The sequence below is a fragment of the Vidua macroura genome, chromosome 5, assembly GCF_024509145.1.
Source record: "Vidua macroura isolate BioBank_ID:100142 chromosome 5, ASM2450914v1, whole genome shotgun sequence".
NCBI lineage: Eukaryota > Metazoa > Chordata > Aves > Passeriformes > Viduidae > Vidua > Vidua macroura.
The window spans coordinates 30,176,561-30,424,406 of record NC_071575.1 but is presented as its reverse complement, the minus strand read 5'-3'; the positions used below and the strand labels follow the sequence as shown (position 1 = coordinate 30,424,406).

The 247,846-nt window shown below is 44.0% G+C and overlaps 4 protein-coding genes and 3 long non-coding RNA genes across 25 annotated transcripts; 4 read left to right on the top strand and 3 right to left on the bottom strand.

Annotated features, from left to right (window-relative positions):
• The first annotated feature begins 14,906 nt into the window (after positions 1–14,906).
• Positions 14,907–16,216, top strand: LOC128808163 (uncharacterized). The gene is made up of 2 exons (XR_008437381.1): positions 14,907–15,042; positions 15,117–16,216. It is a non-coding gene; the product is annotated as an uncharacterized LOC128808163 (long non-coding RNA).
• Positions 16,217–48,068: 31,852 nt separating this feature from the next.
• Positions 48,069–121,330, top strand: PPFIBP1 (PPFIA binding protein 1). 9 transcript variants are annotated; one of them, XM_053977462.1, is made up of 30 exons: positions 72,348–72,395; positions 73,729–73,889; positions 75,724–75,929; positions 86,652–86,738; positions 87,926–88,039; positions 88,584–88,715; positions 93,233–93,325; positions 93,749–93,841; positions 95,634–95,748; positions 96,952–96,984; positions 98,254–98,315; positions 98,981–99,065; positions 100,235–100,389; positions 101,358–101,488; positions 102,808–102,861; positions 103,482–103,542; positions 104,902–104,931; positions 106,731–106,902; positions 108,319–108,351; positions 110,576–110,717; positions 110,914–111,042; positions 111,624–111,774; positions 112,968–113,079; positions 113,216–113,304; positions 115,112–115,234; positions 116,016–116,141; positions 116,963–117,151; positions 117,674–117,853; positions 118,428–118,493; positions 118,963–121,330. In XM_053977462.1, exons 2-30 carry the CDS (start codon positions 73,826–73,828, stop codon positions 119,047–119,049), a joined length of 3,114 nt encoding a protein of 1,037 aa, XP_053833437.1. In that variant the 5' UTR covers positions 72,348–72,395; positions 73,729–73,825; the 3' UTR covers positions 119,050–121,330. The 9 variants fall into 9 exon arrangements, with proteins under 9 accessions (XP_053833443.1, XP_053833445.1, XP_053833444.1 ...); XM_053977468.1 differs by lacking the exons at positions 72,348–72,395; positions 93,749–93,841 and adding an exon at positions 48,069–48,143; XM_053977463.1 differs by lacking the exon at positions 93,749–93,841 and having other exon boundaries at positions 106,728–106,902.
• A 68-nt stretch (positions 121,331–121,398) lies between these two features.
• REP15 (RAB15 effector protein) lies at positions 121,399–124,496 on the top strand. The gene is given in 1 exon segment (XM_053977471.1): positions 121,399–124,496. A coding segment is annotated over 1 exon segment (741 nt). The 5' UTR covers positions 121,399–122,119; the 3' UTR covers positions 122,861–124,496.
• A 6,249-nt stretch (positions 124,497–130,745) lies between these two features.
• On the top strand, positions 130,746–134,099 carry LOC128808253 (uncharacterized). 2 transcript variants are annotated; one of them, XR_008437420.1, is made up of 3 exons: positions 130,746–130,929; positions 132,094–132,998; positions 133,865–134,099. It is a non-coding gene; the product is annotated as an uncharacterized LOC128808253 (long non-coding RNA). The 2 variants fall into 2 exon arrangements; XR_008437419.1 differs by having other exon boundaries at positions 130,906–131,042.
• Positions 132,921–134,532, bottom strand: LOC128808254 (uncharacterized). The gene is made up of 2 exons (XR_008437421.1): positions 134,266–134,532; positions 132,921–133,443 (listed from the first exon to the last, which is right to left on the bottom strand). It is a non-coding gene; the product is annotated as an uncharacterized LOC128808254 (long non-coding RNA).
• On the bottom strand, positions 134,533–179,263 carry BMAL2 (basic helix-loop-helix ARNT like 2). Its single transcript, XM_053979143.1, is given in 29 exon segments — positions 134,533–135,984; positions 137,210–137,338; positions 138,087–138,203; positions 139,351–139,437; positions 139,995–140,088; positions 143,617–143,881; positions 144,123–144,344; positions 144,419–144,490; positions 145,832–146,003; positions 146,769–146,869; positions 148,201–149,662; positions 150,669–150,777; positions 152,077–152,164; positions 152,622–152,730; positions 153,530–153,585; positions 154,799–154,949; positions 155,506–155,612; positions 156,546–156,786; positions 158,367–158,510; positions 159,364–159,481; positions 161,387–161,479; positions 162,409–162,488; positions 164,161–164,318; positions 166,705–166,743; positions 169,549–169,584; positions 170,824–170,971; positions 179,032–179,151; positions 179,154–179,229; positions 179,231–179,263. Coding segments are annotated over 19 exon segments (2,016 nt in total). The 5' UTR covers positions 179,237–179,263; the 3' UTR covers positions 134,533–135,984; positions 137,210–137,338; positions 138,087–138,203; positions 139,351–139,437; positions 139,995–140,088; positions 143,617–143,881; positions 144,123–144,344; positions 144,419–144,490; positions 145,832–146,003; positions 146,769–146,869; positions 148,201–149,525.
• An 8,329-nt stretch (positions 179,264–187,592) lies between these two features.
• STK38L (serine/threonine kinase 38 like) lies at positions 187,593–246,507 on the bottom strand. 10 transcript variants are annotated; one of them, XM_053978483.1, is made up of 17 exons: positions 234,198–234,424; positions 231,852–231,914; positions 206,124–206,268; positions 204,303–204,354; positions 202,921–203,043; positions 202,287–202,370; positions 200,535–200,658; positions 199,834–199,988; positions 198,861–198,963; positions 198,191–198,252; positions 196,593–196,710; positions 196,292–196,415; positions 193,970–194,065; positions 192,992–193,083; positions 191,653–191,826; positions 189,690–190,700; positions 187,593–189,546 (listed from the first exon to the last, which is right to left on the bottom strand). In XM_053978483.1, exons 3-15 carry the CDS (start codon positions 206,255–206,257, stop codon positions 191,699–191,701), a joined length of 1,395 nt encoding a protein of 464 aa, XP_053834458.1. In that variant the 5' UTR covers positions 206,258–206,268; positions 231,852–231,914; positions 234,198–234,424; the 3' UTR covers positions 187,593–189,546; positions 189,690–190,700; positions 191,653–191,698. The 10 variants fall into 10 exon arrangements, with proteins under 10 accessions (XP_053834458.1, XP_053834453.1, XP_053834450.1 ...); XM_053978478.1 differs by lacking the exon at positions 234,198–234,424 and adding exons at positions 232,182–232,259; positions 232,632–232,777 and having other exon boundaries at positions 189,690–191,826; XM_053978475.1 differs by having other exon boundaries at positions 189,690–191,826.
• Between the last annotated feature and the right edge of the window lie 1,339 nt (positions 246,508–247,846).

Sequence of the window (247,846 nt, the reverse complement as noted above, 5' to 3'; positions counted from 1 at the left end):
TTGGATAAAGGAAAAGAGGGAGGAAGCAGCTGGGGAATGAAGAGGTGGATTTTTGGTGGATTCAGGGGAACATGTGGCAAGGGGCTCTTAGGTAAAGTATACATGACGGGTATCACCAGGAAAAGCCCCAGCTGCCCTTCTTTCCAAGCTCTGACATTCCAGAGGGGTAACCAGTGGTTAGCACACCCATTTCTATATTCCTTAGATGCCCAGTGCTTTGTTGGGAAGAGAAAATATTTGGAAATTAACAAATCCAAATGAGGGATCTAATTCCTGCTAGTAAATCTCTGGAGGCCCAGGTTTTGATATTCTTCCAGCAACCAAACCAAACAGAGGGAATCCTGGAGGAGGTGGAAAACACTGTCATCCTGTTCCTGGAATTCATGGGAAATGGAAAGCAGCAGAAGCAGGAAGAACAGAGTTGCAACCAGACTCCAGCCGGGTAAGGCAGACACCAAGTCCTTTGGAATTAGAACTGGGCACGGGTGAGAAGAATTAACTGCTAAATTTGAACCCCATGGGATACTCCTTGAGATGATCCAGACTGGGGACTGTTCCCAGATGGGAGCAGTGAGTCTTGGAATTGTCTGAAGGGAAGAAAGAGGGATCCTTTCAGCACAAAGATCAGCTGTCAGACATGGAGATGTTACCAGAAAATTACTCATGAGTGTTTAGTTCCCAAGCCAGGTCAATCTCCTGCCTCACAAGGCTCGGAAATCTGGGAAGACCCCTACTAAAGCTGGCTAAAACTGGTCCCTGCTCTGACTAATTAAAACAACTGATTAAAAAGGAGGTAGGATTGATTCAATACTCACAAACCCATCTTGCCAAGATCAGAGTTCTCTGCCCACCGAGGACCCAGCAACCAGCAGGGACATTTCTCCCACTCTCCAGCAGAGACCTCCTCCCTCCACATCCAGGGAGCTGCAGCCACTCAGGGAACACTAGGGAACTCTAGTCCTGGGCTGGGAACAAGAAAGGGACAAGGAATTGTTTTAAGTCATTCCAACCTCAGCAGTGTCCAGACCTGGGAGAAAGCACTTCCCATACCACTCTTGGAATTTTCTTCCCTGTCCCTTCCAGATTTGGAAGGTTTCTGTGGGAGCCTGACTCTACTTGTGCAGTTCAGAAACTGCACCATCCCTAAAGCATTCCATTGGGAAAATGAAGCTTCCCTTGTGCACTTCATTTCTTTATCCCAACTATTTTCCCTAATTATCCACAATGTAGGAAATTTCCCCTTCTTTTCCACCACTGATTCCCTCATTTTTACTTCAAAGTATTTATTTAATGGAGCTTTTCTCGAGATTTACCCCCACAACTTTCCCTACATGCCCACTACTCATCACCTCATCTTCCCCTGGAAGTGTTCATTCTCTACTCTTGGAGTCAAGTTTTGCCTTCAAATTTTTCCCTACCTGTCCACTACAGAGTTCCTCGTTTTCCCCCTAAAATATTCATTCTGTCCCCTACAGACATATACACAACTCCATTCTCCTGGGTGTTGTCACTGGTCAGCAGAGAGGAAAGATCAGTGTCTGCCCCTCCTCTTCCTTTGTGCTTTATATACATTTGATTTGCCAGGTCTTCAAGAATTTTAATACTTTTTTTTTTTTAATATGCAAATACAGTTCCAGTATCAGATGCTGTTTTCAGTATCCTTGAAGAGATGATAAATCCCTTATCAAACACAAAGCCAGGTGAGCTTAGTGTTGTTTCGGCAAGCTACAGTCAGCTTCTAAAGCTTTGCTCTGGACAGCTCTGGGCTGCCCACACTTCATTCCCTGTGGTGGTGCGGAGAGAGAAAGCGACAATTCTCCATGGAATTGTCCATGTTCTCCAGTTCCAGCCCCTCTGGTGGTCAGGATGCCCATTCTGCTGGGGGCAGCAATGCACACGGGCTGTCTCCTAGGAAAATTGTTGCAGGAAGAGCTGCTTCCCCTCTTTTGGGCTCCTGCTAGTTTCATTTGCAGATTTCTGTTTGATTTCTGGATTGCTGCCTGTGGAGCTGGAGGAGCCAGCAAAGAGTTGTTTCTTATCTTCTGTCTCTCTGTTACTCATGACCACTTAGGTCTTTGTGACAGTGCTCCTTTATGAACCCCCAGCTTTAGAATTTTTTAAATCACAACAGTTTTCAGAGCTGCCTTGCTTGTGGTTTATTACAATAATTTACTGCCTGCTCCTAAATTGTCTTTTAAAAAACTCAAAACAATGTCTTTAGTCTCCTGTGGTAATTTTTATATATTTTGTATCCATGTTCTGTAAGGAATGTGAAATTTCCAATATAAAGACACGTGTTGCACATGTCAGAGATCAAAGGTCATTATTGCAGGATTCTTAGAGTTCCTTTGGTAAATAGCCATGGGAAACACTCCCATGTTGTGGGAGCTTGCAGATAAACAGAAAGATCAAATAGAATGAAACTCAAGATGCAGCTGGAAGAAACATAAATTTTTCACCAAAAAATAAGTGGTGGAGGGGGGTGGGTGGCAGAAAGTCAGGACAACTACTTATAGAAATAATCTAAAATACAATTCTGCCTCATGCTGCAAGCAAGATACTTGCATGAGTGTGTGGCGTGCTGCTGCCTCAGCTCCTTTGGGATAAAGCAAAAGGGGATGGATTGTTTGCTCTTCTCTCTCTCTCTCCATCTTTGCTGCATTTAAACTAAGTATTTACTCATTCTGGTAAACTTTCTCATCACATGCACTTTTCTGGTGTTCCAGATTTGGTGATAAGGATTGGTAACTTTTTAAATGGTGAAAAAAATACTGACAGCAGCTGGAGGGAAAGATATTTCCAAGGGGATTATTTTCCCACTTAGTCTATTACACAACTGCTGTGGCCATCCCATCCCGGGCAGTGTCCAAGGCTGGATGGGGCTCTGAGCAGCCTGGCGTAGTGGAAAGGGGGTGGCAGGGGGGTGGAACTGGATGGGCTTTAAGATCCCATCCAACTCAAGCCATTCCGTGATTCTCATAGGAGTGTCTTTAAAAATCTAGAGTTCAGACATTTCAGTCTCATGGCAGGATACTTTTCACAGGACAGAACTTCTAACCTGTTCCAGTAGTCTTAAACCAGTCCATCAGATGTCTCTGGATGTGGCACTTACATGCTGGACTTGGCAGAGTTAGGTTTACAGTTGGACTGAACAATCTTGAAGGTCTTTTCTAACCTAAATGATTCTATAATTCTAAGAATAGGTTACAGATGTGGGTGTGGGATGGACAGATTGTCTTTAATCCCCCAGGTGATCAGGCTTTCATAGGTAATTTCATTTGGTCACTGCTGGGCAAAGGATTTTATGGCATTTTCATCTGTAATTCTCTGAAATGCCCTGTAATCTTGTGTACAGCAATGAATGTTTACACACTTCCTTGTCATTAAAATACCTGGGAAATATCTCCCAACCCTTCAAATCCAAATGGAGGATGAGCTTTTGCCTCTTCTGAAAGTTGAGTTTCACTGAGAATGCAGACCAGAATTTACAAGATTTTTAGTATGTCCCAAGTGAACTTCCACATGGTAATTGATTTATACTAACAAAATCTGAGTGCAAACTTGACCCCACTGCAGTCAGAGAGAGTCTTTGCCTTCAGTGTGGCCAAGATCAATATTAAGAGTAATTGGAATGTAGCTGTTAAAACTGAAGTTCAAGGTAGAAAAATGGGCTAGGTATAAATCCTCTCTGCATACAGGCTGTGTTTTTTTCCCTTGTTCTTCCTCTGCAGTTATCATTGCACAGATTTATGGGCATTTAGACATATAAATCAATATATATTTAGGATTATATATTTAATTCACACAGGCTACAGATGAGATCATTGTAACAGAACTTGCTTTGTCATTTTGGCACAGTAATGTATGTCTTAATAATCCAAATTTTCTAAATGTTAAGCATCTTAGGAACTGAGAGGTTAAAGTCATGTATAGCTGTTAATAATGAAGGAGCAAAAAAAAAAAGCAGCAATGCTTATATGCTGCACTCAAGGTCACTGCCACAGGTAATGGCTCAGAGAACAAGTCAGATTCAAAACCAGCATTTGGACAAGAAGTTTGTGTCAAAACAATGAAATTAGTTCACATTTCACATGGTTTATTTCATAGAGCTGGAAATGAAATAACCAATATTTTTTATAAACAAGCGCTTTAACATTACCTACTGTGAATGGAAGGATGTTGTTTGTTTTTTAAATGATGGAGCATTTTCTTGCAGAGAGATCCCTGGTTTCCTGATGCCACTAATGATGTGATAATGCTATGCAGCACTGTCTTGAGAAAGGACAGAGCTGGTTCAAACCAGGCTTTTTGTGTCTGGCCCTGTACAGCACTATCAGCACACCAGTGAATCCCAGGAATTATCCAGTTACAGGAGCAAAGCCCACCAAACCAACCTAACTGGCTTCTCTCCCACCACCTACCTCCAGATCCAGCTTGGGATTCTCCACACAGCACTCTCAGGATAGTGTCAACATTGCCTAGAAGCTTAATCTGGCAAATATTTTAATGTAAGTAGCTTTTATTCTGGACTGGCTCTGTTTAGAGTTATCCCGATGTTAAAATAAATACTTACACTTGGAGTGTACATGGTAAAATTAAACTCCACAATTAAATTGCTGCATTATTTGGTGGTTAAGTGGAAACTCGTGACAACACAGTAATTCTGCACTGAAAGTAAGAATAGAGACAAAATAAGAAAAACAGGTGGAGCCACAGGCAAAAAAAAAATCACTTTTTAGCAAATGTTTGCAGCATCCTAACTATATTGAGATATTTGTAAAATTATAGAAAACTTAAATAGAAATGAGTTGCACCTCAATTTCAAACCTACTTCGATTTTTAATGCAACAATTTTAGCTGAAATATTTCTCCAAGAAATACACAGGATCGTTAACATTAGGAAACTATTAGTAACATTTTCTTAAGAATGTGTAAACACTAACGAATTGCTGAGTTCTTTCTGCATCAGAGACAGCACTTGGGAGTTCAAGAGCCTTTTGCTGAAAATCCAGGACAAATATTAATGGTGAGCTGAGCAGAGCTTCTCCTATGGAAATAGAAAACTTGGCTGCAGAGCAAAGCCAGGATAAACATGTGGATTCAGCCATCATTTAGCTTAAGCAAAGCCACACAAAAATAGCTGCAAACTTTACTGAGCAGATGTGCCTCCCCTTCTGTCAACTTGGGATACCGCTTCCAGATTTTTAACTTTGCCTGTTGGTTCTCATTGTTACAGCCATTCTTATCCTTGCTGGGCATTTTTAGTGATGAATTTACTTTCCCAAAGCCCACAAACTGAAACAAAAAAAAAAAATCTTCTAGTCTTGCCTGTTGGAAGTGTCACAGTGTGTAGGAATAAGGGAAAGATTCCTGGGGCTAGAAGGAGACTGAGGAAGGCAGCACACTCCTGTCATGAGGAGGAATGAGGCTCTCCACAGAATGGAAACTGATCACTGGCTGCTGAAGGTGGTGTCTTTTTCAAATTGGTGACATCTCTATGTACATGTGAATTGTGAGGAAAATTCAGACTAATGGTGGGTTGGGATTTGAGTTGCCCAGCTGGGATTGCTCCACACATTCCTCAAGTCTTCCTGTGGGAAAGGATTAGTTTAGTACTCTCCCTTGGCTTGTGTTTTCAGTGTTTAATGGAGGGAGTGCTGCCTCTGGCCACAATTCCATGAGAAGTGAGGGTCTGACCCTCTCACACTTGAGAAATATATCTGCTCTCCAACCACTTGCACATACCTGTGTTATTCCATATGCAGCAAGTCTTGGTGTAACGATGAGTCCAAATGAAAACAGACACAAACTCAACAAGACTGACACTTTAGTGTCTGAGTGTTGTCCTACCCCAGCCTCACTGCGTGGTGTAGCAGTGGTAACTCAGTGTCTCACCTCATCTGCCTTCTGAAATAAAGAGGATTCCAATGCATTTCTACTTAGTCTTTATAATGAGAAATCTGGACTTAATCTGCAAAATCTCATTATCTGGCTTTTTGTTTGGGGTGATTTGTCAGTGCTGGGGCAGAATGGCATCACTTAAATTAGTGTAATGCTGAGAATAGGAATTAGGCCATCAAATCTGAAATCCTGCTAAGATAGCATGGGTGTCACTGCTGTTTGGAGCTCACCAAATCCTGGTGATGTGGGGTTTGCCTAGAGTTTGGGAAAAGGAGGTCTTTACTTCTTAATCTGCTACTAATGCTGAAATAATATATGAAATAATAGATAATATATTAAATATATATTTATTCATATATATTATATATATTAATATATAATATATTAAATAATAATAATAATAATGCTGGTTTGGATCCTCACTTATGTAGCAGGTTGGTAGTCAATGGGTGCTGTGCAGAGGAGTAATTTGTAATTCTTGGTTCTGAGACTCTCCCGGTAAAGGGTGATCCCTTCCACTGGTGCTTCTGAGAGCAGGCAGGAAAGAAAAATGCTGAGCTGAGACAAAACAATGTAGGAAAACTCTTGGGACTGGGATTCCTCAGATTTTTTGTTTGAAACCAGGACCCTGGAGCTAACATCAAGAACCCATTTGCTATTTTCATTGGCATGATAAGGCTGAAACCACCAACCATGCCAAACTATATTTCTCATAAAGTCCCATGATTTTGGGTATGGGGTGTCCCATATTTTGGGTATGTTCTGACTACAGTAGCTTTGCTTCTTGGCAGTGGCTGGGGACATGGATGAACTCCAGTGCTTTAACATCAGTGTCTACAACATCATCTACCTTACCATGGCTACTGAGAGCTGTTCCTCAGCCTCACAAGGAGCTGGAGCAGGCTCCTTGGGAACACTTTGCATTATTATTACATGGTTATGCGTGTTGGTGCGGATGCTGTTGTAAACCCATGAAAGAAAAGGAAAATAGGAGGGAGCTCTTTCCACTGGTATTTTTATTCTGCCTTACATCCTATATACAAGGATACTGAGTTCAGGCATTGTGCATTTTGAACAACGAGCCTGGTGTTGGGATCTCTGTGTTTAGTCCTTCAGCTTTGCATCCTGGGTGACCTTTGGACTTCATACATTGTCTCTGTTTCCCACCTGTGAAAACACAGCCTAAAGCACTCCACACTTCAAAGGCCTTCCCTTGAGAAGAATCAATTCACTGTTACAGTAAGAACAATCATAAAGTGCTGAAAGCTGAGGGAAGGCTTCTTCTACCTGGAAAGCCTGCACAGATGGAGAGTTAATAATTGCCAGATGTAATTACTGTCAAGCTGAGGCTGCCTTTCTGAGCAATGTACAGGGCAGACAGTTAATGCCATAAGGAAATCAGTGTCACAGCTTGTGCTGTAGCTCAGGTATGGGATGTAAAGTTCTTGCCAATTTGTTAATGAATTGGTGTACCATTAGGATAAAACAATAATGAGAAGTATCAGAGAACAGTGGAGTGGCTGGACTTCAGGGCCTGGAGAAGTCACTTGTTTCCTGCTGCTGGCTCTCCTTGCCTGACAAGGAATGCTGCTGCAGCCTCACAGTGATGATTTTGTTGGTAGCTCTTCCTGAAAAGCGAAGTAAGCATGATGAACCAAACTTGAGTCTGAGAAGCTGCACTTGCAAGCAGCGACACCCTTTTTCAGCTTGATTAATTAAAATTTAATCAATAGCTGGGACACAGCTGCTGACTAGAAAACCAGCATATGGAACTGATCTATGATCATCTGAAGAAAATAAGAATTTGTGCACACATTGGCCCTGCACTGCTGTTACATCAATTGCTGTTTATATTTAAAACTCATCAGATTGACAGTGAGTCTGAGTTCTTACTGTGACTTGACTTTTGAAGGTTTTTGGAGAAAGTGGCATGTGGAGATGAGTTTTGTACTATCTGTAGGATTTCCTGTCTCACAATAGCCCACCCAGCTGTCTTCTCTATAGCTGAATATTCATCCCCAAGTAATGATGCACAGAAGATGTAATTCTGCAATGCAGCAGAGTGTCAATGGCAGCTGTAGATTTGCTGTCCCCCCCACATTAGTACAGAACACAGAGGCTTCAGTGTCCCACTACAAAGAACTGTGTGGCCAAAGCGCCCTTTTTTGCAGGTGTACCTGGGTTGTTGCTGGGCTTCTCCTTGTAATTGTTCCCTCAAGTGACTTTAACACGTTCCCTGTGGTGTGCAAAGTGTAAATTGATGTAGCAAACAATTCAAGCCTCTCTCTCAGGGTGAGAGAGGCTTGAAATCTCTTGGAGAAGGTTGTATATGGAAATACCTGATTCTGCACATTTCTCTCAGGAGGATGGAGCTAACCTCTGTTTTGCTCCTGGCCTTGATCACAGAACAGATGGAGCTAGAAGGGACCTCTGGAGATCACCCAGTCCAAGCCCCCTGCTCAAGCAGGTTCACTTGGAGCAGATTGCACAGGATCACATCCAGGTGAGTTTTGAATGTCTCTAGAGACAGATTCCATACCCTCTCTTGGTAGCCTTTTCCAGTGCTCTGTCACTCGCACGGTAAAATTTTTTTCCTCAAGTTCAAATGGAACTTTCTGTTCCAGGCTGTGCTCATAGCCCTTTGTCTTCTCACTGGGCACCACTGAAAAGAGCCTGTTCTCCTCTTCTTGACATACACACTTAAAATATTTGGGCATATTGGTAATAGCCCATCTCAGTTGTCTCTTCTCCATTCTTCCTCATCAGCTATTACTGTCCAGACAGCTACTGTGAGATATATCTTGGATTAATGGATTCTTTAAAAAATCCCAGCTTTTATTAAAGGCAATTCCTGAAGTCAGGACTTCCACTGTCCTGTTTACAGCCAGTCACTGAGCTGAGCAGTGCTGCCCTTGAAAGAGTCCTCCAAAACATTCCCACCAGGCAGAGCTCAGATTAGACCAGATGGTGGTCCTGATTACCAGAAAGAAAGTGGGAACAGAAGATTCACCATGGTGTGTGTAGCAGAAGCTGGGAATATGCAAGGAACCCAAATGTCTCAGAGGGAGATTCTCCCCGGTGCTGCACCTGCTCCCCAGCTCACAGAGCCAGAGAAATCACAGCAGTGGCATTGTCTTCCTCAGCATCTGGGCTGGTGTTGTCACCATGGGGAACCTCTGGTTTAACTGAGAGGCAGGGATGGCCACAGAGACAGGTAAACCCCCAGTGAGGGCACCGGTAGACACACAGGGAAATGTTATTCCAGAGTTTGTCCTAGCTTCAGTTCAGAAAGATCCCCTGCAGATCTGCCTGCTCTGCTGGGTAATGCTTCTCTTTAAATATCATTCTGTGCTAACTTGACATTTCCCCCTCCTGCCAGCTACAGAGCTGGTCTAGAAAGCTGGAGGGGCTTTTTTTTTTTTGTGAAGTGGGAGCATTCAAGCAGAGAGGCAGATCTGCTGCAGGGCACCAGCAAATAAATGATACCAGCCTTCACCAAACAGAGTGCAGATGGAAATTTCAGCTGTCAGAGAGATGTTCTCATTCCTCCTGCACCAGCAGAGTATTTACCTCACCAAGACAGAGGCACTCCGCTGTCCTGCAGCTGTAGGTTCTTGCCTTCAGAAGCTGCTTGTGTAGGTTTCAAAGACAAATACCTACAACAGTTACAACAAGGGATGGAGGAGAAAGACAAGCATAATATGACCGGAGGTTGCCATTTTGTCTCTTGGCATCTCCTCTTGCTATGATTTGTTTCTGGGTTTTATTCAAAGTTACATTATCTTTGTGTGCTCAATCCCTCTCCTTATCCTGCCCTGCTGGAGGAGCTGCTGACCCTGGCCCAGGCCTTGTGAGGGACATCAGGACACGTAAACCAACTTTTCCCACAGTGCTAGAGTCCCTGGAAAGGGTGTGTGTCCATCTGAGGCGCACGTGAATACAACCCCTCCCAGTCTGTAAGTGTGCTATGCTTGTCCCCCCTGCTGGCTTCCTGCCAGGTTCCTTCCTCTCATTCTCATCCTCCCCACAGCAATAGCCTGTGGAGTCTCATTCAGCCATTTCACAATAACACTGTATCGATGCTGGAAGTTCAGATCACTATTTACAAAGATTACTTCCCCCTGTGACACTCCAAGAGCTGGTGGCAGGCCTGCACGGCACTTGTGCTAGCTGCCTTCCCAAGGAAAGCAAATTCCAGGTTCATCAGTCTTGAGACCTGGGGCAGAGAAGGGGATGTTAGCTCTGAGCAGAGCGAGATCTCACTTCTGACACCCCCTTTTTGGGAATGCCATGGCTGCCTTTGGGTTGGATGAGACAATTGTTTGAGAAACTGCCTGAAAGCTGTGTTGGTTGAAGTCACTTGGGGCCTGTGTCAGTCTTCCAGCTCTCCTTTGATGTGTCTCCCAGCTTGCTAATGCAGGAGCAATCAGCTGCATAATTTTCATGGGAAGCAGGAGGGCAGCTTGCCTTAATGTCTTCCTATGTGCCAAATATGACGTGTTGAATTTAAAAATGCCCCCACACACTTAATGCAGCTTTGGTAGCTCATTGTGGGGGCCCACACTGCTGCAGCCCATGGGGATTCTGTGGGCTGAGTGACAATGAGGGACAGGAACGGCCTGTGATTAAGTCCTTTTTCCATCATACTTTATCATAAGAAAAGCAAAATAGTTTGTCCTGTGTTACTGGAGCATTCCCATGATCTCCTGTGTTTGCAGCAGATGGGGAGCTCAGTTTGTCCCCTGCAGGGACATGCCCATGTATCAATGTTTATTTATTAATTATATCTGACTAACCTGGCAGACCATTACAGGCGTGCTGTCCACAGAAGAACCCATGCAAAGCTCATCACCGTATCTTTTTCATAAAATTGAGCTGATTTAGACAGATCATTGACAGGTGTCAAATCAAAGTGCTTGCTGCTGGTCAGTATCCTTCAAAACGTAATCCTGAAGAGAGGTGGCACTTCCATTCCCTGCTTTTATTCACAGTTCAGCCAGGAACACAAGCTTTTGGTGGCTAGTCCCCAGTTAGTTTCTCATCTTTGAACTTACTGCTATTTCTGTTTCAGATTATTCAGCTTGTTCAGCTCCAATATTCTTTCTGCACATGTAGAAAAATCTCTTTTATCAACAGCTGGTTCATTTCAGCCAATTCTTGTTCCAGATGTTCAGATGGTAATTCTATCAGCTAGGCTGATTTTATATTCTTACAACTTTAGTAGCAAAGGTTTGTGATTTTCACCTTGAATTTTATTTAATTTTTAAAAATATATATTAAACTTGTTTTAATAATTAGTGTAAGAATTTCACACTTTATTTTGAATAGGCTTATATCTTAAGTATGCTGTTGAATTATTAATGAATCCAGCTTAAGTGTTTACTTCTGTATATAAAAGAAGACAAGATTTTTAAAAATAATCCAGTCTAAAGCCCTGATTCCCAAACATTAAGGGAGACTTTTGTATTTGAAAAACACTTGTCAGAAGATAATGATTACTTCTGACTTGTTTTATCTTAAATGGGAAAATATCATTCCTCGGATGCCTGAGATGGACTGAAATATCTTTTAATGTCCCCTGCAGGTGATTTGTGCATAAATAAAAGGCCTTATATCATAATTTTCCTGCCTTTTTTTTTTTTTTTTTTTTTTTTTTACTTTTCAGGTGGTTTGTGTACAAATATAGCAGTGCTGTATGAAAGTACACTAGAAGTAATTTGAGTAAGGGGAAGTGGAGCCCAAATTATTTGGAAATGCTGAAATAGTTCTTTCCAGACCCAGGATTAGAAAAAATACCCACTGCAATGACTTTGATCACTCACATTTGAAACTTCTTTAAAGAACATTTGTAAGAGAAAACGATTCTTTTAGGAACCAAGGCTGCTTTTCTAGAAGATGGACACAGCTGTTCCCTGAAATTGAAGCAGACCTTCTGCTCTTGGAGGCCTTGGTGCATGTCTGCTTATCTGCCCTTATGTTGTGCTCACCTGCTTTCTGTGCCTTCCTTTTTCTGCTGCACCTGTTTGATCTTTTATCACTCACAACATGTGTTGCATCCAGGCTGTTCTTGTCCCCATGCAGGAGCTGCAGTGGCAGCAGGACACATTAAATGGATGTAGAAGGTATAGCTGAACAAGACAGAGGGACCCTGCAGCCTGGCAGAACTCCTGTGCTCTTTGTTTCAGCCTTCACTTCCTCACTTGGTCTCCACCACCTTTTCCAGGCTAATCCATGGATGAGCACATGTACATTCCCATGAAATAGCTTGATGTTTACATTGTGATTTTCATATTATTTTGCTTAGCTGCTGTTCTTGGAATATGTGCTTTCATGAAAATCCTAAATATCCATCTCTTCATCCCAAATGCATTGCTCTGTTTATCTCAAAATGTTAAAATCAACACTTTGTCAGGGGTAGAAGTTAAAATGTTTGACCAGCTTTAAGAGGGACATTGTTGAATAAGTGCAATCTGAAAAAGCAGAAGAAAATCTTCCCTGTGAGGGTGGAGAGGCCCTGGCACAGGTTGCCCGGAGAAGTTGTGGATGCGGAGAAGTGTTCCAGACCAGGTTGGATGGGGCTCTTAGCAACCTAGGATAGTGGAAGGTGTCCCTGCCTGTGGCAGGGGGATGGAAACTGGATGGGCTTTAAGGTCCCTTCCAACCCAAACCATCCAGATTTCAATTGTGTAATGACTTCAGTGAGATATTCAGGCACTTTTGCAATGGAAAGAGGCAACTATTCCTCCAATTCATGGGCAGACAAATGAAATTCAGTCCATCCTGCATACCTTCTGGCAAGAATGCTGAAGGGTGATTTTAGTTTTTACCCCATTGTTTGTCTCATGGATGGTTCTCAAATCGTTTGTTTTAGGTATATAATGCAAATATTTTCATTTTATAGGCTTAGTGAAGTTCTAGTTATAAACTATTCCTATCAGCCATACTCACTCAGACATGACTTACTCCCCACTTAAACAAAATCTCTTTGTTTCTTCTTCTGCTTATCCTTAACACAAAAAGACAGGGCTCACAAGCGAAGTGGAGAATAAAGATAATTTTGATGTCTTTTCTAACCTAAAAAATAGGTATTTTCCATGAATGAAAGCTTTATTCTCCACATCTGTGGAGGAAGAGAGAGAGAGAGAGACAGGGAGATCAAAACCAATAATAGCTAAACTGATGATCACCATTCCTTTGTGCTCCCTTGGAGCTGTATTTTCCATGTGTGTCTCTCCTTTCAGGACAAAATAATCCCTGTCTTCTGGCTGTCACTTTGCTTGGAGCGTGGCAAGCACCGTGCTGACTGATACAGTGAGACAGCTCAGTGACTACTCCAGTCAGCCCCTAAGACTTCCCTTATCACTTCTTGTCTCTCCAGAGCAGAAGATTCCAGTAATCTCAAGTGATTAACTTGCTTGGGTCCTGCCACCTGATTGACTCAGCCAGGGAGCCTGGTTTGGCTTCCCACCTCAGTGAATCATCAGCAAAAGGCATTTCCAGAGAGGTCAGTCCAGGAACAAACGATGTGAATGCATCTCTTGGAGATGGGAAGCAAACGCAGTTCCTGCTCCCGTCTGGGCAGGATGCTGTCGCCTTCCTCTGCGACCTCTCAGCCCGAATACTTCAGGAATGTCTGAAGCGCGTTGTTTTCCGCTCCCCAAGGCCACTTAAAGCCTGAGTGCAGGGCCCGGCTGGCTGAGCCGGCTCTGACACTGCCTCTTTGTGCAAGCTGCACCGAGCAGCTGCGGTTGTTGCAGTGTGCTGGGCAGCGACATCCGCGCTCAACACGGCTGCTCCTGCAGGGAATGCTCAGGGGGAACAAACCCTTCGGCTGCTCTGCAGCATCACAGCCCCGCCGTGGTACTTAAACTGTTTGAGATTCTCCTCAGAAAGGAGCTTCATGGTTGTCCCAGTGCTGGAGGGATTTGAGAAGTGTGTGTCAGCTGGTTGTGTCAGGACTGTGGAAAGACCGCCTTGAGCAGCACTTCAGGTGGTTCTTCATTACCAGCTCGAAGTTGATGCCAAGAACAAACCAGGAGATGTGCTTGGGAATCTGAGAAACTTCAGGAAAATATTAACACAATTCCCTAGGCAATGGGGATGTGGAAAGACATTTTGAAAGGAATGAAAGCAATATGTGCTCAGAATTAGTGGGAAGTGAAAAGTGAGAGTTATGCTGGTGGCTGGAGAGCAAAGCTTAGGTGTAGGCTGTCATCAGCAGCCAGGCATGGATGAAGGGTGGCAGTGAGGTCAGCTGTGATTAACAGTGTGCGTTGTGCAAGGGATGAGTTTGGCTAGAAGAAGGTCTCCTCCAGATTAGGCAGATGCTACAAAGGGAGTTTCTGGTAGGGTTGTTATGTCCTGCTGCATCCAGCATGCCTGCTTTGCTCTGATAACACTTCGCTGTGCTTCACAGACTCGGGTATGTGCCTTGCTGTGCCAGCCACGTGTGCGCATTTCAGTGGAGAGGTGCTTATCTGGGACATTCCAGTGTGGGGGCTACCAAGAAAAGTTATTGCTGGCACCTCTGCTGACTCCTCTGCTGAACATTTTGTCCTGTGTTTGAAGTTAAATACTTTGAGTACCCAAAGGGCTTCTCTTCAGCTCCACAGAGCTCTGATTACACCAGAAATCCTCTCCTGAGTGTAAGCAACAATTATCTGCTGATACTGAAATTGAGAAAATGCTGTAACAGGTACATGTATGTGAACCTAATGAGAATTTCAGCCCAGTTAAAGTGCACTTGTACCTAAATTAGTGAGTGGGAGACTTCAGGGACAGGAAAAGAAAAGAGTTTGGTAGGCCTGCAGAAATTTAACAATGTAAAACTTTCTCAAAGTGTAACCTTTCCTGTCCTGCTTTTGATGACAGCAATGATTCAGAGTAATGGGAAGACAATGGTCTGGAACACCCAGTATTTTCAAGCAGCTGTGCTATTGCCATGGTATGGATTCCTCCAGCTGAGCCTGATGTGATTCCTGCTCATGTCAGGAGGTTTTCTCTTGCTCACATTTTACATAAAATATGCAGCATCTTCTGATTTGTAATACTGCTCTTTGTGATTTCCAGATCCACACTGACACATCTCTGAGGTTCATGCTGGAGAGGTTTCTGCAGCTAATTACATTTTCACCCTCACAGGTATGTGAAATTTTATGGAAAGCTTCCTTGTCCATTGGAAAAGGAACTGGAGTTTGCTTTTTCTTGATTTTCAGGGGCTAATTACACAACATTCCAGATCAAATACACAAGACTGATCATCTGAAACTGGGCACCCGAAACGGTCCCAAGCGCTGGGGCGGATTGGTCACTTCTTAAACGACCTTCTGCTTTTTGGGGAGTTGAAACCAGAAACTTCAGGACACAGAAACTTCAGACCAGAAACTTTGCAGCAGAGCCAAGACAGGACAGCATCTCTTCCATCAGTTCAGCAGCAGATTCAGTGTGCAGGGCTTTGCCTCGTGTTTTCAAAGACTGTGGGAAGAGCCAGGGATGGGACAGCCGAGGTCAGAAGTTTGACTGTTTCAGGGGTACAGGTTGGGAGCATTTTGTACTTCAGCCGCTCTGGATTATGAATCCTTTGGACACTGAATCTCTCCTGTCCTTTTTAGGAAGGGATTGGAGGGGAATTTAAACATGAGAAGAAAGGTTCAGGTATGGATTTGACAGCTAGAAATTGTTTGTGCAGCGCTTTGTCCCAGGACTGAACATGGTGTCCCACCAAAGCTCAAGGCCAAAACAATTTGCTCTGTTGGGTATTTAACAATCAGGATACTTCAGGCAGCTGAAAGCCAGGACAGCTTTGACAGCCCAGCTACAACAGTTGGTCAGAAGAGCAAACACTTCCAAGGTAATGGCTTTTAACAGTAAAACTGTGCTGCTGCTGCTGCTGAGACTGAATTCCAGCTCCCTCCTGTGAAAGAAGCTCCCAGGACAAAAGCACCATTTTCTCTGCTTATACCTCCATCTGCACAAGGTGCTTTTGCTGGCACAGCTCTGCCTTCAGAGGATCTTATCACAGCCGTGACTGACACAACTGTGCCCGGAGAGTCAGTGGTGGAGCCCTGACCTGAAAATACCCTGGCTCAGCTGCAGGGTTAACACCCAGCTGGGAATAAAAAGAGGGACTCACTGAGTCCACTTTCTCAGCTGTCCTGAAAGCCATGCACAGCCTGGGTAGGAAACCATTGTTCTTTGGGAAGGAGATCCCTCTGCTCTTTCAGCTGTTGTATTTTGGGGAATGGGTTTGGTCTAAAGGAGAACATTTGGGGCCCAACAAAGTGCTGCATTTATTTACAAAAAATTGTTAAAAATTGGCTGTGATGTACATGGTTTGTTATTGTGTTTCAATGCCTTCCTCATGAGCTAGCACTGCTAGAATAATAGAATTATAGCATGGGTTGGGTTGGAAGGGACCTCAAGAATCATCCAGTTCCTACCCCCTGCCATGGGCAGGGACACCTACTATCGCAGGTTGTTCCAAGCCCCAGCCAGCCTGGCCTCGGATGCTTCCAGGGATGGGGCAGCCACAGCTTCTCTGGGCACCCTGTGCCAGGGCCTCACCACCCTGAGTAGGGAAGAATTTTTTCTTAAAATCGCCTGCCTTGTGACAGGGATCTTGGAGTTCATCTGCTCACCCCACTGATCCAGCTGAAAATTAACTGCACTAGGACACTGCTCCTGGCTGTACCATGTCGTGAGTGTGTGGGAGATGGGATGCACTGGCCAAAGAAAATCCTGTTAGAAAGTGCACACTGCTCCTTCAAAATGCCTCTGACAGCTCTTAAAATACTGGGCTTAATGCCATTTATTGATTTGTAACCACGGTGATGGTGCATGTTCCCAGTGCAAAGTGAGGGAAAAGCTCTTTTCCTTCACCTCCTCATGGAGTGAACAATGCTGGAAAATGCTCTTACTCCTTGTAACCTCCCCGAGCCTTCACAGGAGGGACCAGCAAATTGTTTGCCTTCTCAGAGGCTGCTGCATTTTCACAAAGGTGGAGAAAATCAACCATTTCTTGCAAACCAGCCTGGAGCAAAAAGGGCTAAGCTATTTTGGGAGATGAGAGATCAACACACCAGAAAGCCTTATCAGAGATTTGTCTTAACTTGCAAAGGTATTTTCTTTGATGAAAGAATCCAAACACTTCTTTGAAATGTTCTGTCTGCTAAGATTTGTTTTCAGAGAGATCTCTCCCATGCCATCCTGACAAATGAAGCCCTTCTGCATTAGGTTTTTTAATGAAGATCTTCATTTTCTGAATTGAAAATTCAAAGTGCAAAAAACACAATCAACAGAATATTCAATTCAAAAAAAAACAAAGGCTGAAGAATAGTAGATCCATATTTGTTCTGAGTGCTTGTTATTGGGCAAATCCAAGCCCAGCCATTTCAGGGAGGATGGAATGCTGGAGTGGGATCCCTGAGATTCAGCCTGGTGTGACCTGGAGTGTGATCAGCACTCACCCATCAGTTGACAGCAAACTGGTAACATTTGCTGGAGAACTGATGAAAATTTGAGGAAAATGGGCAAAAAGACCAACTGCAGAGCATCAGAACCATAGGTAGGCACCAACGTTTTGAAACACAGGTACTAGAAATAGAAGATACTAAAGAAACCCAGGTATTTTTAAATTGCCTTTCTTTTCTCATAGTCTAAAACTCAGTCCTGCTGTTTAACCTGAGACACACTGGAGCTGTGTGGCCAACGTGACAGGCTGGTAACTTGCCAGAAAAAAGGTTGTTTGGATCGACTTGTCCTCTTTGCAAACTCTGCTTAAAAAGCAAATCATACCTTCCCATTTTTGCTGGGAATTCAAAGTTTGCTTTCAACACATCACCAATACTTTTTCCATTTTGAATGGAAACTTTCACTTTTTTGCATGTTATGGTCAGAAACAGAGCACAAGCAAATTGTCTTTTCCATGAACAAAACAGAAAAAGTTTTCTCTCACCCAGCTCTTGGAGAAGGGATGGGAGGAAGAGTTTTGAGGCAACTCCAAAAAAAAACTTAGTTGGTTGAACCCCTTGGTCTGGTTCTTATTGGTGTGGCTCCACTCCTGAGAGAGCAGCATCTCAGGCCTTTCTGCCATGGAGCTGGTAAAGCCAAGGCTGTTTTTTGGTGTGGCTGCGAGGCTGTTGATAGAGGGCACTGAGTCCCTTACACTGTATAAATGAGAGAGTAATGCTCGTGCGAGAGTAATGCTGCACTAAAGCCTGCACCATGTTTATGGAGGCAAAGCGCTGGCATGGGTGCACTGCAGATTTAACCAGGGTGTCAGTGCGGCGGTGCTGCCTCCTTCCCTTGCCGAGGAGCGATTCGCGGGATCTCGGGCCGCTTCAGCACAGCGCAGACCGCGGACATTCGTCGGGGCCCCGAGGTGGGCAGGGAAGGCCGGGTCCCGGACAGAGCACCCGGAGGTGGCGGAGTCACGGTTCCTGGGGGTGTTCTAAGCCTGGACGTGTCGCTTGGTACCGGGTGAGGTTCGCGCCGTGCTGTCCAGTCACGGGCTGCGCTCGCTGATCCCTGAGGTCTCTTCCAGCTTCAGTGATGCCGTGATTGCCCGTGACGGGCACTGGGAAGTCGGCCGTTCGCACCACCCCACGCTGGCTCCCTCTTGGCCGGCCCGGGAGCGGCGGCGGGCGGTGCCTCGGCCGGGCGGGGCAGAGCGGCGGCTCGGGGCCTGTCCCGGGGCCGCGGGCGGAGCGTAGCGGAGCGGGGCGGGTACCGAGCGGAGCGGGGCGGCGCGGGCGGGACGGCGGCGGGAGCTGCCCGGAGCCGGCGGAGGTTCGGCCGCAGGTAAGGGAAGTTCGCGGGACCCGCTCCGAGACCGCTCGGAGCCGACTGCGGCAACTTGGTGTACCGGCGGGATGAGCCCCGCCGTGCCCTGCCCCGGCGTCTCCTCCTCTGCCGCCGCCATGGCCCCCGGCAGCGGGGCCGGAGCCGGCCCGGGCCCGGGGACGGGAGCGCCGCGTGTGCCCGGAGCGGGGGGCGGCGGGGGGGCTGCACCGCCACATCCCGCCAGCCTCTGTCCCCCCTTCGTGTCCCTGTCCCCGTGCCATGTCCCAGAGCTTTCAGCACTCCCGACCTTCTGTGCCTTGTTTCTGTGCTGGACCTGACGTAACTTTTCGGGAAGTTTTGGGGAGAGGTTGGCATTCTCCGGTTTAACCTTTTCGGGTTCTGGTAGGATGCTTCAGGCACTGGTGCTGTGAAGCTGCAGTTATGAGTTTTATCTGGAGCTAACAAATGTGGTTTGATTTAAGGCCTGGGGTTCTTACATCCTGTAATTATTTTTCCAAGGTCTGCTTCTGTCGGAGCCGTGACTTCTAACAGCTGAAATAGCTGTGCTTGCTCACGCCGTGGCTGGGTGCAGCTGGAGCTGTAAAAAGGTGCTTTGCACCTCCGTGGCTGTTTATGGGGGGAAGGGACGCTTTGGTGTTCAAGGCTCGGCTGTGCTGTAACACGTGTGTGCTCCCTCATGTGAGTGAGGAGCACAAGGAAGAGTTTCAGGCTGGGCTTGGCTGTGCCCGAGCCTTCAGAGGCTCTGCAGGCTCTCCTCATTCTGGCCCGAGCACAGCCACTGCCAGCAGGGCCGTGTGTAGGCTCTGTGTGATTGCACTGGCAGCACATTGAGCAATACAAGTGTCGCTGCATTCCAAAAAGTAAACAGCAGAAATGGGGCATGGAGTGGGAATATTCTCCACGCTTACACCGTGGAGCTTTGGGGAGGAAGATGTCCCAGAGTGTCAGCTCGGGATTTATTGCCTCTGTTAAAAGGAGCAGCTGTATCTTGAGGATTTACATTTGTGAAGGATGTAAGTAGAGGTTTCAGTAAAACTGGTGTCTCAGTGAGGCAGCATGGCAGGTTGGTTTGAGAAGCATTCTGGAAAGTAGGATAGCAGAAATCTGCTTCAGCTCTCTGTTTCAAGTGCAGCAAAGATTTTGGCCTCTTATTTTCTTCACATCACTAAGAAATGAGGAGCCAGAGCAATCCCTACTTGAGCTTAGTACCCATCCCAGTGGAGTATTGGATTTAGCACAGCTTCTTGAAAAGCTGTATCAGAGATCAGCTGCTGGCAGTGACAGCGACTGTCAGTGGAGTGCTGTGGTGCTCACACATGAGGATTGATGTTCCCATGCCAGGAGGGTGAAGCTGGTGTTTCTCTCCTCCCTGAAGGCAGCAGGAGCCCCACCTGTTTGCCTGGCTGTGAGGGGGGGCCTGAGGAGCAGCTTCCCCCTTCGGCAGCCCATCTCCTGCCTTGAGCCCTGGGATTTCATCCATTTGCTGCATCTGGGTGTAAGAGTTATGCTGAGGAATGCTGAAGTTGGTTTGTCCTGTGCACTTGTGTCTGCAGCAGGTCCAGGCTCTGCTTGTCCCCGACATGCAGGGTGGAGCGCCTTGAAACCAGGGCTGTCCCATGGGGCAGGGAACCGTGGTGAAAATCATCTTTTTTCCTACTTAGCTGCGAGTCCTGTTTCCTTTCTGGGTTGTGCTGCCAGGGCAGCGTGACACACACTGCAGGAAGGAGAGGGCTGCTGCTGGAAATGTCTGTGGAGGTGCATGGGGAGGCTTTGCCTGTGACCCGTGGCAACAGGAGGGTAATTGTTGGCATTCCTGAAATGACAGCCATTCCCAGGAGACTGAGGTTCCCAGGTGGTGCTGATGGCCTGGCTGGTCCAGTTGGTCCCTGGTGATGAGCAGGACAAAGTCTGGTCACTGCTCAGTGGCCAGCTCAGGGTGGCCTGAGGACAGGCAGAGCTGTGTGTGATGAGGTGCTCGGTGCAGTGTCCTTTAGGAGGTTTAGTCTCTTTAATGCATTCAAGTGGGGCTTCTCCGATGTTTCTTTCCCCACCTGAAGGAACACTTTCAGTGAGGTGGAAATCCTTCCCCTGAAGAGCTTTGAAACCAGCAAAGGTTTAGTCACTTTCTGGTGCTACGATTGCATCAAACCAGGCCTTTGGCTTGCTGAGCACAAGGGAGTTGCTGTGAACTCCTTTGAGGAACTCACTGATTTTCTTTGTTGTGCTTTGTGTGTGTTTTTCTGGGAAGGCGGAGGGAGCACAGCGAGGAGATGACATCCCAGATCTGGGACAGATGTTCCAAAAACATATCCCTGACTTCTGAGGTGGTTCAAAAGGAGTGCAAAACCCCCCAAATGCCTCTGACTGGGGAGTCTGCTGTTTTGCAGTAGTTTTCAACAGAGAAAGTAGGAGCCAAATATTAGGCAGGATTTAGGTGGGTGATAAAACATCCTGTGGTGTTAGGGGTGGTCAGTAAAGCTCCTGTCCCACTGCTGAATTGACATGCCCTTCCTCAAGGAGGTGCTGGTAACTTTTGCCTCAGCTGGTAAATGGTGATGTGTAAGTTAGGTTGGTGTATCTGAGACAGCTTCTTCTCATACTTACCTTGGTGACTGTCAGGGCTTCAAAGCAAAACTGAAGTTATGTGGCTGCTTTGAAGTGTGCAATTATGATCTGACCCATTTCTGCCTGGCCAAACCACATCTCTAAACTTACAGAAGCAAGGAACAGGCTTATTGGAAGGTTCAGACAAGTTTTGTTTTGTTTACTCCTTTGTGTGGAACGTGTGCATGCAGCCATGCATTAAGGATACATAAAACCACTTAATACCTTCATAAGTAAAACTGCTTAATACCTTCCTGTACTTAGGCTGAATAGTGAACCCCTTCCCCCATTAGTAATTGTGAGATCCCATTAGTCATTCCATTAGTCATCCCATTAGTGACCTTGCTTTTGAATCCAGCCCAGGAGAGGTGAACTACCGTTTCCTTGCCTCATGCTTACTGCTGGTGTTTATGCCCACATGTTTATATAACATTTACTATAAATTCCTGCCCTGGCCGAATGAAGATGGGGTGATTATTTAATGACAGCTTCCAAAATCACAGGTAGCTCTTCGGCGATGTCTGGCTTGCAAGCATTAACCTTTGCATCACACAGAAAAGGCTCTGTGCTATGCCCCAGAGATTACATCTTTTTCTCTGTGTTTGGAAAAGACAGCATCTAATCCCGAATGAAAACTTGGCCTTCTTGGAGGTCAGTGTTTCTCTTGCCATGGGTTTGTTACCTGCACTTGTTGTGTGTTTCCATTTTGAAGTAACTTCAGAAGAGACAACGGTAAGTCCTGACATCTCTCAGTGGGTCTCTCTTGGGATCTTTGCTTTGGATCTCTCTCTCCCTAGGGAGGGTACTCAGCTGGGAACATACCTTGAGATGTAGGGAATGATGCATTTTCATATTCTCTCCTTTTTATTCTCCCTCCTCTCTCTCACAAATTGACCTGTGTATTGACTCAGCTTATACTGTAGACAGTGGCTGTTTGTTACTTCTCTAGTAGTGCTTGCTGCCAAAATAGTACTTTATTTGTGCTTAAAGAATGGAATTTTCAATTAATAATTCAGTCATCATACTGGATTCACAGTTGCTTGCTCAGGCTATGTATTGCTCTTGCTATGGGCACATAAAATTTCCTGGTGTCCTTTAGCTTCCAGAGCACATTGTTCCTCTCTGACTCTTGCAGTACATGAGGAAAGTATGCTGGGTTAAAGCTTTCTCCTGTTTCCATTGGCTGTCCTTCTGTTTCTGTTAAAAGGCTAAGATAAACCAATTGTGTAAAAAGCTGATTTCTTTCCTCAGTGGAACTATATTTAGATGCAAGTTTTGCAGCACATTGTAGGCAAAACCTTTCTGTTCCCTGCCCCTGCCTGGGTCATCTTTATCATTAATCACAGAATCACAGCATTTGTTAGGTTGGAAAAGACCTCCAAGGTCAATGAACCCAACCTTTGACTAATCCCCACCTTGTCATCCAGCCCAGAGTACTGAGTGCCACATCCAGTCCTTGCTTGGACACCTCCAGGGATGGGGACTCCAAACCTCCCTGGGCAGCCCCTTCCAATGCCTGACCACCCTTTCCATGAAGAAGTTCCTGCTGATGTCCAACCTGACCCTTCCCGGCACAGCTTGAGGCCGTTCCTCTTGTCCTGTCCCTGTTCCCTGGGAGCAGAGCCTGACTTCCCCTGGCTGCCCCCTCCTGTCAGGGAGTTGTAGAGAGCCAGAAGATCCCCCCAAGCTTCCTTTTCTCCAGGCTGAGCCCCTTTCCCATCTCCCTTGGCTTCCCTTCTTCAGACTTGTGCTCCAGCCCCTTGCCCAGCTCCGTTCCCTCCTCTGGACACGCTCCAGCCCTTCAATGTCTATCTTGCTGTGCCAGGCCCAGAAGTGGACACAGCACTTGGGTGCTGTGAGTGAAGTGAGGCCTCCCCAGTGCCCATGACAGGGGGACAGTCACTGCCCTGGTCCTGCTGGCCACGCCATTGCTAACCCAGCCCAGGAGCCATTTGCTTTCTTGCCCACCTGAGCAGGTGTTGGATCATGTTCAGCTGCAGTTGACCAGCACGTCCAGGTCCTTTTCTGCTGGGCACTTTGCAGCCACTCTGCCCCAGCCTAGAGCGATGCAGTGAGGGAGGCAGGTGGAGGAAAAGTTGGGAAATGTTGGGCTGTGTAGTCCAGCCTTGCCAAACCAATGTATCTGCTGGCTGTGAGTCCTGTGAGCTCTTGCTGTGGAGTGCTTGGTCCCTTTGTGCTGACAGAGCTGATACTTCTGGAGAGAGCTCCTCACCAGAGCTGCTGGCTGGGGGGAATTGTTTGTGGTAAAGTGAGGATGCTCCTGTTCCCTTCTCTGCCTCTGCCTCATTAAGCAGTGCAAGTTGTGTCAAGGAACAGCCCCAGAGGTCATTTCAGCAGTCTCCGGCTTGTGGTGTTTGAGGGGAGCTAAAAATAACAAACCTAGTGACTTTAAGCAGCACTTTGCTTACATTTTGATGGTAATCCCTGTTCCAGCAGGCACAGAGTTGTAACTCTTGCATGAATAAAATCCCCTTGCCGAATGGTACCTGTTCACAAAAGGCTCTGAGGTCAGGTGTGCTGATGCAGAAGTTAGTTTGCACTTGCATCTCTCTTTATAGGCTTTTTCCCTAAATATTAGTGGAGAACTGAAGGCTGAGACTGGAGCTGGCTGCTGCAGCATCTGAACTCCAAAGTGGAGAACTCTGTGCTGCCAGCCAGCTGTTGAATTGTGTCACAGATGGGAAAAATCTGATAACCACTAGTGTGAATCAGCACCTTTTAAATCCAGCAGTTCTCATGGCTCCAAGTGTGATGGATTTGGGAGAAGAACTTTGCTTTCTTGCTTTGTTACAGACACATCAAAACAAGAGGAAAGTATAATGGTCTGGTCTTCCCTGCCTCATCTCAGACTGATCAGTTCTGAAGCAAAAGCATAGGGAAAACCAGGGTATGCTTTATATGTCAGTGTAGAATTAACCCCAGATAGTTCATGGCCACTGCAGTGCTTGTGAAGGGAGATACAACAGACACAATTTATGGTTGGTAACAGAAAAATGACTGTAAAAATAACTGTGAAAGTATACAAACTGCCAAACAACCAATCCCTCAACCTCCTCATTTTCAAATCTTTCCCTTGTTGTGCTCTTTATGGAGGACAGAACCAAGAACAAACATGCATTTACCCAATCAGCACCAGAATCTGCTTTGGGGGATGAGGGAGGGCAGTTCCTTTCCTTGGTGCTGTGGTAACTGCACACAGCTGTACATCTGCTCTGTCAGCAGGTATGGCCATGGGGGTCTGGTTCTCTCCCAGCTTTGTGGTTCATGGGCTGAGTCTGTCCAAAGAGTCCAGAGTAATCCAGAAAGGCTGTTTTGCTGAAGCTTGACTTTTCTCTCTAGTGTGTGTGTACTCACTAGGTACAGCCAGGTAAGAAGTTTTGACAGAAATACAGCCTTTGTGAAACATGGGAAAGGTATGAACACTGTTGAAGGAAATTAGCTATTTAGACTAGCCCAGGTCATGCAGAGTGTAAGGGATGGGGAGAAGAACCTGCATCCTGTTTGGAGGCTGGTCTCCATGGTTTTGGGTGTCGTGAGGTTGGCATGTGAAGATGTCTGTAGGATCAAATTAAGGTTCTGCAGACTGCAGTGCTGCTAATTAATGTCTGTCTTGAAGAGCAGGTGAGAAGAGTATTTTTTTGTTAAAACACCTTGAGCTGTTGGTGTGTATCCGAAAGTAGTTATGATCTCACGTGGTTGTAGCCCTTGTGATCTTGGGTTCTGTACAGCTTTGCCATGTCCTTACACAGCTGCCATGGGCTGGTAAAAATTCCTCTGGCCATATGGAGACTGTCAGAGTCTGATCTCTGTTAGGCTTGGATTAGGTGGGCTGCTCCTATGGAAGTACTGTGGAGACAGGGAAGGGGAGCAAATGCCTTGGGATCTTCTCAATGTGAGGGTGAGCAGGTACTCATAGATGTCAGTTGTGTGGTCGTGTTTTGCATGATTTTGGAACGTTTGCTTGTGTTTTTGAAGCATCCATCTCCTCTGTTCTCCTGGTTTAGGTTTTAGACCTGTGCTAAAAGTAGGATGGATTAATCTTCGTCCATCCCCAGCCTCGGGGGGAGTGTGCTGTGTCTGAGAGCTGCTGTGTGCAGGATCCTGGGGCAGGCAAGGGCTTGGGTGTGGGTGAGGCTGTGGCTGTGTGGGAACAGGGAACACTCCTGGTGCTGGAACATGCATTCCAAGCTGGAAAACACGTAGGAGGTGGTGATTTGATGGCCTTGATGCTCAACCTTTTTGCTCTCCCTCATGCGCTGGAAGCATCTCTGGTAGGCTTTTGTTCAGTGGTGGGGGAGGGACGGTACACAGAGCTTCCTTTGGAAAAACCAGACAGAAACTTTATCCTCCCTAGGAAAAGCAAGGTGCTCCATCCTTTATGTGATCTACACCCTGGGACCTCTGTGCTGCGAGGGGGAACCTCCACATTGCAGCTGGAGGCTGGAGTAGCCATCCTTAGTGGCTTCCCTCAAGATCCAAGTTCAAATATCTGTTCTCATGGTCCTGGATATGTGCATCATAGGCAGTGTCATGGTGTTAGTGGCCTACAGAGAGGGAGGGAAGGGGGCGTTGGAGCAGCCAGTGAACACTTGAGTGTTCCCCATTGCTGCCCACAGCTGTTGGCACAGCATAGAAGGGGTCTTGCTGAAGAAAAGGTGGGGGTGTTGAGCAGCTGATCTCCAGGAAAGGCTTGTGGCAGCTGGGTGGCTCCTGGTGGGTTCAGGTGCTGGCTTTGTTGTAGTATCCTCTGTCCTGCTTCCAAACCAGGATTAAGCCAAGGAAAATATTTCTTTACTCTTAATTTAAATCCCTGTGAAGTTGGTTTTGCATCAGAGCAGACTTGAAAAGGCTTGTCAGTTGGATCTTAGAGCTATCAACATTTTTTTCCCTCCACTTATCCAAAGCTGGTTTAATTTATGACAGCACTTTTAATTTGTTATGTTTGTAAAGGAAACATCACAGTGGAAAGTTCAGATATGCATATTTATATTTCTTGCCTGAGCTTAAATTGTCTCTAAGAATTTGGGTTTTGTATTTTTATACAGAAAGGCTGGATTTTTTTTTTTTTTTAATATCACAAAATTTTTGTTTGGCTTATTGTTTGTTTTCTTCTTCAGAAGGAGCATATAGTGGCTTACCTCGGTGTCCATCTTCTCTTGGATGTGGAACGTGTAACTAACAGGTCATAACCAAAAACAATTTCTCAGAGGTTTCCACACTCATGGTGGAGATGGTGTTGGACCTCCTCTGCTGGGCAGGGCCACTGCAATCTCTGATGGTGCTGGACGGAACTGTATTTCCTGGAATATCTTTAGGATGTGCAGCAGGAATTTGGATGCTGCCAATTTGGATGCTGTTGCACCACTCCCTACCCCCCTCTTTGGGAGGACTGGAATCTGTGTTGGTGAAGGAGCCGAAGGAGGTGTGTGCCCTGTTCTGGGTGAGTGGGAGGATTGCAGCTGGGTTTGGGGTGCAGATGTGCCCCCCTCCCTCCCCAGTGCCCTGGGGGGGGCATGCAGCCATCCAGCAGCAGTGGCTGAGTCTGGGACTGTGCCCCATGGTGTGGGGACACTGCAATCTCATGGCTTGCTGCTGGCAGCTGGTGGGTGATGTGACCAGATTTGTGGTACTGCTCTAGTGCTGGGATGCTGCTGGCAGTGTTAGGGTAGTGGAAACATCTGGGAGCAGCTGGCTGCGATTTGGGATGAGTCCTGAGGTTTCCCCGTGGCATTGCCTGTCCTCAGCCAGCTTCTTGGGGAGCTTAAAGGATGATTAATTCTTCCCCCCTTTCAAGCCTTCACAAGAATTAAAAAAGCAGCATTGAAGATGTGGCTGCATTTCTGGATGGGCATTAGGTGGACAGAGAGTCATGGGTTCATTCTGCAGCAGCAGCATCTTGCTGTCTTTCCATGTGCAGTAGAGCTTGAGTGTCCTTTTGGTGAGCAGTCATGAGGCTGTAAATGCAGTGTGGAGATGTGAAGATTCAGATTTGTTTTCAGATGGTGCTGGTAAACTTCCTGCAGCTTGTGGTAGAGACAATTCTACAGGTTCTGGCTCCATTGTTGTGATTGGGTCTAAGGTGAATTTAAGAAAAATATTTTGGTTGAACAGGCTTTCCTTTGTGTTTTATCCAAAGGGAAGTATCTGTTCAGAGCCTGATCTGTTGTTCTCATTACTGAGGGAGTTTCTGAACGAGACCTAAATCCATAAATATTTGCACGTCCTTATCTGTGTGACACAGGATTTTCCAGGGTGGTATCTCATGTTTCAGACTTGTCTATGTCTCCTCTTGTCATGGTGTGCAGTCTTAAATCTGCATATGCAGGAATGATTTATCTTAAAGGGTCAATAAGGTGAAAGGCATTTCTCTTGGCATCATTTTGGACAGAATCAGCTGCTGAGGACCAGCAATGCTGAGCTCACAGTAAGCTCTTGGGCTGTTGTTGGAAGGAGAGTGAAATGCAGAACTGTCCATCCTGTTCATCACAAAGCTGTAATGTCTGCTGGGGATGGAGAGGAGGCACTGATTACCTGCAAGGCATGTCAGGGATGAGACTTCCATGTAACCTCCTCAGAGGGAGAGGGAAACATCTTGTTAGCCCAGCATGACTGTGAGGATGGAGGTCCACCATGCTTCCAGAGAGATTTGTGTTGGAGCAAAACCACAGCCTGACCTTGGGGAGGGCCTCCTCTTGTGCAGGGTGATGGCAGTGGTAGCTGAAAATGTTTTTCCTTTTGGAGCTTGTTGGAAGACAGTCCCTGTTACATGTGTGTATGTTTACCTCCTTTTTTGCAGAAGTACCAAAGCAGGACCAGGTTCAAGGCTATCTTTTGCAGGGGGCCTCCATGCTGATGTCCCCATCTGAAATCTGTTCCCATTTTCTTGTTGCTCTCAGACCTCATGGTGCTTGAAACTCCCCCTCCCTTCCCCACTCTTCCAAGGAATTTTGCAAAGAAATTAATAGCTGTCTAGTTATGACAGCAAAATGAAAAAGGCTGTAACGTCTCCATAGCTACCTAAAAAGTACTTGTAAAATGCTGCTGGAAGAGAGTGCCCTGGAATTATCCCATGCATTCCTTGCATGCAGACTGAAAATCGTTTGCATTAGTTAAGTAATCGCTGCACGCTTGTCCAGTGAGCAATGTTTGGTAACTGCAATAAATTTTTGTTCCTTAAACCTTGTGAAGCTGAAAAAAATGAATTTGTTTTACATAGAAAACAAACTGACCTGAACTCTCTGTAGATGAACTGATTGTAAATGGACCAGCTTAATCCAGCTTGGTTTTTCCCTCGTGTTTCATGTAGCATCTGAAAAGAGACAGCTTGTGGCAAATTAGCCAGGGTGAGGCTACAAAAAGATTGAATTATTCCTGTTTGAACAGTTCTCAGCATGCAAGCACTTGCTGCTTGGCTTGTACATCATCTGGCTTGCCAGGGCTGCTGTGATTGAGGTGAAATAAAGAACCTCCAACTGGAAATCTTGCTTTTGCTGTAAATGATGATTTATTTATTCACCAGTGAAAATACCACAGAGATATGATGAACAAAAACTGCAGTTGCTGTGTGTTTGGCTTTCTTGCAACAGATGTCTCTCCCTGTTGTGTTTCTGTGCAGAGAAGCTGTTTGACACTCTGTCCTGTGCTGTCCTAGGAAGTAATTTTGTTCCTGGTGGGACCTGGTGCTGGTGTGGAAGTGCAGTTGTCAGAACAGAGGTGTTGTGCTTGGCGTGTGTGCGTGCCTCACTCTGGGCCATGACAGCAGAAAAACAGGTGGCAGAGTTGGGCCTGCCCTGTTCAGGCAGGGCTGAGCTGACTGTGGAGCACCTGGACATGCAGAAGGAGGTGGAACAAGGGGATGTTTCTGTAGGGGCTTGCCTTGGCAGGCTGGTGTATCTCCACGCCTCTCAGAGGGAAAGGACTCTGCAGTTTTGAGAGCCACAATATAAGAAGGATGTGAAGCTCTCAGAGAATGTCCAAAGGAAAGATAGGGAGATGGAGAAGGGCCTGGAGGGGAAGCCACATGAGAAGCAGCTGAGGGCACTTGGTGTGTTCAGCTGGAGAAGAGCAGACTGAGGTCAGAGCTCACAGCAGTTCTGCAGCCTCCTCACGAGGAGAAGAGGAGGGGCAGGCCCTGATCTCTGCTCTGTATGACCAGGGACAGGACCCAAGGGAACAGCTGGAGCTGTTTTCCTGGATATCAGGAAAAGGTACTTCCCCCAGAGAGTGCTGGGGCACTGAACAGGCTCTCCAGGGAATGGTCACAGCCCCAAGGCTGCCAGAGCTCCAGGAGCTTTTGGACAACATCAGGTGCAGGGGGGCATTCTTGGGGCTGTCCTGTGCAGGCCAGGAATTGGACTTTCAAGATCCTTGTGGGTCCCTCCCTAGTCAGCTCATTCTGTAACTAAAAAGGGTAGGGAAGCTACAGCACATGTGGTAGTTTGGGATCAGCTACCGAGTTGTTTAGGACGGTGTATCCAGCTGGACTGCTGATGCTAAATTGGAATTTGGCTGTGATATTGCAGTTAATTTCTCTTCTTACTAAATATGTTCTATATAATTTTCCTATGGCTGTGGTAATTAGGCCTGGCTTTGCTGTTGCACATGGTGAGGAACAACATTTCCATTCCTCAGATCCAACTGTGTTCATGTAGCTCCTGCAGAGTGTGCATTTAGGAACAAAACAAGGGGTCTGTCTCTGTCTGTTGAAAGGGAGGACTGGGGTCCTACCACCTTCCCTCTGAGCCTTACTTTGTGGTCTCTTTGCCCTAGAATGTGGAGCCATTTGTGGATGAGTGTTATTTGCTGTAAAGCAGAGTGAGAAATAGGAGTGCTTCCCATTAAAAACCTCCTAGAGCTAATGAAAGTACCACTTCTGCTTCTAGTCAGAGTTCCACTTTGCATTGTTTGACTTGTCATGTGTTTTTGGAAGAGAGAAGTGGTTGGGGATGGAGACCTAGTGGTGGTCTAAATGGAGATGCTGTTGCTGGTGTCCCTTTTGTCTGGACAAGCTGTTAGGGGTATGGCTGTGGAAGGGAGGAGGACACACTGGTACCAAAGGGATGGTGGGGCTTCAGCTGCTGAAATCCTTGGGCATGGAAGTGAGGAGCAAGGAAACAGGGCCCCCAGCGCATGTAGGGGGACTGGAATGGCTTGTTGGGTGGTGAGAGCCCCACCTGAGCTGCTGCAGAGCAGGGGACCCTGCTGGCTTTTGGAGTTGACAGTGCCAGCTGCCATAGGATCCATCCTCTCAGTGCATGTCCCTGCCCTCTGACAGGCACACAGGGAAATTCAGAGTACTGTAATTTGTGGTGTCCTTCCTTCAGTCCTTCCTGTCTTGGCTGTGCTGCAAAGTTTTGAGGCAGATGTTCTCCTCTCATATCAGATCCTCACGCCTGGATTTTGTTGGTGTTTATACAGAAGCGTGAGGGCAGCCAGAGGTTCTGCTGGGTCTGATAGAAGCCATACATGAAATTAATCCAAATTAAACTGTTAGTCATTCCCTGATAAACAGGAGGTTACAGCACAGACTCAACATGTGGCATAGCTTTGAGACTATGAAAAATGAGGCGTGAATCCTCCTCTAAAAGTTGGCTGTCCCTGTTTGAGGCCTGATGAGATTTTGAGACAAGCCAGTACACCAAGCTTGCTGTGTAGGCGTTTGTGGGAAATTAGGCAGATTTCTAGGAGGGGACTGTGGGTACAGGGAGGCAGAGGAGTGCTGGAGATGAACTAAAGTAACTAAAAATCTATGGGACTGCTCAAGGTGAATCTGTGGACCTGCAAATTCCTCCATGGAGGATGTGGCAGGGATGTGGAAGGCTGGGGAGAGAACAGTCTGGTCGGGACAGCTTTCCAGTGAGTGAGTGACAGCCTTATTCTTGTTGCAGAGCCTCTGGTGGGGCTCAGGAAATGCTAGAGGTCGATTAATGGCCAGACTCTCAGTGGGAAGCTTGGCATTCCCCAGGACAGTGGGAAAATCGTGTTGCTGGGACTGGGTCTGGCCCTAGCCCCCTTTTCCAAGCACTGGGATGAGGGTGTTTTGGGCATTCCAGCAGTAGTGGCATTAAGGAGCCATCATAGGCTGGAATGATTTTCCCTGGATGGAGCCAGAGACAGCTCCCAGAGGCATGAGGCTCTGCTGGCTTGTGTCTTTGGAGTAGACAGATTTCTCCCAGTGAGGTTTTTTATGCCTCTCAAAGAACAAAAAGTATACAAAGATGTGCCTGCTCAGGAAAGTGTGCTGGGAGCAGTGGAGGCAAGAGGTGGACCAGTGTAATTTTGCAGATGAGTTTGTTCTGGCCTTGAACTCTGCTCCTCTGGAGGAGTACAGGATCAAGGAAATACTGCTGGTGGCAAGGGAAGGAACTTACTAACTCTTTGGGTCCCTCCTTCCCATAGGCTGTATGCTTGACACTTGGACCATATTAACTACTTGTGTTTGGAATCCTAAAGAAGAAGTCCTCTGGACTTCCTCTTACAATTCACATTTGTGAAGCTGAATGCAGATGCTGCCGGCCAGGCTGTGGGGATTCATGTCCAGCTGTGTATGTACAGAGGGGGAGAGATGTTATTTTGGCATCTGCAAAGGCAGCTTACTAAAAATAGGCTAAAGCCATGAACCTGGGAGTGAAAATAGTTATCCCATAAGTCTGACTTGATGCATCTTTGGTTTTTTTCTGCCCTGAGGAATATTTGTTTGTTGTATGTTCCCTGTCTCAGCGTTTGCAGAAAAGCCAGTTGTGCTCATGCTGGAGCTGCTGCTGTGTGGATGGGGCCAGGGTGAGCTCTGAACTCCACCACTCATTGCCTTTGAGGCTGAGATAAGTTGCCTTTGTTGTTTTCACTGCTTTCCAGCTATCAGGGTCTGGCTTCTTGAAGCCTTTGTGCTGTACAAGGGCAGACAGAAGTCCTGTCTGAGCAGAAGCAACACTTTTGAGGGGGGCACTGCCAGTCAAGTGGCATGTGAAAAGGTCAGTGTGTCACAGCAAGACCTTTCTTGTGCTTTGGGCTGCTGGCCCTGGCCATGTTTTATGGGTTTGGTAAGGGCATGTCCTCACACACACGTAGCAGCCTTTGCCCCTGAGCTACTTTGTGGTTTCGAGTCCTTTCCATACCTTGATGCTGTCTTTCCCTGCATCTCTTCCTCTTGTGTCTGTATCCTGTGAGCTGACCTGTGCTGAGGAGTCCCTGCCAAGACCTCATGCAGGTTTTGGGACTGGAAGTGCCAGGCTCCCTCCTACGCAAGGCTGGGGCCTCCAGCAGTGCAGACCTGGGTTGGTTTTCAGGAAAACAGAAGAAAGCAGGTCAGTATTAACTTGTCTTCACAGAGCTGATCCTGGCTGCAGGTTAGCTGGGTCATAGCTGGTAGAAAGAGAGACTTCCAGATTTTAATGTTGTGAAGAGAGAGCCTGTGCTTGGCTGTGTCTTCATAACTGTTTTCTGTCACTGACTGCACACCTGGAATAGTGTCGGAACCCAAGGTGTCCCTCAGACACTCTTGGATGTTCCAGGTCCAGGGCAGAAGCCTCTGAGACCCTGGCAGGCAGCCAGAAACCCCTGTGGTCTTGAGTTTGACCCATGGAACAATTTACCAACTTTGCAGGAAGAACAAGAAATCACAAAAGTTTAGATATTATAATAGAAGTAATCACAAAGTAAAAGGTAGGATTTTTGAGTGCTGTACAGGGGGGTTTTAGGCCTTGTACAGAGGGGTCTGAGTTTTGTACATGGGGGTCAGAGGCTCTAAGATGGAGGGATTTGGGCGTGCCCTGTCCTCCTTCTTTCTTCTTCCTATTCCCCATGTTCTTGGTGGTGTTGGCACTCACAGATTGGTTTAGAGTAGAAAGCCACTGTTCAACATAGGTAATAGGCATTGGGGAAAAACTATAAACATCTAATACGTAATGTGTGATATAAAAGATGGCACCAGCCCCTTGGGAGGGGAAGACGAAGGGAGACGAAGACGGAGGGAGACGGAGAGAGACGCAGAGGGAGAAGGAGTCAGGGACAATGTCAGGGAGTCTGTGTGCCTTGAGATAACATGCAATAAACTGCCTTGAGACCAGACGACTGAAGACTACTGAGTCTTTCTTTGAAGGCACGGGTTGGAGGAGAGACTTTACCACCACCCGGAGTCACCCCAATCTGGGGGAAGGCTCCGGCAGAATAGTAGGAGGTAGTGTTACATTTCTGGACAAGGCTTTGAACAAGATCTGCTGTCAAAACAGTTTGATAACTGCTTACTGTGATGCAGAATGCTGGTCTGTCATTTTGCAAATTGAATTGCTGGAAAGCTCTCGTGATTATTAAAAGATACTTTGTGTTAATTTAATTTCCTGTAAAAGACACAAGCTGGGTGATTTAAAGAAACAAAGCAAATGCTTAATCAAGGTAAAAGCAAAATCTTCATATCTGTGCATATGCAATACTTAAATATTGCATACTTCTAATGACATCTTGTGCAGGGACAAAGTAAAAAAAATATACATAAAATCCCTGTACATTAAAATTTGTCAGTTTTGAAGAAGCTGGAAAATGAGTAATGAAGCCCAAGCAAAGTGGGAATGAAGAAAACATTGGTTTAATATCTTCTCTGAGTGATGAGAAGCAGGAAATTTTCCCCTCATTGTATTTTAAACAAGTTTAAAACTGTGTTCCAGACAGCTTGTGAACAATCAAAATGCAGGGGTGGTTTTGTGAGCAGAAGGGCTATTATTTAGGCTTTCTGGCTGGGTTCCAGCTCAAGGGATCTCAGTTAAGGTGAAATGCCTCCTTTCCATAGGCAAGCATAACTGTTGCCTCCCCTTCCTGTTCCTCAGGGAGCAGCAGCCTCTCCTCCCACTTTTTTCATGCTGATGTCCTTCAGAACTGAGTTAAGCTCGAGTGACCTCACCCATATATATTGAACTTGACTCCTGCTGGCAGTGAAGGGCTTGTGTGCCCAAAATACTGAATGATTGTCTGGCCACTCTTCCTGTGGTGAGCAGCTGAGGAGAGGTGTCCTCAGCTGTGTGTCCCAGTGGAGCTGGCCCCCCTCAAATGAGTCAAACATGAGCGATCTTGGGCACTCTTAGAAGGAAGAATGCTGCCCTGGATAGCAGTAGCTGTGCTTTTAAGGATGTCAAAGGGTCTGAAAGCTCTGCTGTAATTATATACAGCACTGAACTTTAAAAACAAATATGTGAAAGTATGTATACAAATGTTGTGTTGCTTTCTTAGTTTGTCCACAGGGTATGATGGAGTTGTGTTGAAAATACTGGGGGAGTACCTGGAGAGCTTTGGGGTCCCTGAGTGTTGGTTGCCTGCAGTGGTGGTTAGGCACTGCTTAAATGTGCTTAATCAAACATTTGCCTGCCAATTGAAGTTAAGTATTGTGCTCAAATTCAAGATGTAGATGGGAAGGCAAGTCGGGGACAGTGCTGGAGTTAGTTCTTCAATGTAGACAAACTCTCTGGTAATCAGTCTGTTTATCTTAAGTCCTGCAGCAGTTTAGCATTTCAGTTCTGTCTGTTCCCTTTGCCTGTACTCTCCCGCCTGCTGCACTGCTGTTCAAAGTCCATCTCGCCTCAGAAGCGGCTTTGCCTATCAATAATACATCAAGTGATGTTCCTGGGGCTGTGTGTGCTTCATAAGTGTATTGTGTGGACAGCTGCTCGTATCATTTCCAAAGGCTTTTCCTTGCAAGAAGCCTGCTAATGCAGTGTGGTTCATCGTGAACTGAATTTATCACGTAATGATATTTCTCTTACAAATACCTGACCCTGGGAGCAAGGTTGGTGTGTGTGTGTATATCCAGGTGGTGTTTTATTTACTGGGTGTTGTTGAAGAGCTTTGCTGTCTCCTGCTACTGCCTACTCTGCTCTAAAGGAGTCATAGAATGGCCTAGGTTAGAGGGATCTTAAACAACACCCAGTAGCAGCCCTCCTGCCAAGTGGACACCTTCCACTATCCCAGGCAACTCCAAGCTCTGTCCAACCTGGCCTTGGACACTTCCAGGGATAGGGCAGCCACAGCTTCCATGGGCAGCCTGTGCCAGGGCCTCACCACCCTCACTGGGAAGGATTTCTTCCTAATTTCTAGTGTAACCCCATACTCTTTCAGTTTAAAGCCATTCTCTGTAGGAATTCCCCCTTGCCCTGTCACTACATGTCCTTGTCAAAATTCTCTCTCCTGTAGCCCCAGAAGGTGCTTTAAGGTCTCCTTGGAGCCACCTTCCTTTTCTAAGGGCTGAGCAGCCCCAGCTCGGAGTCTTGAGAGAATCCTGCTACCACATGTGACTTGAACAGGTCTCCTTTGCAGGACAGCTCCAAAGCTGCATGGTTCCCTGCCCCTGCAGCCTAGGATGTCCCAGCTGGTGTGAGGGGTTCCTGTGCTGAGCTCTCTGTGTGTGCAGCGTGGTTGTACTGAGCTGTCCCCAGGCTGTTACCCTCCTAGTGTTCCCAAACTGAGCGCTGCAGGTCACAGGAAGTACAGCTCTGTCACTTGGAGTCTCCTCAGTTCTTTAAAAGGATTTCCTGGGAACAAAGCCTCTTATTGCTCTTGTTCTTCAATTTGGTGTTTTTTTTTCTTTTTCTTCTTCTTCTGCCTGCTAATAATCTTGGCTTCTTGTTCACTGTTCTCTCCCTTTTTAAGGAGGCTGGGGAAATAATGTTTTCCTTGTTTTTTTTAATTCTGAACTAAGTTTGCCATGGTATCTCTAAGGCAAATCTCCTTTTCGCTTCTTCTTGGCGTAAGAATACCTTTAATTTAAGAGAAACTATAAATCTGAAATAACAAAAATTACAGTTTGACCTTTATTAGTCAGGAAAATAGTGATGTAATGAAATGGTTACTGAGAAGGATCAGTGGCAACAATCACATGGCCCATTACTTGTCGTTTTCCTGGCTCCGCTTTCCAGAAAGCCCCATGATTTGACAAAATTAGTTCTTAGCCAGTACAACTATAGTGCCACGTGGGGCTTTTAAGTTTGTTTTGATATCTGCCCTCACACAAATGATCAGTTCCATCAAATTTAGATTGAGCAAAGGCAGAGGGGACAACTGGTGAGGGATTGCAGCAGAGTTCCCGGCTGCCCCATCTGTCCCAGAGCAGTCTCACCCCACTGGAGCTGCCTGCCAAATGTGCTTGTCTGCAGTGCAGCCCTTCTTCCCCCTGGCCAGGCAGTCTGGAGCAGGAGGACAGTGGGCCATGGGATTAACCTCTCCTTGCAGCCCAGGTTAAGGGCAGCATCCTCAGGGAGGGCTCTCAGGTGTCCATACTACCACCTTCCTTCTTTTCCATCCTGCCCCTTCACATCATCTTGGGGATAACTGGGGGAGCAGAGAGCTCCAGCTGCTGAATCAGTGAGCACATGCATGTCTGGATCATTCTCCCTCAGGGTTTGGGACTAGACTGTATCTCCACAATGCTGACCATAAAGGATCTGTGACTGACATGAAAGGACTTGGAAAACATTAAAAATTGGTTTAGCCCTGCCCTGGCACCTTCTCCCTCTGCTTTCATGACATGCAAGTGTGATCATCACAACCTGGCTTTCTGGGACTAATCCAGCTGGCTCAAGGAAATGGGTATTTAGGTGGTGCTCCATTAAGTCAGTGCTATGACTTTGTAAAAAGTGCCCTTTGAATCAAACCTGGTTCCTTTATGCTGAGACAGAGAGAATGGTCAGTGTTGGCCTGGGTTAGCAGACTCCCCTGCTTATCTTTGTTCAATGCTCTTTTCCCTCCTTGACTTTACAGTGCTGTCAGGTCGTACCTCACTTGGGTCCTGTGGTTTGCATGGCTGCCATGTGGGAAATCAGCTGCAATTCTCAATCTGCTGCAAATCTGATGGAAAACTGTCGTTCAGCTTGAACAATGAGTTGAGAAGACTTGTAGTGGCTCACTGACCCTTTGAAAACACACTGTGAATGGATTGTGCAATGTTCAGTCTTCAAAACCATATCCCGTGCTCTGGTGCATTTGTTTGGTTTTATCTGTACTAACAAAGCTTATTTTGAATTCTGTATCAGCATCCTTGTGTGGAGGCTCCAGTATTACCTCTGGATTTATTACAGCCAACTTCACAGTGTTGGATTTGCATAAGCTTAACAAGGTTAAAAGATACAAGTTTAATTAAAAGTAGTAGAGCCTTTGGATAGGAAGTCAAAATCTCTATTGTTAATACAGTACAATTAAGTTTCTCAGTACCTAGCTAGTAATTACACAAAATTCATTGCAGTATGGAAAGACTGTTTAGAAACAGAAGCATAGAGGCATGTAGAAGGAGGCTTTTGCAAATACCAACTGCCTGAATTGTTCTACTCTTAAAAACCATTTTCTCCCTTTTGTCTGAAATAGTACTATTTTTGCTGTTTGGAGTTTGTAACTATAGCCTATTCCTTTGCTTGGCGTGGGTGGTTTTAAACAGCTAAAGCTTTGAGGTTTGTGTGTCATGAGGTGCTGCAATGCAGTCATTCATTTTCTCTTCCTTGGTGAGTGTTTACAGAAATTTTGAGGGCTCAGCGAGGACTTGGACTCGTCCCGAAGCAAAATCGTCTGTCTTAAACACTCTTGGATTACAGGGAAGGCTGGATACAAATCTGTATTCCCTGTTTTCAACTAACTTGTAAGGAGTGGTAGTCAGTGCAAGGCAACGATTATTAAACCAGTGACCTTTTCAGCATCCAGCGTATTTATTGTCCAAGAACTATTGGAAAAGCTATAGTGAGATGCGTCTTCAAAATCTGGGTTGCACACACTGGAGTCTAACACAGAGTAGCAGCTCTGGGTTTAGGCTGTCTTTTGTTGCTTTCCCTGAGGGAAGCCTGGAACAGTGAGATGAAGAGATGTGCTGAAGCCCCCGAACAGGTTGGCAGCAGAGCCCTGAACCTGAAGGCAGAAGTCAGAACATGCTGTAGTGTGATCACCAGGAGTAATTCTGGAGTCACAGCTCTGGGCAGACACACAAGTGCATCACTCTCCTGCTGTGTGTGGTGCTGGTGTCTGTGCTGCTCTCCTGTCCTGTGCTTATTCTGAGTATTAGGTAAACTCCATTTACCCTGCTCTGCCAGGAGAGTTGAATTCTTCAGTGCTGCTGTGGTGTTTTGTTTTTTTTTTTTTAAGAAGAAAATTCATGGATTTCTTTTGGCAAGCAACTCGAAGTAAACTCAGAGATGTAAAGCTTCCTAAATTACTCATCTTTTCCATATAAAACTGGGTAAAATGTAGGGCTTGTCTCAGACATTTTCTAATGATCAAATGTATCTGTCTTCAGACTGAACATCTGAAAGAAACTTCTGGGAAGGAGAGCCTTGGAATAAACAGCAAATGAAATCACTTTATAGCCCTCTTTTGTATTACCAAAGGAGGAGGAGAGTGATTACTTCTTAGCAAATTAGGCTACATAAAAGAACATAAGTGCCCTAATGAGTAATAATCAGTGATGAAAGCAGAAAGGGGAAATGTATTATCACCAGCTGCATAGCTGCCATGTCTCTGAGGATTACTAGGGTTTAATGAGGACCTGCAGGAAGCTCTTTCAGTAATTCCATCTTGCAGGGGGTGATCTCAGCCTGCAGGTCCCCAGCTTGCATGAAGAGCGGGGGAAAATCCTGAATTAAAAATCAATGTGGTGTTGCATGTTGGGAGCCCTGTGCTTGAGATGCCTTCTCTGTAGAAGAGAGGTAGCCGGCATTTCCATGTGGCAAGTTGTGCAGTGCTGCACACACAGCTCATACAGATCTTCACAATTTGTCCTTCTCTTCCCTGCACTTTATTTCTTGTGTTCTCCTGGTTCATCTAGACCACCCTCTGTAGAGCACTGTGTTGATGTAGTCCTCTCTTATGTTCCTCTTGACCTCCAGAGCCTCACATATAGAAGAGGTTGCCAGTTCAGTGTCTCCTAGACCTTGTCTTTGCTGGGCTAGAGAGATGCTAGGTACCTAAGGATAGTAAACAAGGAATGTGTGGGAAGTGAAGGTTGTGTTGCAGCTCAGCAGCTAAGGGGTTTCATAGAAATCCAAGTTCTTGCCGTGTTTTTGCAAGTGATGACTTCCCCTGTAGATAAAGCAGGAGCTGTGTTTTACTATTTAGTAAGATATGGAAGGCTATTTCCCCCCCTCATAGGTTTATAGGATTCTTAGAGAAAATTTCAGGATAAAAGGAACTGAGACAGAAGCCCAATCATTGAATCAGTCTCTCATGTTGTGTGTGGAGGGGTCTCTAATGAGACTAAATGACTGTGTACACCATGAGGTGGGTTTGGATTGCAGGAGGTGAGAGATACGGTGGTGACTTGCCCTGAAAAAACCTATTGGAAAGACCTTCTTCCAGCTCCATTGCTTCCACCATCCCCTCCATGGGGCAGCAGCACGTGCTCCTGGGTATGGCTCAAAGGGACAGACCCTGCAGCCTTCCAGTGAGAGGCTTAGGTTTCACCCAGCCCTTCTGCACAGGGAATGGATCTCCCTGTGCTCCACTACCTCTCCTGAAGATGGTCCCTTCCCCAGTTTCCCTGGTGGAAAATAATCAAATTTTCCCTGTGGGAACGATGGTAATTAAGTGATTTCTAAATGAAGATATAACACAACAAATACTTAATGGCGCACTTAATGGTACACTAAAGATGCACCTCAGCGTCTTCTAAGTAGTTCTTTCACATCTGACCTTTCATTTTGGAGTCTAAGCAAAGTTCACCTCATTCCTTAAAGAAACAAACGAACTGCTATTCCACAAAACAAACCAACCAGTTAAGTATGAAATATTTATTTATCCACATTTCATGTGAAATATGAAAGTGGCTCTCACTGAGCTGGTTTCTGCTTGGCTGCTATGGTGGCTAGGGCTTGTTCTTCCATGTGGGTGAAAACTGGGTAGATGAAGTAGGAGAATTTATTGGACTAAGCTGAGTGGAAAGCTCATAGGTGAAGATGCTGTTTTCTGGGGTCAGATATACAATCATAGGCTGGTTTGGGTTTGAAAAGGCCTCAAAGATCATCCAGTTCCAGCCCCCTGCTGTGGGCGGGGACACCTCTCACTATCCGAGGTTGCTCAGAGCCCCATCTAGCCTGGCCTTGATATCCCATATGACTCTGTTTCAGGATGTGGTACAATGAATTTTGTTGGCTGAAATTCATTGTGATTTAAGGCTCACTGTTTTTGTGGGGTAACTTTACTTTTATGCCCAGGCTCTATCTTGTTCCCAGGCCCAGTGTTTGGAAGCTCTTTTCCATAAACCTCCTTGATCCTGACACACTGCAGTGCTTGGCTCAGAGCCCGGGACTGTGGATGCCAGCACCTGCTATCAATAAGTGGAGCCAGACTATCCCAACTGGAGAGAGAGATCCTCTCATCACAGGACACATCTGTGCTCCTGGCAGGACCAGCATTTTCTCCATGCTGCCATCAGGACACATGTTGCTCTTGACCTGGGGTGTTTGCAGGAGCAGTGGAGCTGTTGTGGCTGTCTTCCTGTCTGAAGGCTAGCTAAAGTGCCCTCTGACAAGGGGGCTTTGCATGGGTTTGCATATTATGACCCTGGAGAGCTTGGGGGGAAGCTGCTGCTGGTGACTTTTTAACTTGCTGTGTAATTGGTATGCCCTTGGAGTGATGGTCTAGAAATGGAAAATTATTTTGCATCTTGTTTAGCCCCTGAGTCTTGTACTCTGCCTGCATCTTTTCTGTCTCATAAACTGCCTCCTTGCTATTTTCTCTGAGCGAAAAGCTGCTTTTTCTGTTGTTGCAAGACAGTGACCTCTTTAAAAAAGGGCAGACTGAAAGCTAATGAAGTTTTTCCTCTGAGAATAATGCTCTCTAATTGTTAGCGAAACAGTTTTTAATATTGGTGGCAACATCCTTGTTTGATCCTTAACTAAAGTGCTGTAATAGGTTAGTTATAAAGCAGATTCCTGAATAAAATTAGTAAGTGGGACTAACTATATTTGCCACTGGGTGGCCATGGCCAGCAGCTGCTGGGCCAGCCAAAGGAGGGAATTGCTGGGTTCCTGCAGCAGAATCTGCTCCTGTGAGAGGCTGATTTGGATGTGTCTTCTCTACCTGCATAATAATTTCCCCCAAAGGTGTAGGAATGTGACACCTGTTTGGATCTCTTCGCCTTCTGCCAAATGTGGTCAAAACTGACAAGCAAGTTGAAAATTTAATAAGGTGAGGACTGACGAGCAACAGTACCATGTAAGCTTATTTTCCTTAAGGATCCAGTCCAGAATTATGTGCTGAGGGTTTTATTCTGCAATCATCTGCTTAAAAAATGTGTGGAACAATGTGATTAGTAGAAATGGTACTTTCAGGATCATTTGCAGTGCATATGAATGCACGACAGCTGAATCCTGTTGTGTGCATGTGTATTAGCATGTAACCAACTTTAAAGGGCTGAAACAATCCAAGTGTCTGCATGGAGAGAAAGCAAAATACAGGCATAAAACTTATTTGTGAAGCTGGCAAAACATCTAGTTAAGTTGATCCTAATTTCTGGGATTTTCAGCTCCAGTCTTTTGGCTGCCTCCTCTTGACAGCAGCAAAAGGATGTTATTTTGTTCTTTTTCTTGCTAAGTGCTTTTGGGTTTTGCTTCTTGCAATGCTTCCTCCTCACTTCCCAGCTCTGGAAACACAGAGTTGGGCTGTGTGTGCTTCAATAACAGGATTCTGTAAGTTTGTGGTGATTGGCACTGTTTAAGTTCCTTTGAGGAATGTCAAAGTATTGCTGTGAATGTGAAGGATGCCCAGAACAATTAAGGGTAATTGAAGGGCAGGCATGTTCCTGGAAAGTGTTGTGGGGAACCTTATGTGAGAGCCTGATGCCTTTTTGTCAAGGAGTATCTTGTGCTTATTTTGAGCAGAGTTGGGAAGGAAGACAGAAAGCAGAGTGTGGCAACACCAGTGAGGTTTAGGAGATGGACCACTGATAGGGTAGTGCCTTTTGCATTTAATGGAGTGTGCCAGGGTTGAAGGGATCAGGGACATAGAGACTTTTCCACGGCTCTTTTGCATATGTAGTAGAATAAACTGGTGCCTGAGAGAGAAAACACTTTGATAATCTTTCTGTTTTCATGTAGTGATAGCAGTGCTTCACTGTGATATCTTTCCCTTAAGAAAAAGCAGTCTCCTCTAACAGAGCTCTCGCAGCCTCTGTGTGCTTTGGGTTGCTGTCTGATTAACAGGATCCATAGCTTTAGTCACCTCAGTGCCAGCAAATGTGACACAACTGTGAGGGGAGAACACTGACAGCACCAGCACCAGCTCTCAGATCTGTCATTCTCTCATATCTGATTCCACAGACTTATCATCACCCTGCTTCAATATCATGGGTTTTGGGGACGAGATCTTCAGTTAAATGAATGAAGTAGTCTTCCATGTTTTTTCAGACAGTTCTGCATCTTCCATCAACTAACATCTGCATTTTCACAGATGATGAACTGCATAATCTGTTGCTTTGGCTTTGGCTTGTAGAATTAAAACAAAGCACTAGCTGACAGAAGCTGCATGCAGTGGCACTCCAATTCCACTCCAAAGAGATGGACACAGTGATTAATATTAAATTAGTCATAGATTAGTCATATTTTTTCTTTGTGTAAATCATGTGTAGTTTCACTTAGTATCTGATAAGTTAGGGATTTGAAAGCTTTTATTTAAACCTTCTGCAGTTTGTTCTTGCTGCGGGTCTTACAAGGACTTCATTGAATGGTCTATCTTGTGTTATTCATCTCTGACTCATGAAATTATTCAGAATATTTTATTATGCTTCCAGAAAGTGTTTTTTTGCTGTGGTGATTGGCTGTGTTGTCTGTATCCTCCAGTGCTGCTGTGTTAATTCAGTGACTTTTGTGCATGTACATTGTTCAAATGTGCTGTTTTGTGGTAGGAAATGTGTGAGCTATCAGCTGGTTGGGTCACTGGAGTTAATGATGTGGTTAGTTTTGTTCAGTTATGCCAGACCCCCTGGGTTTGGATCAAAACTTGTTTTTTTATACTCAAGGCTGGCACTTGTAAATGCACAAGTTTTGGGTTTCAGCCATGGGGGCAGTAAGACCCAAAACCAGACTGCCTTGTTACCATGGATGCTGTGTGATTTTTTGTCGTGTCAAAATGTCTACGGCCTTCCAGAAACCAAAAATAAAGATAAGGGCTCAAGCATCTGTGTTTTCTGTTCCTGTCTAATTTGTCCGAGTGCAGCTAGCCTGTCCCAGCATAAATTAGAGATCTGCTACATGGTCTGCAGGGACTGAAAAATGCATCCTGGGACTGGGTGATTTAAAGGTGAAGGAGGCTGTGTTGGTGGGTGATACTTGGTGTGGATGGATGGTGTATACTGATGTGACGAAACCATTCAGGCTGCAGTCCTGATTGATTCCATTCAGACTCAAACCAGCCTTTGCCCAAAGGCCTTTCACAAAAAATAGTGTAAGACACGCGTCAATGGCTTTTTCCATGGAAAACCATTAGCTCTGCAGAGCATTCAAACTGTTAGTGTTTCTTCCTTGCTTTGCTTCTTGGCTTTAAATCCTCCTCCCACCTTTCCCAGGCAAGATAGCTGGACACAAATCAGTTTGCATCAGTGGCTTCCTTGGAATTGTGTATGTTAATAATTTTTCCTTAGTAGTTTTGAATCCTGTTGCCTGTGGAAATTTCTTTTTAAAACATAGGAAGAATGTCATAGTAGCTTTTTAACTGAAATACAGACAGACAGACATGAGGCAAGTGTGTGGGAAGGAGCAGTAATTTGAATTGTGCTGTGACTACCTGGGTCCCATGTTAGAGAGTAATTTTTAGTTTTTAATAGACAGGAGGGGCTCTTTCATATCTTGTATCTCAAAGCCCTGATTTTCTTGCTCAGAAATGATTAGGCAAAACAGATCTTTATTTTTATCTTGTAAAGAACACATGTGAATCAGACTATTTGCTTGCAGTGCTCTTGCATTCTTCTGGAAATATTCCTGAAACAAAGCTCCTAGGAGTCACAAAGTTAAGAAATAGTGCTGCACCTTTCTTGTTAAGCTGTGCCCCTAACCACAATGCAACATGTGGTTTTTTCAGGTCTTTGAGCACAGGGCTTTGTCCTGTTTAAACATGTAATCAATTGCATGCAGTTGTACATCTTGGATTTGAAAAATAAATGGGTAGCTATTGCAAAAAACATTTGATTGGCAAGGTATTTGATTTTGATTGGCAAAATATTACTGCTGAACATGCAAGATCGTGGGATTAGGATTTGCATTTTCTTCCTGGTTAAGAAATTAGAGTCTGGAAAAGACGAAGAAAACCATATCGAGCACCTTTCTTTCCTGGAGATACTGGAGAGGTTCCCCCAGGGTGTTTATACTTTGTGATGGCCTCTCTATGAAAGCAAAAACCCAATTAACTCTCACCTGATTTGCCTAGTCCTGCTCTTCTTTAATGATCATTCCTAATGGCTTGGTTATGAGTGTGATTTTCTGGAGGTTGTTTTCTTCATACTGAAAGTGAACTTGGATTGAACTCGGTGGAGGGCTTTGCTCTTGCTGTCCAGGCTGGAGAGCCCCTGGCCACAGGTGTGCTCTCAGGTCAGGGCTGTGTGTGACATGGGAGCAGCTCTTCCCTCAGCTCTTGTTCTTGGATGATAATTTACCCTTCCAGTTAAACCAGAAAAACCCCACCCTTTCCCAGAAGTCCCAACAAGTCCCAGTTTTCACTCATTGTCCTGAACTCCAGACTTTCCCTGGGGGCTGTCAGCCTTCCTGGCATCCCAATGCAGGGCACAGGGTGAAGCACCCTAGATCTCCGTGTCCTGTGCCCTGTTCCGGCTGGAGAAATGCTGGGATGAGCATCACAGGCAGTCCTATAGGAAATACTTCTGTAAACAGTCTTCAGAGGTGAGGGTGTGCAAGAGGGGTTTCTTTAGCTTAGGGTTAGAGGGTGTCTCCTAGGGGTAGTGTTGGGGTTTAACCCCAACCAGCAACTAAAACCCCAAAAAGTCACTTACGTCTTTCCTGGTGGAATCAGGGGGAGAATTGGAAGGGTAGAAGTGACAAAGCTTATGGGTTGGGATAAAGATGGTGTAATAAGGAGCGCAAAAGCTATGCACACAAGCAAAGCAAGGAATTCATTCTCCACTTTCCATGGGCAGGCAGGGGTTCAGCCATCCCCAGGAGACCAGGGCCCCATCACAGGTAGCAGTGACTTGAAAAGACAAACACCAGCACTCTGAACATCCTCCCCAAGCTTTATATATTGAACATGATGCCGCATAAGGTCTGGAGTGTCCCTTTGGCCAGTTAGGGCCAGCAGTCTCAGCTGCGTCCCCTCCCTGTGTCCAACTCCCTGTGCACCTCCAGCCCCTCACTGGGGTGGGGTGAGAGGCAGAACAAGCCTTGGGTCTGTGCAAGCCCTGCTCAGCGAGCACTAAACCATCCTGTGTTATCCCCACTGGTTGCAGCACAAGTCCAAAATTTATCTCATGCTACCCGCTGTGAAGAAAATTAACCCTATCCCAGCCAAAACCAGCACTGGAAGTTCATTAGTCAAAATTAAATTGAGTTTGAGGAAGGAAGGATGTGGGGGAATGGGAAATGAAGCCCACTTCCCTAGCAGCCTGGGGAGCAAACTGAATCCTTGTGTTGCCAGGGTCTGAGGCAGTTTGTTCCCTTTTGAGGAATGCAGGGACACGTTCCCTTCCTCATCAGCTAGCCCTGACGGTACAGCTTGCCCGAGGTGTGGGCCGAGTGTGTAACTCTGACTGTGTTGAGAAGGAAATGACTAAACTTGCTGTCAAACCACCATAACAAAGAACATCTTTGATTTACCAAAACAGTGGTGGTGGAGAGGCTTGGGAATAGCTCTGGTGCTGCCACTCGTGCTGGGAGTAGCAAGTCAGTCTGGAGAATAGCCCTCGTGGGGAGTGTGAGCCTCCTGCAGTGATGGAGGAAGATGGACCTGGCAGGGAGCGTGGTTCTGAACAGCTACTGGGACTTCCCTGTGCTGCAGAGGACGCTGAGGGAGTTGGGGCAGCACTGGTGGCTGCAGCAGGTGGGCCAGGCCAGCTGTGATGGGCAGAGTTGGCCAGTCCCACACAGCAAAGGTGCAGCTGCAGAATCCCACACCACCGAACTCCATGTCTTCTTCCCCCTGCCCAGCTGCTGCCTGCGTGTCCTGGCAGCCCGGGCAATAGCAATCCCAAAGGTCCTGTCAATCTGGGAGCCTCAACTCCAGTCAGATATTTGTAATGAAGGGGAGAAGCTCTATCTAATTATAGGTTTTCCATTTCGGCCCTTCATATTACTTTAGTCAGGCTTAAAATAACACTGTTAATTAACTTCTTTTCCCTGGCTTTGCAGTTTCATACATGACATTTTGCAGTGCCCTTTATAGAAACCTCAAATATTTTTTTTCCCCCGCCTACCACATTTTGTGTCTTTTTCCATCTGGCAGATGTTTTTGCCCTATGTTGCACAGGGCTCAGTACGTAATTATTCTGTTGCAATAGCCTGGAGCCCCAGTCCTGTGACAGTCTGCTTGCACAGGCTCCTATGTACTGCTCAGTTCTGTGTCATTTTTTTCCCCTGGTGGTTTTGTTCAATCTATTCTAAAAAACTGTTCTGAGAAGTAAGGAGCACCCAAACATTTGTGTGCCTTGAGATCATCTATTATACTTTTTTACTCTATAGCCCTGAAAATGGGGATTTTTCCCTCACAGTCATACAAGGGCTGAATTCTCTCTCTTCCAGTTTACAACCTCTGGATATTTGCAGTTTGTTGCCACAAGTCAACAACTAGTTAGTCAGTGTGCCTTTACTTTAATCCTACATTTTTGAGCTGATTCTTTGCTTTCTGATCATGTTACTCGCTTGTCTTAAACTCCTGCTCTTGCTCTTGTCATGATTTTTGTTTGGAGAGCAGTGTCCCAGTGTGCCAGTGAAGTGTTACAGGTGGGGGTACACTGGGGTGTTCCTGGTTGTTTCCATCCTTCTACCAACCATATTTCACTGAGCATTTTTATTTGATCACTTATTCTTAAGCCTCTTCTAATGGGAGCTCATGTAACTACATAGGTTTGGAAGTTTTTAGTTATTAGCCTGAAGTTTTATTCCCCAAATTTCCCTTTTGCATTTCAGATTCAAAGCCTACCCAGAACCTTCTCCTGTAACAATTTTGTCAGATATCCCATACCAAATAGCTCCTCTTTTGTCCACAGTCTGTAGATGGGAGTATCCAAGACTAAAACTTCCTGTCTAAACCACAGGAACAGAGAACATCTTTGATTTACCAAAATAGTCACAGTAAAGTTACTCAGGAATAGTTGTTGCGAGTGAGTTGTGGGGTTGGTTCAGTGCTATGGGCTGCTCTGACTTCCACTGGCTTTACTTCACACCCTGATTTTCAAATATTCAGCAACACTGGGTGCTTGTTCGGGTTTGTTTGGGTCACAGTAGTGAGAAGGAAGCCTTGCCAGGCATTATTGACCTTTGTTTTGTGCTATATGTGTGTGATCAGCTGGGGAGGTCAAGGGCAGGCATAGGCCAACTGTGTAATGTAGAGATACTGAGAAATAATGTTGCTGGGAATTATTTGGAATTAACAAGCTCATTTCCTTTTTGTACATCAGTTGTCATCCTTTAATCTCTTGGTATTAGCTTTTTTAAAATGCTGTTATGTACATCATCCACAGTGCTTCCTGTATCCTGTGTCACTTGATAATAAACTTATACAAGATATCACTGTTAAGTCATCTCAGGCTTTGAGTGATTAATCAAAATCTCTATTTCTCTTTTTCTCAGTGTTGGATGTTTATATGGATCAGTGGTACTTGCTCAAGAGTGACAGTGGAGATAAACACTAAGTCTGTTCCTGTGAGTGAGTAATCTAAACCCACTGCATTGCTGATATCTATTATCTACTATCTGCTTTTTTTTTTTTTTTTTACTTTTTTTTTTAACTTTTTAATATTTTACACAACAGCTCCTTTGGGCTTTCATTTCAAATATCATTAAAATGATGCTGTATATGACTTCCAGTAAGAGTTGTAGAAGAATGTCAGTCTGCTTCTGCAGATCTCCATTGGTTTTGCATCTTTTAAAGGGTGGTCCTTACTTAAAACAGTCTAAGCTGTTGTCTGTTGTCAGAGAAATGTGGAAAGTGTGTTTCCACATGTTAATGACAGTGGATTTAGTGTTAGGGTGTGGGTGGCAGAGTAATGAAGTATATGTGGATTATCCAAGAGGCAAAACTAAAATGAGCTGTTCTGTGGCCTGTGAAGGGTTCAAGCAGTGCCAGTGCACCCCAGTTTGGAGGGTTCAGCTCCAGCACGAGATCCCCCTGGACGTGCTGTGACTGAGTGATGCCGCTGTGCATGTGCAGTGAATCTGACTCAGTAGGTCTATGGCAATGTGCAGAGAAACTGCCAAGAGCTTTTGGATTTTTGGGGCAAGTTTATGAGAAAATGCATTCAGCAAAACAGAGTATGTGTTGTGAGATCCTTTGGAAATGTCCCAGTTCTGTGGCTTCAAGGAGCAGCATTTTGCATTTGGTCTAGACTGATTTGATCCAAGTAGCCTAGTGCATGTCAGAGCTGGCAGTCTTGTTTTGGGAATGGTTTGTCTTAATCTACTTTGGTTTGGATTTTATGGTATGATTTAGCTTCCTAAATTCCAGCTGAAGAGCTGGGTCAGATTGCTGAGCCTGCACTTGGTCCATTCACCCCGTGGATGTGCTAACCCCATAACTCCACAGCTGGCCTCCCAGTCCCACAGGATGTGAGGACTGGTGTCTCATTTAAAATCCCATTTCCCTTATTTTATTCCCTTACCCTCCCCATAGCCCTTGGAGTGCTTCTTCGTGTCTCTCCAACCCTTCCCCCAGTAAATCACTGTGCATGAGCTCTCTCTGGATTCACAGCGGCCCAAAGACCTTGCACCAGACCTGGAAAGAAGTGGGTGTTGTTGCTCCTTGTTTGTCAGAAGCCCTAAACTCCACTGCCAAAAGCTTTTATTCCCTGGGTTTTTAATCAGAGGTCTGCTGGCTCCAGGAGTGGTTGTCACCTATTGTCTCCCATCCTGATCACATTTGTTCAGTTTTATCACTGCTTATCAGGCTTGGTGAGACTGCACTCCAGCTGGATTTGCATCCACCATAGCTCTAAAAACATGCTTAAAAAGTCTGATGCTGGCTAGCAGCCACGTTCTGCAGGATGTGTGTTTGGAGACTTTCAATCTGCGGGCATCACTGTGCAAATGCCTTGCCTTTGCTGGAAGTCTCTCACTCTTTGCTCCTCAGATGCTGTGCTGATTCCCCCTGCCCAGGAGCAGCAGGAGGCCTGGGACATAAATCTGCCTGGTTTTCCTAGTCACTGGTGCTGCTGCTCCCTGGGAGGGGGTGTATGTGTCCATGTCCATCCAGGGCTGTAGTAGCAGGTGCTCAGTCCTCCCTTCTCCATTCCTGTGGCTCCAGGACTGGCAGGTTTCTGGCATTTGGAGGAGTCAGACCTGTTGCCCTCAGCAATCAGTCTGAAAAGCCTATTTCTCCAGCTGCTGCTTGCTTTCCCCATTAAACAGATAAATAAGAGCCTCTCCTAATGGGGTGGCAGGAAATTCCCATGCCTGACTCAGCACTGACAGGGGCAGGGGACTGTGTTTGGGGCTGCTGGCTGCTTCTCCCAGATGGAGAGGAACATGGGCTTCTTTGCTGGGTTACCACAAGCTCAGCACAGATGTCTGACCTCCCATCTCACCACACAGAATACACCAAAGTATTCAGAGTGGAGTTTCAGAGCCTCTGCCCACGGTCTCTGTTTATCCATAAAAGCATGGATTTCCATCCCACTGTTCCCTCCTTGGCTAGCTCCGCGTTAAATGTGCTGCTGCCAGTTCAGCCTTGCCCTGCAGTAAGACCACATGTATAAATAATCCAGAAAAGCTAAATAAGGCTTTTAAAATAAGCCTTAGCAGAGACAGCTGCTTCAGCATGGTGCCATGAAGACACAGAAACCTGGCTAAGTCCATGTAGCCAGAGTCAGGTGTACTCCCTGCAGCTCCTGCTCTTTCCTAGCAAAACCCTGCGGGTTTGCAGGTGTGTCTCCACCCTCCTCCACCAGCTCTGTGTTAGGTCTGTGTTCAGTGGCAGCAGATTTTTGGTGTGTCTAAAGCTGAAACAGAGCATCACATGCAGCACTGAAATAGTGTCCAATCCATCCTCTTAGAGTGCCTGTGTGCAAAAGGCAAAAATCATTATTTGTTGGGTTTTCCCCCCTCAATGTCACATTGAATACAGGAGGGAAAGAAGAACAAGGCTACTTCTATGTGTTCCATTTATTGGCACTTGATGGCTTGTCCTGCAGGGCCCAGCCCACACACAGCTTTTTCTTGGGCTTTTAATAGTTGTGCTAAACTAAATTGTGCCCAAAATAGTAATAATTTCAAGCATTTCCCAGAGCCTGTGGCTGTTCTGCATGTTTACAGGAGGTGCAGCACTGCCTGTGGTTGGGGCACGGGAGGGTCCCCAGGCAGGCTGTGATGGGATTTTTCTGGTATCTTTTCCCTCCCCTTCTTTTGAGAGGAAATACTGCTGCTTGCAGAAAAGAAGTATTTTATTGTGCTTTTGCTCCTCACACTTTATGTGATGTGGTTTGGGTAACCTTAATGTAACTTAAAGTTCTGCTCACCCACAATTCTGATGGTGGCTCTCTAATACACATAAATCTCTGCAGCGAGGAGGGGGGGATGCATTTATCTGTAAACACTGCGCAGCCTGCCCTGTTTGTCCATCATGTGACCCCTCTGCTGCGCACAGCATTTTCCTGCCTCCCTCCCATCCAGTTCTTCTTATTTTATTGACTTTCCCAGTCCTGGAAATCGCTTTATAGTCAGAAAACATAAATTCATCCCTCACAAAGGTTGCAAACCTGATTTCAGTTCTTCCCTTATTCTTTGAAAAACTCTTTTTGCTCTCTTTAAAACCAAAAATGTACATTTCCCCTGTTTATTTAGACAAGCTTATTTTGTCTGCAGAAACCTTGTCAAAAGCTAAGTTTCTTTGCTTGCATTTATAATCCTCTGAGGTTTATGTATTGGGAATAATCTTTGTGAGCTGGAAAATGATTGTCCAATCTGTTTTAAGATGCCCCACTTTTTGAGTATTGCATCTCATTAGGAATACAGTTGGTCGTTTGCATGGCTTTTTTCTTCCTCTATATAGCTTGGGGAAGAAAATATATAATTTTTTCATCTAGCAATAATGCTTGGCACTTTGCATCTTCAAAGAACTCTGTGGCTGTGGATTGAATAATTCCTATAACATTGTGTAGTAGCTTCTCATTACCATTTCCTGTGTTCTACAGATGGGCAAAGTGAACAATAAGTCAAGTGAGCTTAGGCCATGGAAAGAGAAACAAGGTCAATTTGAGTTCCCACCTTCCTGAATTCTACTAGAGCAAAAGAAAGTTTGATTCAAGTTTGACACAAAGGGAAATATAATGATCTTTCCTAACCTTCTTCACTACTTATTTAAGTGCATTTGCTGGTGATGTTTTTTGGTGGTTTGTTTTTCTTCCCCTAAATAAGTTTTCTCACTGACTGATGTGGTTGTCCCCTCTCAGTGAGTGGTTGGCGGTGTGTAAGGAATTGTCCAAACTTTTATAAAGGCGAAGCAGCATGTTAATGGGGTTAGGTTTGTGGGGTGTCACTGCTGTCTGGGGGATCTCTCTGCTCCTTCCCTCCTCTTTCCTCTCAAATCAGAGGCAGGGGAGACCTTTACTGTATTATTTGGGAATATTTTTCCCCCGTTTTGTTTTCCATCTCAGACTAAGATGGGAAAAGTGAGCCTCAAAATGGGAACTGTGTCAATACATAGAAGCTGATCTTTCTTGTTTCATCTACCACATGCCATGCTAAGACTTTTTTCCCTCCCATGGACTGTAGTGGAAGTTGTTGGCGCAGAGTAGTGTCTTGAATGATGTCATTTGCAGAAATAATTTCATACAACTGCACTAGGCTATAAGCCTTGATTTACAGCTGCTTAACGAACTGACAAGACCCCCAAATGCATTGCATGGCATATAGAAAAGGTGAGTGCTGTAGGCAGTAAACCGTGGAATTAGTCACTCTGTTACAGCAGAAGTCATGGTAACAGTTTTGATGCCTACTTGCTAGAAGTTAGTTAAAACTTCTTTTTTTTTTCAGGAATTCTGGCTTTCTTTACAAAGTTGCTTCTGAGCACTGAGGAGTGTTAGGACAGTTTAGTCCTCTTGGGGAGAACAGATAATGTGCTGGGTGCAGAGGTGCAGGGAAATCACACGAAGAATTCCTTCATCTTCCTTAGGAAAATCTTGTGGCTGCTTCTCTGCAGGCTCTCAGAAGTTCTCTGGCCACCTTCTGACTGGCTTCAGATGCCTTGTTTGATAAACTTTCAGGCAAAAAGCCGTGCTTGGCTTATTACAGCTTTATTCTGGGCATGCCATGCTAGTGAAGGTGGTGGAGAAAGCAGCTGTCTCCAGCCATGTGCTCTTTTTGGGGATGTAAAACTTTGCAGAGACTTTTTTAGGGGCTCAAGATTTAGTTCCAGGATTATATTTAGTGTTCTGTTTCTGATGGGTGGGACAATATTCTGATGCCTTAGATGAGACCTTCAGCGATGGACAGCAGCACTAAGGTATCACAGCCAGTATTTTTATTTTCATTTTTCTTTGACTTTCTTATATAGCTGATACCTCATTTGTGCATGCTCCTTCCCAGTGCTGGGTAGAGCTGTCCTGAACCACTCTATGCTCCCAGGGCTCTGGTTTCATTCCTTGCTTCTCATGGCACCCAAATTGCTGATTACTTGTCTACTGATTTTTTAAGGATCTGAATGTGGCTTTTCATGAATCTGGATGTTTTTCCCTCCCTGGGCTTAGGAAGCCCTCAGGGCTGAGTTGGGACATAGACTTTGCAGCAGTGAGTGCAGAGCAGCGGGTGAAGGCTTTCATGCCTTGCTTGCAGGGTGTGAGTACTTGTGGTGGGGTCTTGGTGTCTCTCCTTTGTCATCTGACAGCTTCTCTCACTAAATTTTGATTTCAGCTGCTTAGGAAAAATGTCAGCAGCTCAGCATGTGCGGAGCTGCATGTGCATCTGGGATTGTTCTGTTGTGTTTGTTTTAATTTTGTGTTCTGTAATTTTTTGAGGTATTGCATCCAAAAGCGGTGAGTGCCTCCAAGAATGTACCCAGAGCGAATTGCTTGGATCATGCTGATACCCAAGGAATTTTGTTGAGATCTTTTAGGATCTCTGGGAGTTCCTTAGGTATTTGAAATTAAGAGGAAGGGACCAACAGGCTGGAAGGGCTGGAGGGTGATTGCCCAGGGAGGGTTGGATGGGGCTTTTTTTTTTCCCCTGGGGCATCAAACCACTGTCAGAAAGCACTGAGGTCTTCAGTGGAAAACCAACTGTTGTCATTTTTTCAGCTCTCCTCACTGCAAATTGGCGAGCTCCCCATTTCTCCTGTGTTTGAAAGGCCGAGGTGACGCAGTCCAAGTGTGACAAGTGATAACTAGGGAGCCTGGCTGTGTTCTCTGGGGGGATTCCAGCTATAAGCTGGCCTTCTAAAATGAGCAAGGAAGTGGCTTCCAGGCTGAGGTATCTGGAAAATATCAAGAGGTAGGTGACAAGGTGTGAAAGACGAGGGCCACTCCGAGCAGTGAGAGCGCTCCAGAAACCTGGCAGTGACAGCAGTGGGAGAGCTACTGGATGCAGCTGGAGATGGGCTGGAGCAGGAACTCTGTGTCCAGTCTTTCCCGTCTTTCTAAACAAGGCTCAGACCCACTCTGCATTAAATTGGTGTTTGTCTCAGCCTGCTTATCTGCTGGCCAGCCCACACACTCGCTCCAGATGTTCTCTTATCTCAAAACCGGAGATGCACCTGAAATTGTCCTTCCAGGATTTGGAAGCTTTTTTTGTTAAAGCTGTCTGTCTGCCAGTGTTTCCAAGGACACGTCACACTTTGAAATCATGGTATTAAAATAATTGCTTTTGAAATGAAGGGAGGGTCATGTGCCCTACATCAGAAATTCCTCTTAGTGCTTATTAATCCGGTATATAAATGTCATGGCTTACATCCACAGGGTGTTTATATTGAATTTTTAGCTGCATCAGTATCTCTTGCTCCTCAGAATAAATGCCATATAATCTGGTAATGAGCAATATTCTTAATTTAGAAACCAAAAATAGGAGATAGACAAATCTGGAGTTACTAGAAGAAAGTAGGAAATATCCTTACCCTATGAGGGGAGAGCAAATTCAGTTGAATCATCTAGCGTTTAGTGTAATGGTAAGGCCAGAGAATTCTGTCTGTTTCCCTAGGATGGCACGACAATTGCCATATTCCAAAGGCCTGATCCTCCTGTGGTACACCTCTTTGGAGGTGTGTAATGGGGTAGTTGGGAAACATCCTTCTTTCCACACCCTGAGGAGGTCAGTGCCCACCAACTGGAGGTACATTAAGCAGTAGGGATTTAGGCTGATGCCCTCCAACACGGTGTTTAAGGGAGATGAAGTTCCTCAGATGTTCCTCTGAGACTTACAGTGAGCAGCACTGGTTGGGATGAGATGATAATTTGGGAGTGGAATCATCCTTGCTGTGTCAGGTGGGCATTATCCAAGATCTCTAATGTCTGGAGCACCTTCCAAGCCGACCCCTGAAGGAGGTGCTTTTTCTTATGCCCTTAGCAACTGTTCTTAAGTAACAGCAGTGGAACCAATAGTCATATAAGCATCAGTGGCTAATAAAGTCAGTCCCTGATATACTAAGGTTGGTAATACTGCAGGATGTCCCTACGGGGTGATGACTCAGTGGCCAGTGCTTGTTTTCTCCACACCATGAGGGGCACAGGATGTTAACTTTTAGCTCAGGTGCTGTGAGTGCTGGGCAGATGGGTGAACCTTGTTCAATGGAGGCTTTCTGTGGCTCATTGCCTTTCCCAGACACAGCTTGCTCTCCCACCCTGTGAACTCTCTCAGTGCAGCAGAGCAGCACTTGTTTGTCCTGATTCACTGAGTGATTTTCAATTTGTGTTCTGTATGCAGTAACAGTGGCTCTGTGTAACCCTAAGTAAATTTTGCCTTGAAATATCTTGGTAAAGAAGTAACCTTTCTATGTGATGGTGGTGTCACACTGAACCAGAATGATGTGGAGCAAGATCCATATTGGAAGTAAACATGTCTTTGTTGCAGACTTGGTGTGAGTTTTGGAGCTTCAGTGTTTCCCATGGTCCCAAACAAACACACACACACACACACACACACACACACACACACACACAGAGCCGTACTCTGGTGATGCCTCTGAGTGGAGAAGGAAGGCAGATTGTCACCATAATGTTCAGGATGTTCTGTGGAGATTTGCTCATGTGTTTCTGGCAGAGGCCATGTCTGGCAGATGGTCTGAAGTCCGTCAAGGTGAGGAGAGGGCTGCTGTTTATTACTGATAGCACCCACAGGTTGCACAAAGCTGCCAGGATCTGTATTTTGAGGTCCTGTTTTGGTCACTTGGTCAAACAGGAATCCAGTGTTAAGCACGTTCTCAGCAGCATTAACTTCAGTGGCACTAGAAACATGCTTGACGTCAAATGTGGGCTTGTGCAACTTGCTGATCTCAGGCTGGGTGGGTCTTGCTGAAAAGCTCCTGTGCTGACAGAGAGACTGTCACTATTTCAGGCTGTGGCTCTGCTCAGTTGTCAATCCAATTTAAGGGGACCAGATTAAAAACGCTGTGAAATGCTGAGCTGGTGCAAAGCTGCTTTGCTGATAAGGAGCCGTTCAAAATATTTGCAAAGTTCAACTCTGCTGCGGGACTGGGCAACCATTCCTGGCTCCACTCCCAAGGCTCGGTGCCAGGGATGTTTTGGCTGGTTTGCCTGCTTGGCTGGATGCCGAGTGGCCGAGGCTTAATGTGCCCTCGGTATCACTGTGCCTGAGGGACGCTGGGGGATGGCAGTAGTAAAGCAGCCATCCTGGTTCTGCCATCTGGGCAGTGAACGGCTGTCTGTTCCTGTGAGGACAGAAAATAATGTGGTGCATCCCATCGGGTGCTGCAGCATTGCCAGGAATACCAAAACTAAGCTTATGGCAGCTCAGTCTCCTTGTATCTGTTCCCAGCTCCCAACAAGAGATGAAGCTCTGATAGGTGGGAATGCTGCATCCCTGTCTGAGGAAGAGCTTTGTTGACTGTCAGTGTTTCAGCCCCAGAATAGTCTGGCAACAGAACAAATTGGCAGCTTGCAAGTGCTTGCAGGAGCCTCTTTGTGGATTTGGTTGCATTTTGCTCCAAGACCTCAGCAGAGATTTCCATGGTTCCTTCCTTGCCCTTGTCCTGGCTGTTGCCCTTTCCCACCCTGTCCTTCACAGTGCAACAATGTGGTAGTATTTTATTGCTTCCCTTTAAGATTTTGGGCACTAATGGAATTTATAGAATCATAGAATAGTTTGGGTTCTAAAGGACATCAAAGCCCATCCAGTTCCAACCCCCTGCCATGGGCAGGGACATCTTCCACTATCCTGGGTTGCTCAGAGCCCAAATCAACCTGGTTGTGGGTACTTCCAGGGATCTAGGGGCAGCCACAGCTTCTCTGGGCAACCTGTGCCAGGGCCTCACCATCCTCACAGGGAAGAATTTTTTCTTAATATCTAATCTAAACCTCCTCTCTCAGTGTGAAGCCATTCCCCCTTATCTGTCACTCCAGTTCCTAATGAAGACTCCCTCTCCAGCTTCCTAGTAGGCCCCCTTCAGATACTGGAAGGCTGCTATGAGATCTGTATGAAAGCTTCTCTTCTCATACTTTTTTGATCAAGGAGTGTGTCATGTATAAACTTAACACCTTTGCATCCTGTGAGAATCCAGAGTAGATACTCTTGCATGTTTCCACTCCTCTGTAGCCTCATAATTTCCCTTAGGGACCTTCTTTGCAGCTGTGCTGCCATTGACAGAATCTCTGCCAGCTGTGCTGCAGTGCTCTGGGCAGGGAATTGGGAGGAGTGATGTGCACAGTCCAGCACAAACGTGGTATTGTGTCTTATGGATAGTTCCTGCAAGCACTCACCTGGATCACATGCCTGGTGCCAGGGGGTTTCCTGGTGCCTGGGAGTGATGTTAAGGTGTGTTTCCCTGTTAGCAGGACAATGTCAGCCAGTGATTATCCCCCTGTCACTAAAGGTAGGGGCAGCACTGCTTTGAGCAGCTGAAATAGCTGCCTCTTAGGAGGATGGGAAAGGGAAGGCCAACAACATTGCTACATCAGGAGAAACTATGAGTGCAGTCACTTCTGACAGCGAGAAACCGTGTAGGTACACAACAAACAGCAGTAATGGGCTGCGTCTGTCTCCTCTAATGCTTCCCCTATCTGATCAGTTGTCAACATGTGTTAATCTCTGCTGCCACAGAACATGGGGACAGCTCTGAGATTTGTGCTGTTAAGGGTGTGTGCTGCGTGTAATTCACAGAGTGTTGTGACAGCCATAGCGAAGGCCGTGATCCACGCCAGGGAGCACTAGGATATGGTTGCGTTACCTCCTGTGTTGTCCAGGAGGAGTTTAGAGCCTTGCTGGTGTTACAGGAGGAGAGGAAACGTGTGTGGTCATGTTACCCTCAGTAGACATTTGCATGTGGCTCTTTGGAGCATCAGGTTGCTGGCCCACAGCCACACTGGCGTCTTGTCATCTTGTCAGATCTTGCAAGCAAAGGAGCACCAAGCTGGGTCACAGTTCTTGGACAAGAAGCTTCCAGGGAACAAGCTGCTGATGCAGAGATACCACAGACATCCTTGTGGTGTCCTGTGCATTCTGACATGCATGCTGGGTGTGTGTCTCTTTTTCTATTGGTATTTTCTGACTTCAAAAGAGCACTACTACAATTCTAGTGTCAGTGAGAAATAAGTTGACTCTTCTCTCCTTCGTACCGTGGCCAGTTGTAAAGGATTTGAAATTAGTGTTTTGAAATCTTCAGAGGAGTATAGTGTTGGTTGTTTATGAGATAAAAATTGCTCAGGCACAAGTTGAATATCCACTTGCACTGAGCTTGGCTTTCGCAGCAGTGTGGAGATGCGCTTCATATTCCTGGATGCTATTGCCACATGGAGTGCTGTCTTTTTTCCTCACTGGTGCAAAGTTCCCACAAGTGAGAAGTTCCCACTGGTGAGAATTTTGCACTAAGTTGAATGTGTGCTCTACCTGGGTAGGTTCACCCCTTAAAATAGCCATGAAGACCAGAGTAACAGGAGCCCAAACTCAGGTGAGCAACGTTTAAGCTAAGCCCTTCTGGGTGACTGATTTAGCTAAGCTGTTTCTTTAGATTTAATGCCCAGTATACTTCACCTTCATGTCTGTCTTCAGTCAGGTTAGCTCTCTTGAGTTTGGCAGCTGGAATTAGAAAATAATGGCTGTTTTACAGCATATTATTGGCACACTGCTGTGTACAAGTTAAAAATTGTTGACTAAGATGGAAGTTTCCTACCTTGATCCACATTGCTGCAGTACCAGGAGAGCCTCTTGGGCAGGGTTACCACAGGTTGAGGTGTTGTGTGAATACAGAACAGGTGGTCTCAGCTGACAGAACCACTGCTGAGTATAGCCTGAGGAGTGCCTGTGGCATGGGAACTCGCCAGCAACCATGTGGAATTATTTCCTCTGGCTGGAAGGAGGATTGCAGCTGTCTGGCCATGGTCTGGCTTCTCAGTGTTGGTTTCAGGCCTGAAGAAGTCCTCTGTCCCATAATCTGTTGGTTTTCCTCCTTCCCCCTGCAAGCTCCCTGGGCAGCCCAGGTAGCTGGAGTGCTACCCTCTGGGCATAAGTCACTGGTCACTCACTGTAAGGCTGGTGGTAACTGTATGAGGTTGACTTCCTTACCTGTGTACTCAAGCAGGCTGCCTTTGGAAACATCCTAGGTACCTTACTCACACCTCTTTCTTCCCTGCCAAGTGCACACTTGTGCTAAGTCCCTTCCTTCCACTCCTCACTAATGGTTACGAGCGTGACTGGACATTATCTCTTGTTTCATTGATACTGAGACTTAGTTTAGAAAAACAGGATGCCATGGAAGCAATTGTCTTGTTCATGTTACTTTCCTAAGTCTTGATTTTTTAAACACAATAATGCAACAGGGAATGAAACCCTTACTTTTTGGAAGGTTTTTCATTAGCTGAAAATATGGATTAAGATCTCACAATCTGTAAAATAGTGCACATCATGCTACTACATCTTGGGCAACGCTCCATTTTCTTTTTAAAGACAGTTTAAATAGAATATTAGGGGAGAGGAAAAAAAATCCACCCCAAACCAGAGCACAGAAATGGCAATTTAGAATTCTTGACATTTCTCAGAAAGCTGCTTAAGATTATCTCCTTAAAATGGCAGATTTCACCTGCAAGTCAAGTACAGGAGCAGGAACTGATATTTCATAAATACTAGGAGAGGCCTAAATGCATTTATGATCATTGAGACTTTTGCAGGAAACAGAAACTTAGACCTGCCAAAAATTTTAATAAAGGGCAAAAAACAAATCCCAAAATCCAACAGCATGACTTAGATACTTTCTCTGCCATAGATCTCTGCTTGTAACCACGCAGAGATACCTGTTCTGACATTTTTTCCCCTTCTTTTTCTGTGTGTGTTTGTAAAAGCCCCAGCTTAAACTTCCCGACACAGGTCTGTACTTCTCCCTGAGGTCCTGTCCCTGGTCACCAAAGGGAAGAGATCATTGTCTGAAACATACTAAATAACATTTCAGTACTTCCAAAGCTGTAGTACCAGGAGGAACACACTTGTGTTAAGGGATGCATCCTGGGCTGCACCCAGAGCCCCAAACCAGCAGGGCAGGGAGGATTCTGCCCCTCTGCCCCACTCTGCTGAGACCCCCCTGCAGGGCTGCATCCAGCCCTGGGCCCAGCACAGGAAGGACAGGGAGCTGCTGGAGCCAGGCCAGAGCAGGGACACCAAGGGGATCAGAAGGATGGAGCAGCTCTGCTGGGAGGAAAGGCTGAGGGAATTGGGATTGGTCAGCCTGGAGAGGAGAAGGCTTGGGGTGACCTCATTGTGGCCTTGCAGTGCCTGAAGGGAGCCCACAGGAAAGAGGGAGAGAGACTCTTGACAAGGGCCTGGAGTGACAGGACAAGGAGGAATGGCTTCACACTGACAGAGAACAGGTTTAGATTGGATATTGGGAAAAAATTCTTCCCTGTGAGGGTAGGGGAAGCTTTTGCACAGGGTGTCCAGAGCAGCTGTGGCTACCCCATCCCTGACAGTGTCCAAGGCCAGTTTGGATGTAGCTCTGAGCAACTTGGGATAGTGGAAGGTGTCCCTGCCCATGGCAGGGGGATGGAACAGGATGATCTTTAATGTGCCTTCCAACTCAAACCATTCTCTGATTATATGATAATAATTAATTTGCAAAAATAACAGAGTTTATCAAGAAGACCTGAACATCTCTGAGGTAAACCACCGTGGTAGCTGTGTCTTACCAGCAAAATCTTGAAGTGGATGAATCCATGTAGGTAGGTGGCAGTTTGGTACTGTAAGGAGGGTGGTGGCTGAAGGGGTTTTGTAGCGCTGCTGGAGGGGTGGGTGCAGCAATAGATTTTTCTGTGAGCAGTTCAATGTGCTTGTGATGTAGAGCTGTCCCCATTTCTGTCCAGTGACTGAAGTGGCAGCCATGCAGAGCTGCCAAAATACCCCTGCTGCAGCCTGTTTCCATGGAGTGGTAAATAAATGTTGAGCTGTCCCTGAGAGGGGCTGTACTGACACGAGCCCTGTGTGAAGATGTATGACAATTCCACCCTGAAATAAGTGATGTTTCTTTTCCTAAACAGGGATGAAACTGTAGTTCTGTTGTATATATAAAGCAAACATTTGTTCCAGTTTTGGATTTTCTTTTCCCATTATAAGCAGCAGGATCATCATGGCTGAGGCCTTGGCATCGCCAGTGTCTTCTGCAAGCCCAAACTAGACTTGTCTCAGTGCTTTTTGTGTTCAGCACAGTGAGTGTAAGATCCTCCTCTAAGGGAGGATCCCTTCCTAACTTTAGCCAGGGAAAAAACATCTTTAGTTCTTCAGAGCTAAATATAACCTCCCTGAAACCATCCCTCCAGTGATGGCTCAGTAAACACATGGAAAAACACTCAGCCCCAAAACGGGAAGCACAGGAGGCAATAGTTTTAAGTAGTTATTTGTATAGATCTGTTATATATGAAGCAAGAACAAACATTTTAAAATGCATTAAGTGCTTGAGAACATGCAAGACTATGTCCAGGTAATTCCAGTGTCTCCTTGTATACCACAAAGGATTTGGCCCCAGATGTTCGCGTGGTTGCTGAGGAAGCTGCCGGTCCATGATGAGAAAATGAAATGATTTGTGTACTTCTGTTCTTTGGGGTGGGGTTTTGCATTCTTCTGGTTGGTTTGTTTCCTGTGGGTTTTTTTTTGCATGGTAGTACAGGACAGTTCTAGGATCATTTTTTTTATTTCAATGATTCCAAAAAGGTCTTCAATTGAAGCACAAAACCTGGTGCATCTTGCCAGCCACCCCCTATCTGTTTCCATGGCAACTTTCGCAGTGTTTGGGAGTCGGGTTGAGTTTTTCCCTTTGCCTCTTAAGAAAACCATTGAAGATGATCAGCTCACTCCAATTAAACCACATAAGGGCTTTGCCAGTACTGGTTTACCTTGGTTTTGTCCCAGCCTCCTCCCTCCTGTTGCTTTCATGCACTGGGCACTTCTATTAATCACAAATTCCCACTTGCTGGCAGTGAGTCAGTTTGCATCCTACAGGTTAAACTTGTGTTGTTCTTTGGGACCAGGATCTTCAGCCACAGGTGGGGGACGGAAGTGTACCCTGGTTCTGTTAGACCTTTGATACATGAAGAACTCCTCCTTGGCCAGCTGGTATAGTGAAAATCAGCCTATGGTTAATATACACCTTTCTTTCTATGAGACTGAGTCTTGCCCCACCACCCCCAAAGGTTGGGAAAGTGTGAAACACTTTCAGTGTCTGCTTCTTTTAGCATCAGATGTCTAATTTGATTTGTATGTAAGTAGGAAAACTTTGAAATGTAGTCGAAATACAAAGGGAAAAGTACTTCAAAGAAGTGTAACATTATAAGTGTATCTGATCCCTCAAGGTTTTTGAAGCTTTATCTTGAGATTATGTATTCAGAGAAAGATTTGTATGGAAATGCTGAGGGTCATTAATGCATCCAAGCCTTCATAAATGTTGGCCTTGAACTATTCTGTGCTAGTTTTGCTTTCACATGGTGGCAGGCGAGTTGTCCTTTACCCATCTGTCTGCACTGCCAGTGTCCCTGACACAACAAAAGTTAACATGGCCTCTGAGGGGTAAACCAAAGCAAAAGCTGTTACTGAGTGAAACTTGTTCAGCACTGTTAGCCCATGATCAGCAGAGATCTCTGGTATGGCTGAACAAAACCACAGTGTGTAAACTCCCCAAATTTCTGATTTGTATTGGTCACTCTATTGGAGCCCAAGGTGGTCTATGGTGCTGGATTACAAGTTTCTAATAAATACCTTGAACTTTGGGAGAGTTCACATCTTGGAGCTGAGCTTTGTTTTAGGGTTGGGCATCCACTCCTGTACAAACATGCCCAGCTGTGCTGGAGGAGAGTGGTGGTTGTTTTTTCTTTTAGCAGACAAGGATTCTGGCATTGAAGTTTTTAATTGCAGGAATTATATTAGCAGTTCCCAGTGCTCAGGGTCTGTGTGTGTATGTGTGCAGGAGGAGCTAATTAGATATGTATAAATAATGGGCTTGGGAGTTTTTAATCCTAGATGTATTGTTCCATCCTTGCTATCATTTCTTACAGTGGAACTGTTGAAAGTTAGAAAAGTATGAAGTTACACAAGAGCCACTTTCTCCCAATATGACTTTGAAACAACACTGAGGTTGCTTTTGGTCTATGTCATAAAAACATATTTGAATTTATTCAGTGTTTTAATTAAAAATCTTAAAATATTATTAATATTTTAATATTTTTGAAGGTTTATTTTAATTAGATCTGTAGGTTGAGGGAATGGAAACTGTTAAACAGTCAGGATTTTTTTTCTCTACTACAGACTTTAAAAAAGTCAGGTGATCTTGCTTCCCCATGCCTTCCTTCCCTTCTATGCCTTACTATATTTCATGTCAAATAAAGGCCTTTCTATGTTCAAACTTCCAGAATATTCATAGATCACAAAACTTCCTTCAGCATCCATGTGCCTTAATAATGCTGTTCTTTCCTAATGAAAGCTAATATCCTGGTGGAATGACTCCTCTGGAAGACCTTGAATTTTGAGAGAGCTTGAGGGGTAAAACTGGCTTTCCAGAAGAGCCTTTCCAGAGTAAATCTGGCTTAAACATGGGGCAGATATTTAATAATGGAGAGGGGCAGTTCAGCTCTTGCATGTGATGGTATTTCTACATTATTGTTGTTGTCATGGGATTTAGCCACACCTAAGTTTGCTTCAGACTTGTTGACTTGGATTGTGGCCCCACCTGTGCTGTGTGCTAGCCCATTTACTGCTGATCCTGTGCCTACAAAGAAAGTTTTGTAGCCCCTTGTTTCAATTAGACTGCTCTGGATACCCAAACCAGGTGACTTATAGGTGTATTCACACTGAACTGCTGCAATTGGGCTGTAAACTTTCTTGTAAACTGCTCTTAAAAGTTATCTTCTTCTCCATTTTAATGTGTTACAGCCCTGTCTGCTAAAGGCAGCCCACTATTGGTAAGGTCAGTAATTAACCACAGTTTATTGCTGTATCGAAAGAAACAGACATTTTTCATTGTTTTATATAATAAAACAATAGTTTCATGCTTAGAATACCTGTAGTAAATAACTCCAGTCTCAGTGCCTTGTTATCCCAGAGAAATCCATGTTGGTTTGCAGCAGCTGCAGTTCTGCCCCAGCTGGGTATCAGACATCTCTTGATGTAAGCATATCTTTATTTTCTGAGTGCTAGGATTTATCTTCATCCCATGGACTGCATCTTCCTCAGTTGCAAAGCCAGCACTTTCTGCTCATCTTGCTGATGGGGTGAGGGATGGGATAGTCCCCCCTCCTACATATGCCCAGAGGCTTGGCCATGGGATGGAGAGTGGCTGCTCCCTTCCATCCCTAGACCTTTCTCTCTTACAGGGGAAGCAGCAGAAAGAAGACACTTCCTTCTCTTCCAGCCATTTTCTCCCCAGTTTCTCTTCTCTTCCTGCTGCAGGAGAAAGAGCAGAGTGTAGGGCTGGGCCCAGTTGTGTTTAAAGCTCTTTTCCTGCAGAGGCCACAGCTCTGGCTTGCTGCTGATCTGCTGCCTCCCTCTGCCTTGCTGGTGAAGCCCTCCTACCCTTCACTATCAACCATGAATGTATTATCCTTACCCATATAGCCCTCCAGCCCACCCCAGCATTGTTTCTGTTCTCCTAGCACTGATGTCTTTGTCTTGTGAACTCTGAGCCTCAAGCACAGCTCAGCCCCTGCTTCACCGAGTTTTTTAGGCTTGGGTGATGCTAGAAGTTGCAAGACTGAAACCATCTTTCTGCAAGGGATAGTGAGGAGGTGTCACTTGTGCAAGAGGAGGATGGAGAAGACAACATCTCTACCCCTAAGAGCCATCTGTAGGCTTTCAGGAGAAAGGAATGAGCAGCAGAAGAGCTGATTCCTGTGTCCTGGCTGCTAAATTGCTTCTGTGCTGAGGAGCAAAGCTGGCACAAGGGTAGGCAGGACACATGGCTCCCCAGGCAAGTAATGGTGTGGGCAGCATATGGTTCCTTAAAGCTGCTGTAGTAGTAGTAGTAGAGGGGGTTTTGGGATTTGTTTACTTGCTACTCACCAGTGCAGCATTCAGAAGAGAAAGGTCCTCTTTTGGAGCTGAGAGCACACAGCTTTTGTCCTTCATCTCTTGGCATTGGGACTTTGGTGTTGAAAAAGCAGGACAAAATCAACAGCACTCTGCTCCCTGGCTGAAAATAAAAAAGACTAAAAAACTTTGCTTTGAAATCCCTGGAGCTGTGCTTTCCCTAGGGATTGAAGGAAGGATGTGGGGAGGAGAAGTGTCTGAGAGAAAGTGTGGGAGGGGCAGCACTGGGAAAATTCCCTGTCTCTTCTTCACCCTAACATCAACGAGTGGCTCTGGAGCTGGGCAGTCAGCATAGGATGTGTCCCAGAGCAAGGAGAGGATGACCCTGAGGGGATGAGGGAGGACGTACATCCCCACAGGGCCATGCTGCCTGGGCAAGAGGTATCCCATTGTTGTGCAGCCTTGCTCTGCAGGGACTGTGGCAGCTCTGGCTGGCTGTGGGATAGCACACTCCAGTTATCAAATGTCAGAGATCACTGTTTGAGGAGAACAAACACACTTTTCAGACTGTTTTGCCCATGAACCACTTGTCCCTTTTCGAAGCTGAGAACTAATGCAAAATTTGAAGTCTGTGTTTTGAACCCACTTTCAGTATTTCAGGACTGTCAAAGGTAGAATGTCCATTTTTAAAAGTGATTAAAGTCCATGGCTGCCTAAAGCAGCTTGTCTTGATGTGGACTCTCTCAGACTCTCAATTGTGCTACCTAAACAAAGGCTGTTGGCAAAGCTCCAGTATGAGTTATTGGCAAAGGGCTTCAGTTTAGGAGAAGATGAAGAGGTCCACAAGTTTTTGAGGAGAAAAAATCAGAGGGAAAGTTAGCCTACAATTTATTGTTTTTCACTTTTCCCCTATTTTTTACTCATTAAAATTCAATCCCATTCTATTACATGGCAAAAAAAAAAAGATTCCTTAACCAAGTTGAATTTTACCCTGCTTCAATCTTAAAATGCCAGGAGAGTTGAAATGGTAAATCATGTTGTGGCAGTGGTGCAGTGGTAGTACTGGCAGGCTCAAGTTCTCAGAGATCAGGAGTCTTTGAAAAACAAAAGTATCCTCACACACAAACGTGTGCTTCACATATCACATTCTTGTTTTACATATCACTCTTGAAAGGTAAATCTTAACACAGCAAAATCAGAGGCAGATAGAAGGGGAAAGATGCAATATATACACAGATTTTCCATTTGTAACAGTTGATGCTGCAAAGTTATAAGGCATTGGATTTTTTGTTGTTTTCTGCAGACGCTTATTAAAACACTGTTCAGGCTAAATGTATTTTATTTATTTATGGACTTTTTATGGGTGGTTCCCTCTACCTCAGCTTTGTGGGATGTCAACTCTGAAAGCATGCATCTGGAAACCCTTAGACCTGAAGGTCCAAAATCTAGAGCCAAATCCTTTCAAATCTGGAGGCTTGTGAATTTGACCTTTGGATGCAGCTCATTGAAAGAAAGTGGCACAAGCAATGAAATGGGATCTAAATGTGGGTCAGTGCTCAGGACTAGGTGTGTTTTAAGGTAAGTTTTAAGAACTACCTTTTGGCCTGTCACCCAACAGTGCCCCTTTTGTTTAGTAGCCTGTGTGGCCACAGTGTGTCAGTAGCATGTTGCTAGGGAATGTGAGGCATTTCCTTGCTTGAATTAGCAGTCTTGGAGTCAGGGATTAGTATCTCATTTGTTTTTCTAATCAGTGGACCCAAGCAAAACAAGTGAGAAAATAATGTACTGGTTCTCAGGCTCTCTGAGGTGAGGAGTGGAAGACTATTAAACAGTTAACCAGTAAAACAGGAACAGCCTGAAGTGGTCTGTGGAGGGTGTTTTTTTGTTTTGTTTTGTTTTGTTTTGTTTTGTTTTTACAAGGTTTCATTTGACCTTGGATTGCTTGTATGAAAAGAGTGAAAGTGAGTCTGGAGAGGATGTGCAGACAGGTATTAATGTCACACAGCTGCTGTGCAGGTAAGTAGCTGTCTCCCTGTCACAGCACTCAAAGCCCACAAAACAACATCACCTGCCAGTGTAAAATCCGGGTTTCTAAACTTCCTTCCAATTGCAACAACAACAAAAGAGCTGCTGGAGAAGGGTAGCAGAGATAAGCAAACGGAGTAATTTCAGTGCTGGAGACCCAAATAAAGGGTTTGTTTTGTAAGTGGATATGAATCTAAACCATAAACCTTGACTCAGAGACTTTGGATGTTTACATAAGCTGTTTGCTGTGTATGCATCTCTGTCAAAGGATCTCAAGGATGTGAGCCTCTTGTGAGGCTGAGCTTTTGATTTACAACCAGAGTGTTTAACAAATGTTAAGGCAAACTGTGGAATGCAACTCAGCTGGTTTGTAGTAAAAGTTGTGTGATTTGAGGTAAGTTTTTCCCAGGTATAAACATTTATATTTTGGAAGGACTTCTGTGTTTTGTGCTCTTAAAATACTTTAAAGTAATTTCTACAGCTTGAAACCTTTTCTCTCAACACATTTCTTACATACTTATGGGATGGGCTTTTATCCTCAGTGTGTTTCCATTCATTTTTATCAGTTAAAGGAAATAAATAGCATTTGTTGTATAATAAAGAAATAATGAACTTCGGGGAACAAAGAAAGGATCTAGGCTTAGGGAACAAAGGGACATTTGTTGCTTTGTTTGCAGTCCTGCGTAATAGGAGAGCAGTATTGCTTTGATGTCATTGACTACAGCTCAGCAAATTCAAAAATAATTTTAGTTATAAAAATAAATAGACATTATCAGTTTAAAGTAAGCCTTTGCCAACATTTGGGTTGTTTTTTATCCATAATGATGTTATGGATACACCTGGCTCCACATGATGACCTTGGGTAAGGGGGACAATGTCTCAATTACTTGGCCAAAAGCATATCTGGGACCTTACTAGATTCCCATCCTTGCCTCAAACTAAGATATTTTTCTATATTATTCCCATTGAGGTATTTCCAGCATTTCCTAACTTGACTTTTTAAACTTAATTTGTTCTTTTCTTTCAAAACACCAGAGCAATATATTCAACTAGCATCCATTTTCTTTTTTTGTTTCTTCTTCCAGGCCTGGAAGGATTGAAATGGAGTCATCACTTCCATTAGAAGAAATGTTAATGACTCCAAGTGTAAATTACCCAAATATATTCATTAGTAAGTGTTAAACTGCTACTGACTGGTGGCACTGTAGTTGAGCATCTTCAAAACATCCCATGAGAAACTGTGCCAGGGATTTGGATTGAATTCATTTGAAACTGTTTGCAATCGTGATTGAAATGTATTTTGTAAATAAGTCTCAGTGTGTTTGTGTTTATCTTCTGGCCTGCCAGAAAAAGCAGAAATAGATGTCTGAAATGGTATTTGTCTTGATGAAATAGAGCTTTATTTTGTAAAAGTTAATTGCTAAGGATGTGTTGTTTTAGTGTAGTGTGGCAAGAGAGATGAATTCAGAAGTTGCTTTAGACCTCTCATGCAGTCATCTGGTACATGTAGGACTGAGAATGCAGGACATGGATTTTGACAGCATTTAGGGTCTTTTGCTGTGGAACAGGTCCTTTCCCTCCACTCTCCCCAGAAAAGATGACTGCAACTTCTTAGCTTTTTTATCTTACTTTTGTGGTAGGCTGCTCTGGAGTGACAGCCAGCTCTTGGGGGTCCTCTTTTACTCTCCACAGCCCTCAGAAACAAGCCTTAATCAAGGTTTTTAATTTCTGTGTATCAAAATTTCCTGGCTTAAGGAGTGTCATGTGTGAATGGGAGAGCTGGGAAACTTAAGTCATCCATCTTACCACATCATGTCATAAAAATAATCTGTAGCTGATGCTTTATTTCCCAACACTGAGCATTTGCAGCCCATGTGCACAAAGAGGAAGGCGAGTGGGGCAAAAGGCCAGCCCTCCCTCCCTCAGAGCGGTGACATCCAGGGCACGGTGTGTCCTCTGGGCCTTCAGACCTGCCAGCAGGCAGCTGATTCCTTTAACTCTGCGAACCTCTGGGCTTTAAAGCATGGTGTGTTTTGCAGGTGGAGATCCAGAATGAGACCACCCCCAAAATAACAAAAAAATGGGCTCAAGGATGTTGGCCCTCGATGCCTCTGTGTGTGCTGTTTGATCTGGGAAAGAGGCAGCCTCTGGGTGGGAAAACTACCATTTCCTACATATGTAAAATGCTTAAGCACTTTTTTTTCCCTTCTTTTTGAAGTCTGCCATCTTAATTAAAGATCAGATGTTGAAATACATTTCTAGGCAGCTTTCCTGTTTGTATCCAATAGACTGCAGTTCCATTCACAGAGCCCCTTGGTTTTTTTTTTTTCCAGCTTTCCTTGTGTTTGTTTGCAGGGCAGCATTTTGTTTTCTCTGTAAGCCGTTTGGAGTATGTCTTCACCAGCGCTGTAGCCAGAGGGTTTGTATGTCATTCAAAAATAAAAATAAAAAAATCTCCACCTACTGAAAAGTGAACAGCACAGCCCTAGCAACCGGCTGGTGCGTTTGAACCAGAGGAAGGGACATTAAACAAGTAAGACCACATTATGCCTTCTCTGTTACAGCCAGGGATGGGGTAGAAATGCCAGCTAGTGATAAGATTAATCATAAATTATAGTGGAGAGAGCTGCATTTGTATTGTATTTTTGGTTTTTTTATGGTGGGTTGTAAATACAGGCTTGATGAAGCGGTGCTTGTTCTTGTCAGCATGAACAGGGTATTCAGCTGGGAGCTCTAAAAGGGGGATCTGCCTATGTACAAACAGCCCCCCACACCCCACCTGGCACTGGCTGTGCACACAGGAAGGTAAGTGTTGTCATTTTCTTGGAAAGCAAGAGAAAACTCATTTTAAATTGTCTGTCAGGCAGGGCACTGTCAGTACTTTCCTCTCAGGTGTGTTGTCAGTGACGTTATGCCAGGGCTGGATTTCATACATCTGCCTCTCTGTCTCCTGTGTGCACCTCATTTATCTGCCATGCCACAGATCAATCTGTGTTAAAATTATGCTTTTCCCCCTTCCTGCTTTTGTGGATGAAAGAAATTTAAACTGCTTGTCATCATTAGCTATGCATTATTTTCCGAAGGAGCTCCATTGCACTCCTCCAGGATGGATTTTTGTTCACGTTACCTGTGTGGTTTTCCTTAATCACTGCCAAGGAAAAAACCCCAAAGCCTTGAGTTTTCTCTTAGGTTTTATTTGTATTAGACCAAAGCCATAAAGAGGAAAGAGTGGAACATACATATTGGAAAAGCTCTGCTGCGTCAGTGGCCAGCTGAGGCTTCTCTCAAAGTTTGTGAAGTCAGAGGGTGTCCTTCAGGAGGCACAGGGATTAATCTGCTGGTATTTTATTGTTGTCCCCTTTCCTGCAGCCCACAGAGGGCTGTTGATTGCTGATTTGTGTCTTTGGCTCCCTCTGCACCTCCCCTTTCCACCCCTTCCTCCTGGGGTTTGTTGTCTTTTCTGATTCCATGCAGTTTGGTCCTTTGCTCCCCTGGTGTATGAGGTCTTCTTTGCCCTCTGCCCACCCCCTCCCCGCATGCTGGTGATAGTTGTGCAAAGACCAAAAATAATTCTATGCTTTTGCTAGGGAAGAATACTTCCAATATTATTTTTCTGTCACAGCAATTTTACTTCCTGACTGCTGGATGTGCTGCACTGTGCTGGGAAGGTGGCCAGAACAGGATGTGCTGTTCCAGGCTAGTTTTCAATGGCCACTTTTAGGACCAAATAACCAGGGAAATGGGATTTTATTGCGTCATCCCCAGCTGTTCAGCTTGGGGGCTTTTTGTTCTTTTTGATTTCACCTCTCCAAGTTTCTCAGCTGTGGGCTTGCTCAGGCTGCTATCATATGCTCTGTGAATGGTGGAAGAGTTTGTGGAGGTCTGTGTGTTTGCAGGGTCTTGCTTCAGTAAGTTTTATCTTACAATTTCTCCCTGCTGCTCTCAGCAGTGCAGCTCCTTAGCGAGCAGCAGTGGAGGAAGCTCTGTACAAATCGACATGTCTTTCCCTGGAGGCAGAGGCAGGTAACCTGGAAGTCTCTTGGATGCTGTTGGTACCCCTCTCTGCTCCCATCAGTAGGGCTGCCTTAGGGATTTCTGACAACCATGGACAAACTCCCTATTTAGGAAAGCAAGGAGTGCTTTTGGCAAACATCAGGGGTGGTTGTACCTGGATGAAGTGCAAGGATAGTGATTTTTCTGTGCCTATGAGCCATGCCTATATTGTGCAAATACAAATTAGCAGTTCCTTGTCCCCAGTATATGCATTTCCTAGCCACAAGGTGGGAATCAAGGGCAAGGGGTGTGAACAAATAAGGTCAGGGAACACTCTATTCCTTTGTGTGTTTTTAGCCTACATAGCCTTTCCTACCAGCCTCCAGGACTGTGTTTAATGCTTGATCATGAGCTGCACTGAGCTCGCTAGTGCTGAGGTGGGAAGGCAGCGCTGGAGGTCTCCAGCCCAGCCCCTGCCCAGAGCAGGGATGCCCAGGACAGGCTGTGCCATGTAGGGTCCAGCTGGGCTGTGGGTAGCTCCAGGGTTGGAGACCCCAAAAGGGTGACCCTTTCTATTACTTGCCATCCTCATAGTAAAAAAGCTTTTAAAATGGTTTATTTTTATTTAGGTTTTTTTTTTCCCTCTCCCCTTTTTAATTCTAAGGTGAACTTCCCTGTGTTTTTCCATGTGCCCATTGCCTCCTGCCATGCCACTGGGCACCTCTGAGAAGAGCCAAGCTCTGTATTCTTCACTCGCCCCATGAGGTGTTTAGGCACTTTGAAAAGCTCATGTGTACTTCTGATTGCCAAACATCGATTGGCTTCTGTGGGTTTGTGGTTGCTTTGTGCTGTTGGTCTTTTCCCACTTAGAGCTGTGAGGAATCAGTGTTTTGCCTGGGGCTGTAGATTCCCCGGGCTTTCTCCTGTGTTCGTTGCCCTTGGAGGGAAATCCACAACAGATTGTTCACACTCTGCCTTCATAGACACCCATATTTGAGCAAGACCTGATATCAGAGCCAGGAAATCTTAAGCAGATAAAAAAAAGAGACTATCTTCATTGTTGTCCAAGTGAATGTGTGTGCAAAAGCTGTGTTTTCTGCTCATTTTTATCAGATGTGGAGGCACCGAACCAGTTGTCTTATAGGATCTGCATATTCTGTCAGGTCTTATACTGATTGAAGCTGAATGTTTACATTGTGCTTAAAACTGGGGGCTTCCTCCTTCAAGGCTGAAAGTCTTCAGTTATGATGCTACTGCATTTTTTAAGATTTGCAACATCTTCACTTACAGGTATTTTGACTGTTTAAAGTTCTCTTGGTTTTTCTGACTCTGACAGCCACGTAATAAAACCAGGCATTTGTCAAAAGCGCAGCAGTCTTTGTGCTGTCTTTCAAAGGTTACCTTAGGGTTTGGACCTACTTCATGTAATAAAAATGTTGTTGTGGAAGATGAAATGTTTGTTGGCATTTTAAGGATAACATTTCAGCAAAGCTGGCTGGCAGCCTCCAATAAGAGCCACCTCCCAGCTGGGTCAGACCAATAAGGTGACTTGTAGGAGGGAAAAATCAGTTTATAATGGGGATTTTTGGTCAGATTGTTTTTTTAGTAGACTCTTTTCCAGGACTTATGCCAGAGATACAGTGAACGACTTTCTTAATTGCTCATGATGGGGCAAATGTCAGCAGCGGTGTGGCCTAATACAAAAACCAAATGGCAGGGCATGCAAAGGTTAAAGCGAGTTTTCCTTCCTGGTGTTTGTTTAGCTTTGTTCCCTAGCTGTATTTATAGCAGAAGCAGTCTCATGTGTATCAGATGAAAGCCAAGGCAATCTGGGCCATGTTGGTGGTTTGTGTGTCTGCTGTGGTGGGCTGGAGGGATTGGGAATGCCTCTGACCACTGCAGCTCCACTTCAGCCAAGTTCCTAAGCACCTGCTTAAATTAACTTGTAGCCCATCAGGATTTTTGGTTTACTAGCTCACCTACAGGCAGCATGTTGGGCAGGCTTGCTTTTCCAGCCTGCTGGAAATACTTCTTTGGGGACCACTTCTGGCTTGTAGAAGTTTGAGAGTGAGATCAGTTTGCATTGTTACGATGTGAATTGGCTAAACTCAGAGCAGGGATAGTCCATGCACACACACTACATCCAGCGAGCCGTGGGCATCTGAGAGATCCTGCCTGTAAGCAAACAGTTCCATTTTAGGACCTTCTGGACTGTCAGACATCCAAAAATCTCAGACAAGTGGTCAGACTTCTCTTTTTCTATTTCTTGGGGAGAAAATTACAGCAGACACAGATGTGATTTGTTGCTGAGTTGCAGCTCCCTTTTAGTGATAGAAGGCCTGTGTCTTCTCTGTGAGATTCCTGGAAGTGCCCTAAGGGATTTCTGAGGTGTTCTGTGGGATGCCCTATCAGTGGCATGGACCTGTGGGCAGAGCAGGCCATGGGCCACTAGAAACTGGGTCATCAGGTTGGTGCTTTGATTCCTCGATCTCAGTCCATGTCCTGTGATGAATACCTCTGGGTTTTATTGTGGCCAGCAAATGGCCCCAGTCTTCTTTCTGATCTGACAGCAGTGATGCCTGAATTCAGAGAACATGCAGTGAAATTAAATTCTCTTTTGCAGATTAAATTACAGATTTGAGGCTCTGGACCAACTCACACCGTTGATGTTTTACTGCTCCTTATGGTGTAGCTGGTGATTGTTCCTGCGAAGAGAGAAGATGATGAGTGATGCAAGTGACATGCTCGCTGCGGCCCTGGAGCAGATGGATGGCATTATAGCAGGTAAACATCTGGGACAGGTGTTTTTTTTTGCTTTTTTGGGTCCTCCTTTCTCCCACCCGGAGGACAGAGTTCCAGACAGAGAAGGGAATATGCTGGGAATTGCTTTTGGTGCCTTCCATTCTAGCTTAGAGTTAACAAATAACCAGAGTGCAGGGATGGCACAGGCTCCATGACTTGAGTTTTCTCCTACCCTCTCTCAAAGGGCAGCTGGAAGTGGCTCCTGCATGGAGCACCAGGAGAGTCAAGGACAATAGTGGCTACTCTGAACTTCCCTCAAGCCAGAAGAGTTAAAACATTAATTTAATTTTCTTTCTCTTTTTTTTTTTCTTTTCAAAATTGGAATGCTTTGGGTCTAAACTTTGGAACTGCCTTGAACATCTGGATTTTTTATAAGTACCTCTAAATTGTAAGTTGCCCAGGGAGAGGCATTACAAAGAATACAACCTCTGTTTTTAAGCTGAATCTAGTGAGATAGAAAATAATATAAATACCCAACAATAGGAGGGAAAGATCAAGAAGTCAACAGTCAAAAATGCCCTTGCAAGTAATAGCAACACAGTTATAAATTTTTTTAGTAGTTCCACTTAAGTAATTTTCCTTAGGGAAAAAATAATCATACAGTGTGTGCTTTGTTTGAACAATAACTCTTCTCTGCCAAGATATTAAGGACACGTAGCAGGAACAAATGTAAAGGGGATTCAGTTTGATCATGATGATCTCTAAAAATACATGTAAGCTGTGACTTCAGTAATTTCCATAAGTAGAAACTGGTATTTGGATCCAATCATGTATTTGTGTTTCCAAGAGCCCAAGTTGGTTATGGCAGGATGAGGTTTAATATAAGAACAAAATGTGATGTTGGAAGATTTAAGTCACCACAGACTTAATTTATCCCTATCTGTGAATAGATCTATAAAGGAATATTATAACAAAGGGATATCAGCTCATGTGCTGGGGAGGTTATTTTTCTCCTTATTGTTTTCAGTGGGAATTTAGCAGAATATTTGGATTTTTATGGCTTGCCAGATGGGGTGAATGAAAGTTCATGGAAGTGCATATATGGCATATCCTTGTAGTTTCTAGAAGTTGACAGCACAAATGATGGTCTGTCATGAACACGTCTCATTGTGCCAAGGTATTACAGAATTAAGGTCACAAATCAGTGTACTAGAATTACAGTTGGAATTAGTTAGGTTGACTTACATCAACCTTAATCCTAAAATGACAGTTTCCTTTCCAACTTAATATATAGCAACTTCCAATGTAGGTCAAATATGCATCCTGTGACTTTATGCAAATGAGAGATTTTTCTCTTTATTAACATGCAAATGTCAGTGCTACTGTGTTGAATTGCTGGGTTTAAAACTTATTCCCGTTAAGAAGCGATTTGGTCTTTTAATTTATCTTCATCTTTTTTATTATTTGAAAAAAATTCCAGTGCCTTGGAGCAGCATGACATATTCCTGCATGGAAAATGCAGGGCATGGTTTCCTCTGGACACCATCACTGGAATATGACTTGGATCATACAGTGCCTGTAGGGTGACTCAGGGCATTGGCAGAGGATATTCCATCCCTGGCAGCACCTTCTGCCTTGGGAATTCATCCTGGGGAGCAGGAGCCCAGCCCACACCTCAACCCCATGGGCAGCTTGTGGCATTCCCATTCCCTGAGGACCAGCCCACCTTGTTCCTGCTGGAGCTTCCCTCCCCAAGCACCAGTGCTGAGTTTGGTTTGGATAAACCCTGCCGGGAGCAACCCCCGCCCCTTCCCAGCCTCAGGGTGCGTCCAGCCCTCGTCCTGTGCCTGACCCCATGTGATTTTGCTCGCTGCAGGTTCCAAGGCACTGGAGTACTCCAACGGCATCTTTGACTGCCAGTCCCCCACCTCCCCATTCATGGGGGGCCTGCGGGCGCTGCACCTCGTGGAGGACCTGCGGGGCTTGCTGGAGATGATGGAAGCGGACGAGAGGGAGGGGCTGCGCTGCCAGGTCCCAGACTCCACAGCAGAGGCTCTCATCGAATGGCTCCAAAGTCAAATGGTACAGTCTCACCTTATTTCACCTCTGCCAGGCTCATTTTGGGTGTTGGGTAAACTGGCTCTGTTTCACACAGCTATTTATAAAGCTTAGAGTGGGTATCAGGGAAGAGATTTTATTTTGGAGATACTGCTGTGGAGTCTTGGAAAAGCTGTTGCTCAAATGCCTCGTGCAGTGGGTTGGCCTTTGCTGTCTTTGATGTACCACTGTGCCTCAATCTAGGGAGCAAACAATACTTGGTAACTGCAGTTTATCTCAGAGGGATGGGGAAAGATTTTTTTTAAGAATCAGATGCTTAAGTGGGGGAAAAGAAGTTGTTTTGATTCTTTTCAGTAAAAAGCTTTTTTGGCAGTGTTTTTTCTATGGGGATTAGTATTATTACTGAGATTCCTCACCTGATTTATTACATAAGGGAGTGGTGTAAGCTCACCATCCCTTCAATCTGGATACCAAACCAAACTTATATTTTCTGCGTTTGTGAATTGGCCAGTTTTTGTCATCTTACTTTAAAAATATAAAGAAATATAACTGAGAAGGAAGTTCTTTCCCCAAGACCTGGTTTTCCCAAAAAATCAACTATTATCCTGGTGTAGGTTACCCAAAGACTGCACTGGGAAATAAAATGTTGTACTTACCATAAGGTGAATTAAAACAGCATCATTTTTGAAGAAGCTGCTGGGTTTGCCTCCAGATGTCCTGTGACTGGTGACTTCCAAGCAAGGCCAAGGAAGAGTCTTTGTGCTCATGGTGTGTGGCAGAGATTGTGTTGTGGAGGTTCGGGTGTGTGCAGGTTTTGGGGAAGCTCCAGCAATGGAAGTCAGGAGTTGCTCCCAGAGGCCACACTTTGGTTTTTAAGCCAGCCTCACCACAGCTGTCACAGTGACAGCAGTGGGTGGGCACTTCCACATATTCTGTCAAATCCATCCTGCAGCCGTGGCCAGGTCCTGCTGTGTCACACACTAGGTGTTGGCCAAGGTGACACTGTGCTGCTGAAATTGGGGTGCCAGCCCTGGTGAAGGCTGGGGCTGCTGCAGGACTGTGGTGGCTCTGTGTTCCTTGTGCCCTGTGTGCCACTGCTGTGGGGACAGATGGCCACCATCACCTGCTCCCTTGCCAGGATGGGCGCTGCACCCCCTGGGAAGGACTCAAATCTCCCTGGAGTCATGGCTAATCTTGCAGAAAGCATTTTTATCTCAAAAATGGGTTGATCTCAGTGCACAGTCACAGCCCAGAGGACTGCTGGGTGCAGGGCTGTGTTTGCTGTGGCTGGCGCTGGGCAGCCCTTTGTGCCATCTGCTGTCATGGGGGCTGAGCACAGCAATGCAGGGACAGATGGGAACCTGGGACTTGCTTCTGTAGCCCTTGCAGAAAGATCTGAAGGAAGAGCTTTCTTTTTCCTTTTTGTAAATCTTTGCTTTGAACTACTCATTTGGAAATGCTTGAACCTTAATGAAGCACGTGGGAGCTCTCCCACTGCCTCCAGTGGGATTTGGATCTCGCCCCCACTGTCAAAGTGTGGCAGCCAATGCTGAGATCAGGAGGAGGAGACAGGAGTGACATTGAAGTTGGATCTTTAAAACAGGCAGAGTTCCTGCTAACATCAGCATTCCCTGCCTGTGTAATGTACAGCCATGAACATCGCTGTAACTACTCGCTGCTCTCTGTGGACATAACAGGTTTCATGCAACTATGGCCTTGATAAATAAAAAATATGCCAAATAGACAGTTCTGGAAACTGCACTCTCCTGTGGTATTCACAGTCATCTGTAGGCCATGTTTAGTGGTGCTGATCCCCTGCAGGTTATTCTGGAGTAAAGGGGCCCAGCAGCATGGCTGAGGCTGCAGTGCCTGCTGAGATTAATGAGGTGGAGACCAGTCATTGCCCCTTGTGGTGGCAGATGTGTGATTCAGGGGTGCCTGGCTGGTGGGGTCTGGAATGGGGCCCTTCAGACACACAGGATGTGGATCACCTAATGGCAGTGAGACAGCAGTGGGTTTTTATTGCGCCCATGGGCTCAGTGGGAGAGGAAGGGCTCTGTTGTACCATTCAGTTTAGTGCCTCCCAACTACTGGAAAAGATGTGCAGGGGTTGTGAGTACCAAAGATTGCAGAAAATTGCTATTCCATCTTTGCTTCAATTACTCCTTATTCTGCCTCAAATTATTACCCTGTATTCTCTGTCACCCTTAAAGCCCCTTGTAAGAAAAACGTAACATTCCACTCAGTGTGCTACAGCTACAGGATTTGCAGGAGTCACCGGTGACACCAGTCCCTGTCTGAGCAGGGAGGTGTCACATGAAGTGCCTGGATGATTTGCAGGAAGGTTTTTTGCACCTATGCCCCTCCTTACAGAGCAAGGGCAGACATTTTCTTTGTTTGAAACTGGTTTAATCCTCCGTGCATGAAGTTGCATCCCCTAGGATGCTGGAACTGGTGTGTGACATCCCATGTGATGCTGTAAGCAAGCCTCAGTGTCTCAGAGGAAAACAAAAATAGTGTTTGCTGCTGCCAGACAGTGTGTCACAGGAGAAGAATCTTCTCCTGACTCCTGCAGCCAAACCACTGGTGCCCACATTAGGAAAAGGGGATGACAGCAGTCACCCAAAGTTTCTGTAAAATAGGGCAGAGCATTCAGTCGTGCCATGGGCTGCCATGTGTCCTTGATCCTCTTCTCTTCTGCTTCTCTCAGTGTGTGTGTGCAAGCACGCAAAAAGGGCCAGTGGGTTAAAACACCTCGTGCTGCTTTTTGTTTTTTAACGGGTGGGTGCCAGGTGGTCACGTGACACCAGAGCACACGTACAGTGCCTGGACATCTGGCACAGCTCTTCCAACAGAATTCATCATGTGGTCCCCAAGGGGAGCTGGGAGAAGTTGTACATGCAACTCTCTGCTGCACAAAGAAGTCAGTTTAACTGTAGCACGTCATTGCAGCTCAAACTGATGTGTGCTGCTGAAACCCTGCTCACATCTCCACGTGCAAATGGTGAATGTCGTGGGTGAAACTACAAACGAGGCCATTTGCTCCAAGTCTGGAAAGGACTGAGACCTTTCTGAGCTTAAACATGTTTGGACTCTATGCTTTCACCAGGAACCAGGCCTGAAATCCATAGCCATTCCAAAGTTCTGGAGTTTTTTCAGAATACTCTTGGTCAGCAGAAATGTTTGATGTATTTCAATGTGCACCTTAATAAGGCATGTGCTGTACTCTCTGAAAATGGAGCTTCTCGCTTCAGTACAGGCAGTGTGTGAGTAATCTCTAACATCAGCATCAGTAGCAAAACCATTTTAAACAAAACTCTACATTTTACAACACCAAGGCATCCTTGTTGTGTCCAGCTGAAAGCTGATAGATCCATTTCTTGAAGAGTAATTCTCACAAACCTTGCTCCCAGCCATGAGCATTGCTCCAGATTTTCTTCAGTTGAAACAAACAAGAGACAGTTTTCCTTCTGGTTATTACTTTTCTTGAAAGTGGTTGGGGGATTTTTTGCATTTTTTTTAAAAATACATCTTATGCAACTACTTTCCCAGAAACAGGAAACCAACTGTGTCTTGTTAAAAAGAAGAGTGAAGGGTAGGAGTGGGTGGACAGTGCCTTCCCACACCTCTGAGCCATTTTCCCCATGCTTCTGATCTGAACTTGTGTATGTGTGTGTCTTCCTGGTGTGTACCTTCTCTTCTTTAAAGAATGTGCCCCTGAAGTGAAAGAGCCAGGATAACATAATATTTTTTCTTTAAAACCCACAGCAAGTGCAGCTTTGGAAGTGACTTTCTGAATTTAAATATATATAAGTTATAAGGCATATTTTAATTATATTTTTACTCCATAAGTGAATTTCTGTAATTGATTATAGAGTCAAGCAAAACTTCACAGCCTCCAAAGGTTTCTTAAATAATATAAAATCATAGAATCATTAAGGTTGGAAAAGACCTTTAAGATCATCATCATCAAGTCCAGCCACAGAATATTTTCAGCTCATCTCAGGATGATGGTTCAGCTGAGGTATCCATTGTGGCTCATGCAATCAAATGTGTTGCTGCTGCCTCACAGACCAGCTTCAGATTTTGACATTTTTCCTTTAAGTTGGTTCTTCCAGACAGTAGCTGGGAGTAATAAGAGTTAATATGAGGGGATATTAGCTTTCAGAGAGGAATTTTCCTTGCTGGTAGACATAGCTTTGTAATCTTACAGAGATATGCTGACCTATTTGGACAAGAAGGTGATTGCCAAGTGGAGGAAGCGGTTTGGTTAGCCAGAAGTCATCTCTAATTCATGGGGAAAAAATAAATCTTGTCTTCAAACTCAAGTTTGTTGTTTGATTATCCTGGTGTGGGTGTGCAGTGCAGTCATTTGATTCAACTTCTGCTTATGTTGAGTTTGTGTATCAAAAGGTCCTATGCTAATGTGTGGCACCAGGGTGTTACCACCAAACAGTTTGAGATCTCTCCTTGAGTTGCAGTATGAAAGGAGTCTTGTGATACCCTGTCATCATCCACTCCCTGCTGGCAATGCGTTCTGTCCCTGAGAGATCCACCTCCCAAAGTTCTAGAAACACAGGACCCTGCTTCTTGCTAAAGGTGACCATCCAGACTGGTGTATTTTTAACACTGGAAGATAGTATGGGCTCATTTGTGGTATGCCTTGCTGTCACATCTTCATGTATCGGGGATGAGTTCTTTGGCAGTAAGAACACCCCATCAAAAACCACCATTCCCAATCCAGAATGAATCAGTTTGGCTTAAAAAGCACAGCTTCTGCTCATCCTTTGCTCTCCTGATATCTCCAGAGTTATTCAGCATTCATGGGTTTGACATTTTTCTCTATCAATGGTAGTTGTAGGCATTTCATTATAATAATAAAAGTGGTTTTGAGATAATCACAGGACTCTCAGAGCTGGGCTCTGTGGTCAAAAATACTAAGAATTTGTCATGCTGCTGCTGGTAGTGGGTCAATTGAAACCTGAACCCGAGGACAGAGGTTCGTTGTTATTGTTGCTTCTTACATTATTCTGAAGTGTGACATAAACTTGGGACAAGCCACTTGTGAGACCTGGGACAGCTGAGTCAATTTCTTCCATTTTTTCTTGGCGTCTAAACGTGAATTAATTGCATGTGTTCCTGCAGCTTTTACAATTACTAGGAAAGCCCCTCCTCTTTACTTTGTGCTCAGGTGAAGGGGTGGGAATTGCTCGTTTCTCCTGTGCTGTTGGGTCGGATGCTTTCCGGGAGGGTCCGAGGAGGGAGCTGCGCTGGTAACAAGAGCGAGGGTGGAGGTGGCCGGGTGCCACCTGCGTGAGGCTGTCCTTGCTCCCGGTCAGGTTTTGGCTGCTCTGCACCTCCCTGCCTGCATCCCCCTCCTGTGTGTGCCGGGTTGGAAGAGTTTTGTGCCGGGCTTTGATGTGTTAATTCCCCCGAGCTGCTTGCTCCGCCTGAGGAGCGCTGCTGCTTCCCACGTCTCCCACTCCGCTCGCCTCCATCCTCGGCTGAGCAAGGGGACTTGCTATCACTTAACCTCGGCTCCGAGGAGCCCGGAGCCCTCAGCCTCGGCTTCTGGCGTCCGTGAATGCATGAAAACAGTCATGACCAGCATGGAGTATAGCTGGGACATTCACGGGCACTGCATCTGGCTAAATAAGGTAAGGAGATCTCTGCCTGTGCTGGCTCCTGCATTTCTCTCAGTGACAAGCCATAGCTGGGCAACGCTGGGAATGAGCCTCTCATCCTTTTCCTGCACCAGGCACCAGCTGGGCTGCTGTTGAGGAAGCAGAATTTTGTGGAAAGGTTGCATCTTCCCTGCTCAGCAGCGTGTTATTTATGCTTACAAAATGTTTCAGGTAAATGCCTCAGAGTGAAGTGCTGTGTTCAGCTGCTTTTCTTTCAGAATTCACTTTTATTTTTTAAAATATAATCTGGGGGGCTTTGAGTGGGTGTGTGGTTGTTTTTATTTTTCTCCTTCTATTCTCTGGGGAGGAAGTAACCTGCAAACTTCAAGAAAAGCTTAGCAGCAGCAGGTCTGCTGCTGGAGTATATGGAACAGGCTGCAAATATTCCAAGCAGGGAAGTGGGAAATGTAGGAGAGGCTGGTTTGGGAGGGCAGAGGTGAGCTCCCACATAAACTGGTTACACCCCAGCTTAGACAGTATGACCACTGTGAATTTGGGATGGGATTGATGCTGACAGAGAGTAAAGCTGTCATGGGTCTGTATCACAGGTAGTGGGTACTTGGTTTGGGAAACCCGGAGGCTCTGCCCAAGGCACACCAATTGATGCTGAGGTAGCTGAGGCTGGAGGAACCCTCTTGCAAGGGGCTCTAAAGCTGAGGGAACAAGCAGAACAGCAGCAGCTTTGTTTAACTGAGCATAGGTAATGTGTATTGTAATGATCTGAACCACATAAGCATGTTGATGAGCTCTAATTTAACTCCAGATGGTCCAGGAAAGAGGTGTTGGGAAAGGCTCACTTGCCCAACTGTTGACTTGACTGGTGGTGGTCAAAACAGTCAGTGCAATCTGCTGTACAGGGAAATGATGCTGTGGAGTTGCAGCTCCTTCTATACAGACCAAACTGCACATACAGCAAGAGCAGTGTGATTTGTGCTGCTTATTTCATCTCCAAAGAAGAAGAGAAAATGAAGGAAAATGAGGGTATCAGCTGTGGTAAGCTAAAAATGAGGTTTTATTTTTAAAGGAGAATTTAGCAACTGGAAGGAAACTGATTTTTTAAATTATTTTTTTTTATTATTAGGTTTAAACCAGCAGCCACTAGAAACGTTCCTGTGGTTTGGAATTCTAACTCACTTCCAGGGAAAAGGGATTAAAGACTGAAGGCAGGCAAGCTGTGAAAGTTTGGTGATGCTTCTACTTACTACAGGAATAATTCCCTCCAGAGCAGCGTGGATTTTTACGCTTAGATGACTACAGACAAAGCTTTACACACATGTTAAACAGATTAGCTGTGGATTGATCTTACAGAGTTTATAAGTGCACTGGGTCTGATCTTACAAGGCATTTTAAGTAAATGCTTGACCTCAAACTTCTGTGAAGCCTCTGTGGCATTGTGACAACTGTTCTTTTGTTTTTAGGATTAAAATCAGTATTGGTAAATCTGCATTCTCTTCTCATATAGTGTTTTGCAATTAATAACTAACATTTGAAAACACAAGCAAAATCTAGCTGCTTAACTGAAGATAATTTTAAGTTACTGATGAAAAGAGCCTTCTTCAGGAAGTGGAAAGCCTTTTTTAACACAGCTTGTAAAGTATGCTAATCCTTTATAGACTTAAATGATACAAATTTGATCCAGAACTACCAAGTGCCCTAAATATGCTTGCAGTTGCTGTTCAATCAAATATTTGCTTTTCTTTTTTGCTTCTCTTACTGTTTTATTTCTTTCCTTCCCCCTCCTGAAAGCGGAGCTGTTGCTCTGCAGGGTGAGAAGTTGCCGGGCTCAGTCTCAGGGGAGGATGCAGATTCCCTGGTGGAGAGATGCTCCCGAGGGACACACTGAGTGTTGCTCACCCAGATTTTGCACATACCAGGTCTTCTGGCATTTTTCAGACCTCCCTGCAGCCCATTCCTTCTCACTGGGGCTCCCTCCACCCCATTTCCTGATGCACTACTTCCCTAAATCCAGTGTTTGAACATATTCCTGCTCCATTTCTCTTCAGTCCTGCTCACTATCATTATTGCTCTGTTCTTCTCATATTTTTCATCTCCCCTCTTCCTTCCTCATCTCTCTGGGAAGAATATCATGCCAGGAATCAACTTTTTGCCTTTGAAGACAGTCCAGAGCAAAGATCTGGCGAGGTGTCATGTGTCCAGTGCCTGCAGGTCCTGGGTCTGTGCCCCTCTGTAAGCAGTGCTTGGGCTGCTGCTCTTGGAAATAGCTGCCATGGTCTTTCTCTATCATCCATTCTCCAACTGTCATCATTTTCTTCACTGAAAGCTAAGTCAGGGGCTTTCTTGCCTTTTCATACCTCAAATTAAGAGTCAGTCACAGGTATTATACAGAAGTTACAATACTTCAGAAAAAAAGCAAACAATTCTTGTATTTTACACAGAATTTTCTGGGTTTGTTGTGCTACAGGAGGTCTGGTTTTATGCAGATTTTAGAAAATATTTCTGGCAATACCCAGAAAAGAGATCTTTGCACCCAGTACATTCAGCTTGCAAAACCAAGACATCTCTGCAAGGTTTCTCCCAAAGAATAGATGAACTGCCCTAAGTGTTTGACAGGATAAGAGGAAATGGCCTCAAGTTGTGCCAGAGGTGGAATTAGGTCAGATATTATGAAAAGTTTCTTTCCTGAAGGAGTTATTAAACATTGGAACAGGCTGTCTGGGGATGTGGTGGAGTCACCCTCCCTGGAGGGATTTAAAAAATGTGTGGATATGGCATTTGAGAACATGGTTTAGTGGTGAACATGGTGGTGGTGCTAGGTTGATGGTTGGGTTTGATGATTTTAGAGGTATTTTCCAGCCTTAAGGAGTCTCTGATTCTATTAGCACTAATTTTTGTTTTGTGGGAGAACAGCCTTTTCACTTGTCCTGTTTGGGGTTCCCATCACCTCTTTCTAATGGCAGGATGCAGCTGCAGCCTGAACTCTCCCTCTCCCAACACTCCTACTTTAAAGCCAAGGCTGATCTGCTGAGCCAAGCGGATTTTTCCTGAGAAATGTGAGCAGAGTTTAACAACAAAGGTGTCTTGGCAAGATGCTGTGCACAATGACTAACGTTCTGCTTTCACACCTCGTTGGTTTTCACAAACATTTTAATGGTGCTGTGAAACCAAGACTTCCCTCCCCACATTTTCTTCCTGCAGTCTTTGGTTTTGGTTAATTTGTGTCTGGTTATGCTGACTGGAGCTATCAGGACGGTCAGTGGTTCAGGCGTTGATCTGGTGGTTGGGAGGCAGGGAGTCAAGGCTGTGCTTTGGCAGGGAATTCCATGTTAGCCCCAGCAGCATGGAGACATGTCTTTGCAGCTCTGCTGCCTGTAGTGAGGGATGGATATCACTTTCCCACATCAGACACATGCACCAGACTGATAAATGTATTGTGTATTACAAAATACAGATGCTGTTCTTATGCAGGCTAAGTGCTTGAGGTGTACTGGAGCTCTTAAAGGTCAAGGGACCTGCAGAGCAGCAAAAGTAGACAAAACCCTCAGTTGTGTTTTCACAAACAACTCAGGTCACAAAATCCGAAGCATAATCTACTGGTTGAACAGCTATAAGGTTTATTTCATTTTGAATTCTTTCACCTAAATTGAAATGTTACAAAATGGAACATCTCACTGATCTTGAATGGCGTGAGCTAAATTCTAGTTCTAGGTCAGGGGGGAAGATATGGCAAACTCAGAAGTTTAGAGGAATTTTGCCCTGGGGTTTAGTGTCTGGGTGGTCAGGTGTCTTAGTATTGTGCTGCTAAATAATTCAGATACAGGGTCATACTTCAGATAATTGTGATGAGGTACTGGTACAAATTACTGGAGAGAATCCTTTCTATGTCTGCTGGAGCAAATTTCGGGGGAGATATTATGGTCACCAAGTGAAATTTCATGCTTGGGAGACACTTTTGGTACTGCTCAGTGGTTTAAGGCTTGCTAGGATGCAGCCTGATTTCTTGAGAGCACTGGAGTGAGGTAAAACACTTTCACCTTCTCCTGTTTGCTTTATGTCAGATCTTTAAGTGATGCTGGAGGGAGTTTTATTGTTTCCGGCTCAAACAAGGCAGTTTCTCCCACCACCCAAGGTCAGACATGTAAATTAGAAAAGGAGTTTTAGCCAGCAGGTTTCCTGAGGTATCCTCTGTAATCAGGGGAGATCCAAAGCAGGAGCTGGAGGCTTGGAGCTCCTGAGTGGTGGTGGCCTCTCAAGGCAGGGTGTACTGCAGGCTCACGGGAGCACAAGGATCAGTCACACAATTTCTTTTCATCACATATTCAGGAAGAAATCAGGGCCCCTCAGCGTTGTTGGGTGTCTCTGCTGAGCACCCTGGCTTCAAGAGCAGCTTCTCAGACTCCTCTAAGCGATTTATGCCATGATGGGAGCAAGACTTCCTTTTCTGTGGCCTGGATCACGAAGTGCTTTGAGACAGCTTTGAATATGGTTAGAACAAAATCCTTCCCACTGCTCAAGAGCATTGAAGTTATTATGAAGAAAGTTGCTGATTCCTCTGAACTCTCTGATAGCATTAATATGTATTCTTGTTTCTCTCTAGCCTCAGGCAGTTTTACAGAGAGATGTGTTTAGAGTGCAGACATTCACCCATACCCAGTAGAATGTGCCTGATGTAAAAGGATGTCTCTAACTGTGTGTATGACTTGCAAGAAGCATAATACACATTTTGTAGATTGCATGTTTGGCTTTTTTCACTTGCTGAATGTCTCAGGGTGTTTGTCTCTTTGCAAGTATGGCTTAGCATTGTGTAGCAATGAGTCCAAGTTTTGTTAGCAAAATGCTGAATACACAGTAAGTGAATTTTGCAGAACTGGGTCACTAGAAGGTTCTTCCTTTCTCATCTTTAAGCCCCTGAAGAATTCTCTCCTGAAGGGTGGTCATTTGTCCTTTGTTGACAGCTTGATTTGTAACTCTTAGGGGGCTGGAGAATATTTCAAACATGTTATTAAACTGTGCAGACTAAAAATGCTCTCATTAAGTGTTTTGATAGCGTTGGATGACACTGTGGCACAACAGCTGACTATACAATATTTGTTGTCTTTTCCAGACTAATGGACACATATCTGGGAATGGAGATGTTTATCAAGAAAGGCTGGCTCGTCTGGAAAATGATAAGGAATCTCTTGTTCTGCAAGTGAGTTGTCACCCAAATTATTTTTTTCTGCTCTTTCATTCACGAGACTGTCTGAAAGTATGTGATAAAACCTCTAAGAATTTATTTGGAGTTGTGATGTCTTGGACAGTGTTCAGAAGGCTTGCTGATATGTGAGAATTAACCCAGATTAGAGAAAGGTGTGAATTTAGATTGCAGGAAAAACCTAAAGGTCTTTCTGTCTGTGTATCTGTTCTCTTTGAATTTGGTTAGCAAAGCAGGTTTGCAGAGCAGCCACCTACTTACATCCATGTGTATCCTTAAGATCACCATTTCCCAGGGCCATTCACATGATGCCTGCATCAGGAGACAGTTTTCCTGTCCTTAGGAAAGGTGACAAAAGCTGTAGGACTGGCCAGCCAGCAGGAGACAAGCAGCTCCTTGGTGGTCCTGCTCCCGTGCTGCTGGGCTGGACAGGGTCAGCCCTGGCTGCTCTGACTGCTGGCTTCCTCTTGCTGTTGGAGCCAGGAATACCTGGCACCCCTTGGACTGCACAGGTGGCATCCCCTGATGTGGACCCAGCCTAGGAGCTGTGCCAGCCCTGAGCTCACCCTCCTTCCCAGCAGTGCTGCAGGAAGAGCCTGTTGAAAATGAAAAAAATTCATTCAGAAACAGCAAAATGGGAATCTGTCTGCAGTCTTAAAAATGTTGTCTTGGTCTTACCCAGCCTCTGGCTGTGTGTTTTAACCTTCTTTGCTTTTATTGTTTTGAAAAGGGGAAAGTGCTTGTTATGATACACTGTGTGCAATCACTTGGGAAAGAGAATAAATTATAAGCAGTGAGGTTTATGTGGTGGTTAAGGTAGGAGCTAATGGGTTGAGTTAATTTATTGCCACAGCAAAGTCATAATTATTGGTAGTAAAATGCAGCAGCCACCCTTTGTGAAAACCTCCAGTGAGGAGGGGAGTTGCAGAATTGCAATGTATGTGCCAGAACTTTGGCTGAAATTCTAGTAAGTGTGAGGTGAGAGCCTTCCCTCCTCTCCTGTGTCCTTTGCCAAGTGGTGTGTCCACTGCAGAGCTCTGCTCCTCCTCCTCCTCTTCCACCCTACATGGTCCTAGTTAATCTTTGGCCCAACCAGCACTGTTGCTCACCTGCAGTTCTTCAGCTGACACATATGGCACAAATGCAAGGTATTAAACATGCATGCCTTTTTTCCTGCTGTCCAGGTAAGTGTGCTTACAGACCAGGTGGAGGCCCAAGGAGAAAAGATCCGGGATCTGGAGTTCTGCCTGGAGGAGCACAGAGAGAAGCTGAATGCCACAGAGGAGATGCTGCAGCAGGTATTTCACAGCTCCATGTCTGTCTTGCTGTCTTGTCTTCCTTCTGTCTTAACAAACTTTGGTGAGAGCAGTGCCCTCCAAGGTGTTGTAGCCCTTGATGTCTCTTAACTAAGGGATCATTTTCTACCACATTGGCTTTCAAGTCTCTGTACTTAATGTCAGTGCTGCTTTATGCTGCAGGAATCCAGTTCTGCCCTCCTTTGAGTCCTTCCCCACTGAACTTCCAAGAGCCTTAGATTAAAGCCTCTGGCAGGATGGGTGGATTCCCCTCACAGCTCCCTGCTGCCCAGAACCACTGTGGTGACAGACAGGCTTTTTTCTTGTCCTGGCAGCCAGCCCGTGCTAGTGCCCCTGTGATCCCAGATGTATCCTAGGTGCCTGGAATCTGTCAGATGGATAATAGCTGTGTTTCAGGGCTTCACATAGTGCAAAGATGAGGGTGATGCTATTCTCCATGATGGAGACCTTTAGCTGTCAAAATAAATTACTGGTTTCTTCCCCTTGGGTAAATAATTTTATTCTCTTCCTCTTTATCTTGAATCAGGAGCTTTTAAGTAGAACAACCCTTGAAACTCAGAAGCTGGATCTTATGGCAGAGATTTCCACTCTGAAATTAAAGCTTACATCTGTAGAGAAGGATAGGTTGGACTTTGAGGACAGATTCAGAGACACAGAGGTGAGTAAACCCCAACAAGATAAATTGTGAAAGCTGTGTCTTCACATTACCTGAATGTTTTCTGAGACTTACTTTCTTTTTTGTCAGGCAAGAAAGGGGGCTCATCTTTAAGGTTAGAACATGTTCCTTTTAAAGTAAAAAGTGTCCTCTTTGTTAAATTTTGGTTTTACTAAGGAAGATTTCCAAAGGCAGTTTTTGATTCTGGCTATCAGGTCTCAGGAGGGATGGATTTAGGTTGGATTTAAATGAAATCATGAACATACTGCACTCTTGTGACCCCGCATAAAACTGTCACCTTCTGAGTAAGGCATGTTTGAGGCAAGTACAAAAAGCACCCATATGCAGAGACCCTGCACAGTAACAGAACTTTTGGGGTTGCTAACAGAGAGTGAGCTGACTCGCTGTGGGGCTGTTAGGAAGCCTGACTTCAGATCCCAGCCTTATGGGAGCCCAGAACCAGAGGCAGGGGGGAACAGAGCCAGGTGGAGCTGCCATCCCTGGCAATGCTCTCCTGAGGCATTTCCCTCTGAGCTGCAGGTCTGTGTAGCTGAACCTTGCTCATGTTGGAAGCCAGAAAGGCTCAAAGCAGGTGGGCAAACCCAGGAAAGCCCAAGTATCAGCTTAGCTGTCCTTACAGGATGATAGAGCCTGTATCAGAAATACCTCAGAGTCTGCCTATGAAGCAGAACAAAATTTCCAGTTCTGGATTCACAACTGAGCTGAAATGTCAGGTGTTTGTTATGGTTGTGGATGATCCAAGTGTCATTTGTTTCTAGAAGGAAAGAAGCCGTATTGCCATGACAGGACACAAAATTGCCATTTCCACCTCTGCCAGTGGTTTCCCAACTGCTCAGTTTCCAGTAAAGCACCATTCTTCACTTGTATTGCAAGCAGAAAAACAAAATCAGTCTTGCTTTTGGATTGCTTTTTGGGCCTGTCTGAAGTAATCTGCACACCCAAAGAAATCCACAGGTTGAAAACTAATGACTTGTATCACTTCCAGGTTTGGAAGTGATTCTTTAGGTAGTGATAGCAGTGTTTATTCCTGCAGTGCAGCACCTTTCCTTGGGCACTGCCAAGCTCTGGGATGGATTCCTGTTGCCTCCTGTTACCTTTCCCTCCAGCTGGTAACAGGTGTTATGTGACAGGATCACAGCACTGCCTTCAAAGCAGCTGATTTTGCAGTGCAGACGAGCTCTGTGTGTGCATTGCTGGAGAAATTGGCAGGGGGAAGGGTGGAGGGAATCACTGGAGGCCTCCTGCAACCGTGGGAGGTGTGTGTAAGAGCTGGCTGCTCTCACAGCTCTCCTGGGACTCTGCCCACACAGAGCTCGGCTCGTTCATGAATTACAGCACACAGCAAATAACTCTCTGTGGGCTGACAGTTACTCTAAGCAGCCTAAAGGAGGGATAAACGAGCTGGCAGCAGCAGTACATGGCTGTGGAGAGGCAAGGCTTGGTCCAGATGACCACAGGGAGCAGGTGCTTTCTGGCCTAGGTTCTGTGTATCTTAATTTGCAAACACCCTGTGGTTTCTTCTGCTTTCCAGAAGTGCTAACAAACATGACTGGGCTTTCAGTGATTTGCTTTCTCTATTTCTATCCTTATTTTTACTGAATATTGTCGAGTCCTCCTGGATTCCCTCTTTCTTTGTTTCCCCCCTGAACTGCAGTCTCTCCATAACTTCATAGCGCAGCTCAGCATACCAAGAAGGTGGACAAGGAGCTAGAGGTTCCCAGAAAAATGGTTCCAGTGTGGGGAGTACACCACAAACTACAAATCTGTAATCTCTGTGCAGGAGGCTTATCTTCTATGATGTCCTTCCTCTTTGAAATACTTTGAAATACACTAAATGCCTTTGATAAAAATAACCTAAATTTTATTTAAATAAAAAAAAATTTAAATAAAATTAATTACTGTAATTAACTAATGTAGTTACTGTAATTGGGGACTATATGGGTTTATATAAGGATATTTACGCCAGAACTAATGAACTATTACTAAAATGTTTCTCCCTCCATTTGAAATCCAGAATAATCTCCCTCCATTTGAAATCCAGAATAATTCAGAATAGTATGATATATATTATTAGATTGTTTCTTCTTTATTTCAACACTTTATAGCTGTCAAAACACTTCAGCTTAAATGCTGGAAGGGATATCATATCTTAATTTCCATTTGATTCTGTGAAAATATGAATATCTAATTAATTGGAGGGTCTCAGCCCTTACAAAATCTATAAGAGATATTTTGGAGGCAGTACTTATTCAGAAGTATGCAGTATTTTATTCAGTGTTGATCTAATTATATTGCTGTTTATAAATTATTTTAGAAGAACTGAGTATTTAAATGAATATTTAAAATATTTGACCCTAAAACACATTATGGCATTTATGTGGAGTGATTGAAATGGAAAAAGATTCATACCCAGACTAGGAAAGCAAAACTATGAATATTGCTTCTGGTTTTATTTAGGGAAAAGAAAAAAATTGATGTCTGACAACTTGTGCAGCTACTGTCTCCTACAGAATTACCATTCTGATTAAATCCTTCATATTATCCATTTGTTACTTATGTCTGTCATTGCAACTTCCCATTCCAGCTTTGTTGGTTACTCATATTCCCCATTCTTTGTCTAAACAGATGCCTCACTAGATCTTTGTGCTCTAGGATTTGCTGTCTAGATGTTCACAAACACACAGCTTTTTCAAAGCTAATTGTGTACTTAATAGAGATTTGTAATTGTTCTCTTCTTTGAATTATTCCAGTATTTCCACTTTCTCAGCAGACACCAGCATTATTTTCCTTGAGTAACATGGGTGGTCTGAGTTTATGTAAGAAAATACCTTGTGAGGGAGTTTATTTGGGAAGGAGTCCATAGCCAGACTAGGCCTTTGAAGCAGCAGCCAGAGGGTAAAACTGACTCACTCACAGGGAATTCTTTGTGATTTATCCACCATCACCTCCAATCTGGTTGCAAGATTGTTCTGTTTTCTGTGTCACACTGAGTATTTTAAAAGTCACATAGTTCAAATGACAAATATGTGGAGAACAGCTTCAGCAGTGAGTTCCACACAGCATATTTTGACATTGGATCATGCTGCAGGCGAGAAAACCCCCAAACAAATCAATTGTTGAGGAATTTCAGGTATACCTGAATTAGAAAGTCAAGATTAGAAATAGTAATTACTAACAGCATTAAAATGTTCTGTATTTTCACTTTACTTATAGTTTTGAGAACTGAACCTGGATCTTTCTGAAGAAATACAGATGCTGCTCTCTTAGCATCAGGTTCATTAAGCACAAAATAACAACCAGAGAGGCTTGTAAGCTTAGGAAGTGTGGTGTGGGATTGGAAGACAGGTGTTATCAGGGACCCATGAATACCCTCTAAATGTCAGCTGCTGGCTTGTTAATTTATAAATATAAATCTCTATTAATTATACTGTTAGCTCTGAAAACCAGTTAGCTCAATGTACAGCATTGCTTGACATGGATAGGGTTTGCCTCAGATGTAGGAAGGAAAGCAAACATAAGGACCATAAAAATTCCTTATTTTAGGGTGCTGAAGTCCTGGCACAGGTTTTTCAGAGAAGCTGTGGCTGTCCTATCCCTGGATGTGTCCAAGGCCAGGTTGGACAGGGCTCTGAGCAACCTGGGATAGTGGAAGGTGTCCCTGCTCATGGCAGGGGGTGGAACTGGATGGGCTTTAAGGCCCCTCCCAACCCAAACCATTCTCTGACCTAGAGGATGAGGAGGCTTGGTGGAGAAGTCAGACTCTGGGTTTGTTTAACCAAGGGGGCTGGGGACACTCAGGTGTGACCCCCAAACCTGGCAGGATCCATCAGGATGGCCAGGAGGTCAAGATGGTCTCCTAAAGAGCTCTGATGTGAATTTTTGCTGGCTCTGAGTTTCTTCCAAGCCAGGCTGAATTTGGAAAGCCCAGATGCAGTGGTGCCATTGATGCTTAAACACAGGTGCCTTTGCTTGTAGAAACCTGTGGTGGCTCTTCTGTTCAGCCCTCAGTGAGAGGGCTATTGTAAGTGGTGGAAACACAGGTTTTACAGTGTCATCACTTCATATTTTGAAAAAGCAGGTGATGGCTGGTGAGGCTGGGGTAGGAGGGACAGCAGAGGGGAGGATGTGGCTTCTAAGTGTTGAAGGATGTCTGCCACTGTTTTCCATTGCCCATCCTTAGTATTGGGCTCCAGACAACTGAACAGAGAAGCAGGAGGCCTTTCCTGGCCCTCAGCACAGGGAACATAACTTCAATTTATGTTCCCCTTTGTCCTCCACCCTCTTACATTCGGTGCAGTAACACAGAAACTGAGAAACTCGGTCCCTGGATATTAAGGAAGTTCTGAGTTGCTTGACCTAGTGATGGATTTGGGTGGTGTGGTTTTGTGTACTGAGTTCCTTTTATGCCTGCTTTTCTTGTTATTACAGTCATAGCTATCCTTCTGTTTTGTTTACTGAAGTTCTTTGTTGTTTCTGGTTGTCTTTTTCCCTCCACTCAGGATTTGATCCAGGAAATAAACGAATTGCGGTTGAGGGTGGGAGAAATGGACAATGAGAGACTCCAGTATGAGAAAAAACTGAAAACAACCAAAGTAAGTGAGGCTGAGGGGAAGAGGCAGAGATAAGTGTAAATCAGGTTTAAGGAATTCACTCTTTTCCGTAATCCTTGCCTGCACTCTGCAAAATCCTGAGCACTCTCAGATCCTGGAGTTCCATGGTTCTCACTTAGCAGGAGAGGCTATTCCCAAATTTCATGCTGTGGTTTTCAGTTTGAGCATTGTTTTGCATGTATGTCAAGAAATACTAGTTGCAGTATGTAAGGTGTATGCCACAGCTGTTAAAAACAGCATTTATTTTCTCCTAAATGTGCTAAAAATAAACCACTTCTGAAGTGAAAGCATTCACCTAAGTACTTCTAGCAGCCTGTTTCTCTAAGTGTCTAACTTCTCTTTGCCATTTAGCCTTGTCTCTTTTCTACCTTTAGTTTCCTCTCACTCCTCTGTCTCTGTTACCAGTCTTTAATGGCCAAACTTTCTAGCATGAAAATCAAAGTGGGTCAGATGCAGTATGAAAAGCAGCGGATGGAGCAAAAAAGCCAGATGCTAAAGGTGTGGTAGTTTCTGGATAATGCTGGGTTGTTTTGAATCCTTCATGTTCCCACCCTTTACTGGTCTGTCCTGCATTGTGCTGTCATGCTCTGTTCTTCATTAATTGCTGTGTGTCGATATGCAGTGTGCCCTTCCTCCTTAGATGTGGAAAGCTCTTTATGTAATTATTCCTTGTAAACAGCTTTTATATTGCAGGGGAGAGGATTTTCCTGCTCTGAACCTTGCATAGGTTACACATAATGGCATTCGACTTGGGTTAAAATCACTCCCCCTTCCAAGGGAAGATTGCCTCATCTGTAGCTTACATCCATTATTCAAACAGAACTTTTTATCACCCTTTTATAGAAAATGTATTCATGAAAACTATCTGGGAAACAGTGATTCTTTTATACTGTCCTCTCTCCCACATGTAAATTTGCATATTATACTTCTAATTCAGGGAAAGAAATGCACATTGACAACCACATGCAGCTCTAGTTGCCTGTGGATATAACAGCAGCTTCTCAAGTGACAAAGAAATGATCTTGTTTTGGAGTAACATGGATCTTACATTGGCAGAAATCCCATCATAATCAGTGCCAACCTGGAGCACTGGAGAATTGTCGTTATTCCCCAGCCACTCTTGTGGAAAAAGCTTTGATTTCTTGACAATTTTAAGATTGATCTATTTTTTTTTTTTAATGACGCTTTAGAGCAAACAGGAACCAATTTCAGGAGATTCCATAGCTGGGCCATAGTTTGGGTTGCAAACATCACTATGTATTTGCAACAGATATCTGAGGGTAGCTCAGGAAAATACCTAAACCACACTATTCTAGTTTGGTTTATTCCATTAAGGATTTGAAACATCATTTAGAAGCTATAAGTGCCAAAATGATGAGTCTTGCCTTGTTTTGCTTTGTTTACAAACTGAAGAAATTAAATTTTCGGTGTTGGGTACTGTTGCAGTGAGGGTCCTGTCTTGATGATGCTGTTGCACATGATATCCTCGGACATCAAAGAAACATGTTACTAAACTGGGTAGGATTTGACTCAAGTTTTAAAAAGTTACATGCATGGGTCTGTGCCAGTCACTTGCTAGTGCAGATGGTTAGATCTAAGTTAAAATTTGACAGCATTTTTCTAATACACCCCAACTCCCCCAAACACCATCTGTCTTATTCCCAAGAATCTCAGCTCCAAGCTTTCTTTTCTAATGCTTGATCAGCAAACCCAAACTGTGGCAGAGGTACCACGTTATTGTCTGAACTGCTTTCCAGTATGTGTCCGTGTGCTTGCTGGTGTTGTGAAATTTTTCTTCCACAGAAGCAGTGGTTATTTCTGAAACTTTCCTCAGCCTAGTGTAAGCAGAGTTTCAGAATTGTTTGGCTTTGAACATGCAAAATGCCCTATAAATACCAAAACAATGTATGGAAATGTTAGCATTCAGCCTTTTCACCTGCATTTTTTTTCTATCTCTGCAAGGTTAAACAAATAAGAAAACTGTTTAGTTTTTTTTCCCCATTTTGCTCTTTCATCTTTATATTTTGGTGTGAAGTTTCTTTTCAATTATACACTAGACCAACAATTTCAGACCACAGAGCCCCTGATTTTGCTCTGTTGTGGGCTCAGAAGTCTGTTGGGATGTTCAGAGTCACTTTAGTCGATGCATCCTCAGCCAGTGTTAAATGTCAGGGGGCCCCAGTCACTTCTACCAGCTGAGGACCTGTCTACTGTGCTTCCTAGGAGGGAATTGTGGAAACATCTCATCTGCCTGTGGAAGCTGTCACTCAGTGGCTCTGTGTCTTTACAGGATGAGCTGTCAGCTCTGAAGGACAAACTAGAGCAGAAGGAAGCAGAGGTGAAAAGGTTGCACGAAAAATTGGTTTCCAAGCTGAAAGGAGAAGGGATTGAAATACTGGACAGAGGTAAGAAAGAAGGAGACTGTCACTGTGTCCTCCTCAGTCACTTCATCTGAGGTCATGTTTCCTTGTACAGGAAATAAGTGATAAAAGCTTGAATTTTCCTGAACTTTGTCTTGATGTTTACCTCTTGAAACATATTTAGAGGCTGTTGATTATGCAAGTGCTAAACTTTCTGTCACAGCAAGGTCTTAGTCAAATTAAAACAAGACCAAAAAAATCCCTAATTAGCTCCTTACATGGCTTGCATGGGGCCTCAAAATATACAGTTTATAATGGCTGAGAAAATTTTAAACTACTTTCTACAAATGCTCCAAAAACATTGTGTTGAAAAGGAAACTTCCTTTCCCCTTTAAGGAAGGGGAAAAGCCATACTGCTGAGCAAAGTATGATGTGGACCTAGCTGTGAGTAGGTGAAATCAAGGATTGATTCTGGATTTGTGTGCTCATTAAGTCTAAATCTTAATTAGGCTTGAATAAGCACAAAAATTTTACATGCTGGGTAATTCTTTTATTGGCTTGTAAAGAAGAAACTATTAGTATTTATTTGAGGGAATCTTAGATTGAGGACTTATTTAAAAGCAGAACTTTTTTGTTAAAACATCACAGAAATTTTCCACAGATTTTTGACCTGATGCAATTTCAATTCTAAATATATCTTACTGATAGTTGTTGCTGATTTTAAGATTGTGCTTTTAAAGTATGTTTTTTAGAAAAAGAAATGCACAAGAGATTAGTCTCCTCCCCTGACCTAAGGAGGAATATGCTGTGTGTAGATTGTCACATTTTATTTCGTGAAATGGTGTTTTCAAAACCACTGCCTAAGATCACTAAAAATGATCACAATGAGCTGTGATTCCATTTTTTTAAAAGAACATTTAAACGTGAACAGGGTCTGACTTCATTGCATTCATGACTACTTATATAGGGCTTTTTTTCCCTGGGGAGCTACTTGAACTCTTATTACCCTCTGGTTCTCAGCTTTATGGTTTTCAGTGTAGCTCAGCAGATCTTTTGCTGTGATGAAACATGTTTTATCTGCCTTGGACTGATACTAAAAAATGCTGCTTCCAGATAACAAATTATCTGCCTCATTAGCTGAATGAAGTGAGAAAAAGTTGACTCAGAAAGTATCAATAATGTCTTAAAAGTTATTTCGTGTCATAACCTTCATGCTAATTTCCAATCCAATGGGTTTTCCCCGCGCAGATGAAAATTGTAAAAAGAAGCTCAAAGATAAAAGTAAGGTTCCTGGTGTCTTTCCATGAGTATTTGCATTCCAGAAGTGCTTTTCGGAATAGCTTTCTGCATGTGTTTGCAAAACTGCTTTAACAAACATTGTTAGGTTGCATCATCTATAACCCTTAGTCACACTTAGAGTAAAACTGGAGAACAAGGGTGAGTACATCACACTTAACACAAAGTTTTCTGAAGAAAATCTGATAGATAAAGGAAGATTGGGTCTCAAGAAGGCTCACAAAGCAATTGCCTCTCAGTGAAATGCAGTTGCAGTCCAGCAAACCAGATTTTCAGCCAGCATAACTGAGGGAAAATCACTGCAACGATGTGTCTAAATGTCTTTCATCTAGAAAGCCAGCCAGGCAGCTTCTTTTCTTCTTGTATTTCATTAAGAAGGAGAATGTTCTTCCTGCTCTGTTTGCTTTCCATGAATTTTTAGGAAGTTGAAACAGGGCTTTTCTGCCTGCCAGTTTGGCCACCTGCCTACATTTGTAGTGAAATTTGACTTTTACCTCATTCATGCAAGGTAGATCTTTAAGAAAAAATGGAGATTATTTCCATTCTTTTTGAATTCCTAGCCCAGAACACCTTCAGAGTATACATGTCCCCATGTCTTTATACTTCTTGGTAAATAAGGATTATAGATGAAGCACTGTTGTCTGTGTTAGGAACCTTTCCCAGGCCTGAACTGCCATGTAATATTCCAGCATGACTGCTCGTCACAGCAAACACCTGTGTCATTCCACTGTGCCCTCCTCATTGCTCCATCCATGCTGAATTAGGGGTGAGCATCACTGCACAGTGCTTCCTTCATCACATCCATTAATCCCCTGGCTTTGTTGAGTGGGTTTTGGGGTGGTCATTGACTGTTGTTCTGAGGATGTGTTTTATTGCATTCCAAATGTAGTATATTGTTTATTTTGAACTTCTTGTTTTGCAAGTATTTGGTTATTTTAAAGATGGAGATAGTGAAAGTCTAGCAGTAGTTTTACTCTTGAGTTTTCCATTCTTCTAAGGCTTGGAGAGGGGTGGGGGAGGAAGGAAATTTCCTAGATTTCATCATTTCCTTGATAAAAATGTCAGAGAAGAGGTTTTGAAGAAAAATAGCTTCCTTCTTTGTGTTTGCATCTAAAAAAGAATTTAAGTGGCTTATGTTTTGTAACTATGTGAATCTACTTTCAGATATTCCTGAGTTGCTTCTTGATTTTTTGTTTTTCTTACTTCCTTACAATCTTATTTAAATTGACTTGGAGAACTGTATTGTGTTTTTAGATATAGAGGTACAGAAAATGAAGGCGGCGGTAGAATCTCTAATGGCAGCAAATGAAGAGAAGGTAGCAAAGTCATTATTTTTTCAGTAATCATTCATCAGATTGATTTAAATCTCTAAGAAAACCTTCATGTGTGAGCTTTTCACAATTCACCTAAAAACCAGATTTTTAAGCATCAATGATTTTCTGCAGTCAGAAAAATCAGATTTGTACAAATCGATGATTTTCTGCAGTCAGAAGCACTGCAGTGCCTTTCAGGGGCTATAAGCATTTATGAGCTCTGCACATGTGCACAGGATCTGTTCAGAGTCCTTACACTGTTGTTTTATTAAGTTCAGTGTTGTTAATTTGCACTGTGTTCTGCAAATTTAAAGATCTCCATACAAGTGCAAGATCACAGGCTGTGTTTCCAAAAGGTCTTTTCTGTGAAGTATGAATTATTTTCATACATGGTTTTATGCTTTCAAATGCATGTGTATTTTGTAGGATGTTTTCTTTTGATCACCAAAGCCCTAAATCCTTTGTATATGACAAATTTATTATGCTCTACCTTTGACTTAATAAGGGAGCTGAAATCTACTTTCAAGGCTGGGACAGTTCTGGTGATTAACCAGATGATAGTTTCATTTCCCATTTTTAGTCTCACAGCCAGTTAAACTAAAGGATCTAGTATTTGTACTTCTTATTTCTGGGGGAGGAAGCACAGTCACAACTTCCTTTCATTTTAGGATCGGAAGATAGAAGAGCTTCAGCAGTCTCTGAATAGGTACAAGAAAGTCCAAGACATGGTGATACTGGCTCAAGGTAAAAAAGGTATTGTACAACTAAAAAACCAAAAAAAAAAAAAAAAAAAAAGCAAGTCTGCTATCATTTAAACTCCAGGTGTGTTGTGGTGGTGAGCTTAACCATGTGACTGAAGCAGGAGCTGTATCTATATTACAACATGTAATGGCCCGTTCCATATATTTTAAGACTGGTGAAGGTTTCCAGACCCCTTCAGAGGGTGAAGATTGTCAACAGCCCAACAAGAGTGAGGAAGCAAAATATGTATCTTTGTTGTGTTGGGTTCACACCATGCTGAGTGTTGGAAGGGGAGCAATTTTTAAACTTTCTTGCAGGGCTGTGCCTTCAAGCACAGGAGGGTGTTAGAACAGACTTTGATTCTCTGGGAACTCTGCTCCATGGTCACTTCATGGAGCATGGACAGAGATTTCAGGCAGTGACAAATGGGCAAGAGAGGTTTTTGCTGTGAACAGACTTAGGTTTGTGTTTTCCTTCAGTTTGTGTTTGCCTTTTGTTTGTGTTTTGGCAACGAGCACTGAATTTCTGCTCACCTTTTAGAAAGTATTGGTTGTCTTTCACAACCAGTCCAAGCCTTTTGGTAGCACTGAGGCAGCTCAGGAGCATCCAGGGTGGAAGGAGCAGAGGATGCAGACACTGGTGTGGGCTTCAGCACTACCTGAATGAGACACACTCAGTTTGTGGCAGGCTGCAGACCTGATGTGGTCACTTCCAGACTGGTGACAGACTCCTGAGCAGTGGGCTTCATTTTTCCATTTTTCAAGGGTACCTTGAAGATACCACAGAGACGTCTTTTCAGGGCTATCAAGTTTCAGTGAGACTGGACCTTCTTACTTTTCCATAGTAAATTAAGGGAAACAAAGTATTTAGAACAAAATTCCAGAACAGACAGGAATTAAGTACTCCAGTTTATTCAGCTTGTTGAAACTGATGCCACTAAATGCCCTGAGGGTATTTGCTGGGCTTTTTGACCTCCCTCTGTTCCAACCCTGCTGTGTTGTGATGGTTGAATTGGGAAGTGACACTTAGCCATGACTCCCTTTCTCCTGTTGTAGTCTGTCCTAAAAAACCCCAGCAATCAAATCCTTCCAGTTTTGGCCCATAACTGAGCACGCTGGCTGCAGCTTGTGTTGGGAGCAAGGGTTGTAAAACCAACAAGTTTCCATGTTCTCTCCCTTCAGGCAAGGAAAGTGAAAGTGAAGATTTGAATTCAGGGTCTGTTTCCACGGGTTTATTGGACACACCAAGTCTGACTGACCCAGAGAAAAGCCCATCCCCAACCCCAGTAACCGTGTCTCCAATCCATGATGAGTTCAACGTGAATATTCATGAAGAGGTAGGTTGTTGTTTTTTTTTTTGTGTGTGTTTTTTTTTGTTTGGGTTTTTTTTTTTTTTTTGCTTTATTTAATACCATCGTTCCTTAAAAACACTGGCTTGTGCTGGATTCATATTGCAGATGACAAAACTCAAGTTTCTGAAAAGATTTTTTTCTGGGTTTCACAGTTTTTTGTAATGTCTCATATCCTTTTGGGGAAAGCAGTTTTCTTGTGAAAGCTGCTGAGGAATTTCAATTAAACTTATTTGTCTTAATCCACAAATGGGATCAGGAGATAGAAATAGCTGTATTTATCATGAGAACAGATCTAAATGACTTATTCTATTAGTCATAGAAATTATTTTTCTTATCAAATGTTGCTGTTTTAGGAGCTACATTTCCTTTGGCATGAACCTGAAGTAAATATGCTGGGACTTACTAAATATATCTTGTCGTATTTAAGAGGATGCAATCATAATTGCATCCATTCAGTTAAATGTTATGTAGGTTGTGGTTCAATCTCTGATTTTTACAATCAGAGTTTCCAGTACAAAAACTATAGATCTCTTCTCTAAGCTCTGAGTCAGAGCAGGGTCTTGACTTAAACAGCAAGAACACACTATGAAGAAAATGGAATTAAATCAAATGTTTAGCAGCTTTTTTGTATTCTCTAAGTCTCTGAGGACAGGATTAAAGCTGAAAAATGGACAAGCCTTCATGGTGTCTGTGGTAGAGACACATTTAGCAGGCAGTCTTGCAAGACTTGTGACATTTTTGTCTATGCTTTAGCTTAGCTATGCAATGATTCATGTTTTATCTGCAGTGCCATCTTTCAAGGAGCAAATAATTCTATTAGAATATGGAAAAAATCACTTTTGAAACCTTATTTCAGATCCTTTTCTTCATGGTTTATCTGTTACTCTTTTTTCATTTATGATTGCTTAATTTCAGCTCAGAAGATTGTAACACATATTCTTCCTTCTTTTCAGAATTCCTTACAGATCCACACCAGCATTTTACAGATTTCAATCCCTTCCTTTTCATCAGCATCTAAGAGCTCAGAAACTATTGCAGAGAGACTGAAAACACACCCTAGGCCAGATCCTGCAAGTGAAATGAGGTATTATGGTTTCTGTGTATTTTTCAATTGTAAATCCAATATTCTATGCCATTTAAGGAGAGCAATAATCTGTCAGTCACTGAATTACCAAGTCATTAGCCAGGTAAACAAGGCTAGGAGTCCCTTGGCTAGCTGCAGCAAACCAAGCTAATGTTCCAGGATTTAAGCATTGATTAAATCCTGAGTAAGCATAGGCTGGTTTGGTTGCTGTTGTAGCAGCACTCATGGTCTGTACCAGCTGCTTCAGAAGGAATGAACAGGAGAGGGAAGCTGATCTAATACATGAAGGCCATAAAATCATTATTTTTGTCTAGGTTTGTATCATGGAAATCTGGCTGGCTCTGCCAGCCCTGGTGATTTGTGCTCAGACATTCTGCACAGCTGCTAAAGTTGGTTGTAAGGCACTGCCAGGACAAAAGGGCTTCCAGCTCTAAGCTGAGGAGGGGAGGAAACCCAAGGGATGTATGGCTGCAGCCTGGGGCTGTGGCTGAACTGTGGCACCCAGGAACCAGTGACAGCTGCTGGGTGAGGAGCGGCTGTCACCTTTCACCACCATTTCTAATCCTGCACCCTCCTTGTCCTGGGAGGAAACCCAATCCCTGCAGTCCTGCACTGTCACTGCAGGGAGTACAGAAAAGCACCCCAGACTCACAGCTCAACAAACACTGTGCTTGACTTTTTTTTTCTTCTGGGTCCAAAACCCTGGCTTTATCTTAAAAAGTATCTAACACTAAGAATCCAGAGGCAAGGAGATGTTGTTGACTTGAAACAATCAATCTTTTTCAATCTCAATCAATCTTTTTCGATCTCAATGTGAAGCATCAGTGCAAGCTCAATTTGATGTGTGATTTTTCCAGTTCCAGCTGAGGAAAGGATCCTGTCCAGAAGCCCAGCTTTGCTCAGTTTTTGCTGTGCATATTCCTCATGCAGCTCAAGCCATCAGCAGCAGGGATTTCACCTGTGTCTCCTCTTGGAAAAATCTAAAGCAAGCACTGAACGGCAGCAAAGTGCCCTGTGCAGTGGGTGGTGACCAGGAGATGGTGACCTCCTCTCCTTGTTCTGCTGCAGACCCTGCTGGAACCTCTGCATTTATTGAAGCTGAATAGTTCAGTATTGTCATCATCTTACACTGAGAGTTGTCTTTCCTGGGGCTCTTGAGCTCACCTTTGTCCTTTACCTTTTACAAGGCTTGCTACCATAGCGGGGAAAATTTGCCATGTGTTAGTACCATAAGAGCTGAAGTGAAAACAGAATTAAAGCAGGCTGAGATCATAGGATTTCTGTCTCAGCCTTTTTTCATATCTTTTTTGTTTTTACAGTGAAGGAAGATCAACAGGCTCCTCTCCTGAAACTCATCTGTGTGATAGTCCAGTGTAAGTGTCATCAGATCTGTTCAGGGGACATATTTAAATGTGATGGCCAACTTGAACCCCCACTAAGCACCCCCTTTATTTTACATACCTATGTAAATAGGTCAGTTAATTCTAGCCAAGATGATATTGGGTGATGGTAGGTGTCTGCTCATGTCCTATGCTTTCATGATCATTATTTTCCAATGCTTTATCTGGGCACATGGTACTTCCTGTTACATTGTGAAGCATCTCTAATTTGGTGGTAGACTGTAAATATTCTTTGAAATTTATAGTTTTCCACAGTGCATGCACACATGGTTTGCTTTTTTCTTTTGATAGTGAGGAGAATGTGATCAGCTGACTACAATGAGAAAATAATTTTAGTTTCTACCACATATCCATATTCCCTAAAGCAGCAATTATTCCAGTGTGGAAATTCTTGCAGTATCTCATTAAATTACATGGGCTCTGATTACTGCATTTACTGCACTGATTACTGCATCTTAATTCAAAATATCATTGGGTTTAGTATATCTCATCATGTATTATAATTCTGTCTTTAAAGCTGATTCCTTTGAGTGTCTTTATCTTAGCAAGTTTAATTCTAATAACTGAGCTTGGGTTTTATGTTATTGTTTCAGAATTTCCACATTGCAGAAGTCCAGCAGTCTGAGCAGTTTGAGGAAAGAGGCATCTGAAGTGGTAGGTTTGGTCTCTTACTTCCTCCCATCTCCTTGCACATAGGTGTGACATCTCTGTTGTGACACTGTGGGTGTTGTGTTGCCTTCTGAGAAATTCTGAGTCAGAGCAGAGTTCCTTGTGTTGGCAGTGGTCACACACACATGACATCTTCCACATTCTAGTAAAGAAGAAAATCTGTCCTTGAAAACACAGGTGCTTTTTTTTTCCTCTTTGTATGAGGCTTTTACCTGAGACTCTCTTGCTGTGTTTTTGCTCAGATAATGAGGTGGGATTTTTTAACTGGATATGCTTTTCTGATTTAAGACAAGAAAAAAATAACTCCCACCACCACTTCCTACCTGTGTTTAAGGTGAATAATTTTGGGAGGCCATGTAATTAATGCCCTGTTACTAGAGGACACAAGGAAAAACGATGTACCACAGCTATGGTCACAATGAAGAGACTAATTTATTTCCTTTGACTCTAATAATTTATAGTTCTCAAAAGGTGTCAGTGGATTGGAGGATGAACGTGCCACCTCTCCAACGACACTGGACAAACTACCAATACATCAAATTTCTCTGCCTCTATGAAGGAATGCAAAACAATAGGTTGTTTACAGAAAGTTGCGTGAGAAAGTTTTCTACAAGAATGTAAACTTAGAAGGCTTTAGAAAATCTTAAAAAATCAGGGCGACAATGCACTGTAAAATAAATCTGGGCTGAGTATGTGTTAGGTAGTCAGAAACAGAATACAGAGCTGTTTGATGTCTGGGGATAGCTTCAGTTTAGGTTTCTGTGGAAGATCAAAAGCAGCTAATCTCTAGCAATGCAATCAAATCAGTGCAATTAATGTGCTCTTTTGTGACAGCCTGAACTCCAGGAAGCTCCTGAATTCCCTGATACCTCCTTGCCTTGCAGTGTAGGGGGGAGGCTGACAGGACTGAAAATGTCACCAGAATCTGATAAGAGCTGGAGTTCATGGGTTGGGGATCTTTGATTTTTTGTTTGTTTGGACAGACAGAAGTAGAGGCTGTGGATGTTTTATCTACTTGGCTTCTACCCCATTTGGTTCCTGCTCTGGGTCCCCTCAGGCAGCTCTGCCTGTTGAGTGCCTTAATATTCTGTGTGTCACTAATCATGTGCACAGCTAATCCTTCACAAAGTGATCCAAAGCAACTCTATTTCCATGTCAGCTCACTGACCTCAAAGCAAGCAAGGCTTAATCTGTGTGAAATACAGCTCTGAAGAGATTTATTTTGGGGAAAAGGAACAGTCAGGGAAGGGTATTTCTGTCAGAACTTAACTGGGGGTAATCATAATGAATTGAATACTGGCTCTAAACCATGACTTTTTCAATGTCTTAATCTTTCCCAAACAGGACAGAGACTGTGCACAGAAGCCAGCAGAGGTAATGTCTGTGTATGGTGATGTGTCCTTGGAGAAAAACGGGCAGTGAGAAGGTGTTGGCAGGCTGGGAGGTGTGGAATTGCCACATGCAGGTCCAGAGGGGAAATGGAAGTCCTGCAGACAGGACAGGGAGGAGTCTCTGGTGGCTGTCACCATCAGTGGCACTGCTCAGTCCTCAGCACCTCCTTGCCTCCTCACACATAGAGTATTTTCTGGTCTGATTGAGCTCAAGGTTACCAGCTAAGCTAATGTTTTTCCCCCACTAGATAATTAGCAAAGATAACCATTAAGCGTTTTACTGACTCTGTAATTATCTTTGATTCGTGTCTCTTTAAAAACCTTTGGGTTTCTCAATTGTTTTCTGTGAGTAGCAAATGTGTTTCTGAAAAGCCTGTCATTGCAGAACAGTCACCCTGTGGTACCTTAAGGCTACATCTTGCAGTTCTTACCTCTAGGAACACCTGAGCAGAGGTGACAGACTTCAGATACCACTCATAGGATGAATGCTGTATTGATTCAGCAAAAGCCAAAGGATTGTATTTGGGCTGTGAAACGTTTTGCTTCCTTCTTTCAAAGAGACAGTGAAACAGCTGGCAAGGATAAAGTACTGCTTTAAATTGGCTAACTGGAGTGTCTGATATCTCTCTTGGCATTTATACTCCTTGCTTGATCTGTAATTTCCTCTTTGCTTTGGCAGTGGACACAGTCAATTAATCCATTAATTAAGAAATTGTAGAGCAGTGACAGACAGAAAGAGCTCTCTGACACTTGGCAGAAAACCAGTGTACTGTGGGGTGTTGTCTCTCTGCTTCCCACTTACTGCCCTTACAGCTGCCAGTGGGGGAGACAGAGACCCTGGAAAGCTGGAGAAGTTCAAAGCCTTGCAGAACTTTGTTTTTGGCTTTTCCATACTTTTAAGTCAGCCTTACAGAAATTGAGGAACATTTTAAAGAACACAATTTACTCTTAGCAGGTAGTGATAGTAATCCTGGATCCTGAACCTGTGTCAGGGTTTAATCCCAGCTGACAGCAAAGGACCCCACAGCTGGTCCCCCTCCCTGCCCCAGTGGGATAGGGAGGAGAATCAACAAAAGAAAAGATAGAACTTGGGGGTTGAGATATGAACAGTTTAATAATTGAAGCAAAGTAAAATAACAACAACAACAACAACAACAACAATAATAATAATAATAATAATAATAATAATAATAGGGAGAGGAAGAGAGAGAGAGAAAACCCAAAAAAGACAAGTGATACACCACAATACTATTGTTCATTCCCCACTGACCAATGTCCAGCCCATCTCCAAAATATGATTGGCTCCCCTTCCCAGTAATCTCCCCCCAGTTTATATACTGGGCATGGAATTCTGTGGTACGGAATATTCCTTTGGTAACTCAGGTCAGCTGTCCTGGACATGCTCCATCCCAACTTCTTGTGCACTTCCTTGCTGGCAGAGCATGGGAAAATGGAAAGTCCTTGATTCAGGGCAAGCACTGCTCAGCAACAACCCAAACATCCCAGTGGTATCCACATTATTCCCTACTAAATCCAAAACACAGCGCTGAAGCCTTACACAGCCTTGAACTAAGAAAAAGTTAACTCCATCCCAGCCCAAACCAGGACAACTTATTCAAATGAAGATCTTGTTTATGTTTTTCATTATGGCTTTTACATTCTGTGTTCTTGTCGTGATAAAGAAGGACTTCCCAGCTTATCTGCCAGCAATCACTTTGCAGGCTCGCAAAAGGCCTTCTGCAATTCCCTTATATTGACTCTTTCTTTCCCTGATTCAAGCAGGTTAAACCTCCCATGGAAGGCAATAATTTTGCAACCCTCCCTCCCAAGTCTCCTTCTCACGGTGGCACAGGTGACGAGGACAGTTTTGGCACCCGCAAAGCCAGATCTTCCTTTGGCCGAGGCTTTTTCAAGATAAAAAATAACAAGAGGACTGCAAGTGCCCCCAATCTGGGTAGGTACTGTGTCTCTGCATTCAGATTCTGTGCATTTTGAAGCATCTTAACAACAGCTGTAACTGCCTTAAGAAGCAGGAAAGCCAGCCTTAGTCTCACTGTGACTTGGTGGCACTTCTGACAGTAGAATGTTTGGAAAATACCAAACAGCAAGAAAAGAAAATCACTGATGTAAGGAAATATTTGATGTGGTTCAGACTCTGCTGTGGTATCTCCCCTGGGACCTTGTAGGGGCTTGATGCTGTCTGGCAGTAGTCCACACATGGGATTTGTGGGCTTTTTTTCCCCCTGGGTCATCCTTGGTTTATCTTTCATAAGATTTTCAGATATACAGAAATAGGACAGCAGCACTTAATCTTTCTCCCTTTTTTGTACTTAAGCAGCCTTGCAAAAGAGGTGGTGACAACAGGAACAGGATTGGCAAGTCATTCAAGCTCACATTGATTTTTTACCTGTAGTGTTGGTGGGGGGATTATTTTGTTATTGTCATTTGGTGACATTTGCATATGATGAAGAAATAAACAAAATGTTCTGCTTAATGCAGAAGTCGCTGTTGCCATTAACTGGAATTCTACTTACATTTACTGCTCTGCTCTAGCAGTCTTTCCACTGATCCAGTTTAAGCATCCAGTGAATCTCTGCATCAGATCTGCCAGACATCTGAGGTTTTTGTTTTTCTCTTGCATGAGATTCAGGAATTTAGCTCTCTATTTCAGAAGCCTGAAGGGGGATAGCTTCTGCTTTGTTACTTACTCCAAGAGAATTTTAGATTTTTGTTCAAAGCAAGTAGCATACCTACATATTGATAATATGCTGCCCATATTTGCCTGTGACATATGGCCTGGGAAGTTGCTAGCTTACTTGGAATAGATGTACAGTCTATTCTGAGGGTAAGACTCTTCACTTTGGTTTATTTCATCTTTGCTTTTGTGTAATCCCCTGTGTTGTCCTGAAATTTATTTGCCTAACAAAGCGCAGTACTTGTGGCTGCCATAAAGGAGTGGAAGATAGGCCATCTAAATCAGGGTGCTGTGACTTTGAGTAAGTTACTTATGTTATCCAGTTTTCAGTGCTTCCATCTGTAAAGCTGCTGTCCAGGTATTTGCCACTTCACAGGAGCAGTGGGTCCTGGAGCAGATGGCTTCCTTCCACTGAAGTGACTGCAATGCCGTTTTTCCCTCCCCATCACAGAGTTCTGCTCCACTCCTTTGTTGTGGAAGGGAGTTTCCCAGTGCCTTGGTGCTCCTAATCCCGTGTGAATTCAGCATTCGTGTGGCGCTTGTGTCTCCCATCACTCCCTCCTTTTGTCCCGTACTGTGTCGCCATGAGTTTTGAATTGTGTTTGATCTTGTGCCTCTGCGTGTTCTCTCCCGTTGTGCTGCGTGTGGGTTTGTGCCTTGTGTGGATATCTGAAGATCGCAGTCGAAGTGCCAGTGCACCTACTTTAGGTACAGTAATCCTGCATGTCTGCCCGTGCCAGCCCTGTGCCCCGACTGCTGCTAACAGCTGGCTGTGGCCACTCTCTTCCCAAACCACAGCCAGGCACCAGAGCTCTGCATCGGAGCTTCTGCCCATCACTAAAAGGAGTTTTCATGTAACATCTGCCCTCTGCTAAAAGTCAGCTGTGCTGTTCCTGAGTAGCTGCTACTAATGAGAGATTGCGGGTCAATTTGCAGAGACTTTTGCTGTAACTTTGAGCACAAAGTTACCACAGACCGAGGTAACAGGTGAGAACTGGTGATGCTTAGTAGTTACCTGTGTGCTGCCACCTGTCCCGGATCCACTGGAAGAGTTTGAAGGGTGGTGAAGTAAGGAATGAGCTGTATTTCCCATGCATTCATTTAAGGGAGTTCTGAGGGAAAGCATGTGTAATTCCTCTTCTAGATGTAGTTGTATTTATGATACAATAAAACAAATGAGAAATAATTGGGGCAGATGGGGAAGGAGCCATTCACACAGTAAAATAAAAGCCAGTCTTGTGATGTGAGCATTCCCTGGGTGGTTCTGGCAAGGGCAGGTGAGACCTGCCTTAGGAAGCAGAGCCGTGTCAGTAGGGTGCTGGTACAGCCACGCAGGGTGGCAAAGAGACCAAGTGCTCTGGACCCTCTCTTTTTCTCACATGGCCCCCTAAATGTTATTTGTTCTACAGGGTTGTGTCAGTGCATGAAAAGGAGCCAGGTATGAGGAGCAAACAGCGCAATTCCCGCAAATCTCTGCTACTAATGCACCCAACCTTGTCCTGGTGTTCTCTCTCTAGAATGCCATTTCCATGTTTTTTGTTTTTTTCACTTTACCTTCTACAAATAAAGCAAAACTCACGAATGCTACAGCCTGGTTCGATGTTAGTGCTGTCTCTCTCACTGGCAGGATCCCTGTGTTCAATAACCAAACCAAAGTGTGTGGAAATGATCTTTTGTGTGACCTTGTTGCTTTGCTGCAAGGTTTGACAAGGTGGAAAATGGGACATGTTCATAGGTATTCTGGCTGAACCATCCAAAGTTTGCCCAGCAGAAGGTTACACTGGCAAAGCCTAGAGTTTGTTGCTGGTCATGGCACTTCTGTGGCCATCTCAGCATTAACTCTGTGGCTTGAGACCATGTGTCCCAGCAATATAAGCTCTTGCCTTGATGCATTGTTTACTTTTCTCCTGGAAGTCTGAAAGTCCATTTCAAACACAAGTGATGGTCATTTAATTACAGAGCTATATTAAATGATGCTGCAAGTCATTCCAGGCTTGACTGCCTTGCCACAGCTGCTTCAGCTGAACAAGCTCGTGCTCTCACTCTTCCCCAGCAAGCAACTGGCGTAAACTCCACGTGGTAGTTTTATTCAGCTATCTGGCACTTGCTGACACATCTCTGCTTATGTAGTCTAGTAGATACTGCAATTCTCTTAGTTTTCTTTTTAAATGATCTTTAAATTGTTTTTTCCTTTAATAGTTTAGCTTTTGTGGCAACTTCCCCTTTGGGGACAAGAGCCCTCAGGTTTGTTGTCATGGAAATTAGCTACAGATCAAGGATTTAATGCTTTTACAGTGGTGGTAATGTTGAGGGTCTCTGATCAGAGATGTTTTGTTCACTCAGAAGATACAGTTCAGACAGAGCCTAAACTCCATGGTGTTCCTCTGAGGAGGAACAAAATATTCCACAGTTTGAAGAAGTGAGGGGAAGAGGGTCCTCCTTCTGGGGCAGGAGTTTTATTGCTGGAATTTCCTGGCCAGGGAATGAAATACTACAGCTTATTGGGAGGGATATCTGCAGGGAAGTTACTTGGCTTTCTGTGCTTTGGGGACTTCTGGTTTAGTTCCCTGCCACTGCCCTGAATTGTTTCTGGGCACACACGTGCCTTGGCTCTGTATGTGAAAGCACTGTAGGAGCACTCCCTGAGGAAGAGTAAATTTGGGATTTAATTCACTGCTTGATTCACAAAGTGGATTTTCCCACCTTGGGTGCAAGGCACTTAACTGAAGCAGAGCATTGCCTTGGAGCATTCCCAGCCAGGCCCATGAAGGAGGAACATGTAGCATTTCTCATGGATTTTCCCATCCCTCTTTGTCCCACTTTCTTGACATGGTGGCTGTCAGTAATTTAGCAGGAGTCATTCCCAAGGTCGGGAGCATGTCTGTACAGTCTTGCACAAGAGGGTCTTGACAAAACTTTTGCTTTCAAACAGCTGAAACAGAGAAGGGGTCTACAGACCACTTGGATCTGGCTGGCTTGCCCCCTCGCCCAACAGAAGCAGATAGTCTGCAGATGACACCACCTTCTCCAGATTCCAGGAAAAAGGCCAGGGGGATCAAGAAGCTGTTTGGAAGGTGAGAGACGACCATTCTCCAGAGTTGGGGCTTGGGCAGGGGTTTGCTGGGGACACACCTTCCTTTCTCCCCTGCCGGCATGTGGCTCCATAGTTTAACATCCTGAGAGCAGCCCATGTGGTATTTGGGAGAGATAACAGTGGGCTGGGGGCAGGCCTTTTTCTTAGCCAAATGTGCATGTGCTTGCTTTCTTTAGGCTGAAAAGAAGTCAGTCCACCACCTTCAACCCAGATGACATGTCTGAGACAGAGTTCAAAAGGGGAGGGACAAGAGCCACTGCAGGGCCCCGGCTGGGCTGGTCTCGGGACCTGGGGCAGTCCCACAGGTAAGACACCAGTGGGGCCAATGTGCTTGGATCCGGCGGCTCCGGCCAAGCATGGTGTCCAAAGGAGGAGGGCAGTGCCAAAATGAAACGTCCTCTTTCCTGTCTGATTCAAACCAGGCAGATCCAGGCCAATTCCTCCTCTGAGAGAGGGTCCCTGCAGGGTTGAGGTGGTCTGGGTGGTGGGGTCCTGCTGCTGGGCTGTCACCTTTGCAGGATGGGGCCCTGAGGCAGCACGTGAGCCCTCATGTGGCAGTGACAGATACTCCTTCTGTGCCTTTCCTGCTGCACTTCCAGGGATTAAAGGAGAAAGTCTCACTCCAGTCTCACTCCAGAGCTGTAGCCATGCTAGGCAGCAGAGGTGGCTCTTCTCAGTAGGATTATAGGAAGCCATGTTTATTGTGACAGTGGCAACAGATCAGCAGCGCCCAGCACTTCATCATGATGATGGTTCCCCCTCAGAGATTGTCCCAGCTCCCACAAGATATTAATTAGGCTTAGCTTTTGGCTTTCTCATTATTTGTGAGAACAGGAGATTGGAAGCTCAGGATTTATCAGTCTTTCTTGGGTAACATCTCCCGCAGTGAGCTGGACATGCCATTCGCAAAGTGGACCAAGGAGCAGGTTTGCAACTGGCTCCAGGACCAAGGGCTTGGCTCTTACATCAGTAATGGCAGGCACTGGATATTGTCTGGGCAAACACTTCTGCAGGCTTCTCAGCAGGATCTGGAAAAGGTGAGGAATACCAGAAACACTCCTTTCAAATAAAGGTACCAAAAAAAAAAAAACCACCACCATTTCTTTGCATGTAAATCTGTAAAGGTCTGTAAAGTGCACCTAGTAAAAAATATAAACTAGATGAGTTTTCAAAATACTGTCACTTGCAGTGATGCCAAATCCATTTCTTTTTATCTGAGGTTTTGTAGAAATGTAATGCTTCATTAAGCATGGACACATCAATTGACTGTAGCACCCTATAAAAATATGCATGTGAGACTGCCTCATCATCGTATGGGTTTGTAGCCCTGCTTTTTTAGCTCTCATATGTGCTAAAGTTATTTTATGCCTATGTGAGAAGGGTGTAAAAAGGTGCTATTTTGTTTTGATTGTATTTTTTGTCCATTTTATACAAAGAGGAATGATTGTCTCTGCCTTTAATTGTTGCAGAATCGCTTCTCTATTTTTAAAAATGAGAAACACAGAAGAAATTTATCCAATTTACACTTTTAATCCATAGTATTTGCTCAAGTTTGAATTTTCAGCTTCTAAAAAATCGCTCTCCTCACCAAATACTAAGCCTGTTTTCTCAATTGGGTAGTTACACTACAACTGGAATAGGAGAAGTGTATTATGAACATAATGGCTCATAATAGTGTTATCAGAGGTAACATTAACCAGCAGGCACTCCTGGAAGTGAAAATGGGATTAAAGAGATCCTGGAATGGCTGCACTTGTAACTAAACTGGGGAATAATGTTATGCATTTGGAAGCATTAATGAATTTCAGTAATTCCTGGGACATTCCTGTGCTCTTAACTAAATAATTATTTTAACTTTACCTGCCTAAGTGGGAGAGGATGAATTAATCCCAGCAAGTATTTTTTTGAATGCTAACATTTTTATTATACTTTGGGGCTTTTTTTAGCCTGGTATGAGAATATTGTGGCAAACTTTTTAATGCAATTTGGAATCCATCACTCATTGAAATTAATCTGCTACACTGTGAAACTAACCCAACCCAGTAAGTGGGCCTTTCCCTAGTGCTGAATGTGTGCTAAAATGATGCTGAAATTCAGCAAAAACAAAATGCACCTGCCAGGTCACCAGCAATGCTGTGAAAGTGTGACTCTCAGAAGCCCTTTGTCACTCAGCAGAGGGAGGAATAAAACAGATTTTATTCTAGATTTACTGTTTTTCTTCTTTTCACAGGAGCTTGGGATAAAGCACCCTTTGCATAGGAAGAAGCTCCAGCTTGCTCTGCAGGCACTAGGATCTGAAGAGGAGAACAACCATGGAAAACTGGATTACCACTGGGTTACCAGTAAGATTTTACTGCATGCTGAAGCAGTAAAAGGGGTCCCTAACAGTGGCTAATTTGGAGCGCTGAGGATGGGAACATTAAGTGGTGCTGGGTAATGTGGCTGCCACTCTTAACAGGAGTGTCTGTCCTGCCCTAGGGTGGTTGGATGACATTGGCCTGCCGCAGTATAAGACCCAGTTTGATGAGGGGAAGGTGGATGGCCGCATGCTCCATTACATGACTGTGGTGAGTAAATGGTTTCTTCCTTTCCTGACGTCCTTTCCATGTCCCTTCCAGTCCCTTCCAGTGTTCAAAGGACCCCTTTAAACTCTAGTGAGTGTCTTGTGTTCATGCCAATAGCTGTAACCTATAGAAATCAGATGCTGCTGCTCACCTGCAAGCATTTCCTAAGTTCTTTCCATCTCTAGAGCTACTAGATTCAGGTGGAAGAGCAAACACAATAAACAAGAATTTGGACTTGTGCATGAGAAATGGGCAATCCTGAGCTTAACAGCTGTGTGTGACACCAGTGTGCTGAGGCAAGGCTTTTGTACACAAAAGTGTGCAAATGCTGTGGTTGTCATTCATGCTTTTGCTGTTCATATTGTTATTAATTAATAGAAGCAGGTGGAATCTTTTTCTTCAGTGAGCAAGTATTCTATCAGCTTGCTTGCTTACTTACATGGAGCTTAGGTGAAGAAAAGCCAAGCAATTTCCTTTGAAGAAAATTGCAGTTCTGAGAGCCAGCTTGTTTGAAAGCAGGCTACACTTAACAGCTTTTGCATTTCAAAGTGCTTAGAACAGGCATCACCTCCCCACTCCCCACTTCACTGCCAGTCAGGTTTCCTTTGTGCAAGGGCTCAGGTAAGATGAGATAAGACCTTCCTTCTTACAAATGACACAAATGCAAATTGAACATGGCTAATATTAATTCTTTCTGTACAACAAAGAAGAAATCAATCACAGCCCTGCTCTCTCATGAACCATGAGTTACCTTTTCATGCCACAGTTGCATGTGTTTTGCATATGTTTTATGCCATGGTTTGCAATTTTATTTATGATAAGATTGTTTCTTCTTCTTAACCATGGGAAGTGTGATGCCAGCAGCCTCCATTAAGTTTGATGTTGTGTTGGGAGAATTTACTACCATTGTCACTGCCCTTTAACTGTAGATCACTGGGGATATTTTTAGAGCAAGTTTAACCATCAAGTTAGGACAACAGATTGATTAACATCAAATTATGACAACAGATTGACAACAAAATATGCAAAGTATTAAATTAATACTTCTTATGATCTTTTGAAGTTACTCTGACTCAAAATAAATAATAAGGAACATTTATTATTTTATAATAAATGAAATAGCAAGCCATGACATAGTAACCTACTGTCAGATTCATCACAAAGTTAGCTAGACACTGTGGGATGTTTGGGTAAGCAAAGAATCTTGTCTTAAATATCTGACAAAATAGATTCCAGTGTTCATAGCATATAATTAAAACTGAAAGATTAAGCCAGGCTAACCCTGGAACAAGGGTGCATAAATTTATTTTAGTTAGCCAAATTGCACTTGGAATTTGAGACACTTTCTTCTTCCCTGTTTTTTATTCTAACCATAGAGAATGCCCCAATTTTCAGGGTAATTTATTTTTTCAGTTAAACTTCTAGCTGGACATTTGAAGTAACTTCTGGCAGGATTAAATGCCAGGTGAGTCTAGTATAGTGTGTTGGTGCTGCCCTGGCTCTTACCCTGTCACTGAGGATGTGTCATCTCACCCTTTTTTCCTCCTTGTTACCTCATGTTTCTTGCACTAGGCTCTGTACCCTGTGTGAAAAACATCCCCCAAGAGCTAGAGTACTGTGCAACACAGGAAGTTTTTATTTTGGGACAGATGGTTTGATATGAATCACCTGTCTGACATATTAGAATCTTCCCCCAGATGTGTCAGATGTACGATTTTAAGCCAGAGGCTAAAGCAGTCCCCTCCAAGAGGATGCTGCTCCCATGAATAAGTGTATCTGTGTTTATCAAATTCTTCTTGCTCTTTGACAGGATGACCTGCTGTCCTTGAAGGTCATCAGTGTCCTTCACCACCTCAGCATCAAAAGAGCCATTCAGGTTTTGAGAATAAACAACTTTGAGCCCAGCTGCCTCCGCAGGAGGCCATCTGATGAGGTACTGCTTTACAAGGAAGCTGTGAAGAGGAATCCTCTAGGGTTTTATCCGTGGTGTTTGATTATTCCTACTCTGCCCTCTCCTCCTGTCTCCTCATTCTGCTTCATTTTTAGTTTCCTGTTTCTCATGTTATTCTTTTAACTTCAAGCTCTGATATCACTTACTTTCCTCTACCTGCCATGACCCCAAACTCATGTTCCTCTTTCCAAGTCTCCTGCTTCTCCTCCAAGCCAACAGCTGGCTGTTTTGGCCCAGTCTCTGATGTACTGTCTGGAAAGCAAATAATCTTGAGCTCAGTGCACTGTTGCCATGCATCTTTTGCAACTCTCTGGAAAACTGATGTCTGTGTCAAAATTTTCTGTGTAAAAGGAGCTTGGCCCCATTACCAGGCAGAAGACTCCATCACTGTGTTTTGGAAGCAGCGAATGCTGGATAGGGCAATGGATGACAGAACAACCCAGACTTTTAGATTTAGATCCACAATGTGCAAGAACAGCAGCTCGTGGAACCAGCTGAATTTTCAGCTCTACTGATAGAAATGGCAAATAACCCTAGTGCACAGCACAAGAATCAAATGACCTGACACGCCCCTGCCCCCTGCCCAGACCCATCCCCATGCTGTTCTTGCTGCAAGGTAGCAGTCCAGAAAGAGAGTCTTTTCTCAAGTGCAAAGTAGGATTGTATTCCTTAAGGGCAGGAGAAGTATGTTTCAGTAAAGATTGGGGCTGGGATTCAGCTGATTTAGGACATCTCCTTACCTGCCTGTCCCTCCTGTTGGCAGAATAATGTGACACCTTCCGAGGTCACCCAGTGGACCAACCACCGCGTGATGGAGTGGCTGCGCTCTGTGGATCTGGCAGAGTACGCGCCCAACCTGCGGGGCAGCGGCGTGCACGGGGGGCTGATGGTGAGCTTTTTGGGTGGCTTCTTCTATTTCAGGAAAAAAAAAAGATGCCTGGGAATCACTAGGTCAGTGTTCTGACATTTTCTTTGCTGCACACGCCTTTTCTGCTTATTCTGCTTAATAAGAAGTTCCTTTCTTGTGGTTTAAAGGATCTGAATGTCTTGAGGGGAAGTTGTGTGGTTTAATACTCTGTATTCCCCTCACAAGTCTGTTTTGGTACAGCATTCTCCACCTCCTGTCCTACAGTGCTGCCATGCTGTTGAACAACCACTTTCTGCCTTCCTAACCTGGATATAGTTTTCTTTTGTGGGGAAAGCTTGTTACCTTTATAAGATTTGGTATTACACTGCCAAACCAGGATTGTTTTTAATTGCTCAAGCATCACATACTCCAGACAAGAGACTTATATCTGCAGAGTTTTGTGGTGGTGGTTAGGAGTTGTATCCCTTCTCCAGACGTTTCGTGTCTGTTTATTTTCCATGATTCCTCTGGCTGCCTTTTCCGGAATTGGAAGATGATACTGGGTAAACATTTTGTGGCAGCTTCACACAGTACTTCAGTTAAGGGTGGATTTATCTGTTCATTTCTTCTTACCTGCCAATTTGTTCCCATTTATAACTCCAGAAGGAAAGCCTGGAGGTAGTATTTTAGGAATCCTTTAATTAGCTAACTCTCTTTCCTCCTTCTTTGTTGTATATTTCCTCTAAAATACAAACAAAAATCCCAAAGCAGCCTTAGGGAGTGACCAAGATAGGCCTGGATGTACTTGAGATCTCATCAGACAGTACTTGCTTCAGCTGGATTCTCTGTGATTGGATTCCCAGGTTTTGGAGCCCCGTTTCAATGTAGAAACCATGGCCCAGCTGCTGAACATCCCACCCAACAAGACGCTGCTGAGGCGGCACTTGGCCACTCATTTCAACCTCCTGGTGGGGCAGGAGGCCCAGCAGCAGAAACGTGAAGCCATGGAGTCCCCAGACTACGTCCTCCTGACAGCAACTGCCAAAGTCAAGGTAGGCCACTTGTTCTGGGAGGGGTGGGAGGTTCCAGGGAAGCATTTGGATCTCTGGTTTTATCCGTGCTGGGAGGGCGCATCAGTAAGGTTTGAGAAAAGGGGTTGGTTCCTAAGGAAAGAAGCATGAAAGCAGGACCTGGCAGGTCTGACACTTGTGTCTACCATGAACAGGCCACTTCTCAGCCTCTCTGACATGCACAGACAAGAGGTAGCACTCGTCGTCCTTCTGTCTGTACTGAGAGATGTTTGGGAGGGAGACTGTCCCTTACTGTTTACAGACTCATGCTTTAATGTAGAATTTTCACTTCATTTGGGATCTGTTAAGTGGTGGTGTCTTAACAGTGGTAGAATGAGAGGACACATTGTCCTTTCAGATGCCACTGTCATGAAATTCAGAAGATATGGTAGGAGAGCACTCGGGTTTTGACCCTTCGTCGTGGAAACACAAGCGGGCACGAGTAGGCCTGTTAATTCTTTGCTGATTCTCTAACTCCTTGGCAAACTTCTCTTCACTTTTAAGCCAAAGAAACTTACCTTCAGCAATTTTGGGAACCTGAGGAAGAAGAAGCAGGATGATGTGGAGGAGTACGTGTGTCCTATGGAGCTGGGCCGGGCATCTGGGAGTGGATCAAAAAAGGGCTTTAAGCCTGGCTTGGATATCCGAGTATATGATGATGATGATTTGGACAGGCTGGAGCAGGTGAGCCAGTTCTAACAATTCTGAGTCTTCGAGCTGTCACGTTTGGTGGGAAAACCTTCCATTTCCCAGGGAAGTCTTCCTTTTGCTTTGACCCGTGAAGGCCCTGACTTCTTGCTGTCACACAGCAAGAAGTGACAAAAGGGTCTGCTCCCAAGGAGGTTGAAGCTGTGAATGCAGCACTTTAGGGCCTGCTCTGGAATAACTATCCTCTCCTGACAGACCATGCTTCTCCCTTGGTCTGAACATCTCAGGTGTAATCAGTAAATCGTATACTGCACTTAATTGTCACTCTGTCACAGCAGGGGGAATGGCTTCACACTGACAGAAAGTGGGTTTAGATGTTAGGAGGTTTAGGATATTAGAAAAATGTTCTTCCCTGTGAGGGTGGTGAGGCCCTGGCACAGGTTGCCCAGAGAAGCTGTGGCTGCCCCCATCCCTGGAAATGTGCAAAGCCGAGTTGGACAGAGCTTGGAGCAACCTGGGATAGTGGAAGCTGCCTCTGCCCATGGCAGGGGATTGGACTGAGATGATTTTTAACGTGTTATTAATTCATGATTCATTCTGGTTTTTATAGATGGAAGATTCAGAAGGGACGGTGAGGCAAATAGGAGCATTTTCTGAAGGAATCAACAACCTGACAGTAAGTGTGTGAATGGGGTCTGTGCAGTAAGGTCTCTGTTCCTGTGGGATGGGTGTGACCCTTAGTAGTCACTCATGTTAAACAGTGTCAGTGAAGTCCTTTGGGTCTCCTGCAGGGACAGAGGGCACAAGAAAACCAAGTGGTTCATTCAGGAAGGTACCTGCCCATCCTGGTGGGGAGGTTTGTGGCCTGTGCTGGCTCCCCACACACCGGGGAGGGCAGGGGACACAGCCCCCATTGCCCATGGTCAGTGGGTTTCCAGCTGGGAGTCAGGCTGCATTTTCTGTGTGGAAGCCCCAAGCCAGTGGGGCCAGCAGACATCAGTGAGCTGGTTTTGCTGTGGGGTGGGTGAAAACCTCCCTCAGCAGAACAAAGCAGTGGCTGGCAGGCAGTGTTTGCTGCCCAGCACAGGACAGGTGACTGACTCCAGTTGTGAGAAACCTTGACTCTTCCCTCCTTTCCTTTCCAGCACATGCTGAAGGAAGATGCAATGTTCAAAGACTTTGCCACTCGCTCTCCTAGCACCAGTATAACAGATGAGGACTCCAATGTGTGACAGTCACCACCAGGCACTGACAAAGGCTCGTTCTCCTGTGTGCAAGGACATCCCTGTTCCACGTGACGGGCAGCAGATCATGTAGTTTACATTGCTCTTGCTTCTGTTTGGTAGAAGTAACACTGAGGGGTGGAGAATTTTAAAGAGAAATGGAGAAAAAACAAGGTGCCTACTTAAGTTGCCATAAAAACCACCCAGACACTGGTGAATGGTAATCGTTTTAACTCTATTTAATGTACAAAGTGGTGATATGTTTCAGAGTGCTGCGTTGAAATTGATGTGGTATGCTAGTGCTCCTTTTGCTTATCCCTGGCCTCAGATAATCCTTTATAGTGTTTGAAAAGAACAGAAGGTGTTAGGTGAAAGTGTTGCATCTGTAGATAGCGCACATCAGCTCTCTCTGCGCTCCCAGCTGAAAAATAGAAGTTACTGCTCTTTTCTAAGTGCTTTTCTTTGGCACAAACACCAGTTCAGCCCTATCCATTGTAGGATTTTAGCCATCTGTGCCCTGTGTAAGCTCCCCAGTAGCTTTTGACTGTTGCTCCTATTTTTATACTGTTTTACAAAAAAAAACCAAAAAACAAACCAAAAAAAAAAGTATATGAAGTACATATAAAAGCAAAAATTTAAATTTTGTGAGATAGAGTGATGGAAAGTTGAAGGTGTGCGAGGGAAGGGGAGAAGGTTGTAAAAAAATTACGCCAGTTTGCAGACCAGCTGGTTACTGGGAAAGGCAGGCTGACCTTTGGAACTGTTTGCTTTCGTTGCTTTTTACTGAGTGCACAGTTTCATGATCTTCCATTTGAGATGAAACTATTCTAAAGCATGTTTCTTCTAGCAGCGGCTCATCCAGAAACTGCACATTTTAAAATGTCTTCTTTCTTGTCCCCAGCAGCAGTAGTTAGTGCATTCAGCAAGGTTATTAACACTTCCATGACTTAAAAAAATTTCCTTAAAGTTGAAAATACTCCCTGCATATGGAAGGGATATTTCTGTGCTGTGACTAACGTGAAGATGGTGTAGTTGAAAAAAAAAAAAACAAAAAACTTATACAGAGAAATGGAGAAATGTATAGGAAATATATTATTTCATATTATTAAGCCTAAGGTGGGACTTTTCCTCCAAAATTCAGCTATCAAATGTGTTGCTCATCATTTTACCTTCTTAAAGCACAGCTCCTCTGCTCTTGAGGATCATCATGTTTTAAAATTCCTAACTAGCCAGTGGGAATCTTTTGTCAGACTTCCGGTATTGCAAAGTGTCCTAGCCAAAAGCAAACAAACAAACAAACAAAAGTAACTTTTTATTCCAGTGGTCATTTGTATGGTGTTGAATATTGCATGTATTTTAGCACAATGGCATGAAGCTGCTTTGCTCTGTAAAAGGCAAACAAAAGTCCATCTGGAATTGTTCCTTGCAGTGGTGTTGCTTTGCCAAGCATTTGTCACTCGTTTTGTCGCTCTCCTTGCTGGAAGTGAGATCATTCCTGGTGTCATGCAGGGAATTTGGGGTTTGTGCTGAATTTGGAGGTGTTTCTGAAACACTGTTACAAAAGCTAGGAAAGGAAGTAAGGTTCTTCCGAGGATTTTCAGGGAACTCCCCTCAGATCAGAGGAATACTCCAGCTTTAGAATGACGTAAGCTGATAACCTGGACCTTTGAAGGATATGCAGTGTAGGTAATTATTGATGTACCAAGATGCAAAATTTAATGTGGGCAGGTTTAGGGTGCAGATGCTTGGGATGTGGATTCAGGCCTTCCTTTCTGTGAATACTCTGCAATATTGTTATTATTTACATGGAAGTTAAACATCAAACCCAATGGAAGCATTGGGAAATGTGATGCAGGCTTCCAAACAAAAGTGTTCCTCTGGATGGCTCTCACTAGTCACTGACTACTGGACAGGACTGGGTATTCACACGGGGGAAAAAAGGAGCTAGTGACACAATACTGTGTGCTGAAATAGCCACAAAAGCTCTCCAGTTTCTCTGGAGTGTTATCAGTGAGAGCAGTGATTGTTTATTGAAGTGCAATATAAGCAGCATTCTGCTCCAAACAACCCTTTCCTGGCAGCCAGGTCATCCCCTTGGAGCTGCCACCTGAGCCCTGGTTCCCTTACAGGGCGAGGACACGAGAGAGATGATGAAGTCAGGAGGTTTTTATGTGCGTGTGTGCACACTGTCCATACCGTCGGGGTGTTTAATTGGTGCCTCTTTGGAGAGGGCAACATAACTGCTGTGTATCTCCATGTGAAATCAAATAAAGTCTGTGGAAAATGCCAAGTGTTTCTGGAAGCCAGTTCCCTTTTTTACATCCTCTTTTTCTGTTTTTTTTTCCTTTTCCAAGGAAGCTTGTTCTGTTCTATTCAAAAAACAAAGGAGGAAAAAGGGGCAAAATCACACGGTTTTTTGTTGACTCATTAATTCATTTGTCAGTAGTGCCTGCAGCAGGGCTTGACTAACAGCTAAGAAATCAACTCTATCAAGACTTTTTAGTTATTTCTGCGACCCAAATTTGAACCATCTTGGGTTGTTTGGTGTGGTGAGAAGTGGCATCATCATTGCTCAGTGTGTGCTCTCCAGAGGGAGCCCTCCCAGGGTGCTCTGTCCCTTCCTGCTGTGAAAGAGACTCTCTCTGGTCCCAAAGTGTTAATCTTCCTTGTCTGGAAGATTAAAAGAAAAAGGTGGTTTCATCTCCAGGCAACACCCTGTGCCAAAAAAATGGTTTCTTTGCAATAGTCGTAGAAAGGAGATCCAAGAAGATAAGATCAGACTGGAATGAGATAACATCAGCCAAAGAAATGGTGCCGGAATTAACAATAAGGAAAACAAGCACAGATGAATTCAGTGTGAAAGCTATGGGGCCTGTTGGGCTGGTCCCTGCTCAGTCAGCTGTGGAGAAACACACCCAGGAGAAAGCCCGGCTGCCCCGCGGGCACACAGAGCTCAGCTCTGCCATCATCTTCACCAGGTAGGCTCCAGGTATCCTTGTGCAGCTGAATAGGTCTGGCTGAGCCCAGCACCTGCAGGGCCTTTGCTGGAAAATAAAGGTTTGTCCTTGAGGCAATCTGCATGTGGAAACGACCTCTTCCAGCAGAGAAAATGGGCCAGAAGGTCTCCCAGGAGGACAACCAGGAGAACAAGGCTGAAACTCTGGTCATCTGTGAAGTCTTCAGCCAGGGTGTGCTCCATGCATCTCAAAGGCTGAAGGATTATCTGGGTTTTGTGGATCCTCAAAGCAAATTCCAGCCAGCCACGAACACGCTGAGCGAGATCTTCCTGGTCAACTTCATTGGCTTCTGCGTGGGAAGGGGCATGGATGAGCAGATCATGACCAGCAAAATGACCAAGCAGCAGTCCTCCCTGTTCGGAGTGGACTGGATCTGGACTCTGTGTGGGTCTGACAAGCAGATCAAGCTGCAGATCGCCGTGCAGGCTTTGCAGCCAGCCGAGCTCTTCTACGGCGAGTGCCCTGCTGAGGATTGCTGCCGGGAGGCCACGCTGGCCGACGAGTGCTTCCAGAACATGAGCAGGTTTGAGAAGCTGGCCGAGTTCTGCCGCCTGGTGGGACGGGACTGCCTGGGCTTGTTCGTCGTGTTCGGCGTGCCAGGGAAGCCCAAGGACATCTGAGGAGTCCTGCTGGACAGCGTTGCCAAGGAGGAGCAAAAATGCCGCCTGTCGGGCAGGAATGCACTGCGGCAATTTGTCACCAGCACTGACAGCTCCCTGCCCACAAAAGACATGCTGGAAAATTGCCTGGGCACCAAAAACAGGCTGAAGGACGTGGGCAATGTGTACATAAACTTTGTGTGAGCAGCTGGGCAGGAGCAGCGGCTCCGTACAGCACCAGGGGCCATGCAGGGCTCAGTTCTGCCCCTCTTTCTCTCCTCCCCACACTCCATTCCCTCCACCTTCCACTCGACCCATTGTGTTCCCTTAGCTCCTGCAGAAGCCAGGCTGAGTCAGCCTCTCCAGGTTTTAAAACAACGGGACGGACCTGCCAGAAAAATGTGTTTACAGAAGGCACGATGTTTTTCCAGAACATTTTGTTCGTCAGACATTAAGTCTTGGCTGGAGCTGCTGAAAGCTTTGTCAGCCAGAGCTCTGGGGAGGTCCTGGTGGATTTGACTCAGAGCCTTTGTTTGCAGTGTGGCAGATTTTTTTTTTTCTGTCCTAGGAGGGTGAGTCTGTAATAATGGAAATTTGCTGGTGCTGGTCAGAAGAGTTGCAATGAGTGTGAAGGACAATACCAGGCCTTAAAATGACTGATTTGAAGGAATGAGCTGGTTTCCATTAAGGGGAAAAGCCCTTCCCAGTGCCAGAAATGGGCTCTGAGAGAGACTTATTAATTACCTGCTCCCTAATTGGTGCCAGGCTCCACAGGGCCTTGGAGCTGTGAACAAAAGGCAGGGCTGGAGCCAGCTTCAAAGCTTTTCTCACTGAGTGGTTGTGTCAGGACAAGGTGTGGCAAAAGCTAGGGGCAGGTGTTCAAGAACACTTAGGAAAAATCGAGCAGTGGGGACAAAAACCAGGCCTGATGTGGGTGGGACCTTTTCACAGCAACAGAGGCAGCCCCTGACCATTCACAGCAGAGAACAAATCTGGAGGAGGCAAGATTATGTCACTTGGAATTTCTTTTCAGTAGCTTAGCAGCTGATGGCATTTATGGGCTTGATTTATTCTATTTCCCTCTGCTTTTTCTGGACTAAGTCAGGCTTTTGGGTTATGCAGTTATAATTACTTGCTTTGCTGTTAACCAGTGAAGGAGGACCTGATCCATATTCAAACTGGTAAACTCACTTTGGTTATAGCTGTCTGAATAGTCTTGTCAGTGCAAAACTCATCTGCCTCTAATTTTTATATAAATTCAGTCATTTAACAGAATAAAAATAATTTTGAAAACACATTAATCTTTCACTATTTACCATTGTAAGACGGGCAGCTGTGAGAGCTGAGAATCAGAGGCTGTTACTTAGAGAGCCATTTAAAAAGAGCCTAAAGAGGCTGAGGCATCAGTGCCACTAGTGTTTGCAGCATTCCATGGCAGAGGCAGGGAAAGGAGAACTGAAATAAAAACAAACACAGAGAACTGTGACATTTTTGCTGAGTCACAAACGTAGCTGGGTTTGGAGGAGGGTGACCTTTCAGTCCTGAAACAGTTAATTGAGATAGAATTGTTTTTAAAGAGCTGCTGTCACTGTATTCTGTGTGTATATTCTGGGTTTGGTGGGACAGAGGAGACAGTTCTGGTGTGTTGCACAGAGATCCTGCATAGCTGTGGGGGATTGGGGTTTTTTTTGCCTGTTTAAACTAACAGAATAATCAATACTGCATCAGGATTGAGACTGCTTTATAAAAGACCCGCAGAAAGCTTTAATTTTGCATTAAATTGGTATATTATAACTAGTGTGACTTCACCTATCCAATTCTTTAGAAAAGCTGGTTTGCTTGAAAACTGGGCTTTTTTTTTCCTTTGCACGCTTTCTCAATAATAGAAGGGGAAGGGGAAAATCAAAATGTCTTGACTGTATAGAGTTTGAACTATGAGAGTTACACACTGGGGCAGTTGTTGATTTGATTTGTGTCCCTCAAAGGGCTCTGGTACCTCAGAGATGTCACATAGGCTTGGTATGTTATTTTGGGGGCTGGGTTATGTTGCCCAGGCTGCACCACACTCTGGCCTTTTCCCTTGTGGGCTTTAGCTCAGGCCCCTGGGCCCTCAGCCATGGTGGGAATTGGCCAAGGGTCTGGATTCTGGCTAGCAACAGTGAAAAGTATTTAACCATGTAACTCTGACTGTGTTCATCCACTCAGCCGAGCTGGAGCCTCAGCTCAGATGACTCACAGCCATCTCCCCACAGGCTTCTGTGACTGCATGTGCTGATGGAACAGGTAAGGTGCAGCCTCCAGCCCATGAAATCCCAGGCAGTTTGTGTAGTAACATGACACAATGTGTCCTGGTTTCTGAAGAACCTGGAATTCACACCTTTGTCCCTTGGCAGTGTTTTCTGTTCTAATTTCCCTCTGAACACTTGCTGCTGGGATACACTGGGAAAAGCCCTGTCCCTGCATGTGATGGAAACTCCTGTGTCTCACCAAGAGGTTCAAAGCCCATTTGGTTTCCTGGAAGCAGTCGATGAACTTGGCCTCGCTCAGGGTCCTGCTCAGAGGGTCAGTGATGCTGCCAGGAGGAGGGGCAGAGAAGGACACGTTGGTGAGAGCATCCCCCTTGGGAAGGTTCCATCCCCCTGCCGTGCAGAAGGCACAGCAGAAACGGGTGTTGAGACAGAACTGCTGAAAGTGAGGGGCTCAGGGAAAGGCAAACTCCCTCCGTGTGCTCTGCCAGAGGCGCTCCCGGAGCAGCGGCACCTCCCGAGCTGCTGCGCCTGGATCGTGGCTGTGCCGCGGCATCGATCCGGCCCTGCTGGGCTGGGAGCTGAGGTGTCCCCCCACCTTCATCCATTCCCCCTGTGCTCCCCATTTGTTCCAGCTGCTGCACTGCCCCTGCTGGCCCTTTCCTCTGGCTCTGCCTCCCTTTCCTCCTTTGGCTGAGCTGTGGGAATGCCTCTGCTGCCTTCTGGAGCCTGGTGAGGAGCACTGGGTTGTCATCCAGGGTGCAGTTCAGGATTTGCTGTGAGGACAGAAACCCAAGGGACCGAAGTGAAAGCGAGCCCAGGCTGGGCACGGCTGGGAGCCCAAATCCAAGGGCCTGCTGCATTTCCCAGGAGGATGCACAGGAGTGGGCAATCCACGCATGAAACAGCTGGATGCATCACTCTGCAAGCACAGAGCTGCTGGGCCTGGCCGTGTGCTGTCCTTACCAAGGGGACAAGTGACCCATCAGCTGGAAAATAACCCAGGTGGGATGGGGAGGAGCAGAGCTGGAATCAGCAGAGCTGCCTCAGGTCAGAGGACATTGGCACTGACCCGGTGATGGAGATTTGCTTTTGGCCACCTTATCTTTGTGCACAGAGGGTATCACTTGGAGAAATGGCCAGAGGATGCATTAAATGCCTGCTCAGGGCGGAGCTCCTTGCTCCCTGCCTCTCTTCTCCCTCTGCTCCTGCCTGTGGACTGTGCAGTGTCCTTGTTCCCACCGTTTCCTTTGCCATCTCCTGTGCTAACGTGGCTCCAGACTCCTCGTGCTCACCAGAGCCGGAGCTTCGTCGTTCAGGGTCTGCAAACGAGGGACAGAAAAATACATTTGCTCTCAGAGGTGGGAAATGGGCTCCCCCAAAGGCAGGGATCCGTGGGATGGTAGCTCCCAGCTTGGGTGTTTGTTCTGGGTTGTGAGGGCACCTCGGGACACCCCAAGGAGCAGAAGGCCATTGGAGCTGCTGATTAAATCCTGCGGGGGCACAGCAGCTGCCTGCCAGCCCCATGTCCATCCCCTGCCTGCTCCCAGCTGCAGACAGGGCTGAGCCACAAGGAGCAGCCAGCAGAGTCCTGCCAGCCCCGGCTCCCGCTGCTCTGGGTGCCCAGCTCCTGGGCCCTTGATGGAGCTACGTAGAGGAGCTGAAGAACCAGAGGTCAGGTGGGATTAGATGAACTCTGTTCTCCCTGCAAACCTCCAGCTCTCCATGGGAGCCTTCCATCTCCCAGAGGTTCCAGTTTAACCCAATGGCAGTGAAGAAAGAAGGAAGAAGCCCTGGAATTCTGCAGGATGGGTGTTTAGGCAGCCCTGGGCACAAATCAGCATTTTTCTACAATCGTGTGCAGTCCCTACTGCAGGCGCTTGCAGTAGGTGCTAAATCCCCATCATCCTCCCAAAAACCCAGCCCCGAGGCACCTCCCAGCTTCCAGCAGCCACACACACAGTGTGGGGGATATTCCAGCGGGAGCAATCGCTGGGGCGGGCCGTGGTGCAAAGCAAAGGCTGTCACCCCAGGGCAGGGGCTCAGAAAGGGCCGGCACAGCCCCAGGGATCTGCGAGGGGGAGAGCTGGGGAGGCAGCTGTGGCGAAGGACCCTGACAAGTCCAGGGCCTGAGGGGCAGAAACAGGGGGCTGGAATTGGGCACCGTGAGGGGACCCCGGGTGGGGAACGCGGGGAGCTCCAGAGGTTTATTTCTGCTGGTATTCCACACAGAGAATTTGGGATTTGGGATGGTCCCAATCCATACTCCATAATCTTTCTGTTAATTTTCTTTTGGATGCTGCAGCCTGCTGGGCTGGGGGAGCTGCTCCTTTCTGTTTCTATTTAATTTTCTGTATTTCATTAATTCTCTGTGGAAATCTGCTTTTAATAAAAAGGCCCAGGAGGATATTGATGACATCCCGCAGGTGTGTCCAGACCAAGGGTTGTTCTGGCTGGCAGAAGCTGCACCAATCTCCCAGGAATCTCAGTCTGGATTTTCTTTTCTCCCGGTTCTCCCAATCCTCACTTTGGGGGTGCAGTGCAGCCCTGCCCTGTGTATCTCCTAGAAGAGTTTTGGGGTTAAAAGTGTTCTTTTATATTCTGCAGTATTTATAATTTGATTTAAAAGAATAAAACCGTATCAATGTGGTTTGGACTGGTTCATTTGCATTGGTTAATTAAAGCAAATCAGTGAGAAGGGATTTGAGCAGCCCTTGGTTGGAGCTGGCAGCTCTTCCTTTGTGTCTCTTCATTCTCTGAATTTCTTTGAATTATTTCTTAAGCCGTTCCTGCAATCAAGATACACAGTGAGGAGAAACAGCGTTGCTGCCTTGCTGGATTGGGAAATCCAAGTCCAGTTCCTCAGAGGGATTGAGGGGATGGGGAGCTGAGCCTGAGGCTGGGATTTGGCAGCAGGAATTCAGTGAGGGGAGAGGGGAGATCCCCAAAACTGGTAAAAGCCAATTCTACTGGGTTTGGGTGCCCCCACCCCAAAAAATTATCCTGGTTCAAGGGGACTTGAGGAAGCAGCGGGATGTGCTGGGGGGGCTGTGCTGGAACCTCCAAACCCTGGGCAGGGATGGTGAGCAGTGCCAGAGACATAGGAACACCATGGAAGGGGGGGACTGTCACCTCCAAATTCCAGCTAGGAATGCTGGCCAGTGTCAGCTCCACAGGGACACTATGGAGGGGCTCTGGTGGGATCCCCAAAATCCATTCAGGAATGCTGGGCACTGCCAGCTCTTTGGGACAATGCCTGATCCCGAGAGATTTCCCATTAATTTCTGTCATGCTCAGCACCTGACACTTCATTAGAGACCCACAGGCTTAAAATCCCATGGGGGCAGCTGGAATCACAGGCAATCACACAGAAGCTGGTCCAGGATTGGAAATGAGCGGCATTAGATCCACAGATTTATTTTTCCCAGTGGGTTTTTAATTTAAAGCAGAACATTGCCCGTGCCACGACCCCCCGTCCCCCGACCCCATAGCCTTTATTTTGGGGGTTTCTCCATGAGAATTCTCTGCCTAGGCTGGATGAAAAAATCAAAACAAATTCCCCCGGCTCTGCGGGGATCGGCGGGGTCTGGGGGCTCCGGCCGCAGCCGGAGCAGGAGCGGCAGCGTCGAGCTCGGCCCCAGCGCCCGTCCCGGAGCGGCTCCTCCCGCCCGCGGCGAGCCCGGTCCCCATCCCAGCGCCAGTCCCGCCCCTGTCCTCCGGCCCCGGGACCCCAGCGGACACGGGCAGGACCCGGACCCGAAGCCTCGGTCCCATTGCCGGTCCCAGCCCCGGTTCGGCCCAGGTGTGAGGGGCGGGAACGCGAGCGATGGGCCCGGCCCCATCCCGGACACGGCGGAGCTCCGTGAGGCGGGCCCGGGGCTCAGCCCGGGGTGGGGCCGGGGCGGGGCCGTAGCTTCAGGGGCGGGGCGGGGCCGGCTCAGGTGCGCGGGGCCCCAGGGCGGCTGCGCGGGGCGGGGTCGAGGTAATTTAAACCCCGAAAATCGCCTTGGCTGTCATTTGCTCACTCAGAGCACGGTGCGGGTGGGAGTTCCTGTGTGGGCTCCGCAGGTGAGGCTCGGGGGCTTCGGCCTCTCCTCCTGTCCCCCTCTCTACCCCTCCTTCCTTCTCCCCGTATTCCCTTTCTTTCTCCCTCTTTCTCCCCCTTCCCTCTCGCCCCGAAACCCTTCCCTCCTCTCCCCCCAAACCCGACACCCCCACTCCTTCCTCTCCTGTCCCTACCCCACTATCCCCTTCTATTCCCCTTTCCTCCTCCTCTGTCCACCCTCCCTCTTCCCCCACCTGGCCTTTGCCTTCTCGTCCCGCTTCCCTCTTCACCACGAACCCCCTCTCTACCCCTCCTCACCCCCCCCATCTCGCCCCTCTCCCCGTCCTTCCCTCTCCCTCTTTCCCGCAGCCGCGGGTGTCGGAGAAGAAAGCCCAGAGGGACGAAGCCCGGCGCCCCCTGCCCTCGCTGAAGTCCCCACACGGGGCCGGACCCGCTCGGCGGGTCCGCAGTGCTGTTCACGCACAGCGCCGGCACTCCGGCTGCCACACATCACACTGGGGGGGTCGGGGATCCACACATCACACTGGGGGGGGTCAGGGAGGGGCCCTCCTCAGGAGGGGCGGGGGGGGATTAGTCGGGGGGTGGGTTAAGTGGGGCTCCCTCCTTAGGAGGGGGTCCTGGGTGGGTGGGGGGGGGGGGTCAGGGAGGGCCCCCTCCGGCGGAGGGGGCGGGGCGGAGGGGCCGTTCCCCCTCCAGGCCCCGTCCACTCATCCGGACTGCCTCGCCCCGGCCCCCTCCCGGGGACCCCCTCCTCCGGACCGGGGCCCGGGGGGATGGAGGGGGCGGGTGGGGTGGGGGGGAAGCCGAAAGGGTCACGTCAGTCTGCAGCGTGAGCGCACATACAAAAATCGCCAGACAAACGAACGCCCCTCCTACCCTGGCTCCCCCACCCTCCCTCCGGGCCCCGGTCCGGAGTCGGGGGTCCCAGGAGGGGCCCGTCCGGAGGAGGGGCCTAGAGGGGGGAAAGCCCCCCCTCCGCCCCTTTCCCCGGACCCCCTCCTCCGGCTGGGTCCCACCCCGAACCCACGCGGGACCACCTCCTCAGGAGGGGGCCCTCCCTGACCCCCAGCCCCGACCTCCCCCCCCCCCCCCCAGTGTGATGTCGGGAAAGCCGCAACCCCGGCAGTGTCGGCCCGTGTATTAGACCGGTATGGGTGGACCCACCGAGCGGGTCCGGCCCCGTGTGGGGGGACTCCAGCGAGGGCGGGGGGGGCCGGGTTCCGGCCCTCTGGGCTTTATTCTCCAGCGCCCCGAGCCTCGCGGCTGCGAGGAAAAGAGCGAGCGGGAGATGGAGAACGAGAATAGGGGAGCAGACGGGGTGGTCGAGATGAGGGTGACAAGGACAGAGGGTAGGTGGGGGTGGGGGTAGGTCGGGGTGTGCAGGGCACCAGGGGAGGGGGCTGGGGGAATGGCAGGGGAGAGGAAGGAGGGAAGGCAGGTTGGGGGGGAAAGAGGAGGATGGCGTGGTGTGGGGGGGGAAGGTATCATGGAGAGGGGACAGGAGGAACCGGGGTGAGGGGGGAAGGAAAAGTGAAGGAAGGAGGGAGAGGACTGAAGGCAATTGGGGGGAGAATGGGGTAGGGGAAGGGGAGCAGGGAGAAGGGGCAGGAGGAGCCGGGGTGGGGGAGGGGAAGAAGGGAGGGGAGAAAGGAGAGGTATAGAGAAAAAGAAGTACAGAAGAAAAGAAATGTAGAAGAAATATAGAGAAAAAGAGATACAGAGCCCAGCCCGGCCGCACCGCGCGCCGAGAGGCAAATACCTCCGTGACTTCCTCGCCGCGGTTTAAATCCCCTCGGCCCCGCCCCGCGCAGGCGCTCTGGGGCCCCGCGCACCTGTGCCGGCCCGGCCCTGCCCATAAATCCCGGTGGATCGGCGCCTGCTCTGCTTGGTGCGGTGCATGCTCGTTCCGGGGTGCGGTGAGACCGGCGCTCGGAGCGCTGCGCGGAGCTAGAGGCGCTGAGGTGGTACCGGCATCGTGATCTGGGCCCGGAGAGCTGGGTCCGGATCCTGCTGGTGTCTGCTGGGGGTCCCGGGAGGAGCCGCTCAGCAGGCGGGGTGCAGGATTTGGGCTGGGGTGAGGACCGGGATCGGGGCGGGCGCTGGAACCGAGCCCGGTGCTACCACTTTGCTCCTGCTTCGGCTGGCACGGGGCTGGGGTCCCGCCGCGGCTCCGGGTACGTTCGCGGTGTGGCCGTGGGGAGCTGGGGCCGTGCCGGTGCCGGGCCCGGAGCAGGCGCTGGATCGTGGCTGGAGTGGACGCAGGCACCGCCCGTACCGGCCCCGGGACCCTCCCGACGCAGCCGCTCCCTCGGCGCCACCTGGCGGACACAGAGCGCAGCGCCCCCCGGCGAGCGCAGCGCCCCCCGGCGGCAGCAGCGCGCTCCGGTGCGGTCTCGGCCCCGCAGCGCCCCGGGGATGCGGAGCCCCCCCCCCGCCCCGGAGCCCCGAGGGCACCGCACCCCCCTGGGCAGAGCAGCGTCCTCCTACTCCTCTCCCGTGCCCGAACCCCCGTGGGCTCCCGCCCGCCGCGCCCCCGCCGAGCGAACGGAGCTGGATCGCCGCGGGCGGGAGGAGCCGCTCCGGGGCAGGCGCTGGGGCCGAGTCCGGACTGTGCCCGGTGCGGGACCGGGGCCCCGCCGGGGCTCGGCCCTGCTCCAGCCGCTCATCCGACACCTGCTGGGTGAGACTTGATGCTCTCCCTCCTCTCCCCCACTTTCTCTGTGGCTTGCACTCCCCAGTGGAAAAACCCGGGGGTTTAAAAAGCCAGTGTAAGCTGTTTGCTCTTTATTTCCGGAGCACAGGAGATTCTGAGTTGGAAAGAGTCACGAGGATCAAGTCAAATGGTGATAAGTGATTGGCCCGTGTAGGGATTGGATTCAGAATCTTGGCCTTGTCAGCACCCTGCTCCAAGTACCTGAGCCAGTCTCAGACTCATGAGGAAGGTCCTGCCCGGGATGGGGATGGCTGCTGCCAGCAAGGGAATGCCTATGCAAATGTAGCTCCTTTTTTCCTGCTAGTGCTGTTTTGCACACCAGCCCTTAGAATGGCTCTAGAGCAGAACTGGCTGGTGTTTCATAGGACAGCACGAGACCCTTCCAATAACCTTGGTTTCCTGCCCTTTCCAGGATTTACCCAACAGCTGTAAAGGTGCTCAATCCATGTCTCTTTCCAAGGAGAAATGAGAGCAGGGTAAGTCCTAAGGTTTTACTTGGTCCATAGCCAGAGTTCTGGAGAGTGTCAGGGCTGGTCCCACCTGCAGAGGGGCGTTTCCTGGAGGTGAGTGTTCACAGCCCCAAATCACTGCAGGTGCTGAGGCTGGGACCACTTTTCTGGCCCAGAGCTGCATGAAGCCCTTGGTGACTCCCACTCACTGCCAGGAATGTTCCTTGGTGTTTCCTCAGTGTGTCCCAGCTGGCTGGGAATGTGTGGGGCAGGAGGAGGCCAGGAGCCCCAGGAAGGGAACCAGTACCTCCTATCCTCAGTATTTGCAGGGGAGCAGCTGTGCCTCAGTGTCCTGCCTGTGGCAGGCAGCGTGCCACCCACGCATCCCAGGGATGGGCACTGGGATGCCCGGGCAGTGCTGGGATGGACGTGGATAAAGGGCTGCCCGCGGCTTCTCAGCCAGGGGCTGCTCTGAACCTGGAGATGCTTCAGCCCAGACAGACCCAGCCCACAGCCCAGAATTACCCGAGGAACAGCTGGAACAGCTGGCGTTGCCTGGGAATGTCGGCACGGTGCGTTTGCGGAGGGGCTCAGGCAGCAATTCCCGGTGCCGATCTCCCAGAGCTCCCGCACATCCCCAGGGTGTCCCAGCCCCCCAAACCCCTTCCCTTCCAGCCTGGGGACATCATCCCTCAGTTAAAGCGTTAAAGTCAAGGGACTCTTCCCCCACAGAAATGAAACCCCAAGCAATGCCCTCAGAGATGCCTTTAAATAAAAGGTTGGAGTCGGATGAAGTTTTGTCTGCATTAAGTTTGGAGTTTTTCAGGGAATCAGCTGGAACCACAGAACTGATGGAAAGCTTTCACAGGTGGGTCCCACTGGAGGTGTGCTGAAAACAGGGATGTGCATCCCTTTCCTGAGGGAAAAGGACTTCCTGGGGCTCTGAAATGGACTCAGCTTCTGCAGGGAGAGATGTCCTCCCCTGGGTACAGGGTCTGCCTCAGCACGGGCCAGGAGCGTGTCCAGCCACCGCCTTCTCCTGCTCTAAAACATCAACTGGAGCCTGAACTCAGGGGGATGAAATCAGCTGAATTCCAGGGAACTCTGTCAAGTGTCCCCCAGGGACATCAACGGGGCTGGGGGATGAGGGTTATAAATAGCAAATTCTCTGGAATATAAACCTGTCCTTGTCCTGGAACCTCTGCTGGTTCCTGCCACAGCTGCTGTTCAAGTGGCAGCTCTGCATGGGAGTGTCCAGACTCCATGAGGCACTGTCAGGTTATTCCAGCAGGAATTCAGCAGGGAATTTGGGGCTGTGGGTATAATTCATCTGAACCAGCAAAGCTGATACTGAACCCCATATCTGGGTGCTGCATAGAGAACAATCTTTGTGGTGCTCTGGGCTGGGAAATTTCAACAGCCAAATGTATGGAATGATGTTAATCCCAGCATCCCCCAGAGGGACAATCCAAGCCCCAGGGTGGGAGCTCGTGTCCTTCCCCTGCTGCTGGCAGGACAAATTCCCCTTAGCTGGGCGGGGATTGGGAGCAGGACGGGCGGGAGAGCGGCTCAGCTGCCCGGGAAGCGAGGCTGCTGGAATCTCATCTGAATCACTGAAAACATTCTTTCCCTGCACAAGCCAAGCAGATCCTTCCTGGCTAGGCTGGTGGGCAGCAGCTCTGGAGGAAAACACCCTGGCCCTGCCAGGAGCTCTGACTCTGCTTTTCCTCCCAGCTCCTGAGCAGTGTCAGGGCCACTGTGAGGGAGTTCAAATCCAAACAAACCTCACAGCCCATGGAGTGAATGATCCCAACAAAGAAATGCAGATCTTAAAGATCGGTTAAAAAGGCTGTGACAACACTGTGATGGGATTCCCAGGAACCTTCTGGTATGCTCTTGGTTCTGTTTTTATGTATTTTTAGTCCTTCCATGGGCAGCTTGTAGAATTTATTCTGGAATTTAGAGGTTGAGCAGGGTTGGCTTTGGATTGACCTTCACCTCTGGTCCCACTTTGTGCAAACACAACTTGGGCCAAGCTGGGTGAATTTATCACCTGAGCTTTCCCCTCCAAAATATCCCCTACTTACTTCCCTGCAGATGAACTCAGATTTTGCCCCAAACTGTCCACTCCTCACCTCCACTTGCCCTCACAGTGTCCATTCTGTCACAGGTGCTCTGGTGACACCAGGGAGGTCCCTCTGCCTTTCTCCTGCCCCTCTCCAGCCCGAGGCTGCTCCTCTGCTCGCTCTCTCCAGCCTCGTCCCACACGGGCACCTCTTCTCCCTTCCCTGCCAGCTGCTGCCAAAGAAGGAGGACAAGGCGAGTCCCGAGTTTGCCTCCAAACAGTCATTCCCTCACCTTGAAATGTCCTTGGATTTCCCAACATTCTCCCTTCCTGTGCACACCTGCAAGTTAGCTCTGATTTTATGACCAAAAAGTACATTTTCTCCCCAATATATTACCTAGATTTTTAAAACCAAAAAACACACAGGTTCTGTCTTATCCCCAAAATCTTCATCTGTCCCCTTCAAATTATGTCAGATTTTTTTCTCCAAAATACTTCTCACCCTTATACATTATCTCAGCTTTTGCCCCCAAATTCTCTCTTGATGTCCACTACTGATCAACTCATTTTACCTTAAAATGTTTCTTCTTTCACCTAGAGATTACCTAAAATTTCCCTTTTCTGTCGGCTATTGATTATCTCATTTTTCCCTTGAGATGTTCATTCTCTGCCCTACAGATTATTTCAAGTTTTACCCCCAAGATTTTCCCTACCTGTCCACTACTAGTTCTCTCTTGTTCACCTCAAAATATTTATTCTCCATCCTGGAGAAAATAACACTTTCTATACCCAAAGTTTTCATTATGTGTCCACAAGTGATTACCTCTGTTTTCATTATCTTTGCTGGGGATTAACATTTGCCCTCCAGATTTTCCCTGTGTGTCCACTTCTGCTTCCCTCATTTTTTACAAGCAAGTATTCATTCTCTACTCTGGACACTACCTCACTTTTTCCCCCCCCAATATTTTCCCTACCTGCCCAATTCTGATTACCTCCTTTTTACCTCAAAATATGCATTCTTTCCTCTACAGGGTAACTCAGATTTTATGACCAAAATGTCCATTTTGTCCCCTATACACTAACTAGACTTTAAAACCAAACCCACTCAAGTCACGTCTGTCTTATCCCCAAAATGTTCATTCTGCCCCCTACACATCACATCAGATTTTTCTCAAAATCATTTATTGTTCTGACATATCAGGGTTTGGCCCCCAAATTCTCCATGCATGTCCACTCCCAATCATCTCCTTTCTACCTTAATATGTTCATTCTCTGTCCTACAGATTTTCCCAAGTCATACCCCCAAAAACTTCCTTGACTGCCTCTGTCTGTCAGTGTTCACTCTCTCCCTAGAGATTTACTCAAGTTTTACCCCCAAAATTTTCCTTACTTATCTACAACTTATTACCTCATTTTTAACTAAAAATATTCATTGTTAACCTTTAGATTATTTCAAACTTAGGCCCCAAAATTCCCCAGCTCTGCCAGGAGTTACCTCCACTTTGCCCTCACAGTGTCCATTCTGTTCCCCACAGGTGCCCTGGTGACACCAGGGAGCTCCTTTTGCCCACAGTGCCTTTCTCCTGCCCGAGGCTGCTCCTCTGCTTACTCTCTCTGCCCTTGTTCCACACTATGGGAGAAAGGGGAAAGGTTTGATAAAACTCTTCTGCAATTGATTAATAATTATTTCCAATTCCCCAGTGAGAAGTACATGAACTCATAGCCATCAAGACCTGACAGTTGCCTGCAGTGAGAGCTCAGCACATGTCCACAGAGGCAAGTCCAGCATCTGAAAGAAAGAAAGAAGAAGAAAAAGGTGATTTATTCTGTTTCAAAGTTATTTCAAGTTCTCAAACCCAAACCAACCTTTGCCCTTGATTTTGGCTGGGTGAATCCTGAGCAGTGGGCACAGGTCACGTCATTCAGGATAATGTGAGTGATGCTTTCTGGGGGAAATCTGATTTCCAAAGTTTACTTCCTGCCCCATGCCTGATCTGCACAGGAGAGAACCTCTTCCATGAAGGGATTTTGCTCCATCTAATCCCATCTGCCCAGGCTGTTCCATGAGGATATTGCCAGGCTGGGGCAGCACAGGCAAGTGAAGCTCTCAGCACCCTCTGCTCCAAACACAACTCTGGGCTCCTTTGCAAACTGCCTCTGCCATGAGGTTTTCTCTAGGAGAAATCAGGAATTGCTCATGGCAGGGTAGAGATTAAGTTGTCACAAAGGGAAGTAAAGGATAAATATTCCTGTAAGAGCCCTTGGGATCTGCTGGGCTGAATTGGGAAGGGGACATTCATTCCCTGCAATGCAAATCCACAAGGACCTCACACACAAAGCACAGACTGTCAGGTGGGGTCTGATGGCACCACTCTGACAAACCTCCTTGTCCTTCTCCCTTTCAGTGACTCCTGCCCTCAAACTCTGAAGCTGACAAGCCCAAAAGCTCTCTCTGGCCACTCTGGAACAAAGGGATCCTCCAGGGATGAGGCACATTCCCAGCAAACACTCCCAACAGGGCACAGAGGCACCTCTGGAGCTCGTGTGTGGGGCTGGCAAGGGCTGCCAGGAGGACACAGCCCCCAGCTGGGGTGGCAGTGACAGCAGCACAGTCCCCTGGTCTGATGGCACAACAGAGAGACAAAGGCCAGCAATGCCCAGGGGAGGTGCAGGTTTAATTCTGCTCCCTGCGCTGCCACATCCCAGCAGGAAATCTCTGGGGGGACAGAAACTCCCAGGATGCACAAAATGCAGCATCTGTGACCCTGATCCTGCTGAAACTCAGCGTGTGGGGCCAACCCCCTCCAGATAAACACTGCCCTGCCCTGGCTCAGCCTCAGACACTGCCCCAGGTCTCAGCTCCCACCTGCCCCCGGGGCTGCCACCACATTCCTGACAAGGAGCCAAAGGCCACTTTGGACAGGGCTCTCTCTCTGTCCCAGGCCTTGGGGACTGCAGGAACCAGGGCAGATCCCTCTGCATTTGGGACACTCTGGGGACAGCTGGGGACTCACCCCACACCATGGGCAGGACCTGGGGCCCTCCAGTGCAGGCCAGCAGTTCTGGAGCCTGTTTGGTTTGGCTGCTCAAACACCAAAAAAGCTGTTGGCAAAGATGGGATGAGTTAAGTGTTTTTTCCTGTCCTGAAAGAGAAGAGAAAATGGAAATTAAGTCCACTGTGGAAGGCAAAGGCTCCTGGCTTTCCCACTTCTGATTGCTCACTATGGGGTTTTATCCATAAAAAAATGAGAAGTGGCACCAAATAAAAGTGCCATGTTTCAACTCTTTCCCCCTACTTTTTTCATACACAAAAAGGATGCCCATTTTTTCTCATTGCATTCCTTGCCTAATTTTAACAGACCCATTTTCATTCCAGGCCCTCCTTGTGAGTTATTCCATGCTTTGCCATTGAACTTTGCACAAAGGAGGGGAAGGATCTGTTCCACATGGGTGTCATCCAACAAGGAACACCCCCTGTGCCAACCCCAGCCTGGGCTGAATATGCTGTCTCACTTTCCCCCATTCTGGGTTCTGGCTTCAATCCAGGCTGAGTTTTCCCATGTCTAGACACAGGAAATTGTCCAGGTCAGGGTGTAAGACCTTAAAATGCACATTGATCTGGGGGGCTGTGACTGGGATTCCAGCAGGGAATTCATTGTTTTACAAATTTAAACTATTCCAGGGAGCAGCACTGACAAGGTTGGGAGCTGCTGCTTTACCACCACGGTGTCAGCAAAGAGATTAAACACAAAATGTGTATCAAAAAACAAGGATAAAATGAATCCTCCTGCTTTTAGTGGGACCAGAGCTTATTCTGCCCTGGAATGACAAAGAACTCCCTCAGACCCCCAGAGATGCCACAGGGAGGGAGGGAAGGCACCTCTGCCTCACCTGCTAGGGACAGTACAGGTCCTGCTGTTCCCAGGGACTGGGAATGTGTCCAGAGCCAAAAGCACCTTCCCAGGCTGGAGGGACTTTCCTAAAGCACCACCTCTGGGAAGCAAAGGGCTATGGAAGAAATAGAGTGGGAATTTACAATAATAATCATAATGGTATTGGGATAGAGCAACAATGGAAGCAACAATAATTCCAAGGGAGCAGGAGGGATGCTGGGCTTTAAATGAGGTTTGAGTGAGGCAGCATCTCCTGGGAGTTCTAAAGCACAGCTCCAGGTCTGGGATTATGGGAGCAGTATAAACTCCTACTGTCCAATCCCTGGATTTGCCTCCTGCCAGCACTCAGCACCTTGGGCATGTTTGGGTGCAAGTGCGCCAGTGCTGCTGCCTCGAGAGATTGGGAAAATGGGGATTAAACCCCTTCCCACAGACCTGGCTCTGAGCTCTGGCTGGGGAAAGCATTTGGCACTCCTGGCATTTCAATGAAATCAGTTTCCATCATTTTGGAGATACACTGAATAAACCCAGGGCACATCAATAAACCTTTCTCCATAAGGACAGCCCCAGGGAATACACAATCATTCCTATGCCTGGTCAAACAAACCAGCAGCCAGTTTTAGCCTGGCTGTAAAACACTTGCAGAGGCTTTGGAGTTCATACAAGCTTGTCAGGATTTGGATACTCCATTTAAATTCCATTCATATGCTACAGAATAGGAAGTGTCCTAAAGGCACCTCCACTCACACTTGAATTTTAAGCCCTCTACCACCAATGAATTTGGATGTTCTTTTGTTAGGAACACCCCACCTCTGCTTCTTTAGGCAACTCCATGTGGGAGATAAAATAAATATGGACAAAAGTTTGGAATGCAACTTCCAAGTCAAGTTCCCTGCTAGGAAATGACTCCAGCTCTCTGGTACCTCAGGCTGTTTAACCACAGCCTGGCCCTTCAGGGCTGCAGACTCTGAGCTACACAACTTGGGAGCTGGCAAGTAACAGCAGCTGAGGTCTCATTCCAACTGTACACAAAAACAGGGGCTGCATTTGGATACGTGCAGGCAGGGTTGGGCCACTTCAGAAAGCTTCAACCCCTGTTTTTCAGAGATTCCATCAGGGATAATGACCTTTTCACAAATCTCTTCAAGGCACATGAGAACCTGAGTAAGAAAATGAACTCAACCCCTTTGTTCCATTGGCCTCACACCCCGAATTCCAATGGGACAGACAAGTCCCTCTCCTTGGAAGGCAACATCTTCTACCTGGCTCTGTGCCTTCTCCAGCCTTTGGTGGCTGCTGTCTCCATCCTTCCACATCTCCCCATCTTCCTCAGGACTGGCTTCCTCATCCTGTGGAGCAAACACAGGGACAGTCACCAGCCTGCTCCAAACCTGGGCAGCAGGGACGGACTGGTGGGACCCTCTGGATGGTCACCCCTCTGCTGGGCACCATCCCTGCTCCGTGGCCCATTCCCATTCCTGGCTTGGCATCGCCTTTTAACATCCTTGGGATGTTAAACCACAAATGTTTGCTCTGTGGGGCTTTGGGACATCAGAGACTCCCCCAAGGCAATGGGCAAAGCTCCTGTTCCCACACCCTCTGCCTCCCAAAGGACCAAGGAAAGGAACTGCCCTCCCTCATCCCCCAAAGCAGATTCTGGTGCTGATTGGGTAAATGCATGTTTGTTCTTGGTTCTGTCCTCCATAACAGAGCACAACAAGGGAAAGATTTGAGAATGAGGAGGTTGAGGGGTTGGTTGTTTGGCAGTTTGTATACTTTCACAGTTATTTTTACAGTCATTTTTCTGTTACCAACCATAAATTGTGTCTGTTGTATCTCCCTTCACAAGCACTGCAGTGGCCATGAACTATCTGGGGTTAATTCTACACTGACATATAAAACATACCCTGGTTTTCCCTATGCTTTTGCTTCAGAACTGATCAGTCTGAGATGAGGCAGGGAAGACCAGACCATTATACTTTCCTCTTGTTTTGATGTGTCTGTAACAAAGCAAGAAAGCAAAGTTCTTCTCCCAAATCCATCACACTTGGAGCCATGAGAACTGCTGGATTTAAAAGGTGCTGATTCACACTAGTGGTTATCAGATTTTTCCCATCTGTGACACAATTCAACAGCTGGCTGGCAGCACAGAGTTCGCCACTTTGGAGTTCAGATGCTGCAGCAGCCAGCTCGTCTCAGCCTTCAGTTCTCCACTAATATTTAGGGAAAAAGCCTATAAAGAGAGATGCAAGTGCAAACTAACTTCTGCATCAGCACACCTGACCTCAGAGCCTTTTGTAAACAGGTACCATTTGGCAAGGGGATTTTATTCATGCAAGAGTTACAACTCTGTGCCTGCTGGAACAGGGATTACCATCAAAATGTAAGCAAAGTGCTGCTTAAAGTCACTGGGTTTGTTATTTTTATCTCCCCTCAAACACCACAAGCCAGAGACTGCTGAAGTGGCCTTTGGTGCTGTTCCTTGACACAACTTGCACTGCTTAATGAGGCAGAGGCAGAGAAGGGAAAAGGAGCAGGAGCATCCTCACCTTACCACAAACAATTCCCCCCAGCCAGCAGCTTTGGTGAGGAGCCCACTCCAGAAGTATCAGCTCTGTCAACACAGAGTACGTGTACAGAGACAAATACAGGAAGGTATTAAGCAGTTTTACTTATGAAGGTATTAAGCGGTTTTATGTATCCTTAATGCATGGCTGCATGCACACGTTCCACACAAGAGGAGTAAACAAAACAAAACTTGTCTGAACCTTCCAATAAACCTGTTCCTTGCTTCTGTAAGTTTAGAGATGTGGTTTGGCCAGGCAGAAATGGGTCAGATCATAATTGCACACTTCAAAGCAGCCACATAACTTCAGTTTTGCTTTGAAGCCCTGACAGTCACCAAGGTAAGTATGAGAAGAAGCTGTCTCAGATACACCAACCTAACTTACACATCACCATTTACCAGCTGAGGCAAAAGTTACCAGCACCTCCTTGAGGAAGGGCATGTCAATTCAGCAGTGGGACAGGAGCTTTACTGACCACCCCTAACACCACAGGATGTTTTATCACCCACCTAAATCCTGCCTAATATTTGGCTCCTACTTTCTCTGTTGAAAACTACTGCAAAACAGCAGACTCCCCAGTCAGAGGCATTTGGGGGGTTTTGCACTCCTTTTGAACCACCTCAGAAGTCAGGGATATGTTTTTGGAACATCTGTCCCAGATCTGGGATGTCGTCTCCTCGCTGTGCTCCCTCCGCCTTCCCAGAAAAACACACACAAAGCACAACAAAGAAAATCAGTGAGTTCCTCAAAGGAGTTCACAGCAACTCCCTTGTGCTCAGCAAGCCAAAGGCCTGGTTTGATACAATCGTAGCACCAGAAAGTGACTAAACCTTTGCTGGTTTCAAAGCTCTTCAGGGGAAGGATTTCCACCTCACTGAAAGTATTCCTTCAGGTGGGGAAAGAAACGTCGGAGAAGCCCCACTTGAATGCATTAAAGAGACTAAACCTCCTAAAGGACACTGCACCGAGCACCTCATCACACACAGCTCTGCCTGTCCTCAGGCCACCCTGAGCTGGCCACTGAGCAGTGACCAGACTTTGTCCTGCCCATCACCAGGGACAAACTGGACCAGCCAGGCCATCAGCACCACCTGGGAACCTCAGTCTCCTGGGAATGGCTGTCATTTCAGGAATGCCAACAATTACCCTCCTGTTGCCACGGGTCACAGGCAAAGCCTCCCCATGCACCTCCACAGACATTTCCAGCAGCAGCCCTCTCCTTCCTGCAGTGTGTGTCACGCTGCCCTGGCAGCACAACCCAGAAAGGAAACAGGACTCGCAGCTAAGTAGGAAAAAAGATGATTTTCACCACGGTTCCCTGCCCCATGGGACAGCCCTGGTTTCAAGGCGCTCCACCCTGCATGTCGGGGACAAGCAGAGCCTGGACCTGCTGCAGACACAGTTGGCTGTGCACAGGACAAACCAACTTCAGCATTCCTCAGCACAACTCTTACACCCAGATGCAGCAAATGGATGAAATCCCAGGGCTCAAGGCAGGAGATGGGCTGCCGAAGGGGGAAGCTGCTCCTCAGGCCCCCCCTCACAGCCAGGCAAACAGGTGGGGCTCCTGCTGCCTTCAGGGAGGAGAGAAACACCAGCTTCACCCTCCTGGCATGGGAACATCAATCCTCATGTGTGAGCACCACAGCACTCCACTGACAGTCGCTGTCACTGCCAGCAGCTGATCTCTGATACAGCTTTTCAAGAAGCTGTGCTAAATCCAATACTCCACTGGGATGGGTACTAAGCTCAAGTAGGGATTGCTCTGGCTCCTCATTTCTTAGTGATGTGAAGAAAATAAGAGGCCAAAATCTTTGCTGCACTTGAAACAGAGAGTTGAAGCAGATTTCTGCTATCCTACTTTCCAGAATGCTTCTCAAACCAACCTGCCATGCTGCCTCACTGAGACACCAGTTTTACTGAAACCTCTACTTACATCCTTCACAAATGTAAATCCTCAAGATACAGCTGCTCCTTTTAACAGAGGCAATAAATCCCGAGCTGACACTCTGGGACATCTTCCTCCCCAAAGCTCCACGGTGTAAGCGTGGAGAATATTCCCACTCCATGCCCCATTTCTGCTGTTTACTTTTTGGAATGCAGCGACACTTGTATTGCTCAATGTGCTGCCAGTGCAATCACACAGAGCCTACACACGGCCCTGCTGGCAGTGGCTGTGCTCGGGCCAGAATGAGGAGAGCCTGCAGAGCCTCTGAAGGCTCGGGCACAGCCAAGCCCAGCCTGAAACTCTTCCTTGTGCTCCTCACTCACATGAGGGAGCACACACGTGTTACAGCACAGCCGAGCCTTGAACACCAAAGCGTTCCTTCCCCCCATAAACAGCCACGGAGGTGCAAAGCACCTTTTTGCAGCTCCAGCTGCACCCAGCCACGGCGTGAGCAAGCACAGCTATTTCAGCTGTTAGAAGTCACGGCTCCGACAGAAGCAGACCTTGGAAAAATAATTACAGGATGTAAGAACCCCAGGCCTTAAATCAAACCACATTTGTTAGCTCCAGATAAAACTCATAACTGCAGCTTCACAGCACCAGTGCCTGAAGCATCCTACCAGAACCCGAAAAGGTTAAACCGGAGAATGCCAACCTCTCCCCAAAACTTCCCGAAAAGTTACGTCAGGTCCAGCACAGAAACAAGGCACAGAAGGTCAGGAGTGCTGAAAGCTCTGGGACATGGCACGGGGACAGGACACGAAGGGGGGACAGAGGCTGACGGGATGTAGCGGCGCAGTCCCCCCGCTGTCCCCCGCTCCGGGCACACGCGGCGCTCCCGTCCCCGGGCCCGGGCCGGCTCCGGCCCCGCTGCCGGGGGCCCCGGGCCATGGCGGCGGCGGCAGAGGAGGAGCCGCCGGGGCAGGGCACGGCGGGGCTCATCCCGCCGGTACACCAAGTTGCCGCAGTCGGCTCCGAGCGGTCTCGGAGCGGGTCCCGCGAACTTCCCTTACCTGCGGCCGAACCGCGCAGAGCCCTCCGGGGCGGCCGCACCTCCGCCGGCTCCGGGCAGCCCCCGCCGCCGTCCCGCCCCGGGACCGGCCCCACGGGAGTCATTATCTTGAAAATGTTTGCTCTTCTGACCAACTGTTTAGCTGGGCTGTCAAAGCTGTCCTGGCTTTCAGCTGCCTGAAGTATCCTGATTGTTAAATACCCAACAGAGCAAACTGTTGGCCTTGAGCTTCGGTGTGACACCGTGTTCAGTCCTGGGACAAAGCGCTGCACAAACAATTTCTAGCTGTCAAATCCATACCTGAACCTTTCTTCTCATGTTTAAATTCCCCTCCAAAAAGGACAGGAGAGATTCGGTGCCCAAAGGATTCATAATCCAGAGCGGCTGAAGTACAAAATGCTCCCAACCTGTATCCCCCGAAACAGTCAAACTTCTGACCTCGGCTGTCCCATCCCTGGCTCTTCCCACAGTCTTTGAAAACACGAGGCAAAGCCCTGCACACTGAACCTGCTGCTGAACTGATGGAAGAGATGCTGTCCTGTCTTAGCTCTGCTACAAAGTTTCTGGTCTGAAGTTTCTGTGTCCTGAAGTTTCTGGTTTCAACTCCCCAAAAAGCAGAAGGTCGTTTAAGAAGTGACCAATCCGCCCCAGCGCTTGGGACCGTTTCGGGTGCCCAGTTTCAGATGATCAGTCTTGTGTATTTGATCTGGAATGTTGTGTAATTAGCCCCTGAAAATCAAGAAAAAGCAAATTCCAGTTCCTTTTCCAGTGGACAAGGAAGCTTTCCATAGAATTTCACATACCTGTGAGGGTGAAAATGTAATTAGTTGCAGAAACCTCTCCAGCATGAACCTCAGAGATGTGTCAGTGTGGATCTGGAAATCACAAAGAGCAGTATTACAAATCAGGAGATGCTGCATATTTTATGTAAAATGTGAGCGAGAGAAAACCTCCTGACACGAGCAGGAATCACATCAGGCTCAGCTGGAGGAATCCATACCATGGCAATAGCTCAACTGCTTGAAAAGACTGGGTGTTCCAGACCATTACTCTGAATCATTGCTGTCATCAAAAGCAGGACAGGAAAGGTTACACTTCGAGAAACCTGTTTTGGTTTTTTTAAAGACAATCTAGGAGCAGGCAGTAAATTACTGTAATAAACCACAAGCACGGCAGCCCTGAAAACTGCTGTGATTTAGAAAGTTCTAAAGCTGGGGGTTCATAAAGGAGCACTGTCACAAAGACCTAAGTGGTCATGAGTAACAGAGTGACAGAAGATAAGAAACAACTCTTTGCTGGCTCCTCCAGCTCCACAGGCAGCAATCCAGAAATCAAACAGAAATCTGCAAATGAAACTAGCAGGAGCCCAAAAGAGGGGAAGCAGCTCTTCCTGCAACAATTTTCCTAGGAGTCAGCCTGTGTGCATTGCTGCCCCCAGCAAAATGGGCATCCTGACCACCAGAGGGGCTGGAACACAAATTCCATGGAGAATGAAGTGTGGGCAGCCCAGAGCTGTCCAGAGCAAAGCTTTAGAAGCTGACTGTAGCTTGCCGAAACAACACTAAGCTCACCTGGCTTTGTGTTTGATAAGGGATTTATCATCTCTTCAATGATACTGAAAACAGCATCTGATACTGGAACTGCATTTGTAGAGTAAAAAAAAGTATTCTTACAATTCTTAAAGACCTGGCAAATCAAATGTATATAAAGCACAAAGGAAGAGGAGGGACAGACACTAATCTTTCCTCTCTGCTGACCAGTGACAACACCCAGGAGAATGGAGCTGGGCCAGGGCAGGGTCAAGCCTGGATATCAGGAAAAGGTTCTTCCCTTAGAGGGTGTCAGGCACTGAACAGGCTGTCCAGAGAATGGTCACAGCCTCAAGGCTGCCAGAGCTCCAAGAGTAGAGGACATTCTCAGGCAGAAGGTGGGATTGTTGGGTGTCTGTGCAGGGCCATGAGTTGGACTCTATGATCCTGATGGGTCCCTCCCAACTCAGGAGATTCTATGATTGTAAAATTAAGAAATCAATTTGCTTATTTTATTGTGACAAGATGAAGTCGAAGGATGGAACCATTCCTCTCAAAGAATTCCTCATCTGAAAGTATTTTGCTAAATATTAAAGGCCTAGTGGTAGTGCCTTCCCTATCTGTAAGGTTTATGAAAGCAGCAATGTTTGAAGTCAGAGTGTTTTGTTTAAAAGCATTGCACGTTACCTGAGCTGTTGTAGAGTTCAGGGTCCTGCTGCTCACCTTACAGCACCTTCCAGGAACACCCTGACAAACCTCACGGTTACCTATTAACAGTGTTACCCAAGAGCCCATCAATTATGTGACTCTCTCTCCATTGTGCCAAGGTTACAGATGTTGGGTCATGAACACTTGGAATCTGCAAGTGCCAGGAAAGAAAAGTTACGACCCCGACAGGGTCAGCACTGTGGCAGCAACAGCTAAGGCAGAGCTTTCCCACAAAACTTTTTACTATTTCCAAAGATTTTGTGACTGTTTCTGGTGGTTTTGTCATGAAAACAAATGAATAATAAAAAGTTTTGTGCAGTACCCACATACCTGAACTTAGCTTTAACAGATCAGGCAGGCTGAGGTACTGTATTCTCTTTTCTGTCCCACTTTGGATCATGAACAGAAACCCTTCTGTGAGCAGTCACTCAAATGACTTTAGCCTTTTATGCTTGTGAGTAAACCAAATTGTCCAGTATTCTAAAAAGTGTTAAGATCCACAGCAAATTCCAGAACTACAAAGCACCACAGGAAAGAAACCTGGAATCAATCTCTGCTGTAGCATGCACCAGCATTGTCCCTGACCGTACCCTACAAGGGAACCCCAAAAGGAGCCTCCCTGCCCCCCGGAACATCAGGTGACAGATATTCATAGGTACTCAACTGTGTAGGTCAAAAAAGACCTCATGGATCAAGTCCAGCTATAACCCAGGACCACCCCTGTCCATCAGTGCCACACCTGCACATCTTTTAAACACCTCCAGGAATGATGATTTCTCCACTGCCCTGGGCAGCCTCTGCCAATGCTTAATAACCCTTTTTTTGCCCCAGTATCCAATCTAAACCTCCCCTGGTACAACTTGAGGCCAGTTCCTCTCATCCTGTCCCTTGGGAGCAGAGCCTGACACCCACCTACCTCCAGTCAGGGAGCTGTAGAGTGCTGAGGTCTCCCCTGAGCCTCCTTTTCTCCAGGCTGAGCATTCCCAGCTCCCTCATCTGCTCCTCACAGGTCTTGTGCTTGCAGCAGGAAATGGAAAAGTTCAGGGTAAATGTGTGAACACCTTCAGAGTTCATCCCTAGAGAGCACAAGGGTGTTCTGAAGCTCTGTTTGAACCCCCAAAATTGCACATTAGCTTGGATTACAGGTTCTCCCTGCCTGGGGAGCATCACACTGAGCTACCAAAATCCACAGGAGTTCCACATCCCTGTTTATGTTTTGAGGAAGAAACCTGGGATCTGAAAGAACAAGTACTTTATATTTCAGTTCAGTATTAGACAGAATTGCCAGCAGACTAACAGCAGGGCATCAAAATAGTATTTATTGACCTGGTTTAACCACATCCTACCATTACCTGCACCATGCCAGGAACAAACTGTCAGTATCTTACTAGAACTGTGTTGTTATACAAACAAAGATAAGCACATACTATCTCAGTTGTATTCAAAAATAGCTATTAATTTCACCAGAAATATTTACAAGTGACACTTTTTCTTGAAAAGGCTGCTTTAAGCCAGAAAAAATTACAAATAGTAAAGGGAGAATCTAATAAATGAATTGAAAGTCACAATATTTGTCATCAACTGCAAAAGAATCAGTTACATTTCTGATTTTATTTTTTAGGGATAGCCAAGAATCCAAAAATAGTGGTTTGAGGCTAGACACTTCTATAAATCTTGTGAAAGAATTAATTTGCTCCTGCAGTAACAACAGCTGCCACTTTTCCAAACTAATCCAGTTAAAAAACCTGTTCTAATAAAGTCTGTATAATTTTAAGTTATTTATGTAGTCATTTATCTATGAGCTACAGTATTTGATGGTTTATTTAGAATTTACTTCTAGAATAGAAAAGAGAAAATGCATTTTACGATGTCAGAATCTTAGTTCTTAGAAATCTATCAGTTCTTAGAAAGTGCCTGTTTATTTCTTCTACTTTGCTCCATGATATAGCCCAAAATTCAGAAAAAGCAGAAAAGTTTATTCTAATAAAGCAAGAGAACTGATGATTTTGGCCCCATGTATGTAAAAAAAAGATCTGAATGCAGGAAATTACATCCAAATTAAATGCAAAAAAAAAAAAAAGTCTACAGAGTTAAAAAAAAAAGAAAAAAATCAATACAAGAAGCCATTCTAGCAAATCACCACCACCAAAAATGCATCGTTTGCCAAAGGAGTCATATTATCTATAATATGCTCTGTCAAGCAGAGGAAGCCACTTCAGTCCAGACTGTGTCCCCATGAGGACAGGGTGGCTCCCCTGCAGCACAAGGATGACATCTATTGACGGCCACATTCATCTTTTCCCAACTCCAGCCTTCCTAAAAACACCAGCCCAGGCTGCCATCCTCACCTGGAGTGAGAGAGGTTAGGGTTGTGCCTACATTTAAATGTCTGTATTAAAAAGATGCACGTGTATCAGATCTCTTCAAATGCTTTCCTTTCATTACCTGAATTAAAAAAAAAAAACTAAACATGAAGAAAACATGAAAAAAATCTGTAATTTTATGATATATAACTGATGCAAAAATTTGTTTAAACCTTCAATACCAGAGATAAAAACATCCTCTTGCTATATTAGTGCTATGTTGTTCTAATGCAACCTCTAAAGTGCCATGTTCTTGAGTCATTTGCTGTAACGGATACAATCCAAAAGCTGTTCCCAAAATATCATCCTGCATAGCATTTACTTACAAAGCTATAGTACAGAGAGATTTTAAAAAGTCACACACTCAAGCAGTAGAAAATTCTCCCAATCTCTCCAAAAACATAAAAGATGCTCTAGAATTTTAACATTTTTAACCAACAGACAGTGCAAGCCTCACTCTGGAACCAAGACTATCCATTCACATTTCTCTAGTTAGTAAAGAACCTGGGACAAAACCAAAGTGCTTCATTACAAATAGAGCATTATTTTTCTCTGGTTCTATGCACTGCCTCTCTAATAATACATTACAAATAATAGAAAACAGTAATTAATAGTTTGTTGCTCTTTTCTTATACCCTTCTCAAGTTTGTGCACTGGGAAAATGGGTGTTTTTCTCAAAACATTCTCTTCTGTTTATTAGGGTGATCCTACCCCAATCCTTGCTCCCAAAACTATAGGCTTCATTTTCACCTTTGACTGCAAAAATTGCACTGCTGAGAAGTGCAAGGAATCACAAACTGCATCATTTGAGAATACAGTACCTTATTTTACAACTGTAGTGTGTGCAAATCGTTATTTCAATTAAATGTAATAGTTAAAATATTCTCAAACCATGTAAGTACAGTAGCTTCTACAGAAAGTAACATGGATAACCAATATTCTGCAACTTGAAACAAAAACAATAAATAAAAGTTTGAAGTATTAAAACTAAGAAAACGCAATCCTGTACATTGTACAATAACTTTTGGTTAAAGCTTCTTAGCAAAAATATACTAATGTGTTCTAAGCATTCCAGTTACAGATGGTTCAATATTAAAATTTCAAGGTTTCCTCATCATGAAAAAAATATTGCATTTGTCCATAGGTGCAGCACAAGGTGTCTCTCTCTGAACAAGGCTCCAGTCTTTAAAAAACCCAGAGACAGCAAGTCTGAATTCAAAGGAACCATTAGAAAACTCCAATACAGTACTGAGGATGTAGGGTTGTTGTGCATGAGGGGTTTTGACATTCCTTACTCCCAAGAAGCAGCTCTAGAGAGCCCACTGGATATCACTGAGGTCAGCTGGGTCTCCCAGGCCTCCATCAGCCTCCAGGTAATTCATCAGAGCTGTCATGGCAGTGTCATCGTTCTCACAGATGGCATCGAAGTCCAGCTGAGAATTGCCACCTACACAGTGATTAAAACAGGGAGCTTGAAGCAGGCATGAACACTGTGAAGCATGAAGAACATGGTAACTTGCAAAACAGAATTGCTTTGAAGCAGAACCTGCCTTTGAAGTCAAGGCAAATATTTCTGTGTTAAAAAAAACCCTAACTTGACTCTCTTTTAGTTTAAAACTCCTTGTTCTGTGTTGTTTGGGTTGCTTTTAATTCTTTTTTCCCAAATACTTATTAAAGAATTAGCTTTTTCTCCTTTGTGTTTCTTTTTCGGTGTTTTTCTTTTTTGGTTGGTTGGTTTGGGGTTGTCAGGTTTTGGGTTTTTAAACTTTTCTGAAAAGGCTTATAGATCAACCAGAAGAAAGCTGTAGGTTATAAATAAACAAATAAATCCCTGGCAAATGATGCAGAAGAGGAAGATGGAAAAGTTTCTAAAAGCTGAAATACAGGATCAGCATAAACATGGCTTTTACAGCATTTTGCCTTTTATGACAAACATAATGCAGTGGCATTTTCCTCTTCCAGGGCCAGAGAATCCTGTATCCAGACAAACTTAACAAGGGAAAGATAAAAAAAATTCCTTCGGAACCATTTGGAGCAATCCTTTGTATCAACTACTCCCAGCTTGCAGCTTAGAAAGAGGCAAAGTGCTAAAGGACAGTAATTCACAAATTCCAATAAGTTCCCTGACATTGCATTGAAATACTTTTCCCTCCCCATCTCTGTCCTGAAGAGAGAACAGTAAAGTGCCATGGAAAGTATAGAAATGCAATGGTAAACTTTAGTTATAGATGTTGTCTTTTGTCATGAGATTGCCTCACTGATCAAATTTTGCTGTTTGCCTTGCAGCAATAATACATCTGTTTTCAGAGTGCTCTCATCTTCAGCCAGCCAGCCAGTCAAATCTCTTTACAGTTTATACATGGTTGTAAAGTGGTGCACTCAGAAATGACACCAGTGATCAGAAATGTCACCCCTGCAACCCCCAGAATATCCCCAAGAGAAATAAATCTTACTGAGGAGAGGTTCATTACTGGGAAATGGAATAGCACCCTGGGTTTGTTCTGAATTCTCCAGAGCTTCTGTTTCTGAAGGACATAATTGAATCAACTCTTTATTTGGCACCTGAAAGAACAGAATTGGTAGAAAGGACAGAATTAGATCCTAAATTTAGTCCCAAATATTACATTACAGAAACATCATAGATTGCTGTCAAATTATTAAGAACTGAATAAAGAAAGTGAAAAATATACCTCATCAGGCAGATATTGTGCATTTAGAAACAAACATTTTTGAAGTTCATTTAGCACTGGACCTGGCTTAAATGAAAGTTGTGACTTACACAGCTATCAAAGCTACTTCACAGTGATGGCACTGCTTGAGGGTCTAACTCAGTGTTCAGTAAATAAATCCAGCACCAAATGTACTGGTTTGCACTTTCCACATCTACTACCAAAAACTACAAATTCCCAGTGACCTGATGTTTGTCACTGTCAAAACATCCCAGTTAAGAGATTAAAAAAGCCCTCATACCTCCTAGGTTCTATATGCATTAAACTATATTCATCATAGCAATAGAGATGGAAGTCATGCTAACTCAAAAAAGAAAAAAAGTAATTTTTCCTGATAGTTGTTTTATTTAACACATAACATGTAATTTAGCAGGAGAGATTCCTAGGATTGCCTGACTTATGTATATTCTACCAGGAAATTAATAAAGGTGAAATGCTTTCCAAAGGTATTTTAGGAACAAATGGGATACCAAAGCCCAGAATCAAGAAAAATCCTCAATGAATATATGAAATTATCCTTATGATGAGACATTACATGATTTAGAGAGTTCAGCATAAGTAAGTCAAACAACTCTTCAGGAGAAAGATCTGTGGTAACACAGGGCAGAACAGATCAAAAAAAAAGGGGGCAGTCACAGCAGCTCCTAGACCAGAATAGTGGGGTTTTTCCATAAGAAATGAGAATTGCAGTGGAAAGATTAATTGTTTTTAACAGGAAAGGAATTTGTATTTCAAAGAGCTGTTGGAGAAGTTTGTTCATGCCGTGTCCAGTACAAAACATACAACATATTTAGGTAAGAAGATATGTTAATTATTCCATAGCTATGGGCAATAACTATGTTATTTATATAACAATGTTAGTTATAGTTTGTGGTGTTACAAGCACTAGTAGATTTACAAGCACCACTAGATTAGTACAACTACCCATTTTTAGAAGAGTAATGAAATACCTTCAAAGTCACAATTTTAAACATTTCAAAACAGCACAGATTTTTTAAAAAGTCTCTTCAAAACCCTTAAGATTAAAAGTACACATTCTCTTACAAAAATCAGGGCACTCTGACTCAAACACAGGTTTTGAGCTGACATTAACCTTTTCATTTTGTATTTTTACAGGCAGGGGTGTACTCACATCACTGCAGTTTATAGTTAAAGCTGGAGAAGGTGACTTTCTGAGGAGATGTGATGGACTTAACTCTCCAGAGGGTGAAGAATGCAACCTAAAATTGCATGTGTTTAGTTGATTTACCAGGTCACATTAATCAAAGACTGAAAAACAGACTGTGTGATGCAGAACCCACCAGACCTCCCCAGTGACAAAGCATGAATCTGGTAATTTGAAACAATAATGTCTTAAGTTCTCCTGGAGATTCTAAATTATCCTGCTCCAAGTTTTGGTAGCAGAAAACAGAGAAGAGATCAGAAAAGTCCATGGGTCACAATTCTACTCTTTGAGCACAGTTTTCTTCCTCTGTTGAATCACCAGCACAGTGATGTGCTCTGCCAGGCATGAGACTGACATAATTATAATGGTATCTCATAATGCTATTGCTCAACCTAAAAAATGTTACACATACAATACAATAAAAGTGAAACTGGAGCAACCCTCACATAATCATATATCCCTCATGCCTATCTTTACTGAAAAGCCTAATGATGGTGTTATGCATTTATTACCTTTGTAATTCTAGTATTTCATTTGCAATTTCGGTTCCTATACTTCCAGCACCAAGAACTGTTCCAGAGGACATTCCAGGTACACTTACTAAAGACTGTTTTACAGTATCTGTAGATAAAAAAAAACAAAACCCAAACAAAACCTTAAACCAGAGCACATTCATTGCAGAGCAAGGATTCATTTTAAAGCAGCTTTTGTTCTAGATATACATATACAAGTATATATTTTAATATATGTATTCAGAAATTATATTCCTTTAAATACTGATTCATGGCAGAGGGTGTTGCAATATAAAGTGAATAATCTGTTTGTGAAAATTGTTGTTCTCCAGTAGTGAAATATATTTAATCATTGCCACCTCCAGTGTCTCTCACAGACATTGCAAAGAACATGAGTTTAAAAAAACCCTTGGATTTCTCACCAACTGAAATCAGCTATTGAAAGAACATTTTGAAAAGCAAATATGAAGCCCTGACAGCAAGATGGCAGAACAACATGCAGACAGCAGAAACTTTGCATAGCAGAAAAATAATAACAAAATATGTTCTGTATCAGTATTGCCCTGTATTTTATAGATAAACTGAGCACAGTTACATCTGTTCAGAAAACTGGGCAAAATATGAAGGGTCTGTGACAGAAGCACAATATCCTACTAACCAAATCTCCAGCTCTAACAGAAGCTGCCAAAAATTAAAAGTAGGTTATATGCACTTCTTTTTAGAGTTCTGTGTATTATATCAGTTAGGACTCTGTAAGTAACTAGACACTGAAAAAGAAGTAGCCTTAAAAAAAATTAATCTTTCTTTGCACACAGCCTAGAATAAAAAAAAAAAAAACCTGGACTGGATAAATTTAAACTGACTGATCAGGAGATGCAGCTGTGATAGCTGTAAGAAGTGACACTTGCCTTCTGCAGGTTGGGAACTGTAGAGGACTTCTTCTTCAGTTGATTCCTTATGACCTCTAAGATTTAAAGAAATGAAAAAAATCCCAAACAAACCACAAAAAGTCAGCATGGTTTTTTTTTCAAGAGCAAAATCCAGCACATATTTATGTTTAATTTCAATAATACTTTACACAGAACCAAAGCTAACACTCTCAAACTAGGGAAACATAAGATATTCCTCACATATTTCCATGTCCAATTCTTTGTAATGTTTCTGAGCAGTGGGTGAAATACTAATTTCCACTTACTCTCCAAGTGAAAAAAAAAGGCAGTAGGATTGTCTGTGTTCCATGAGAAGGGAATAGGACTGTTATTTTTAGTGTTAGGAGGGAGATCGGGTAACCAGGAACAAGGACAGGTCAGTGGCTGCCTCGTGTCTGCAGCTGCTGCCCTCCCTCCCTCCTGCAGACAGCTGCAAATGCCCACATTTCCAGGGCAGGCAAAAAAGTGTCCTTGGGCTACTGGCTAGCACAGACTATCTGAACTGCTCTTCTCTGTTTTCTTGGGGAATAAGGACATGGGCAAAAGAGGTGGGTGATGCTGACTTAAGGCATAAACCAGACACAGAATGGGCAAAAGGCCCCCTCAACATCTTCGTTTAATGGAAATAAAATCCCCTCTGTCCCTACTCAAAACCCCAATCATTGGCAAAGACCCTCAGCAGCTGGAACAATCCGAATTACAGCTCCATTGCAAGGTGCAGAGAATGAAAAAGAACTACAAATAAAAAGAAGAATTAAACACATGCATTTACTCAGGCTCTATCCTTGCAATCAATTTGGAGAGGATCTTTCTGTCCTGCCTTGCATTTCCACCATCTATCAATTGTGCTTCTCCACCTTCTGACACCTAGGGGTAGGGCAGCACTTGGAACTGGGTCAACTGACACACAGAGGGTTGTAAAGACCAGAAGGAAAAGCAGCATTAACTTGACAGTTCCATTTATTAAAATCTACTTTTCTTAAAGATCCTTCCCTTCTTTCTTTAACAAGAAACTTTCACCTCATTTTTTCCTACTGGGAAACAGCACAGTTTTCAGAGTCAAATCCACAACTTAGGCCTGAAACAAAAATAGCTGGTAAATGACAAAAATATATTTGTCCAGGTTGTTCAGCCCCTTTTTGTGCAAGGTTGATGTTTTCTAGTCTCGTTCTGCTTTCTAAGCAGGTTATTTTAGTGCTAACTGTAATTATGACAAAAAATAAATGGAGAGTCATATAAATTACTTACAATACCACAGTGTTGTTTGATACAATGTACTCCAGCTCTTTGGTCCAAGGATTCATGAAACTAAACCACTGACTCTTTAAAGTAACAAAAGTCCCATCTTTTGCTCTAAATTTGTAGGAATTTGTAAATACTTTTTCTTTATTCTGCAACACTAGATAGAAAAGGAAAGTTAGAATCGCCATACTTAGGCTTAGAGAGGTAAAGTTAGAAATAATAAATCTATTTTATAGCATCATAAAACTAAAATGTTTCTGTTCACCAGACATAGAATAAACATGTCAGAACAAACTGGGACCTGTTCTAAAATCAAATTATATAGTTTCAGTAGGGTCATAAATCTTACATTAAAAAGCAAATACTAAGTTCCTGCAAACACTAGGAGACTCATGACGTGGTGAGCTTTAACTCGTGTCTTTAATTATGTTATCAGACACATCTGCTCTTCAGGATTCCTCCTCTTCCTTACAAAGAATGGAAGCAGAGGGTTTGACAGATGTGCTGATATTATTGCCCCACAATTAGGGCTCTGCACCTAGAGCCAAGACAACACAAGTTTCTCCCTGCTTTTATTACAAGCCTTACACAGGCTTGTCTTAACACAGACATTACAAAGGGCAGTGCTGAGGTTGGGTAGTTTGGGTTTACAGTGTTTTCACTTGCAGTTACACGTAGCTGTAAGTACTATGGGAGGACCAATTATTTTGTACCTTCTTTGTGTTTTTCAGCTAGGTGATTGTGATCATCTTGATGGCAGTACTCATAACAAGAAGTTCCTAGAAGCTCTTGTGGCAGATACCCTAAAATTGCTGTTGCGCTGTTAGAAATAAAAACGTGAACTACAGCGGACTCAAAGCTGTTTTCTTCAGTATCAGATAAAGCAGAACATTAATATTTAAACAAACAGATGCCTGTGTTCATGTTTGGGGAAAAAATATAGCATTAGTACAGCTCTAAAACAGCAGGAAATATTTTTCATAGCAAATGATCCCTTTGCAATGAATAACAATTCGAAGACAAAGTAAATGTTTAAACATGCAAACCACATGTACACACATAATACTTCTGTTTAGTGGCTTCCCTTTGCCAGTCACAGTACTGGTCACACATAAGAATCAATAAAAAATTCAGCAGTTGAATTTTGCTCTTCCACTCAAAGGGATTAGTTTCAAACTGACACTTTTAGTAGAAAGAAAAGAAGACTGAAAGCAATAACATTTCCAGTGACAATGAAATTCCAAATGCAAAGTGCTAACTACGTCTCTTCAACAAATAAAAGTCTGGTTCAGAAAGTACAGAAAATGGGAACTTAGTTCTCACTTCTAATAAAATAATTTGGTACCTCATTTAGATAGAATGTATTTGTAAAACTCAGATATGGTAAAACTCAGAAGCAATAACTTTTGGTTAAATATATATTACTTCAGTCATGTGCAGAGCTATGAAGCTCTAACTTGAGATTTTTCTTTATGAATAAATGAGTCCATTTTCTACAGGACAATACACTTCTATACATTATGTATTATTTGACAAATAGCCCAAGTACACATAGTTTAAGAATTAACTGCTTCTTGTGTAGAGCAGAAAAACATTCCGAAAATTGGAATTTTTGAGAATTCTCAAAAAATTCTCAAAAATTGAGAATTCTAATTAGAACTTCTACCCTGCTGGAGAAATTATAGTTTTGAAAGAGGATCAGAAAATGGAAGCAGTTGTGTCAATTCTCTTCATTAAAGAACAAAACGCTTACCGCTGATCTACATAAACAAATTTTCCATCCATGGCAAATCGTGTAACAAATTCTGTTGCTTTGACTTTTATCTCTCCACTCTTTTGTGGAACAATATAAGGGTGTAACCTCCCAATTGCAACAAGACAGTTAAAGTTACTACTGTCCTTTTCTACATCATTTTCCTCTTCTACTCCCACCTCATTAGGAGGCCAGTTCTTCAAATACCCAGTACAGTGAATGGTGCAGTATTTCCTGTGATCTAATAGAAAGAAATTAAATAAGAAGCAGTTATTGTTCAAAGAGTAAACCAAACTACTTATTTTATTCTGTTGGCTGTGAGATCAGCAACTATAATTCATGCTTACCTACACTAATTGTACAAAGCTATAGATCATTTTACAGAGTATTTTTCAATTAATTTTGTTCTATTCAGTTTGGGCTTACCTGTAGAGAGAACTTGTAACTCTATTTAGGAAGATGAGTTATGGGTGTTGGCAGTTCAAACACAAGTTAGACAGAAAACAAAGCAATAACCCATAGATCACTCTGGTTTTACATGGTTTTATATGGATTGTGAATTAAAATTAACCTGAGGCCCTCTGTAACTTCCAAATCAATTTATCTTTGGTGAGCACAATGATCCAAACATATGCTCACTGCAGTTGAAAGAATCAGCTTATTTTCTATTTATCTCTGGTTTCTGATGTTTTATGGGAATATAAATATTTGAAATATCTTAAATTCCAGCATACACTGTCATTCATCCCTTTTTGCTCTCTAAATAACATGCAAATGCCCTCATAAGCATCAAGGTTTGACATTACAGTAGCTGTCTTTCCAAAAAAAATGCCAAAGCATTCTTGACACCTCTATGCTGAACAAGATGCTTTCCACAGCTTTGATTTTCCTCTTTACTAGAAAAAACACAGATCAATTCTGCAAAATGAGAAACTGAGTTATCTGACTATGGTTTTGTCACAGTTGCTCAGGTGCCTTCCCTCAAAACTGCTTTCCCAAGAAACACAGAAGGTAAATTCTTATCTCACTGAGTTATCTGACACATCAAGGGATATCAAATTCTATTTACTTACAATCACAGGCCTCTTAAAATTTGTGGTGTATCTCAACAGTAACAGGTTACATTGAAAAACAGAACTTGGAGGATTTTTCAGGATCAAACAATTTCAGCACACCTTTGCAAAAACCAATACTAAGTTATTAAAACAAAAGCTGGAAAATGCATTTTAAAATTGAAATGTAAATTTTCACTGGAAACTTGACAAGATTATACTGCTCTATGGGCATGCCAAAATATGAACTAAAATAAAATTACTGGGAAAATGAATGGAATTACACCAATAAATTAACTTTACCATGAAAAGGGGAAAAAAAGGAAAATTCATACTTTTAAATATACACAACACAAAAAGTAAATCAGAAAAAGAAGTTGGTTTACTTGCTTTTTTCCCTTCAAAATAGTAGAGTTTGCAGGCTTTATTCACTCAGTTATCTTCAAGACATAAGTTATTTAGTTTCATTCTTCTGATCTGCTCCAGTTCTTTCAAATATGTCCCTGAAACTTCTCAAATTTGACCACAACAGACCACATGCTCCTATACAGCCACTGTACCTCAAGTTCCTCCCTCCCTCTTTCCAGGAGGGCACCAGGAGGAGAAAGAGAACAATTAGATTGTTTTTCAAAAGGTGTCCCTGGCTCACATTTACACTGCTCTACAGCTACTTGTTGAGATCAGTAGGAACTAGGAAGTCATTAGTGACTCGGAATTTAAACGAGTTTCAAGAGACAAAGCCCCCACTTCATCTCCACTCTCTGAATACCTTTCTTCTTTGGGTTCGGCAAACACTCCTTCTCCTCTTTGACTGTGGTCCTGCTACACTTTATGCGACAGAAGAAGGAACGTCGAGCACCAGAGTTCAGCCGAGCTGGTCCAGCTTGGAAATCTGTGTGCACTTGCAAGCCAGCTTACAAAGATTTAGTAAAGTAGTTAAAAACAACCAAAACCAAGCAATAAAACTTCAGAAAACAAGATGCTTCCTGCATTTACCTCCCAGAACATTGTCCTTACAGTTTAGCTGCCTAAATTTTGTAGTTAAAATTTAAAAAGTCTAATAATTTAAACAGGGCAAAGAAAACATGATTGACACAGATTCCAAAATCAGAAAGAACTACTAAACTATTTTTAAAGCCTTCTTGATATTCTTAATGAAATTTTACTACAGCTGCTTTATAAACTTTCACCTTGTATTTGGTACAAGGAAGAATTGCAAAGATGCTTGTAAAAGCCAGCTATAAAATAGGCATTAGCTGCATAGTACACAAAACAGGCATTAGCTGCATAGTACACAATGCTTTCCTTATTAGAAACAACTGTAAACTACAGAAGGTTTGGTTACATTGGGATTGACACTTAGCATTTTCAGAGAAGACAGTGATTCTTGATATTGAAGTATTTTATCCCATGTTCGACTACATCAGGTCTTTTGTATTGACAAGACCTAGCAAATACAAGAAAAAAAAGTAGTATGCTGGTAGGAAGAATGTCAGACTACATCTTGGTAAATGCTTAACAGTGATTTCAGTAATTTAACAGAATTTCAGTAACTCTTATGATCTAAAATCAAGTTTCTTCTGGGCTAGCTTTTCAACTCTTAAATGCATTTTAAGCAGCAGATACGCATTCAAATGTTTGTTTCATAGAAATACCTCATGTTTGTTCATACACACATCCATACAAACACCTGAACACATCCTGACTAAGAATTAGATTTACTAACATCTCTTGAAAAAATCTGAGCACGTCCAGCTCTGACTTACTTTTGCCATCTACGAGCTTCTCCCTAGGCGAGACGTCCGATGAAGAAAGTTGCTCCTTAACTTTTGCAACATCTTTTGGATGTAAGTAATCAAATAAACTTTGTCCAATTAAACTGGCCTATTAAAAAAAACCCAAAAAAACCAACAAAACACAAAAGAGATGAGAACCACACCATCATTTTGGAACAGGACCCCACACATTACTCATCTCAGGAAACCAACTGTCTAAACCACTAAAAAAATAGTCAATACCACAGTTACTTCAAACATCAATATTTTGTTTTACATTTCATTTGTCATTGTTTAATATATTTTTTATTTAAAAGGGTAGGAAAAACATAGTTTGTTACTTCCCTTTGAAAAACAGCAGATTCAGTTGGAGATTAAACAAGTTCAGTACAACCAAATCCTTTATTTATGTAAATAATGCAATTCCCGGTCCTAGCCAAAGAAGGTTATGCACAAAGTAATTCCACTCTTGGATTATTGGGGAAGGAGGGAAGAAATAGGAAGGAGGATGAAATATTCAACTATCTAATGACTCTGAGCTCTAATTTGGTTGGACAAACTGGCACCACTGAGCCAGGAGCAGGCTGGAAGCAGGGCTCAGCTGACCACAGCACTCCTTAGCAGAGGATATTTATGGAGATGTCTCCGGCTGGGATGCCTTCTACCTGTTCACTCTGTTCATCCCAAGTAACTGACCTGCTGCACCACTTTCTTTTGGAACGGGAAGGAATTCTCACAGAAGTGGGCTGGTTTAGGTTTTCCACTGCTTATCTTCAGCACAGCAACCAAATCAAAGGATAGAAAGGAGCTGTGTTGACAAGATCTACTCTAGACTCAAACTCAGGATAAACACCCAGTCTCCTGCCTTTTCCCAGTCCCCATTTAATCCTAATGCAATGGGAAAATGCTGAGTGCTGCTGAGACAGCCTCACAGCAGCCTTGCCAAAGTATACATGTGTAACAAACCAGATAAAGCTGCAGCACGGGATTCAGAACCTAGAACAACTCCCAAACCATGGGTAATAAATCCATGGGTATTATTAAAGGCAGTCATGTCCTCTGACTCTCCTTGTCTGGAATAAAGGAGATCTTAGGGGTCTGGAAGTAGGTATGTCTAACATGAGTGACTCCAGAAAGGCACTTTCAGTTCTTGAACAAAATCAGTGTAGAAGTTAAAAAAAACCAAATTCTGCTTTATGCTTATTCCTCTAGGATGATTAATTTCATTTTAATTAAAAAAGATCGTTTTGCAATTAAAAAAAAAAGATAAAAATAAATCTATGAAAGAGACCAGATTGGTTATCTGTACATTTATAAAGAAAACAAATATAGCACAAATGGTTCCAAAGTTACAAAAGTAGACAGATGGCAGCACTAACTGTTTTAACCTCTCTTTGTGAAACAGAAGTCATTGATACAAGAACAAATTATCATTCCTTGATTATTTGTGATAATTGCCCATCATGTTAAACACCAACTAATGGAAGGTACTTCTATTTTTCCAATTTCCCTTGTTCTACAGGCTAAGCTTACTCCCATTCAGTCTCTTTCAGGCTAAGGGTACACACTCGGACAGTTTTTGTGCATGATGTGTTACGTGGCGCATCCGAGCATAAAGGCATCACCAAGGAAAGCTTTCATTAACTTCCACTGCTGAACTACCCATTTTCCTTGGCCTAAAAAAAAAAAACCCAAAATCACTTCACCATGTGAGAGAAAATCTCTTGCACACAGAAATTAGGACATCTTCAAATTATCCCTTCCTCTCAGACTGGCAGTTTTCTTAAGGATGATCAGCTGAAATCTGGTGCTTTTCCTCCAGGTTGGGAACCCTGATGTTCTTGCAGATATTTTCTTACAGGATATTCAGCTTTACTCCAAGTAAGGTTAAATCAAAGAAATTCCAAGAAATTATACACAGGATTGGTTTAATGCAATATAGAATAAAATATAAAAGTTTTAAAATTCCTAAGAAAATGCAAGGTAAAAGCAAGCAAGAAACAACAATAACCACCTGATCATAATTAAGTATTTTGCAAACTGATTCAGAGACAAACAGAATTTTTCCTCTGTTGCATCCAACCACAAACAGGAATCCATCTGCAGCCTGAAAATATAAGGATACTGTCTTTAAAAACACACAATTAAAATAAACAATAAAGATTAATGACTACAAGGAAGCACACTTTTAAACCTGATTTTTAAAATTAAATACAAGAAAGCTGGAGAGGGACAAGAGGAAATGGCTTCACACTGACAGAGCTGAGGCCCTGGCACAGGGTGCCCAGAGAAGCTGTGGCTGCCCCATCCCTGGCAGTGTCCAAGGCCAGGTTGGATGGGGCTCTGAGCAACCTGGGATAGTGGAAGGTGTCCCTGCCCATGGCAGGGGGTGGAATGAGTTGAACTTTAAGGTGCCTTCCAACCCAGGCCATTTTGTAATTCTATTAAAAAAGCAATTAATATTGCAAGGACCAAATGAGGCCTTCAACCACAGCTAAAGTTTCTTAAGCACTCACATCTTTGGCAAAAGTCTAGCTACAAAACAGCTTCTTTTGGGAGCCATTCACAGATCTTGGTAAAGCATTATTGCAGCAAAGGAAAAAACCACAAACCTGGCTGTGAATGAGGTGTGTGGGTTTATGATGAAGTGCAAACAAGAGGGAAGATTTTATTCCAGGTATTTTCTGCACCTTTTTCAAACTACATCTTTAAAAATGTACATGAAGGACAGCCAACAACTGTGAGGATGTTCCTGCATAATTGGCAGCATTCTCTGCAGTCGCATGAAGATTTTAAGAATGAATATATTAAACAGGCAGACTGTACACAGATTATTGTCCCTTCCAGGGCTGCTGCCTGCCATGCTCCCAAACCATCTCTGCACACCTTCATGAAATCCTGGGTAGTGCACAGAGTTTAGAAATCAGTACAACAAAACACTTGCTTGAAGGAAAAGATGTGAGAAAAAGCACTGTCCAACTAAAAGCTCAAGCTTTAACAAGGATGTGATTTACCTGAGAGTTTCCTTCCACTTACCCTAAGGATCAACTGTCGCAGTTCATCATCCTTCAAAAATGAAGGTTTATACCGGACTTCTGAGTAGGAGCTACTGGAACCTGGAAAATGGATGATTCACAGAGATCATGCCAAAAGTTATATTTTAAATTCACTTTTAGTGCAGCTATACTTGTTATGTCTTTCAGAGTTTTTCTCTATGACCCCAATAGCTGAATTAAAAACGTAATTCAAGGTTCTAGAAATTCTAAAAATAAAATTAAAACAAATCTCAAACATAACTGGTAATGAAAACAGACACACAACCATTTTTCCTTGTCCTTTATTAACACAAACCAAGGAAACTTCTGTTCAGATATCATTAATGTACTGCTAGAAAAATGGTATTATGAGAACTGAATTTTCTAGAAACATTTCATAGTTATATTTCAGACCTCTTAACTAAATTCTCTTTGCTGAAACAGAATAATTCCAATATTATCAATATATTATTATCTTTTGGCATTAATAATGCTTCATTAATGCTATAAAGCCAACAATCAAAAAAACAGACTCTTGCAGTTAAATCAAATGTCTCACTAAATATAGTGAGACTGACTCACTGCATGTACTGTTCTAGCACCCATGGCAAGTACTCTATAAAATAATTTTTGTTCATTACACTTTTATCCATTAGATTTTTTTTTCTTGTTACATTTTTTGTAACAGTCCAACATTTCAGCCAATTTCATCATGCACTATAACTCCACACAGTATATTGTATACTCTTAAACCATTTGTTTTGAGGTAAATACAACTGTGCTGGGTAAAGTCCAGTTTTCACATCCTGTTGTTAAATACAAATGCTTGAGCAGATTTCTTGTTTAAACTGCAAGTGCAGTTACTGTCCTGCTGGTTTACATTATTTCCTGCTGCTTCACATTATTTCTTCATGCAGAACTCTCAGCCCTTTAGAAAACCCTCAAAACCCTTTACACCTGAGCCATTTCTATGATTCTATTACTGTCAAGGTGGCAACTTAATTATTTTTCTACAATTCTTTGACCCAAAACTATCTGGGTTCTCATTAGACCTGTTTATTCATAATCAGTGGGTTTTGCAATGCAGAGGATCTTTGATCTTTTCTTAGAATTGATCAATTTATTATTCTGAAACAGTGATGCCAAAACACCTATATATTGTGTGCAGCTGATAAATTCTGCAATATGCAACTTGTATTTGGATATATTTTTTTGTGGGGAAGGAAAAAAAAAATCCCAAAACCTAGCAATAGCAAAAGGAGAGCAAAAATATTTCCTGGGTTGATCCCCACACTAAAGCATTCCCTAAGATCCATGATTAACTTTGCCAGCTGACTGGGCTATCAGAAATTTCTATTTCTTGCTACTCTCTAACATGTGAGGGGTTTTAAGACTTTAATGTAATCAAACTCATTGACTATTTTGTTAAACTATGTTTTGTCTTGCAACTTTACTTTTGACTCCTGTACTTTCTAAAAAGAATCAAGGAGTGAGCCAAGAGTAAGGCATGCCCTGAGCAGACAGAAAATATCAGACACTGAAGGGTGGCTTTTTTCCTGCTATATTAAGCAAAAATTTAAAATTAAGTTCTGACAGCTACAGACATGTACATTTAAATGAGGAGCAGACTTGGAACTAAATACAGTAAGGAAATGTAAAATCAAATCCTCTTGATTTATTTACAACCTGGGAAGATACACACAATAACTCCTACTAGAACAAGGATTTACAGGATGATCTTTCCTAAACTCACCTTTTAAAGACTTCAAGTGCTGCACAGCCATCCGTAGCACTGTGAGTTTGTCCAGCTTTCGGGCCATGGGATTGCACTGTGGTATCATGGCAGACAATTCTTCTATCAAATTATTCATTTTGTCTCTTCTTCTTTTCTCTGTTTGACTGTGAGCCTCTCTAAGAAGAAAAATTATTTTTAAAGAGTGATGTAGAACACATGATTTTCCCCATAATATTAAATTCCATTTTTGGAATGGAACTATCACCAGTACTACTGCACTGAAACAATTTTTCATACGCTACTTGTATTGGACAATTGAATTGGATTCACTTCAACAAAGACAAAATGGTCCCAATATTGATGTGAAATACTGAGGAGAAGAGATATCTTGAGCAACAGTATGATTATATTTGGCAGGAACAAGAGGTTATGAAGACTTCTAAAAGTTAAACCCTTCTTGTGACCCTTGCCATGCAAGTGATGACTTGGACACCTCAGTGTATCCCAGAGAACTCTTGATGTCATTGGGAATCAATGAAAGATATTCCTGCTCCCACCTCTGCCTGGCCTGTGTAACTAAGATGGGGTGTTTATTCTGCTGCCTTTTAAGAAACCCCACAGCAATAAACATTACTTTTCCACATGCTTCTAAGAGATGGAGAGGAAACTGAAAAAGAAAGGTTTGCCTCGTGTAATTTACCAGAAGTATCTCAGAAAGCTGTCCCTTTACTGATAAGGTGGTACAAAGGCTGTCTCAGGTTTCATCTCTTGGTAAGCCTGTCAAGAACTCAGCCACAGAAAGCACTTCTCTTCTCAGCAAGTTTTCATCAGGAAACTCCTTCCAGGGCACATGGCTGAACATCACAAGTGCACTTATAGCTCAGGTCACCTTTTCTTTACTTCTTTCTAGTGCACTATGTCAGCTTTTCAACCCATCTCCCTTCCTCCTTACCCAGAAGACAAGCCAGCCACTCAATTAAAACCCAGATGATTTTTCTTTCTGATTGAGGCCAGACACAGTAGTTTAGTTATGCAAAATGAGGAATAGGTTTTGGTTGATTGATCTCCAAAACTTTTCCTTGTAGGCATACTGCAACAGAAGCTATTAAAGGTAATAAAATTAACTACAGCTGGCCTGTTGAGAAAGAACAAAGTACAGTTTTAAAGATCTACCTGAATACTATTCTAATTTTTTTTTCAAAGAAAAAAAAAAAAAAGCCTGCATCACACAACTAATTCTGGGTCATTCTGCCAAGCATTCAACTTTTCTCTCTCAAAAGCCTTTTTTTAGATTTTTTTTTTTTTTTGAGTTGTGCTCATATCTGTGGGTTCACCCAACTCTTCCTTTATGTCAGGTAAGAACAATCAAGTAATATCCTGTGTATGCTCCTTGAACTGTGAACCTCAGGAAGACAGATACATGCCTTCCAGGAAAGGGAACAACCTTCCACATCTCTGAGAGTCAATAGGGAATTATAAAAAACTGAACAAGTGGGTGCAGAAATTCAGGGGATGACTGAATGATTGAAAAAGCCTTCTGTTGCTTGTCACCGCCACAAAGGCAGAGGGAGAAAAGCAGGTTCCATGATAAGCTGGAGACAAATAATACTGGAAGGAGATAACTGATAAGCAAACCTTCATATACCTTTGTACTGATTCTTTTTCCCTCCAACTCATGCACCAAGAAGTAAGGAAAAAAGTTAACAATACCATATAAAAGCCATTAAAGCAATTGACAACAATCTTATAGAGCAATTTGGGACACTCTGTGAAGAAAAAATAATTTTGAAGTGAAACTGTAAATATATCTTGGAACATTTTAGTTTCTTTAATTTTGTTTCAATTACAGGAACACTTCATAATTACTAGCTAGCATACTATATAAATAATACTTCTGACAGCATGCTGAGTGGATTATATATTTCTGGTTTGACATCTCTGCTCACAAGAAAAATGAAAGACTTATTTTTAAATCAACTTTACAGCACAGCTCCGGTTTTACTACGTGGTTTGTCTGTAGTTTAAAATATTTGTTTGGCTGAACTGTGGTCACACAATATTTCAAATCTTGCAAGTGCTCTAATTGTATTTCAATTTATGTGAATTCAAAGTTCAATGGCAAAACTTGAATAATTCCCTACACAAAAGCTTGTTCTGGAACAAGAAATCTTTGTCATACTTTAGCCAAATCCATTTCTATGTGGAATAAATTCTAACTACCTCCAGAAGCAGACAAATCTAGAAAAAAAAAATTCCCAAATTCATACAGATGAAGGATCAGCTCCTCATACATGACTTGGGTGTACTGCATTTAATTCTCACCTTAAAAACTTCAACCTCATGTTTCCTTGCTAAACATATCCTGCAGCAACTTTTATCAAAATTATTAGCAAATAAAATCCTCAAGGAGGCTTTAAAAATTACTATACATTTAGCAAGGAAAAGGAAAAGCTTACTGTTAAATATTTGATAGTTTCAAGGAATGTTACCCACAAATTCATATTTTATTATTGTGAATCTCAGTATTCACTAGCAAAATGTCTTTCTATTGAAAATTAGTACCTGAAATCTTTTACTTTAACATGTTCTTCATCTTCACTCCTAGAAAAAAAACAAGATACAGAGTTTTACATTAAATATTTAATACTAGGCACTTCTTTCCTCCCACAAATTCCAGAAGATAGAAGATGCTACAAATTTACTGTGGCTCCAGCAAAAGCAAACCCACAAAATCTCTGAAACATAACTGACCTAGCAAGTGATGCATAACAGAAAGAGACCAGAGCACAACTGGCAATATTCACAGTTGTGTGAACATAATAAAGGTATAGTTCATAATTATGGGGCTTTTTTTATTCTGGAGACAACAGCATTACTGGAACACTCAAATAACTTAAGACTAGACTTGATTTTTTTTTTTTTTTGTTTAAAGTTTTATAAGAGAAATTATCTATTTATGGCTTTATTTCTCATATCTTATTGTCAAGTTATAAAATAAGCAATCCTAAATTATATTTAAAAAAAACCAAAAAACCCAAGCTATTTCCCATACCCTACAGCAATGACTGGGAAGTCATAAAGTAATAAAATTGTAAATGAAACACAGTCCTAAGTGTCTGCAGCACAATAAACACTCTGCAACAGGAAACTATAAAGGATGATTCAAACAAGGGCAGTGAGCTTTTCTTTCCCTATGACCACTGCACTGTTCCCCAGTCTTTGTGAAGAATTTATGGCCTCGGTACCATGAGGATCAAGAGGAGAGGCCAAGCAGGCAGCAGGTGTCTTCCATGAGGAAATGGAAGCAGGAAGAACCTTGGAGATTACAGCTTCAGGAAAGGTGCCAAAAGCTGCTGCCACCTGTAACTGAGCACTGAACCCAGTGAGGATCCAGAAGCCAAATTAACAATGCAGAATCTGGGATTTCACCGGAACCTAGCAATCTTCTAGACAGTCTGATAAACCCAAACACAGGAGGAGGTTTGGCTCACAACACCCCAAGACTTTCATTCATTGAAATTGTTTCACATTTAAACAAGTTAGCAATAACTAATATTTTCCTTCCATTTTAAAAGAAACTTACCAGAAATATCCATATACTGTGAATTCCAACTGAATTTACATTCTCTGACCATAAGAGAAGAGGTAAGGAGGAGCCAGACCAGCTGCAATGCAGCATGTGCCCTATTAATTAACTTTCATTCTCCCTCAGGAGCTCCACTTGGGGAAAAAAATCTAGCACAAATTTGCTGCTCAAGCAATCAGTCCCAGCTTTCAATTGATTTTTAGAGCCTCTGTCCTAACAGCTGTGGTGTTGCTGATATGAATAGCTAAATTAAAACCACCTTGACTACATGAACAGAGGGTGAAATTCCACTTTGTGGGTATAATGTGGGTATAATGTGGGTATATTTAATTTAATTGGTAGTAGAAAGGACAGAATGGGTGTTAATCAGAAAAAATAAAGAACACCAGCTTTTCTCTACTTTCTCAATTGATTTATTAAATATACTTTCCCAGTTCTTCTAAAATGGAAGCAAATGTTTTAAAGGCAGAAAAGGAGGTTTTTTAGTCACACTTTCCATGATGAGCACTATGGAAAAAATCCACAAAGAAACAACCAATTTAACCCCAAAGAAAGATCCTTTAAGATATGTACTAAAGAGTGGCTTCCCTGCAGAAAGCGACCTGGAGATGCTGGCTGACAGCAGGCCCAGTTCAAGGCAGTCAGAGGGTAAAGCACATCCTGGGCTCATCAAACACCAGATAGGCAAAGAGGTAATTGTCCTGCTGTCCTCAGCACTGGTGTGCCTTCACCTTGAATTTTGTGGGCACTTCTGGGCCCCAAAATGTGACAAGGTGTTTGGTGAAGATGGGAAGGTCCCTGAATGAATTCAGAGAAAGGCAACAAAGCTGATGAAAGGGACAGAAGGAATGTCCTGTGGGGAGTGGCCAAGGACTCCTGTTTGTCTAGTTTGGAGAAAAGGAGGCTGAGGCCACCTCCCTGCTCTCTGCAGCCTCCTGAGGAGGGGAAGTGCACAGATTGGTGCTGAGCTCTTCTCCCAGGTATCCAAGGACAGGACACAAGGGAATGGTTTAAAAGCTGTGCAGGGAAGGTCTAGATTGGACATTAGGAAGCATTTTTGTACCGAGAAGGTGGGGAGACATGGGAGCAGGCTTCCTGGAGAGGTGGTCAATGCCCCAGGCCTGTCAGTGTTGAAGAGGCATTTGGACAATGCCCTTTACAATGTGCCTTAACCTTTGGTCAGCCCTGAAGTGCTCAGGCTGTTGGACTGGATGATCATTGTAGGTCCCTTCCAAGTGAAACAGTCTATTCTATAAAAACACTGCATGGCTACTTACAAACAATATTACCCAAGTAAGGTATCCAGATAAAAAAAAAGAAAATGCAACACAGTAACCATGTAATGACCAACCCTCCTGGCACATACATTCCACAAAGGGTTTGCTTATGCTGCATAGCCACTTTGTAACAGCATTATTTTAACATAGTTATTATACTTGTAATTTTAAAAGCACCTTAAAAGGTTAAAACAACCAAACAAAAATGTTTACATTTACCAGTCCTGGAAGAATATGAGAATATTTCCTTCACCTCCCTAAGTCTTCTTATTGAACTGGTACTTTTCACTCCTTCCCATTCTAAGCTTCAATACTAACAAGTTTGGTAAGAGCATCATCTTAGAAAGAACTATCGGGAACCCTTAACAATGACTGGACCTGTCCATCCTGTTCCTTAACTAAATGTTTATCACCTTGTACTGTACACAGATCTGCCCTGAGATGAAGCACTCCTCAAGGAACCCCACAGCTCATCTAGGCAAACAGCAAAGCGTGACAAGTTCACAGAAGTCAAAACAGAAATGTATTCATTCATAAAAGTACCTTTTTTGAGGATCACCATCAACTTCAACTGCATCTCTGCAGAAACAGATCACAAAGTAAGTAAAATGGAGTTTGAAGCACAACAAGATGACTTGATAGACCCAAAAAAACAAAGTCACAGAAAAATTTTAGTGGTAACTCCACTTGATTGGTTGTTTTCAGCAGGATCATTAGTCCTAGAACCTAATTACTACTTCGTATTAGCCACTACTTTTTCAATTAATTTTTCAACTTGGACAATATTTTTTTTTTTATCAGGGAGATCGAAACTTCAGGGAAACATTACCAAGAAACCAACACTTTTACTGAACAGGTGAAAATCAACAAGTGATACTGAGAAAGAATGGAGACTATGTTTTTTTCCCCGGAAATTAACATATTGCTGGAGTTTTTAGTTATCCACACAACACACTTGAATCTCCAAGTTAGCAATTACATCAACACCCACAGTACAGCTACTGCAGATCAATGGACTACATATGGAAGAAGCAGTGATTAAAGAGAAGACCTTTAATAATCACAAATACATGTACATCTCCTATTCCCCACCTTTTAAAACATGGATATTCTGCACTAGTTTAGATATTTGTAGTGCACTACACCTGCACCTTGTGTCTCTTACTTCTGCCTAATTTACAGAGCTTTGAATATATCACTTTTTTGGTTAACTGGCATCTGTTTGGCAGTTACAGAACAGGATAAAACAGTTGACAGTGTCCCCTCAGCAGTCAGGTATGACCCACTTGAAAATAATGAGCATTACAAGAGGACAGTCCCCATTTTTAGGTCACGGGTCTGTCTCCACATTTAAGGAAATGGCTGTTCTAGTCACTGAAGCAGCAGTTCTAGATGAAACAATTCAACCAGCAATCTTGTCTCATGCTTGAAGGTAAAATTCTAGTATGTGCCTGGGAAACTTCAAGCAACTTAAGAACTTGCTTTTACTAGTAGGCAAAGAAGGAGAAAAAAAACCCTAAAAATTAGGATTGAAATTTCAGCATTAGAGACATATTATGCAGACACTTCAAGCCAGGAAATGGTATTACAGAATCCTCCATACATCCCTTGGATTTAAGGATTATTTTTTCTATTTTTAATAATTAGGGACTGCCAAAGAACACATCTCGAAGACATTGTAAATGTAATGGCAATGAAAAAAGGAAAGAGGATTAGAAAGGAGGAAGGAAGAGGAGAAGGAAAGACAGTGACCATGTTGCCTAAACAAGAAACTAATGTCTCAGATTTAGGTTGAGCCCAGAGATTTGATTCACTTACTGTTTATCAGAATCACTTCCCTTGCGTTTCCTTGGAATGTCAGGCACGGCGGCATTGAAAGGAGTGGTGGTGGCAGCCTTAGAGACCGGATTCATGAGGCTGGGCCCTCCACAGGCCACACACGGGCTCCCATCCACGGAGAACTTATCTGGCAGCGACAATAAAGGCTCAGTGTCCAGCAAGAGCGGCATTGCTCTGCATCCACTCTCATCCTCACAGGGACAAAAAGTTGTCTGTGCGTGGCTTCTGTGTCTCTGACACAAAAAGCCAAGTCCAGCAAAGAGTGCACCACCTTCCCACAGTGCTGCAATGATCTCACCAACCCAATCAACACACCAAGGCAATATAGAACAGCTCTCCCCTCATACAACCTTTGCTCTTAAATTCCCCCCCACCTCAGACATCCCACTGCAAAATCACCAGCTGTGCCATTTGTCAGCAGATCAAAATACTGTGCCTCAAACTAAATGAAAATTTAAAATATATTGTGAACTATGTTTTTTAATAAAGTGGGATATAAAAAAAAATGGAAGCTTGCTATAATCATATTCCTGACATAAAATCCACAATTACACAGAACATCTGCCACAGAAGTTGGAAGAGTCTCAAAAACTTGTCAAGATCCCTTCACAATTCTTCTCTTAAGGAAAACTGTTGTTTCTGGGAAGGACAGAAGAGAAGACAGAAGTCAAAGGAATCCTAGCAACCTAGTGGGAAAGGAGAACAGTCTCAAGGAACATAAGCACTATCACACTGTTTTTCTGTCTCAACACAGCCATCACAAAGAATCACCCAGCTGATGTTTAGGCAAAGAGACAGAATTAACTGTTTCAGCAAATGCAGGAACTCCTTTAGGCTTCATGTGCCAGTGAGGACAAATGAGAGATGAAGAGATGTCATTTAAGGAAGTGAGCATCTCCTGCTTCTAGCAGGCAGCAAAAACCAAGAGGAGTACTTTGAAAATCCAGCAAGAAGAAAAATGGGACAATTTCTTGTGAGCTTTCTCTCTTTTTTTAGCATCTGTGCTGTTTGCAAAAATGTAGAAACGTGCAAAAACAATGATACAAAGGATATTTTTTTCACACCAGGAAAATTACCTTCTAGGTTTTCATTTGGTGTTGGAATACAGCTCTGGAGAGTTAAATGAAAATAGGCTAATACTCCAACAACAGCTTGCCTGGTCTTCCACTAATCCTCTCTCTATCAAATCAGACAACACAAAGTCAGCTCCTGTTTTATTTTAGAAAGCTCTTTAACTCATTAAGTCACATAGGAAGTTTCAAAAAAAGAGGTGGAAACAAAGAATCAACAAATACTTGACAAATAAGTGACAACCTTTGGACATCTGTAACAGCAAGAAAATCTAGTTATTTCAAATACACATCACATTCAAATTAGGGATGTTAAAATATATAAAAAGAAATGACATAAATATAATAAGTATTTATACAAGACAGTGGTAAATGTCTGAAATATTTTTATGATGAGTCTCTCTAAAAGTCTCATTTTATATTTCTGTTATTAACACAATTCCAAAACAAACAAAAAATGCTGACAGATCCAAAGGAACTGTTTATTTAGAAGGAGTAGTTTTAATTTGCCCAGGTCACAGCATCCTATAATTCCTGATTAAGCTATTGAAATATAATCAGTCTTGATGAATATTCATAAAAGAGTACTTACTAAACAGCAACCTACAAGGTTCCAAGAGCAGAATGCCTTCAGCACAACAGATCCTTCTGTCCTGGAACAAAGCAGGACAGCACAGACCCACTGACCTAAATACTGCTCTGCACACAGATGGCCAGCCTGCTTTCCAAACACTTCCCTTAAAAGGAACAAAATCCAAGGCCTCTTTTACAGGTTTTCCAATTTATCTTCAATATTATTAAACAACTAGGTTTTTTTTCCTCACACTCAAGCAACAATTTCTGAATACTGTACTTAGCTCTTCTACCTTTACTAACAACACCCATTTTCATTATTCTTAAGTGAGAAAACAAAATATGTTCAGATTACCAGTAACAGTGACCTATTAAGAACTTCTACACTACAATTATTAGTTGATAAATTAAATTCTTAACACTATCCCTGGGACAAACTAAATCCCAGTATGATGGGTGGCTGATCTTGGACAAAAACATAAGGTTAAGAATCTGTACTGATCCCTGACATGCTCAGCATGCAGCTTATATTCTTTATATATATATATGTATATATATATATTCTTAGAAAACCCATGAACCAAACCCAAACCCCCATCAACAATGCAAAAGAAAATAAACAGAGAAATAAATGTAAACCTTCAGAACAACCAAGCATAGCTGAACAGTGATTATGTGCAGTTTAACAGAAGAGAGCAAATCTTTTTAATACCTATCACTCACTGAGCAAGAAGTGGGCAGAAACAGCTCCTAAAGCCAAGGCAGCTTTGAGAAGACAGGAAGGGTGATGGAAAATAATCTCTGAGGGCTCCATAACAGCCATCATTACGATACTGGGTGGTTCCAGGGTGCTCACTCTCTCCCTGAAGTGTCCCAACCTTGTGTAGGCTGTGATGAAAGATTTCTTCCCCTCTCTGACTACATGACTTTGGGAGAGCTGAATAAAGGATTTAACATTGTTTAGGTTCACAAAGAGAATGGTCTAGAATGTACCCAAATAACCAGGATTTTTTCTGTGATCAGAAAACCTTGGATTTTTACCTGTTATTTGAGCACCTGGCTGAATTTCTTATACTTGCATTTACTGTGAATATTTTCATATCACTGACATCTCAACAAACGCCTCTAAACACACATGAAACAAACTGAAATCATTCCCAATTTCATAGCACATTTGCTTCACGAGAAATAATATCCAGAAAGACCAATCTTTATTACAAGTTGATGTTTCTATAAAACCAAAATCATTAGTGAATTCTAAAACTACTAGAAACAGTTTAAGTCAACTAGAGATGTTTTGTTTTACCACTCTAAAGGGTGTTACTTACCCTAGTCTGGCTTGCAAGCCAAATAAAATTCCAGCTGAGAAATGACATTTTATTACTGTTCATTCCATTGCTAATGCCCTGGAATACTCATAACCAGATTTTAATGGCAAGTGAACAGTTCCTCAAATACATGTCTATTATAATCTGTGTCTGCCTCTCAGCATTAAGCCTATATGCTTATCTATATTAAAAATCAAATATATTTTTAAAGCATATTATGCACATTGGGACAGATGAAAATAAGGAGAATAATACAGGAACTCCCCCACTGGAATCATTCCCTCTGTGAAAAAGCAAAGACCATCCAAACAGTACAAATACATATGGGAAATAGTTCCTTCCCAGGAAGTGTATCTGAAATGAAAAAACTGTTAGTTCAACACTCATTTTAGTGTATTTCATAACTGGGCAAACAAAATATTTAAGGGATGGTTATCAATATATATTTCTCATAATAAGAGCATCCCCTACTCTTGTGTTTTTCTACATGGAAAAGAAATAAAAATTAGAGTCCCCAAGGGGTCGGCAAAGAAGGGAACAATTGCCAAGGAGCTGCACAAAACTGCTGTTTGGGGGGAGATACAAAGACAAACAAAATCAGCCATGTTCCTGTGTCAGCAAAATTTTTGTGTCAATCCCATGCAATGCATTAAGAAACACAGCTTGGGAGACTCCACATTTTTCCAATTACTGATAATAATATTTTCTAATCCCATGCCACATTCCTGAGCTGTTTTCTCTACAAACACTAAGGTTTTCAATTCCTAAGCAAGCACAAGCTTTTAGAAAAGGTTTATGGCCAAACTCCACCAGCCATAAAAAGGGAGATTCATCTGAACCAATAATGATGTCCACATCTGAAGTAGCCATTCTGGTCCCTCTTGGAGGGAGGGTGATTCATCTCTCCCCAGAATAGATTCCTACATTTGGCTAGATGAAATAAAACAGTTCTAGGGTGATTCATCTCAATCTAAAATAGATTCCTCCAGTTGGTTAGATGAGATACAGCCCAAGAGTGCCTATCTCTAGTCAGTAATTATAAAGGGACCAAAGGAACTGCCTCAGACTTGGACAGCTAAAGATAAGTGAGATGAAACCCACCCCAAGTACAGAAATATCACACAATTCTTAAAACATAAGAGCCACAGACAGCACCTATTTGCATCACATGCAACAAGTTCAAGCCCAAGACAGGCTCTCCAAATTATTGCCCTAATTATGCACTACCTCAAGACCACTCTCCCCTAGCAGGGTTAGCTTTTCTGTCTAGATTTGCAGGATACATATTAGCACTCCAAAAACCAGCAGGAAGATAGAAGTCATGTAGGATTAATAAATAAATAAATTAAAAGAGCTGCCAGTCAGCCCTCATTTATTACCCAGTTTAAAAAAGAATATCCAAATTCAGCTACCAAGATCTTACAGTAAAATGGGCTTGAAATAAAATATCATTAAAGAGGTACATTTATAAAGCTTATGGCGACACTTTCCATAGTCTGGGTATAAGTGAGACTTGGAGAAATGCGGCAGCTCTGCAACGAACTAAATTAATAATGTGTTAACACTGGCACAACCTTTCCAAAAATAAGGAACTTTTAATCCAGCTTCCTATTTTGAAACACTTTCAAAGGAAAGGAGAAGAAAGAGGCTGCTTTGAATTCAGATTTCTAAGACCACGGATACCACAGACTCCGAAAATGTGTATTTTCCAAAGGTATGTACCTGGTATGCACAAAACCCTCCAAACCCCTAGGAATCTGAGCTCTGCCAATTTTTAAGAACTCCAAATTCTGTAGAAGTGAGCATGAAGTGGCACCTGAGGGTTGTGCAGCCCAGCCAGAGCAGCTCCTTTTAGATTGTAAAGTTCTGTCACAATCAACATCATTTTTGGTGGGTCTTTTTGTTTAGTTGTTTTTTTTTTTTTTTTTTTTTTTTTTTTTTTTGGGAGGGGTGGGGGGGTTGGTTTTTTTTTTTCTTCTGTTTGATTTTTGGTTGGTTTTTCTTTTTGTTTGGAGTTTGGTTTTTTTTGTTTGGGTTTTTTTTTTTCCTTTTTTTAAGATGTGAGATGTATCAGCTCTGCTGTGAGGAAAGGCTGAAAGAATTGGGATTGTTCAGCCTGGGGAAAAGAAGGCTTTGGGGTGATCTCATTGTGGCCTTGCAGTGCCTGAAGGGAGCCCACAGGAAAGATGGAGAGAGACTCTTGACAAGGGTCTGGAATGACAGGACAAGGGGGAATGGCTTTACACTGACAGAGGCAAATAACTCCACACCATGTAAATGGTTTCATTTTACTCTGGAGTAAAATTTCTAAACTTTTGGTTTATTTTAATGAATTCTTGCTGCAGATATTCATTTGGGAGCGTGACAATGACACACACAGCCTACACACGTACAGGAGTGCGCAAGGAAGAACGTTACAGGTGCTGTGATATCAGCTTAAGGTCCTGCACATCTCAACACCTATACAACAAAGAACCATATTTTCTACACATAGCTGATAGTTGTTCTAAAAAATTCTTTGAATTTATTTATTTTAGACCTTTAAAATAGGCCAAGAAAAGTGTTTTCAAATTACTTACAGCAAGTCTGGCATCAAGCTCATCACCTACAGTATCTCTTATTGAAAGCTGGGACAACAATCTTTGGAATGAAGTTCTGAAAATAGTAGAAACGTATGGACAAAAGCAGCTTATTCTTTGCCCAAATTTTATAAGTATGTGTAATGCAGGAGCAAGATACAGAGAATTCAGTAATGAAAGCATCTTATGAACAACACTACCCAGAGAATAAACTTGTCTATGTTAAGAACGCTGGATTTGGTTTTAATCTCACAAAATGAAAAAAAGAAAAAATTAAAACACTCTGAATTACATACATTTAAATCAAATAATAACACAGACAACTGATTACTCTCCGCATCTAATTTTACTTATTTTCATTAACTGGAAGAGAAGCAGTGAAGAATCACAACTTACCAGTTAAATGACACATTTACTTCACAGATTTCAAACACAAAGTATTTGGCAAATTCTATCAGTGTATTAAAAAATAAAATAAGGCAGGAACAGCTAATGAAAAGATCCTCCCCAAGGCCTGGAAAGGGTACCCTGCTTTCCCAGGCACTTTCATGCCCACACCAGGTAGAAAGCACTGATAGGAATTGGGAGTCTCATATATCATAGCTCATTTCTGAAAAAAAACCCAACAAACAAAAAACAAACCACAAATCCCTTCCAATTATATACTCCTAGAAGAATGGTAGAGAGTTGTTTTCTTGTAAGTTTTGGAATCGTGTGATTGCAAAATGCTGAGTCCTATCAAGTCAGCTGCAGAACTTCCATGGTTTTAGCTGGCCCTGCAGTCCAAACAGGGAATTTTCAGAAGTTCACAATTATTTGCTTCCAAAATCACCAATCAAATTATTTCTTCTTACAATGAATTTGATTCTTGGATGTGAAACGTTCAGTTTAGAGTTGGTTTTTCATAATGTGCAAATGTACCAACAATGAGGTGTACACTCAAATAAAAAAAAACAACCTAAAAACTTTTAGGCAGGTAATTTTAGTGTGGCACTAACCCACAAACAATTAAGATACTTTTGTCTTAAAAACAAAGAAACCCAAAACTTGTTTATTTAAAATCCACTAAAAGAACAGGTATAAACACAGGCAGCTGAAGAAAGCAGGGATAGGGGTTTATCTCACAATAAAACATGAAAGCCTGTGGTTCACTGATTTCCCAAATCTACTTGTAAATGGAAATGCCTGTGCATTTGTAGTTTTCTTCATTTTGATAGTTTTCTCTCCTTTCAGTATATGCATGATATAGAAACAATAAATCTTAAGTTTTAAGCACTGTTGAGCAGACTACAAAAACGCTACCAAAAAACCCCACCACCACCACTTTGTTTTCAAACTCTACATTATTTGCCACAAAATTTTACAACAGTATTTAAACAATCAAGCAGCACAGACAGAAATACATCAAGGATTTGAGACAACAAGGATCCCCACATACATTAAAGCACACATAACCCAAGAGGCATTTAGAAAACAACTACTAAGCCTAGAAGAATTGGTGCTAACTACACAGACTTGCAGTGATGGCTCAGGAGGGATTGGACCATTTGTGTTCCCCCACACCCCATGCAAAACGCTCCCTTCTACTAGTTTCCAAGCAGGAACACGAGCAGCAGCTGGTGGTTTACAACCACCCTTGATTTAGTATCAGAAACTTATGATTAAAAACATGGAAAGATCAAACCTTGGTCGCCATACAAGCGTGGGCAAACACACACACACACACAGAGGGAGAAAAGCCAGAGTCACTATACCTAAAATACTAAATTCTGTTTACCTACCAAAAAAAAAAAAACAAACCCGTACTAAAGTTTTAGGAAGGCAAGGCTACGTGTCTACAAGAAACAGTGAACTACAAACTAAGTTTAAAAATAACAAAAAAAAACCAAAACCCCCCAGATTTTTAGTGCACATCGCATCAGTATGATGACAGATCTGTCACAGCAGTACAGCACAGTGACCATTACACAGGCGGATGCCAAGAGGATGCTGCCAGGCTCTTTTCACTGCTGCCCAGGGACAGGACAAGGAGCAATGGACAAACTAAACACAAGAAGTTTCACCTCAGCCTGAGGAAGATTTTCTGCACACTGAGGGTGGCAGAGCCCTGGAACAGCTGCCCAGGGAGGGCCTGGAGTCTCCCTCTCCGGGGACATTCAAGACCCACCTGGACACGCTCCTGTGTCACCTGCTCCAGGTGACCCTGCCTTGACACGGGGGTGGACTGGACCATCTCCAGAGGTCTTTTCCAACCCCATTCCGTGATTCTGTGTTTCCGTGTGGGCGATCCAGGTACCTCCACTGAACTCCAATGAGCGGGAGCAGCCAGCGAGGAGTGCCCAGCGGGAATTAGCCATAAAGGCGAGCGGCCCCGGAGCGGCACCGGGCACAGGACCGGCCCCGAGCGCCCTCACGGAAAGACGGCAGTGCCCCACGGGCACCAGCCCCACAACAACACCCGCCCGTGCCACATCACCGAGGCGGGCGGACAGACAGAGAGACAGACACAAACAGGCAGACACACCCCACACACGGCACCCGCCATCGCCCCCCCACGCACGGAGCAAGGCGCGAGAGGGGAGAGGGAGAGGGAGACGGGGCGCCCACCGCCCGCTCTTCGGGCGGACCCGCTCCCACCTTCCGCCGCCCGCCGCTCCTCCTCGGCGCCCTCGGTGCTTCCCGCTCCTGCTTCGGCCATGGCGGGCGGCCCCGTGCCCCGCTCCACAGCGCCCCCGGCACTGCCGGCATGCAGGGGATGAGCTGAGGTGAGCAGAGGAGGAGCCGCCGGGGAGGGACCGCGGGCTGCCCCGCCAGCCGCCCCTCAGCGCCCCCGCCCCGCCATGTTGCCGCCCGCACCCCGCGCCGCGTCTCGCGAGAAGTGCGGCGGTGGCGGCGCCGCCGCGGTCCCCTCACGGGGGCCGCCCAGGTCGGCTTCGATCCCCGGCCTGCAACGAACCGAGAGTTTCAGTGACAAGTGCAATAAAAGGAACTTTTACTCGAGAGACACACCGATGGCTTATTTCAGAGCTGCCCAAGCCTGGGTGCTCTGTGGTGATACCGCAAATAAAGCACTACCGCAGGACTTTCCATGCCATTATTTACACACGGAAATTCAGAGTAAGTTTCCAAGCACAGCACCTCTTTTAGGATTGTTTAGGATTTTCCATGTAAGTTTCCCATGCAGCTGACTTCTATGCATGTCTTCACCTGGGCAGGGTCTTTTCGACATAGACGTGATTTTTTTTTTTTTTTTTTTTTTTTTGTGTGTGTGTTACAGTGAATGTAATTCAGCTGTAGAACACATCGACCTGGAGTATTTTGCCAAGTTAACAGTGTATACACAGATAAACATCAACACTGATTTACTATATCCTTAAAACATGTTACTTCCAGGATGTCCTTGAGTCAGGGATGCTGGCAGCTGCCTCTTCCAATGGGTAGATCTCCATTCTTGCTCGTTAGGCTTGGAAATATACAAAGACCTTACATGAAAGAATATCCTGACTTAAAATAATCTTGGCATATTCCCCATTTTGCAACACTCGAGCTGGTGCCCTGCTCACATCCCTGGGCTGGGCAGGGCTGGTGTTCCTTTCTCTGGGTGTTGTACAATGGATGCTTCATCTGAGGAAGCGTCAGGATTTTGAAATAGTTTTGGTCAGCAGAGACCTTCTGTGAGTGGTCAGAGAGCAGTCCCATCTATCAGTGAAAAGTAGCATAAAATAGAGATAGCCTTCACAAGTGTGCTGAAGTGTGTTAGCAGAGCTGTAGCTGGTTTTTGGCAGTACAGGAGCACACTTCTGAAGTGAATCTGCCCATCACAGTGCTCTGGTTCACACCCTGGAGTGCTGGTGTGAGCGAGGGGTGTTCCTTGTGCACAAAAACCTCAAGGTGTACCTGTAAAAGATTAGTGTGTTCCAGCTGTTCCCAGGCATTCCTTCCCTCCAGCAGATCCCACTAGAACCAGTTGGAAATGAAACCTCTACAACACATGTGGACCTCAGCAGTGCCTCTTCCACGTGACAGAGCCTCTGTCACTGTCCTGCCCTGTGTTAGTGCAGCCTGTGCCCGCTCAGTTCCACTTGCAGCTGTGACAGAAGAAGCTTTTGCTCAAGCACATAAATCCTGAGCTGTGCCATCTCCATGGGCTGCATAGCTGCTGCTTCTCTCTATTGGGGCACCGCAATATAAGAAAAATCTAAAGCTCTCAGAGAATGTCTAAAGTAGGGTTAAGGAGATGATGGTGAAGGGCCTGGAGGTGAAGCCACACAAGGAACAGCTGAGGGCACTTGGTGTGTTCAGCTGGAGAAGAGCAGACTGAGGTCAGAGCTCACAGCAGTTCTGTAGCTTCCTCAGGAGGGGAAGAGGAGAGGCAAGCCCTGATCTCTGCTCTGTGTGGCCAGGGACAGGAGCTGAGGACGGGGCTGGAGCTGTGTCAGGGGAGGGTCAGGTTGGATATCAGGAAAAGGTTCTTCCCCCAGAGAGTGCTGGGGCACTGAACAGGCTCCCCAGGGAATGCTCACTGCCCCAAGGCTGCCAGAGCTCCAGGAGTGTTTGGACAACAACCTCAGGCACAGGGTGGGATTGTTTGGGTGTCTTTACAGGGCCAAGAGTTGGGCTTCAGTGATCCTTCCAACTCAGGATACTCCGTGATTCTATGAACTCAGGCATGAGGGAACTTAAAGTGCAGCTGGTACTGCTCACCAGTGAGGCCAGAGCTGTAGAGCTGGTGATGTGTGGGGGTGGAGAAAACTCCTTCTGCAGGTGTTCTTCTCCCACTGTTCTGGGGGCTTTCCCCTGCCTGTTGGTAGTAATGGGGTTCTTGTGGAGCTGGCAAGAGTAGATGTAATATTTTGCAAAGGATATTACGTTCTTTCATCATCAGTTCTAGTGGTCACTATCTAAGTTAAATTTTATGTCTTTAGAGCTGCAGACAAGGAATCAGTTTTTTCAGATCTAGGGGCAGACTCTTAAGATAAAAACACCCTTTGCTAAAACTGAGTAAGAAAATGTGACTAAATACACATGAAAAGGCAGTTGGGATCGGTCTCTTCTCCCAAGTAAAAAGCAATAGGATGAGAGAGGACAGCTTCAAACAGTGCCAGGGAAGGTTTAGATTAAATATTAGGACAAAACTCTTCAATGAAGAATTGGAAAAGTCTGTCAGGAAAGTGGTGGAGTCACCAGCCCCAGAGGTATTTAAAGCACGTGTGGATGTGGCACTTGGGGATGTGGTTTAGTGGTGAATTTGGCAGTGCTGAGACTTGATGAGACTCTATGGTCTCCAGGGTCTTCTCCAAGCAAAATGATTCTGTGATTCTGAGGGCTAGAGAAAGTAAATCCTCACAAAACACTGTGAGCCAAATGCACCTATGAATTTTATGCAATGTGGTGGAAAATCAGCAACTCACCTAGCTAGGTAGAGTTGGGGGAAAAAATGAACCCAACCAGAAAACAAGGATGTGTTTCCTTCATAGCTTTCAGAGATGTAGGCAGAATTCACTTGTCTAAGCTCCAAACTATAATCTCGAGGATGGTTCCTCAGACAGAGTCCTAAGCTCCATTCGTGACATCTTTTATAATTGGAAGCTCCCAGCACATTTCCCATCTGATGTGGAAGTTCCTTGTCTGTGTGGGAGTGGGCAACTCAGCATCTTGCCTGTGGCAGACCCCAAGGGTTAGAGCATGTGGAAGGAGTGGGTGCATAGCTCTGACAGAATATTCCAGGGAAAAGGCCAGGGAATCATGGCTCCCAGCTGGGGGTGCCGCTGAAAAAACCCCATGGCGCTTCTGTGACAGTCTCAATGCACACTTCTTCATAGGGTGCTTTTTTCCCTTGGAAATCTGACTTTTCACTGTAGAGCTTTATGTTTTATGTAATCCCACTGTTACTACTGCAACTATATATATATATATATATATATATATATATATATATATAGGTATTTCCATCATTATGGGTTCAGCTGCTCTTGCAGAGTTTGCATTGAACAGAAGGAATTGCAAACCCTTTCTGCCCTAAATGAAATAAAAAACACAAGGGAGAGCTAAAAATCAGTTAAGATGCTGTTGCTGTCTTTGAGAAAACTGCTAGCATTAATGCACACTTATTTTATTCATATACCACAACTGATACTGAGAAAAATTTTTAACGATTTATTCCCAGGAAGCTTAAATGTCATCTTTTGTCCTGCTAAAATACTGTCTTGCCCCAGTTTTGAAGCTGGGAGCTCCCTCCTTCAGGTTTGCATCATCAGTGGACACCCAAATGCTAACGGGATTTCAGAAGTGAGTCAGCCACACTGACTGAAAATGTTTCAGGGACTCAGGAACCACAGAAAGTTGAATATGGCAGTTGTTATAAAGCTCGATGAGTTAAACATTTAAATATTCCCCAAAAGTGTTTTAACAAGCTTAATAGCTAAACAGCTATTAAATACAAACTCTCCACATGGGAACATTAATGAGGACATTTAAAATCTTTGGGGTTTTTTTTAACTGCCTCACTAGAAACAGAACTGCCTACCTGATTCACATTTTATTTCATATTTTTCAGTGCAGTTGCAATTCGCTGTGGATGTTTTTGGCACTAGGTCAGAAAATCAGATCAATCTCTTGGCAGTATTTCTGCCTGTCATGTTCCTCCTCCATGGTCAGTGTCATGTCAGCCAGCACTTGGATAATTCCTACAAATATAAAGGGCTGCCAGATCATTAACACAGATCTGAGACATCATTTATTATACTCATTTCTTGTTCAAAGGTGATGATTGGGCTCTTTGCTGAACCTTTAATACTTGACAGTAACTGGTGTTTATAGCACAGTTTGCCTCCAGTCTTGGCAGAGCAGGATCCCAGTTTATGTAAGGCACTGATTTTGAGTAGGCCACACTTGATATTTTTGCCCCATTTTAAGGTGAGCACTTTCTCTTGAGTAGCTTTCAGCAATAAAATAGGGAACAGAACGCTTTATGTAAGCCACAGATAGCCTGTTTTCTCCAAACAACTTATACAACAACGTGCTAAAGGGGTAAAAATAACAATCAAACCTCGGGGCAGTTAAATAATAGTCTGGGACTGAGCACTTAAAGTGTCTGTATAATTCCTCCTTTTTTCCTCTCCTGTCACATCCAAAGCATGGCATGTCTCAGCTGTTTCCCAGCATGTGGGAGCTGCTGTCCCGATGATGTGGATCTCTTTGTGTATTTGCTGGGGCCAAGCTGGCCCCACACACACTCACTGACAAGACCTGGGAGGGGGAACACTGGGAGTCACTCCGCATTATTAGGGTGACTTGTACTACTTCTCACAAAAATACCCCTGAATGACTGCTTGGGGCAAGCCAGAGAACTTTTTTCTGCTGAAACTTAATAGCAGGAAACTGAAGTGACTCAGTTTTGTAAGTTCAAACAGAGATTTTTCATAACCTTCTCTCCCAGAACACTAATGTTTATGGTTTCCCCTAAGACCATGGGCTTATATGACTGAAAGTACAGAATCAAGTGTGGTTTTGTAGAGGACATAGGAGCAAGTTAGCTAGTTACAAGAATTAATCTTTTTTTTTTTTTTATATCTATTTCAGTCTTCTATTTGTATTTTATTCTGCTTGAAGGTCACTGGATTACTTTTAAGGGCACCACAAGCAATTTACTGACTTTGCTACAAATTCTGTGTCTATGTATTGGTAAAATCTGCTGTCACTTTAAAGCAATATTTCTTTCCCAAATCAGAGAGTCTTTAGCTTCAAAAATTATGTAAATAGCATAATCATACTGTAATTGGCTAATAGTAAAAATAGGCTCTTTGAAATTATTTGTGCTCAATAATTACTATGGAAGCCCCTCAGAGAAGCAAAAAAACAGCACCAAAAAAATAAAAATCAGGCTTCACTAGCAATGAACTGTGCTGTGCTGGCACAATACCAGGAGCATGGATTGTGTTCTGCAGTATCCAACTGGATTGTGACAGGGATATACTCTGGCCTTGGACATCTGGGAGTCATGGACAAATTCCTTTCATGGTGAAACAAGTTTAGCTCGAGAAAATCATCCAAATCCTACTTGCTCTCCCTCTCTAATGTCAGTATTGGAGCCAGCAGGATGACAATTTAGTGTGTGATTTTCTAACAAAATTAAAGGCAATCCAAAGGATTAACATTTTCTAAAGTGCCTGCTTAATTTTGGAGTCCAGGCTTGCAAGGTTTTTGCCCACAAAATAATACACTTGCTTGTAAATCTCTTACCCCAGAGTCTCTCAATTTGATGGTGTCACTTCTGATTTAAAAACAAAATAATCTTCAGTTTTGAAATAGCCTTTTTGCTCCTGGCATAAGCTATTAGTTTCTGAATGTCTAATGAGAGCCTAAAAGTGGCATATAAATAAATAGTACATTTTGCAAAGTTTTCTCAAGGCATTAATTTGATTTTGGTTATTAAAAACCAGGTAATATTGTCCTGTTTAAAAGCAGAAGTGCCATGTGAGTTACCACTGTGTTTGAAGCCAAAAGGCCTCCCCTCCACTCACTGCTTTTCAACTAGCTGAGTTGTATAAATAGTGAAATCTTTTTGTCTCATTTGTAAGGAACACCAAGGCATGGCATCAGCAACCATTTTGCTTTGAAGACCATCCTTGTTCCTAGTTTCTTTAGGCTTTAGATAGGGATCTTCTGCTGACGTCAATGGGAGTTGGATGAGACCTCAAAGAAAGCCTGCTGGACTGAAGATCTTGACGTGTGTGTCTAGATTGCTAGTGATTTCACCCTGTCCCAATCAAAAGAGTCACTGAAGTTCTTATCTGATCATCCACTAGTATTAAGCAGATACAGTGAAGTTGGAAGTAGAACTGGGGAAATGAATTGTCCAAAGCTGTTGCAGTTTTGCATTCCTAGTAAATCACTGCTCCCATTTCCAGTCGGTTTTGTGCACGGCCACACGAGCCCAGACGAGGTCAGGGGGAATATCTTGGCATCTGCCTCCTGTTGGAGCTCCATCACCGCCATCTCCCAGCCTGTACAGCCATGCTGGGGGCAGGTCCTGCACAGAGCTCTGGAAGGAAGGACGGAAGGACGGACGGAAGGATGGACGGAAGGAAGGAAGGAAGGAAGGGTGTTACCTCCATGTGTCTGTAACACTCTCTTCTGTAGCTGCAGTCTCTCTTGCAAGATGTGGAGCAGGGGCTGTGGTTTCACTTTTACACAACAGCTTTAAGGGCTCAGCGCTCACTCTGCTGACGAGCTGCCTTCATCCTTCAATTCCAAGGGCAGGAACTGTAAAAGCAAGGGCAAAGATTTTGTCTTTGGAGTGGGGAGGATGGGCAGAGGCACCTGGAGGGGAAGGAGATGCTGCCAGTGGAAGTGAACTGCCTGGGGACAGCACGGAGAGCCAGCATGTATTCCTGGAGGAGGGAGAAGCCGCAGCAGATGGTGGCTCACTAGAAACAGATTAAAGCAGCTGGTACAGAAACAAGATGTGGCACTGAGGGTTGGTTCAGATCCAAAACAAACTGTTCCTAGCAGAGCTTGGGCTTGGTTGGGAAAGGAGAACCCTGTGCTCATTCCCTCCTCAGTACAAGGAGATTGAAGTCTGTGCACCCCATCTCCCCCAGGAACAGAGACCTCCAACGGCTCAGATAACCCAGGAGTAGCACTAGGAGGAGCAGGAGGCGGAAGGGATGAGCTCCCTCTGCGTTGGAGAGATTAATTTCCTCTCACACCCACTGCAGCAGTGCTCCTGAGTGATGAAGTGTCCAAACCCTGGTACCAGTTCAGTGTGTGACAGACACATCAATTTGCCCTTCAGCTGTCCCAGTATTAATGCACCTGGAAGCTGGTGGATTTTAGGAGCAGGCATTCCATGCTACAGAGCCTGGCACAGCTGAACCCAGCGTGGCTCATAAGGAACAGGGCCTCCACCCACCCTTAGAACCTGCTTTCGCCTGGGAAATTCAGCTGTGGGGCAGGCATTTTAGTACCTCTCCAATATTTAAAATTTACATGTGTGATGAATCACATTACCTTAGAACAATGGAATCACAGAACCATGAAGGCTGGAAAAGACCTCCAAGATTGCTGGGTCCAACTTGTGCCTGATCCCCACCTTGTCACCCAGCCTGGAGCACTGAGTGCCACATCCAGTCCTTCCTTAAAAGCCTCCAGGGATGGGGACTCCAAACCTCCCTAGGCAGCCCCTTCCAATGCCTGACAGCCTCTACATTTCCAAACACATTAAGCACTTCCTGAACTGCAAATATACCCTTGCCTAGTCCAGAGCCGGGAGCCACTATTGTCCCCACTCCCAAGACAGACAGACTGTTTGGATTTTCCTCCCTTCTCCCTCCTTAGGAAGATTGTCAGAAAAAGCCTTTTATTGTCTAAAGCATTATTGTTTTGCTTAGGTACCAGGCACACTTTGTATAAGAACAAAGAAATAAAAAATATAGATATTTGCAGTATGTCTTATAAACCCTAAACTAATATAAGATTTAAAAATATATTTACCCATGCTGAGAGCATAGCCTCCATATTTGCCATTCAAGTGCTTTTTCTGAGGAATACCTGATTTGGTAATGCAAGGAGGTAAAGTACTAAACCTATATTTCCTTATGATGTGTATCTCTGCCATACAATCATGCACAGTCAAGGGAAGAAAAAGGTGATCCCATTAAATAGAATTTGCAAAACTCTGTTGTATTTTTACTGAGAGCAGCAATACTGGAGTGGAGGGAGAGAGGCCTCCTGTTCTCAGGAGGGCTCCAGACAAGGCCAGGCAGTGTCTGCTCACTTCTCTTGGCTTTCAGCTGCTCCACTCTGATAATCTTTTTACACAACTTTCACTGCTTCTGCTGCTCTGAACTTGGCAGGGAAAGTGGAACAGTAGGACAGAAAGGCTTCTATATAGTGGATCAAAGGACACAACTGCCCCTGAAGCCTTTCCTGGATGAATTACAGCCTATGGGGAAGGTAAGACTCTGGAGAACATCAGTAACCATTTGAGAAGTAGCTTCTTCATGTAACTGCAGGTGGGATAAATCAAAGAATATTTGCTTTCTCTACTGTCTGATGGAGTGTAACAACACTGGGGTGTTTTGTTGTCCATGGAATTCAAGATGAGAATCCACAAAATAGGATCTCAATTCCTTAGACATCTCCCATTCTGGAAAAGAAATCCAGTACACTGGGCTGAAAGAAACAAAAACTGCAACTTTACAAAAAGAATGCTACTTTTATTTTCAAATGCTGTAAAAAGCCTCATATAAATTTTTATAATGCTTCTATGTAACTTTCCCAACCACAACTAATGAAACAGTCTAGGAAAAATATAGCAGTTGCCATTTTGACTCCAAGAACAAGCTGCTGTGAGATCCCAGCAGTAAAAGGACACGGTACAGTGTGTTACACCACCTGTAATTGCTTGTGTTATTGAGAAAGTGAGAGCACTTCCTAAGCATTACGTGGGCTAGACTGCAGCATTCCCTGCTTGCTGGGCACAGGAAGAATGCCACCCCTGGGGAAGGAGCTGACAGCAGAGCTGTGTGCTGTTCCTGGTGCCCCCTGGCTGAACTCCCTCTAGCAGATAAGGTGCCCTTATCCCAGACTGTCTCCAACAGCTCAGGTGGGGAACGATTGACCTATAAAAATAACACTTCTATAACTCTCCAGCAAGGCAAATTGAACAGTGCAAATGCAGTATCAACAAGATTTGATTTCTGAACGCTGGCAATTTTTTAAACTCCTTTTGCACATGAGACAACCTCTGCTGATGTCCTGTACCTAAGGCCACTCACTCATGCTGATTGGAGATGGAACGAAGTGCAAAAGCTCAGCTGCAGTTCCCAATCTAAGCTTCCTCCCCACTTTCAGGGAATTCCAATCCAGAATTTGGATTCAGGCTCTACACTTCCATCAATGCACTCAAGTTTTCCCTGCTGGAATAGATAAATGTCCCAGCAAACCTCTGATAACAATTTGCATACACAATTTCACGTTTTAACAAAAGTTTAACAAAACATACTTCCAGAAAATAAATTTTCACATGGTTGCAATCATCAAGCCATTTCAGGATCTTTGGTACTCCAAGAATAAGAAAAAATAAATGGCACAGTGACAAACATTGCCAAAGGAAAATACACAGCCATCCAAAGGAATCAGACAGAAAAAACAAAATTAAAGATATGTTGCACTTCCATTTTTTTTGAAAGCCAGTGTAGATTAACCTGCTGTTCTCTTTAATCCATTACAGTGTCACAGTTTCACCTTTAAAAAAACCCCATATCATCCTAAAAGCAGTAGTTAATATTGTTTAACTTGACTTACTGATTAAAATAATACTATTAAAAAAAATTTTAAAAACTCAACTACCACAATACAGGAGTTTATGCTAGATAGGCTGCAAGCTGTTTCCTTATGGATGTAACTCGTATGTGAGCACTGATATGATTAATCATCTGCAGTTTTAAATTAGTATTATCTTTAGTGTTGCAAGTAGAAGGGTTGAGCTTTTTCCCGAGTTTGTAAACCAGTGAGTATGTACAGACAGAGTTGTTTAATAGATAGCTTTAAATTAAGTGTGTATTTCTCTGCCCTCCCCTAAGCCCCACAAGAAAAAAAAAAAATCACCAGTATCACTGAGCATTTACAGTTTCCATGAAACTGAGCTTGTCTCAACAAGTTTGAGCAAAGACTTCTTTGCAGTTAATGGGGTTACTGTGCTCTTCTGAAAGGTGGTGGTTCCAGGAATTCCAATTCCAGTGCACATGGTGCTCCACGGATGAGACTGGAAATTAAAACCAATGAAAATTATTTTGAATAGCAGTGTCCTTTGAGGCCAAGTTTGCATCTCAGGGTTTTTTTTTTCTCCTGCCTGAGCTTCTCTGTTTTGGAGCCAAGGCCTTAGGAAAGGCATTTCCTTTCCTGAGAAGCCTCAGGAGCTGTTGGGGCACTGACAGAACAATGCCTGAAAGGTGGAATTAAGTTATTGTTTTTGAGTTATTGTTTTTCTACAGCCTTTGGATGGCCACAGGTTGAGCCTCAGCATTCTGACAAGGCTAAGAACAACACTGGAGAATTTTTAAGGACCTTGCTCCAACAACAGTACAGGGATGTTAATTGGTGTAATGTCTGGGAAGCAAATCTGGGAGATCAAGGAGCTGTTCCTGCCTCTGTCCAGTGTGGTAAGTACATTTCTCTCTCTCTCAGGATTTTTTATTGAGATGCACAGAGAGAAATGAAAGAAGAAACAATTTCTATTTCTCTCTGTGCATCTCAATAAAAAATCCTGAGAGAGAAAGAAATGTGCTTACCACAGTCCAGCACTCAGGCAGAAGCTCAGCTTAGCTTTACTCTAACACTGGATGGGCCTGAGGCAGTGGCTACTTCTCTTTGAGGAGCTGAAGACTGAAACTGTTTGGTATAAACAACAGATATTAGATGCTTCAGGGGAGACAAAACCATGGAGGAAAGGCTGGATCAGGGATCCTGGCTGGATCAGGGAAGAATACCTGCCCATCATAGATGCACAGAAACCTTGCTGGCAAATGGGCTCTTATGCAACAGATCAACATCCCCGTATGTTTTTCAGAGCATACAAATAATTCAGAACAGCTGATACCACAGTGCCTAACAGCAATAAATATTTGTCTAATGGCTTTATAACAGTAGTTCCCATATTGCTACAAAAGTCTGTCCAGTGGAATCTTTCCTGCTGTATGCTGAAACATCCTGTGCTCCACACAGAGGAGGCCGCAGAGGTTTTAGGGTGCCTTTCACTGGTGTTCAGAGGAGGGAGACAGCAACAGTGACTCTGCTTGTTCAGTCACTGGGGAATTGTTCATTGCTGTATATCTCTTGTGACCAGAAAATGACAGCAGAGATCTCTGCTGTACTGTGATAGATTCAAAGCCCTGCAGATAAGCTGTAAATACAGGCAGAGAAAGTCACTAGTGACCAAATAATTGCAAACTGTTCAGGGAGTACAACTCAGTCCTGAACTGCTGCTGGGCTGATGAACAAAACCAGAGCCTGCACATGGAGGTATTTCTGCTTCTGTTTCCTCTGCCCGGGGAAAGGAGACCTGGCTCAGCTGTCAAGTTGTCACCATGCTGCAGACAGGCCACAAGAACATTTAGGTGGTCCCTGGAAATTGGGCTGCAGGCTCAGCTGATCCCTTCTAATCCCAAGGCCATGCCAGGTGGAGATCCTGGAAGAAAAGGAGTCCACTGGAGAGTCTGAATCTAGTGGGACACTCCATTTCCTCTGTGTGAGCAGAGGCTGAGATTCTGGAGACATTAGAGCAGGATCCCTTCTGCCTGCAGCTGCTCAGAGAGGCAAAAAAAGAAAAAGCAGCAATCTGATCACTTCTCTAGAACACATTTTGCACAGAGAGAATAGAATGTTTGAATTATGAATAGCTCAAAGATGATCTGCTTTAGAGCAGAGGTAGGAATGCAGTCTTGGAAATTCTGTCATCTCCTCAAAACTTATCAGAACCTTTCCCTTCTGCTAAAAATATTGATACTTTTTACTTAGATTACTTTTTTCTTCCGAAATTGCCAGCAGGCATCATCACTTCTAACAGCAATACTGCCAATGATCATTTAAAGCAGAAATACCACTAAACAGGTCACAGGGACTGCCTCACTGCAACACACTGTGGGAAAGGGGACAAAAGGGATGATAATGAAGAGCTGATAAAATCCTGCACTCAGGGCAAGAGAGGGCACACAGGACACAAGGAGGCCCAGAGAACACTGCTACTTAAAATAATTCCATGTGCTACACTCATGGGGGATCTGCAGACCACAAATGGAACACCCTTGAGCAACTGCTCAGAGAGGTTTGCAAATGTGGACAGTTTTCTTTATACTGCATATCTAAACCCCACCAGCTGAGCAGTACAACAACAATGCTGCATCAAATGATATGTTTCCCTCCTGGGTGGATTAGATGGTTTACAGTACAAACAAAGCCACAGTACAGAGAGGCATAATTAACTGTTATCCACACGTAGGTAGTGCAGGAAAAGCGATGCATGTTCCTTTTATTCCAGTACCTTTGTATAATAAAGTTAACAAAAATATTCAAATATTTAAAAAAAAAAAAGGAAAGGGAAAAAAAAAAGGAAAAAAAAAAGCCAGCTGGCACTGCCAACTAATTCCTGTAGTACTCTTAGAAATCCTAATCCTGTAGAATTTCCATGTGAAATCAATGCGCACCAGAGTCGATGTGTTGATAAGTAACGCCAAGCGGGCCTGGTGATGCAGCTACCTGAGGTTTGTGTTTGTAATTTCCTTTTGGGGGGCTGTTTTCTGTTTCACAACTTCCCAGCTTTCATGTAGGAAGGGATGGAGCCACGCTGCGTGAGCCCTTCAAACCTCTTGTAGGTGTAATTGAGGAAAACCCAGTCTTTGGATTTGTAGTCAGGTTCCGTTGTGTTTGGCACTAGAATTCAGAAACAAAAGCAAACACATTAAAAGAGTTAAACCTAGGCTGCTTCTGAGAGCACTTTTCACAGAGCTAAACAGCCCTGAACTCTTATTTCCTTAGTCAACAGAAACTCCTGGAAGAAGTCCTGTTTCTAATCAGGCAAGTTGCCTTTTGGTCTGAGTTATAATTTCAGGAGAGAATTCTGAAGCAGAAAAAGGGGGTTTTTGTTTTGCCCTTTTTAAAAAATTATGTCTACACACTCTACCATGTTTCCATACCTTGGCAGAAGCCTCTGACACACCCACAGGATACACAATTACAAACCTCATGACATTTCTGATACTCTGATTTTTTAGGTATCTACATGTACAGTACCATTTTCAGTGGGTCTGAAATGCCAAAATAATATAAATGTTCTTGGCATTATCCAAATATGGACTTAACCAGCTTAGGCACTGGAGATGTGTTGCTTTGCATCAAAAGGACAAACTTCCTCACCATTAAATAAAAGCCATTTCAGAAAAAAAAAATAAACAACAGCTTCTGGATAATTCTTATGGCTGTTAACACAGCTACACTTAGCAGACAGCAATTAATCACTGTTAAGCATGTGCCAATCTTCAAGTAACTGAAAACAGTGGGAACATGGGACTACTTGTATGTCACAGAACCAAGCCTTTTACATATGAAAATTTCCTGTAACTTGCCAAGAGAAATCAACAACTAAAAAAAAAACCCTGAAGTGATTTACAGAGCAACTCAGCAGTATCAAATACTACATTAAGTAATCAACTGTCTGAAAATTCTTACCCACAAATATCTCAACAATTATGTTTGGCACAAACCTCAAAAGTCACTGAAGATGAAAAGCAAATCAGCACATGATGTTTTACCAGAATCTGGTTAGACAGACTGCTTGGCAGAAAACTCCACTGCTTTCTGTGCTCACTACCTGTGCAAACCATTTTTACCTAGAGTTTGAATTCTTAAAATCTCTGGGCTTTGCAGGTATGAGAGATCACAGGTCTACACTCATATTTCAAAGAAAATATAGAGACTTGATCTAGAGACTAACTTGACTGGGGCATCAGAAAAATTAATATAAACAATAACAAAGGCATCTGTGCAGTATTCTGGCATGTCACAGATGGAGATTTGGAATTTACAATAGCAGTCTCACCTGGCTGTAAAATGTCTGACTCAGGAAATTCATCAAAGTTGGAAGTATCATCAATACTTTTGATTTCTATAGGGATTGCAGCTGGTCTTTCCCTGCAAATAAAGATAAATGCCAGAAGAGTGAATATTGGGAAATGAGACATTAAGTTCCAGTTTTAACTTAGCTTTTTACACTTACAACTTCCCTTGATGCAGAGCACAAGGGTTCCACTGAGTGCATCACAGATGAATCTGACTTTCCTGTTTGCTGACACCATGGGGAGATTGTTTGGTTCCCTGTCCCCTGTCCCCATTGGTGTCTTCTTGGAGCAAACATCTTTAAGTGAGAGAGCATCCCACACTTATATGCCACACAGCTATCACCCTGATCTTGTCACCAGCCACCACTGTGGTTACCCTGTTTCACAAACCCAGCCCAGCAGGATGGCACTTGAACCCAGAGCTTTACAATTCCAGTGCTGATCAGCCTGGACCTCATCCAAAACCTTTAGAGTGTAGCTCCTCTTTGTGACACTCAGCATCTCTCTCCCAAACCAGGCTGGCTCTGCTTTAGCACCTACACAGTCAGGGAGCCCTTGAAGGAGTTCTAAGGTGGCTTTTGAAAATGCCCAAGGAATCTGTGCCAGCAAAATGTTCACACTGGGACACAGCACTGTGGGAAAGGCAGTGATTTACACCTGTAAACTCACCACAGTTCCAATTACTACACTTACAATTAAATCCACAGCCACCCTACAACCATTTCTTTCCATTCTGGGCAGTCTGGAACAGTCTGGGCTATCTCAAGTCAGTTAAACTCTGACCATTTCTATGCATGTCAGCAAGGCCAGAAAACCTTCAGTGTCACCTCCCTACTGCCAGTAGCTGCTTTTCAAAATGTAAGATAAATTGGAAAAAATTGTCCTTGACATCACACTACATGCAATTCTTGCTTTCATGGCTTTTATTCTCCCTGTAAAACATGTGTGTATATACATACCTGATATGTCCCCAGTCTACTCCTTCAAAAAATGGATGACTTTTTATTTCCTCTACTCCATTGCTACCGATTCTGTTTTCTGAGTCGATACAAAACCTGGAAAAGGGGAAAAAACAAAGTGAATGTTATGATGAATTCCAACAGAAGCAATAGTATCCAGTATCAAGAATTTCAGGAAGTTCTGTCAAATTGTTCCACCACTTGGGGTAACATCAAAGCAGCCATTACATCTGGGAAAGAAGGGAAACAGTAGAAGCAGAACATTGTTAAATCCTGAAACAAAAAACTATGATGCCAATAACTGACACCTTTTCTAAACTGCTGCATCCCCATCTTCCAGGTTTGTGAAAAGCTGCTGCATGTTCTGGTCCTGTAAGATCACTTTGGAATGGAGGCTTAAATCCCTACTACTGAGAACTGCCCTAGCATGCTCTCAGCTATTTTAAATAAACATCCCTCTCTCACAGTCAAACTAAGAATAGATATACTTAGTAAATCAGGACTGCTCTCTGATGTCGTATTTTGGAATCCCAGTGAGCCAGCCCATTCTAAACATTCTCCCCCTTCCCTCTCCTCAGAGGTGCAGGTGGTGCAAAGACCCAGGGCCTGTTTCAGATACAGCCCTGCTGCATAACCTCAGCTTAAACCCCACAAGAAATTGTCAGTTTATGAGAAGCAGCCATTAAATAGTAGGAAGAAAAAGGTGAAATTGGAGACAGAGGATTGGTGAGATGGGGACTGTTACCTGCTCCAGCAGACCAGAAGGAAAAGCCTAAAATCCTAAAGAAGGAAAATAGGGAGGTGGAAGCTCTCAGACAGCAACTCAGTGACCTCAAGGATTTGTTCCAGGGAGCAGCAGAGGCTGACCCTTCTCCCCTGGACTGGAAAAACCTTTCAAATATCTCATCCAGGAGATGGGAATACCAACATTTGCCTAGGAATTCAATAAATTCCAGCAATCGTCTGTATGTGTAGCACAGCAGGTTAGGCTATAAATGTACCAAATTATAAATTAAAGCTCTTTTGCTTGTAGTTGGGTGTCAGTGGGGAAGAAAACCTGCCTGTATTTGTATTGCAGCCCAGCAGGCTGGGTGGTGCCAAGGACTAACAACAGACCTCAAACCTGTAACAACACTCAGCCACAGGATTTGTCAGGCTTTGTCTGAACTTGAGCTTGTTTTAGTTTGGATTGATCTCTATCCATAACCCTTAAGCTTTGTCTGCATCTCCCTTTAAGCTAGAACACACATTGCATAACTTCTCCAATCTGTAATGGACAAAGTACCCAAAATGCCCAAGGTGGTTGCTGTCCAACCTTTTTTGACCTCATTTTAACAGATTACCTATAACTAAGATGTTTTACCCCAATTTTAACCCTTCTACTTGTAGAGGCAATGATAAATTCAAGTAGTCATTGTGTAAGTAGATGCATGAGCAAGACATACTAACAAATACACTGAAATCTCTTAAAATTCCCCAAACACAGCCAGAATTGAGGAGGAAAAAATCCTCAGCAGTAATGCTCTACTCTGTTCAGCAGAGAACTTGGGATGCTGATAAGGAAGGTTGAGCAGAACAGTAGAGAAATAGATACTGAAAACGCAATATTAACTGTTTGACACAGACTTATTAACGAGGATTAGCGACAATTCAATTATTTGAGCTGTTAGTATCACTAGCTGGATGCAGGATAACTGTTTCTTGTATTTGTTATATTTTTGTAGGTTACTGGAGCACTGCTGGAACTAATTATAAATTCTAGTTTTGTCAAGCACATTCCCCTTTTTGCCTGTAACAATATTATATAAAGCTATAACATTAGCTTTGAAAAGAAAAAAAAAGGAAAAAAAATCAAAACCAAAAGCAATGTGCCCCCCAAACCCTCCCAGGATAAGACAGCATTTCTGCCTGACCTTGTCTCCAAAACCCTCACAAAAACCTCAATGCAAACTAAAAATTGGCATTTTGAAAGAAGTCAGTAAATCCAAAACATCCCAAGATTTCTGTTCAGTGCATTAAATACTGGTGAGTGGTTATTTTCTTGCCACCTCAGAGAAGAAAAAAATTCTGTGTTGATCACTTTATTTTTGGTCTGCTCTGTTTCTCCTTATACCATGGTACAAATCAAGATCATTTCACCCTATTCCTTCATGTTAAACAAATGGCAAAGGGAAGAAGAGTTTACAAATCCATCAAGGATGGCAACAGAAGAAACCAGCCTTTCCTCCAACATAAAGCTTCCTTCACACATAACAGGAATTTCCCCTGATGGAAGATGACCCTGGCTGGGCAAGAGGCCAGAATTGGGTTTTTCTCACTGACCTTAGAATTAAATCCTTTGCTTTCTCTGAAATGGGCACCTCTGGAGGAAATACCAACGTTTCTTTCCAGTTCATAACTTTCCTGTAAGTCTCTTGTGGTGTTTCTGAGCAGAAAGGTGGATACCCTGCACAAACAAAAAAAAAAAAAAACAAAACAACTTTTTCCAGGAGAGCAGTGACCTGGGCCTCTGCCTTTGTCACTGGGACTCCCAAATATAACAAGTATTAGCCAGAGGTTTTCTCTTGTGAACAAATGGTTCTGTTACTTTTGAACAACTCTTAAGTTGCGGTTTTTAACATACCTATTAGCATTTCATACATAATCACTCCCAAGGACCACCAGTCACACAGCTTGTTGTACCCAGTCTGCATAAACACTTCTGGAGCAATATAGTCTGGGGTTCCCACAGTAGAATATGCCTGGAAAAAAGGAATCATCTCTTTAAAAGAGAAATACTGTGGTTTTACACTTTGCAATACCTTTTCCTGGGATTTACATACAGGATCTTGTTGTTTGGGTGAGCAAGAATGCTTAATTTGAGAATTCACAGGAACTCAAGTCCCAAGAATATTATTATTTTATATTAATAAACACAGAGAACCTTGAAAATAAATGGAAATAATCCTCTTTAACATGATGAAATCATAGAATATTGCAACTGCAATATCAGAAGATCATCTTAGCTTAAGTTTCAGGTAGCTGCATTACAAAAATACCCAAGAAGTCCTATTGTTGTGGTCTTTGTTTATTTTTAAAGGCATAATCAGTGGTATATTCCCAGGTGTGACACTCATGATACACAAGCCATGTATTGGGAATTTCTCTTTACTGATGAAAAATCTTCCATGGGGCAGGAGGGAGAGAAAAAAACAAAATCCAACAAAAAAAAACCCTTAAAGAACAAAAAAGTCCCCCAAAAGTAGTTTTGCCACAAAAATATTTTACTTTCATTTGTCTGACCATAAAGAAACACTTTGTTTGATTGAACTGACCCAAGATATTTAGGATTGAATCAATGGAAAACTGAAAATGTGGCACCTTTTCCTACACTGTTGATGCAAGTTGACATTTTGGTCTTTTATTGCCTCTGTGGGACTGTTCTTCACCACACATTTCTGACACATCAGCCTTTACTGGACTTGAGATAAATTCTTTTTGGGATCTAATTCCAGGCTGGAATAAGGCTGTAAAATACAGTCCCACGAGGCAGTGTGATGGCTGCAATGTAATCTCATTTTGTCTCATGAGGAAAGAAGAGACCACCTGAAAGCTTTTGGGGAATACTGCAGTAGATCACTTTTAAAAAAGGGTCTGGAAAAATAAAGGGTTCCAAAATTTGACAGCTGAGTTTTTTTTGGTGAAAATCATGGACAGGGATGGAAGTCTGAAATGCCATTGCTGACAGACACTTTGCTTTGATTCAGTTTATGCCACAAGTCCCCCATTATGTGACCGCTCCTCACTACAAACCCAGGCTGGAACACTCCAGCACCATCCCACAGCCTTTGCACCACATTTCCATTCAGCAGAATGAGCTCTCTGAAAAGGAATCATGCAGCCACACATCTGCTTGTGACTGAGCTGCAGGAATCAGAGCCAGGAGTCCACACTAGGCCAGTGCTGCAGAAAGCCCCAGACACAGCTTGGCCAGGGGCTGAGGACACCTGAGGGCCTGGGCCAGATGCTCATGAGGCAAACAAAGGCACAGAGAAGAGCAGGGTCTGCTATTCCAACCTGGACCCCTTCTTTTGAGTTATTTGTGATTTTGGGAGCGTGTAGAGAGCCACATGTGAGGGCCTTGCAGGTTTTAAAAACCAGGAGCATTAGCACTGAGTTTTACCACTTTCTGTAACTAGTTTAAAAGCAATTCAAGAATTATATGTTATTTAATTAACTCACCAGCTGTCGCCTGTTCTTCTTCCATGTTTCTGCTTTCCTCTTTGAGTTCATATTCTGAAATGCTAATTTACAAAGCAGTTATTAAATAACAAGTGTATTTGTAAAAATTAAGAGAAAAAAGATTTATAGGGCTCCAATTTTAAATAAATATTTTGTATATTTAGAACCCTAGTCTAGAAACAAATACTTGATTATAACTGAAAATGGGAACATGAGAATAACTACTCTCCAATGCACAGCTGAAACTCATGTAAGTAGGACACATATCTGCAATTCCAAATTAGAATTTGCTAAAATTTTTAGACCAGCTGCTGAAAAGTTTCATGAGACTGTCACTGACTTCAGTCCTTTTGGCACAGGGAACCCATGCCCTTCCTGAAAGAGCAGTTCTGTAACTTCACTAACATTACGAAAAATACATTAAAATATAGATACCTTACATCATGTGTGTTCATATCTGTGTATGAATGTACAAAAACACATGACCACTGCAGAAATCATAATTTCTTGCCTGTGAAATGCTCCCATGACCCAGGAACAAGCATTTCCAGATTTCCAATTAAATACAATCAGCCTGCCCCATCTTGCTTATCCCAGCAGAAACACAGGTACAATGTACAGCTGCAGCTCAAAACCATTTATATGTTAAACTAGGACAGCTCATACTCACAGAAGTCACTTGGGGGGTTGTGTGTGAGGTTCCTGTAGAACTCTGTTCTGTGGGCTTTCTTTAAACCTGTGCAGAGCCCAAAATCAGACAGCTTTACATGACCCTAAAAAAACAATCAGAGAACACAAAACCATTACTTAGATAGGTAGTGCTTGGAAAAAAAAAAAAAGTTTTAATCACTGCACATGCCCTCTCAGGCCATGATGGACTGGCACAGGACAAGCAGGGAAGCAAAGACTGAACCTTGGTGTACTGGAAGGGTCTGTTTTCTCTCCAACAGGCTATGGCCTCCCACAAATGATTATATCTACAATTTCCCAATAGCTGAGGGCAGCTACTTCGCCTGGTTTTGTTTTGAACTGGATACCACTGTGACGGAGAAGGCCTCCAGGACAAAATTCCTTTGCTTTGTTTTGATAGTAACCTTGGCTTTAATCAGGTTTTCAGATATCAGTGCAGATAGAACCCATCAAACCTGACAGACCTGTGCATGCTGTGATAATTCCTGGCCTTCATGATCTTAAAGATCTTCTCCAACCTAGATAATTCCATGATTTGGTGATGCCTTCTGGGTGCATTCCATGGCCAGCATGGTCAGTCTAACTGAGGGAGTTTCCACAGGTGAGTGGGTGATGAAATAAATGGAACTGTTGGAATTGAACATTTAGCATTGTCTGAATTGTCCACAGCTACTTCAAGATGCATGAAAGGAATGATGCGCCTTTTAATGTGTCTGAATATCTGGTCACCCTGAGTGGGTTTTGTCCCTTAAAAGCCTTGCCTTAAATTGGTTAAAAGGCTTCTGAGTAAGATTTGCCTTTGTTTAAACATACTGGTGTTCTCCAAGGAAAATACATTGGGCACTCCCTGCATTCCCTCCAGCCAGTTTAGACCTCTGGGGTGGCACCAGTGGCTCCCACCGCTCCTCAGCAGGATCTTGGAAGCACCAGCAGTTGGTGAGCCCAGTACATGCCTTGGCATCCAGCAGGAGATTGTCTGGCTTGATGTCCCTGTGGATAAATCCCAACTGGTGAATGGCATCGATGGCCAACACAGTCTCAGAAATGTAAAACTGGGTCTCCTCCTCTGATAAAGTATCCTTCTTCATTAGTAAGGTCATCATGTCACCTCATCAAAGAGAAGAAAATACAACTTAGGGATCAGAACAGTTTAAATCACAAAACTGTAAGAAACCCCAGTAGAATCCAAATTTAACCTTGTAACTGGCCTTATAGTTACTAACCATAAAACTATTACTGCAAGGACCTACAAACCCAACTTACTTTTTTTAGTTGAAAATCCTAAACAGGAATTTTAATTGAACAGCCCTGGAAAACACAGTGGATTTTTACACACATTAAATTTATTGCACAAACTGTTTGAACAAGGGCTTTTCAACAGTCAAAACAAACCTGTTAACAGCCTCAGTCACAGAAAACAGAAATTTCTATTAGAATAATTACTTAATTCAAGTCTATTTAATACCCCTTTAAAATTTTTCCTTCCCCTAAAAATCAGGAATGGTCACATGACTGGAGCTTAATTTAAAAGAGTGTTAATATGTTTATTTTCACAAATTATACAGCATGGGTTTTTTTCCAATATTTTATAAAGCTGCCAACAAAAGCTAAAGAAGAAGTACCTGTATCAACTGATGCCACAGCACCAGCTTACCTCCAGGTAAAAACTCCATGATCAGGTAAAGGTTCCTTTTATCCTGGAAGCTGTAAAACATTTTCACTACCCAGGCTCCATCTGCTTCAACCAGAATATCTCTTTCTGCTCTGATATGGGCCACCTAATTTTTTTTAAAAAATATTATTATTAAAGGGAAAGTATTTAAGTATTTAAACAAGGAACATCACATTACACTCCTAGCTCTACAGCATATTTTCATGACCTTTAGCAAAGGAACTATTTTTCTAGCTCTTTCCATATTCACATTTTCCATTATTTTTTACAAGTTCCTAGGGTTTTTCTAGAAACACAAAGCACAGCTTGTTAAGCTGGTTCTGTTTGTTAGAAAGAACTGACAAAGCTGGTGGAAAAAGTGCAACTGAGTTCAGGAATATCTGACCTTGTCCAGGATATTCCAGTTCCAGCTAAGGTTTTGGAAAAATATATGGAAAGCTGGAATAATTTGCTGGAAATTAAGAATAGTAGAGATTGGGTGGAGGGGGTGTGTGTTTTCACTACAATATACTCTCATCCTGGAGGAAAAATTAAAGATATATGCATGGAAAAATATTTCTTGACAGCTGTAAGAAAAGCAGCAAACAGTCTTCTGCATCTTTTCCCCTGTTCTCCTGGTGAGGAACATCTTCCCATGAATCTTGTCAGAGGGCTGCATGGGGCAAAGGTTCTCCCTCTGCAGGAGACACTCCAGCCTGAATTTATCTGGCTTTATTTAGTCTCATTAGAAAGTATTTCTTTCCACCCTCGACTCCTCAATGCAGCTCTAAAATACAACAGGAAAACTTTGCTTAAAAATAGCCAGGACTTCTCCCAGTGCTACCAAGCTGAGGAAAACAAAATACTAGAAGATTTCTTTTTTTTTTCTACATGTGTCCTCTGTTGCCTCTGCACGGAACAAGGCAGGCCATGAAAATTCCAGCAGATAAACATTGGCCAGTAAAGGTCACTGTCCCAAACTGAATGGAGAGCGTGAGCTCAGACTCCTTCCCACATCAGGTTCTGAAATGGGGGCAGCACCACACAAATCCTGGCTGCTCTGCACACCCTGCTGCTCCTCTGGTTCCCTAAATTCAGGGCATGAGCTGCAGGAGACAAAATAATCTGTGCCAGGAAAAAAAAAAAGTACCACTGCTGCAAGGAAATGATGTGCAAATGATGGGTAAGGTTTGGATAGTATGAAAAAAGTCCTCTTTTATCTCCTGAGACAGCCACCCTTGATTGCTTTGTGATGCTAAAGTACTTGCTGTGTCCTCACAGTGAATTGCTAGCTAAAAAGTAAAAGCAAAAACAAAATCAAAACTAATAAACTCCCAACAAGATTAACCCAACTATAAAGCAAACCCAAGGAAGACAATATTGCTAAACAGTGTGATTTCTGCTGGTTTTCTTTAAAAGAAAACATCAAATACCTCCATTTCTAATTTGGCACAGGATTATTTTTCCTGAAGTATTTTCCTTGAAATGCATTTTACAGATCCAATACTATAAGCTCAGTGTTGATAAGGGGAGAAAAAGAAAATCTTTGTCACTGTTACAAACTGGTTGTAATTAAAGTATTTTTTAAATGCAGTTGCATGACCTTATTTATTTCCTAACTTCTGCTGCTTTTGTGCTGTGGTAGCAACACCATAGACCCTTCAGACTTCCAGCCCATTGTATGGGTTTTCAAAGGCAGAAAACATTGTCTAGAAAGGGTAAGTTGGAAATTTAGGGGACTTATAGATCACAAACCTGCTCTTTCTCCAGCATATCTGCTTTTCTCAGTATCTTCATTGCATAAATGTGACCTGTATCCTTCTTCTGAACGAGGCGGACCTTTACCAAGAGAGAGAACCCAGTCAATCTTCTCTGCCTCAGAAATCCACTGGAACACTCCCAATTGCCAGGTATGGAAAAGTTTTCTTGTTAAATATTTCAAAACACTTCCCAGTATGTTAAATATTGAAAAAGGAATTTCTCTGCACCATGTACAACACTAACGAGGAACAGTTTCTGTTTAAGGAAAAGTCAGCAGGCACAATGAATTCCGGGTAGCTTGGACTGTGTAAGTTAAAATTCAGGAGGAGAAACAACTGATGTGACAGAGGGCAGAAAGGAGGTTTATCAAGAGGAGCTGTGCCACTGCAAATCCATAACTGCAGAGGGCCATGTGGGCAACATCAGTGTGGGAAGCCATGGGAAACTAAGTGTCTTGCCAGAAGTCTGGGGAAATCAATGCGATTAATCACCAGACTTATCACACTTGAAGAACGGCATAAATACCTGCCGTTCGGCAGTAAAACAATTAATTAAATTGTAATTAGAATGTGTCATTACAGTGGTCAATCCCATTTTAATCTCCTGTTCAAGTAAGAATGCCACAAACCTCCCCAAATGCTCCTCTTCCTATGACTTTCAAAGACTCAAAGTCATCCAAGCCGAGCCTGGTCCTCTTGAGCCGCAGGAACTCTGTTTCCTTGCGAGCGTGCTGTGACCTGCGCAGCTTTTTCTGAGGACACAGACACAGGAATCTGTCAGTCATGTGGTAAAAGAGAGTCCAGATATGCACCCTCCCTTCCTGGGAAGTTGTTCTCTGGAATCCTAACAGGAGAAAGACTTCTCCTTCTACATTTCTTTCTGAATTTCTCAAAGTATAATCCTTGAGTATGGTCTTTTCTATAGAAGCCTCATGCACAGTTTCACCTTTTTTTTGGTGGGTGGTGGTGGTATTTTATTTTTATTACTCAGTTATTAAAAAAAAAAAAAAAGAAAGAAATTATGAAGAAAAACTATCATACTGCTCCAAACAAAGTGTACCAGTCCCAAGACCAAAGTCACTGCCTGAGGCAAGGACTCTTCATTTTGGACAGTGTGAAGGATCAATAAAAGCTGAAACTTGTACCCCAAGTGATGACAGGCAACAAAGAGCTTAGCAAGCAGCAGAGGCCCTGGTTACAGATCTACAACAAAATCCATTTGGTTTATGGCAGGCAAACAACCAATTCTGAAAGAAAAATCTGTCCAAATGCCATCATCTATTTTGTCTGATGAAAATGTCACCAGGATTCACCCCAAGAGAAGACAAATGCTGTACGCAAAGATGCTGAGAGCTCAGAGTCTGCTAAGGAGCCAGACTCTGTGCTGGGATTACAGCATCCTTTTAAGCCACGAGATGGCAATGCACACCCACATTCATTTTCCCACTTCTCAGGAATTACAGCAGCCACAAAAACTCCAGAAGGACCGAGACACTCTTCCTACTTATTTCCCAGCCTATCCTGAAGGCAGACATGGTGTAATGGACCTCAGAAAAGCAACTTATTGGCCGAAGTTCTGTGAGGTGGCAACCAGACTGAGATCCCTCCTCATCTGTGTCCAAAAGGAGCAAAGGTGTGATGGTTTATTGTTTAAATCAAGAAAAAACAGGTCAAAAACAGGTTTTGCTTTCTACCCATTTCTAAACACATGCCACTTTTTTTCCTTGCCAAATACAACAGCAAACAATTTTAATCTTTGTAAAGCTTGCTAGCTACTTGCTGTGGCCATGTCTCATCAGAACTACAAGTAGCATGAAAAGCCTTGGGTAGCTATTGCAAGTATCAGTCAAGCATATTCCCAGCTTCCCTAACATAAACAGGTTATTAACAGGGGCAACACTCATGTTCAAAATAAAACCTTCTGTCATGCTGGCTGATGTTTCTGTGAGCTCTTCAAATGCCCATCTGAAGCAGTGGGACAAAAGCAAAGCAGTTTGTAAGCAGTATTTACCTCCTCATCTGCAAGGCCTTCCTCTTCCATAGCCACTTCCAGCTTCTTCTGTCTGCCAAGGAGAGAAACAGGGGATTGCACCTTTCATTATTTATTAAAACCACACATAACACCACAGTAAGTCAACACCTTTGTTTCACATACTCCAAGTACTGAAGAATGTGCCTCAGATGGAAATTTGAATGCAGACAGCCCCACTCCACACAGTTACTCATTTGTGAACAAAGCTGAGGAAAATGTAGAAGCAAATTTAAGCACATGGTTATGTACTTGCAGAATCAGGCATTAAACATATACGAAAAAGTATGTCACTCGAGTGATTATATCTTGCTGAACTGAGGCTGGTTTTATCAATTAGGATTACAAACCAGAATAAAAATGGTTTTTTTTCACCGTTTCTATCTCAGCTCCATCTCCCAAATGCCAGCCAGCTTCAGCTTCCATCCCCTCTGTGTAACAACCTCCCCCTCAAGCCCCATACCTGGTCCTGCTCCCCTTCCTCCCATGCCAACTAAACTCTACCCCCTGGATGCACCACCCTCTCCCTTCCAGTGTCCTGCCCAGGCCAGGGCTCACAGCTCCAAGTCTTCCACCAGTGCCATGCCAGGTTGGGAGGCTCTGAGAAGGGAGGAAAGCCTGGGAATACCCCACAGGTGGCAGGGGTCAGCACATGGCAATGTGGCTGCAGGACCCCTTTCTGTCCACCCACAGGATGCTCCTTTACAGCTGCTGGGGTGCAGCTTTCTGAAGGTTGGTTACCCCCTGCAGCAGGCAAGAATTCAAAGGCTTGGAGCCAGGCTGCTGGTGCCTTTCTGCACTTTGGGAAGTACAGCAGGATCCTCTAAATTACAGGCCCTTGATAGACAGTCAATTGTCCTAACTAGAAGCAACCCCATTACATGGAATAATGACTAAATACGATGAAGAGAGAAACCCTGCTGCTTGACTGAAAACCCTTCAATTAAAAACATATTACCAGCGGAATGACAATTTGACACACTAATGACAATCCAACACAACATTCATTATAATCAAACACTTGGTGCTTTGACACCTAATTCAAGTGGCACTTCACACCTCAGAGCCAGGACTGGGCACTGCTGGGAGAAGCTGAGTGGTGATGACCATCCCATACTCCCATGCGAGGAGTACCAGGTAGCACCACCCAAGCAAAATTAACAGATAGGGATTACATTATCCCCAAAAGTCTTCCTGCCCACCTGAGAGCTCTCAAACCCTCCATCATCAACCCCTCATTTCTCTGCTGCCACTTATTTCCACACCAGCTCTTTGCCTCCCTTCCTTACCCCATCACCCCATCAAATACCTCTCAGCCCTGTTCCCTATCTCCTACACACTCCCTCCTGCAGAGTTTGGGAGTCTTGGCATGAGCTTCATGGTGCAGAGCAGGAACAGACACCACAAGCCACTGCCTTACCCCAAACCAAGCTCCCACCCCTCAGCTGCTCTGCAGAGTTCATTCCCTGGGGCACATGCAGAGGAATCAAAGGTCCTCAACCTCACAAAGAAAGAGAAACCTCACATGTACTGCAAAATAACACCCTGCACAGAGCAGTTTCCACAAAATAGCTGATGAGGAGGTGAATTGCATGAAAACATCAGAAGTGGATCTCCTTAACCACTCAGTGATTGGGATGTTCACAGGTTCCCCCCAAAGACAGCCTGTGCCCTCTAGGAATTCACTCCCTGCCACCACATACAGAAAAACTTCCCAGAGCTGTCCCATCCCTAGGGACTGAAGTGCCCCTGAACAAATAGCAAGAAAAGCTGCAGAGGGGTGAGAGGAAGCAGAGGCAGTACCTGGTTTCCCTCTCTTCGTGCTGTATAATCAGGTTGCTGTAGAAGTTCTCCAGCGTGAGTTTGGCCACCGTCACTCTCTCCCGGGTGTGGTTACTCATGGGAAAGGATGTTGTAGTCCCTGCAGTCATCGCCATGGTAACATGTACTGAAACAGAGCAGGTCAAATCATTACTCACTTCAAAAAGAAAATTAAAAAAATTATATTCCTCTTCCCCACTCTCCATCTCCAAATTCTTAGGCATTCCAGAATTCACAGTAAAGGCACTGTTCTTTAGATATAAAAAACTCGATTAAAAGCTGCCTTATAAAATTATCCCAAGATAGCAGGAGGATGTGCTACCCACTCTCTAAAAAATAACATGTTGGCAAAACAAAGAGTGAATCAGAGCAAAGAGCACTGCACGCTCTGGGCAGCTCACCCAGCTGTGCTTGTCCACAAATAAGGAAAACGTCCCTCTGGCAGAGCTGGGGCCAGCCCGGTGGAGGAAAAAGGGTAGGAGAGAGAAGGATCAGGTAGCTCCCAGAGCACAACTCTGGGACAATTGTCACAACTCTGTGGCAATTTCAGACTCCAAAAATTCTAGATGCTAAAAAAAAAGGATGGGATAAAATGAGACAGCAAATGGAACAAACCCCAAACCCCAGTCCAGAAGAGAAGTTATTTCAAGGATGAAGACAGCCATCGAATATATTTGAATTTTAAAGCTGCTCCACAAAGTTACATGTGGCCAGGTGATGCTTACGGCTTAGGGCACATGGTCACTGGGCACCTAAAAACTGGGAAGAAGAAAGAAAGCAGAAAGAAGAAAGGCTGCTCTCCTTGAGAGCTTTCATCCTGAACCCAAATAACTTGGATGCACTGAACAACACTTTTTAGTGCTCGAAAAAGACATCTCAGGGCAGGTCTGAATGCCCTGCGGCTGACCCAGGAAAGCCAGGGGAGATTAAAAAAAACCAATGAACCAGCACAGTTTGTCCTAAGATTCATGCCCTACCTGGAAGTGGGTTGAGGCACTTTAGGAGAGCCTCATGGAAGAAAAGCATGAAAAGCAGCATCTCAGCCCAAATCCCATTTGGTCAGGTTGTTTTGAGGTTAGTTTTGGAGAATTACACACAAGTACACATCACAGAACCATGGAATGGCCTGGGTTGGAAGGGACCTCAAATATCTTGTTCTCCACCACCCTGCCATGGGCAGGGACACCTTCCACTATCCCAGCTTGCTCAGAGCCCTGTCCAGCCTTGGACACTGACAGGGATCCAGGGGCAGCCACAGCTTCTCTGGGCAACCTGTGCCAGGGCCTCTCCACCCTCACAGGAAGAACTTCTTCCTCATATCCAATCTAAACCTGCTCTCTGTCAGTGTGAAACCATTGCCCCTGTCCTGTCACTCCAGGCCCTTGTCAACAGTCTCTCTGAATCTTCCCTTAGGCTCCCTTCAGGCACTTAGCTTCCTTTTCATTATTTATTTAAACCTTCCATTTCACCAGAGGATTGTGCAGAAGACAAATCCTGAATTAGGCTTAATTTAAGCAGATCCTAATAGCTTTTGAGGTGAACTGATTGGGGGTTTCATACAGAAGAGAACTTGCACGTCCACACTGGGGCAGGAGGATTGCTGAACTCTCCTCCAGGCTCTTTGTTTTGATTCTGCCTGCTGCACTCTGAGAGGGTGGGATTTTTTCCTGTGGATTTTTCATGGGATCTGATGTGACAATAGGATATTTGTTGCCAGAAACACAGCTGCAGTGTCACAAATAAAGGTGTTTTATAGCATCATGTAGATATTATTTTAGCTGTTTATTTTGAAGTGCACAAGACACCAGAATTCTGAGAATAAAAATATATCTCTCCATAAAGGCACAAAGAGGTTTTAATAGCACTACAGCTGCTTCAAAGGGATGCCAGTATTTCTATTTTTAATCAATCTTTTATTCCCTTCAGTTTTCTACTAAAGAAAGATGAGATCTGTCAATTCCTAGCAGTGTTTACTAAAAATTAGGCAGTTCTGTTCTTTACACAGAAACATCCCCCATGCTGGACAAGTCTCCAAAAGCTGGGAGAACTTAGCACTGGTCTCACTGTTGTGTTTATTGTACAATTTTACACCTTTACCCTCAATAGGTGGGAAAAGATAAATACAAATCAGTTGATAAGAGCAAATCAAACAGAGCAACAGCTGACCACACACAGGCATCTGTGATTAAGTTCTTTCAAGAAATGACCTAACAGAGTAAAAATCTGCCTTCTGATAATTTTGGAATATCAAGATAGAGCGGCATTAACTCAGGCTTGAAATGGATTAACCTTTACTTAAGGTACAGCAGGCACACTCTCACACCGGATATTTCTCCTTTCCACGTCTTGTATTCCTGGTAGGATAAAACAACGCTGCAACTTGATTTCCTGTTCATTTGTTTTGCCCATGCTCTACACTCACAAATGCAGGCACTGCCATACAGCAAATCCAAGTCACTGGGCTTTATTAAACTTGTAAAAAAGAGATCCCAGTCCCAGCACTGGCACCCCACACTATAAACAGTGGGACTGACCCTCATATGCTTCACACGAGGGAAATACAGATGAGTGTCCCCGGTTAGCTCTACCACTGTGGGGAAAAAAAGAACCCAAAACCACCACAAAGAAAATATTTGTAAAACCAGGTCTTCAGAGTCCCCAAATGAAAAAGAGCACAGACCTGGCAGGAGGCACGAGATATCCCACAAAATCCTATGCGAACTCACAGCTGAGAAAACTTATTCAGCCTTTTTCCTCCTGTGTCTGCTTCCACTAATGAGCCCCCAAACAGAGCACAGATCCACATCCCAGACAAAATATTCAGCTGGGAGTCACCCAGTACAGTCCTTAAGCATGACCTTTAAGAACAAATGATGCAGAGGGATGGGGGCGGGAAGGAAGGAGCTCCAAAATAGGACCTTTTAATTGACAGTACACTACTTGTACTGACCTCACCACATTAACGGGAAGGCTTTGAAAAGGTGCCACCCATAATTCTTGGAAATGCCCTCAAAAGCCTACTAGTTCACCCAAATCCATTCCACCTCCATAATGGAACCATTCCACTCCTCCTGCATCACTGGAATTACTTTAGTCTCCCTGGACCATAAAGAATGTCACATTCAACCAGCCATTTAGCCAGAATTCTGGCTGACAGGGATCTTTCTGAAGGGCCTGGAACATCCCCAAGTGTGAGGAAGAAAGACATCAAATGGATGTAATGGACAGGAGCTGCTGAGCCTGTGGGACCAGGGCTCGGGGCTGCCAGGAGCAGAGATGCCATATGTGCTTCTTGGCCCAGGAAATGAGCCCGTGCCTCCCGCAGGGATGGCTGAAATCCCAGCCTGAGCTCTCCTGATGCCAGCTCGGCACCTGCAGCATGGGGGTAAGGAGCTATGGATGTGCAGCAGCCAAGGAAAATCTTGCTACCAGAGGCAGGAGGGAGAAGAGCACAGAGGGGAGGAGAGGAGGGATGTTCCTGAAGGATGAGGGAGAGCAGGGAACATCTACAGAAAAAGGGGAGAGCAGCCAAATGCTACTGAACTGGAGCCTTCTAGAGATGTCTCCAAGCAAGTCCCTCCCGATCCACCATTGAATAGAATATGCCAGTTGGATACAACTCTCCCTTCTGGTAGAAAAATGTTTCCTAATCAAAGCATACATTTGACCTTTTTGTTCCTAGATCTTTCCTGATTGTAGAGTGAAGTAGAGAAAGGCCAAGTAGCATTGACTCCAACTTCAATCTGCACTCCAATTTGTCACAACAGCTCTAAATCAAACTCTGCATCTGTTTGCCTGGAGTTTCCACCCTTCAAACCCCCACATTCAGATTCTGCTACACCACTGGTAACTCCAAACCCCACATCCTCTCTGGGGCACCTCTTGGCAGCTCCCACAGCCTGTCACTGTTTTCATTAAACTATTGGATCAAGTCTATTATTAATGAGTGCAAAAATCACTGAGGCATCCAATCCCACCTGCTGCAGCAGCTCCGAAGAGGAGAGGTGAAAGAAATCAAAGCAAATGGAGAACTGCTCTGCCCTGAAACGCAGCATTTTATGGGATCACTTTCTAATCAGGAAGGGGTAAGAAGATAGAATCTAAGCCTCCTGCACAGGCAAGTCTCCTGCATAGCTGTGTCAGCAAGAAAAAACACAGGATATATCAAATCAGGCTGGATCTATACTATCAAACTGATCTGAACCTAAGTCACACACTGGAAACATAATTTTTCTTTTTGAAGTCACATGTGTAGTACAGTTATACAGTAGCCCTAGAATAAATTTACTCAGGACTCAGTGAGTATTTAAGTTAGGGAGCAAACCTCACATCCAATTCTGCCAGAGAGAAAAACACATTTTTTCCACATAACAGAAGGATGCTGCTGGTCTCTGATTTGGATTTACAATGTCAAGCTACATACATGTTCAGCAGGACAGGGAGGAGCAATCCTCCCTCCAAAAGGACATCAATTCACAGAAAGACTGATAATAATTTTAATTTATCCACCCAAGCATACCCCTTAAGCCCAGCAGTTAGGAAGGCAGTTTTGTATTACAGTAAAAACTGCCAAATTTATGAAATTTCCATTTAACATTCCGAGAGAATTTGCCTCTTGAATCAAAGCCTCTGGATAAGGCAGATACCAAAACGTATTTTTGCCTTTCAAAATTCCCATGGTTTCAGCATGACTGTGAACTTGCTCCTGCAATGAAGTATAAAAATGGCATTTTTCAAGAATTAGGAAGTAAAAGAGAAAGGAGAGACAAAGCAAACACAAAGAGCACAACAAAGTGGGTACCTTCATAAATTCCAGCTGTCACCACCGTGCCCCAGAGCTGGGGCTCTTCTGGGTGAGAAGTGAGAGCAGACTCTGCTTGGCTCCTTCCAGACAACCCAGCCCAGCAACTCACCAAGCTGAGCACTAAAACCCACAGCTGACAAGGAATATATTTTAAAAAATGGCAAGGATTATATTTAAAAAATGAGGTGCTATCTAGGAAAGCAGCACGGACACCACAAAGCTTCCAGCACAAGCGCCAGCCCCACGGTCTCCAAATTGTTTGAATTCTCCTAAAGAGAAACAGGATATATATAAAACTGGAAAAAAACCAATCCACCATACACAAATAACAGCATGATTCACACTAAGGGGCAGTGGGCAGGGCCAGACAAATGAAAAACACAGCCCAAAGCTCAGCAGGATGATGTGGTGGGATGTACTCTGAGCAGCTTCTGAGATGTGCAGCCATACGTGGGGTGAGCAAACACAGAGCAAAGATAAAAATGCTGTAAAACAGCTGATAGCTCCAGTGAGGGAACAGAAGGAGAAAGCACCATCAGCCCAGAGGGAAAATTACTTTCTGCACTACAGTTTCTGCTAGCACAGGTTTGGTAACTGTGCTGTGCATATTTTCACCATCCAATTGTTTATATTGAACCTCCTCCTATTGAGGATCACAGAACAGCCTGGGCTGGAAGGGACTTTGAAGACCATCCAGTTCCAGTCCCCTGCCATGGGCAGGGACACCTGCCACTATCCCAGCTTGCTCAGAGCTACATCCAACCTTGAACACTGACAGGGATCCAGGGGCAGCCACAGCTTCTCTGGGCAACCTGTGCCAGGGCCTCACCATCACAGGAACAGTTCCTTCCTCATATCCAATCTAAACCTCCCCTGTGTCACTCTGGAGCCATTCCCCCTTGTCTTGTCACTCCAGGCCTTTGTCCAGAGTCTCTCTCCATCTTTCCTGTGGGTTCCCTTCAGGCACTGGAAGGCCACAGTGAGGTCACCCCAAAGCCTTCTCTTCTCCAGGCTGAACAATCCCAATTCCCTCAGCCTTTCCTCCCAGCAGAGCTGCTCCATCCCTCTGATCCCCTTGGTGTCCCTGCTCTGGCCTGGCTCCAATAGCTCTCTGTCCTTCCTGTGCTGGGCCCAGGGCTGGATGCAGCCCTGCAGGAAGGGCTGAGCAGACCAGGGCAGAGGGGCAGAATCCCCCCTCTCCTGGCTGCCCTGGGTGCAGCCCAGCACAGGAGGTTCTATCTTCTTTTTCTATAACCCAGTTTAAATCCAATTCCAATTTTTATTAACCTCCAGAAACACCCAAAACTCAACAGGACCCTGAAGTCTCCAAGCAGCAAGCTGAAAAGAAAACCTCACTAGTCCTATCTATGTCAATCATGGTTCAGTATTTTTCAACTCTTGGGGTGTGATCTTAATATTTGTGTTATTTCTAAGTACAGCTTTCTGTGCTTAGAACAGAACCTTGTCCAAAGTTCACTCATGTCAACAAAAAACCCCTTCAGCTCAATGGGTTTTGACCTAATAGTCCCATTCCAGCCTCGGAATGATGATAGCTGCTGCTACTGAGTTTCATAGTTATCAGATCAGCATGTTTGCCAAGCACTGCTCTGGGGTATGTTTCAGACAGAAAAAGAAATATTCCGTTCCTCCGTAATTCATGTTTTCAGTAATATCACCATTCACAGGCCCCTGTTTTATTTAATCTGCTACTGAAAGGAAACAACATTCTCTGCCAGATAAAACAAATCAGATATTTCACGTGCAGATTCTTCTTCAACATTATTGCCATGACCAGATCCTTCTGACAGCCTTCAGTTTTTACAACATTCTCCCTTTGGGAAGGGAAAACTAAGTGAGACTGCAACATGCCATCACTGACACTCCAGAATTTCATTTACCTTGTTTATTTACTTCATCTCCTTTAGCCTTCCTTCCCCAATGTGCATTATGGTTGAGTAAGTTTTGTTACCTTAAAGTTACAGAATTAATTATATTTGTTCTATTAAAGCACCACTAAGAAACGGAGTGAAATTAGCCCCATTGGAACAGGCTTTGCTATTTAAAAGCCGAAGCGTTCAAATGTTTTAGCCATTTTCATCACTTCTTCCCCATGGGGCATCTGGGTGAGGCGCCTGTTACAGTCCCAGCTGAAAGCAGAAAGCGCTCCATGACTCCTGAACCAAAAGGAGTGGACACTCCCAGTGCCTGATCCCCAGGGCCATGAGAAAACCCTGGGGAGACACTGCCAGGCACACAGGACTCGGGATGCAAACACTGCACGAGTCCTGCAGCCACCATGATGATGATGATGACACCAGGGAAACCTGGGGGACAGCAAGACCCAGAGAGATTTTGGGGTGTCAGCAGCCAGCTCCAACATGCTCCCTAAACCCCAGAAGACCTTAATGCACCCAAAAAAAACCACATGAAGGAAGGTACTTTTCTGCCTTGAAGTTGATTCTAAACCTAAAAACATCCCAAAATAGCAGTGTGGGGCTCTTAATTAAAGCAGGCAAAAAATCCCTCTGCCAAACAGCAGGAACCCCTCCCAGGCCATGCCAGGGCTGTGTGTGTGCTGTAAGCTGGCATGAGCCAGGACTGTCTCTGAAAGGAGCCATCCCATTTTCCATCCAACCATCTGTTTGTTTCCCTCCCGCTGCCGCTCTGTGCTTTGTGCCAGCACAAGAAGCTGCACGACCCACACTGAGGAACCTCTACCAGGCTGAAATAAATTCTTTTAAAAACAGTTTGGGTGAGGCTGGTTTCACCTGCAGGGATTGACCAGGGCCACCCTGGCCCAGGCTGAGCCCACTTGGCCCTTCCCATGGAGTCGGTCTGAAAGCGGGAAATAAGCGAGCATGGCCTCCTCATCTTTTAATTTGGCTTGCAGAAATTAATCTCGGAAATAATTCCAACACACCCGCAGTAATGATAAGGAAATATTTCCTAATATGGAATAAAAACTGAATATTGGAGTTGTGCTGCACTCCAGGATTTCCTGCTATTCAACACAGCTGAGCAGCAGAAGTCTCCCATGAACAGTGGCCGAGACTCAGCTCTCTGCTGCTTTCGACGAGCAGAAAGAGCAAATTCATTTCCCTGACAGGAAAAGGTACAGGCTGAAACTATGTGTGGGTATACAAGAGTATACAGGGGAATACCTGCATAAACTAAGTCTACCTACACCTATGTAAGATCTATAAACTATATTTATTTCCCTTGAGAGTTAATATTTTGTCCATTTCAAGTAGCAAAGAAACTTTTGATCCAAATGTCATAACCTTGGCTTTCACAAACAATGGAAGACTGGCCATGTGAAGTTTAGAAAAGCAAATCTACTCATAAGGTCACTTCCATCTCAGCTCTACTTGCCTCAGCCTCGGTGATACAATTACATTCTTTAAGCTCTACTGTCAATAGCTCTGTCCCAAAGTGAGGAGCACATTTCAAGACATTCCCTACTATAAACACTCACTCAGCACTGAAGGATGCACAATCACTTGCCAAAATCTTCCTGAGCACAGTTCTTTCAAATAACTCATTTTATTACCTTTTCTTCTTAAGACAATCCAGCCATTGGGGTTTAGCAGTAGCCACTCAAACTGCCTCACTGTGCATGTGTGTGTGCTGTACTCCCCCACCCACCCCAACCTAACAGAGAAAGGGGACACACAGGGGTCGTACTTCTGCTCCACCTGCAGGGATGGAGGGTTAGAGCCAGGAACAGGAAGGGAACAGAGGTGCTGGTGTCTCCACACACTGCTGTCTTCCAAGGAGTGCTCCATGTGGGAGGTCAGCTCAGGACAACACTCTGGATGACTAAAATGAAGCATGAGACGTGATGAGGGAACCAGACCTGCAGTCCCAAGCAGCCACTCCTTTACTTCCAGTGTTTACCACTGGGTGCATTTTCATTTCCTGGGGACAAGAGAAATCAGTAGCTTGCTGGAAAGGCAACAGTGCTCTGCAATAAAATAATACTCCATAGGCTTGCTTCATCTCACGTCTATCTGTCCTTTCTCCTGGCTCTCCCCACGTTTCATAGCGCTGCAAATCTTTGTCTCTCAGAAGTGTCTAAAAACAGGAAGCTTTTCTATTTACTGGAGTAATTACATTCCTGTGCACTTAAGCATTTTCACAGCTTTTAGCAGGTACTTGCAACCAGGCGTAAGAAAACATTGCTTTAAGACCTGTTAAATTAACTGGCATAAAAAATGCCTGTGCTAAATATATTGCTGCAATATTTTGGATCATGAAATAATTACAAACAGAGCAAGGACAACAATCATAAATGTGCTTCCTCCTCAGTTATTGGTTTTCTGGATAAAGTCCTACTCAGATCCAATGAAAAACATGTCCCACTCTAAAACATGTACAACTGTCCAAAGGAAACAGTCAGTCACAGGGAGTTTCTCTACATCTTTTGTGACAAAGAGGCACAAGTTGGGACAAGAGCAAAGAATAAGCAAAGAAGCTTCTAACACACCACCAGTACAAGTTTCAAGGAAACTGTATTACATTTTTACATGTCATCCAAGAAGCTCTGCTCTTAGATTTTAGGTATTTTGTAAAGCCCTTCTACTTCCTAAGGAGCCTAGGGAAGCAGTACCTTTGGGAATTAGGAAGGACTGTTGCACTGAAAAATGCTTGAGAAGAAGGCACCAAGTTTGCTTTTCTTTTTCACTGATGTATGTTCAAATCCCTCACTCTTGCCAGGCTCTTTTTAGATCACATCAATCAAATGAAGTTATTACACATAAGTCTGTGCCAGCAAAGGAGCTGACTGCTAAATGAGATGCAGAACATCAGTGCCCGGCCATGGCCTGTGCAGTGCCTCCAGTCAGGGTTAATGAGCACAACAGAGCAAAACTGTAAATGCAGGTAGTGTCTGTTGTCAGTGTACACAACACTGAAGAACAGATGTTTGCCCATCCAAATCCCACTACAGCACTTCATTCCTTGAACTGTGATATTTGGAGCAGCAGACAGCTGCTGGCACACAAAGCAGACTAACTTGGTGAGGGCCCAGAGATAAAGAAATGTATGTAGTTTCCTGATGTAACAGAGGAGCACATGGTACCACCCTCCTGCTGCCTGAAGCTGGGAAGCAGAATTCGAATGGTGGGGATGTAGCTGAGCCATACTCTTACCATCAAATCACCAGCACCAGAGGTGGAGAATGAAGCTTTATCTCATAAAGGAACCCTAATAACACCACCTAATCCCCACAGTGATAATAAGGATAACTGAGAAGAGAAAGCTTTACCACTGTGCCTTATGATCAGACTGGTTTAGTGGAGAACAGTCAATACAACTGTGGTCTTGTATTTCAACATTTCTATCACATTGAGAATGTATCTATCACAAACACACAGCAAGTGGGTAGCTGGAGTTTATCCCTCTGAGATTTAGAGGTTTAGGTAGAGAGGAAACAGCTTTTGCAGGAGCAGACTGCCTCGTGAAATGTGAGACTCTTCCTGCAGCCTTTCCTTGACGTCTCAACTGCTCATCCCCTCCAGTGCTGAAGGGCACCAGGAATGCTTTGTTATCACAGTCTCTATGTCCACATGATCCCTCCTACATAACTGCATATTCACCCTTCTAGGAGGAGAAGAGGAAGGCAAAAAAGGACTTGCATGCAGGTGAAAGATGATGGAGGTGTGTGATGGGCTTTAGCTCCCAGTGAGTAACAATTCTCCAGCCTTGGCCTGGGAAAGTTCACTCAGAATGGGTGCTGTTTTCCTTTAAATTCATCTCAGATATTTGATTCTATTACCTGGTTTCCAAGTTAAAGAGAAGCAAACCAGGGTGTGGATAAAAGCTCTGGCTATATCCAGCTGCAAGGGAGGTAGGGGAAAAGGAACAGAAGAGATCTGCTTAAGTTTCTATCAGATATTAAGGCTGTATGTTAAACATGCATGAAAGGGTAAATTTCCAGATGAAAAACAAAGAAATAAAAATTAAAGAGACAGTTTCCTAAGCTTTCAAGATTAAATAGGTTATGGCAAGAAAAGCAGAAAAATATGACAAATTCTGTAGGAGCAAACCTTTCCCACCAAGGAAGCCTTCAGAACAGAAAGCCTTGGAGCATGTCCTGAGGACTAAGCACTCTCTTGACTGAGAAAAGGAGCAGGACTTATCAGTAGAAGAAGGGCTCTTCATGTAACAGGGGTCACCTCAAGCAAAGGAGAAGAAACACTTGCCTTCCTACAGAACGGCTCTCACTGCTCCTTTTCAAGGTAAAAGTCTCTACTGCCCTGTAATGTGACCAAGTGTCACTGTGCCTCCATTTCTTTATCTGTCATGTGCAGATAAACACAAGCGGAGTTACCCGCAGGAAATCTCAACGGAAATACCAGTTTTGTACAAACAACGGGTCAAGATGGAGACTGGTGGAGTGGCAAATAAAGACTACTTTCAGGCGGTGATCTGAATTGCTTGACAAGTTGCATACAAGCAGCTATTTCCCATAAATAGTAACCAGAGAAAAACCATAGAAGAATGAGATCATTTCCACTTTTGAAATATTATTTAACATTAATATTTCCTTATGGGGATGGGCCCTATGCTCAAGGCCCTTACACAGAAAGGACAGACATTGCTGCCAAGTCCTGCTTCAAGGACTTGTCAGTGCAGATCTACAATTGGTTCTTAGAAAGACAAGAAAATTCTCAGCATCCAGGGTTCCAACAAAGTCCCTTCCTCTGCACTGGGCTGATCCCTCAAGTCCCAGCCACACACTCCTCCAGTTTTCCTAATAATGCAGCCACAGGCCAGTTAGGGCAACTCAGCAGCCTGACAAAATTAAGCTACCAACCAGCCCATGCTCTTGTGAAAAGGAGACCACTCTTCCAAAAGATCAGCAAATTGGTTTGTCCCATCTTCCAACTCCACAAATTCAGTGAAAGAGGAGCAATTAAATAGGGACAGGCACAGAGGACAAGGGGAGAACAGCACTGTCCCTTTTGCAGGCAGCCAGACTTGGACTACAACCCAGTAAAGTTTGGATACACTTGTGGCAGTGGGAGGACAGGACTGTCCCTTTGGACAGAGGCCATTTATGTCACATTGGGTGCAACAGAAACCCCAGAGCCCCACAGTGACAACTGTTATACAAACATTGACTCTCACCAATGAGTCACATCCCTCTTGCCCCCACTTTGGCTGGCTCCCTTTGGAAATGGGCTGGTGGAGAGGAAAGCTGTGCAAAGCTCTCAAAACACAGGCTGTGACTACTTTCTGACACTCCTTTCACTTCAGGCTGCAACAGTACAGAACACAATTCATTTGATTCTGATGGAAATGGTCAAGGTGAGGCTAATCATGATGAACAGCTGAGCACCCATCCATGTGCTGCACTTCCCATGGATCACCCCAGTCACATTTACAAAATCCAGGAAGGGTTTGTACCACGTTCTGCTCCTGTTTGCCTCGTGAGATCTCCCAGGTTCTCCTCCTGGGGCACTGCTTGGCTCCCACACACTGGGCAAAGCCCAGCATGGACAGCAAGCTCCAACAGCAATGCTGAGCTACAGCAGAAGCCCACCCTGCAGCACACACAGACACAACTGTGAATCTGAATAGTTTTATGGTCATTCAAACACTTAAGGCAATGCCCAGTACCTGATCTATGGGAACACATCAGGAACATCCACTTAAAAGCCCATTCTAATTTCTTACACATTCCTTAATGCATCTCCTCTCAGTCTACTCAATCTCTCTCCCAGAAGAGCTGCCAGCTCAGGTATCCCTAACAAAACCTCTAATGGTGATTTGAAGTGGATGAATCCTGCAGAATAAAACCACATTAAATTGCTATCAATGATGCAAGAATTGAAGTAGTGAATATCTGGAGTTTTCTGTTTCTAAATGCAGATGATGTAGGTACAGAGGAAGGATGCTCTTGTGGCTACAGCACAGGAAACTGCATTAAGTAACAGATGATCTGGATTCCATTTTATATCCTATGTGCAAAAACAAACCGTACAGAAAGAAAAAGAAAACATGTACTTAGGGTGTGCCTCAGTCACCCTACAAGAAAGCAAACATCATTCCTGTAGCCAGCAGGTCATGTTCACAGGCACAAAAGACTGGGAGGTCTTAAGTATTTAAGAAGTTATTAATTCATTCTGAAAATTCATTATTTAACCTAAAACACATGAGACATGTGGGCCCTCCTTTGTAAGTGCACTTGTGTGAGCTGCGCATTTGAGGGCTGCAGCCAAGCATGGATCTGTATACTGTGGGTTTGGAAAGGTGTGTGGCAAGATAAGCACCCGAGACAGCTTGCACTGTTCCAAAGACAGGGCTGAAATCTCCCCATGAATTCAGAAACGGGGGAAAATATATGGGGAAAAGCAACAGGAAGGACACTGAGTATCGATGCTCTGCAAGAGGCCAAATTTGGTGATAGCATTTCCAAGCTGAGCTCCAACAGTCTTGGAGAAATGCTGCTCTTGTGAATCCAGCTGAGAGCATTCCTCCAATGACTCCCCAGTCAATGTTTACACATTCTGTTGCTCATATGCAAATAACATTAATCAGCTGCTTTTAAAGTACTGATAAATAGGCAACCTTTGGAAAGTTTTACAGTTTCCCAGTGAAGCCACATGCAATATCAGGAATGTAATTTGTCACAATGATATAGCACAGGAGAGAGAATAAGCACATAAGAGAGAATATGTCCCAGTTTCACAAATCACAAGGAAGCAGCTGCTCTGCTCTATTCTCTTCACTTCTGAAAATGTAAGGAGCACCAAAAAAATAAAGATAAAGTAGTCTAATAAAGTAGTATTAGCACAGAATCAAAAATATTTACATCTGTGATTCCTCAGATGATTAATTATTGCTTCAATTGAGCCTTAAAATATATTTTAACTTGCACTCTTTTACAAAATGAAAAGCAAGTGAAAGCCCTTACTTTAGAACTACCCCTGGCAGTCAGAGAAGGTCTGTTAGAAACTAGCAATTTTTACTCCACAAATTATGCTCCATTGATACTGAGCCCTACCTCCCTAGCTTAGATCCAAAATAAAAAATTCATTACTCTCCCCAGACCTAATATGGTAACTTAGGGTTGGAAGCAAGATCTGGAGGCTACTCTACTTTTTTTTTTTTTTTTTTTTGGATCCCCTTGAGTAAAATTTTGCAAAATAAATTATGGAAATTTCAGCAAATCCTGAAATCACAGGGAAGCTGCTCTGCTGGCAGCCTCCAGGAAGGAAGGTGTGCCCTCCCTCTTCCCAGCATGGCCAAAGCTGCAAAGGTCTCTTGGGGTTGCTAGCAAGCCTCAAGCTGCTTTCCTCTCCTCTGGGTTAGCCCTTTTGTTAATAATGCCAGAAAGGATCTCCATCTTGCAATGAACTGGAGCTGCAGGCTTTATTCTGCTTCCCTATGTCATATACCTTCCTCCCAGCCTTCAAACAAATTATGTTTTGCCCCTTTCAAATATTTTCCAACCAGATCTGGAGGTACTTTGCAAAACTGAAGCATAAAACACATGATCTTGATAATGCAAGCTGGCAACTGTATCACTTGGACTGAAAAGGAAATGAGGCAAACCCAGCCTTCAGTCCTGGCAGTATTTTGAAGGTATATGAGCAAGGTGTATGACTTGTAACAAGTATCTGTAGCAGCCTGTAGGGCCTAGACCCCTTCCACATAGCAGCACAAATTTATCCAAAATAGCAGAGAATCCTAAGAGTCATCATGGTTGGAAAAGACCTGCAAGATTAAGTCCAGTCCTTGACCAAACACCACCACGTCAACTCAATTACAGCATTAAGTGCCACCTAAAATCATTGCTTGAACACTTCCAGGGATGGTGAGCCACACCTGCTGACACAGCACTCTCCACAAACAGTTCTCAAAAAATGCAGACAATTTCAGTCTGATTCCAGAAATGCAGAAAGCAAGGCAAAACAAAATTAATCAGAGCCACCAAAAATAAATCAAAAGTTAACTATGCAGCACCAGCATCTGAAGCACAAAGAGTAACTTGCAGAAGCTGCCAAAAACCTGAAGGAAGAGCTGAGACACAGAATGAGTGCATTAGTCCCAAATCTCACCTTGAGTTTAGTATTACAGTCAGATCAGGTCAGCGCTGGGAAAAGACACCTGCTCCTCTGGCAAGGCTTCACAAAGACACAAGTTTGAAACAAAGTGTGTGCACTTCAGGAACATAAAAATGTTTTATGGAATCCTATTTTTAACCCTAAATGCCACAATGAATTATGGGAAAATCTAGAATTACAGCAGGAAACAGAAGAAAAAGCTCAGTTGACCTGAGCCCGGGGATTTTTCAGAGGTGCAACTGCAGAGGATCACAGGAGCCCTGGGGCTCTCAGCTGCTCTTGAGGGAGCACATTCTTCACGCTCCTCTGGAGATAAACAAACAGATCCTGACTACTCTGCTGGCAAAACAAAAGGACGCTGGGAATTCACAAGTTCTTGCATGCACCTGCAGGGCTATTTGACAAAAGTGAACCCACTAGATCCTGTTATTGTTGTCATTTCATCTGCCCCAGGGAGCTACTCAGAAGTCACACAGCAGTATCAGGGTGTTCACTCAAGGCAACAGAACCGCAAGTCCACCCAGGCCCTCCCTGCATCCATATTTTTTCCATCATCCTTGCAGGAGGCAGAAGCAAACATCTCCTCCCAGTGCTTTCCCAAGTCCACTGACTACCCAGGATGGTTAAGATGTCCAACTGCCTTGGATGTGCAACTTTTAAACACCCAAGGCCAGGTAGATGAATCCTGCCTGGCATCTGACACAATTCCAACTCCCATTGTGCTGAGGATATCTGGAATGAGTCTTTGGATTTAGCTATTTGCTTCTCCTCATAATCTCCAAAGACTCTGTTGGCTATGCCTGCAACAGGTTTCTCAAGCACCTTTAGAGACTCATCCTCAGCAAACAGTCCTACAGCAAACAGATTTCACTTTCAGTTAAAGTTTTTCTTATGTTCCAAAAGCCCAAAGAAGCAAACAAAATAGGTGGCGTCCCTCCTCCCCTCATCCCCACCTGCACCACAGGACACTGGACCCTCCGGCAGAAGAGGGCAAGTCTGTAATGTGGATAGGCACAGCTCCCACCAAATTTAAGATATGATGAATCCAACTGTGGCTTGAGCATCTTGTCATTTTTACAGCCTTTAACTCTGGGCACCTCACAGTAAAAATATTCTCCACATAAAGAAAAAAGATGAAGATCTGAAGCACTACATATAGTATCTGCTAAAAATACCTCTTTGGAGACATCCCTTGCCAAATAGGTGCCAAAACTTCAAAGGCTGAATTATCATGTTGAAATATTTGAAATGCAAGTTGTCATGATTCTTGTGAGGCATGGCTGGCAGGCAGAGATGGCATCTTTCAGCTCCAAGACCTGATCCAGGCAGTAACTGGAAATTGCTCTTTGGTGGCTTACGTGAAATGAGTCAAGGGACATCAGTCCAGCTCTCAGCAAATTAGGAACCACATCACAAAAGCATCTGTAAGTCACTTCCTTTGTTGATACCATTCTGAAGGCCAAGGACTGAATAAGGTAGGGAAAAAGAATTATCCTCCCTCAAAATAGCACTCTCCTTCAAAACACAAATTGCTTTTATCCAGGATCTTTTGTGAAAGCGTCCAAGTGCATTTTTACTAAATGTGAACTAATCTAAGTATTCCTTTAAGTAATACCTGAAACCCAACATTTTACCAGTAGTAAAGCCCAAGACCTACTGGCTTCCAACATGCTAGAAGCATGCAAAAGGAGAGCAGGAATGTTCCCATCCCACATTCTGACTGTATGTCTTTCTGGAGCCAACAAAAGTTTCAGAGCTCTACAGCATTTTTCCTTAAGAAAATTTAGCACAGAATCAAAGGTTGCCCTTGAACCAACCACTTCATTTCACAGAAATCAATCATTAGTTGTATTTGCCTTGTATCTTGCCAGTAAAGGGGCATGAAGCAAGTGACCCAAATTTAGAAAACTAAGTAACAATATTTTAGACTCTGCTTTAAGAAAACAAGGTAATTTTAGCTGGATGTGTCACAATTCAGAGCAATAGCTTTGAAAGCATCAGTCGATTCTATTAATTAACTGGAACTTTTTGGGATGGCACAAGGTAACTGAACATAATCACACAATATTAGGGGGATTGGTGCTGCTCAGTAAATTCAGAGATGCCAAGTTGAGCAAAAAGAATGTGTTTCATTCAGAGATGAAAGGCTTCTGAATTTTGGTGCTTTGTAAACAGCTTCTAAACTGATTGAACAATGCCTGTGAAATACACAGGGTCAAATGTGGTCGGTACCTCAAAGAGTACCACATTTCAGTATTGAAAAAACACCAGTGAAAAACATCTCCGCACACTCTTATCTGCCTTGCACTTCAAAAAACGTCCTAAGTATCCACAAAAGAGGCAGGATTATTCTTTGTCAGTCCGCTCTCTCTCAAAGCTGATGAGAATTATACCACCAAATTCAATATGGGTAGTAGATTTATCAAAAAAAAAAAAAAAAAAAAAAAAAAAGCTTCTTGGTTAGAATTAGCATTGACTGAGGTACCAAAGGAAATCAAGAATTACAAGAAATTCTTAGGCATTTATTTTATTCACACATTAGTCAATGCCATTAATCTGGAAAGCCTTGGAAAGCATTCAGTAAAGCTTCCTTAGCTAATTTTATTTCACTAAAGACCCTACAGTCAGGGTCAAGCACAAACTACATTCCTGATCTATCCAAGGAAGAAATAGCAAAGGCAGGTGCTTGTTACAGCTCAAGACAAAACGCTCCTGTTTCCCTGCCTTGACATACATAAATACTAGCAGCCCACTCGTGTCAGTGACTTCATCTTGTAAAACGGGTGCTTTGTTGACAAGATCATCCCCACCCCTGAAGAGAAGGAAGCTGCACCCAAAGCACCAATTCAGATGTTCCAGACAGGAGTCTGGCCTTCCACCCAAGACAAATATGGAGCTTCAGCTGCATTGCTCCTACCTGGGGTTTACCAGTTTGCAATATCTGAGGAGGATTTACTTTAGGATTCAAGGAGAAGGGGGTGGGTGACCCTTAATTAACCAACCTTTGTGGCAAAACCCAGCCTTGCCTTGGCACACAAGTGAGGGAAGGAAAGCACTTGGATTCCACACTAACTTGAGAAAATCTCATTCTGCAACTGCATTCTCCAGCTGCACACAGGCAGATGCAGATTCACTCTCCCTAATGTCCTAAGTAAGAACACAGAATCTTTTGTCTTCTCCGTCTGTACATCTTTAAAGATGACACGACCAATGAGGAGCACTTCAGCAAAAGAACCAAGAAAATACATTTATGCTCTGGTTCTCAGACTGAGAAAATTAAAAGCATAGAGAAATAAGAAAGACACTGTCAGGACTAATTTCAAAAATTAGCTTCTACAAGGAAAAAATACAAATAACACTAACAGCTTTCAGGTTCTTGGATTTTTTTTTTTTCTTAAAGCAAAACAGTATAAGCAAAATTCTCATTATAATTCTTCTCTTGCAGCCCTTGCTCCCCAAGCAAGCACAAGCTCATTCTATGTCTGGGGGTCAATACCTGAAACTGGACTGAACCATAAACAAAACTGAAATTGGCTTTCTAAATACTGCTGCTTGTTTAACAAAAAAGGCAGAGAGAAAATTAGGTAAAACTACTTCTCTTTATTAGAGTATAACAATTTCTCCCCCCCAATTACTTCATAATTACTTCCTTTTTCTTTTGTGACTTTCCACTATGATTTCAATCCTTTCAAATGCAGTGATCCAGAGTACACATTAAAAAAGTATGTGTATCCATTGGTTGTTCCCCCAATGCTCCTCTTGACTGTAAAGATTATTTTACAGAGCAGAATGTTATTTTGCTTATTTGAACATTAAAAGGGCAAGCCTATTTCTTCTTTGTACCCTCACAAAAGCCAGAGTTTTGCATGTTACTGAGGACCAAAGGTGAAGGCAGCAGTATTTTTGGCAGGCTCCAAGGAACATCTTTGCAGAAGAGGTGCTCAGCAAAGTTATTCTGTCAGCAGCCAGGCTGCAGCACAAGCTGTGAGCAGCAGCTCCAGTCAGTGCTGTAGGTCAGTGTGTATTCAGACAGGAGAAAGTCTCTCTTCCCTGGTTTTGGTGATACAATGTTCACCTCTTTCTCCTGAACTCTGAAAGGGATTTGTTCTTTCTTTTTTTCATGTGCCACTACAAAAGTGGCTTACGTGTCTGTGAGCAAAAGCAGACAGTTCACGTGAATCAGGTGCCCTCTGGGATTAAATGGGGCTTAAAGGTATCCAAGTGTGAGCCTAAGACTCTGGAGTTATGAATGAAGCCCAGCTGCCAGAGACAATGCTTCCAGCCTGACCTGGGAGCAGGGAACAGGGCAGGTTGTACTCAGATGCCTCCTGGAAAAACAAGTGGAGAGTTCCTTTAGGTCACTCTACAGCAGCATCAGCACCACCAACCCCCACGGAAGGAGCTGGGATTAGAGCTGAAATACATTTACTTAAATATCCACATATTGGTCAAGCCCACTGACACAGCCATGGCCTGAAAGTCTCTGCACTGATCATATCAGTATGGCATTCATTTCACACTCCCCATCATGATAAAGCCCAGAGCAAGGCTGGGAAGACAAGAGCACACATCATCATTCCTGTCACAAGAAACTTTCATACAAGCTCACCTGCATCTAAATTACATGCCAGGTATAACCAAGCCCTTGGAAGGCCCAGGATTTACCTGCTCAAACTGATTAGCTGGTAAACACATTCTAATCCTCACCTGGACACCTCCATCCTTCCATACATGACTAGCACACCAGCGCAGCCGGAATCCAAGAATTCATCCCACAGATTTTTTCTCCTGTAGCACTACCATAGCTACCTGGCCTCAAATATTGGAGACAGCCTTGCACATGGAGCTCCCAGTGACTTCAGTGTGTTCCTTCCTCTTGAAGGGATGGATGAATGTTGCCTGTAAACACTGTTAATTACTGAAAACTAGAGCAGTCAAGAACTGGTGCAATGTAAGAAAGGTAAAAAATTTTCCAATTTCTTTGAAGATTTGCCAGCAAAACTTGACAATTTAAAACATTCCACTTTGTTCTTTTCCCTTTATCGTAGGCTCATGGGAAAAAAAAAAGACAAAAATAAAAGAGAAGATTTAACAGGCAGAATAATCCTCTTCTTTACTCCCTTCATCTTCCAAACAACTGGTATTGTTTCTCCAGATCTTCTCAAAATCTTCCAGAAATTCAGTCTCTTACCTGAAACTATTTCTGAGGATGCTTGTTCCTACCACCACAGCTTATAATAACTTAGTGGTTTCCAACATGTGGTCCAGAGAGCTGGGAGGTGGATGATGGGCTGAGAACGTGCTGTACCTTGACAGCAGTCTGGGATTCACTGGACTTGGGAACCACAGCCTCAGCCTCTGTTGCTTATTGCCATTTTGTCCAACTTAAACTTCACTTAGATTTCACAAAGAATAAGCAACTTACAGGGGATTATTCCATGTGTTCTTAACATAACTCTTGCAGTTTTTTGTTTGGTTTTTTCTTTTTTTTAAGAAGAAAAAAACCCCACAGAAAAGCTTCTAATTGCTACTTAGGCAATTGTGCAGTGAGGTCACCATATCCAGACTACAAGTAGGCTAAGATGCTCAAGTGATACAGACTTTATATGATCTCTCCTTCGCAGTTAAATTAAACACAGAGCAGAAGAGTCCATACAATAACTAACCATAAGAGGAACCATCTAACACATTTCAACATAAAGTGGTCATTTATATTCCTTGCTCACAGGAGATCTGAGAGACTAATTAATGAAGAACTCCTGTTTTAATAAATCTCAGTTCTCTGCCCTTAGTCACTACTTCCTAAGACTACCTATGCCTGTGAAGATTGGGGAAGGACTAACCAAGACTTTACTAGAAATTGTGCTTACGGTATCACAAGGGTTGGTTGGTTTGTTTCTCTCCTCTCTTCCCCCCCACCAATAAACCTGAATATTAATATTTTCTTTCCTACAACATTCATGGAAATGGAGATACATGCTATAACTAATTTCATGAAGTGAAGGCAATTAATTAAACTATCAGCAGACAGATTCATTTAGCAAGAGAAGTTTTCTTTAGGCACAGTAGAACTTCTGATTTACACAAGTGAAATATGGGAAGTCAATCAAGGAACAGCCACCTGTAATAAACCTGTACAACCAGAGCTCTTTATCACTTTAGTGGAACCAACCAAGCACAAATAAAACCAATAAAAACCAGCAACAAAGATGCAAGTTAATGACACCAGAAATTACACTATTCCTTTCTTTCACCTTATCTTGAAAGTTGGAATTTGCTGCAATGCAATTGACTGCCTTCCAAGACACACAACTATAGGATCTGCACCACAAGGCAACCTTACTTCAGAGACTCACAGACGGGTTGGGGTTGGAAGGGACCTTAAAGAACATCCAATTCCAGCCCCCTGCCATGGGCAGGGACACCTGCCACTATCCCAGCTTGCTCAGAGCTACATCCAACCTTGAACACTGACAGGGATCCAGGGGCAGCCACAGCTTCTCTGGGCAACCTGTGCCAGGGCCTCACCATCACAGGAACAGTTCCTTCCTCATATCCAATCTAAACCTCCCCTGTGTCACTCTGGAGCCATTCCCCCTTGTCTTGTCACTCCAGGCCCTTGTCAAGAGTCTTTCTCCATCTTTCCTGTGGGTTCCCTTCAGGCACTGGAAGGCCACAGTGAGGTCACCCCAAAGCCTTCTCTTCTCCAGGCTGAACAATCCCAGTTCCCTCAGCCTTTTAAACTGCCTTGCTAAGTCTCACCAGGAGTATTTGCTACACCAGTGTCTGATAAGACACAGCCATTACTCCACTGAATGGGAATGTGCTCTAACACTGCCTGTTACCTGTCTGTACCAGCCATGGCTCTCACTGCTGAATGACTGAGTCCCACATCCCACAGAGAACCTCATATGCAGAACACAAAATTCCCTTATAGTCCCAGATTTCACAGCTTGTTAAATTATACTTTTAATTACTGTTAAACAGGCTTCATTCTACATATCCAGTTGCTACTGTTTGAAGAAACAGGCACTCCCACTAAATCCTTACCTTGTGATTAAATTTGTTCTCCTTTCCTGCTCTGTGAACACTACAGAGCACAGAACAGAGCAATCTTTAACTTCAGCTGTTGTTTCTGTTGTAACAAACAGCAGCTGTCTTTAAACAACACAGTGCAATGCTTTTGTCTGGGGAGCTACTAATCTAAGCTTTCCTCTTCATACAGGACTCAGCAGGGTAAAAATTAGTGACATTTTAAGTGGAACAATTCTTTCATCATCAGGCTGATATTTGGCTGCCATTCTGGTTACCTCCCTTATAAGGCACCAGCAAGAGGGAAGGGCAGGGAACACATTATGCAACTGTTCATTGTAAAAAATAATTAAAACAAATTTTAAGAAATGTTGGTAATAAACACTTCTCCAATATACAAAAGGCAAAAGGAGCCTGATGCCATTTGTCTAAGGTCCGCCATTTCTACTGGGCTAATCTGGGAAAAGGGAATTTCTCCTGAAAGGAAAGGTTTTCCTCAGTTTTTATGGGAAATAGTGGAACACTGAAGCCTATGAACCACCCCTGCCTTCTCCAGAGACTGGTTCAAATGTAGCCAATCAGCCAAAGAGGCAGCTCTGCCCTGGGTAATGAAGGGGCAGTACTGGGACACCTGCATCCTGTCCCCTCCTCTGTGCGCAGGTGTGATCCATGGAAATCTAAGACATCTAATCCCAAGTAAAGGCTAAAGGGTTCTGTGCTGAGGCCGTCCACATCTTGGCTGGTTTGTACACAACAGCCCTCCTGCAGACAAGGAAATATCCTTCGGAATTTACCTATCAGTTCAGACATAAGTAGGTTTTTACTAGTGAAGTCATAAAAACACTGAGACTTTTTACCCACAGAACAGACTCAAGAGTCTCCAAAGTGGCAGTGATCAGGCAGGAAGAATCCCCCCATCTGTCCTTTGGGGGGTTCTCAGTGATCCTGGACAAAGTTCATGGCACAGCACAAGCATGCCAAGAAGCTATCTACCTCTCTGTTGCAACAGGGACAAGGACATGGAGCCTGTAGCACCAGCAGAGCCCCCTAAACTCACAGGGCTGCTCCTGCCAAGCCCCTTTGCTTGTTTCTGCCTTCAGTAGCCATTCATGGTAGTCAGGTGTCCCACTGAAGTGATGACTTTCATTCCCTCCTTGTCCCTTGGTTATGGGAATGGAGGTTATGACTACTGCCCCTTCCATACACTCCTGTGAATGGAAGCTGAGCGTCTTTGCCACGCCTATGGTTTGGTGTGACCCAATATCTTTATTTTAACTGCAACTGATGCACAACTGATTTTCACATCAGCATTATTCTACTACAGTGGCTCATAAAAAGGGCCTTCAACCAAGTACAACTCTCTGGGAAGCCTGTTTTCCAAGGGTTTGTCTGGGTGATGGTTGGCTGGGTTTTGTTTTCCTACCAGGAGATTTAATTGCTAAAATACCTTGGCACATTTTATAAATGCAGTACTTAATGTGACATTACACACAGTGCTCTCAGAATTGTAAACAGCCCTCTTTATTCCACGGAGTAGAAAAAGGTTTCACAACCTTTCATCTGGTCAAAGACAAGAAAAATATTTTTTGTTTCCCCTTCTGTGGAAGGAAATTTAACCCACTCCAACATGCCATGGTCTTTGCTAAGACTGGAGCTCCTCTACAGCATGCCAGTGATCACAGGCTCAAACTCTGGAACATAAGAGACATAGCTAATATAAGTTGCAATACAGTAAACACTCTTCCTCTCCCATACAGATTCGAGCTATCCCTTTACTTCCTCCCTCCCATTCATTCTGTCACCTTTGATAAACTCCATCTGTTTGCACAACCTGCACACACCAAACTATTACTCCATCTTGGCTGTTCCCTGCTCCTAAAAGGTGAATAGTTGATTCCCTTTTACTACTTCAGGACATTCTCACTCTTGTAAAATCCCATAAAGCCAGGCTACCATTTTAATCAACCACTGCTCCTTTTACTAGTAAAAGCAAAGACAACTGTTCCTTAGACAGTCAAAATCCCATAGAAGTAATCTTCCAAATTCTAGGTCTCTCTTTTCTTCACATTCTGATCAGTTGTAGCCCTCATAAAACCATGGGTCAGCTAACAAATTTGCAAGTTTGTAGGTATAAATATTAAAGACACACAACACAAACTAAGTCTCAAGTCTACAGTTCAAACCAGAATATAAAATCCAACACCTAAATTACCAAGAAATCAGAAAATCAGATATTTGAAGCATAAAAATTAATGTTCTTTCCTGATCCACCATTTCCCTTCACTTTTTTAATCTGTAAGAAGTATTTAATGAGATATCAATGCCTTACAAGATTACCTGATTTCACAAGTAAAACAGTATTGACTATGATAACTGCCCATTTTAATGCTTCCCATACTGATCAAATTATTTATGATAAGGAAACGGAGTTTTTCTTAATCATTTATTTCTTCCCCTACTTCCTGTTTTGTTTTATATTAAGAGGAAGATGTTCTATTGCTTCCCAATGCAAATACTGGAGCAGTGAGACTGCCCAAAATTATTCTGTAGTTTTAAACTATAGACTTGCAGGATTTTATATACCAATCAAATTAAAAAGACTGCTCTGTTGCACTTGAAAACAAATTTCTGAGTCCTCAAGACAAGACTCTAACACTTTAAATACAGTTCACTATTTAAATTCATAGCACAAAATAAATAACTCTTCCCTGAGTTCCTACCCCACAACACTAAATTGGCTTACCCCAGTATAACAATTTTTTGCACAACAAAAGCTGTTATTTAATCACAAGGCTCGGAAAAATTCTGCACCAACCCATCTCAAAAATTAAGACTCTAGTTATTTATCAAACCCATATTTTCAAGCCACAGCAACGCAATTACCACTAGTGGCAGGTCTGTTCTAAGTGCAGTTGTATGTTGAAAAGAGCAACAAGAGAAGATTAAATGATTTTGTGGACAATTGTATGTTTGATTTATGTCAACTGCCATTACCCTAAGACACAAAGCCTCTTTCTGGGAGACTAAAAGCAAACCATTTACCATATAATATCAGCTTAGCAGGCTTTGTGCTGATGAATACTGCATTCAGAGAAGCAATTCTTTTCATTGCAATTTCCATGTCTACCCTGCACCTCCTGGAATACAAATATCAAAGTTTATCAACTGGCTTCACATTTTAACTAATGCTCAGCTTAAACATGGTGGGAAGAACAACATTTTCATTGGAATAAACATGGACTGAGCAAACACTGAATCTGTAGGGAGGAGATAAGCTTTGAAAGCAAGACAAACCCACTGCCTAGGCTAGGCAGATCCAGTGGACACAGACAGTGACTAAGCTCCTTGTGGTCACTACAGGATTCAAGAGCCATCCCAAACTACAGCAGTAACCTAAATGATTAAAAAAACTCCTACCCACCATTCAAAGTCTGGGGACAAAAAGACAGATGAGCCAAGGGAGGCTACACAGAACTCCTGAGGAAGAACAGGTGAGCACATCTCAGGCACATACACTGAACTCTAGTGTGACATTCCATATTGCTCCAAACCAGGACAGTCCTACCAGGGACTTCACTGCGGATGAGACTGCCCAAGGGCAGCTCACACAAGCAGGTCCACAACAGATCATCTGACAGAAACCCAAAAGCTCTGTTCTCCTGGGAACATTCCCTCACCAAGACCATAGGCCTGGTCCAAGTCCACTGCAAGTTAATGATGGGGTGTGCATTTGCTGTTTGTTTAAATAAGACAGACTAACTTTCTAAAAAAAAAAAGGTAGAAAGAAATAAAGCATGATACCTGTCCTGTGTAAACATTTGCTTCTGAATTCTGCTTAGCTAGTGGCTTGGGATTTGTTTTCCCCTGAAATGTTTGAGAAATAAGTGTTTAGAATTTTTTAAAGCTCTGTTAAGCAAAAATATTTAAACTGAGCATACAGTATGCCATGTACATTATGAAAAACAAATGAGTTCCCACAGCTATGCAAATTTGACTTTTCCTATCCAAGACATTTCTTAACAAAGCCAGGAAAACATGTCTACATATAGCACAGAAGGTAAAATTGCAGCAATTCTACTGGATACAGTAACAGATTCCTCACATGCAATGAGGGTGCCCACTGATCATCACCTCTCAGGTCAGTAGCCTGTGGGCTCCTATTTCTTTTCATTCTTCAGAGTCAAATTAAAAGCTGATATTCTTTCATTCCTGAAGGATAAGGAATGAAAACAATTTTTCAGATTCCTGCATATATTCAGGCATCTTTAACGGAGCAGGCACAACTCTAGTGAGATTTATTAGCATCATAAACACTCATAAACAAGATCCCTCTGCTTTAAGTGACTTTAAAAAACTGTAATCAAAATACTGAATCAGTACACCGGACAAACCCCAACAGCTACAGTCAACAAAAACTCCAATGCTCTCCAAAAAGAAGGTAAAAGCAAAACCAATACATCCCACCAAATACCTTAGAGGAAACTTCTCTTTAAAGAAACAAATAAACAAAAATATTTTAACAACAAAAACCACAACAAACCCAAAAATGAAACGTCGGCATTGCTTTTGACTCAGGCTCACTTATTCGCAGTCTGGATCTTGCAAGAGGAAGCCAGGTACATCAGCGGAGGCACGCGTCTGAACTCTGCTATTCTAACCCAAGGCGTTCCAGATCAAGTAAAACCAAACAACAACTGCGAGACCCCTGCAAGCTTCTAGCATTTAACTTTTACCTGAGTCAATGAAAACTGTCTAAAGACACAGAGCACGAGCTGGACAGCCAAACTACGGGGGCCCCAATCCCAAACTCCTCCGGCTCGGCACAAGGTTTGGGATTTGCTCCTCCCGCGAGTGGAAACTTGTGAAGGTTGTTGGCTTTTAAGCGCATTACGGAGATAATTTCGTCCCTTTATTTATTTATTTCTAAAGAGGGCAGGACACCCTTAAGCCCAGAGCCACGTTCTGTAGCATGAGTAGAGCCCAGCCCTGACCCTGCCGTCGGGGTCTCTGCAGAGCCCCGGCCCTGCTCTCCCCGCCGGGCTCAGCTCTGTCCCCGCACCGACACCCCCGGGGCACCTCAGCCTCCCAGCCGGCGGCAGGGGGACAAGCCACCCCGCGGGCTGCGGGACGAGCCACAGCTCACCCCGGGGGCAGGGACACGAGGCACCCGAGGGGCAGGCGGGCGAAGCGCCCCACAGCCCAGAGCCACCCCCGATCGTCCCCGCAGCTGAGGCTGAGGCTGCGCTCCCACAGCCTCCACGGCGATGGCTGCTCCTGCTGCCTCACGGTGCGTGGGGGAGGAAAGAGGGGAGGCAGGGGGAAGATTCCCAGTCTCCAGCGGCAGCGTGCCGGGGCTGCCTCCGCGGGCAGCGCCTGGGCAGAAGGTGCCCGGCTCCCCTCAGGATCCGGCTCGCCTCAGGACTCACCTCCCGCCCGGTCCGAGCGCGGCGCCACCCCCGCGCTAATGGCAGCAGGCGGGCCCGCGGCGGGGGCCGATGTTTACCCGCCGGCTCTCGCGAGAGCCACGCTCCGCCGCGCCCCGCGCCGCCATTGGCCGCGCCCGCCCGGCCCCGCCCCTTCCGCCCAGCCCCGCGTCCCGCGGCAGCGGCGGTGGCGTCCCGGGACGGGGCGGGCGGGGAGCCGAGCGCCGGGGCTGCTGCGGCTGCTGCCCTGCTCCTGCCGGGCCGTCCCTGAGCGCACGGCACAGGACTGTGTGTGTCCAGACGGCTCTGGAATATCCCCAGCTAGGAAGACTCGCCATCCTCTCCAGACTCGGTCACTGCACAGGACAGAAGTTCTGCCTCCTGCCCAGGTGGAACCTCCTGGCATCAGTCCCTGCCAGTTCCTCTGGCGCCATTGCTGGGCCCCCAGAGCACAGCCTGGGCCCTGCTCGGAGCCCTCCCTGCAGACAGGGACACCCAGGGCTGAGGGCCCCTCTCAGCTGGGGCTCCTCTTGAGGCTGGACAGCCCCAGCTCCCTCAGCCTTTCCCTGCCAGAGATGCTCCAGGCCCTAAATCATCTCTGCATCCTCTGCTGGCCCCACTCCAGGAGCTCCCTGTCCCTCCTGTGCTGAGGAGCCCAGGACTGGACATGGCGCTCCAGATGTGCCTCACAGGGCTGGGGAGAGGGGCAGGATCACTCCCTGACCTGCAATCCATGCTCTTCCCAATGCATCCCACGATCCTGTCCCTCCAGCCCAGCTTAAACCTTGGCACTCAGCAAGCTCTGCCAGTTGAGACTCACCAAAGGGTCGTGGTTGTGACAGGTCTCACAGTCAGGAGTTAGACTGGCCTCAGCTATGCAGAAGGCAAATCTGTGAGCTCACACTGGAAGAATGACAAAGGACAATTATCTGCTCCCATCACGACATGGAGCATGTAGAAGTGAGGGAAAGTTTGTCTTGATGTCATCACTTGACTTGAGGGGAGTTGCTGATGAGGAGGACTTAAGTGACAGATTTGATTTATTTTACCTCGTTAGTCATTATGTTGAGATAAGGAACTTAGGAGTTCTGTGCACTAAGGCAGATTTCTTGCCCAGAGACCTCACAATTTCAGGATCTACAGGCAGACTCAGAGAATGCACCATGGACCTCCCTAAGCAGTGTGAACCTACCTGCTGAGACCAGCTTTTGAAAGCATTAGATTTGGTAGGTTTGAAATAACAGAAGCCTAAAATATGCACATTTTAACTTGAATGAGGTACAGGAGTGCTTCCTGAAGAGACTGACTGTCCTTTGGGACATCTGAACCCCAGTCCCATGTTTGAAACCTGAGCTAATGAAGTTGTGCACTCACGTTCACCATGTTGGAAGCATGGGCACACAACCCAGAAACAGAATTGGCAAGAGGGGAAAAGACACTCTACAATAAATAAATTCAAAATGAACTGGTTATCAATCTAGAAAGGTGGTATTTCACTAAAGTTCTCTTCCCATAGCAGAAGAGGATGCTTAAAAATCTGTGTCAGTAACAGTGGTCAGTGGGAGTGACAGACATCCCTACCCCCTAGCAGGAATGGGGACTGGTTTTGACTGAGGATTTTGGGTGTTTGTGAGTTGTAAGCTTTGATTTCGGTACCTTACTCCTGTCTGCTCCCCAAAGCTGCCACAGGGAAGTCGGAAGAGGCAAGGTCAGTCTGGGAGAGATGAGGAGGCCCAGCTGTGACAATGAAAATGGAATGAATATTCACAATGTGACATTCCAGTTCCTGCCTTGCTGCCGAAGCTCCTCTGGTGGGTCCTGCCAGCACAGCAGATGGCAAGCACTGAAAGTCTGTGGTACCAGTGGAAAATTACTGAGTTTTGTTGGTCCTGTGCATGTATGTGGATGTTTGAGGGGGGAAGTGGGGCAAACTTCCATTATTTAATTATTTTCAAGAGAGAAAGGGAAACAAATGGCTCCCTAAAACTAAAAAAGTTACTGGTATATAAGGAACCAGTCTCTTGTTATAGAGGAATGAGGCATGTCTGTTTGCATTTTGAGTTTTCTGTATGATTCCATATAACTTTCCTCATAAGTCAGGATTGTGAATTTTTTCTAAATAGTGCAATTAAAAAGAGAAACAGTATATTAATAAAAGCACTGGCTGTTGCTTAACAGACCTATGGAAAAACTAAGTATTTCATGTTTCTATTTTTATGTGGCCATACAAGTATTTATGTTAGCGGACATTCCATCGCAAAACACACACAGTTTATTTTAATTTTCTAATTTTAAATATATGTTTTTAACAGAGCTGTACACATAGAAGGTTATCTCACTGCTATAAAAGTCTGATTAATGGGTTCACCACTGTTGCAGTTGAAATTAGTGGACTGGTGCCTCGTGAATATTTGAGCTTGTCCATAGTTTTTGAAGGTCTGTACACCTAAAGAAACTTACAACCAAATGCTCATCCTGAAATGAACCGTGGCAGAGCCAAACCAAGGAGATGAATTTGTTTGTTATTGAAGGAGAGCTGACAGAAATACCTAAGGTTTTAACCCAAACTGGGACACAGTGTAACCATTACCAACAGCCCAATAAACATTTATTTCAGTGTATTTCCAGACTTAGCCCATAATATAGAAATATAAGCACCTATTCACCCTGCAGAAGGGCAGCAGCTCTTTAAGCTGCCAGGCATAGGAGTTAGACAAACATTTGGAAACAGAATCTTTCCTCTCAGCGTGCAAACTTCTGCAGGCTGTGTGCTGTGCCACTCCTGCAGGCTGTGACAACCAGCCAGGGTCCAGCGGCCCCGGCTGCAGCAGCAGCGGGATCCACCCCGGGGTGCAGCAATTAAAGGCAATTGGGCAAAAGCCCAAATACCTCTTGTCAAATTCCACCGAACCTCTGAAGCCTTCAGAAAACTCAGGGGAACGTCTGTGGCAAAGCAAAACAATGTTGTCCTCGTTATTGTAGTTCAAAGGAGGGAGAGCTTGTCAGAGAAAGGACATTTATGTGAGGGTTTGACATTTCTTTCTTTGCAGTCAATTGGTGTAACAAATCCAAATTGCTGTATCAGGGTCATGATGGAGATGTCTCCTGGATAGATTCAGAGGGGGTTTTAACCATGAAAGCTCCCTCTCAGCATCAGAAATAACCTAGAAATGTTTAATTCACTAGTAGTTTGCATCTAACTACTTCATCAACATTCAGGAATCAATTCTGACTTTCCTTTCTTTCTTTCTTACTGTTTTCCTAATATAGACTAGGTGTATTTCTTAAGAATAAGCCAGAAAAATTCCAGAACACTTGAGATTGGTCAGAAAATGCAGAGCTAGGTAAGCATAGTGCAAGCCATTCAGAGACATTCCCACAAATTTTCTACTGGTTTATTATGACATTTTTAGCTGCTGATGATACTACTTGTAATCCAAATTTTACTTGTAGCTCCTTGGTCTGTCTGAATAACAGAAGGGTATGGTTTTTTTTATTCAACAGGTAGAAGGCCAGGAAAAAAACCAAATGCTTTAACACTTTAGCATTGTGCTGCTACACAATTCTGGTAAGATTTCACACCTGCTGAGTGCACTGTAGATCTTTAGTTGCCTGATTCCAGTGGGGCACAATAGTGAATCAAATGTTCAGAAAATGCTGCAGCATAGACAAAAATGTAACTTCTTAATAGGTGGAATCCAAATTTAAAAGGAGGCACATATGGTCAGACTTCATATACAGTGTCTCACAGTTTCATTCAACAGTTAAGATCTTGAGTCTGCAAACTCTTGAAAAATGAGACAGCTCAGAAATTCATTTGGTTTACTTTTGTGAGACCTTTCATAGAGGTAACATTTGTTCACCCAGTTGTTTCCTGCTATGCTCCATCTTTAGGAAATCATCATCAATATTTAAAAATACCTAATGACATCAGAATGTCTGCACTGGTTCAGAGCTGGGCTCTGTCTCAGTCACATTTCTGCCTTCCTAGTGATCATGGCCTGACATCTAGGGAAAAGGAAGAATGGAAAAAAAATCACAAAGGATTCCTTTAAAACCCTCTCACCCTTAACTATCCCAAGACAGATGTTGTCTGTCTAAATAATAACTTGAAGGCTTTTGCTCTTCCAAATGTTTGTGCAGTCTACTCTTAAAATACTGGAAACATCTTGTATTCTCAGCATATGGGACAGCCTGTTGAGTGAAATTCATCTCCTTTGGCTTGTCCTGAACCTGGTTCTGAGAGCATCTTGGTGTGGATCCTGAATTTGTTACCAGCACAGATGATGAACTGTCAATTCATGTCAATCCTGGCAGTGCTGCTCTTTTTTTTTTTTTTTTTTTTTTTTTTTTTTTTTTTTTTTTTTTTTTTTAAATATGCTGTTCCTTCTCAGTTTTCTTTATTCCTAGCCTGGAAGCCATTCCATGCTCTCATCAGTCGTGTTGCAATGTTGCAATTTCTATTACATTTTTGGAAGGAAAGGAACCAGAATTTCACCACTCAAAGTATGAACTAAACATGAATTTAACCAGGGGTACATAATTTTTACTTCATCTCTTAATCCAGAGGCAGAGCACATCATTTGCAATGTCTCTTGAAAATAGGAAAAAGTTAAATGATGTCAACAAATAAGTAATATTAGTTCAGTTCTAAAAATGAGGTGCCTTTTGAGGGTATTTGAATCAGTACAGCTCTGTTCCATACAGGCAAACACAGTCTGTTCTATATCCACACCCTTTCTGAGAAAGTTCTAGTTTATACTTTCCTGAAAGCCCAGATAACATTCTTTATATTAATAGCATCTATGTCAGAGGGAAACTGTTTATATTTCCATGTGTATAGTTTAAGGAACAAAGCAACTCATTCAGCTCTGCAAAATCAAGGAAATTGGTATAGTCACCTTACAGACTGTCAACTCATATCCTGAACATCTTAGCAACTCCCAGCAACCCTTCCAAAACCAGAATTTCACCAGTTTTCAATACCTTTGAAATTACTTCTTTCCTATATAAGTAGTATTATTTTTTTAGCATGAATTTCTGTCTTGGCTGTGACTTTTGCAGGCAATTTAGTACCCACAGCATAGTTCTTCCTGGCACAGAGATACCAGATTCCTCGGGCAGGAGTTAAGGATGTGACAAATTTGATTTGTTTTGTAAGCAATTAAAATATTTATAGCTGAGTTTGCTTAAACAATGTCATCTCTTAAAATATTATTCCTGGATTCTCCTTGGAGAAAATCCTTGGTGGACTTGCAAGAAACATATTCAGTACATTATCTTTTTCCATAAACAAAGAAACATGGAAAGTCTGGAACAAAACAGTTAACAAATACACTAACTAATAATAACAATTTTTAATTAAGGAAGATCAGTATTATTTATCAGTTAGCACAGTCAGCATTGTCCTTTCTTCAAAATTCCAGAGAAAAATGAAGGTGACAATTTTCCCAGTCAATCCCAGGGATACAAAATAATACACTAAACAAAAATACTTGTGTTTTCCAGACACCTTATTCTTAGTCAATATATTTGATCTGTTCTTACACTGGTTCAGCAGTGATCCTATGCTTTTTTCTTCTTAGCAAAGATTCTCTGCAGATTCTCTGCTAAATCCATTGTTTTTTTCTTATCCCAAGACATGGAAGATCACTGTGTGTTGCAAGCTTAACCACAGTCTGTCTTCTTACTCAACGTTTGCTTCCTATATGGTGATCAAGTGCAGCTTTTCTGTCTGACATAAAGCTCTCAAAATAAATTAGGGAAAAAAGAAACTGGAACAAGATGTAAACAAAATTATGCAACTTGCTGTTACATTCTGTTCCCTGTTTTCTAACCCTAATGCATCTATTTTAGGGCCTGATACTGAAGTCCCAGTGAAAACAGCTTCTGGAAGAGCCTAGGGGGAGGATGTTCTTGCTTGGAGGGGCTGGCTGGCATCACAGCACGGTGTAGCTGACACAGGAGCACCAAGGACAGCCAAACAGGCACAGGAGGCACAGAGACTGACCAACCTGACTGTAACTGGAGCTGCCACGTCTTGTGATGTGACTCAGAACACCACACTTCAGTCACAGGGCACAGGCTGGCTCTGGTGCCACAGAATGGGGCTGAAGTGACAAGCTCTCCCTCTTGGTACTGATGTTCAGTATTGATGTTCTCCTCTCATGGATTGATGTTCAGTTGCAGGAGAGTCAAAACCTGTGGTTCCAGAGCCTGTAGCTCAATGTATGGAGCCAGTGTGGGAGGTAAGAACATGGATTACAAGGAAATGGGATAACTCTCAGTGGAGCTGTGAAGAAGCACTTCTGGAACCATGAAAGGTTTGTGCAGAAAGGACTGCTGTAAGCTTAGACCATAAGCTCTGTGGTCATGCTTAGGCACTCCATTGCTAACATGAATGACCCAGCTGTACCTCAGAGGAGCTGCATGGAAGGGATGAGAGTTTGGTGAGGGAAGAGATCAGAGCAATGGTCAGAGATAACCTGAGAAAACCACAAGTCCAAGGATCAAAGAGTCTTGAGAGCAGGGCTGTTGTTTCCATGGTGGAAGAAGCAAGGGATCACTGGAAAGAACTTGGAAGGTCTTTCTAACCCAAAGTTAAGCTAATCCAAGGTTAGGGAAACACTGCAAATCCTTAAGGGTTCAAGAATCTTAAATCAGCTCTCCTCTCCTAAACTTTCACAAAATTCACAGAACCATGAGTCTGGAAAAAAAACGAGATGATGGTGATGAAATCCCAGGGTTTAGGCAAGTGCTTTAGTTATTTAATCTTTTCTGCCCTGTTCCCCCACTACTCTCAATTTCAATTGAATAATTGAAAGCCTGAAAAACTCCATCCTGAGTACTCACACAGATATGCAACCCCTGCTCTGATGCGTTCTTGATTTACACTTCCAGTCCTTTCACTCTCTGTCTTCCAGCTCCATTGCCTAGAGCCTTCCTGTTCCCTAAGTCCACTTAGCAATACCTGACTGCTCCTACAACATTTCACCAACTACTGACAGCCTGGCAGAGGTTCTCCTCTGTTTCCAGGGTGTGTGAAGCATGTTCTTGTTGTGCCTTTCATCACTGGTTCTTCTTACTGAAGAGGATAGGGAGTGTTCTCCATGTTGTTTGCTGTTTGTTAACAGCAGAAGTCTGTTCCAGATTTTTAATGCTAATCTGATCTTCAGTGACAAAGATGCAGAAAGGTCATTTCTCCAATCTAGTCAGCTACACAAAGAGAGAAAGAGAAAACTCTTCACAGAATTAGAGCTATCAGCCCCTGATGTCTGGGTGTTTCTCACACATCAATGAAATGCAGGAAAAACCTTCTGGGTTAAAAAAATGATAGTTGTCAGTTTGGCAAAGATCAGTTCTGAAATGAGCTGGCTCTGCAAATTGGCTTAGCTACCTTTAGCACCTAATGTGAAGCAGGAGATTCTAGGCAAAACATTTCAAAATCAAAGTATAATTCTCATTTGAACTGGGGGTTTAAGAGCCAGTTTTTCTATGTCTCACACAATCACTATGAATATACAGAAAATTAACCCATTTTTTAGGAGAAGATTAATTGTTTTGCTGGTGAAGTCTTAATAAGCTATCAAGAATCAGTTCTCAGTTGACCAAAATATTATTGGATGGATCCCTGTCCATTTATCTGCCCTAGTTACAAACACATCCACACACAGTCTGTAATTGAATCTGGCACATGAAGATGTGAGTGTACTGGCCTAACCCAGCAAAATCTCTGGCATTCTGGAGCTTTAATGTCAATAAAGAACACATACCCTCTCCCATTCACCTCAAAAGTGACCCTCTGAAGGTTTCCAGATGAAGCACTTAATGCTTTGACAGCTTCCAAACAGCTTTGGCATTCCAGCAAGAGTTCTCAAAAGTTCCTAAGGAGGTGGACTGGTCAACCACTGCATCTGTAGGCCAAGCCCATGTGAAATTGAGACAATCACCCTGTGAAGAACAACCTGCTAAATGGGATGACATTTTGGGGGCTCACCTGTGTTGCAGGCAGTTTTTGCAGTGATACCAACATCTGCCCAATTTAGCCTAGAGATTTGTTCAGACAGTGTTTTATGCAGTTAAAAAAAAAAACAGTTTTCACAGTTAAAAAAAAAAAAAAGTAAAACATGCTGTAATTTCCTTTTTGCTGCTTTTCTTTGTGAAACTTACTTTTGTTGCCATCCTTTTCCACTAGCAAGGTAATTGCAAGCATAAATTCTGTAAGTAGCCTTTTCACTTTTAATATACCACAACTGCACCCTGGAATATAATGATATAAGCACAGTTTCCATCTGCAGAAGAAAAGAAAGTGATTTCAAGCTAACAAAATAGCTACAAACTTAATGCAGCTTCACACTTGTTTAGACTACTAATGAGGGAGAGCAGGGAAAGGAAAACAATTCTGTTCCATTCCACTAATCTTGTGGGCTTGGATCTTTAAATGAAAATAATCCAATTAATTGTCACAGCATGAAGAAAATAGTTGGGTCTGATAAAAACGAGGCAGAACCCTAAAGAAAAAAAAATGTATGTTTAAGGTCTTAATTTAAGCAAACAAAAGATCTGGTTCCCATGGACTGACTCCAGAACCTTGTGTGCATTGTCCCTGAATGGGTCCAACGTCACAGAGAGGTAGAGCAGTCAGCTCAGGCACATTACACAGGATGAGTAGGACCAGTTGTGTAATGCTGGATCTCTCACTGTCCTGTTGGATGGAATTCTTGTGAAGCCCTCAGGAACACAGTTCTGTGCACCAGTGGAAGCAGAGTAATTAAGCCTGCAGTGCTCGAGCCTGCTGTGAGAAAGGCCATGGGGGGCCCAGGGAAGGAAAGATTTTTAAAACTGCATCAAACATCAAATCCCCAGAACTCTGTTCTTACCCTGCCAGTTCCCAGTCAAGGATCTGCCACGTTTTTCAGGAATTACTGTGATTCAGAAGCACAGGCAATGAGCTGCCAGCAGGGTGTCAGTGGAGCTGGAGCTGCCAGAGCTGTTTCTCAGTCTCTCCAAAGGAACAGAATCTTAATCAATGTACTCATTTTTCTCCTTCCACTGTAATTAGCCATGCTTGACCACAGCTTGACCACCTGAGTTAACTCAAAACTGTGGAAAAAAATCAGTGTGCTCAAAAGGATTACTGACCAAAGAGAAGCAGTCAAATATCTGGCCTGGTTTGGTGAGGGTCAAAGCAAACAGTCAGATGATAGGGAGTGCAGACAAAAAGGTGTAAGCATGGACAAAAACTGTCTTAGGTTTCTATGGTTTAACTAGTCTGCTGTCTCCCTGGGACAGCAGCATTCCTTAGTAAAAAACATAGCTCCAAGGCAATTTCCTAAGAGATTGCATATATTAGAGTTCTTCCACTAGCTGGAAATTTTTCATCAGCTGAACAAACTAGGAAGCCCTGCTCTTTAATGAGACTCCTGTCCTCCTTCCAGAGTAGCTGTGGCTGCCCCATCCCTGAAAGTGTCCAAGGCCAGGCTGGATGGGGCTCTGAGCATCCTGGGATAGTGGAAGGTGTTCCTGCCCATGGCAGGGGGTTGGAATGAAATGGTTTTTAAGGTCCCTTCCAACCCAAATCATTCTGTGATTCTTTTCCATACAGAGGTCAGAGACTGGCCCACAGAGCAACTGTAAAATCACAACTGAAACCTTTATTTCTGCATCCTAAGTACTAGCTACTAAGAAAACATAATGGCAGTGAATATGGAGAGGAAAAATGTGTTGAAAGCAAACAGCAACCAAATTCTTCAGAGAAGCTGGAGAAATTTCTCATCAGAAGAGAATATTTCAGAAGTAAACAACTGGTCAAATAGTTGAAGAGGGGAAAGAATATCTTAACTCACTTTTATTTGTTGCAATAAATAAGATCTGGAAGTGTACACCAAGAAGATAACATGGCAGAAATACTACCACATCATGTTTACCTCCTAGCATAAATGGAATTACTCTCTAAATTCCCTTCTAGATCTGTCTGTGCCTGTGAACGTGGAGAACAGCAACACTGGCTGGCAGGGACTCTGCAAATCATTATGTCCAAACACCCACTTGAACTGGGGCTGCCACCAGCTCATGGGTTGTCTTGTCTAGTAAGGTTCTGAAAACCTCCAAGGCCATCTACTGCAGTGTTTTTCCATCCTCACATCAAAAACATATCCTAATGTCCAATCTGGACTACCCAGAACACTTTGTGCCTTCCACATCTTCATATACCATCTTACAGTGCTGAGAATTTGGCTCTTCTTTGGCTTGACATTTTTGTAGCTCCTCTCCAAGCAGTTTTGTTTTCTTTTTAGTTCATCCTTTTAAAATGATTATGCTACTTTGCAGGATGCCAAAAGTGCTATGTGATCTTCTTTGTAACTGGCAGTGGGGAATGGGTCTCTGCACAAGGAGTGTTTGCTTATCCTGTGGCTGTTTGCAGGAGGAGCACACCCAGTGAGGTTCAAGGACATCAGTCAGAGAGAGGAGAGTAGAATAAGGAGATCCAGAGAAATTTGTTTTTCTTTAGGATGAAATGCCTTCTTTTCATTTTGAGGCATTTGTATTCTATATTAGAAACCTATTAATCAACTGGTAAACATTTAAATCTCATAACTGGGACTATGAGTTGCTTTTGCAGCTGATAATCTTCAACCAGCAGTGGCCAGCAAGAAGTGTTACTTCTTTACTATTTCCTGAAAGGTGCATTGGCTGTAATTTCTAATAGCCTTGAGCATATCTGAAAACTCATTTTTCTACACATATGCCTATGGATATTGTAAGAATCACACTGCTCTCAGCTTCTGGGATCACCTGGAATCTTTCTGGAGAGCTCTAAGACTGGTGCAATGTATTCCTGTTAAACCATATGGCTGAGAGATTTTTTTTTTCCCCCTAAAAGTTGTACTGGAGCCTGAGTTTGGAGCTCTTGATGGCACACCGAATGTTGCATAGATTTAGTCAGGCCTTTTATTGCCTTTCATTGTCCATTAGAGGTTTTCTGGCAATGGCATGCTGGCACTGAACTGCTGTCAGTGTGTTTCTTCGGCTGCCCCTGAGGGTGGTTTTGCTCTCATCTAAACTCATCTGATTTTGCTTTTTTAGATTATTTTTTGTTAGACAACATCAGTTGCTGCCAAAACAGGCATACTTTATGAAAGGCATATATACGAAACATGCTTTGCAGTAAGCAGGTATTTAGGTGAAACATTTTGTGAAAGTGGACTTCACTGAACACTTCTGTACCCTGAGGTTTGGGATGCTTTGGGCAAAATCCAAAGCTGTGACTCTCCACGCTAAGTTAAGGTGTAGTAATAGAAGTTTTATCACAAGAGATGCTGATCAGAGTGTTCTGCTTGCTCTTCCCCTCTCTGGAAGGGCCTATTTTATTAAAATCATGTTAAAGTAATTCCTTACAGTCCTCTACAAAATATTGGTGAAACTGAACACTGCAATCACCTCTACTTTCCCCTCATTCAAGAAATAATCTATTCCAAGCAGGGTTTTTTTTATGCTTCTGCTGTTCTGGTTTCTTGGTCTGGTAAGCCACACCATTAATTTTAGCTAAGTGATCACTACATTTGTGCTTTTTGGAGTTTGCTCTTTTATATCCATTCTTCATTTGATTTCAAGTTCACATGCTGTATTTTGCATGTAATTCATAATCTACCAGCTACATGAACAGAGCTAATCCTGTCAAAGAACAAACTATCACTACATTATAAATAATTGTCTGCAGCCTGGTCCAGGATTTCTTTACTATTCTTGATTAGGTAAAAGGTTGAAAAGTTACTTGTTTTTCCAGTAAAAATCACATTTCAGTAGATGGACTTTTGAAAAGATCATGATGTAGCACGACTAAACCCAAGAAGGCAGAGCTTATGCCATTGTGTTATTACCCTGTCCCATTGTGCCATTCCCCTGTCCAAGAACTATTTTGATTGAGTAGAATTGCAAAAAAAAAAGTCACTTAAGAACTCTTGGAAAATAGAACATTCACCAAGGAATAATTCATAAGTAACCTACTGATAAAGCTGCTTCATGCTTCAAGTGTTTCCACATCTGGTCCAGCAATTTTGACTTATCTAATGGTAAAACTTACTGGTTTTGTTTTAAATTGCTGCAATTTCTTCTCCTTATGTCTAAAGCACCAGGCAATGCCTTCTGTAAGCCAGAGCAAGTGGCCAAATGTCCCAGTTCTTTGTGGAGCAGTGGCAAGTCACTTTTAGTACAGTAACTCTGGAGTTGCTACATCTTCTCCAGACACAGACTTACTTCGTGGAGCAGATAGATACAAGCACTGATAAAACAGGACAAATAACTGGAGATCTGCAAGATTAACGTGTTATTTGTAAAACTACATCAGCTGTAAGCAGGAGAGATTCCCAGAGACTGGATGGCTGCAATGGCATGAAGCAGGTGACATATTTCTGCTGCTCTTGCCTGTAATGCTGCTCTGAGGTGTGTATTAACATCAGTGAGACAATCAGGAATAAAAACAACAAATGCATCTCAATTAAAAATTTCAGCCAAGACTACACCCCTTTGCTTGTGAAAATTTCATCACACACTTCTTCAAGTGACACCTCTGAACAAGTTTGGGATCTGCCAGGAAAGGGAGTCTTTTGAGAGACAGCTCCCAAATGTGAGCGACCAACAAAAGTTGAAGCAATATTTAAATCAGGCACTGAAACTCTCAACCCAGTTTCTTAATCTCTCTTAAAAACACTCTCTCCAGCAAGACTCCTGATTAGTACCAAAATAAGGTATTTTCAGGTAAAGTGTTCAGTGAAGCAGGCACCATCCACATCATTGTCAATGACAGAACATGGCAGCACTTACCCAGTTCCAGTTCCCAGCTGAATTTCAGTCCTACACAGTTGAACTCAAGGGGTGCTGCTCTTCTTATCCATTGTCACCTCTACCTTCTTATTCCTGCAGCAAGGTTGGCCCCTTCTGGCATCACCTGTGGGACGAAACCTCCCAGACTTCTGTGCATGTGTGAAGTTTTGGCTTTAGTGACAGAGCTGAGGGCAGCAACCACATTGCTCACACCTTGCCTCCTTCTCTCTCATTAATGGATTTTATCACCACAGTATCTCTTCTTCCAGTTGTTCTTCAGAGTGGAAAGGACCCTGTTAATTTCACCTGTCTTGTCTTATGTGCATTCTAATGATGAGATTTTAATTAAAAATACAGAGAAGGGCTTTGTTGTAAGGAAAGTTGACTACTAGAATGACATGGGGAAATAAGAGCAAGCCAAATTGCAGGTCTTGTTGAGTTAAGGTGCTTGAAATAAAGGGAATTAGAAATGCAATAAGTTGTTGGTGACTTTTATGTAATATCTATCTTGCCAACAGAAGGTGATTTATCTTGTACTCAATGCCAATCCTATAAACACACAACAAAAGGAACTTTTTAAACTTTACATGAGTGTGGGAAGAAACATGACCAGCATTAAGGAAATTAGCAGGAAATTTCTCAGGAGCTGTGCTAAGGGACAGCTTTTTAAAAAGCCTGTATGTGCATGTGTGCATATTCATGTGTATTTGAAGGAATCAGTTTTACAAAAAAAAAAAGTATCTATCAAAATCCCAGTGCTGGTGAGATTAAGTTTGATTCACGCTTCTTAAGAAGGGTGGAGTGTGTGGATTCAGACCTGGCCCTTTGGTTTATGTATTTCTCCGTTTGGTTTTACTGTATGAGTCACAAAGTACCTAAAAATTCACAGATGGAAAAGGCTGAGGAATAGCACATCTTTTTTTATGATCAACTGGACCAATTTACCATCCCAGACAGGAAGGACAATAAAATGAAATTAAAAATCTAACCTTTTACTGAAACTACTTAATGTATTTCCCTCATTCAGTTAGGAAATATGAACTGTTCGAAGAACCACCAAGCAACATTAAGTCATTTGTAGAAAGCTCAGATTATTACATCCTCTGTCTGAATAGAGATTTATTGCTGCTAAAATTGTGTGCTGCAGAAACACAGCATCAATAAACATCATTTACCTTGTCCATAGTTTTAATAGGAGAGGGAACAGGCTGGAAATTTGGAAATTTTTCTGGATGCAGTGATACTCCAAAATAAGATCTGAGACTGGAGGACTGGAGTATTATTGCCATTAGGAGTAACAATATTTACTTGTATCTCAAAGGGAAGGTCAGGATTAGATCTGCATTACAGACACACACACAAAAAAAAAAAAAAAAAAAAAAAAAAAAAAAAAAAAAAAAAAAAAAAAAAAAAGAAGACTTGAAAATTCTGCTTTGTGTCATTCCTTGTGGATATTGCCACCTCTCTGGCTGCCAGAATTGCTCATGAGGGTACAGGTGAGTGTTCCTCACTCACACCAGTGGAAGTGACTGATAACCTCCAGCTTGTGCC

Bases quoted from the DNA above. Each gene is read 5' to 3' on its own strand.
- STK38L (XM_053978482.1), bottom strand. From the start codon at position 206,257: ATGGCGATGACTGCAGGGACTACAACATCCTTTCCCATGAGTAACCAC. The intron at 202,371-202,920 runs GTTTGTGGCATT...CTCTTGGTAAAG, and splicing joins GAAGAGGAGCATTTGGGGAG to GTCCGCCTCGTTCAGAAGAA. The intron at 196,416-196,592 runs GTATGTTAAAAA...TTGTTTGTGCAG, and splicing joins TATGTATGAAATGCTAATAG to GGTATCCACCTTTCTGCTCA.
- PPFIBP1 (XM_053977462.1), top strand. From the start codon at position 73,826: ATGATGAGTGATGCAAGTGACATGCTCGCTGCGGCCCTGGAGCAGATG. The intron at 100,390-101,357 runs GTAGGTTGTTGT...CCTTCTTTTCAG, and splicing joins ACGTGAATATTCATGAAGAG to AATTCCTTACAGATCCACAC. The intron at 106,903-108,318 runs GTAGGTACTGTG...GGATATCTGAAG, and splicing joins TGCAAGTGCCCCCAATCTGG to ATCGCAGTCGAAGTGCCAGT.